The sequence below is a fragment of the Eleutherodactylus coqui genome, chromosome 1, assembly GCF_035609145.1.
Source record: "Eleutherodactylus coqui strain aEleCoq1 chromosome 1, aEleCoq1.hap1, whole genome shotgun sequence".
NCBI lineage: Eukaryota > Metazoa > Chordata > Amphibia > Anura > Eleutherodactylidae > Eleutherodactylus > Eleutherodactylus coqui.
In genome coordinates, this window is record NC_089837.1 from 173,990,424 (window position 1) to 174,278,781 (window position 288,358).

General features: G+C 43.6%; 1 protein-coding gene across 4 annotated transcripts; it reads left to right on the top strand.

Moving 5' to 3' along the window:
- Window positions 1–19,631: 19,631 nt before the first annotated feature.
- MLIP (muscular LMNA interacting protein) lies at window positions 19,632–232,923 on the top strand. 4 transcript variants are annotated; one of them, XM_066603905.1, is made up of 13 exons: window positions 19,632–19,800; window positions 136,683–136,826; window positions 142,626–143,000; window positions 147,111–148,532; window positions 155,430–155,501; window positions 159,482–159,496; window positions 165,771–165,839; window positions 165,920–166,003; window positions 167,553–167,609; window positions 173,387–173,431; window positions 187,383–187,427; window positions 190,953–191,075; window positions 232,790–232,923. In XM_066603905.1, exons 1-12 carry the CDS (start codon window positions 19,741–19,743, stop codon window positions 191,061–191,063), a joined length of 2,499 nt encoding a protein of 832 aa, XP_066460002.1. In that variant the 5' UTR covers window positions 19,632–19,740; the 3' UTR covers window positions 191,064–191,075; window positions 232,790–232,923. The 4 variants fall into 4 exon arrangements, with proteins under 4 accessions (XP_066460002.1, XP_066460012.1, XP_066460026.1 ...); XM_066603915.1 differs by lacking the exon at window positions 159,482–159,496; XM_066603929.1 differs by lacking the exon at window positions 142,626–143,000.
- The last annotated feature ends 55,435 nt before the right edge of the window (window positions 232,924–288,358 follow it).

A 288,358-nucleotide genomic window follows, 5' to 3' on the forward strand; every position in this document is an offset into this window, starting at 1 on the left:
CTGTGCTGTGTCCCTGCTAATGTGTCACAGAACGTGAGGGTAGCAGAGTTATTATAACTCTGGCAGAGCAGGTATTTTTTTTCCCAATTAAGGAAAGCAAATGGCGAAGCCAGCAGTAAAGCGTAGCTGGGTGCGTATGATTTAGCAATGTTTTTCACGCAGCTCACACGTGTCCACCGCCCGTAAGGACGGACAGAGGCTGGACAAATAGATTTGTTTTCACTTGTTTTTCCACCAAAAGGCAGCACTGCGTATATTCAATGAACATGAGAAGTTTAATAACTGTGCTGTGTCCCTGCTAATGTGTCACAGAACGTGAGGGTAGCAGAGTTATTATAACTCTGGCAGAGCAGGTATTTTTTTTCCCAATTAAGGAAAGCAAATGGCGAAGCCAGCAGTAAAGCGTAGCTGGGTGCGTATGATTTAGCAATGTTTTTCACGCAGCTCACACGTGTCCACCGCCCGTAAGGACGGACAGAGGCTGGACAAATAGATTTGTTTTCACTTGTTTTTCCACCAAAAGGCAGCACTGCGTATATTCAATGAACATGAGAAGTTTAATAACTGTGCTGTGTCCCTGCTAATGTGTCACAGAACGTGAGGGTAGCAGAGTTATTATAACTCTGGCAGAGCAGGTATTTTTTTTCCCAATTAAGGAAAGCAAATGGCGAAGCCAGCAGTAAAGCGTAGCTGGGTGCGTATGATTTAGCAATGTTTTTCACGCAGCTCACACGTGTCCACCGCCCGTAAGGACGGACAGAGGCTGGACAAATAGATTTGTTTTCACTTGTTTTTCCACCAAAAGGCAGCACTGCGTATATTCAATGAACATGAGAAGTTTAATAACTGTGCTGTGTCCCTGCTAATGTGTCACAGAACGTGAGGGTAGCAGAGTTATTATAACTCTGGCAGAGCAGGTATTTTTTTTCCCAATTAAGGAAAGCAAATGGCGAAGCCAGCAGTAAAGCGTAGCTGGGTGCGTATGATTTAGCAATGTTTTTCACGCAGCTCACACGTGTCCACCGCCCGTAAGGACGGACAGAGGCTGGACAAATAGATTTGTTTTCACTTGTTTTTCCACCAAAAGGCAGCACTGCGTATATTCAATGAACATGAGAAGTTTAATAACTGTGCTGTGTCCCTGCTAATGTGTCACAGAACGTGAGGGTAGCAGAGTTATTATAACTCTGGCAGAGCAGGTATTTTTTTTCCCAATTAAGGAAAGCAAATGGCGAAGCCAGCAGTAAAGCGTAGCTGGGTGCGTATGATTTAGCAATGTTTTTCACGCAGCTCACACGTGTCCACCGCCCGTAAGGACGGACAGAGGCTGGACAAATAGATTTGTTTTCACTTGTTTTTCCACCAAAAGGCAGCACTGCGTATATTCTATGAATAATAACTGTGTTGTGGCCCTGCCTATACAATTCTTTCCCTGCAGTATCAATGGAGGGTGGAATGCTCTGCAGAGGCGATTTTGAGAAGCCCCAAAAAAATGCAGCACAGCTAACAGCAGCCTGAACAGTACTGCACACGGATAAATATGGCCCTAGAAAGGATCGTTGAGGTTCTTGAAGGCTATACTCACTCCTAACACTCTCCCTGCCTATGCAGCACTTCTGTCCCTAATGCCAGGTGCAACGCTCTGCAGAGCCGATTTTGAGAAAAAAAAAATGCCACTGCTAACAGCAGCCAACACACAGCTATCAGTGGCCCTAATAAGGACCTTTGGGGGGTCTTGAAGCCTACACTAACTACCAATTCTTTCCCTACAGCAGCTCCGGTATAAACAGCACTGTCCCTCATCTAACTCACCAGGCATCTGAGGCGAGCCGCGGGAGGGGCCGACTTTTATATTAGGCGAACACCTGATCTCGCCAGCCACTCACAGCAGGGGGGTGGTATAGGGCTTAAACGTTGCAGGGGGAAGTTGTAATGCCTTCCCTGTCTTTCAATTGGCCAGAAAAGCGCGCTAACGTCTCAGGGAAGGAAGTGAAAGTAACCAGAACACCGCATGGTGTTCGTTACGAATAACGAACATCCCGAACACCCTAATATTCGCACGAATATCAAGCTCGGACGAACGCGTTCGCTCATCTCTATTAAAGATTCAAAATGTCTAAGGGCAACATCTCTATGAGTTATGTTCTTTGTGTTTATTCTTGTTGTTCTTCTCATTTAGAGTGCAGTGGAAAAGTGTGGTAGCTTAGATGTTAGTACAGCTGTTTAGCTGGAGTTGCAAGTTCAAATCTGATCATAGAACTGAAAAGCAATAGTGCTGAGCCACATTAATAGAAAAAGAGACATACACACACAGAGCGGATTTTTACTCTCACTGATTTCAATTGCAGTCGGTATCAGCCATGCCAATTTACAATACTTTTTGGAATGTACTCCTGACCCAAATATTTCATTAATTGCTCAACACTAAAACTAAGCCTTAGTGGACTTTGAGGTTTGCTTGGGATCATTATTTTTTAGGAACATCAAATGATGAACAAGCTTTAGCTTCCTCACACTTAACATTTCTCCTAGTAATTTTGAATACTCAATTGAATCCATTTTGCCCTCCACATACCGCAGGTTTCCAGTGCCAGAGAAAGCAAAGTAGCCTCAGATCATCACCGAGCCAGAGCCATGTTTCACTGTAGGCAGGGTATTCTTTTCAGATTATGCTTTTTTCTTCCTACAAACATACTGCTCATCTATAAGCCCTAAACGTTTCAGTTTTGTTTCATCACTCCACAGAATAGAATCTCAAAACTTCTGTGGCTTATTTCTATGGTTTTGAGCATATCGAAATTGACTTTTGTTGTATTTTTGGATCAGTAAATGTGCATGTCTTGGAGTTCAGACATGAAGACCTTGACTGTTTAGCATGTGCCTTAGAGGTGCAAACACAAACAGAAACCTCAGTGCCTGCTGTCACCAAATCTTGCTGCAGGTCTTTTGCAGCCACTTCAAGGTTATTGACTACCTGCCTCCTCAGGAACCTGGTGGCAGTTGTTGATTTCTTCCTGTTTTCTGCATGTCCAGGTAGTGTAACAAGTGTTCCTTTAAGTTTGAACGTGTGAACTAATAATAATAATAATAATAATCTTTATTTGTATAGCGCCAACATATTCCGCAGCGCTTACATAGACAGGGGGGAATACAGAAAGACAAAATACAAACATTACAGAACCACGGTTACATATAGTAATCAGTTGATGGAAACAATAGGGGTGAGGGTCCTGCTCCAACGAGCTTACATACTACAAGTAATGGGGTGATACAGAGGGTAAAGGGGCTGGAGATGTGCACAGTATGGCGAGGTGGAGAGTGAGCGATGCTATACACATAGACAATGGTCAGACATTTAGCCGTGTGACGGCAGAAACGGTGTGACTGCAGGAGCGGTTTATGATGGCTAGCAGGGATTGCAGTCAGTAGGTCAGGGAGCATGTTATCAGACGGAGTATAGAGGGGTTTGTTTAGGGAATGTGGTATGCCTCCCTGAGGAGGTGCGTTTTTAGAGCATGCCTGAAGTTCTGCGAGTCCTGGATTGCTCGGGTAGCCTTTGGTAGTGCGTTCCAGAGGACCGGTGCTGCTCTGGAGAAGTCTTGGAGGCGGGAATGAGAAGTTCGAATTAAAGGGGCGCTCAGTCTGGTTTCATTAGCAGAGCGGAGAGCCCGGGCTGGTTGATGGATTGAGATGAGGGAGGCGATATAGGGTGGCGCTGTACTGTGGAGGGCTTTGTGGATGAAGGTAGCGAGTTTGAATTGAATTCTGTATTTAACGGGCAGCCAGTGCAGTGACCGGCACAGGACAGAGGCGTCCGAGTAGCGGCTGGACAGGAAGATGAGCCTGGCTGCCGCATTCAGGATGGACTGGAGAGGGTAGAGTCTGGTGCAGGGGAGGCCGATCAGCAACGAGTTGCAATAATCGAGCCGGGAGTGGATGAGGGCGACAATAAGCGTTTTTAACGTCTCCACAGTGAACTATGCTTTATACTCTATCTCTAAAAACATCCAGTGCCATTGCTGTCATTTTGTATCCTTTGCAAGGTTCTATGTAAGGCAATGCTCTCTTCTCTTAACTTTTGGACTACTCGCTTGACTTATTTCCAACATGCAATCAAACATCACAGTCAACAAAGCCCTAACCAAGGTATTTGATGTGTTTTATCTCAAGCACACCTGATGCAATTAATGAAGCCCTTGATTAGTTGCATCAGGTGTGCTTGAAACAGCACTTGATTTGCCAATGTTTCTTTTATAAGGGAATCTATTCAAGGGACGAGATTGAAGTAGTCATTAAGAGTGGCATTTTGTTTTTACTTTGAAGAAAGCATTGCTACATTAGTTGTGTTGAGCTATTTAAATTTCTATTATTTGTTTGACAACTGAAATTTTGTAAATTTGGCAAATAAACCTAAGTTGCAATGAGGCTTAAATAATTTGATTGAATCCGTATGTTACAGGTTTTGCATTTGAACCCAGGAGCTTCAAGTTACACCTCTGAGCAGCGGAATACCCTGTGATCATCTTACTGTTTGTGGATCAGATAAGGCACTGGTAGATACCCCCTTTATCAGCTCAGCTCTAACTTTGTAACTGTCATCTAAGCTCCCATAATGCACAGCATTCCAGTACCAGAAATCCAGCAACATCTTGATCTAGCATTTTGCCTGAACAGATGATATAGCATCATACAATTAAAATGCATTGCAAGATAAATGAAACAGCATATTTATAAAGATATTGAACATTAGTGAAATGTTACTTAATGATAAAGCTTTCCTGAAGCATTCTTACTACACTACATACACCAACTCATTCAGTGCTAATGAATATCATGCTCCATGAATTTCACTTGGGGGTGGAATGGTTCTTTAAAAGGAATCACTTTCAAACATCTTAAACCTTGTAGTCTGCATACTGGCTAACAGGGAAGCCATAAGCGACTTAAATTCTCCTACTTGCTCTACTTATTTTAACACTTTCATTTGTATGGTAATGATTCCAGTAAATAAAATAATAGAGAATTGCTATTTACTTGGTTATCTCATATAGTAAGAATAACATATTAGAATATACAACATATTACTAATATTTCTATGCCTCTTTATAAAAGTTCATTGTTTAGCAGGCTTACAACAACCCCCAACACAGAATAGGCCAACGAAGCAATAAACAGATACGAGAGGCTGCTGATAAGTCTTTGTGTTCTTTTTTTGTTTCTATGGTAACGAATGTTACATCACATGAAAGCCTTATGTGTCTAATATATGTTTTCAAAATGTTGTGTTTGTAGCTTATGGCAACAGTGATCTAAGCACGCGGGAAAACAAAATGGCGGAGTCTAAGGCGATATTCACAACAAATGAGAGCAGAGGAGTGATAAAATTCTTGTTTCTGCAAGGAAAGTCCCCGAAGGATATTCATGGTGATATGTCGCAGACATTGGGGGATCAGTGCCCTTCATAATCTACAGTTAAGAACAGGGTTGCCAAATTTAAAACGGGCCACTTTAGCATCAATGATGAGGAATGTCCTGGACGACCGAGAGAGGTTGTTGTTCTGGAGATCGTCGATTCTGTGCACAACTTCATACTGGAGAATCGGAGAATTTCAGCTAAAGGAATAGCAGACATCATGGGGATTTCTCGTGAACGTGTTTGTGTCATTATCCATGAAGATATGAACATGAAGAAGCTATCTGCAAAGTGGGTCCCCAAATGTTTGACAACAGATCAGAAAAGCATGTGAGTGAAAACTTCCCGGTCCATTTGTCAGCGTTTCCGGACTGATAAGAACTTCCTGGATCGACTGGTCACTATGGACCTGGATTTATTTGTATGACCCTGAAACCAAGGAGTAGTCAAAAGAGTGGAGGCACAGTGGTCCTCCTCGCCCAAAGAAGTTCAGGGTGCAAAAATCAGCCACTAAGGTGATGGCGTCTGTGTTCTGGGATAAGGAGAAAAGAGAGTAACAGCAGCACTCCAATCTGAAAAACACCACTGATGCAAGGTATCATGCAGAGCCTAGAACCAGATCCAGACTCCAGGGGTCCACCATAAATCATAGATATAAAGAGTAGAAGTCGTCCAGGCAGCATCCATTAAAATAGCTTCTTTATTTAGGTGTAAAGCATCACAGGTGAGGCAAGCAGCCACGTATCGACCCATGCATAGGGTCGATACGTGGCTGCTTGCCTCACCTGTGATGCTTTATTCCTAAATAAAGAAGCTATTTTAATGTATGCTGCCTGGACGACTTCTTCTCTTTATATCTACGATTTCTGGGATAAGGAGGGCGTGCTGCTGGTGGACTACCTTCAAAATGGTTCCACCATCAATGCAAGGTATTACACATTGAACTTTTGGACCAATAAAAGGCAGCCTTGAAGGCCAAAAGGCGCGGCAAGCTGTCCAAAGGAATCTTGTTCCTGCAAGACAACGCCTCCGTTCACACTGCACAAGTGAGAACGGCAAAACTGGTGGAGCTAGGCTTCCAGCTGGTTGACCACCCACCTTATTCACCAGATCTAGCTCCCTCCGACTATCATCTGTTTCCAAACCTGAAGAAACACCTCAAGGGTACCAAATTTCACACCATTTCTGATGCCATGGCTGCTACGGATGACTGGTTTGAGACACAACCAAAATCCTTCTTTTTGCGAGGCTTACAGAACTTAGAATACTGATGTAAGAAGTGAGTTGACATCAGTGGAGAGTATGTGGAATAAATGTAAAGTTTCATCTTCCTATCTCGTTTCTTTCTGGGTAAAGCCAAAGACTTAGCACCCCCTCGTACACAACATACAATTTTGGACTTGGGAGAATAAAAGCCTAGCTGCAACTTGGATTATGAGAATTTATAAGGTATGGATACAATTGATTGAGACAGTAAACCATGCAAACAGAATTACTGCACTGGTGCTAATTTATTATCAATAAGAATCTGTAATTGAATAAATGAAAAACTTCTAATGCAAGAAATAGAATCTAATTTTATGTGGCAGTTATATGTGAAAATGAATTAATTGGCGACAGCAAATGAATTCAAGGTGGATAAGACTATATCAGTTATCTCCCGACTCAGTAGCTTCACATTTTATTATCATCTAATCTCAAGTCTGCTACTGGGCATGTTTGTCTTTTGGCTCATCTTAAATAGAAAGATAGGATTTAGAGTGCAGTACAATGAGCTATTATTACTTGTTATTAACAAGTTGTTAATTAAAAACCTTGTATAATCAAAATTGTACTTTTATTCTTCTAAACCGCCCTTATGCTCGCCACCACATTTCTTTTTAAAACTCTCCCTCCCATTTTGCACTCTTTCTTCTATACTGCAATGCATCACATGACCTGTGACATCACTGCTGGCTTCTGGTCTGATGATGTAGTGTATACAGTTAACATGGGCTAGGAGCTCGGATACACATAGCCTTGTAAAGGGAATGTCCCTGGTGATGTTCCATTTGGAGAGGCTGCTGGTAGGACATTCACTGAAGTGATCACATAATCTACACACACACATCACTGCCGCAGCCAATGTAAAGAGAGACTGGCTGGGAGGATGATGGAGTGATGGCAAGGGGTTGGGGGTAGTGGCTAATTAGGAAATAAGTATTGTCATTTTAATATCAAACAGAATTTTTGGTGTATGTGATATTAGTATTAGAGATGAGCGAACGTACTCGGATAAGCACTACTCGTCCGAGTAATTTGCTTTATCCGAGTACCTCTCTGCTCGTCCTGAAAGATTCAGGACGCGCTGCGGAGCGGGGAGCTGCAGGGGAGAGCGGGGAGGAACGGAGGGGAGATCTTTCTCTCCTTCTCTCCCGCCCGCTCTGCCCCGCTCCCCGCTGCGACTCACCTGTCAGCATCGGAGCGCCCCGAATCTTTCAGGACGAGCGGAGAGATACTCGGATAAAGCACATTACTCGGACGAGTAGTGCTTATCCGAGTACGTTCGCTCATCTCTAATTAGTATACATAAATGAAAATGTAACTTTTGTTTCTATGAATTAAAATGTGAAAAATAATGGGAGCACAATATTATTACTGTGTTACACATAGAAATTACAATTCACAATTATACAGATTTTTATTTTGTCTCATACTAAGTGCAAAGTAACTCTGTCTATCCCATCCTCTGCTGACAAGCAAAGGGCATGTTTTCCCAGATCATAAATCCCAGTAGGCCCTGTCATTTCCCCTGGTTTGCCATGTGCTGATGCCAATCTCAACTATTTTACTCACTGCTTTAATGTCTCTGGTTAGGGATAATGAGAGAATGAGCAACTGATCTGTTATTCTCTGTTCTGCTGTGGAGCTTCATATAGTGGTAATAAAAAGGGACAGCTAGAAAAAAACAACAGATCATTGGGAAGATAGAGAAAAGAATACATGAGCATACAGGAAGAAAGCATCTAGCAGACACAAAGATCTGTAGGGCACAGGTGTATTACATTTCTGTGTAAGCTCTAAGAAATAATTCGGAGCTTAATACAGCACCCATAGAGGTCTACTGAGTCACTATATTCCCATATATCTACAATTTTATACAGAACCATACATATTTTTCCTCTGTTGGGTATCAACAGAGAAAAATCATGGCATTCTCCATCATATACTAGGCTGACCTGGATGGACATATGTCTTTTTTCGGCTTTACATACTATGTTACTATATACTAAAAACATTGTTTCTACAGTAGCGTTACAGGATGGCACGGGGATTGCTTATGTTTCTTTGTACACATCTCTGCTAAAGGCCTCCTGCAGACTACCGGGTTGGATCCCGCTGCAAGAATTCCCCCAGTCGGATGCGAGTCGTGCCCTGCAGTGACCACTGTGGCTCACCTCCTCCCAGCGTCTTCTCCGCTCTGCTATGTGCCAGCTGCCGCCCAGCCGGCACATGCGCAGAGCAGAGGCGGCGCGTCAGCCGTGATGTTTCTATGTGGGCCTCTAAAAGAGGCTCGCACAGAAAAAGGACATGCTGCGATTTCTTTACCACGCGAGTTTTCATGTTCACATAGGATTGTATCTAATGCAATCCTATGGCAGCAGGCACAAGCAGAAAATCTGCGGGAAATCCCGTCGCGGAATTTCTGCTGATATGCACGAAGCCAAAGAAAAGCTTTTACACATAATGCGTAAATTGCATAAACACACATAATAAACATCCTAAGTTGAATCAAAAATCATCTTTTAATGTTCTAATTAAATGTTTCATCTCCTTACAATCTTGCTAATATTTTTTACAGAAGGCAAATTTTGCACTAAAAGCAATAAATACAGTGAAATTAGCACATGTAACAGAAAATACGAGTAATGAAAAAATGGCAACAATAATTAGCTGATGGATATAACAGGGTGAAAAAGAATGTTATTAAAGATGTTCAGAATCAAAGAAAGACTTCAATCAGACTTTCCTTATCTTGAATGTGCACATGTAACGTAATGCAGTAAGGTAGACTCTGATAAATGCACAAACCACGTATTGCAAATAAAGAGATCTGCTATATTCCACACGGCAGCTTCCTTTTTTTCCACTTAAAATAATTAATAAAAATTGCCTATTTTCTTATAACTCTGGAACGGACTGTTTATTTTCCTGTGAATGGCGCAATGCATAGAATTAGTGTTCTCTATTTTACTTCCTAGGAAATCCACTTGTACGGTTGAGAATTAAGTAGAGCTAAAATGTGTCTCTATTTTTCTCCTTTAATATCCCATTATCTTCTCCCAGATGCACCCTTTTGTTAATATGTACATGAAGATCTGAAAATAAATATTGTGCAAGTATTTTAGTAGCTTTTTCAGCTGAGATTTTTCTCAGTAACAATAAAAGAAAAATCCCTCAGAAGGCATAGAACAGTACGGATACAAGCCATTCAAAAATTATTCTACTGCTATGGAAACTGAGGTTGCTTTAAAACAAGGCAACATCACATCAAAGCAATTAATTTGTACTGAAATGGTAGGTCTGACCGAAAGATCATTGTGATGAGAATATCACGTCTCAGCTTAGTTTGTAAAAATAGTGTTCAATCTCTGTGAAACAATATAGATCAATTCAAAGGGGTTACCCCCACAACAATCATTCATTACCTTTCCACAGTCTTTGCACATGTACTTGATATATTTGTACAGTTATTTTTGGTCTATGTAAAATTAGAGACCAAGTCCTCAGTGAGGGCTCATTCACATGGGCGTTTTTTCCGCATATCAAAAAATTTGCACTAGATAGAACCAATGCTTTTCAATATCAGCGGTCACATGTGCGAATTGTACAAGCGGGAAAATGCCTGCGGTGAAAGTTATAGGTCAACGGTTCGCAGAACGCATGTAACTGCATTCTGCGGCAAACCGGTGTTCTGTGTATGTGAGACCCCAGGGGTCTCACCTTGCGCTCAATGGGGCCGGCGACAGCAGCTCCGACCCTATTAAAAACATATAGCGAAGATTGTGATCTTCTGCCACAGCTGTCACAGCTGTCGCAGAGGAGAACAATGTTCTCCCATTGAATTCAATGGGGTCAGCAATACAGCCGGCTCCATTGAAAGCATCAGGCTGCCAGCAAGCGCTGCAGTGATTTTCAGGGAAGGACTTAATATAAGCACCTCCCTGAAAACCATCCAAAAAATGTTTAAAAATTAAAAAAAAAACTATACTCACCTCACTGCAGCTGCCGGGGCTCAGTCGCATCCAGCCGTCTTTTCTCCTGCACTGCTCTGAGTAGTATTCAGCAGGCAGGGATTTAAAATCCCCACCTGCTGAATGGGCTGCCTCTGATTGGCTGAGCACTGTAACCAATGAGAGGCACCTCTCAGCTATTGAATCAGAGGCAGCACTCACCGATTCATGAATTCCTAAATGGGTGAGTGCTGCCTCTGATTGGCTGAGCACTGTGACCAATCAGAGGCAGCTCTCAGCTGTCATTCAATAGCTGAGAGCTGCCTCTGATTGGTCACAGTGCTCAGCCAATCAGAGGCAGCCCATTCAGCAGGTGGGGATCTTAAATCCTCGCCTGCTGAATACTACTCAGGCCAATGCAGGAGAAGAGACGGCCAGACGCGGCTGAGCCCTGGCAGCTGCAGGGAGGTGAGGATAGATTTTTTTTTATTTTTTACACATTTTTAGGATGGTTTTCAGGGAAGGGCTTATATTTGAAGCCCTTCCCAGAAAATCAGTGCAGCGCTGGCCGGCATATAGCTTTCAATGGTGTCGGCTGTATTGTCGGCTCCATTGAATTCAATGGGAGTGCACTGCAATTCTCTGCCACAGCTGTGACAATTGTGGCAAAGAATTTTGCCATCTCAGCGGGGAGTCCCATTTTCACAAGACACTGTGACAATGTTGTCACAGTGTCCAGTGACAATGGGACTCTCTGCAGAGTGAAGAAATCCTCTGCCACAGCTGTCACAGCTGTAGCAGAGGATCGCAATGTTCTCTGTATGTCGATGGGTCTGCCGCAGCTGCCGCCGGCCCCATTGATCAGAGGTTAAACCCCTGGATGTAACAGCATCCAGGGGTTTCACATCCAAAGAATCCAAGGCTAGCGGGCAGCGGTCTTTTTGAGCGGATAAACGCTGCTAACAGTGTTTTTTCCGCCATGATGCCCACTTCAGTCACGGAAATTTTTGAACACATAACTGATCAGTTCAAAAATTTGTGATACAAAACGCCCGTGTGACTGAGCCCTGAGGAATTTTCCAAGCTTCTTTCGATTCAATTACCAATGTAAAATGTGTCAGCAATCAATTTGTTTTATTGGATGAAAAAACATGTACAGTTTGGAAATATTATTGTACTGCTTTACAATAAAGCTTTATTTTTTGTATACATGACTGAATCAGCCTAATAGATTGAGGTTTCACTATGAAACAAATGGAAGCACCACTTCTCTTACCAATCATGTCTTTCCTATCTAAAGTACTGAAATTGGTATTAATGAGGATTTTTTTCCTAAAATGTAGAAACAGCTATATATTAGTACCGTATATACCGGCGTATAAGACGACTTTTGAACCCCGAAAAATCTGCTCTGCAGTCGGGGGTCGTCTTATGCGCCGGTAATACAAAAAAAAAAAAAGTGTAAAAAAAAAAAATTTATTACTCACCTCCCACGGCGTTCTGTCACGCTCCGGCAGGATGTCGCTCACTTCTCGTCCCCGGCGCAGCATAGCTTTCTGAATGCGGGGCTTGAAATCCCCGCTTCCAGAAAGCTAATACACACGCCGGCAGCCATGACAGCATTGAATGGCTGTGATTGGCTAAAGCACACGTGGCTTCAGCCAATCACACTATTCAATGACATCATTGAATGGCTGTGATTGGCTGAAGGCGCACGTGTTAGCAATCACACCCATTCAATGATGTCATTGAATAGTGTGATTGGCTGAAGCCACGTGTGCTTTAGCCAATCACAGCCATTCAATGATGTCATGGCTGCCGGCGTGTGTATTAGCTTTCTGGAAGCGGGGATTTCAAGCCCCGCATTCAGAAAGCTATGCTGCGCCGGGGACGAGAAGTGAGCGACATCCTGCCGGAGCGCGACAGAACGCCGTGGGAGGTGAGTAATGAATTTATTTTTTTTTCTCCACTGTATTACCGGCGTATAAGGTGACAGTTGGGGGGTCGTCTTATACGCCCCGTCGCCTTATACGCCGGTATATACGGTAAATCAGAAGTTAGAGCAATAGTCAAAGTTAGTATAAAAATATTCTCTTGAAATACATTTGGCTACTAAAGTCTATAGACATATTAGATACATACATAGGAAAACTTTTGAGTAACAGTTTTGGAAACGCCAATTTTTTAAAATATGACGTTCTACAGAGGAGAAGCAAAAATATTCAACTTAAGGAAAGCTAAATTTAATCAGCTTAAAGCAATTAAAGAGAATGTATTGTATATTTATTCTTAGTGTCATTCACTAAACATTCACTATTATATAGTTACATTATACTATATAATACTCACCTGGGGGCTTACACAGCCCTCTTGTATATAGGCATTGCAGCAGGCTGTGTGTGCTTTACTGCAACTGCATTAAACTGGAGTTAAAGGGGTTTTCTCGAACTCCAATAATACTAACCTATGCTTAGAATAGGTCTTCAATATCTGATAGGTGGGGGTCTGCTGCTCAGGACCCCTCATGATCAATTGTTTGAATTGGCCACAGTGCTTGGATAAGTGCCATGGTCTCTGCGCTGCATACCAGGCGCAGTGCTGTACATGTTGTAGTGGCAGTGCCTGGTATAGAAGCTCAATTCCATTCACTTGAATGGGATACAGCAGCTCTAAGGCTATGGCGAATGAACATGACATCACTGGCCTAAGTAGTGGCTGCAGCACTCATATGAACACTGCAGTCTCTTTAAATAATTAATTGGCAGAGATCCGAAGTGACAGACCTCTACCGATCTGATATTCATAACTACTCATATTGTCTTTCCAGCACCCCATTTTGGTTAGCACTATGGTAGATACGACATATGATCTTTGTTTTGTTTAACGGACCAAGTTCTTTAGCACATATCACTTTATTCAGTATAACTAACATAACTTGATCACCTCAATGTATCAGATTGTAGAAATTGCCAATGCGACCCTTAGGCCCCCTGACCACAGGCGTTGCAGTATCCCGTAGCGGATCTCCGCCACGGGAGCTGCCATTCGGGAGCGTGAGCCGGCAGACGGATCTCTGCTGTCAGCCTATCTGACAGATAGGCTGACCGCGGAGAATTGCAGCAATTCGCAGTATGCTGCAAATTGCTGGCCGCGAGTGGAGAATCGCAATGATTCTCTGCTCATGGACACGGGGCCGGCGCTTTCCATAGCAACGCTATGGAAACCTTCAGATAGCGTGATTCGCCGGCGATTTACCGCCGACGAAATCACGCCCGTGGACAGGGGGCCTTAATTATTATTCCCACTGAAATTACGGCATGAGGCTCAGTAGATATAGACATCCTGTACATAACGTTCCATCTAGATACTTGCCCTTTCATACCTTTGTCTTGATAGAAAGCTGATATCACAGATATTATGAGAGATTTCTTCCATTTATAATTTTAAGAAGATTATATACAATTTGATCTTTGCATATTTCACTGTGCTAATTTGCCACCTTTTGACATTTTTTTAAACCCTTTCAATTTTCTTGCTACAATTACATCTTATAATAAAAGATTGCAGATGAAAGTATAAATAGGCATGGCTTCTATAACTATAACTTATGGCCATTAATGTCACTTAGGACAGATATTATCATTGCTATTTCCATTCTAGCTGAAAGCAGCACTTTTTTGAAAAATGACATCATGTTCTATGCAAATGGAGAACGGAACACAACCTGAAAAAGCAGGCATAAAAATGTTCCCTGACCCACTGGTACTTGATAAACAAGATTTTAAAAAGTAACACAAATAAATAAAACTATTTTAATGGGATCTTTTAATGAGATGGAACGATAGTAGGTTATAGACCCACAGAGATGCTTTATCAACAAGATGTATGGCATCTAAATTATTCCTAAAAATGATGAAATATTTCAACATTACTGATTATTTCCTTTTCTCTAGCTCATAACTCAATCAAGCTCTTGCTGCTAGCTCCAGGGAACTGAATTATTCCATGTGGGAGCCAGGAGTGTGCATGAAGATCTCGGCTGGGTGCCTGAAACTGTTTAAATGAGTTGGCATGCATGGATGAAAGCAGAACTTGGTGTATTCTAAACTTTTTTTTGTCACAGAATGGTCAGCTACGTCCTTACACTCAAACTGAAAACAGTTATTAGTTGTACGCTACTTGTCTTGCACATGAATCTTGGTTGTGTTTCTGATGTATTGAAGCTCATCTCTCTGTCTGTACTTTACACAATTCCTCTGCAGTATCTATTTCTTTTGACATAGATAATACAAGTGTGATGTAGGCTGGGCTCACATAACCATATGCTAATTGCATATTACCCTTGCGTACCCTATCGGTTGTTGGTGACTGCAATATAATATACAATGAATGTGCATAAAAACAGGCCAACTTCATTTTTAACATGGTCATTTAAAAATCTGCTAAGATTCAACAAGGAAGTTCAGTATCAACTTTCTCCATTTCCTGTGTCAAAGACTTCATGGCTAGCCACAAACACTATATTTATAAGTGTTCACTAGACTGTTGGCCCTTGTTACCAATTAATCTCTTTGGAAAGATGATCTTCAGAAATCCCCAAACCAGAAACCCTGGACAGAAAATAGATGGAACCTGTCCCTGCTTTTGTTGAACTCTACTGCAACAAAGACCAATAAGTCGATGTTTTTGAAGCTTTCAGTTTGTTTCTGGCACGCAGACTGAATTAAGTGGTCAACCATGTTATTCATTCCCAAATGCAATGCCCGAATCTATCTGAAAGCTGCTGAAATGGAAAACGTTTGATTTCCATTTCAGGCGATTTCAGCAATGGCAAGGACTGTTTCTGTCCACTTTCTGTCCAGGGGATCCATTTTCGAGATTTAAGATTCAAGACCTGATGGAGGATGTGTTTTATATGGACTTCACATAAAAGCACTACAAATGGCGATGTGCAAGGCCCAATGAGAATGGATGGTGTCCATAATTCGATGAAATTGATGGATGAATTGTACAGGACTATAAGACAAGCAGCACAATATTTTTTTTTCTAGTATATTTTTGGATTTATAATATGCTGTCCTTACCATATTATACTGGCATATCTGTTTTAACACGCATCATGGAAAGTAAATTAAAAAACATACACTAGAAAAACTGAGCACAACCTGCTTTTACTTGAAAGGGTTGGCACACCATTAGACTTCATATTTATTGTATACATCATAAAAAATGAACAATGTTTTCCATGTACATGATCAAGTTAAGAGCCATGACATTTACTATTATAGCATGGCGCAATCTGGTGTTCAAAATGCATATCAACATACCCATCCAACTGAAAAGCGAAGTGTTGGAGGACGTACTACACACAGCCAGATTGCCGCATAGTAATACTCAGTTCACTGTAGAGCAGCCAATAAAAATAGCTTTTTTCTCATCCGGGAAGGAACAGAGACTCCGCTGTAACATGGCAGTATAGCTGAGAAGACTCCTTCTACAGTTGTAGAAAAAAAGGATTATATTATCAGCTGCCAGAGGACGAAGAATTCTGTCAAGAGGCACTTATGTGCAGGTATTAGCAGCAAATAAGGGAGATGGAATAAATCCTCCACAGTGCCACCTATTGAAAGGCATTAGCAGCAGCGCCAAAGGGTACACAGTGAAGCAAAAATGATGAAAACTGTTCAGGTGGCACCATTGATTTAGTTCATATGTTGCCCTGTCTCTCCACGGGTCCTAGTTGACAGTACGAAACTACCTTTTACATTTTTTATCTGACTGTGGCTTTGAGTGTTCATGTCACCTAATACTCTGCAGCCACAAGCAGGAGTGCACATAGCCTTTCTACTGCTTGAGGTAAACAACAAAGTTCATGTCCCCCTCCCACCCCCCAAAAAATAATACACCACTATTTGCAGGTTGCTGTCTGGTAGATTTAAAAAAAGCAAATGTACTTAAATAAAAACCTCCTTCCTGCTGTGCAGTGATGCCATAAAAAATGGAGTACTTGCACTTGATTGGAGGGAGATTGAATGACCCCTACTACTACTACTGAGCAACACTTTTATTGAGGCATTTCACTAGCTTCATAAACACTGAAAATTCAGCTAAAGGGTTAATGACCACATTCTTGGTGCTCTAAGGCAGAGCTCTGGTGAGCTAGAGTAGAGAAAGGGTTAATGGACACTTTCATGGTGATCTAGGATAGTAAGGCATGGTCTAGAGCAAGAAATCCCTATGGTAGCTGAACCAGCACCCAATGCCTCAGTTGCAACCCCCGCAACCCTTCAGTGAAGCCCATGCATAAAAAGAGAAAACTACAACTCCTAGTATGTCAAGGCTGTGGTCAGATATCAGAAGAAATTACAGGGAGGAAATACAAGAGAACTACAAGCCTAAGAATCTCCAGGTTATTATTAAGAGATATTAGAAGACATTACAGAAATACAACTTCCAGCATTCCACTTGCTCTCACCCTATAGAAGAAAACATCCATAACTTTCCCAGTTTCATCTACTGCATATAAAGCTCTGCCTGCTCGGATCACATGAGCATCATCTCTACACTACCCAGCTCCACCTTGATGACATGACGATGACATCACTACACGTCCTTCACAGAGTTTATCATCTACACTGCTGAACTCTGCCCCCTGATCATATGATAGTGACATCACCAGAGGTCCAAACAGAAACCTTTCCATTCAGTTCCATCATCCATTGACTATAATTAAAAAAATGTAAGTGCCTTTTCTGATTTTTTTTCTTTCAGGGAAAGAGCAGCACAGCAGTCTGCACTATCATTTCCATTTAAAAACAGAAATCAAATGGATTACTTTTTATTCTGAGTTAGTTTGCGACGTTTAAAGTACATGTGCTCTCATATGGAGCGAAAGCATTATTATAAGTTCATTAAATGAAAGTTTATTTTTATTAAAAAAAATAGGATAAGCTGCTTCAGTTTGCCACTGCCACATCCTACATAACACTGCCCACTGCTGAAAACTACTGCACACTGATGAGGCACAAACACCCCGAAACAGCTGACTCTGTATGGATTCTGGATTGGTTTTACATTACCAATCATTGTTCTAAAGATTCTATTCTGTATAAAGGGTTGGACATTGATTTGCAGGAATGCTATCATCCAATAGGTGGCGCTGCAGAGGTATTGTTCCATCTTCTTTATTTGCATATATTTCCCAGAGGAGCATGAATAGCCTTATAAGTCTCCTCACTCACCTTCTAGGTGCTCTTCTTAAGGAGTGATGCTACCCTTCCTGACTCACGTCATAGGCCTCTCACTAGCCAAGCCAGGATCCTACTGCACATTGATGAGGGGCAAAAACCCTGAAACAGCTGCCTGTGTATGGTATTCTAGCTTGGTTTTCAATTCCCAATCATTGTTAAGACCTGTATAAAGGGTCGGACATTTATTTTTAGGAATGCTGCCATCCCATAGGTGGTGCTGCCGAGGTATTGTTCCATCTTCCTTATTTGCTATTATTTTCTTCCTGTTCCTTCTTTTCTTGCAAACTAGCAGCCAATTGTTTTTTAGTATCCAGTGATTCTGACAGGGCAGCCCACTAGCCTGTTTTAATAAACATGTCAAAAATAACATTTAAACTGAAGCACACAATTTTACTATAAGAGGGTAGGTTGAATAACAGGGTGTTCCCCTTACAACTGATTTCAAGCTTTAAAGCATACCTGACTTTTCAGATTACTTTTTAGATTAAGCTGCCTTATGTGTACATGAGGAATAACATTATATCTAGTCATTGTATGACTTGTATATGGCAATTTTCACCAGTTTTTTCACCTCTGCAAGCTCCACCTTTATTTTTTGATTGTCCCTTAGCTGGTGGGTGGAGACAAACTGTTATGATGTCTTCTATATACTGCACGTGGAGAATTTAGCAGATGCTGCTGTCTAATGCTCTTTAGCAAACCCTCATATGTAACGGAATCACAGAGGTCATTATACAGCAGTACTGAGCAGTGTAGATGTAATCTCAGTAGCTGTGAGACAGAACAACTTACTGTTAGATGCAGCAGCACATCTGTCTGAGTCTGCTTCTCTCTCACTCCTCTTCCCCACTCTACTTTCCACAGACATCTATGGGCAGCCTATGAAAACATCCATATCCATTTCTTGTTATTTGCCTTGCTATCACTATTACTAGACACGGACTTCACTTGACAAAACACAGCAAATTATAAGGAAGGGAGACTCTTGGTGGTCAGCACTTTTGAGCGATTTGTCAGTACAAAAATGTCTTGTTAGTTAACTAAAATAATTATCACTTTTGCCAGTTATCACCTTGGCTATCATAAGCACAAGTTGTTTGAAAAGTCAGTGACTTTGGACTATTATTTACTTGATCATGATGGTGTTGCAGGATGAGGCGGCAGCTTGAAGTGTCACATGATCTGACACAACATGCTAGAAAATTGTGTGATTTGCCATGTTGTGCTGTCATCGATCTACAGTATGTGCACAATTTGATTTTGCTGTGAGATTTGAAGCCACCAAAATCTTTTGTTCGTGTCTAATGGCATTTTAAGAAGAGCATATATCCTTACTTACCAAATGTTAAGTATGATAGTAAAGGGAGAACATACAAGAGATGACCAACCTTCTGCTGCAGCATGTCATAAAACAACCAGCCTGCCAACACATTGCTCCTCTGGCATGGGCAGTAAAGCACAGTTAAATTTACTCCTTTATTTTTAGCAGGTCTTTATATTCAATCTTATGAAACAACAAGTTACATGCGGGAAAACATTTTAGCTATCACATACATTTTTAATCTGTTTGCCCATTGTCCACAGAAGAAAATCACAATAATGTAGTTATTTAAGTGTCCCGATATAAATGAGAAAGTATAACTTGAAAACTGAGCATGGCTTTATGTGAATTGTTATCTGGAGCCAGCTGCCTGCTTTCTCCCGGGACTCAGTACTATTTGTGTGCCTCATGGACCTATAATTGGAAAGCAGTGTTAACAAGCAGTTATCTGTAGGACAGTCCGGGAGTGCTGTGGCTGGAGAAGAACAGTGATAACTAACAAGTAGCAAGATGGGCTCACTTCACTAAGGACTTACTTTTTAAATGGATTTTGAGAAGAAAAATAAGACTCTTTTGGACAAGACTTTAGGAGGGAAGAGTATGGTAAGACTGAGCACATGCTGCTCTAGAAACATATATTCCTCTTGCTAGACCAGGCAGCTGTTATGATGTGAGGGTTGTGTTTGCTGTTCTAAAACTCCAGTTGTATGCACCTGCTAGGAGACTGGACTTGTAAAAAAGTAATAAAAACTAGGTGCAAGCAGCTGTCAACTGAACTACAGGAAGTTTTATACATCAGTATAGATAGATAGATACATAGATATGAGATAGATAAATAGATAGATGATAGATATATAAATATTAGATAGATATATTTGAGATAGATGATATAGATATATAGATATTAGATAGATAGATAGATAGATAGATAGATAGATAGATAGATAGATAGATAGATAGATATAGATTGATAGATGATAGATATAGAAATATTAGATAGATAGATGTGAGATAGATAGATAGATAGATGATAGATATATAGATATTAGATAGATAGATATGAGATAGATAGATAATGATAGATATATAGATATTAGATACATGATAGATATATAGATGATAGATAGATAGATATGAGAGAGATAGATAGATAGATAGATAGATAGATAGATAGATAGATAGATATGAGAGAGATAGATAGATAGATAGATAGATAGATAGATATTGAGCGTGAAAGTGTCTCCTACTTAAAAATGGTGTTTAATAAAACTTAGGATGTGTTTTTTGTAGGGCATTAAATGTTCTGCTTCTGCTTTTGATACTTTTTTTGGTGCAGTTCTTCTGTCATCATCAGTCTTGTCTTCTCCAGTGCATACTCCACCTATCTCATGTTTCTCTTTAGGTTCCCTTCTAAGCCTCAGATGTCATATTTATAGCTTGTTGTTAAAGGTCTGCTTTGGCAGGAAGCACTCTACATCAAACACTGCTGCTGTTGGTTGTTTGCTTGTAGTACAGATTACAAGACTACTTACTTAGTGGCTTCTTTCACCTTTCCACAGTATGCAATTTCATGACTACACCATGAATTCTTTTATGTAACGTTACATAGGTCTACATATGATTTTTTTTGTGCTGACACAACTATTTGTACTGATCCTATATAATTTGAAGGTGCTGATTCCAATTATGAAGTCATAAATGATGCATAAGATCTACATTTTTTACAAATGAGAAATGTTTGTTTACACATTATTTAGTTTAAATTGAGGAATTACCAAACTTGTGAAGAACATAATAAGAAATAATATTGGTCTAGTACAAAAAAATAAGTTTGTAAAGAAAAGATCAATAGTTCTGTAAATAACGAATTGTCACAAATTTTCCGTTTTTTGAATTTCTGGAATTGATATGATCAGGGTTGTCATGCTGCAAAGACCAGTAGTAGTCTGCCATCATGTTTCTGTCCCACATGCCTTAATATCTGAGTTCCAGGGTCCTAATGTCCTGGAGGAAGCGTTCGGCTTGCTGTTTACTCAGAGCTCCAAGATTTGGGGGGAAGAAGTTTAGAAGGCTGTGGAGGAAATGCATCTTAAGGCCTGGCTCACATGAACGTGTGTGCCAGCATTATGCGTGCGCATCTCTCGCGTGCCAGCACACAGCAAGTAAACAATGATATGCATACTTGCTGCATGCCGCCAATCCCCATGCACTATCTTGGCATGTATGAACGTGTAATATGTGCCAGGATAGAGCATGCCACAATTTTGATTGCATGAGTAAAATGGGCGCAAAAAAATAGCAAGTGTGAGTGGCCCAATACAAACCAATGTACTATTGGTATCGCGTGTTGTATGTGGGACAATTGCACACATGTGCAATGCCCAATGACAATACGCCCATGTGACACCAACCTAACACTCCGGTGATGTCAGAAAAAGCTGATCAAGCTTTCTTCTTTTCTATCCTTTCATGGTGTTCACAAATTCTGTTTTGACTAGATTCCTAATTTGAGGGCCATCAAATATACCAGCTTTCATCTTGTTGTGTGAAAGAGCAGAAAATGTATAACATAGGTACTTAAAACCCTCATAATCTTTATCCAAAGCCTTAACAAACTATTTCATCAGTCCCCATTATATGGAGGGAAGGGGAGGGCAACTTTTTATTTGTGGCTCATTCTTAATATTTTTGTCCCCACTCTTTCCTTGTCCAATCTTTAGTCTTTGCTCAGTTATCTTAAAGGCACAAAAACCAAGCACATTTTGTATAACCATCTTGTCCTCGAACCATCCATTACCCCTTTGGTTACCACACAATTGCCAACAATTGTCAATGTATTTGGCTTTTTGAAGAATAATTTCATGGATTCATAAGTTTCTTTCATATGCACCGCATGAGCAATAGGAATGGAAGCTAACTTATTTCCATTGTTCAGCAATACAGACTTTAAACTTCTCTTAGACCTGGTAATAAAGATCCTCTAGTCATGTGCCAGATACATCCCATTGACTTATTTAGTCCTTTGACATCAATGCAGTACACTAGTTGCTCAGTCATATTTCAAAAGATATTTTTCTGTTGCAATTCATGACTGTAGTACCAGAAGCCAACAGATTCTTCTCCTTCAGACTTGAACCAAGCAATTCTGTTAATGACTTTGGCAGATCCAGATCTCATTCAAGATCATTCAACTCTGCTTAAGTGACTGGCTGAAACATTATGAATCCGTGAAACTTATTTCATGGATTCATAAGTTTCTTTCATATGCACCGCATGAGCAATAGGAATGGAAGCTAACTTATTTCCATTGTTCAGTAATACACACTTTAAACTTCTCTTCACTTTAAACCTATAGTCCACTGTCTGAGATTTTCTGCACATGTCCTGCATACTTTATGTTTGTCCAGCACACAAGGTTTGTCCTGGTCACGCAATTTCACCCCAAAATGTGCTTGGTGAACTTTTTCAACAAATTCCAATATGTTTGTCCTGTGTTTGGATGTCATAAAACAACCGCATATATAACAGAAGATATCTGGATTGTTCTTGCATTTTCCACGATCCGTTTTAAGAATAGTTGATATCTTCATTAAAAAGAAAAAATGAAGTAACCTACATCAAATGCTTTAACTATAGCTATCTGCTAAAGGTACGTCCTACCATGTTACATACTAGCATGTAAGATATACCTGTAAGTTTGACAAGATAGTATATTAGTGTTGGAATGTGTAACAATGAGCCTACAACTATAAAACATAGTATATGGTATCTAGGCTAATCAATCAAATGTTACTTAATCATATAAAGTGAAAAGTGTCTAGATTCTTCTTGGCACAATGTTGATCTCTTTCTTTGTAGACACACGATATAGGCCATGACTTACATCTACAGGCTTCTACTCTGTAGGACTATTTATATTGTGCAGTTTATTGTATTTTTGCCTCGCACCGTCTTTTTACAAAAATAACTACCTATTGAATTAATAGGATGTTAACTGTCTATTGAAGTAGTCATACTGAAATAGGATTAATGTACAGTATAATACTTCCTCTGTTTATGTGCTGGAATGATGAAAGAGTCCAATCTTATTTATCAGTTCTAGCTCTCTGTTTATTTAATCTAATTTGAAAAGATGAATCATGGATATCTCTTTTATTCAGTCTTCAGATTCTAGTTAATTTATTTCATATGTCAATCATATGCAGTATGTCATATCTGTTCAATAGACAAATAATTAAAAATATCATCGATTTCTCGGAAAACTGGACCTGGCTGGAATAAACGAATATGATATTTGAATTCAGCACATAGAAATCTACAAAGATCAAGTATCAGCAAATTTGATGTAGACCAGTGTAATATTACTGTTATTATGTGGCTTTTGGTTCATCTCATATGAGTACTGTAGAATGAACAATGTGTGTTCATACGGTATACAAAGTATAATGATGCACTCATGGTAATGTGAGATTAAGAGAATGAGATTAATATATTACATTGTATAGCAATTACCTTTGATGAGTCAAAACTTGTAAATTACTGGTATAGTCAAATCTTTAGTGGTAAGAAAAAATGTTCTGGAATTACATGAACTTGTAATATCACTGCCTGTCATCTCTCCCCCTGTATAGCATGCAGTGACCCCAGTGGATGATAGAAGAGCCTTTCTTTATGTCAACACCCCTTTAATAGTGAGAGTAGATATGTGTTCTCTGGTTGGCACATTTTAGGGAGGGATTTTTTTGTTCTTCTTACTTAAAAGGGTTTCCAGGTAAATCCTCAGGTTACATCATCAATATTTGATAGGCTGAGGTCTATCGCTCGGACCCTGGCCAATAAGCTGTCCACTGTCAGCACCACAAGAGACAGGGATATGGAGCGGAAGCAGTTAGCTGGATCCCCTGTGCAGTGGCCTGTGCTTGTAACTTCAGGTGAAGCCCCTATTGATTTTAATGAGATCTGCGACTGCAATTACAAGAGCTGGTCAATACACACAGGTCGGGGGAGCAGCTTCCAATCAGTTGATCGGCCAGGGTCCAAGCGATGGCCCCTATTCAATCAACTGTTACTGAGCTAAGGATAGGTTATCAATACTATCTTCCTGGAAAACCCCTTTAAGTTGTAAGAAGACTAGCATTTATGTAATGGTGGTCATTTAATCTTTCTGCTTTAGAATAAGTAGACTTTATTTAAATATCAATGTATTTTCCTGTTTATTTGGTACAGTGCTGCAGGGTATTGTACATATTGTATATAGATCATGTAACACTTATGGTTTAGTGGTGCCATATTTCATAAATTAATATGAGGAAAGATAATAAATGTCTGTATAGTAATAAGGTATAGTATAGAGGACAATGCGGAGTCACTACTAGTTTTAGGTTGGTTGTTGAAAAAGTGAATTTGATGTGTATCGGGATGGGAACGCCTAGAATAAAAATTGAAAAATTGGGGGAAAACTATTTTTTTCACTTGTAGAATATTTTCTATTTCAATGATAAATAATAGGGTATTCAAACTATTTAACATAAAAAATGGCTTTGGAAAAAAAGGGAAATAAACAGTTTTTCTCCCATTTTTTTTCTCGGGGCCTTCCCATCCCTAAACATGTACCATTATCAAGATACATAAGTAACAGGGGTCTGACCAGAATAGATTGAAGCTTTCCTGTATGTAACTTAAACATGGAATCCCAGAGTGCAGCATAAAATTAACCCCTTCATGACATGGCCTATTTTGGCGTTGAGGACCAAGCGATTTTTTGGTATTTTTCCATCTCCATTTTTCAAAAGCCATAACTTTTTTATTTTTCCGTGGACGCGGCCGTATGAGGGCTTGTTTTTTGCGTGGCGAACTGTAGTTTTTATCGATGCCAATTTTGGGTACATAGACTATATTGTAAATTTTTTTTTTTTTTTTAATGATAGCAGAGAGAGAAAACGCATCAATTCTGCCATAGATTTTTTTATTTTTTTTTTACACCGTTAATCATGCAGCATAAATGAGACTTTCCATTTTTTCTGCAGACCGGTACGGTTACAACGATACCAAAATTCTAACATTTTTTTTAGGTTTTCCCACTTTTCTGCAATAAAAACCCTTTTTTTTGGAAATCTTTTTTCTATTCTAAATTGCTGCATTCAAAGTCACGTAACTTTTTTATTTTTTGCGAGACGAGCTGTAGATTTTATTGGTACCATTTTAGCGTACATACGACTTTTTTGATCACTTTTATTGCGTTTTTAGTGAGGCAAAATGCTAAAAATGAGCATTTTGCCTCAGTTTTTTAGCTTTTTTTTAAGCGTTTTTTTCGGTGCACAATCAAAAGCATGTGCAACTTATTGTACGCATCGTTACGGACGCGACAATACCAAATATGTGGGGTTTTATTTTTTTTTTACCTTTTTTTATGCTAATCTGAGAAAAAGCATAAAAAATGGGTTTTTTACTCTTTTTTTTTTACATTTTTTTTAATTCATTTTTTAAATCTTTCTTTTTTTCACACTGTTTGTGTCCCTTAGAGGGACTTTAACCACTGCCCTGATGATCGCTGGTATAAGGCATGGCAGAGCTACTGCTCTCCCATGCCTTATCGCTCATACAGCGATCTCAGGCATAGGCAATTCAGGACGCCAGTGTCTGGCGTCCTGTTGCCATGGTGACAGGCCGGGCTCTCGCGATGACATCGCGAGTTCCGGCCGGAGACACAGAGGGAGCCGCGCTCCCGCTGTGAACTCTTCCCCTGCCGCGATCTACTTAGATCGCGGCAGGGAAGGGGTTAAAAGTGGCGGGCGCATCTCTGATGTCCCCCCGCTGCTGCAGCGAGACGCCGGCTGTGACTGACAGCCGGCTCCCGCTGCGGGATAGCGCTGGATCATATGTGATCCCGCGCTATCTGCAGGACGTAAGTTTACGCCCTGTTGCGGGAAGTACCCCGCTCCCAGGACGTAAACTTACGCCCTGCAGCGGGAATGGGTTAAGTATATTTCTATAGATTGGTTTCAGTGAGAATCCACATTCGAACAAAAAAATCTAATGATCTGAGCGATTTTGAACGGGGCCCGGTCACCAGGCAAGATTGCAGTCGGCAAAAGTACACATAAATTGAATCACTGAGCAGTGGAAAAACATGGCCTGATCATATTTAACCAGATTTCTGTTGCGCTACGCTAATAGGTCAAAATTTGGCAAAAGCAGCATAAATTGTATCTCTATTAGAGATGAGCGAACGTGCTCGTTTAGGCAATTACTCGATCGAGCATTGCTTTTTTCGAGTAACTGCCTACTCGGGTGAAGAGATTCAGGGGGCGAGCTCTCTCTCTCTTTCCTCCCCCACTCCCCACCGGCGCCCCCCGAATCTTTTCGCCCGATTAGGCAGTTACTCGAAAAAAGCGATGCTTGACCGAGTAATTGCTCTAAACGAGCACATTCGCTCATCTCTAATCTCTATCTAATTTGTAGCAACTGCAAGAAACTATTTTATCCGCATCGGCCAATAGTCCTGCAGAACAATTCAATGCTACAATGAATTGTTGCATTTCTGAATGCCCAAGGACAGGAGGTCCAACACGCTGCTAGATGCTTGTCTCTAATAAAGTGTCTCTTCTTCCATCTTTTTAGGTGAACACAACTGATGTAACATTAGAAAGGAAAAATGCACAATACAATATTTAATAAAACCTAATATGAAATCTCCGCAAAACATTAAAATCTCTGACAGTAAAGAATGATCTTGAAACTTTGAATGTATGGTATAAGGGAAGCAATAATGTTGGTTTGTTTGACAATTTATCATGCCTCTGCAAACACAGTACAAAGCTCAGCCCTACTAAAGTATGTCAGCTCCCCAAGTACAAGATAACTGATGGCTGTGAATCAGTAAATTCTCTGTGCTGGAAATGATAAGAAATATTTAGGCCACTGTATTTAATTACTGTTGCTTCACAACACAGTGACCATAGGCTTTCCAAGGCATATACTAAGCATTGTACACTGTAGCCTCAAATATACTATTGTAAAGGTGAAATATATATGTATGTATTGTAAAATAATATAAACAGAATTAGAAATTATTGTAAGTTGTAGTTTTGATTAGAGCAGAATTGAACATTCAATAATAAAAATACTTGCAGTCGCAACAGTATGAATCTACTCACATGTGATTAAGAGCTGTTAAAGTTCAAGCTCGAAATGCATGAGTATCTTTCCCACTACTGTGCTGCCTTCTTGTTTTATTCTAATTTTACTCGATTTTCAAAGGGCAAGTCCTGCTAAGAAAATTACACTAAATTACTGACTGCAGTTAATAGTCTTTTATTTTTTTTTCTATCAGGGTTTGAAGTAAAAAAAGATGCGCAGAATCAGGATGAGCATTTAGGGTGCTTATTAGAGATGAGCGAACGTACTCGTCCGAGCTTGATACTCGTTTGAGTATTAGCGTGTTCGAGATGCTCGTTACTCGTGATGAGTACCACGCGATGTTCGAGTTACTTTCACTTTTATCTCTGAGACGTTAGCGCGCTTTTCTGGCCAATAGAAAGACAGGGAAGGCATTACAACTTCCCCCTGCGACGTTCAAGCCCTATACCACCCCCCTGCAGTGAGTGGCTGGCGAGATCAGGTGTCACCCGAGTATATAAATCGGCCCCTCCCGCGGCTCGCCACAGATGCATTCTGACATAGTTCAGGGACAGTGCTGCTGGTGCCGGAGCTGCTATAGGGAGAGTGTTAGGAGTATTTTAGGCTTCAAGAACCCCAATGGTCCTTCTTAGGGCCACATCTAACCATGTGCAGTAGTGTGGAGGCTGCTTTTTGCAGTGTTGCACATTTTTTTTTTTTGTATATCGGCCGTGCAGAGCATTGCGCCCTGCAGTAATTATACATAGTCCAGGGCCAGTAGTGGTGGTGAGTCAGGGACAGAAGACATATATTTATTGAAAATAGGAAGTGGGCCTTTCCAAAAACATTTGGGAAAAAAAATCTATTTGGGCCGCCTGTGACTGTCCTCGGTGTACTGGGTCTGTGCTGGGTGTAGTTGTCCTCCTAATTCATACGCAGCCAGCTAAGTGTTACAACAGGCTTGCGCAAAATTATTTCTTGGCTCTGTGTTGGCTGTTACATCACCGCTGTATTCCTGTCCACAGTGCAACAGTCTGCAGTTATTTTACATACTCCAGGGCCAGTAGTGGTGAGGCAGGGACAGAAGACATATATTTATTGAATATAGGCAGTGGGCCTTTCCAAAAACATTTGGGAAAAAAAATCTATTTGGGCTGCCTGTGACTGTCCTCAGTGTACTGGGTCTGTGCTGGGTGTAGTTGTCCTCCTAATTCATACGCAGCCAGCTAAGTGTTACAGCAGGCTTGCGCAAAATTATTTCCTGGCTCTGCTGTGCGTTCCGTAAGCGAAGTCAGCCTCCAACCACAGGCCAATAAGCGGCACATTTAATTACAGCATTCTGTTTCCTCACTACTGGTAATACACCATGCTGAGGGGTAGGGGTAGGCCTAGAGGACGTAGACGCGGGCGAGGACGCGGAGGCCCAAGTCAGGGTGTGGGCACAGGCCGAGCTCCTGATCCAGGTGTATCGCAGCCGACTGCTGCGGGATTAGGAGAGAGGCACGTTTCTGGTGTCCCCACATTCATCTCACAATTAATGGGTCCACGCGGTAGACCTTTATTAGAAAATGAGCAATGTGAGCAGGTCCTGTCGTGGATGGCAGAAAGTGCATCCAGCAATCTATCGTCCACCCAGAGTTCTACGCCGTCCACTGCTGCAACTCTGAATCCTCTGGCTGCTGCTCCTCCTTCCTCCCAGCCTCCTCACTCCATTACAATGACACATTCTGAGGAGCAGGCAGACTCCCAGGAACTGTTCCCAGGCCCCTGCCCAGAATAGCCAGCAATGGTTCCTCTCCCACCGGAGGAGTTTGTCGTGACCAATGCCCAACCTTTTGAAAGTTCCCGGGTCCGGGGGATGAGGCTGGGGACTTCCGGCAACTGTCTCAAGACCTTTCAGTGGGTGAGGAGGACGATGACGATGAGACACAGTTGTCTATCACTCAGGTAGTAGTAATCGGAGTAAGTCCGAGGGAGGAGCGCACAGAGGATTCGGAGGAAGAGCAGCAGGACGATGAGGTGACTGACCCCACCTGGTTTGCTACACCTACTGAGGACAGGTCTTCAGAGGGGGAGGCAAGGGCAGCAGCAGGGCAGGTTGCAAGAGGCAGTGCGGTGGCCAGGGGTAGAGGCAGGGCCAGACCGAATAATCCACCAACTGTTTCCCAAAGCGCCCCCTCGCGCCATGCCACCCTGCAGAGGCCGAGGTGCTCAAAGGTCTGGCAGTTTTTCACTGAGAGTGCAGATGACCGACGAACAGTGGTGTGCAACCTGTGTCGCGCCAAGATCTGCCGGGGAGCCACCACCACCAGCCTCACCACCACCAGCATGCGCAGACATATGATGGCCAAGCACCCCACAAGGTGGGACGAAGGCCATTCACCGCCTCCGGTTTGCACCGCTGCCTCTCCCCCTGTGCCCCAACCTGCCACTGAGATCCAACCCCCCTCTCAGGACACAGGCACTACCGTCTCCTGGCCTGCACCCACACCCTCACCTCCGCTGTCCTCGGCCCCATCCACCAATGTCTCTCAGCGCACCATCCAGCCGTCGCTAGCGCAAGTGTTGAAACGCAAGCGCAAGTACGCCGCCACGCACCCGCACGCTCAAGCGTTAAACGTGCACATAGCCAAATTTATCAGCCTGGAGATGCTGCCGTATAGGGTTGTGGAAACGGAGGCTTTCAAAAGTATGATGGCGGCGGCGGCCCCGCGCTACTCAGTTCCCAGTCGCCACTACTTTTCCCGATGTGCCGTCCCAGCCCTGCACGACCACGTCTTCTGCAACATTGTACGCGCCCTCACCAACGCGGTTACTGCCAAGGTCCACTTAACAACAGACACGTGGACAAGCACAGGTGGGCAGGGCCACTATATCTCCCTGACAGCACATTGGGTGAATTTAGTGGAGGCTGGGACAGAGTCAGAGCCTGGGACCGCTCACGTCCTACCCACCCCCAGAATTGCGGGCCCCAGCTCGGTGCTGGTATCTGCGGCGGTGTATGCTTCCTCCACTAAACCACCCTCCTCCTCCTCCTACGCAACCTCTGTCTCGCAAACAAATGTGTCAGCAGCAACACGTCGCCAGCAGTCGGTGTCGCGCGGCACGGCAGCACAGCGGTGGGCAAGCGTCAGCAGGCCGTGCTGAAACTACTCAGCTTAGGAGATAAGAGGCACACGGCCCACGAACTGCTGCAGGGTCTGACAGAGCAGACCGACCGTTGGCTTGCGACGCTGAGCCTCCAACCGGGCATGGTCGTGTGTGACAACGGCCGTAACTTGGTGGCGGCTCTGCAGCTCGGCAGCCTCACGCACGTGCCATGCCTGGCCCACGTCTTTAATTTGGTGGTTCAGCGCTTTCTGAAAAGCTACCCACGCTTGTCAGACCTGCTCGGAAAGGTGCGCCGGCTCTGCGCACATTTCCGCAAGTCCCACACGGACACTGCCACCCTGCGCACCCTGCAACATCGGTTTCATCTGCCAGCGCACCGACTGCTGTGCGACGTGCCCACACGGTGGAACTCTACGCTCCACATGTTGGCCAGGCTCTATGAGCAGCGTAGAGCTATAGTGGAATACCAACTCCAACATGGGCGGCGCAGTGGGAGTCAGCCTCCTCAATTCTTTACAGAAGAGTGGGCCTGGTTGGCAGACATCTGCCAGGTCCTTGGAAACTTTGAGGAGTCTACCCAGGTGGTGAGCGGCGATGCTGCAATCATTAGCGTCACCATTCCTCTGCTATGCCTCTTGAGAAGTTCCCTGCAAAGCATAAAGGCAGACGCTTTGCGCTCGGAAACAGAGTCGGGGGAAGACAGTATGTCGCTGGATAGTCAGAGCACCCTCCTGTCTATATCTCAGCGCATTGAGGAGGAGGAGGAGCATGAGGAGTATGAGGAGGAGGGGGAAGAGACAGCTTGGCCCACTGCTGAGGGTACCCATGCTGCTTGCATGTCATCCTTTCGGCGTGTATGGCCTGAGGAGGAGGAGGAGGAGGATCCTGAAAGTGATCTTCCGAGTGAGGACAGCCATGTGTTGCGTACAGGTACCCTGGCACACATGGCTGACTTCATGTTAGGATGCCTTTCTCGTGACCCTCGCGTTACACGCATTCTGGCCACTACGGATTACTGGGTGTACACACTGCTCGACCCACGGTATAAGGAGAACCTTTCCACTCTCATACCCGAAGAGGAAAGGGGTTCGAGAGTGATGCTATACCACAGGACCCTGGCGGACAAACTGATGGTAAAATTCCCATTCGACAGCGCTAGTGGCCGAAGGTGCAGTTCCGAGGGCCAGGTAGCAGGGGATGCGCAGAGATCAGGCAGCATGTACAGCACAGGCAGGGGAACACTCTCTAAGGCCTTTGACAGCTTTCTGCCTCCCCAGCAAGACTGTGTCACCGCTCCCCAGTCAAGGCTGAGTCGGCAGGAGCACTGTAAAAGGATGGTGAGGGAGTACGTAGCCGCACGCACGACCGTGACGCCTCTGCCCCCTACAACTACTGGGTGTCGAAGCTGGACACGTGGCCTGAACTCGCGCTGTATGCCCTGGAGGTGCTTGCTTGTCCTGCGGCTAGCGTCTTGTCAGAGAGTGTGTTTAGTGCGGCTGGGGGAATCATCACAGATAAGCGTACCCGCCTGTCAACCGACAGTGCCGACAGGCTTACACTCATCAAGATGAACAAAGCCTGGTTTTCACCAGACTTCTCTTCTCCACCAGCGGACAGCAGCGATACCTAAACAATACGTAGGCTGCCCCCGCGGATGGTAGCATTGTTCTCTATCACCATCAAAAACGTGGACCTTTTAGCTTCATCAATCTGTGTATAATATTCATCCTCCTCCTCCTGCTCCTCCTCCTGAAACCTGACGTAATCACGCCGAACGGGCAATTTTTCTTAGGCCCACAAGGCTCAGTCATATAATTTTTGTAAACAATTTTTATACCTTTCAATGCTCATTAAAGCGTTGAAACTTGCACCTGAACCAATTTTTATTTTAACTGGGCTGCCTCCAGGCCTAGTTATAAATTAAGCCACATTAACCAAAGCGATTAATGGGTTTCACCTGCCCTCTTGGTTGGGCATGGGCAATTTTTCTGACGTACATTAGTACTGTTGGTACACCAATTTTTGGGGGCCCTCGCCTACAGTGTAATCCAATTAATTTTTTGCCCACCTGCATTACAGCTGATGTTACATCAGCTGTGCTGGGCACTGCAATGGGATATATTTATGTACCGCCGGTGGGTTCCAGGGAGCCACCCATGCTGTCGGTCCACACGGAGTTGTAACTACATGTGTCCACTTCTAAAGAACCCCAGTCTGACTGGGGCATGCAGTGTGGGCCGAAGCCCACCTGCATTTAATCTGACATTAGCTCTGCTGTCCAGAACACTGCAATGGGATACATTTATGTACAGCGGGTGGGTTCCAGGGAGCCACCCATGCTGTGGGTGCACACGGAATTCCCATTGCGGAGTTGGGGATTCCCAGTTGTACCTGCCTGTGACTATTTATAAAAAACAGCGGTCTGACTGGGGCATGCAGACACCTTGACAGAATGAATAGTGTGTGGCACATAGGTTCCCCATTGCCATGCCCACGTGTGCAGCTCCTGATGGCGGTGGCACAGGATTATATTTGTCATTGCTTCTGTTCAGCATTGTGGGCTATCGCCCCGCCCCTTTTAAAGAGGGTCGCTGCCTAGCCGTGCCAACCCTCTGCAGTGTGTGCCTGTGGTTCCTCCTCATGGCAGACGCACTTATATATAGACATAAGTGTGGCGTGGCATGAGGGCAGCTGAAGGCTGCGCAGGGACAATTTGGTGTGCGCTGTGGACACTGGGTCGTGCAGTGGGGGGGTTGGGCAGCATGTAACCCAGGAGAAGTGGCAGCAGAGTGTCATGCAGGCAGTGATTGTGCTTTGTTGGAGGTAGTGTGGTGCTTAGCTAAGGTATGCATTGCTAATGAGGGCTTTTCAGAAGTAAAAGTTGTTGGGGGGGGGGGCACTCTTGCCGCTATTGTGGCTTAATAGTGGGACCTGGGAACTTGAGATGCAGCCCAACATGTAGCTCCTCGCCTGCCCTATCCGTTGCTGTGTCGTTCCCATCACTTTCTTGAATTGCCCAGATTTTCAGAAATGGAAACCTTAGCGAGCATCGGCGATATACAAAAATGCTCGAGCATCATGATAATTTCGTCCCGAGTAACGAGCACCCGAGCATTTTGGTGCTCGCTCATCTCTAGTTATCTTTTATAAAATGCGTTTCTTGAGTATGTCAGCATATTGAGGGCCTTGCACCATAGTAAACTGCATTTAAATGGACTGTTCAAGCCCTTAGCATTTAATGAAAAAATAGTAATAGGCATGATATAAACAAAAAAACTGTGCTGACTTCATGGCAGACAGAGTGGTGGACACGTAACATAAAGAAAGACCTCTCAATAATATAACAAAAACAAAAGTAACAGAATAAATAGAAAAAAAACCTGAAAAGTACTATAATAGTGTTCATCTAGTGTCCATTGCAAGAAAGACGAATAATAATTTTGGGGTATTAACATATCCAAACTTCGTGAATAGTTCCATAATGCAAATTAAGTATTAAAGTAAGGAAATATTTAAAAAAAGTACAAAAAGATAACATTATCATGAAAGTACCTATCACTTAGGGATGATGACCATTCTTACCAGCGGAGGACCATTCTTGTGTAATCTGAGGTACAGGCCTACTTGTTGAAGGAGGTTCAGCTTGATCAACAGGAATGTCCCCCTTGTTCAGGAGAGACAGTCTGTCAGTCACAGAAGCTGCTATCGGTACCGGTAAGCTCAGTAGAAAAGCCCCATTTATATTTAATGTTGGCACCATGAAGAACAGAGGTAACTGATGAGAATTGTCTTTGGAATTTTTTGGAAAATTGGGTGGGTACTCCACACTTGAATATTTCATTAATTGTTCAACACTTGTTGTGACCTATGGAACACATAAGCATATACAATTTAGTGGCTCTTAAGTTCAAAATTAGTAATGCCACTAAGGGGTTAAAAATGCATTTAAGGCAATTGAGTTCTGTGTTAACTAGGAGGCTATAGTGATAAGTATTTAGCCTTAGAGCACATTTACACACAATGAGCGAAGATTTTTAGTTCAGCATAAAAACCATTGTTAGGCCGGCCAGCTGATAGCAGGGAGAACAATGGAGCTATATGCAGATAACAGACCACCCGCTGTTATCTGCATACAGCAAAGGGAGCCACAAGCAGAACTCCCTTCTTATCCCAAAAAATGATTGCCATTTGCTTCTGCACTGACCCTTGAACATTGAACTTCTTTAGCCTTGGGGAACCACTGTGCCTCCATTTCTTAGGCTGTTCCTTTGTCTCTGGATCATAACAGTAGATCCATGTCTCATCACCAGTCACCAGTTTATCCAGGAAATCTGACTCATTTCTTGCAAAATGCTCCAAAGCAGCCACCAATGTCTCCATACGTCTCCTCTCCTGTTCAGTTATCAAAAGTTTTGGGATCCACTTGGCTGTAAGTTTTCTCATTCCCAAGTCATTGTGGATAATGGCACCACATCTCTCACATAATATCCCCATCCCCAGATATGTAGCAATACTTTTGGTTGATATTCGGTGGTCCTCCATGATCATGTCATGGATGGCTTTCACATTTGCAGACAAGGAGACAGAGACAGGCCTTCTACTGGGTTTCTTACTTTCAAAACTGAAATGGCCAGTTTTAAAATTTGCAAGCCAACGTTAAACTGTTGCATATGAAGGGCCGCTGTCACCCAAAGTTTGTGACATTTCATCATGCATATTCTTTGCGCTTTTCCCTTGGAGATTCAGGAACTTGATTATGGTCCTATGTTCTTCCACACTGAACGTCTTTGAAGATTCTGACATGTTCATTTCGGACTGGAAAAAAAAGATAAGGTAAAATCATAGTTAGGCCTTAGTCACACGGGCGTTTTTTCACGCGATTTGCGGATCGCATGACGGATGCGCATCCGCAAATCGCGTGAACGGTGCGCGCAAGTCGCCCGCAAATCGCCCGAAAATCTGCTCCTAGCCGCGTTTCATTAGAAACGGGCCGGAGCTGTCCAGCGCATTGCATTCAATGGAGACGGCAATAGAGCCGGCTCCATTTAAAGCAATGCGCTGCGGGCGAGCCCGGGATGAATTGTCGGGAAGGGCTTAAATATATAAGGCCTACCCTGCAATTCATCCTAAAATGTGTAAAAATAAAAAATATATATATACTCACCTTCTCCCGGCAGCCGGAGCTCCCCGCGGCCGTCCTGCAGTGGGTGTGAAGGGGGTGTGAGTCAGACCTGCCCCCTGATTGGCTCAGCGCTGAGCCAATCAGAGGCATGTCTCACTCACACCCATTCATGAATTCATGAATGGATGTGAGTCAGACCTGCCCCTGATTGGCTCAGCGCTGAGAGGCAGCAGTCACTCACCCATTCATGAATTCATGAATGGGTGTGTGAGTGAAACCTGCCTCTGATTGGTCAGGGCTGTGACCAATCAGAGGCAGATCATTCAGCAGGTGGGGATTTTAAAGCCCCGCCGGCTGAATAGTGCCGAGAAGCAGTTCAGGAGAACTGACAGCGGCCGCGGCTGGACTCCGGCTGCAGCGGAAAGGTGAGTATACAATTTTTTTTTATTTTAACACATTTTAGGATGAATTGCAGGGAAGGGCTTATATATTTAAGCCCTTCCCGACAATTCACCCCGCGCACGCCGGCAGCCCATTGCTTTCAATGGAGCGGCTGTATTGCCGGCTCCATTGAATTCAATGGGCAAACATCGTTCTTCTCTGTCACAGCTGTTACAGCTGTGGCAGAGAAGAATGATTTGTCTTCTATATGTTCTCAATGGGGTCGGCGCTGCTGCCGCCGGCCCCATTGAGCGCATATAGAGAAGAGAACAGGAATCGCAGATCGCAGATAGGTGTGATCTGCGATTTCTGTTCTATAATTTATCGGACGAGCGCATAAAAAGCGCTCATGTGTCCGATACCATTGCAAAGCAATGGTTTTATAAAATCGCCGGACGCATGCGCATGCGCAAATCGCGGCTAAAAATGCCCGTCTGACTAAGGCCTTAGTTGGTTATAGACAAATAGACAAGTACACGCTGCAATTTACAGCTTTCGAGCTCAATTTTTTCTGGGTAAGATTCAATACTTATCAGCACTCCCTCGACCATTGACATAAGACATAAATTCAAAGTCTACAATTTAAAAAGTCACATATTCGGGAGCAGTTTTCGAATTTTAACGTGACTGTTGGGGTGTTAATATGGGTTGTCATGACATTAACTGTACTATGGTTGCCAGCAGCATTAAGCACAAAGTGGGTGGGTTCTGACATTATTTTTACTGGGTGCTGGGTGTATAATGACATCAGCTGGACGCTAAACTGCAGAACTAGACTTCGCCTTTTACTGATATCGTAAGAAAGAGATGAAACAGGTATTGATGCAGTAACACACAAATTATACTAGGGACTCACTATTTAATGACAGTATCAGAGGGTCATAGTAGCCAGTATGATGATGATTTATATAATGAGACTGGCAGTGGAGACTGGAGGAGATGATATGGAGCCACAATGAGAACAAGAAAAAAACGCTGTCCCTATGGTAGCTTTCCCTATTACCTTCCCTTTCCTCCCCCTCACACTATCCCTTAACATCAGATACTACTATTCCTTATAATAACTTCAGAAGGGTTGTTGATCCAGAGATTGTTCCAATTGACAGATTGGAGTCAAGAAAGAATTTCTTCCCTTAAATGGGGAAAATTGGCTTCTAGCTCATTGGCAGTTTTTTGCCTTTCTCTCGATCAACATTGCGGATTAATAGGCTAAACTGGATGGACATATTTTTCGGCCTTACATACTATTTTACTATGTTATGTAGCTCTCAGTTAATCTTCCTGGCCTCCTTGACTGTGATACTGTCCCTGATATCCCAAGGGCACTGGGATGCAGACAAGAGGCTAAACATACAATACTGGATTGTGAACCAGGCAGATAGACACAAACCAGGAGACATAAACACAGACTACAAAAGGAAGGATCAATACATACTGACAAGACAGACTAGATAAGGCTGGACATAAAACCTTTACCTGACTACTGGCAAATTATATTTTTAAAATAGCACCATTTAATGTGCTGAAAGAACATTGCGAGTATCCATCCCTTTGCTCACCATGGCAACGCTACAAACGCTCACTGTTGCCCTTATCCACTCTCGGCTCGATTACTGCAACTCGCTGCCGATCTGCCTTCCCCACGCAAGACTCTACCCTCTCCAACCCATCCTGAATGCGGCAGCCAGGCTTATCTTCCTGTCCAGCCACTATTCCGGTGCCTCAGCCCTGTGCCAGTTACTGCACTGGCTGACTGTTAAATACACAATTCAATTTAAACTCACTACCTTCATCCATAAAGCTCTCCATAGCATTGCGCCACCCTACATTGCCTCCCTCATATCAATCTACCACCCAGCCTGGGCCCTTCGTTTCGCTAATGAAATCAAACTAAGTGCTCCTTTAATTCGAACCTCTCATTCTCACCTCCAAGACTTCTCCTGAGCAGCACCAGTCCTCTGGAATGTGCTACCCCCATGCTACTATCCAGGCAATCCCCGACACACAAAACGTCAGGCGTGCCCTAAAAACGCATCTCTTCATGGAGGCATATCACATCTCCTAAACTAAACCCCTCTGTACTCCACCTGATAACATGCTCCCTGTCCTAGTGACAGCAATCCCTGCTAGCCGCGATCAACCTCCCCCTGCAGTCATACCGATTCAGTCATCACATGGCTTTAGTCTGACTATTGCTTTGTGTATAGCATCCCACACTCTCCACCTCGTCATACCGTGCACATCTCCAGCCCTTTGACCTTCTGTATCACCTTATTATCTGTAGTATGTAAGCTCGTTGGAGCAGGACCCTCACCCCTACTGTTTCCATCAACTGATTACTATGTAACCGTGGTTTTGGATTTTTGTACTTTTGTTTTTCTGTAGCCCCCTGTTTTTGTAACCGCTGCAGAATATGTTGGCGCTATACAAATAAAGATTATTACTACTGTACTGGGTTTGATGTTACGGCCTTCACTGTGTGGTTCAAATATCAAACTTATTCTGAGGGTTAGTACAAGTATATTATTATAGATTAAGGTAATACCAAATTGATATAGTTTTAATATGTTTTACTGCTTTTACAATTTTTTTTCTTCTTTTTTAACTAGTTTTGTGTTGTTGCTCAGGTCCTGAGCCGACTCCATACTCTTCCCTGCAACATGAAGTATATGTGCATCATATGTCAGGAAAGGGGTTAAACATATTTTAACAAAATACATTCAGTGTATGAATTTATGACAGCTTAAAATGTTATTTGCTTGGGAAAAAATATGGAAATTCAACTCAAGTAAAATGGGTATTCAATATTTTCCAGTCACTGTTTAGTTTTAGTTAGAATCAAAGAGAAGCAATTTTCATTTTTGGAAATGGATTTTCATAGCTGTAAATCTACAGCTGTTCATCATTCTTATTGTTAATATTTCTAGCATTGCGGGGAAACTGGCAATATTAGAACATAAGTAACGGCTAATTGAAGCATGGCAACATATAAATATATATAAAAGGCCTCTTTTATGCTGATCTATAAGTGGCCCTGTATTTCCATCTGGTGGTGCCGAATACAATGAAGCAAAATTAAAATGGATATAATCATCAAGCCTAAAAGGACAAGTTGTAACATTCTGGGGCAGCCCCTTCCCCCTGCACTAACATAACAAATAGTGATCTACTCACCTCTCCCGACTCCCGCTGTGACCACTCCATGGCTCGATCCCCTGCTCTGGTCTGTGTTTATAGCAGCAGTCGCGCCTGGTTTATGTTTTTGCACGGAAAGATGTTACAACTCAGACAACCCCATTAATGAAAGTTTGCAAAGCAGACTTAGAGCTCATTCACATGGGCATGAAAAAGGAGTTAGCCGCGCAAAAAAATTTGCAGCTATCTTGCAAGAAAATCGCATGAATGGACAGTTTTCTACTATCAAGTCCCAAGCTTAATTAGCATTGAAATTGCCCATTCACATGATTGGGAGCTGCATGTTGCTGAAAAAAGCTCTGTTCCTCCAAAAGGAGAGGGAGATGAAGAAAAGCCCTGCGGGGCTTTCCTTTATCACTGTGGACTCCCTTCATCTCAGTGGGAATGGAGGGATTCTCCTGAAGGGGAGCTGGCGGGATATCCCCTTAGCAAGGAGAGAGGGATTCCCCTGTAGCAAGGAAATCCCTCCAGCTCCCCTGCAGGGGAATCTCTCTCTTCCTCTAAGGGGATATCTCTCCAGCCCCACAGAGATGAAAGGAGTTCCCAGGGATGAAGTGGGTTCCTTCCAGCCTTGCATAGATGAAGGGAACCCCCAGAGAGTCCTCTTATCTGCACGGGACTGACAGGAGTATACAGTGGGACTTTTAAAAAATGCTTCTGGATTTAGTGGCGTGGCAGCACTCCCTCCCCCCTCCTTTGTTATCCAGCACCTGTAGGAGTCTATGGAAACTCCTCTGCATCGCGCACCTAAGATAGGTCAGGTCCTATCTTTTCATGCAGCAAGGAATTTGAGTTCTGTGAATTTTGGTCACTGATGTCCGTTCTTTTTAGGTGCAAGTTTTTTGCGCGGCTAAAATTCCTTTGTCTGAACGTTTCCAGAGGAAACCATTGGTTCTAATAGTCACAATTTTTTTGCGCATGTAAGTTAGCTGTGCGAATTCCTCCATGTGAAGAGCCCTTATAGACAGCGGGAAACCCACTAGACAGTATGAGTATCTGTTCTGGTTTTTTTAGATTTGTGTTGTAAATCATGTATAACTTTACCTACTCTTTCTTATTTTTAGCAGTTTTTTGCATTTGCAAAACCTTGGCTTTACATTTTTCCTAGAACCTTGTTTTTTTACTTCTTAATCTGTAAATTACTTTACCTAAGTAAGCAAATTACCCTGAATGCAGAAATTCAATTTTTCAGCATTTAATTGCATACAAAATTACCTCAATTTTCTACTCCAATGGTTTGCAGTAAAATTAACATTTAGTTTCCTTCAATTACCATTTTAATTAAAATATTGCAAGTGCACAAGGAACATAACTTAAAGGGGAAATCCAGACAATATGATTTTCTGATATGTATTGAAAGATATATTGCTGAAGTCTACAATCGAAATAGAAAGCCAATAACTTCTAAAACTAGAAGATCTATAGAGCACTGAAATCCCTTAAGAGCGAAACAGTTTATTTTTGTACTCTGGGTCCAGCAGACCTGGCACCTCCAGTTCCAGCCCAGTTCCAACACCAGGTCATGTGATATCTATTATTCCTCCTCCCTCTCATTGACAACATCATTGCAGGGGGCTGGCTAACTGGGTTATTTCAATAACTAAGTTATCCCCCTTCTCTGTTCCTGCATCAGTTGTCAGAATGGGCTGCTGTAGCTATTGAAATGAGCCAGTCGGCCAGCCCCCTGCAATGATGTCACTATCCCCAGGGGAGGGTAGAAGATCTATACCATGTGACTCAGAGCCGAAAACTGGCCATACTGGATCGTGTAATTTTCTCTCTCCTTGGAAAACCCCTTTAAGCACTAATCAAAGAATTTCTATTACTGGAAATCTAACAGAAAATGCTATGAAAACTTAGGCTAAGTCATGTGACCCTTGGCCTCAAAATATTGTGTCAAATTTTGAAGTAACAGAAATCTTGTATTAGGTACCATACACTGCAAAAATCGCTAGTGGCTTAAACACCACCCATGTGTGGCAGCCAATGTCCGCACAAACCGCATTATTGGTAGTGTGACCACTGGCTGCTGTGTGGTTTGTGGAGAATCAGCCACAAGTTCATCTGCTGTATTTGCTGTGTGGAACATACAGTCTTATGGCTCCTTCACACATACAATAGGACCTGCTCTATTTTAGGCACATTTGCGCACAAAGGGCCCCCGTAAAATTCTATGAGACATGTGAAAATGCGCAAGCCATGTGTGCACAGATGCGCAAAACACTGCACAATTCTGTAAAAAAAGAACAAATATGGAGTCATTAGGCTAAATAGCCATTTAAATCAGGGTGCGTTCCTCTGCTATTCGCTAATGAACATACTCTGTGTGCACAAAAAATACAGTAAAATATGCCGATGCGCATGCAAAAAAGCATTGTTTAATCTGCAATTCTAGATTGTAATTATGTTTATTTAAACAGCATTCACCATGCAGTATAAATAATATGTTAAATTAACTTTACAGGCCAGTACCATTATGTCAATACTAAATTCATATGTTTTTTCTTTTGCAACTTAAAAAAAATGCGTTCAGAGACCCTTAACAGTTTTCTTTTTTTTATCAACTGTGCTGTGTAAGGGGTTATTTTTTGCAGGAGGAGTTGAATATTTTAATACTATCATCCAATGTTTTAATCACTTTCTATTCCGTTTTTTTGTTCAGCGAGATAGCTATTTTTGCCATGTTTTTTGTATTTTTTTTCATGATATACTAACTTTTTTCTTTGATTCACATACCATGGTCGCACTGACCGTGACATGTAAAGGGTTAAACAGTAGGGATCAGAGGTTTCTAACAGCTGAGCATCCGTTCTCTCCTGCATGGTATTTATTACCTCACAAGAAAGACCTTGGTTCTTTGATTTTAAGGACTCAAGCTGCTAGTCTTATGATCTTAATCTCCTGGCAATAAACTTGACCATGAAATAAAAGGTCCTGCCTAAGGCTGCCTGTCCACGGGCAATGATCCGCGGGTGATAAATCGCCCGCAAATCACGCTCTGCAAAGCTTTCCAAAGCATTGCTATGGAAAGCGCAGTGCCGGCGTCCACGAGTGAAGAATCATAGCGATTCTCTGTTCGCGGAATTTAAATCGCAGCATGCTGCGATTGCTGTGATTCTCCACGGTGAGCCTATCTATCAGACAGACTCACCTCGGAGACCTGACAGTGCTCCCCCATCCTCGCCTGCAGCGGAATATCGCTAGCGATATTCCTCCGCGGCCGTGGACAGGGGGCCCAAGTTGTAAAGGAATGGGTTTTTGGACTGAAAGAGATGTTATTAGGGGAACCAGGTTTTTTTGGACCATAACGAAGCTATGAGAAAAACTGTAGTGCTGCTTTCCTGTATTTTTGCACAGAACTAAGGGAATGGGGGAAAGGCACAGGCAGATCAATGTCCCATGGTTGGGAGAACGCACCCAAGCCCATTAGGTTGTCTCTTTGGTTTAAGGAAAAGAACGTATGCAATTTTGAGTTTTTTTCTCGTTGCAAATAGATCAATTTGAGGCTGTCCCCACTGTTCTATGATCATTTGGAAGGCCTCCAATGGAGTGACCATTCTCCTGGGTTTATTTTCTTCCAACTCAAGTAGTCTGCCACAGCATTTTGGAATCCTTTTAGAAGCACCACTAAGAGATGTTACTGTAATTTCTGCCGAGGAAAAGATTTTTGCTTCAGGAGTTTGGAGTTGAGGATATCTGGTACCTTCCTGATGATGAATAAGAGATACAGCTGTTACACTGTCAGAAAAAACTTTATACGTTTTCCCCTTAATAGTTCTTCTGACTGGTTAAGGGCTTCCAAAACTTCTCTCAATTCTCTATAAATAGAAGACTGAGATCTGACCTGCTCTGTCCAAGATCCCTGAAAATAGTCTGCTACCTGAGCGCCCCAACCAACCTGACTTGGATCTGTCATTACTAATACAAAGGGAGATGTAATCTATTGAATTACTTTCCTAAGATTCATAGTGTTTATTCACCAGATAAGGGATTTTTTTAATGTGAATGGTTAAATTAAACTTTTTATCTAAGGAAGAAGTAATCAAACCAAGCATGCTCATTGCTTCCTTTAGGGTGGTCCTGTTTTTCTTTTGAAAGGCTAGCAAGGACTTAATAATTGTTTCTTCTTTACATCTGGGACTGAATAGCTGTCTTAAACCTGAATCCAGGAGGACCCCAAGAAATATTCTCTGGGTATTTGGGAAAAAATTGGATTTTTCAAGTTTAATTATCCAACCTAGGCTGGAGAAAAGACAATAACTTTTCTAAGTGGTAATTCATGGTTTCTGATGAATTTGTTAAGATAAAGAAATCATCCAAATAGAGAACAGCTTCTCCTTCCTTTCTAAAGTGAGCAGCCATATCTACTACCATGTTAGATTGAGTTCTATATGAACCATATGGCTTGCCTACTGGAAAAAGAATAGAATAATGAACTAATCCTAGCTCCTCAATGGGGATTAGAAGAACTGCACTCATCAATAATAATCTGTATATACCCTCCTCCAATTTCTTCTGATGGAAGGAGCATTGTTGGGGAGTAATAGAGAACCTATTGGGGAGGGGCAGGACAGAAAACGTTCATCTGAGGAAACTGTACGCTATTAGTTATCTGACTCCAAGATTCCTAGAAATAGGAATGATGTCGGACCCCCACTGGTCCTACATCACTGTCTGGCTATCGTAGATTAAGGAGAAAGCTCCTACCGCTTCCTCCCTTAGAATAGGACAATCTACCTTGTTCTTTGGATCCCTACACTACAATCTAGGTTTACGAAAAGAAGGATTATTTCAGGTTGCTTATCCTCAGAAATACCTTCTTTCTATCAGCTGTCTTTTCTAATATTTTGTCAAGTTCCAGATCGAACACATACTCCCCTTCAAAGGGAATAAAGCAACAGTATGCTCAGTCCAGGATTTCAGCCAAAGAGTTCATTTTGCTGAATTATCAAATATCGCATTCTTCGCCCCAAATCTCATGGTCTCTGCAAATGCATCTACCAGAAACCCCATAGCCATTCTAAGCAGACAAAGGCATTGAATAATATCTTCCCTAGAAGTCCTTTATTTTAAATAACATTCTAGTTGATTGTGTTACTTGACAAAGGCTCACTGAGCCAAAACGTCGTCTGTTTGTGTTGGGAGGAATAAAAGGAACTCTTTATTTGCACAGCTACTGCTGCCTTCATCTCTATTCTTTGGACTGTTTGTACTTTGAGCTGCTTTGCATCCAGACTAGAGATGAGCGAACGTACTCGTTTCGAGTAATTACTCGATCGAGCACCGCGATTTTCGAGTACTTCCGTACTCGGGTGAAAAGATTCGGGGGGTGCCGGGGGGTGTGGGAGGCGTGGTGGAGCGGGGGTAGCAGCAGGGAACAGGGGGGAGCCCTCTCTCTCCCTCTCCCCCCCACTAGCCCACGGCGCCCCCCAAATCTTTTCGCGCGAGTACGGAAGTACTCGAAAATCGTGGTACTCGGGCGAAAAAGGGACGTGGCCGAGTAGGCTCGCTCATCGCTAATCCAGACCACATTAGGCGATGCAGGATTCCTGTCCAGCCCTGGTTGGGCATAAGAAGTGCTGCTGACAACTCAACTGTATATAGTTGATTATGTCAAACGTATATTGACCGAGCTACAGAAGTGGCAGCAATATTTGTTTCCAGGATGTTATATGCAGTCTTCCATGATTTCCTAAGAAGCTCATCTGCCTTTGCATTGGAGTTATGTGGAGTCTTTAAGTGGGAGGGAAGTCTTTTCAACCATTTTAGCTACCTGTACATCAGTCTTAGGAATTTGCTCTCAAAACTTAACAGGCATCTTTTTTCAGCAGAAAATGTCTTTAAATTCTCTAGAAATAGATAAATGTTTTCCACCTCACTCCACTCATCCATAACGAGCTGTCTTAAAGTTTCATTAACTGGCAGACCCTCAAACCGAAAAACATCTTGTCCTGGATGGATCTGGGCTGCTGTATGTCCTTCACCTTCATAGCTTTCCTTACAGTTTTAATGCGCTCATCGCTGTCACTAGGAGAGAAGCTCTTTACTGGAAGATTTCTGTATAGAGACAGTCAAACAACGCTGACATAAATGGATATGGGGAAAGTTCATTCACTTCTTCATGGTCTGACAGTGATTTGTAAATGTACATCAGCATCTGTCAGCGTAGTGTAAGGGTCAGGTGTTTTAGATTTATAGAGTTTTGTTTTATAGCTCCTAATGTTAATTATATGCTCTTTGTGGTCATATCTTTTTATTATGCCAAGTCAGAATTTTCATAAGTATCATCTTTTTTCTGAACACCTTTTGAAATTTGTCTTAGAAAAGGTGAATGGAGCTGATAGCTTGGCATTACTAGCCATTGAATTTTTATTAATCAGTAAAGACAGCTATGGAGTGAAAAACTGCATCTTTTATATAAACTAAAAAACCTGAATAGAACTTAAAATATTCAGAGAAACACATTTATAAAGCATTGCACAACTTGTTCTACATTATATGTATACTGCTCACATACAAAAAATGTATGATGCTTGGCTTTTATTCTTCATCGAGTCTCATAAAGACGATCAATGACTGTTAGAGTATGTGGACATCATTGAGGGGTTTCCCCCTCTAAGATCTCCCTCTATGAGCCAGAACAAAGAGATCCTCTGTGAGAGCAGCCCCTACTTTAGTAAATTTAGTTTGAACATGCAGTTGAATGGCCAGCATGATATGCTTCTACACACTGGAATAACTATAGGGGATGCGGTTGCACCCAGGTCCAGGAGCCTTAGGGCCCATATAGGGAGCCCGGTACTATGAATAAACCATTATAGTTGGGGGCCCTGTTACAGATTTAGCATTGGGGCCCAGAAGCTTCAAGTTACGCCTCTGCTTCTATACATTTTTCCTGTAGTGGCTTCTATCTAGAAAAAGGATGTCTTTTTGAAACAACCTCTCGAGGGCTTGGTCAGACAAGCTTTTTTTTTGCGCATCTATAGGCACGCAAAAAAAAATCGCTGCTGAAAACGCATGAACGGGCAAAGTTTCATGAGAATTTTCCCATTCACTGATGCAGCTAAGTTTGGAGAAGCATAGCTGCTCCACGAAGGTCCCCTCATCACTGAACACTGTGACAGCACTATCACAGTGTTCGGTGATAACGGGACTCCCCGCAGGGATGAAAGAATCCCCTGCCATGACTGTGAGAAGCACGATGCTGTCCCATTGCTTTCAATCGGGCCTATGCTGCTGCCAACCCATTGAAAGCAACGGGTTGAAGTCAACCCCCGCAGAGATTTTTGGGGAAGGACTTGAAATAAAAGCTCTTCCCTGAAAATAACCCATAGCTGCTTAAAAAAAAATAATACATCACATTGGTCCAATCAGAGGCAGAGCTTCAAGGAAGCAGAGATTTTTAAATCCCCAGTCAGAAGAAATGATACAGAAGGGTGTCAAACCGCTAAGGGCTATTTTCAGGGAACGGCTTGTATTTCAAGCCCTTCCCCAAAAATTCCTGTGGGGTTGTCTTCATCCCAATGCTTTCAATAAGGCAGCAGCTGCACCGGCCCCACTGAAAGCAATGGGAGAAGATGACTGCTGTGGGGAAGTCACCGCTGCTTAGAGCAGGACATTTAAAAGTTTAGACCAGAGGGGACTAACAGGAGTTAACAACGTGACATTTAAAAGCTGCTTCTGACGAGAAGCACCTTTTAAATGTAAGCAGCGGGTATCTATTCCCAGCATAGGAGTTTCCAATAACTTCTGCCCCCATAGGAGGCAATGAAAACTGCTGTGCAAAACGCACCTATGCTTGATCCTTTTTACGTTCGTGCTATTTTGCGCTGCAAATTCTTTGCATATGAACGCTTCTATAAGAACCCATTGGTTCTTTTAGAAGCATTCATTTTACATGGACCTAAAACACGCTTGTCTGACCGAGCCCTTAACTTGTACTTTAGTACTGATAGTGTGTAGGAATCAGTACATAATATAGTGAAGTACAGAAGCTGGTAGCATAGTGCCACCCTATTTATTAATCCTATGTAGAAAAGACTCATATTTGCCGTGAAAAGGATGGTCTGTATTACCTGTAGTAATTGCCATAATGAAGGGAAATTCACGGTAATCAAATGCAAGAATAGTATGTTTTTATCCATATGAACAAATGTGTCAACCTTAACGGAGGCCTTACTCAGGAACTGCAAGTTTTAATGACTGTGTGAGATGATCGGCTGTGGAACCACGATGCTTATTTAAATGGCCCCTGTTTTTTGAGTCACTGTCTAGTGTTAGTATATTGCTGACTTCAAATCTTAGTAAGTGCTCATGTCCATGGGCGAGTTTGAATTCCGGGATCCGCATGGGGCACCGTCCGGATGATCAGGAGTTCAAGCCGCCCATAGGCTATTCATGGGCGCCCGCAGCTTAATTAAAGCATGCAGGTCCGGATAACAGATCGCAGCATGCTGTCTATTGCCGCGGATCCTGCAGGGACAGCTTCCATTGAAGTCAATGGAAGCCGTCCGATCTGCAGCACACACGGAACTGTCATTCCGGGTGTGCTGCGGGTACCACAGGAAAGCAGGAGATTTAAAAAAAAAAAATTAAATCTCCACTGCACATGTGCGGTGGGCATGCCGTCCGGCGAGCTGGCCCACATGCCGGCACGCCCGCCCACATGCACAGAAGAGACACCGGACGACCCACACGCATCCGGAATGTCCTCATGCTGCGAGCAGGGTGGGATCCCGCGGCAAGGCTCCCAACCATGGAACCTGACCCGCCCGTGGACATGAGGCCTAGAGCTCAATGTCCATGTGCGTATTTTATTTATAAAATCCATGCGTCGCCCCCGCACGGGAGATCTCTGAGTCTTGCTGCCCATAGGGATGCATTAGCATCCGTACGGCAGCTAAAAGTACGCGGATGTAATTTATTTTCGGCGCCCAGGTCGCACGCATGGGAAGAAATCGCAGCATGCTCCATTTTCCTGCGGATCTCCTGCACAATTGGCTCCCGTGACTTCCATTGAAGTCAATGGAAGTTGTCCATATTCGCAGCACAGCCTTAGCTGTTTTTATGCTGTGCCGCAGATATGCGGGAGAGCAGGAGATTTAAAAAAAAAGAAGTGCGCGTGGCTCGCTGCCGTTGTGCCGAGCACATCCGCTGGGCAGAAGAAAAGAAGATCCATCCGTGACGGAGGGAAAACCCACAGCATCCCACAGAGGTAAGAAAATGTCTTTTCCCTTTCCGTGGCCGTGGGTACGCACGGATTTCAAGTGGGCATGAGGTCTAACTTGCATGAATTTGTATAGCCTCATGTACCCCTGTTATTGGGGAACTGTCGGGAACAGTAGAAGTATGCTGCAGTATAGACAACTGCGGTATCCATGTGGATCAGCCTGATGTTTTCCTACTAAAATAGAAGATATGAATCATGACTAACAGAAGCTCTATAATAAATCTCATTAAGTGTATTTATGTTGTAGCATGAATTGAATTATGACCAGAAACAGATCATAGTTTTCAAGTTTTCAATGTAAATGTAAATAATAGCTGTAACAAGGCGACAAAATACACCATGATGAAATGAGGGAATTACAAGTATAAACAGTGTAGTAATATAGCACTTAAGCCTCTATTATCACTATGGCTGTATCCTCTCTGTTAGGGGTTCAAGCATTTTTACAAACTGTGATAGCGCAGTCTGCAGCCAAAACCCCATTATACCTCAACAGAATCCACCAAAATTTGTTGGGATTCAACTGATTTGTCGTAGCTTTTATGACCTGATCCATGTACATACTTACTGAGTAACTGCACTTTTTAAAAACTTTTGACAAATCAGAGGGACATGTCAAAATTTTTGATCAGTGGTGGTCCAGGTGCCGAGACCCCTGCTGATCACTGAAATGAAGGAGCTGCAGCTCTCAGTTGAGCACTGTGCCCCTTCGGTTGCCTTTGTTGTTTGTCGTCTGCTCTCAGTAGCTGAAGGCAAATGTATTGACTCCTTTATGCATCCGTCTTCAACTGCTGAATCCCCCACTGATCAAAACTTTTGACTTGTCATTTTGACGTTTCAAAAGTTTCTTAAAAGTACCATTACACTTTAACCTCCTAACTATACAGGACATACAGTTGAGTCCTCTGCGTTCAGGGTTTATAAGGAGGGGTATCGAGAGCCAATCCCATTTGCGGGTGAGGGCTGTTTCAGCTGACACCCGTGGGCAATAGCCACGATCAGTGTGAATGCTGATTGCAGCTGTTAACCCTGTAAATGCCACTGCTAGATCAGATAGTGGCATTTAAGTCCCCTAATCGATTTTGTGGGATCCCTAACTGCATCCCTGCGATGAGATCTCAGATCACAGTATGATGTAATACTATGGTATTACATTCTACTGCAGAAGTGATCACAATCCCAATTTTAAAAAATGTAACAATGAATGTTAAAAAGTTTTTTGTATTAGAAATAATAAAATGTATTAAAAGTAAAATAAAACCTTTTCCTACATTTATAATAAAAAAAATCAAAGCAACCCCCCCAAAAGATATTTGGGTCTGTAAAAGTACAAACTATCAAAGTAGCGCATATTTAGGGCTTAGTCACACGGGCGTTTATTGCCGCGATTTGCGCATGCGCATGCGTCCGGCGATTTTTTAAAACCATTGCTTTGCAATGGTATCGGACACATGAGCGCTTTTTATGCGCTCGTCCGATAAATTAGAGAACAGAAATCGCAGATCGCACCTATCTGCGATCTGCGATTCCTGTTCTCTTCTCTATATGCGCTCAATGGGGCCGACGGCAGCAGCGCCGACCCCATTGAGAACATACAGAAGACAAATCATTCTTCTCTGCCACAGCTGTAACAGCTGTGGCAGAGAAGAACGATGTTTGCCCATTAAATTCAATGGAGCGGCAATACAGCCGACTCCATTGAAAGCAATGGGCTGCCGGCGTGCGCGGGATGAATTGTCGGGGAGGGGTTAAATATATAACCCCTTTCCTGCAATGCATCCTTAAATGTGAAAAAATAAAAAAAAAGGATGTACTCACCAGCTCCCGGCAGCTGGAGATCCCGGCGGTCGGCCTGCAGTGGGTGTGAAGGGGTGTGACTCAGACTGGCCCCTGATTGGCTCAGCCTGAGCCAATCAGAGGCTGATCTCAGTCACACCCATTCATGAATTCATGAATGGGTGTGACTGAGACTTGCTTCTGATTGGCTCAGCGCTGAGCCAATCAGGGGCAAGCCTGAGTCACACCTCCTTCACACCCACTGCAGGCCGACCGCCGGGATCTCCAGCTGCCGGGAGCAGGTGAGTACACCCTTTTTTTTTATTTTTTCACATTTAAGGATGCATTGCAGGTAAGGGGTTATATATTTAACCCCTTCCCGACAATTCATCCCACACTCGCCCGCAGCGCTTGCATTCAATGGAGCCGCTGTATTGCCGGCTCCATTGAATGCAATGCGCTGGACAGCTCCGGCCCGTTTCTAATGAAACGCGGCTAGGAGCAGATTTTCGGGCGATTTTTGGGCCGATTTTTCAGCGCCGGTCACGCGATTTGCGCATGCGCATCCGTCATGCGATGCGCAAATCGCGTGAAAAAACGCCCGTGTGACTAAGGCCTTATCTGGCACGGTGAGAGTCATCTGGAAAAAAAAATACACACCACCACAAATGCCGTTTCCAAAAAATTACAAGGGATCAGAAAGTCATATGTATTCCAAAATGGTACTAATAGAAAGTACAGGACATCCTACAAAAAAATTAGTCCTCAAAACAACTATTTAACACTTTGCAATCCAATTTTGGATTCAGGGTTTTTCCTAGGGAACTTTCTCTTTCTGCCATTATACAATGGCGCCACCTGCTGGCTAGAGCCAGTACTGCAGTATGTGACATGCCGGAGAGGCCCCCAACAACAGAGCGGCCAGTAATATACAGTAAGAATACCCTGCCGGATGTCTTCTGACATCGGAGCTGTACAGGCTTCAATCAGAATGTTGGAAGATGTCAGACAGTGGATTGGAAAGGGTTAAAAGGTTATGACTGTCATAAAAATAATTTTATTTTTTACAGCAGATATTTTATTTTTTAAAAGTAGTACAGAAAAAAAACCAAAACAATTTTGGTATTGTTGTAATCATACTGACCCATAGAATAAAGTTATGTCATTTTTGCTGTAATGTGTATGCTATGAGAACAAGACCATCCCCCAACCCCCCAAAAGATGGCAGAGTTTAGTTTTCTTTCATTTCGCTCCACTTAGAATTTTTTTAACGTTTTCCAGTACATGCTATGGTACATTAAATAGTACCAATTAAAAATACAACTTGTCCAGCAAATACAAGCTCACAGACAGCTACGTGGATGTATAAATAAAGAGTTATGATTTTTTGAAAGTGGGGAGGAAAAAAAGACAAAGAATAAAAGAGCTACCTCCTTAAGGGGTTAAATAAACAGAACAGCAATATAGTATATTGCATAGCTATACTGTTCAATCACAGGGTATATAAACAGAGTGGCATATGCATTTAGGTAGCTAGTAAACAATGAACAACAAATTGGGAACGGGGAAGTGTAAAAATGGAGCATTAGCTCAGAATTACAGTTCTAATTGGAGAACTGTGGTACTAAGCCAAGTATGCATAGTAACCGGCAATTCTGTCTGTAGTTTAGCAAAGAACATTTTTAGCAAATCAATAAATACTGCAGTGTCCTTAAATGACCTTTGAAAGCTTATAAATACTTTTGTGGTGCAGCTGGGACTGCAGATTTTATTGTTCTACGTGTATATAGGACATACATATTCTATAGCGCTGTACATCACGCGATGTCCCCATCAAGGCTTACCTATTATTAGGTTTTTGGAGTGTGGTAGGAAACCAGAATAGTGTAGAGAACCCATGCAAGCACAGGGAGAACATACAAGCTCCAGGCTGGAATCGGAAACCAGGAGCCTGCTGCTATTTAATAAGGAAAAACTATGACTCATCCTCCAGATCAGGAAGAAAATCATGCTTCCTTAGGCCAGATTAGTATGACTGCTCTTAAGTAGGCTTGGTCTTGTCTAACTTTTGACAGGACTGTTGAACCATTGGCATTTCTTTGCTCACACCCCCTCCTGAAGGTGGACACTATGCAGGAATAGACATTTCTACTGATCCTCAAGTGGCCAACGGGTGAAGAATACTGCATTTGATATCTCTATGTTCTTTATTAGGGACTGCCAATTTCCATATTGCGAGGCCAAACACTGAAGTTCTCAAACAGCTGGCTTTTGTAAAACAGCAGGTCCTGTTTGAGTGGAAGCCACCATAGGTTTCCTGACTCATCCTCCTTAGCAGAGAAAACCATGCTCTACTTAGTTAGATGGAAAGAAAGCTATCAAGGAGGCTTGATCTTGCCCGACCTCTGTCAGGATTCTTGAGATTATATGCACTTGCTCTTCACACCACCTCCTGAAGGTGGAAATTATAAAAGGGATATGCTTTATTTGTTGCTGTTCCTCAAATAGCCAACAAGGTGGAAAATACTGTCAATTTCCATGTTGTCAGGCTGAATATGATCTGGTTCTTGAACAGCTTGTCTGTTCTTAAACACCAGGTCCGACCTAAGAGGAGTCTCTATAGGCTCCCCGACTCATCTACAAGAGCAGGGGAAAGCATGCTCTACTTGGTCAGATTTATAACACTGCTATTAGGGAGGCTTGGTTTTGCCTGATCTCCGCCAGACCATATGCACTTGCTTGCCCATAAATTTCTGTGCTGTAAGGTTGAATACTATGAGCTTCTTGAAGAACTGGCTATTCTGAAAGCCAAGAGTTGATCTGAGCAGAGCCTCCATAGGTTCCCTGACTCATCCATAGGAGCAGGAGAAACCATGTCCAGATTGATAAACAGCTATTAGGGAGGCTTGGTCTTGCCTGACCTCTATCAGGACTCTTGAGGCCTTCAGCATGGGAAGGAGCACATATGCAAACTGTAAATTCAAGGGAAATGAGAAGGCGTGAGGGCAATACAGTCTTTCAGAACAATAGATTAAGTCAGTTTCAGATCATGAGCTTCCCACATGTGCCATCAACCACATATGTGGCTGAAATGACTTTTGTGTATGCCTATGCCGAAGTCAAAACCCTTGCCACCTTTTTAGAAGGGCCAAACACCTTGTTTATCCCTGCTGCTTTATGTAAGTCACTGTGGTGGCATTGTTTCACTGGACTCTCACAGCTCTGGTCAACAGCAGCTGATGAAAAATGGAGACAAACCATAGAAATCACTCTAAGTCTCCTGGCATTGGAAGATGACTCCCTCTCCTTGAGAGTACAGAGACAGACACAGGCACCCCATCCTTTGATAGATGCATCAGTATTGAGGACTACCCTTTCGGGGGGAGACTTGTTCGTGTAGTGTTTCAAGTCTATCGCAGAAGTGAGCTCCTGGTTTACTGACTCAACCTGACTGTCTGAGCTAGAGAGTTTCTCTGCTGGTTGCATCTCTTGAGCTATTCTCACTGAAGAGGTCCGACATGCCATTTGTCATGTGGAACTGTGTCTATGGCTATAGACATGAGGTCAATTACTCACATGACCTGGCACATAAAAATAGGTCAATGTTTTACAGACTCTGAACATGAGAGATTCATTAAGTCATCAGTTGAGAATAGGAACTATGATATCTGGTTCATGTGTCTTTTCAGGCAAGCTTATGTCTTAATAAGCCTGTTCTTCAACCAAAAATTATTGTGTTGGATCCATAAATCCCATCTGATGGCTTACTTCAAGAATGTTATGTTGACCTAGCTACTGAAACATTCAAGTAGTCATCCCTGAGATCCAGGCTTACCATATAATCATCCCTTTCTATCTGGGACACTACCAAGCTTACTGACTCAATCCTGAACCATTCTTCTCAGATATTTCAGGTTGATTATGGTGCTCCTGAACCTCTCAACTTGTACAGGTATCAGAAGAACACAGAGTAAACATTCAAACCCCGTTGTTTTCTGAAATTTCCCTCACATCATCTAAATGTCTGAGATATTTTGCCTTTTTGTATCAACATTTGGGGGAAATCCTCAATCCTCCTATTTCTCCTTTTGAAAATATCTGCTGGAAACACACAGAACTCATCACCACAATACAGTTATGGGTGGCACAGTCATAGGTGGACAAGTGACATAAGAAGGATGCTATGTTGTGACTATAACCACAACTGGAAGAGGTTCAATACTTTCAAAATGAGAGTTCTTTTGAGATGTAAACCCAGGACCTCTTGTATCCAAAAAGAAAATCATAAACATAAACCAATGAGGTAATCCTTTGATGCTCTAGAGCACGTGTCAAACACAAGGCCCGCGGGCCGAATCCGTCCCACTGCCTCATGTTATGTGGCCCGCAGCGTGCCGGCGCCGTTCACCACTGCAGCGATTACCAGCTGGGGTGCTGCAGCTCCCCACTGGTAATCGCGTTGTTACCGCTGATCCCGGTGCACACTGACATCAGTGTGCAGCCGGGATCCTCCTCCCCTGAGTCCCCTGCTTATCAGTTCCGCAGGAGAGGACTCAGGGAGGAAGCGTGCCGGGCGCACACACTGAAGTCAGTGTGCATCTAGGCTCAGTGCAAGCAGAGGGGGAGCGTCGCTGACAGCTAGCAGGAGGTAAGCATATGGGTTGGGGGGGAACTATTATTACTGAGTGGAAGCTTATTATTATTACTGAGGGGGGTCGGCTTATTACTGAGGGAGGGGGCTTATTACTGAGGGGGGGCTTGTTTTTGAGGGAGGGGTCTTATTATTATTACTGAGGGGGCTTATTATTATTACTGAGGGGGGTTAATATTGTTACTGAGGGGGGGTTAAGGTTGCTATGGGGGTAATACTACTGAGGGGGTTAATATTACTAATTGGGCTACTGTGGGGGTCGTTATTTTTACTGGGGCCACTATCAGGGTCACTATTAGGGCTCGTTCACATGGGTGTAATTGTATTTCGGTCGCACAAATACGATGCGTATTTGTGCAATTGAAAACCGCTTATGCCTGTATATTTGTGTATGCAAAAAGGAACGCAGAGGGGCCCATTGAAATGGTGCGCAAATATGCAGTGAATACATAGGTTTTCTGCGCATTCACCATGTATTTGCGCGGCCCATTCACTTCAATGGCCTATTGGGGTGTGTAGTACGTAACAGAATAGGTCATGCTGTGTGAAAATATACATCATGTGTTTGAACTCATTGAAATCAATGGCTTCTATTCATTGCATATTATGTACGCAAATACACTTGTGTGAACAAGCCCTTTTTATACAGTCTTAGGCCCCCTGCACACAGGAGGAAATTCAGCGGCGGGATTTCCCGCAGAATTTCCGCCCGTGGAAGCTGCCATAGGATTGCGTTAGAAAATGAAATCCTATGCAGACGGCCGCAATTTGTCCGCGCGAAATCTCGCTCGGAAAACAAATCGTGGCGTGCTCTATTTCTGTCACTCCCTGGCCGCTGGCTCCGCTCTGCGCATGCGCGGGCAGCCGGTACAACACAGAGCTGTAGCCTCGGGAGCAGGTGAGTGCCGCGCTGGTCCCTGCAGCCCAGCTGTCTACAGGCGGCCTTTCAATCGGCCCTTTGAAGGTCACCATAAGCCTCATGTGGCCCTCGGTGAAAATGAGTTTGACACCCCTGCTCTAGAGGAATGTTTTGCAGCAGAAGATCCAGCTTCTCCTTACCTCCACTTTTGAGAGGAACGCTACACTTGTAGGTTTTCCCCGATTTCTGCTATGGACCAGGCAAACCCCTAAACTCAAGATCATCCCTTGGGAAAAGCGGATGAAATTGAGAACCCTAATTCCCACCTAATGCAGTCTCTACAAATTTGGTCATCACATCGATCAGGAAATGATTATCATATCAGCAGGATATATGGCAACACTAAGATCTCGCCCTGGAACTCCTGGTGTGAGCTACGTGATTCTTCACTAGACCCCATCCTAGTGAAGGCAGTATAAACACAGTTAAATGCAGTATGGAAAAGAATGGCTGATCACCAGCTCCAATTACAGAAGGAACACCCCAAGAGTGTAAACACTTTTCAGCAGGGGTTAAAAATTCCCTTTAATAAGAGAGGGAGGCAAAGGAGGAACCTTAATAATGTCAAGTCCTGAGTTTAATACGTATAGTAAATTACCGCTTCAGATGCCCACAAGTCTTAAATGCATATGTTAGAGGGCTACGCTTAACTGGCCTCAGGTGTGAGGCTAAATGCCACTTATTTAGATAAAACCTGACAAGAGCCTCCCCAGTTAAGATGGTGGTCCCATATGATATGTATTGAAAACCGAGCACTGTGCATGTGAGAAAGCTATAAGTGGTGTAGAAAGATAGCAAAACTGCCACAAGCTTTCAGATTGCCTGTATTATCAAAATCACCAGCTGTGTTACATATAAAATACAAAGATAGCAATGAGCTATTTAAGATTAGAATATAATTAATATGCAAAGTTTAGAAAACTGCACATTGTATATGACAGACTGCTGTGAGTGCTGTGAGAAAGATGGCACAGCTGCCACAAGCTCTCAGTGTGTATTCATCTGACCGATAGAGTTTGCAATAAACATACAAGTGTAAGAAAACAGTCAACACCTTTGTTACATATGCAGTAAAAAAAATTATATATATATTGCTGTCTAAGTGAAACAGAAAGGCAAGACTCAAGAGAGCAAAACAGAGCAAAAATTGGATCACTGAGCAGTTGAAAAATATTGCCTGTTCAGATGAATCTAGATTTTTGTTGCACCATGCTGATGGGAGGGTCGGAATTCGGCACAAGCAGCATGAATAGATGAACCCTTCCTATCAGCTGTTCAGAGTATTTCAGTACATCCCTCTAATTTGCAGCAACTGTAAGAAGCTAGCTTGTTTGCATGGGCCAATATTCCTGCAGAACGAATTCAACACCTAGTGGAATCAATGCCATGATGAATTGTTGCCGCTCTGAAGATCACTGTAATATTCAATGTATATCAAGTAGCAGCAATGAATGACTTAGGAGGTTATATGGGTATGTCAACAATAATTTCTATAGAAAGCAATACATTTCAGTGACATTTTTACTTTTTTCAGTCTCACTAGAGAGAATATTAGTGAGTATAGTATCTATCAGAAGGATCCCTGGTGTAATAGAACGACTGCTAAGTGCATTAATCTAATCCCTCTAGCCATCATTTTGTCATCTAGATGCCTACAACTAAAATCAATGAACAATCATCTATCTGAAAAGAAATGTCAATATTAGGTCTGTAAGTCGTGATTTAATTGATACTTTACATTTTATAATATTAGCTTGTTTTTTATATTAACCATTCATTTGCTGTACTTTTAAAAATACTCTCCATGGTTACATTTTCACAGTGCATATTAGTTTGGCCTCATATCCAGTGCAAGCACTGTTTTTTCAAATGTTCCTCTTGTGGCACCCCCAACTTGTCAATAAGTGTCTACTATAAAATTTCTCTTTTGAGGTTGGTTCTAGTGCTATATTGATATACTGAGTTTAGTTCTGGTGATATATTTGTTATGAGCTTGGTTCTGGTGCCATATTTATGGCATGAACTTAATTCTGGTGCCATGCTTATGGACCTTGGTTCTTTTGAATAAATAGATTATGATAAGTGAAAGTTCACACAGAAAATATTTTCAGCTGCAGAAAATATGTAATAAATTCCTGACAAAATCCACATGTATTATATGCGGATTTGCCACAGATTTGACCCGCTGAGTTCAAGGGGTGAAATCCACAGTGAAAATCTGCAGCATAAATGGTCCCTAATAATTAACATACTCGATGGTCAACTATGCACATAGAGGAAGAAATATATGCATAGCAACTTTATTGAGGGCAGTTTAGGCAATACAACAGGACCAACAGCTTTGCAGGGAAAACGTGAAATAGTCGCTGGCACTGGTATGTCCGAGTTTCCCTACTATGCTACCTTTTGCATTTAAAGAGGTGACATTTCTATGGTTAGGTTGGCCATGGCTTTTTATTAGTTTTGGCTGGTCATTTCACATATCTTATCCTCCATACAGGTTTTTAGGGACTATGGTGGTCCAGGATTTGCTGAACTTTAAGAATCCCATCTGCCCTCTAGTCCCCCGTCCTCTTTTTCCTGAGGAGGAATCACAGTTTTGCGCATGGTGACCACATCTGGGGGACGTCTGTTTGTTCATTTCTTTTTTGTCTGTTAGTCTATAGCCCTCAGTTTTTAAACAGGAATTATTAAAAGTTATATTTGAGGGTTATTTTCTGTGAACGGCTTATTTGTAACTATTAGACCCCTCTGCCTTGGTGATTTTTTTTGAGAAAGCAAAAATGAAAAAAAAAATGTGCGTTCCCATAGAGGTTAATTGGGGGAAAGTGGAGAAACTAATGAAGTTAATTCCAAAGAAAGAGGGGGGTTCCAAATTGAATATTTATCCTGGGTGAAGAAAAGACTAGCTATTCCTTTGCATGATACCACTGCAAATGAAGGTGATGGTGATGGGGTGTTAATGGCAAGACACGCAATGGGTGCCATAACACCCAATTTCCTTTTGACAGCGGCTAGAAGTGGTCCAGACAGAGATAGGGTTCTATAATGAAGATGCCACCTGTATCTGGACAATGAAACTGTTGGATCTACTCTTGCCTTTCAGTGGATCAGGATATCTTCTCTACTGGTGGTCTGTCTGGACCACCCAGAGCCTGATTTCCATGTGTGTGCCCTCATGTAACCACTGCTCCCAACACCTTCTAATAGCTTAGTCATAACGGCCTAGATGGGGGGCAATTTGTTAAAGCAATTATCCTATTTTTCTCATTCCAGTGATGCGCCCCCTCACAAAGACAGTTAATTGGCCAAAATTACTTTAAATGCATTGTAGAGGCATGTAGAGCAGTCAACGATCTCTCTGGAATATCCTGAGAATTTAAGCCACTTCTCCCACTATCTCCTGAATCTATCCACCTGTTACAACCTGGAGGCAATCATATGTTCCATCAGGCAATCATATGTTCCATCAGTTAAGGACGGTATATTTGTACTTTTCGTTTCTTTTTGCTATGGCGTTTCTGGTTGTTTTTGGGCATGGGAAATAATAAGAAGGTCTGCAGAAGTGCAGTCCTCCATTCCCAATGACAAAAGAGCAACCTCTGGACCCCATTGTACCTTAGTCTGCAAAATTGAGCATAGTGTGTATTGGACTTAGTCCCAAAGATGCTGAAGAGGTTCACACAGCCACCAGATAGAAGGAATGAGTCTACTTGTTCATGACATCTCCAGCACAGCTCAGAATATTATGGATAGATTCCTGCTAGGCGGGACGGGGTTAAGTACCATCTGTCTATTAATTTCCTGTTGGCTTCCAGGTGATTCACACAATGAGAATTTAGAGTTAAGTAAATATATGTGTGACCATTGATCTGTGGTGATTTTTTTCTGAAGATCCTGTTCCCATCTAGTTTTAAAGAGAAATACAGGCATCTGAGAACATCTTGATAGCTCTACATATGCTTTAGGGATTCCCCTGAATTGATTTCTTGTGATGGATAGGAAGGACTCATTACTATTGAGAGAGAGGGGTAAATGAAATCAGCAAGTGTCGTACTTGTAGATATTTATAAAATTCCTTATCTGATAGCTTAAATAGTTCATGTATCTGCATGAATGACCTGAGTGATGATTTCTCAAATAAGTCTTCCCCTTTTTGAATACCTCTGGCACACCATATATTAAGATTTATATTTGGCATTAACAGTTGAATCACTTCCAATGGTAGCCTAAGGATTTCACAGAGGGAAGATGTCAAGCTTTGTAGACACCTATTTCCAAATGTACAAGGTAGCTGATATTGTGGGGAAGGATGATGAGGGGAATTTTTTCATTAATCTAGAGACCCACAGTAAGTGGGAAAGCTTTGGATATTTAGTATTACTAGACACAATGCATACCCAATGTTTAGAGAAATCATCCACTCACCAGCTCCTCAATCGGTCAAGTAAAGCAGCGTAATAATAATTTTTAAGGCATGAACAACCCAAACCTCCTCAGTGAAGCAACAGAACTTTGGCTGACACTCTCGCCTTTTGCTAACACCATATAAAGCACATTAATAAGATCTGTGTTTTATTTAGGATTATGTTTGGGACAATTATGGGAAAAAATACAAAATTTTAGGGAGTAGTAGCATTTTAGTAATGGGTAAACGACCTACCCAGGAAACTATCATATTGGTGAAATATTTTATGTCGTTCTCTAGTATTGAAAGTAAAGCCCCATTTACATGCAATGATTATCGCTTGAAATTCGCTCAAATGATGTCTTTTGAGCAATAATCGTTGTTTGTAAATGTGACCTTCGTTTGCTTTACGACCAAATGATGATTATTAGTTCAGTTTAAAATCCATTGTTCGGACGGAGAGCTGATAGCAGGGACCGCATGCTGTGATTCTCCACAGGGAGCACTGATAATATTGTATTCAGCTGCAATCCCACAGCAGAGCGAATGGGCTGCATGCAGATAACAGACCACCTGCTGCTTTTTGCACACAGTGAAGGGAGGCTCATTTACATGCAAATTTCGTTGGCGATATAGGCTCATGTGAATAAGCCCTAACTTAAACTTTTGTAGTCACTGAAGCAGTTTTTTTCACTGGTTTTGTTGTGTTAATTGGGTGTTTCAATTTCGGACACTGAATACAAGGCTTGGCTGAGCTGTGCTGTTTGCATAACTTCCATAGAAATAAATGGGAGCAAACACTGTAGCACAGCAAGCTACTTTGTTTCTGCAACTAAAAAGTTATGGAAACAGCATACACTGTTTGCGTAACTCCCATTGACATATATGGAAGTTGTGGAAATAGCTTATTGAAAACTGCTCAGCTGTTCCCATACTCCTGACCATCCCTGGCCACCACACTCAGAACAGAACATCTCTCAGACTTTTATGGCATATTCTATGAATACGCCATAAAAGAGATGGGAATACCCCTTTAAGTGTCAATTTAAAGTTGAAGCTTTCCATTGAATGTGTTAAATGTCGTTGATGATTGCTAGATCTGTCCATAGTAAATCAAAAATTATGCAAACCACGCTGCTTCAGTAATTCCAGGTGTCTATTAGAGATGAGCGAGCATGCTCGGATAAAGCAGTTACTCGAGCGAGCATCGCTCTTCTCGAGTAACTGCTTACTGGTCTGAGCGTGCTCGGGGGGTGGGGGGAGGGGCGGCGGAAGGGGGTGAGCGGCGGTCGGCATGAGGTAGCGGGGTGGGAGAGTGAGAGAGATCTCTCTCTCCTCCACTACCCCTCGCCGCCCCCCCCCCCCCGAGCAAGCTCAGACCAGTAAGCAGTTACTCGAGAAGAGCGATGCTCGCTCGAGTAACTGCTTTATCCGAGCGTGCTCGCTCATCTCTAGTGTCTAAGTATTTTTCTTGAAAATCTAATAGACGTATGATATATGAATATTTATGAAACAGTATAGTCTTCAATGACTTTTTAAATATGCACCGAAATCGGCACGTCTAATATGCAGATTTAGATGTGGGTGTGTGGCAGAATTTAGGCATTTGTACATCTTTGTCAAAATCTGCATGTGTAACGTGGACTTTTGTGTAGAATTTTAGTGCTACGGAATTTTCTGGTCTATCTGAAAGCGGCCTAAGATACTGCTTCATAGTTCATAATATATTTACATTTATTTATTTATACATATATGTGTCAAAATGTAGCTTGAATTCCAAATAGTTGACTATGACAGCATGTTACTGGAGGGTGGAGCACTTCTTGCAGTCCTTGGCACTGGATGAAACACCTGCTGCCACCCTCTGTATTGTTGGAGACAATAGCTTAATATTTGTAGCAGATCAATATGCACCTGCTACATATACAAGGTACAACCATATCAAGTACCAACAAAGAATAATAGCTTATTAGGTTATATAGTGATGTCAACAATATTTATCGCAGTCAGCAGTACATTTCAATGACATTCTTAATTGCTTTAGTCTCACATATTAGTCAGTACCGCTTTAGTAAGAGCACATTTTGAAATAGTAGTATAACTGCAGTGTGCATTACTCTTTTAACCTTTGTCATATCTGATTGAAATAGCAAATGTAAATCTGTGGATTTTGTTTGTGAAGCCTAAAATATTTCATGAATTTAATAACCTGGCTTCATTTCTATATTAACCATTTGAATCATTAGTGCATTTGAAGTACGATTCCAATAGTCTAACACCCTCATAATCAGCAGTAGAAAATCCATAGCTTACACTGTAACATCATTATGCAGTCAATACTTTGTGTGTATTCAGGTCTTGTTCTTGTGTTCACATTTGCTGTCACCCGTTATTATTGACACCTTTAGGACCAGGTATAGTAAATTTACAATGCTTGTTCCTGGGTTCTAATCCTAGATGATAGTAAAAATACCACACAGGATTAAAACTGCTGTTCTTGCCTTATGCTTTACAGGCTATATAACGCTCAACGAGTGCTATGTAGCGAATAAGGAAAGCAGAATTGTTACTTCCACTATTTGACCTGGCAATCATGTGACTGCAGGGTGTGTCCTGCCACAGCACTCTGCCAGTGACTATTGTCACTACATGGGGATATTTTTGACTGTAACTGGGGCTCCTATGGATGGAAATAAAAAAGACAATATGAATGACCCCTAGAGGTCTTATATGGTAAATGGTAAAAAAAAATTGTTACAAAAATAAGTTTACAAAAAATTGCATAATAAAATAAAAATCTATACATAAAAAAGAAAATAACCGAAGATAAAACATTGGCTAAAAATCACGACCATGTGAAGCATTGGATTCCTATCCAAGCATTGGATTTTCCGGTGCATGAAAGGCCATTTTTATGCGACGCCTAAAAAAAAGATAGGGCTTGTCTTATCTTTTGCAGGAATATGCCGGCTATACCTATAGACTCCTATGGGAGCCTATGAGAGCTGTTAGAAAAAGGGAGGGGGAGGGAGTTTAGCACAACTAGCTCTGCTAAGCTCATGCCTGTCCCACCCCAACCCCTGGCTTGCAGCCGGCAAGGGGCGGAGAGGGGGAGAGAGTTTAGCACACTAGCTCTGCTAATCTCCAGCCCTCTCCCTTTGCCAGCAGCCGGCTTAAGAAATCAGGGGCACAACCCCAAAGAAAAATGTTGAAATCTGCGCCCTAGCTATGCCCCTCAGCAAAAGTATGCAACCCCACTGGCATCAAATAATATCTCATTTTGCTCATGAAATCATGTTCATTTGTTGTTGCAAAAGCCTCCATTATCCTGGGTAATATTTTTTACATTCCTGTTGGGATTTGTATATATAAAGCTACTAGAAAATTAGTAATTATAGGTATTAATGTTGGGTTATAAAAGCATGCCTGCAGAACAGTCAACTTCTTGGTTTATGAACCATGTTTTGTGCATGGGGCAATGTAAACCTGCTGAAGAAAAGGGCCTCCACCAAATTATTGACTTCTGCAAAGTGAAAAGCAAACCATTTCTAAAATGGCATTGCATGCTGTATGCTTCAGATAATAGTTAACTGAAAAAGGATTATGAAAATCATGTCAATTAGTCCCAAACCATTCCTCTTCCAAAGTTTAGAATTGGCGCTAAGCAAATTAAGAAAGCTGTCTTCTGGTATCCACCAAACTCAGATTTGTTGTTCACAATGAGAAGTAGTGAAGCTTGTTCCATCATCCCAGGGAACATCTTTATACTGCTCAGAGAGCAATGGCAGGGTGCTTTAAATCAGTCCAACCAATGCTTGGCATTGTTTTTGGTGTTCAAAGTCAATCTATAAAGTACTTGATGAAGAGTATTTGTGGTGCCATGCAGTGAATGCAGCAAATTTGTCACTCTGCCACCCCATTCTACTATTGTTTGTCTATAGCACCCATGCCAAACGCAAGGCCTGTGCGTCAAACCTAACAGACATAGCACTCACCCAGCCTGCAGCTGTGGTCAAGCGGCAGAGAGAGTCTGTGACCGTTGACCTCTTCCCAATGACATCTGTGTGGTTCCATTCTGTACACAGTGTAGACTTCAAGGAGAAAGATCAGCAGTCACAGAGTGCACTGCCGCCACCATAATGATGCTGCAAGCTGGGTGAGTGGAATGCCTGTAGGGATGCTGCCTGTCCAGAGGCCAAAAGGGCGGTCACTATTACTACTGGGTCTATTATGGGGTTCACTATTACAACTGGGGACAATATAGAGGTCACTATTACTATGATAGCTGTGACAGCTGTGGCAGGGGACTGCGGGGATAAAGGAATCCTCTTCTACAGCTGTGACAGTGCTGCTTTCAATGGGATCGGCGCTGCTGCTTCCAGCCCCTTGAAAGCAGTGGGTTGTAGGCAACCCCCGCAGCATGATTTTTGGGGAAGGGCTTGAAATATAAGCCCTCCCCTGAAAATCATCCCTAGCTGGTGAAAAAAAAAAGTGATATACGCACCTCTCCGCCACTTAGGCGCGTCCTCCGGCTGGCTAAGCGCTGTCTGTAATTGGCTGAGTGCTCAGACAATCAGCACCACCCTTTCAGGCGGTGGGGATTGATGAATGGCTAAATGCTGCCTGTAATTGGCTGAGTGCTCAGCCAATCAGCACAGCCCTTTCAGGAGGCAGGGATTGATGAATGTCGAAGCACTGCCTGTAATTGGCTGAGCGCTTACCCAATCAGCACAGCCCTTTCAGGCGGTTGCGATTTTTAAATCCCCACCTGCTGAAAGAGCTTGACAGCAGTGCAGGGGAGCCAACCGTAGGATGCGCCTGAGCGGTGGAGAGGTGAGTATATCATTTTTTTTATCACTAGCTAGGGATGATTTTCAGGGAAGGGCTTATATTTCAAGCCCTTCCTCGAAAATCATGCTGCGGGGTTGCCTACAACCCACTACTTTCCTGGACTTCTGCTACAGCTGTGGCAGAGGATTCCTTCATCCCCGCAGTCCCTATGCTTTGAATGGGGCTGGCGCTGCTGCCGACCCCATTGAAAGCATTTTGCGACATCGCAGTGTTTTCTTTGCGCAAGCGCAATCGCAGCATAAGTTAAAAAAAATGCTAGTGGGTAAAAGCCCTAAGGCTGATGTGGCCCTCAGTTGAAATCGATTTGACACCCCTAGTCAATAGAGATCAATTTTATGCATTTGTGTTCACCTTCATGGCTGAAATACACTTTTTGTTGTACAGGGTGCAGTCAGTAGTTCAGGTGAAGGTTAAGTTCCCTGATGCAAGCATCACGTTATGACTGACTTCTAGGTTGACGTCACACCATGATGTTTTCTTGACAGACTGTTTTTGTGGGGTGGTTTGCCATTGCCTTTCTTAGTCATCTTTTACCTCCCAGCAAGCTGGGTACTCATTTTACCAACCTCAGAAGGACAGGAGGCTGAGTCAACCTTGAGCCTGCTCCCTGAACCAAGCACCTGTGTACGGCATGGCTGAAATACTATATTTTTCCATGTGTAATACACTTTTTTTGACAAATATTTTGCTAAAAAATTACACAGTGTCTTATACACAGGATGTAAGTTTTGGTTGGAAACTATCCAACGAAAACTTACATGAATGTTGGCTGCAAGGTACCACTCACAGGTGTGTGGGAGCTCTTAGGGCTCCATCACACTACCAGAGCGGGGAGGCAGAGCAGCAGCATGGAGAAGCAGGACAGTGACTTGGAGAAGATGGGCAGTGGTGCAGCTAGGTGAGTATGCCTGCACCCTCACACATACACACTACACACACATATACATTACACACACAGCACATATACAGTACATGCATACAACACAGGGAACTCACGTGCCGTATCATCTCAGTGCTGCCTGGCCGGTCTTCTGTCTCCTGCGCTTGGTCCCCATAGCAATCTCTAAACAGCAAGCTCTCGCGAGGCAGCGGGGGTGCTGTGAAGAGCTACAGAGACCTGTCGGGCAGCACAGAGAGGACGGTCCGGTGAGTTTAACAGGGACCTATAGTGGGATTTAAACATAGAACAGTACTATGTATTGTTTTATGTTTAAAATCTTTTTTCTTAACTTTGGGGGGAAAAGTGGGTGGGGAGGGTCTTATATACGGAGAAATATGGTACACTTTTGGCTGTACAGGGTGTAGTCAGTAGTTTACCAAAAGTTAATTTGTTAAGCTAAAGTAAAACACTTGCTACAATGGGCATGTAGGTTTTCTTGAACGATTATTAGAGATGAGCGAACACCAAAATGTTCGGGTGTTCGTTATTCGGAACGAACTTCCCGTGATGCTCGAGGGTTCGTTTCGAACAACGAACCCCATTGAAGTCAATGGGCGACCAGAACATTTTTGTATTTCGCCGATGCTCGCTAAGGTTTTCATGTGTGAAAATCTGGGCAATTCAGGAAAGTGATGGGAATGACACAGTGACGGATAGGGCAGGCGAGGGGCTACGTGTTGGGCTGCATCTCAAGTTCACAGGTCCCACTATTAAGCCACAATACCGGCAAGAGTGGGCCCCCCCCCCCCCTCCCAACAACTTTTACTTCTGAAAAGCCCTCATTAGCATGGCATACCTTTGCTAAGCACCACACTACCTCCAACAAAGCACAATCACTGCCTGCATGACACTCCACTGACACTTCTCCTGGGTTACATGCTGCCCAACCGCCCCCCCTCCCCCCCCACAGCGCACACCAAAGTGTCCCTGGGCAGCCTTCAGCTGCCCTCATGCCACACCACGCTCATGTCTATTTAGAATTGCGTCTGCCATGACGAGGGACCGCAGGCACACACTGCAGAGGTTGGCACGGCTAGGCAGCGACCCTCTTTAAAAGTGGCGGAGCGATAGCCCACAATGCTGTACAGAAGCAATGAGAAATAGAATCCTGTGCCACCGCCATCAGGAGCTGCACACGTGGGCATAGCAATGGGGAACCTATGTGCCACACACTATTCATTCTGTCAAGGTGTCTGCATGCCCCAGTCAGACCGGGCTTTTTAATTCATAGACACAGGCAGGTACAACTCCCTATTGTGAAGTCCCTGTCGACCCACAGCATGGGTAGCTCCCTGGAACCCACCGGCGGTACACAGAAATATCCCATTGCATTGCCCAACACAGCTGAGGTAGTAATGTCGTGCGTAATACAGGTGGGCTTCGGCCCACACTGCATGCCCCAGTCAGACTGGGGTTCTTTACAAGTGGACACATGTAGGTTAAACTCCCTGTGGACCCACTGCCTGGGTGGGTGCCAGGAAGCCACCGGCGGTACATAGAAATATCCCATTGCATTGCCCAACACAGCTGAGGTAGTAATGTCGTGCGTAATACAGGTGGGCTTCGGCCCACACTGCATGCCCCAGTCAGACGGGTTCTTTAGAAGTGTACAGATGTATTAAAAACTCAGTGTGCACCTACAGCATGGGTGGCTCCCTGGAACCCACCGGCGGTACACAAAAATATCCCATTGCATTGCCCAACACAGCTGAGGTAGTAATGTCGTGCTTAATGCAGGTGGGCTTCGGCCCACACTGCATGCCCCAGTCAGACTGGGGTTCTTTACAAGTGGACACATGTAGGTTAAACTCCCTGTGGACCCACTGCCTGGGTGGGTGCCAGGAAGCCACCGGCGGTACATAGAAATATCCCATTGCATTGCCCAACACAGCTGAGGTAGTAATGTCGTGCTTAATGCAGGTGGGCTTCGGCCCACACTGCATGCCCCAGTCAGACTGGGGTTCTTTACAAGTGGACACATGTAGGTTAAACTCCCTGTGGACCCACTGCCTGGGTGGGTGCCAGGAAGCCACCGGCGGTACATAGAAATATCCCATTGCATTGCCCAACACAGCTGAGGTAGTAATGTCGTGCGTAATACAGGTGGGCTTCGGCCCACACTGCATGCCCCAGTCAGACGGGTTCTTTAGAAGTGTACAGATGTATTAAAAACTCAGTGTTCACCTACAGCATGGGTGGCTCCCTGGAACCCACCGGCGGTACATAAAAATATCCCATTGCATTGCCCAACACAGCTGAGGTAACGTCAGCTGTAATGCAGGTGGGCTAAAAATTAATTTGATTACACTGTAGGCGAGGGCCCACAAAAATTGCTGTATCAACAGTACTAATGTACATCCCAAAAATTGGCCATGGCCAGCCAAGAGGGCAGGTGAAACCCATTAATCGCTTTGGTTAATGTGGCTTAAGTGGTAACTAGGCCTGGAGGCAGCCCAGTGTAACGAAAAATTGGTTCAAGTTAAAGTTCCAATGCTTTTAAGCGCATTGAAACTTTTAAAAATTGTTCTGAAAAATTATTTGAGTGAGCCTTGTGGCCCTAAGAAAAATTGCCCGTTCAGCGTGATTACGTGAGGTTTCAGGAGGAGGAGCAGGAGGAGGAGGAGGAGGAATATTAGACACAGATTGATGAAGCAGAAATGTCCCCGTTTTGGATGGTGAGAGAGAACGTAGCTTCCATCCGCGGGTGCAGCCTACGTATTGCTTACGTATCGCTGCTGTCCGCTGGTGGAGAACAGAAGTCTGGGGAAATCCAGCCTTTGTTCATCTTGATGAGTGTTAGCCTGTCGGCACTGTCGGTTGACAAGCGGCTACGCTTATCTGTGATGATTCCCCCAGCCGCACTAAACACCCTCTCCGACAACACGCTAGCCGCAGGACAAGCAAGCACCTCCAGGGCATACAGCGCTAGTTCAGGCCACATGTCCAGCTTCGACACCCAGTAGTTGTAGGGGGCAGAGGCGTCACCAAGGATGGTCGTGCGATCCGCTACGTACTCCCTCACCATCCTTTTACAGTGCTCCCGCCGACTCAGCCGTGACTGGGGAGCGGTGACACAGTCTTGGTGGGGAGCCATAAAGCTGGCCAGGCCCTTAAAGACTGTTGCACTGCCTGGGATGTACATGCTGCTCGATCTACGCACATCCCCTGCTACCTTGCCCTCGGTACTGCGCCTTCTGCCACTAGCGCTGTCGGCTGGGAATTTTACCATCAGCTTGTCCGCAAGGGTCCTGTGGTATAGCAACACTCTCGAACCCCTTTCCTCTTCGGGAATCAGAGTGGGCAGGTTCTCCTTATACCGTGGATCGAGCAGTGTGTACACCCAGTAATCCGTAGTGGCCAGAATGCGTGCAACGCGAGGGTCACGAGAAAGGCATCCTAACATGAAGTCAGCCATGTGTGCCAGGGTACCTGTACGCAACACATGGCTGTCTTCACTAGGATCCTCCTCCTCCTCCTCCTCCTCAGGCCATACACGCTGAAAGGATGACAGGCAATCAGCCGGTGTACCGTCAGCAGCGGCCCAAGCTGTCTCTTCCCCCTCCTCCTCATCCTCCTCATGCTCCTCCTCCTCCTCCTGTACGCGCTGAGAAATAGACAGGAGGGTGCCCTGACTATCCAGCGGCATACTGTCTTCCCCCGCCCCCGTTTCCGAGCGCAAAGCAGCTGCCTTTATGGTTTGCAGGGAATTTCTCAAGATGCATAGCAGAGGAATGGTGACGCTAATGATTGTAGCATCGCCGCTCACCACCTGGGTAGACTCCTCAAAATTACCAAGGACATGGCAGATGTCTGCCAACCAGGGCCACTCTTCTGAAAGGAATTGAGGAGGCTGACTCCCACTGTGCCGCCCATGTTGGAGTTGGTATTCGATTATAGCTCTACGTTGTTCATAGAGCCTGGCCAACATGTGGAGCGTAGAGTTCCACCGTGTGGGCACGTCGCACAGCAGTCGGTGCACTGGCAGCTTAAAGTGATGTTGCAGGGTGCGCAGGGTGGCAGCGTCCGTGTGGGACTTGCGGAAATGTGCGCAGAGCCGGCGCGCCTTTACGAGCAGGTCTGACAAGCGTGGGTAGCTTTTCAGAAAGCGCTGAACCACCAAATTAAAGACGTGGGCCAGGCATGGCACGTGCGTGAGGCTGCCAAGCTGCAGAGCCGCCACCAGGTTACGCCCGTTGTCACACACGACCATGCCCGGTTGGAGGCTCAGCGGCGCAAGCCAGCGGTCGGTCTGCTCTGTCAGACCCTGCAGCAGTTCGTGGGCCGTGTGCCTCTTATCGCCTAAGCTGAGTAGTTTCAGCACGGCCTGCTGACGCTTGCCCACCGCTGTGCTGCCACACCGCGCGACACCGACTGCTGGCGACATGCTGCTGCTAACACATCTTGATTGCGAGACAGAGGAGGAGGAGGAGGAGGAGGGTGCTTTAGTGGAGGAAGCATACACCTCCGCAGATACCAGCACCGAGCTGGGGCCCGCAATTCTGGGGGTGGGTAGGACGTGAGCGGTCCCAGGCTCTGACTCTGTCCCAGCCTCCACTAAATTCACCCAATGTGCCGTCAGGGAGATGTAGTGGCCCTGCCCGCCTGTGCTTGTCCACGTGTCCGTAGTTAAGTGGACCGTGGCAGTAACCGCGTTGGTGAGGGCGCGCACAATGTTGCGGGAGACGTGGTCGTGCAGGGCTGGGACGGCACATCGGGAAAAGTAGTGGCGACTGGGAACTGAGTAGCGCGGGGCCGCCGCCTCCATGATACTTTTGAAGGACTCAGTTTCCACAACCCTATACGGCAGCATCTCAAGGCTGATGAATTTTGCTATGCGGACGGTTAACGTTTGAGTGTGCGGGTGCGTGGCGGCGTACTTGCGCTTGCGCTCGAACACTTGCGCAAGCGACGGCTGAACGGTGCGCTGAACTACACTGCTGGATGGGGCCGAGGACAGCGGAGATGAGGGTGTGGGTGCAGGCCATGAGGCGGTAGTGCCTGTGTCCTGAGAGGGGGGTTGCATCTCAGTGGCAGGTTGGGGCACAGGGGGAGAGGCAGGGGTGCAAACCGGAGGCGGTGAACGGCCTTCGTCCCACCTTGTGGGGTGCTTGGCCATCATATGTCTGCGCATGGTGGTGGTGGTGAGGCTGTTGGTGTTGGCTCCCCGGCTGAGCTTTGCGCAACAAAGGTTGCACACCACTGTTCGTCGGTCGTCAGGCGTCTCTGTGAAAAACTGCCAGACCTTAGAGCACCTCGGCCTCTGCAGGGTGGCATGGCGCGAGGGGGCGCTTTGGGAAACACTTGGTGGATTATTCGGTCTGGCCCTGCCTCTACCCCTGGCCCTGGCCACCGCACTGCCTCTTGCAACCTGCCCTGCTGATGCCCTTGACTCCCCCTCTGAAGACCTGTCCTCCTGAGTAAGCGTTGCACACCAGGTGGGGTCAGTCACCTCATCGTCCTGCTGCTCTTCCTCCGAATCCTCTGTGCGCTGCTCCCTGGGACTTACTGCCCTTACTACTACCTCACTGCAAGACAACTGTGTCTGATCGTCATCGTCCTCCTCACCCACAGAAAGTTGTTGAGACAGTTGGCGGAAGTCCCCAGCCTCTTCCCTCGGACCCCGGGAACTTTCGAATGGTTGGGCATCAGTGACGATAAACTCCTCTGGTGGGAGAGGAACCGCTGCTGCCCAATCTAAGCAGGGGCCCGAGAACAGTTCCTGGGAGTGTTCCCGCTCCTGAGCAGGTGTCATTGTAGTGGAGTGAGGAGGCTGGGAGGAAGGAGGAGCAGCAGACAGAGGATTCGGATTTGCAGCAGTGGACGGCGCAGAACTGCGTGTTGACGATAGGTTGCTCGAAGCACTTTCTGCCATCCAGGACAGGACCTGCTCACACTGCTCATTTTCTAATAACCGTCTCCCGCGTGGACCCATTAATTGGGCGATGAATGTGGGGACGCCAGAAACGTGCCTCTCTCCTAATCGCGCAGCAGTCGGCTGCGACACACCGGGATCAGGAGCTCAGCCTGTGCCCACACCCTGACTTGGCCCTCCGCGTCCTCGGCCGCGTCCACGTCCTCTAGGCCTACCCCTACCCCTCAGCATGCTGTATTACCAGTGATTTGATTTCACAGGCAGGAAATAAATTGGCGCAAGACTGCAGGCCAAATATAATTTTTTCCCTTTTTGGAAAACGAAAGGCCCCACTGCCTCTAGTGAATGAATAATCTAAGTTTAATAACTGTGCTGTGTCCCTGCTAATGTGTCACAGAACGTGAGGGTAGCAGAGTTATTATAACTCTGGCAGAGCAGGTATTTTTTTTCCCAATTAAGGAAAGCAAATGGCGAAGCCAGCAGTAAAGCGTAGCTGGGTGCATATGATTTAGCAATGTTTTTCACGCAGCTCACACGTGTCCACCGCCCGTAAGGACGGACAGAGGCTGGACAAATAGATTTGTTTTCACTTGTTTTTCCACCAAAAGGCAGCACTGCGTATATTCAATGAACATGAGAAGTTTAATAACTGTGCTGTGTCCCTGCTAATGTGTCACAGAACGTGAGGGTAGCAGAGTTATTATAACTCTGGCAGAGCAGGTATTTTTTTTCCCAATTAAGGAAAGCAAATGGCGAAGCCAGCAGTAAAGCGTAGCTGGGTGCGTATGATTTAGCAATGTTTTTCACGCAGCTCACACGTGTCCACCGCCCGTAAGGACGGACAGAGGCTGGACAAATAGATTTGTTTCCACTTGTTTTTCCACCAAAAGGCAGCACTGCGTATATTCAATGAACATGAGAAGTTTAATAACTGTGCTGTGTCCCTGCTAATGTGTCACAGAACGTGAGGGTAGCAGAGTTATTATAACTCTGGCAGAGCAGGTATTTTTTTTCCCAATTAAGGAAAGCAAATGGCGAAGCCAGCAGTAAAGCGTAGCTGGGTGCGTATGATTTAGCAATGTTTTTCACGCAGCTCACACGTGTCCACCGCCCGTAAGGACGGACAGAGGCTGGACAAATAGATTTGTTTTCACTTGTTTTTCCACCAAAAGGCAGCATTGCGTATATTCAATGAACATGAGAAGTTTAATAACTGTGCTGTGTCCCTGCTAATGTGTCACAGAACGTGAGGGTAGCAGAGTTATTATAACTCTGGCAGAGCAGGTATTTTTTTTCCCAATTAAGGAAAGCAAATGGCGAAGCCAGCAGTAAAGCGTAGCTGGGTGCGTATGATTTAGCAATGTTTTTCACGCAGCTCACACATGTCCACCGCCCGTAAGGACGGACAGAGGCTGGACAAATAGATTTGTTTTCACTTGTTTTTCCACCAAAAGGCAGCACTGCGTATATTCTATGAATAATAACTGTGTTGTGGCCCTGCCTATACAATTCTTTCCCTGCAGTATCAATGGAGGGTGGAATGCTCTGCAGAGGCGATTTTGAGAAGCAAAAAAAAATGCAGCACAGCTAACAGCAGCCTGGACAGTACTGCACACGGATAAATATGGCCCTAGAAAGGACCGTTGAGGTTCTTGAAGGCTACACTCACTCCTAACACTCTCCCTGCCTATGCAGCACTTCTGTCCCTAATGCCAGGTGCAACGCTCTGCAGAGCCGATTTTGAGGAAAAAAAAATGCCACTGCTAACAGCAGCCAACACACAGCTATCAGTGGCCCTAATAAGGACCTTTGGGGGGTCTTGAAGCCTACACTAACTACCAATTCTTTCCCTACAGCAGCTCCGGTATAAACAGCACTGTCCCTCATCTAACTCACCAGGCATCTGAGGCGAGCCGCGGGAGGGGCCGACTTTTATATTAGGCGAACACCTGATCTCGCCAGCCACTCACAGCAGGGGGGTGGTATAGGGCTTAAACGTTGCAGGGGGAAGTTGTAATGCCTTCCCTGTCTTTCAATTGGCCAGAAAAGCGCGCTAACGTCTCAGGGAAGGAAGTGAAAGTAACCAGAACACCGCATGGTGTTCGTTACGAATAACGAACATCCCGAACACCCTAATATTCGCACGAATATCAAGCTCGGACGAACGCGTTCGCTCATCTCTAACGATTATCCCTTTTCTGCATTGTGTCACACAGTTATCGCAGCAGTCCCTCAAATCCTTACCAAGCAGAGCATCTATACTTTCCTCTTATAAAAGAGTATGTATATTTTCCTCTTATAAAAGTTTAGAGATTTCAACAACTAGATTAGCAGAAAACATGTTATAAGATTCCAGAAGAAGAATTTTGAATAAAGCAACACAAAAAGTGCCTTATTCCAACAGGAGTCTGGGTCATTTGAGCTCAAATAATGAAACTCAGAAATGCAAGATAGATGTAATTCATTATGGAGCTGATTCTCATTTGATAAATATTTAAAATCACAGATAATCACAGAAAATTAATAATCTCTAATTACTCTATAATAAATTACATTTACATTACCACTGTAACATTACAGTATTCTGTTAAGAGCATGATGCTTAACCCCTTGCCACCACAGTTCTGTTTTGCTTCCATTTTTCCATCCCCACTTTGCAAAATCATACCTTTTTTGTGTTCTTCCGGAAACATAGCTACATGAGGCCTTTTTTATTTTGCTGGACAAATTGTATTTTTCAGTGTTACCATTTAAAATACTGTATAATGCATTGCAAAACTGTTAAAACGTTCTACCTAAGTCAGTTGAAATGGAAAAAAATCACACTTGTACCATTTTCTTTTTTTAGGTGAGGGAGGGGCTGCATTTACAGTTTTTACTGTGAAATTAAGATGAAATACTATCTTAATTCTGTGGGTCATTATGAATACAAAGACAGCTGGCACACACCACATACAGAGTTAGCTCAACTTCCGGGCTCTATACAATGATATCTGTCCTACACCATACAGAGTAGCATAGTATATTACGCCAAAAAAGATATATGTTCATCCTATTCAGCCTTTTTTTCCCTCAATGTTGATCCAGAGGAAGGCAAAAAAAAACGAGGTAGAAGCCAAGTTTCTCCATTTAAGAGAAAAAATTCCTTACCGACTCCAATCTGCCAATTGGAATAATCCTTGGATCACCAACCCATCTGAAGTAATTAGTGACTATAACATATAATATTGTATCACACAAGAAAGGTGTCCAGTAGTGATGAGCGAGTATACTCGCTAAGGCACTTTACTCGAGCGAGTAGTGCCTTAGCCGAGTATCTACCCGCTCGCCTCTAAAGATTCGGGGGCCGGCGGGGGAGAGCGAGGAGGAACGGAGGGGAGATCTCTCTCTCCCTCTCTCCCCCCCGCTCCCCCTGCTCCCTGCCGCAACTCACCTGTCACCCGCGGCGGCCCCCGAATCTTTAGAGACAAGCGGGGAGATACTCGGCTAAGGCACTACTCGCTCAAGTAAAGTGCCTTTGCGAGTATACTCACTCATCTCTAGTGTCCAGGACTCTCTTAAACTATTTTATCTGTGTCAAACCTCATTTGCCACTTTTCTGCCCAAGCCTCCAATTTATACAGATCCGTTTGGAATTGCATTCTGTCCTCTCTTGTGTTAATTACCTTACATAGTTTTGTATTATCGACAAATATTGATATTCTAATGTGTAATCCTGTTACCATGTCATTAAGAAATATATTAGAATAGAGCCCAATAATGAGCCCTGTGGTCCCCCACTAGTAACAGTAACTGCCCCAATACTGATTCAGCGGTACCCAACTACGGTAGTAACGGTGACCCAATCAGATTACCATTTATAACTACCCTCTGCTTTCTATTACTGAGCCATGTGGGAAAGGGGTTAAAACAGTAATATAAATATTGACAATAATAGTTATTACCATTTTATTCAGCAGTAGGTAGACAGTAGATTTATTGTCCTTACTGTCATCATTTACTGGTAGTTATCATTATCCTTTATTGTCTCAATATCCCCACCATTTTTAGTGTAGAGTAAGTTAGACAAGGGCGCTCCTAGCGGGGAACAGCTTGATGCAGAAGGCTAGCGAGGACACCTCGCTTGTCTTCTACATTAATAAATAGAAAAGTAATCTCATCTCTCTGTTGCGCTGCATATGCTCCTTTCTTTGCTTCTTTCAGTAGGAATGTCTCCACACCCTTTCTCAGTCAGTCCCAGTGCTTAAATACAAACAAAAGATCCGGGAGCTTGGGCTTTGTGAAAAATATATTCCAGCTTTATTTATCATTCGTCATCAGGACTTCATGGAGAACGCGTTTCGATTAATTCAAAATCTTGTTCACCTTATCTCTATACTACATCCTGTTTCCTTAAAGCCAAACCTCATTAAAAAACACCTGACGTTCAATCCCTGGGTTGATGTGTGGTTGCCGTCTTTCTGCTCCTATGGAGACCGCAGTATCCCAATTCAACCCTTATTCTAATACTCTATTTTTCCTTTCAACACATTTTTCTAGCATTATTTTATACTACACATGCAACAAAGATTCTTTATTAGAGATGAGCGAGCACCAAAATGCTCAGGTCCTCGTTATTCGAGTCAAGCTTTTCGTAAAATTCGAGAGCTCTATTCGAGTAATGAACCCCATTGACTTCAATGGGGGACTCGAGCATTTTTGTATGGGACCCGTCGGTTGCCGAGCTTTTTTTTTTTTTTTTTCTGTGTTCGTTCTCTTTCTCTCTCCCCCAAGCCAGCCACAAACTACCGTTGACGTGCGCAGCATCGCGGCGGGGAGAAGTCAAATCTGACACGTCAGTGGCGGGAAGGGGCCAAAACTAGAGCGGGGTCGAACACAGCATGATGAGTAGCGAGCACCATCAAGTATGCTAATACTCAAACAAGCATCAAGCTACGAAGAGTATGTTCGCTCAACTCTATTCTTTATGTTTACAAAAACAACCTATTTTCACAGTTTTTATGCTTTACTACAGCATTGGAGCACATTTTTATTCTCCATGCATCAAATCGAACACAATCTGCATTTCTTTATTCTTTAGTACTCATGATTAGTGTGGGTTATTTTAGCAAAAAGGGAAAAAACAAAAAACATGTTCTTAGTAGATATACAGAAGGTCTGTCTTTATGTTCATACCCATGGGAAACCTAGTTCCCAGAGTTAGTATCCAAAACCCTTCTTTCTTCAATATCTTTGATCTACTTGTTGTTTTCTTGTATCACTAATCACCTCTATGCCATAATAAACAAAACTGCTTATATTTTCAGAGTTTTGTTCAATAAAGTGTTTTGTTACACCCAAATGACTCGTATTTGAATTTTTTTATGTGCCGTACATGCTCAGTTATTCTCGTTCTTAATTTTCTAGTGGTACAACCTGTATACAGTAGTGCTTATTGCATGTAATGCAGCTAATGATGTACACCACATTCATGGAATCGCAATTTAAGGAACTATTAATAGTATATTCCTTCCTTCTCATGCTATCCATGAATTTGTTGCACTTCTTTGCCAGGTGACAAACACTGCATCGTGTGCTACCACACTTCAATGTGTTGAACATCAGGTGTTTTTTTAATGAAGTTTGGTTTTAAGGAAACAGGATGTAGTGTAGAGATAAGGTGAACAAGATTTTGAATTAATCGAAACGCGTTCTCCATGAATTCCTGATGCAAGAGCACAAATAATAAATAAAGTAGGAACATATTGTTCACAAAGCCCAAGCTCCCGGATCTTTTGTTTGTCTTCTACATCCTCCGCTGGGAGTGCTCAGCTGTATGACATCCGGGCGCTCCCAGCGGGGAACAGCTGGATGCAGAGAACAAGTGCCCCCCCCCCACTTGTCCTCTGCATCCTCCACTGGGAGTGCTCAGCTGTATGACAGCCGGGCGCTCCCAGTGGGGAACAGCTGGATGCAGAGAACAAGCACCCCCTCCCCCCCGCTTGTCCTATGCATCCTCTGCTGGGAGCGCTCGGCTGTATGACAGCCGGGCGCTCCCAGTGGGGAACAGCTGGATGCAGAGAACAAGCGGCCCCCCACACGTTCTCTGCATCCCCAAGAGCGCAAGGTGATCTCTCAACATTTGAGTGATCATCTTGCGACGTAAATGACGCGATTATTGCTCAAAAGTCGCTCAAAATACATCTTTTAAGCGATAATCGTTGTGTCTAAATGGGCCTTTATCCATATGGGTGTAATGCACAGTTTACTCTGATGACAAAATGGACTGAAAGCAAATAAAAAACAATGAGATAAAAAGAGAAAGAGTCCTCTCCATGTAGAGCTTGCAATGTAAATGGAATAGGAGGAGTGTCACACTAGGCACTCTTTTGTCCCTTGTTTTGGCAGGGGGGATATGAATGAAGCTGCATGAACTCATTTCATAGCCAATATCTGAGGTAACATGCATATAAAACCCCGGATGATGTGGCAGTTTTAGCTAGCTGAGGAAAAAGCGTTTTGCAGATACACTTTATGGCCAAAAACATCTGTGCACATGACCATCTGACCACCTATGTGAACTTGTTCTGTACATTATTCAAAAATCATGTTTTTAAAATGTTGGATCCTTTTTTTATGACTATAAAAGCATCCATTCTTCCAGGAAGGCATTTCACAAGATCCTGGAATGTTTCTGTGTGAGTTTGTGCCTATACAGCCAAAACAACATTTGTAAGATGAAAGTGCTGTTGTTCAATGAGAAGGTTTGTCTCAGAATCAATGTTACAATTCATCACAAAGCTGTTTAACCCTTTCCAATCCACTGTCTGACGTCTAAAGACATTCTCATTGAAGGCTGTACAGCTCCGATGTCGGAAGACGTCCGGCAGGGTATTCTTACTGTAGATTACTGGCCGCTCTGTTGTCGGGGGACCTCTCCAGCATGTCACATACCGCAGTACTGGCTGTAGCCAGCAGACGGCGTCATTGTATAATGGCAAAAAGAGAAAGCCCCCTAGGAAACCCTGAATCCAAAATTGGATTGCAAAGGGTTAATGTTCTCAACTGTAGCAGTTGAAACGTTGTCATATGTGGATGTAATAAAGCCTGATGTCCTTTTGGATGTGAGTATCGGACTGGTTTGTGAACCTCGGATGCTGCTCTTCAGTTGAGAACATTTGTGTATTGGTGGATGGAAAGTCCAGATCCATTTTTTCTGAGGGAGCATCACATTCCCATTTGTTGTCTTCTCCTCTGGTTGGAGGTGTGTTAAAGAGTCCTGTTGCCAACTGCGAGTTTTGTTGTACAAAGCTGTGTAATGGTGTTGGTTGTGGCTCTAGCAAGTGCCTCAAGTTCCTCCACACTAAACTCACCAAATCATGTCTTTGCAGCTCACTTTGAGCACAGGAAATGTTTCAACAGGAAAGGGCTTTCCCCAATCTGTTGCCATAAAGTTGGAAGCATGCAATTGTCAAAGTGCTCTTTGCTGCGAAAATTAGGGGCAATTTCAATGATTAATTTACTCTTCCTTGCAGCGGTACATGAGCATGATTATTTTAACAGCATTTTAAGAATATCAAACTTTTGCTATACAATTAAAAGGTTCCTATTTGATTGAACTTATGCACTGAAGTAACAGCTCAGCTTACCAGTGTTCTGACTTTCCAAGTAAATACGGTATTTTTTACACAGTTTTGTATGTGGCGTGATAATAATGGCTTGATTATAATGATTTCTTTCATTCTTAAGCCCAGGTTTCACAGAAAGCACATTACATTTTAATTGTAGTCCTTTCCATTGTATCTTTCTTAAAGGTTATTCACTTAGCTGTATAATTTTTTTTACAGTGACTAGTCCGCTATCAATCTATTGCTGGAAATATTCACACCTAAACACAATAGAATACATTTCCTTTTGCTTTTGTAGACAGTCGATTAATATAGCTGTGCGGGATTTAGATGGGAAAGTGATTGCTTTCTTATCTTGAAGTCATATAGCATCAAGTACTTTGAAATCTGCTGTAGTTCTGCTTGAGTGGCAACTTCCCATCTTGGCAGAAAGTGCTGTTATTTTTATAAAAGCAATATTCTGGAATGCATTCCTCCGGAAATGTTGTTTCAACTTGCTCTTTCAGCAAAAAAAAAAAAAAATCCAGGAAATGTTGACTAAATTTCAAAAGCAAATGATCTTTGATAAGATTCCTGGAGTTTGACTAGCTGTGTGGAAAATCATCTACTTAAATTGGGTCTGGGTTTTGCAATATCCTTGTTGTCTACAAGTTATACTAACATTTGTGTAAACTCTTGTATTTGAATAACAACATAAAACTGTAATTCTGAAAGAAAACTGAGTATAATAAACTAATGACAGATGTATTGATTATATGGGACATAGAAATAAAATTTGCAATGTAAATTAAAAAAGAGCCATGACAATATCCCTCATTGCAGCAAGAAAACTTCAAGACTGAAGGTAAAATGTGAACACCCTTAAAATAGGCATGTATTTTATTAACATTGCCTTATGTACAGTATTTGTTGTGATGTACAGTAACATAAAAAGTTCAAGATAAAGGATTTTTTCCCCAAAGGTCCAAAATCTTAAGATTTGATTATCTTTGGCTTCTGAAATCAAGGTGGGATACTTTATACTGTTCCACAAATATTAAGATGAACGAGATGAAATATATAATAGTGTATGGTAATGAAAATAATTGTCTCTATCATTTACTTAATAGCAAAAATGGCTGTAAAAGGAATAAGGTTCAATCTTAATAAATAAAGTATCAATCATGACTCCATTGCCATTACGTTTATTGTAATAAAATAATCATGTAAGCCATAATACAGCTATAATTCAGAAACTTTAGATACTAAAGAACACTTATAACATTTTTTTTTCAGAAATGTATTTTAACATCCACTTTGCGTTCCAGCACAAGTAGACTAATTAAAATCAAGAATGCAATACTTTATACAGTAGTAATAGCTTTACTATATATATACTTTTTAAGGAGGTATTTACATCTCTCTTTCACTACACCTTGGGGTTCCATTAGAATCCCCAAAAATCAGATTCTGGTTTTTCCGTTCATTTCTAGCATTTAAGCTAGAAAGAGTTCCATCTAAATCCCACTTTCAGGAATTCAGACATAATCCGGGACAGAAGCGCAGAATGTAGGGAAAACGAGATGTGAATGCCCAAAGATAAGGCTCCTTTAACATAATTTTTGGACATTGAAAGATCCAGAAACATTAGGAAGAGATTCAGGGAAGCCAGTCCATAATGGGAAACCTCAACAAGTTTGCAAAGCTGGCATATGAGGGAAATGCCATTACAGCATTAGCACTGCTGCAGCATGACTTGTGCTTTAACCATCAGGGGAATGTCTGCTCCAGTAAGAAGGGGAATAAGAGCACAGGCCAGGCTAGACAGATATTGGTTGTGGGAGATTCAATTATTAGGTGGACAGACAGGGATCATCAAATGGTGTGTTGTCTTCCTGGCGCTAGAGTTTGACAAATTGTGAATTGGGTTGACAGATTATTTGGAGGGGCTGGTGAGGACCCAACAGTCATGGTACACATTGACACTAATAACAAAGTTAGAGGTATGTGAAAGGTCCTTAAAAATATTTCTGGGAACTAGGATGTAAGCTTAAGGCAAAGACCTCCAAAGAAGTATTTTCTGTAATACCCTTTGTACCATGTGCCACATCAGAAAGGCAGAGGTAGATTAGGAAGGTATACAAGTGGCTCAATAGTTGGTGTAGGAAGGAGGGGTTTGGGTTTCCAGAGAACTGGTCCAACTTTGCAGTTGGCTACAGGTTATACTGTAGGGATGGGCTGCATGTCAATGGGGAGGGTGCAGCTGTGCTGGGGTCTAAGATAGCTAGATGGTTTGGGGACTGTTTAAACTACAAACCGGGGGAGGTCAACCACAGAGATAGACTGGACGACAGTATAGACATGACCTGGGAGTAAGTACACAAAATGAAGTGGACCTGTGGAAAGGATCAGTACAGGTTTAGTAGGGATACGATTAATATAAAATATAACCAAAATTTCTAAACTCTATGGTGACTAATGCTAGAAGTCTGACCAATAAGGTTGACAAACTGGAAGTAATACCATAATATCTGAGGAAAACTACGGCATGGTGGAAATAACTGAGACCTGGTTGGATGAAAGCTGTGACTGGGCGATGAACTTACAGGGTTAAAGTGTGTTCAGAAGAGATCCCAATAACTGGAAAGGGGGAGGGGTTTGTCTTTATGTAAAATCCTGTTTAAAGGCCACATTGCAGGACAATGTATCTGAGGGAGATGAACATGTGGAGTCTCTATGGGTAGAAGTACACAGAGGGAAAAACAACAATAAAATACTCATAAGGGTTTTCTATAGGCCACCAAATAAAAGTACCAAAAGTGGAGATAGAGAGACTCAAAGAGAGTAAAACTAACCCCTAATTGTTCTTTAATAGAGATGAGCGAACGTACTCGGATAAGCACTACTCGTCCGAGTAATGTGCTTTATCCGAGTACCTCCCCGCTCGTGCTGAAAGATTCGGGACGCGCTGCGGAGCGGGGAGCTGCAGGGGAGAGCGGGGAGGAACGGAGGAGAGATCTTTCTCTCCTTCTCTCCCGCCCGCTCTGCCCCGCTCCCCGCTGCGACTCACCTGTCAGCAGCGGAGCGCCCCGAATCTTTCAAGACGAGTACAGCGGTACTCAGATAAGGCACATTACTCGGACGAGTAGTGCTTATCCGAGTACATTCGCTCATCTCTATTCTTTAATTATATAAATAGCAAAAAGATTAGTACTGAAATTGTTGTCGCCTTAATAAAAAAATGTAGGAAAACTTGTAAGGTGTAATTAGGAGAAAGCAAAGCTATTAAACAGTTTTTTCTCTAGTGTATTCACAGAGGAAAATGAAATGAGGTGGGATGCAGAGTGATTAAGTAATCTTTGAACTAAATATCACAAGTTTAATACAGGGAGAGGTGCAGAGCTGCCTTAAAAAGATTAAAATAGACAAATCCTTTTGGCATACACCCCTGGGTTATAAAGGAATTGAGTAATGTGTTGGACAGATCAAAGTTTCTTATATTTAAGAACTCTAGATTGGGCCTGTTTTGGCCCCTCCCTGCTGCGATGCAGCACGCGCCATTTGAAAATTTTTGGTCTGGCAGGAAGGAGAGAGAGAGAGAGAGAGAGAGAGAGAGAGAGAGAGAGAGAGATAGACAAACCAAGAAAAAAAAAACTCGGGACCCTGCGTTCCACATACAAAAATTCTCGAGTCTCCCATTCTAGTCAATGGGGTTCGTTACTCGAGTAGAGCTCTCGAATTTTACAAAAAGCTCGACTCGAATAACACGGACCCGAGCATTTGGGTGCTCGCTCATCTAATCTGGATGAGTTGGAGGTATGAGCAGAAAAGTGGCAAATGAGGTTTAACACTAATAAATGTAAGGTTATGCACATGGGCAGGGAAAATACATGCCACTATTACACACTAGATGGGAAACCCCTGGGGAACACTGACATTGAGCAGGAGTTGGAGATTTTAGTTAACTCTAAACTTAACTGGAGCAACCGGTGTCAGGCAGCTGCTGCCAAGGCAAATAGCATGCATCAAAAGAGGTCATGGGGCACGTGAGGAGAACATTGTTCGTCCTCTTTACAAATCACTGGTCAGGCCACACGTGGAATATTGTGTACAGTATTAAACCCGGTACTGAAGAAAGACATATCAGAGCTTGAGCAGGTTCAAAGGTGGGCAGCTGTATTAATAAATGCAATGAGCAGACTACAATACCGAGATAGGTTATCAAAATTGGGGTTATTCACATTAGAAAAAAGATGTCTGAAGGATGAACTAATAACTATGTATAGATATTTCAGGGGCCCAACAGAGATCTGTCCCATCATATATTTATACCCAGAACTGTGACTGTAATAGGGCATCCCCTATGTCTACAGGAAAGAAGGTTTCATCACCAAGATAGAAGGGGGATCTTTACAGTTAGAGCAGTGAGACTATGCAACTGGTGATGGTAGATTCAATAAAAGAGTTTAAGAGGGGCCTTAAAAGATTAAACCATAGTGAAAATAATAATAATAATAATAATAAAAAAGGAAAAATAAAACTAGTTCTGTGATCCTGAGAAGTACAGTTGGCCACTAAAGTCTTAAAAGAACAATTACCTTGTCTTCATCCGGAATGAGAATGAATTTCTTTGAGGATATGTCAGGAAAGTGTGTAAAATGCTTTCTGCTTTAAGAAGACAATGCACCCAGGTGATGTAAAACCTAGCAACGTCTCTACTCTTGATTCATATATTTCAGTGATTTGCACTCCCAGATTAGAGTACCTAAGATGTGCTTCCACCAAGGTCATTTTATCCTAGGAAGAATGCCAGAAAATATTAATCCCTTTAATTTTAGGATTTATATTGCTTTTTATAACCAAGAATCAGTAAGCTCTAATCACTGCCAAATCATAAAGATGTAATTATTATGTAAGAAGTTTTCTTTCAGCTTTTTAAATGTAAATAAATGCAATGCATAAACTATGTGTCTATACAATAAGCTTTCTCTGAAGGTGATTTCATTAGTCAATACTTTACAATGCTTCTAGTCAGTTCCTCTGTTTCGTTACCTTCTATTTGATTGATGTCTGAAGGCTGTAAAATTTTTGCCTGTTCTTTTAAAAAATAAAACTCATTGGTTTCAATGGGTTCGTTCTCACGCGTACATTTGGTTGAACATTTCTATAGTGTAAAAAAATGCAGTTGCTCTATTTTTCAGCAAATTTGCACAGGAAATTAGCACATCTTGAACTCTTTAAACTAATTGGTCATTTCAATGGCTGAGAGCGTCAGTGAGTGTTTGAATGCGTGCACAAAAAGTATAGTAAAAAGCACAGTTGCCCACACAAATACGCAATGCCTGATGTCCAAATATATGCTCATGTGAATGCAGCATAAAGAAATAAATGCAAATTTGATTTATACAGAAATAGGGAGAAAATCCACAATCGATGCTATGATATTTGTTAATACTTACTTCACAAAGCTCTATTAATGTATCTGAAAGCCATTATGCTGGGAGACTGTTCTTGACTGGTTTTATCTGTGGCATTAAAATAAAGAGTGGTGTTATGAAAGTAGATTTAGGCTTGCCAAACACTTGGTATTCTTGTCTCTCACTAGTGACACTTATGACATGATAAATCCCTGCCGAAAACACTATTGTGACCTCCAGAAAGCATGAAATATTTATAGTGTGAAGTGATTTGTGCAAGACTCCTTGCAGAATATTCAAGGCAATGCATTGCAATGTTAAGTATGTTTTTTAGCAGTGTTCCTACATACCAAATTCCATATATTATACATGTTAGTATTCTCCAGTGATAGCCACTAGTAATTTTGTAGGATTTGTGACTGCGTTTATTCGAGTATCATCAAGGCCAGTCTAAAATGTTCTTGTCATGATTTGACACACATTTCAAGAAGGTCAAGTTACTTTTGTGCAATATTATCAAACCTATTGAAATCAACTCAATAGACAAGTCATTTTTTTAAGAAAATGTAAAAATAATCAAAATGGTTCAAAGTGTTCAAACTGTAAAAGACTGTAACTATTGCCTTCTCTACAAGATATAACATGAATGTAGTACTTAGTCTTTTTCGAGAAATAAACAGGTGCATTGTGAGTGTAATAGACACCTCTTGCAGTCCTATGAATAATAGATAGTAAATGTATAAATTCACTCTTTGTTCATCACATCATACATCCAATCCTTATAAAGAAGGCATTCAGTTCACAGAAAAGAAAGCTTTGATAAGTAGTGTTTTAACAGTTCAGGATCTTAAGGAGCTTTACAGGGGCATAGCACTGGAGATGCAAAGGTAGCAGTCAGAGATGGGCCCTGGGTGCCCATAGACTCTACATAAGATAAAAGTAGCATTATAACTGACACACAATAAAGGGGGGGGGGTGTCTTTTAAGATTTTACATTGAATCACCTCAGGAGTTACAAATTACACCTCTTGAAAAACATATACAATTAGGAAAAGATCTGCATAAATACAATATTAGCCGATAACATATTACATTAGTGTTTACTAGATTCCTTCATCCTTATATTATGTTATCAAGGTGTGTCTAGACAGATAAACACAAACTACAAAATGGAATTGCAGGCAAACAGAAAGGAATCAAAAAAGGCAAAAAAAGGAAAGAAACAGTGATGAAAGTTCTATTAATAAGGAGAAAGAGAAAAAAATATATTTTAAAGAGACCACCAACAAAAAGGGTCAACTCCTGGTTGCGGGTGGTGGGTCGTGGTATAGGTTTTAAGATACTATGAGGATGGACTTACGAAAAATGTGCAATATTTTTGAACAAATACACTAATTGTAAAGAACTATCAAGCACCTAGAAGTAGTTGTTGGTATTGAATGAAACTTTCTGTGTGATTGTAATGTTGATATAAGTAAGTGGTTACAATCAGATTACAATCAGAGCAAAAGGATAATTTATTGCCGAAAACTGAATACTTGAAGGGAGGCTCTAGTACCCTGTTGGGTCGCCAATAGCTTGGATACAAAATGTGATACAGGTGGGCATGGAGGCTCTAGTACCTTGTTGTACCACCTCTAGCTTGGATACAAGATGTGATATGGGTGTGCCTGGAGGCTCTAGTACCCTGTTGTACCACCTCTAGCTTAGATGCAAGATATAATACGGGTGGGCATGGAGGGATACAGATTCCCATACATATTCTATTGTTGATAAATCTGGGGACTGGGCAGGCCATGGAAGTATGGCAATGTTGTGGAGGCATTCCTGTGACATGTGTTTGGTGTGCGGCTGAGCATTATCCTGCTGGAAAATGCCTCTTGGAAGCCGCCATGAGAGGCAACACATGTGGCTGCAGGATGTCCTGAACATATCGCTGAGTTGTCATTGTCCCTTGTTTCACTACTAGAGGTGACTGACTGTTGTACCTGATGGCCTTTCCCAAGACCATGACACCAGCAGTGAGGGCAGTGTGCTGCTCCACAGCAAAGGGAGGAATGAGGCTCTCATCCCTAGATCTCCAGACATGAAGACGGCCGTCATCAGTGCCCAGATTGAATCTGGATTCATCGCTGAAGATAACCCGATTCAAATCTGTAGCAGTCTAGTTTCATTGCTTTATGACACCACTTCAAAATGAGCCAACGATGGGTGTCAAAGGGAGTACATGTAATAGGCCTGTGAGACCAAATGTCCTTTAGCCAAGCACTTGGAAATGGTTCCAACAGACACAGGGGCCTGTAATGGTGGTGCCTCCTGTCTCTGGATGGTGGACAGCAAAACATTTGGAGCTACTCGCGCTTGTTGGATGATCAGCTGATCCTCTCTACTGGTGGTCAGTTGATGGTATCCTGAGCCCGGTAGAATTGTGTGCATGCCCTCACATATCCACTGGTCCCAACACCTCCTAACAGTGTGGTCAGAACAGCTGAGGTGGGGGACAATTACTTGATATGACCATCCAGCTTCTCAAATTCCAATAATGCACTCCCTCTCAAACTGTCAACTGGCAAAATCACTTTGATTGTGTCATAGAGGCATGTCTAGTAGTCAACAAGCTCTAGACAAGTAGAAAAAGTGATCCACTACACACAAGCAGCCTCTGAGAGCCTTTTTATAGGCCAACTTTTAGGGCTTCAGTGCCAACACCGTCCATCTAATCACACCACAACTCTAATTCGCAAATCTACCTGTAACAGCATGCCGAGCTCTGCAGCAAAATGACAACTCCTCTTAGGTCGTGATTTTTTTTGTAAACACAAAAGCAGAGCAATATAATGACAAAAGAAAGCATAACAAATCAGAGATTCATTCAGTTCATTTGTAGAGAAACCATGCTCCTCTGCTCGCGGATTTAGGAACCTAATTTGCACAGAATTTAATAACACTGTTTATAAGCGTCCAGTCTCGACTCTGACTAATGTTTCGATCATAGTCCACCCCTGGCTGCTCAAGCCAGGAATTTATTACTCCAGACGAAATAATTAGCATTTGAATCTTGACTGAAATCCTTGTCACAGCAGGCCTACTGATTTGCTGTTCTGTCTTTAATGCTGTGTGCACCTAGCAGCTTTTACTGAGGCCGGCCTCACCTACAAGGGGTTGAACTGACTCTCTTAAGTCCCCTCTCTCTCTGATTGCCATTGGTCAGTTCTTTCACTCTCATAGCTGTGGAATCCTCCTCCAAGGACAGTCCAGTATCCTGATCAGCTCAAGTTCCCTGTTGCTCTTCTGGGCTCACCCTCCGACCGCAACATCTTTCTTTTTTGTAGTACTGCTACTTCTCTTGGTCTCCAGTGCATCTTGGGATTGAAAATCCATAAATCACAAACTATGATCACAGCAGTGCACTGTCTTTTAAGGTAAATCTTGCTATATATTGAAGCCAGTACATCCACAGATTTGCAAATGCTTTAAGCCAAATGATAATAAGCTGAACGATTTATTTCCGGGACCCTGCAATGCTGTGATCATTTGTAAACAGTTGACATTAGGGATATGATGTGAAGTAAGTGAATCTGCTCAATCAAAGTCTCAGCTATAGAAACAACCATTGTAAAAACAAAGCCAAGGAAATTGAGCAGAATACTGTGACTGGTATCTTTCTCTAGATTATCTCAACTACATTATGCTAGTTAAATCCTACGAGTGTAGAACACATTATGACTAGAGATGAGCGAACACCAAAATATTCGGGTGTTCGTTATTCGAAACGAACTTCCCGCGATGTTCGAGGGTTCGTTTCGAATAACGAACCCCATTGAAGTCAATGGGCGACCAGAACATTTTTGTATTTCGCCGATGCTCGCTAAGGTTTTCATTTGTGTGAAAATCTGGGCAATTCAAGAAAGTGATAGGAACGACACAGCAACGGATAGGGCAGGCGAGGGGCTACATGTTGGGCTGCATCTCAAGTTCACAGGTCCCACTATTAAGCCACAATAGTGGCAAGAGTGGGCCCCCCCCCTCCCAACAACTTTTACTTCTGAAAAGCCATCATTAGCATGGCATACCTTAGCTAAGCACCACACTACCTCCAACAAAGCACAATCACCGCCTGCATGACACTCCACTGCCACTTCTACTGGGTTACATGCTGCCCAACCGCCCCCCCCTCCCCCCCACAGCGCACACCAAAGTGTCCCTGCGCAGCCTTCAGCTGCCCTCATGCCACACCACCCTCATGTCTATTTAGAAGTGCGTCTGCCATGAGGAGGAACCACAGGCACACACTGCAGAGGTTGGCATGGCTAGGCAGCGACCCTCTTTAAAAGGGGCGGGGCGATAGCCCACAATGCTGTACAGAAGCAATGAGAAATAGAATCCTGTGCCACCGCCATCAGGAGCTGCACACGTGGGCATAGCAATGGGGAACCTATGTGCCACACACTATTCATTCTGTCAAGGTGTCTGCATGCCCCAGTTAGACCGGGCTTTTTAATTCATAGACACAGGCAGGTACAACTCCCTATTGTGAAGTCCCTGTCGACCGACAGCATGGGTGGCTCCCTGGAACCCACCGGCGGTACACAAAAATATCCCATTGCATTGCCCAACACAGCTGAGGTAGTAATGTCGTGCGTAATACAGGTGGGCTTCGGCCCACACTGCATGCCCCAGTCAGACTGGGGTTCTTTAGAAGTGGACACATGTAGGTTAAACTCCCTGTGGACCCACAGCATGGGTGGGTGCCAGGAAGCCACCGGCGGTACATAGAAATATCCCATTGCATTGCCCAACACAGCTGAGGTAGTAATGTCGTGCGTAATACAGGTGGGCTTCGGCCCACACTGCATGCCCCAGTCAGACTGGGGTTCTTTACAAGTGGACACATGTAGGTTACACTCCGTGTGCACCTACAGCATGGGTGGCTCCCTGGAACCCACCGCCGGTACACAAAAATATCCCATTGCATTGCCCAACACAGCTGAGGTAGTAATGTCGTGCGTAATACAGGTGGGCTTCGGCCCACACTGCATGCCCCAGTCAGACTGGGGTTCTTTACAAGTGGACACATGTAGGTTACACTCCGTGTGCACCTACAGCATGGGTGGCTCCCTGGAACCCACCGGCGGTACACAAAAATATCCCATTGCATTGCCCAACACAGCTGAGGTAGTAATGTCGTGCGTAATACAGGTGGGCTTCGGCCCACACTGCATGCCCCAGTCAGACTGGGGTTCTTTAGAAGTGGACACATGTAGGTTAAACTCCCTGTGGACCCACAGCATGGGTGGGTGCCAGGAAGCCACCGGCGGTACATAAATATATCCCATTGCATTGCCCAACACAGCTGAGGTAACGTCAGCTGGAATGCAGGTGGGCTAAAAATTAATTTGATTACACTGTAGGCGAGGGCCCACAAAAATTGCTGTATCAACAGTACTAATGTACATCCCAAAAATTGGCCATGGCCAGCCAAGAGGGCAGGTGAAACCCATTAATCGCTTTGGTTAATGTGGCTTAAGTGGTAACTAGGCCTGGAGGCAGCCCAGTGTAACGAAAAATTGGTTCAAGTTACAGTTCCAACGCTTTTAAGCGCATTGAAACTTTTAAAAATTGTTTAGAAAAATTATTTGAGTGAGCCTTGTGGCCCTAAGAAAAATTGCCTGTTCAGCGTGATTACGTGAGGTTTCAGGAGGAGTAGCAGGAGGAGGAGGAGGAGGAATATTAGACACAGATTGATGAAGCAGAAATGTCCCCGTTTTGGATGGTGAGAGAGAACGTAGCTTCCATCCGTGGGTGCAGCCTACGTATTGCTTACGTATCGCTGCTGTCCGCTGGTGGAGAAGAGAAGTCTGGCGAAATCCAGCCTTTGTTCATCTTGATGAGTGTTAGCCTGTCGGCACTGTCGGTTGACAGGCGGGTACGCTTATCTGTGATGATTCCCCCAGCCGCACTAAACACCCTCTCCGACAAGACGCTAGCCGCAGGACAAGCAAGCACCTCCAGGGCATACAGCGCTAGTTCAGGCCATGTGTTCAGCTTCGACACCCAGTAGTTGTAGGTGGCAGAGGCGTCACGGAGGACGGTCGTGCGATCGGCTACGTACTCCCTCACCATCCTTTTACAGTGCTCCCGCCGACTCAGCCTTGACTGGGGAGCGGTGACACAGTCTTGGTGGGGAGCCATAAAGCAATCCAGGCCCTTAAAGACTGTTGCACTGCCTGGGATGTACATGCTGCTCGATCTCCGCACCTCCCCTGCTACCTTGCCCTCGGTACTGCGCCTTCTGCCACTAGCGCTGTCGGCTGGGAATTTTACCATCAGCTTGTCCGCAAGGGTCCTGTGGTATAGCAACACTCTCGAACCCCTTTCCTCTTCGGGAATGAGAGTGGGCAGGTTCTCCTTATAGCGTGGGTCGAGCAGTGTGTACACCCAGTTATCCGTTGTGGCCAGAATGCGTGCAACGCGAGGGTCACGAGAAAGGCATCCTAACATGAAGTCAGCCATGTGTGCCAGGGTACCAGTACGCAACACATGGCTGTCTTCACTAGGAACATCACTTTCAGGATCCTCCTCCTCCTCCTCAGGCCATACACGCTGAAAGGATGACAGGCAATCAGCCGGTGTACCGTCAGCAGCGGGCCAAGCTGTCTCTTCCCCCTCCTCCTCATCCTCCTCATGCTCCTCCTCCTCCTCCTGTACGCGCTGAGAAATAGACAGGAGGGTGCCCTGACTATCCAGCGGCATACTGTCTTCCCCCGCCCCCGTTTCCGAGCGCAAAGCAGCTGCCTTTATGCTTTGCAGGGAATTTCTCAAGATGCATAGCAGAGGAATGGTGACGCTAATGATTGTAGCATCGCCGCTCACCACCTGGGTAGACTCCTCAAAATTACCAAGGACATGGCAATGTCTGCCAACCAGGCCCACTCTTCTGAAAGGAATTGAGGAGGCTGACTCTCACTGCGCCGCCCATGTTGGAGTTGGTATTCGACTATAGCTCTACGCTGTTCATAGAGCCTGGCCAACATGTGGAGCGTAGAGTTCCACTGTGTGGGCACGTCGCACAGCAGTCGGTGCACTGGCAGCTTAAAGTGATATTGCAGGGTGCGCAGGGTGGCAGCGTCCGTGTGGGACTTGCGGAAATGTGCGCAGAACCGGCGCGCCTTTACGAGCAGGTCTGACAAGCGTGGGTAGCTTTTCAGAAAGCGCTGAACCACCAAATTAAAGACGTGGGCCAGGCATGGCACGTGCGTGAGGCTGCCGAGCTGCAGAGCCGCCACCAGGTTACGGCCGTTGTCACACACGACCATGCCCGGTTGGAGGCTCAGCGGCGCAAGCCAGCGGTCGGTCTGCTGTGTCAGACCCTGCAGCAGTTCGTGGGCCGTGTGCCTCCTATCGCCTAAGCTGAGTAGTTTCAGCACGGCCTGCTGACGCTTGCCCACCGCTGCGCTGCCACACCGCGCGACACCGACTGCTGGCGACATGCTGCTGCTAACACATCTTGATTGCGAGACAGAGGAGGAGGAGGGGGAGGAGGGTGCTTTAGTGGAGGAAGCATACACCTCCGCAGATACCACCACAGAGCTGGGGCCCGCAATTCTGGGGGTGGGTAGGACGTGAGCGGTCCCAGGCTCTAACTCTGTCCCAGCCTCCACTAAATTCACCCAATGTGCCGTCAGGGAGATGTAGTGGCCCTGCCCGCCTGTGCTTGTCCACGTGTCCGTTGTTAAGTGGACCGTGGCAGTAACCGCGTTGGTGAGGGCGCGTACAATGTTGCGGGAGACGTGGTCGTGCAGGGCTGGGACGGCACATCGGGAAAAGTAGTGGCGACTGGGAACTGAGTAGCGCGGGGCCGCCGCCTCCATGATACTTTTGAAGGACTCAGTTTCCACAACCCTATACGGCAGCATCTCAAGGCTGATGAATTTTGCTATGCGGACGGTTAACGTTTGAGCGTGCGGGTGCGTGGCGGCGTACTTGCGCTTGCGCTCCAACAGTTGCGCAAGCGACGGCTGGACGGTGCGCTGAACTACACTGCTGGATGGGGCCGAGGACAGCGGAGATGAGGGTGTGGGTGTAGGCCATGAGGCGGTAGTGCCTGTGTCCTGAGAGGGGGGTTGCATCTCAGTGGCAGGTTGGGGCACAGGGGGAGAGGCAGGGGTGCAAACCGGAGGCGCTGAACGGCCTTCGTCCCACCTTGTGGGGTGCTTGGCCATCATATGTCTGCGCATGGTGGTGGTGGTGAGGCTGTTGGTGTTGGCTCCCCGGCTGAGCTTTGCGCGACAAAGGTTGCACACCACTGTTCGTCGGTCGTCAGGCGTCTCTGTGAAAAACTGCCAGACCTTAGAGCACCTCGGCCTCTGCAGGGTGGCATGGCGCGAGGGGGCGCTTTGGGAAACAGTTGGTGGATTATTCGGTCTGGCCCTGCCTCTACCCCTGGCCACCGCACTGCCTCTTGCAACCTGCCCTGCTGATGCCCTTGACTCCCCCTCTGAAGACCTGTCCTCCTGAGTAAGCGTTGCACACCAGGTGGGGTCAGTCACCTCATCGTCCTGCTGCTCTTCCTCCGAATCCTCTGTGCGCTGCTCCCTCGGACTTACTGCCCTTACTACTACCTCACTGCAAGACAACTGTGTCTGATCGTCATTGTCCTCCTCACCCACAGAAAGTTGTTGAGACAGTTGGCGGAAGTCCCCAGCCTCTTCCCCCGGACCCCGGGAACTTTCGAATGGTTGGGCATCAGTGACGATAAACTCCTCTGGTGGGAGAGGAACCGCTGCTGCCCAATCTAAGCAGGGGCCCGAGAACAGTTCCTGGGAGTGTTCCCGCTCCTGAGCAGGTGTCATTGTAGTGGAGTGAGGAGGCTGGGAGGAAGGAGGAGCAGCAGGCAGAGGATTCGGATTTGCAGCAGTGGACGGCGCAGAACTGCGTGTTGACGATAGGTTGCTCGTAGCACTTTCTGCCATCCAGGACAGGACCTGCTCACACTGCTCATTTTCTAATAACCGTCTCCCGCGTGGACCCATTAATTGGGCGATGAATGTGGGGACGCCAGAAACGTGCAGTTGGCTGCGACACACCTGGATCAGGAGCTCGGCCTGTGCCCACACCCTGACTTGGCCCTCCGCGTCCTCGGCCGCGTCCACGTCCTCTAGGCCTACCCCTACCCCTCAGCATGCTGTATTACCAGTGATTTGATTTCACAGGCAGGAAATAAATTGGCGCAAGACTGCAGGCCAAATATAATTTTTTCCCTTTTTTGAAAACGAAAGGCCCCACTGCCTCTAGTGAATGAATAATCTAAGTTTAATAACTGTGCTCTGGCCCTGCTAATGTGGCACAGAACTTGAGGGTAGCAGAGTTATTAACTCTGGCAGAGCAGGTATTTTTTTTCCAAATTAAGGAAAGCAAATGGCGAAGCCAGGAGTAAAACGTAGCTGGGTGCGTCTGATTTTTAAACGTTGCACCCGCAGCCGACACGTGTCCACCGCCCTTAGGACGGACAGAGGCAGGACAAATAGAATTATTTTCAGTTTTTTTCCACCAAAAGGCAGCACTGCGTATATTCAATGAACATGAGAAGTTTAATAACTGTGCTGTGGCCCTGCTAATGTGGCACAGAACGTGAGGGTAGCAGAGTTATTAACTCTGGCAGAGCAGGTATTTTTTTTCCCAATTAAGGAAAGCAAATGGCGAAGCCAGCAGTAAACCGTAGCTGGGTGCGTCTGATTTTTAAACGTTGCACACGCAGCCGACACGTGTCCACCGCCCTTAGGACGGACAGAGGCAGGACAAATAGAATTATTTTCAGTTTTTTTCCACCAAAAGGCAGCACTGCGTATATTCAATGAACATGAGAAGTTTAATAACTGTGCTGTGGCCCTGCTAATGTGGCACAGAACTTGAGGGTAGCAGAGTTATTATAACTCTGGCAGAGCAGGTATTTTTTTTCCAAATTAAGGAAAGCAAATGGCGAAGCCAGGAGTAAAACGTAGCTGGGTGCGTCTGATTTTTAAACGTTGCACACGCAGCCGACACGTGTCCACCGCCCTTAGGACGGACACAGGCAGGACAAATAGAATTATTTTCAGTTTTTTTCCACCAAAAGGCAGCACTGCGTATATTCAATGAACATGAGAAGTTTAATAACTGTGCTGTGGCCCTGCTAATGTGGCACAGAACTTGAGGGTAGCAGAGTTATTATAACTCTGGCAGAGCAGGTATTTTTTTTCCAAATTAAGGAAAGCAAATGGCGAAGCCAGGAGTAAACCGTAGCTGGGTGCGTCTGATTTTTAAACGTTGCACACGCAGCCGACACGTGTCCACCGCCCTTAGGACGGACAGAGGCAGGACAAATAGAATTATTTTCAGTTTTTTTCCACCAAAAGGCAGCACTGCGTATATTCAATGAACATGAGAAGTTTAATAACTGTGCTGTGGCCCTGCTAATGTGGCACAGAACTTGAGGGTAGCAGAGTTATTATAACTCTGGCAGAGCAGGTATTTTTTTTCCAAATTAAGGAAAGCAAATGGCGAAGCCAGGAGTAAAACGTAGCTGGGTGCGTCTGATTTTTAAACGTTGCACACGCAGCCGACACGTGTCCACCGCCCTTAGGACGGACAGAGGCAGGACAAATAGAATTATTTTCAGTTTTTTTCCACCAAAAGGCAGCACTGCGTATATTCAATGAACATGAGAAGTTTAATAACTGTGCTGTGGCCCTGCTAATGTGGCACAGAACTTGAGGGTAGCAGAGTTATTATAACTCTGGCAGAGCAGGTATTTTTTTTCCAAATTAAGGAAAGCAAATGGCGAAGCCAGGAGTAAAACGTAGCTGGGTGCGTCTGATTTTTAAACGTTGCACACGCAGCCGACACGTGTCCACAGCCCTTAGGACGGACAGAGGCAGGTCAAATAGAATTTTTTTCACTTGTTTTACAAGCAAAAGGCCACACTGCGTATATTCAATGAATAATAACTGTGTTGTGGCCCTGCCTACACAATTCTTTCCCTGCAGTATCAATGGAGGGTGCAATGCTCTGCAGAGGCGATTTTGAGAAGAAAAAAAATATGCAGCACAGCTAACAGCAGCCAGCACAGTACTGCACACAGTTAAATATGGCCCTAGAAAGGACCGTTGAGGTTCTTGAAGGCTACACTCACTCCTAACACTCTCCCTGCCTATGCAACACTTCTGTCCCTAATGCCGGGTGCAACGCTCTGCAGAGCCGATTTTGAGAAAAAAAAAATTGCCACTGCTAACAGCAGCCAACACACAGCTATCAGTGGCCCTAATAAGGACCTTTGGGGGTCTTGAAGCCTACACTAACTACAAATTCTTTCCCTACAGCAGCTCCGGTACAAACAGCACTGTCCCTCATCTAACTCACAAGGCATCTGAGGCGAGCCGCGGGAGGGGCCGACTTTTATATTCCGCGGACACCTGATCTCGCCAGCCACTCACAGCAGGGGGGTGGTATAGGGCTGGAACATCACAGGAGGAAGTTGTAATGCCTTCCCTGTCTTTCAATTGGCCAGAAAAGCGCGCTAACGTCTCAGGGAAGGAAGTGAAAGTAACCCGAACACCGCATGGTGTTCGTTACGAATAACGAACATCCCGAACACCCTAATATCCGCACGGATATCAAGTTCGGACGAACACGTTCGCTCATCTCTAATTATGACTTTAATTCCATAAGTAATATATCCATGCACACCATGATTGAATTGTGCTTAATTATAATGTAAGATGCCAGTAAGGGTTGTTCTCTGCATGATCCAGACTGGAAGGGGTCTCAAAATGTTTACTGAGCAGGGAATTCATTTGTGATTTACCCCAGCTCACCTCAGATGTCTTGGGACATGAATGTATGAAACAGAATAATATTCCACTTGTTTTGACTATTTTGTCTACTTTCAATAGATCAAACATTGAAAAAATCTCATCAAATTATGTATCAATTTGTGATATACAAATATATATTTCCATATTTTTTACACCAATTACACCAATTGGACACAGAATCCCGGCTGTGCTTGAAAAGCCAACCGTTACTACTGGAAATGGTATGAATTTTTCAATCTTTATCCCTATATCTGCAAAAAAATCCAGACATAATTCTGCTGCAAAAAGTGGATCAAAATCTGCGCATGTACGGGTTTCTTCTTTTTTCCCGCTCACTTCAAACTCGGCACCATAGCACGAGAGTTTGAAAAACTGATTATAGCGGCCGCATAAGTGGACTAAAACATGCCCATGTGAAGAAGCCCTTAATGTGTTATTAAAGGCACAGTCTCCCCTTCTGAGTAAAATCAGAATTAGAACATTATATCCTAGCAATATGCCACCACTCAGTAAAATCAGAACACCCCTTTAACCCCTTAATGACCCGGACTTTATTTTTTTCATTTTCGTTTCCCCCCCTGCCCCCCCCAGTTTCAAAAAAATCACAAATCTTTCATTTTATGATTGACATAGCTGTCTTAGGGCTTGCATTTTGTGGACAAGTTGTAACTTTTTAATTATACTATTTAATGTACTACATAATGTACTGAAAAACACGTCCATGTGTTTAAGCCCTAAGAGAGAAAATGGAGATACTGGCCTTCAGTGGTGAAATGCCATAGCACACCAGCTTTTCAAAAGATCCAGATAAAAAAGCTTATCATAAATGAAACATCACAAAAGATGCCAGAAGTCCAAACACATTGTAAAGTGTCACCGTTATGGAAGAAGCTGTGAAGGTGCCTTTATGGCAATATCCATGAAGACTTTCTGTATGAGAGATGATTTCATACAGCAATCTGCTTTACAAGTTTGTTTTGTATGAGTGCTTATGATCTGGTTTTGCAGTGGCTCAGTACTCAACATGTTATAATTGTGATAAAATAATGTTTTAGCTGAATGGATTTAAAGTTGACTTTGAATTTTAATTAATAGGAAATGTGCTGCAAACTTTCAACAAGTGCCAAAACTGTGCACTGAAGATAACGTAATGTGACAAGGTGCAGTATTAACAATTAGGTCCAGCATGGAAAATAATTATTAGGTATATTGTAAAAATAAGGAAGCCTAATTACTTGGGTATTCCCATCTCAGCAAGTTATCCTGTAGACCCCCTACTAGGACCCACTGATGCCGAGATATCACTTCCAGCAATATCCTGAGTAAGTGGATAGCATTGACTAAAGATAAGCATGTCAATGATGGCTCTTCATACCTCCCAACTTTCCCTCTCGTTTTTACTATTTTGGTATGTTAAGCTGATTCATCTGTTCTGTAACTCTTAATTCCTCCATGAATAGATTGATGTATATATTCCATTTAGAGATGAGTGAGCCTACTCAATAAGGCAGTTACTTGAGCAAGCATCGCTCTTCTCGAGTAACTGCTTAGTGATCTCTCTCACTCTTCCTCCCGCTCCACACTCGCCCTGTCCCCCGCAGCCCACCCGAGCCTGCTCGGATCACAAAGCAGTTACTCTAGAAGAGCTATGCTCACTCGAGTAACTGCCTTACCGAGTAGGCTCGCTCATTTCTAATTCCATTGTCTCTGGTTGTTGAGTTAATTGTGAGTTTGAACTGTCCTCTGATCAAATTGATGAGACTGATGAATTTATTTCAATGCAGTTTTGTTGAATATTCTCCTTGTTGACTTCGTAGTATTAAGTGAACTTTGTAGCTTTGGTGACTTATAGGGTTTTTAGTGAGGTTTACAGGAAAAGTTATATTCTAATCGGGGTTATTTACTCTTTGTGGATTTATGTGACTGTTAGACAATTGCAGTAGTCCCACTGCTTTCTCTATTTACAAGCTTATGAGCAAGACTTTTATTTCTCCGACAGAGCTATGGGAAATATATAGGTTTGCTGTACTTCTCCAACACTGTTTCCTAAACATTTCTTAGCAAATGATGTAGTTTAGACATTAATGGTATATCAGTGCTGCTAGTGATCCAACATAATAACATGTTTTTAGTGTGGAAGTTCACATTAAAGTGTAAGTCCACTATTGTTGAAATCCATATTAATATAAATGTGAAAGTAACGCTATCTGTCTGTTTGTTAGCGTTTCACAGATGAACTGCTGAAGCGATTTTTGATGACATTTGGCAGGGAGATAGCTTGCATCTTGAGGAAGGACGTAGGATATGTTTTATCCTGAAAATTTATAGAGTTCTCTAAGGAGTGTGACAAGACAGATTTGTTTGGTGATGCGCAGGCACACCTCCGCTCTGCTGCGCCATGTGGCGAGGTGGAGGGGAAGGGGGTGCACATCATAAGCTATGCCTACACAAACAGCCAGACACGTGAGGGCAGATGTCGTTGCTGCACGTAAGTGATTAGTAAGTGCTGTGGAGCAGAAGTGAAAGGCGGTGCACATCATAAGCTAGGCCTCCCAAAATGGGCAGACATGTAATGGCAGATGCTCTTGCTGCACGTATGTGATTATTAAGCTAGCTGCTATACCCGGCGGTGCTTGCGATTAAAAGCTTGAACGAAAGTCACACAACATGGATTGAGATTTTAATGAAAATCTGTGTTGCCCATAGCAACCAATCCCAGCACAGCTTTAATTTTACCTCAGTAGTATAAGAAATACCAACCAATCACAGCGCAGCTTTTACTTTACCTCAGCAGTATAATATACAGCAACCAATCACAGCACAGCTTTTATTTTACCTCAGCGATATCAGAAATACCAACCAATGACAGCACATTTTTAATTTTACCTCAGCGGTATAAGAAATAGCAACCAATCACAGCACAGCTTATAGTTTACCTCAGCTGTGTAAGAAATGGTTTCCTTTTGATAATCGTATTTCCTATCCACTTTTTGCTCTTCTTTTAATATGCTGCGGAAGTCAGATCTAGCGCGGAGCTCTAGCAGGGCTAAACCTGCGAAAATTACTAGAACCCAAGAATCAGATGACCACGCTGAGGCAAGGAGGCATTAACAAGCGGGAAGACAAGCTGCTCTTAGAGCTGTAGAGACCCTGGAGCAGTCTCAGGCCTGTCGGACTGTAGATTATAAGCGTCACATGTCTCTTAGAGACATTGGAGCAATGTCAGGTCCGCTGAATCCTAGATGCTAAGTAGAGATGAGCGAACACCAAAATGTTCGGGTGTTCGTTATTCGTAACGAACTTCCCGTGATGCTCGAGGGTTCGTTTCGAACAACGAACCCCATTGAAGTCAATGGGCGACCAGAACATTTTTGTATTTCGCCGATGCTCGCTAAGGTTTTCATGTGTGAAAATCTGGGCAATTCAGGAAAGTGATGGGAATGACACAGTGACGGATAGGGCAGGCGAGGGGCTACATGTTGGGCTGCATCCTAAGTTCACAGGTCCCACTATTAAGCCACAATAGCGGCAAGAGTGGGCCCCCCCCCCCTCCCAACAACTTTTACTTCTGAAAAGCGCTCATTAGCATGGCATACCTTTGCTAAGCACCACACTACCTCCAACAAAGCACAATCACTGCCTGCATGACACTCCACTGCCACTTCTCCTGAGTTACATGCTGCCCAACCGCACCCCCTCCCCCCCACAGCGCACACCAAACTGTCCCTGCGCAGCCTTCAGCTGCCCTCATGCCACACCACCCTCATGTCTATTTAGAAGTGCGTCTGCCACGACGAGGGACCGCAGGCACACACTGCACAGGGTTGGCACGGCTAGGTAGCGACCCTCTTTAATAGGGGCGGGGCGATAGCCCACAATGCTGTACAGAAGCAATGAGAAATACAATCCTGTGCCACCGCCATCAGGAGCTGCACACGTGGGCATAGCAATGGGGAACCTATGTGCCACACACTATTCATTCTGTCAAGGTGTCTGCATGCCCCAGTCAGACTGGTTATATGCACCTTAACAGTAACCGCGTTGGTGGTAATGTGGTGGTGACTGCGGACCTAGTACCACGGTTGTATTTTGTTGGTTTTCGGAATGTGGCCAGGATTAAGTGGGCCGTGGCGGGGGGATGGTGGGGGGGCTCTCTTGTAGTGTCGGTAAAGGTGAAATTCTTGGACTGCCGCCAGACGAACCAATGCAAAGGCATTTGCCAACAATGTTTTCCCTGTTGGAGGAGGAGGGGGATGTTTTTGAGGCACTACGTGTCCTCTCCACGTGTCCGTTCCATGTAAGCAATAGTAGCACTCAAGACAGGCCCCAGTAACAATTCTGAAGCAGCAGTATAGCGGGAGCGCAGTCTTCGTTCCATGTAAGCAATAGTAGCACTCAAGACAGGCCCCAGTAACAATTCTGAAGCAGCAGTATAGCGGGAGCGCAGTCTTCGTTCCATGTAAGCAATAGTAGCACTCAAGACAGGCCCCAGTAACAATTCTGAAGCAGCAGTATAGCGGGAGCGCAGTCTTCGTTCCATGTAAGCAATAGTAGCACTCAAGACAGGCCCCAGTAACAATTCTGAAGCAGCAGTATAGCGGGAGCGCAGTCTTCGTTCCATGTAAGCAATAGTAGCACTCAAGACAGGCCCCAGTAACAATTCTGAAGCAGCAGTATAGCGGGAGCGCAGTCTTCGTTCCATTTCAGTAGCCTTAGTATAGCCAAGGCACAAGTGACATTTATGTAGCTAAACTGTAGGCCAACCCCACACACCTTTCTGTACCATGAGTGCAGGCGAAGAACATAGAAATTACTATGATTACACTGTAGGTGAGGGCCCCAAAAAATTGGTGTACCAACAGTACTAATGTACCTCAGTAAAAATTGGCCATGCCCAACCAAGATGGCAGGTGAATCGCTTTGGTTAATGTGGCTTAAGTGGTAACTAGGCCTGGAGGCAGCCCAGTGTAACGAAAAATTGGTTCAAGTTAAAGTTCCAACGCTTTTAAGCTAATTGAAACTTATAAAAATTGTTCTGAAAAATTATTTGAGTGAGCCTTGTGGCCCTAAGAAAAATTGCCCGTTCAGCGTGATTACGTGAGGTTTCAGGAGGAGGAGCAGGAGGAGGAGGAGGAGGAATATTAGACACAGATTGATGAAGCACAAATGTCCCCGTTTTGGATGGTGAGAGAGAACGTAGCTTCCATCCGCGGGTGCAGCCTACGTATTGCTTACGTATCGCTGCTGTCCGCTGGTGGAGAACAGAAGTCTGGCGAAATCCAGCCTTTGTTCATCTTGATGAGTGTTAGCCTGTCGGCACTGTCGGTTGACAAGCGGCTACGCTTATCTGTGATGATTCCCCCAGCCGCACTAAACACCCTCTCCGACAAGACGCTAGCCGCAGGACAAGCAAGCACCTCCAGGGCATACAGCGCTAGTTCAGGCCACGTGTCCAGCTTCGACACCCAGTAGTTGTAGGGGGCAGAGGCGTCACCAAGGATGGTCGTGCGATCCGCTACGTACTCCCTCACCATCCTTTTACAGTGCTCCCGCCGACTCAGCCGTGACTGGGGAGCGGTGACACAGTCTTGGTGGGGAGCCATAAAGCTGGCCAGGCCCTTAAAGACTGTTGCACTGCCTGGGATGTACATGCTGCTCGATCTACGCACATCCCCTGCTACCTTGCCCTCGGTACTGCGCCTTCTGCCACTAGCGCTGTCGGCTGGGAATTTTACCATCAGCTTGTCCGCAAGGGTCCTGTGGTATAGCAACACTCTCGAACCCCTTTCCTCTTCGGGAATCAGAGTGGGCAGGTTCTCCTTATACCGTGGATCGAGCAGTGTGTACACCCAGTAATCCGTAGTGGCCAGAATGCGTGCAACGCGAGGGTCACGAGAAAGGCATCCTAACATGAAGTCAGCCATGTGTGCCAGGGTACCTGTACGCAACACATGGCTGTCTTCACTAGGAAGATCACTTTCAGGATCCTCCTCCTCCTCCTCCTCCTCAGGCCATACACGCTGAAAGGATGACAGGCAATCAGCCGGTGTACCGTCAGCAGCGGGCCAAGCTGTCTCTTCCCCCTCCTCCTCATCCTCCTCATGCTCCTCCTCCTCCTCCTGTACGCGCTGAGAAATAGACAGGAGGGTGCCCTGACTATCCAGCGGCATACTGTCTTCCCCCGCCCCCGTTTCCGAGCGCAAAGCAGCTGCCTTTATGGTTTGCAGGGAATTTCTCAAGATGCATAGCAGAGGAATGGTGACGCTAATGATTGTAGCATCGCCGCTCACCACCTGGGTAGACTCCTCAAAATTACCAAGGACATGGCAGATGTCTGCCAACCAGGCCCACTCTTCTGAAAGGAATTGAGGAGGCTGACTCCCACTGCGCCGCCCATGTTGGAGTTGGTATTCGACTATAGCTCTACGCTGTTCATAGAGCCTGGCCAACATGTGGAGCGTAGAGTTCCACCGTGTGGGCACGTCGCACAGCAGTCGGTGCACTGGCAGCTTAAAGTGATGTTGCAGGGTGCGCAGGGTGGCAGCGTCCGTGTGGGACTTGCGGAAATGTGCGCAGAGCCGGCGCGCCTTTACGAGCAGGTCTGACAAGCGTGGGTAGCTTTTCAGAAACCGCTGAACCACCAAATTAAAGACGTGGGCCAGGCATGGCACGTGCGTGAGGCTGCCGAGCTGCAGAGCCGCCACCAGGTTACGGCCGTTGTCACACACGACCATGCCCGGTTGGAGGCTCAGCGGCGCAAGCCAGCGGTCGGTCTGCTGTGTCAGACCCTGCAGCAGTTCGTGGGCCGTGTGCCTCTTATCGCCTAAGCTGAGTAGTTTCAGCACGGCCTGCTGACGCTTGCCCACCGCTGTGCTGCCACACCGCGCGACACCGACTGCTGGCGACATGCTGCTGCTAACACATCTTGATTGTGAGACAGAGGAGGAGGAGGAGGAGGAGGGTGCTTTAGTGGAGGAAGCATACACCTCCGCAGATACCACCACCGAGCTGGGGCCCGCAATTCTGGGGGTGGGTAGGACGTGAGCGGTCCCAGGCTCTGACTCTGTCCCAGCCTCCACTAAATTCACCCAATGTGCCGTCAGGGAGATGTAGTGGCCCTGCCCGCCTGTGCTTGTCCACGTGTCCGTAGTTAAGTGGACCGTGGCAGTAACCGCGTTGGTGAGGGCGCGCACAATGTTGCGGGAGACGTGGTCGTGCAGGGCTGGGACGGCACATCGGGAAAAGTAGTGGCGACTGGGAACTGAGTAGCGCGGGGCCGCCGCCTCCATGATACTTTTGAAGGACTCCGTTTCCACAACCCTATACGGCAGCATCTCAAGGCTGATGAATTTTGCGATGCGGACGGTTAACGTTTGAGCGTGCGGGTGCGTGGCGGCGTACTTGCGCTTGCGCTCGAACACTTGCGCAAGCGACGGCTGAACGGTGCGCTGAACTACACTGCTGGATGGGGCCGAGGACAGCGGAGATGAGGGTGTGGGTGCAGGCCATGAGGCGGTAGTGCCTGTGTCCTGAGAGGGGGGTTGCATCTCAGTGGCAGGTTGGGGCACAGGGGGAGAGGCAGGGGTGCAAACCGGAGGCGGTGAACGGCCTTTGTCCCACCTTGCGGGGTGCTTGGCCATCATATGTCTGCGCATGGTGGTGGTGGTGAGGCTGTTGGTGTTGGCTCCCCGGCTGAGCTTTGCGCGACAAAGGTTGCACACCACTGTTCGTCGGTCGTCAGGCGTCTCTGTGAAAAACTGCCAGACCTTAGAGCACCTCGGCCTCCGCAGGGTGGCATGGCGCGAGGGGGCGCTTTGGGAAACACTTGGTGGATTATTCGGTCTGGCCCTGCCTCAACCCCTGGCCACTGCACTGCCTCTTGCAACCTGCCCTGCTGATGCCCTTGACTCCCCCTCTGAAGACCTGTCCTCCTGAGTAAGCGTTGCACACCAGGTGGGGTCAGTCACCTCATCGTCCTGCTGCTCTTCCTCCGAATCCTCTGTGCGCTGCTCCCTGGGACTTACTGCCCTTACTACTACCTCACTGCAAGACAACTGTGTCTGATCGTCATCGTCCTCCTCACCCACAGAAAGTTGTTGAGACAGTTGGCGGAAGTCCCCAGCCTCTTCCCCCGGACCCCGGGAACTTTCGAATGGTTGGGCATCAGTGACGATAAACTCCTCTGGTGGGAGAGGAACCGCTGCTGCCCAATCTAAGCAGGGGCCCGAGAACAGTTCCTGGGAGTGTTCCCGCTCCTGAGCAGGTGTCATTGTAGTGGAGTGAGGAGGCTGGGAGGAAGGAGGAGCAGCAGACAGAGGATTCGGATTGGCAGCAGTGGACGGCGCAGAACTGCGGGTAGACGATAGGTTGCTCGAAGCACTTTCTGCCATCCAGGACAGGACCTGCTCACACTGCTCATTTTCTAATAACCGTCTCCCGCGTGGACCCATTAATTGGGCGATGAATGTGGGGACGCCAGAAACGTGCCTCTCTCCTAATCGCGCAGCAGACAGCTGCGACACACCTGGATCAGGAGCTTGGCCTGTGCCCACACCCTCACTTGGCCCTCCGCGTCCTCGGCCACGTCCACGTCCACGTCCTCTAGGCTTACCCCTACCCCTCAGCATGCTGTATTACCAGTGATTAGATTTCCCAGGCAGGAAATAAATTGGCGCAAGACTGCAGGCCAAATATAATTTTTGCCCTTTTTGGAAAACGAAAGGCCCCACTGCCTCTAGTGAATGAATTATCTAAGTTTAATAACTGTGCTGTGTCCCTGCTTATGTGTCACAGAACGTGAGGGTAGCAGAGTTATTAACTGTGGCAGAGCAGGTATTTTTTTTTCCCAATTAAGGAAAGCAAATGGCGAAGCCAGCAGTAAAGCGTAGCTGGGTGCGTATGATTTAGCAATGTTTTTCACGCAGCTCACACGTCTCCACAGGCGTAAGGACGGACACAGGCTGGACAAATAGATTTCTTTTCAGTTTTTTCCCACCAACAGGCAGCACTGCGTATATTCAATGAACCTGAGAAGTTTAATAACTGTGCTGTGTCCCTGCTTATGTGTCACGGAACGTGAGGGTAGCAGAGTTATTAACTGTGGCAGAGCAGGTATTTTTTTTCCCAATTAAGGAAAGCAAATGGCGAAGCCAGCAGTAAAGCGTAGCTGGGTGCGTATGATTTAGCAATGTTTTTCACGCAGCTCACACGTCTCCACCGCCCGTAAGGACGGACACAGGCTGGACAAATAGATTTCTTTTCAGTTTTTTCCCACCAACAGGCAGCACTGCGTATATTCAATGAACCTGCGAAGTTTAATAACTGCGCTGTGTCCCTGCTTATGTGTCACAGAACGTGAGGGTAGCAGAGTTATTATAACTCTTGGAGAGCAGGTATTTTTTTTCCCAATTAAGGAAAGCAAATGGCGAAGCCAGCAGTAAAGCGTAGCTGGGTGCGTATGATTTAGCAATGTTTTTCACGCAGCTCACACGTCTCCACCGCCCGTAAGGACGGACACAGGCTGGACAAATAGATTTCTTTTCAGTTTTTTCCCACCAACAGGCAGCACTGCGTATATTCAATGAACCTGCGAAGTTTAATAACTGCGCTGTGTCCCTGCTTATGTGTCACAGAACGTGAGGGTAGCAGAGTTATTATAACTCTTGGAGAGCAGGTATTTTTTTTCCCAATTAAGGAAAGCAAATGGCGAACCCAGCAGTAAAGCGTAGCTGGCTGCGTATGATTTAGCAATGTTTTTCACGCAGCTCACACGTCTCCACAGGCGTAAGGACGGACACAGGCTGGACAAATAGATTTCTTTTCAGTTTTTTCCCACCAACAGGCAGCACTGCGTATATTCAATGAACCTGCGAAGTTTAATAACTGTGCTGTGTCCCTGCTTATGTGTCACAGAACGTGAGGGTAGCAGAGTTATTAACTGTGGCAGAGCAGGTATTTTTTTTCCCAATTAAGGAAAGCAAATGGCGAAGCCAGCAGTAAAGCGTAGCTGGGTGCGTATGATTTAGCAATGTTTTTCACGCAGCTCACACGTCTCCACCGCCCGTAAGGACGGACACAGGCTGGACAAATAGATTTCTTTTCAGTTTTTTCCCACCAACAGGCAGCACTGCGTATATTCAATGAACCTGCGAAGTTTAATAACTGCGCTGTGTCCCTGCTTATGTGTCACAGAACGTGAGGGTAGCAGAGTTATTATAACTCTTGGAGAGCAGGTATTTTTTTTCCCAATTAAGGAAAGCAAATGGCGAACCCAGCAGTAAAGCGTAGCTGGCTGCGTATGATTTAGCAATGTTTTTCACGCAGCTCACACGTCTCCACAGGCGTAAGGACGGACACAGGCTGGACAAATAGATTTCTTTTCAGTTTTTTCCCACCAACAGGCAGCACTGCGTATATTCAATGAACCTGCGAAGTTTAATAACTGCGCTGTGTCCCTGCTTATGTGTCACAGAACGTGAGGGTAGCAGAGTTATTATAACTCTTGGAGAGCAGGTATTTTTTTTCCCAATTAAGGAAAGCAAATGGCGAAGCCAGCAGTAAAGCGTAGCTGGGTGCGTATGATTTAGCAATGTTTTTCACGCAGCTCACACGTCTCCACCGCCCGTAAGGACGGACACAGGCTGGACAAATAGATTTCTTTTCAGTTTTTTCCCACCAACAGGCAGCACTGCGTATATTCTATGAATAATAACTGTGTTGTGGCCCTGCCTATACAATTCTTTCCCTGCAGTATCAATGGAGGGTGGAATGCTCTGCAGAGGCGATTTTGAGAAGCCCAAAAAAAATGCAGCACAGCCAACAGCAGCCTGGACAGTACTGCACACGGATAAATATGGCCCTAGAAAGGACCGTTGAGGTTCTTGAAGGCTACACTCACTCCTAACACTCTCCCTGCCTATGCAGCACTTCTGTCCCTAATGCCAGGTGCAACGGTCTGCAGAGGCGATTTTGAGAAAAAAAAAATGCCACTGCTAACAGCAGCCAACACACAGCTATCAGTGGCCCTAATAAGGACCTTTGGGGGGTCTTGAAGCCTACACTAACTACCAATTCTTTCCCTACAGCAGCTCCGGTATAAACAGCACTGTCCCTCATCTAACTCACACCGCATCTGAGGCGAGCCGCGGGAGGGGCCGACTTTTATATTAGGCGAACACCTGATCTCGCCAGCCACTCACAGCAGGGGGGTGGTATAGGGCTTAAACGTTGCAGGGGGAAGTTGTAATGCCTTCCCTGTCTTTCAATTGGCCAGAAAAGCGCGCTAACGTCTCAGGGAAGGAAGTGAAAGTAACCAGAACACCGCATGGTGTTCGTCACGAATAACGAACATCCCGAACACCCTAATATTCGCACGAATATCAAGCTCGGACGAACGCGTTCGCTCATCTCTAATGCTAAGCATAAAATGTCTCTCAGAGCTACACAGCAAAACACAAATTGAATAAAAAAATATAAATTCCACGCGGACGAAGTCGCAGATAAAAAGCTAGTGCAACTATATGAATGAAGAAAGTTTGTGAACAGTCTTGATTAAAAATCATTGAGTTTTGTGTCTATAGCTCCTACAGAGACTTGTGTCTCCATGAATACAGAGATAACAAAAATCCATGTGGAGCCTGATCCTGCAGACTCATGTTACTCTCTTCTAACTGACCCTTCCTTGGTACTATAACCACCAGACAGTAAAAGGGCAAATGGAAAGACAATTTTTGTCCCCGCACTTACGTCATAGCAGAATTCTCTCCCTTGTGGTTACTAATAATTGATTTTTTGATCTGCTTGTATTGACTGGCTCGGAGCTAACAACGTGTTCTTTACTATACGGCAACCATTCAATTCTGTATTGATGCAGTGGTAAATGTCTGTAGCATTTGTCGACACTTCACTGTTTTTTTTTTCTAACCATGGGAAGTTAGTAATTAACTACTAGTCAATGCTACTATTAAAGCTTCCCTGTACGCATTCACATACCTTGAATCTGGTAATGCTGCAAAATAACGATAGATAGCATTCTTTCAATTCTCTAGAATATGGATTCAGTATAAATAATATAATATTCTCCTTGCTCTATCATCTCTATAAAAGAATACTTAACCCTTTCCAATCCACTGTCTGACATCTGATGGCATTCTGATTGAAGCCTGTACAGGTCTGATGTCGGAAGACGTCCAACAGGGTATTCTTACTGTATATTACTGGCTGCTCTGTTGTTGGGGGCCTCTACAGCATTTCCCATACCGCAGTACTAGCTCTAGCCAGCAGATGGCGCTATTGTAAAATGGCAGAAAGAGAAAGCCCCCTAGGAAACCCTGAATCCAAAATTGGATTGCAAAGGGTTAAAGGAGATCTGTCATCAACTATAAGCACCATAAACTAAGTTCTCATGGTTATAGTTTACATGACAGGAGCTGAGTCTCAAACTCGCCTGGTCCCCCCTACCTGCTGTTTTTCCAGTGAAATCAGTGCACAAACAACAGCTTGACTCTTTTCAGAAGGCTGTAAGCGAACACTTCCTATTCATTTCAATGAGAAGTACACAGCATACAGCCTTCTAAACGAGTCAAGCTGCTCTGTGTGCGCTGACTACACCAGGGGATACAGCAGGAACAGAGGACTGGGGGAGTATGAGTCGCAGGTCCATGGACTCCCATCATGTAAACTACAAGCATAATAACTTAGTTTATGGGGCTTATACTAGAGTTCATTACAGCTTCTTTTTAAACTCTTTGACTATGTAAAACTACTAACAGCGCTAGATATGTACCATTCATCTAACCATTCAAGAATTTTATGTTATACTACATTCAGCTATGGCATTTTTGAAAGTTATTACCTATCCTCACAATAAGGCCGCGGTCAGACGAGCATGTTTTTTGCGCGCTCCACATATGTGCAAAATGCGCGTGGAGGGGGGTATTGGTACTCGCATGTCCTATCTTTTGCAGGTGCGAGTATTTTGCACCTCTAAAAAATGAACAAATGAACACTTAATAGGAAACCAATGGTGCTAATAGACGTGACTTTGAAAAACTGCATGCACATGTTGCCCTAGAACTTCAGCAAAGCAAGATAGCAGTGCTAAGAACTGAGCCACTATACTTGTTCTTTCTTATACAGAGGAGGAGAAGAACATGAAGAATAAACACAAAAAGAACATAAAAACTGCATACAGATGTTTCACTTGCTCAGATTTGAACCCAGACCTCCAAGGCAGCAGCGCTATCGACTAATCCACCATGCTTGTTCTTCCTTTTTTTTCTCTGAACAAGGAGAAGAAGAAGAAACAAAGAGAACATGCAAAGTTCATGCAGATATTGTCCTTGGTCTGATTTGAACCTAGAACCCCAGCACCGCAAGGCCAACATGATTGTTCTTCTTTCTTCTCCTTCTTCCTCTTTCCTCTTCTTCCTCCTCCAGAGGAGAATGAGAAAAAGAAACAGATAAAAAAGTGAAGAACATAGAGTAGGAGAATAAGATCTTCATCTACTTTGCCTCCTTCTAAGAAGGAAGAAGCAGGAGGAGGAAGAAGATTGATAGCTCAGTGGCTAGCACTGTTGCTTTATAGGGCTAGGATTCTAAGTTCACATCTGACTATGGACAACATCTGCATGGAGCTTGTATGTTCTCTTTGCATTTATCCTTATTTTTCTTCTTGTTATTCTCCTCTGGAGAAGGAGGAAGTGTGGGGGCTCAGGTGCTAGCACTCCTGCCTTCTATATTCGGTGACATCCCTTTCCACAACAATTACTGGGAGGATGGAGGGGCTACAGCATTGAATCCTCATAGACAGATAAGTGCAGCTTATTTTATTTTAGAACATTTGGACATATAAGGGGAATGTTGTCCAGTAATTAAACAACCTCTTTAATCTCCCTGACACTGACCCTAATACAAGCCACCGCTATTCCTAAGTATTGCTCAGTTATCCCTACTAGTGACCCTTTCTAAAATAATGTTCCTGAGAACAAGATGGTACTATGATCTAGACAAAAGCTAAACTAGGAATCTGAATGATGAACCAAGACTAGGTAGATGCAAACAGGCAATGAGCAGATATGAAGCTGAAGCAAGGAAACAAGACTTCACTAGACAAGTATAGGAACAAAATCAGACAAGAACACACTAGGCTAAAACATAGCACTACAACTTAAGGGATACTGGATTTAAATTCATTATTACTAGCAACCACCCTGCAGAAGCCAGGAATACTTAAAAGGAGGCTTACCAATAAGGAACTCTTCCAGAAATAAGGTTAGTTGAGGAGTGAGGACAGCTGATCCACTCCAATGGATCAGATGTGGGACAGTTGCATAGCAACAGGCCAGAAAGAAGGAGATAATGATCCACTAAGATAATTCATGATGGTTGTAACACATGAAGAAGTCACACACTCCAAATAATATTGGAGGTTTGGAGAAAACCAGGCTAGCTATTATAGAATATACATTATGGATTACAGAAAACTAATCACTACCGTATATATAATTAAAATATAATTTTTATGCTTATCCAAAAATATTATCAGAACAAGAGAATTGGGTGAGGGAGTAAAACTACTACAGGCACCCAGCTTATTCCTTTATGCTTCTACTTATCCCTAATAAGATTATGAGAAAAAAGGAGAAAATGGTAGTGTCTGGACTTGGGAACTAAAAACTGTATAAAATGGTTATAAAAGCACATCCAAATATGACACTTAAATTTGGCGGATATTATTCATAATAAAAACAATCCAATACAATACAAACAAAATAATCCAATGGGATCTATATCATTCACAATAAGGCCTCCTACAGACGGCCGGGTCGGATCCCGCTGCGAGAATTCTCGCAGCGGGATGCGAGTCGTGCCCCTGCAGTGACCACGACGGCTCACCTCCTCCCGGCGTTTTCCCCGCTTTGCTATGTTCCGGCTGCCACCCAGCCGGCACATATGCAGAGCGGAGCCGGCGTGTCAGCCCTGACGTTTCTGTGCACACAGAAATAGGACATGACGTGTGAGTTTTCACACGGTCAAATCGCGTCTGTCTGCATAGGATTGCATTATCTAATGCAATCCTATGGCAGGGGGCACGGGCAGAAATTCTGCGGGAAATCCCACCCTGTGCAGGAGGCCAATAAGACATCCCAAAGAGCACATCAAAGTATGGTACTTTAATGAGACATATCACTGGCTTAGTCACATAGTGTTCTAACTTCTAATTTGCTAAATTTTTATGGCAGCACCTTGAATATTTGAACAATTGCATAGTTGAATGTATCTGCTTAATCTGTAAGTTTAAAGTATATGTTTTAAATGCCATTTTGCAATACATTAGGATTGCATTAAGAGTTATTTCCAATCTGTACATAATTGTTCCTTTGGAGTTAGAACATGATTCTAACCGCATGAATTGTTATAAAACAAAACTTATTCTAACTCTTGGTTTTCGCTTACTATTTCATATGTTAGCTTCAATAAGGATAATCTCTTCAATTCTGAAAGTGATCTAAATCTGAAAACAATACTTTTTGCATACAAAAACACCAGGCTTGGACTGGTCCATAGGAGAACAGGTAAATGCCCTGGTGGGCACTGAGACATGAGCTGCACAGATGAATGTGACTATCATTTCCTGCTCACTGCATTTTCCATATACTTAAGTAGAAACAGGGCCACACGCAAACACAGCAACTTTCTATCGAAGTATATGAAGAACGCAGCGATGATAATAATGATCTTTATTTGTATAGCACCAACTTATTCCGCAGCACATTCGAGTGCACGAGGGGCTCAATAGGGATGGGGTGGGGAGGTATGCAGGCAGGAAATAAACATGATGGGTGTAATTTGAGGGCGGGCACTAAATCAGGGGAGTTGGTGAGGAATTTGTGAACTAGGAATTAGGTAATATTTGTATGTAGCTGTACACTAGTTCCCCAGAATGAATTACTGGTGGGCCCTGGGCACCCCAGTCTGACTCTGAAAGACGAGTTATACATTGTTTCACAAGTATTACAAGTAATGTTAACTGAAAAGTAATACTAATTGACAATAATCAGTGTTCACAGAAACCCTCCCAACATGCCTTATGAAAAGTTTTTGGACAGTTTCTTAATGTCTCTCACTTTTAGCTGATTGACTTTGGGTTTGTTAGTGTCCAGCTTTACAACTGGTAGAACATTTTCCATTACTCCTATCACTATCTATCACTATTGGCTGCAGCCGTCACAGGTCCTGGTCAGCAGCAACCAGGTGGAACAAAGTGTGAAGCAATTTTAAGTAGTGTCTTTTAACAGCAGTTCGATGCAGTTTTACATCACGGGCAACTTCGCTCTCCACCGTCACCAGTGGCATTACATTTCAGCCTGTCAGCTGATAAAATACAACCCAGCTATTGATCAGAAGAGTTAGAACATTATGGTTCAGATGACATGGTATACTGAGGAGTTAAAACAAAATGAAATGTAGACATACAATCCGAGCTTACGTAATACTGTCTCCTCGTTAGGACCAAGATGTGCATTTAACAGAAAATTGACCAAAAGTGGAGATCAAATAGTATGGAACTAAGGCCGTTTGCACACGGGCAGGTCAGACCCCGCATGCGGGATTCCCACAGTGGAGTCCGACCGGTGCCTGTCCGGTGACCCCTGCTTACCTGTCTGGCATCTTCTCTTCTGTTGCTAATGTGCTGTCTGACGCACCATCGCACATGCGCAGTACAGGGGACACCACACTGTCCTATGGCAATGGCACGACTGCTGCGACCATTCTGCAATGGTGATTGCAGAATGAACGCAGAGCAGATGGCTTCCATTGACTTCAATGGAAGCTGGACATGTGTAGCCCTCACAAAATAACAGCATGCAATCGTTTTCTGCTCGTGAGAAGGAAATTGTGTATTGCCATAGCATGCTATGGGCTGGATTTGCTGCAGAATCTAGAGGCGGAATCCCACTTTGGATTTCGCAATGCAAATCTGCCCGTGTGCAGAAGGCCTAAGGCTGTGATATATTATTTACAATCAAGAAAAAACAATGCATTTCTCATGTGTCTAGTTCAGGTTCATCAGGGAACATTTCAAACACAAATCCCCACTGAAATAATTAAAAAGCAGTATGTCCATAAATACAAAATGGAACAAATAAGAAACACATCCAAAATATATCATAGAACATAGGTGACTAGCAAAAATCAATATAATGAAAGCAGTGTCAATCTTTTGACTGTCAGTCTTAAATATGGGCAGCCCAAGGGACTACTCAAGTGGATTAGATGATAGGACTCTAGACATTATCATAGTATTAAAAGCCTCAAGTCAAAAGCTGTGAAAAATACAACACACTCACAAGGATGTTCCTTTAGTGTCTTGCCATAACTGAATTAATATTAAACAAAGCCAGTATATTCAATATTAGTACATAACACATGTACAGTTATTCACATGCTTAGTACAGTGCGGTAATGTATTTCAGCCTAAAAAACACAAGAATTGATCCCTTCCATGTAACTACAACATTGTCCCTAAAATGAAGTTTTACCTAAATACCCCTGTGATATAAAGAGATTGATAAAGTGTCCCTGCAGCTGTTCAGTATCAATCAGCTGCCATTCAGGACACTAGAAAGGTTGAGCTGACATCCTCCCTCCTTGAATTCCACAGGAATGGGCTTTGGAAATGATCTGTAGAGATCATTCACTGTCACCCATCTAAAAGGGGAGGTGTGATATAGGGGTAGGAGTGTTCTGAGAGACCCTTTATAATTAAGGGCTACACAAACCCCATTTGTCAATCCCCTGAGATATGCTGAGGCATATGGACTGTCCCTTTGTATCTGGAACTCCACCAATCAGAACATTTGACAGATATCCAAATCTGCTATCTTTCTTTTAATTTCTCCCTGTTAATTTAAAAAATACTGCTTGCTGTGTATTAATAGGGTATTTCCTTATACTCCTGTGTAACAACCTTTTGTGTATATCTTTTGTACTTATGTATATTTGAACTGCTAGACCTTTTTTAGAATAGATCTACAATTTATCAGTTAAGCCTTGTCCATTTGAAAATGACTCATAAACTCCGAAGATTGTGTTCAGAATTCATAAGTCTGGGTTGCAGTTTACCTGTAACAAACTAGTGGTGGCAGCATGTATTTGTGTGGGCATTGTATAGCTCTGGAGTGCGCTAGAAGGATGGGAAATGATTTGAACTTTCACTTTGTATGCGTGCAGAAGTTCAGCAAAGCTGGGTACAAATCAGTCTGTATTTTACCAACTCCAAACTTGCAATACTGCTAGAATGTTCGATCAAGGCTCTGCCATGACGGTTGATAGCAGCGAGTGCACTCGGAATAGTCGATCCATGAGTAATCAGGGACAGAGGCGGGATTGATAGGTATCGTCCCCTCTCCCCTCTCCTCCTGGTACATGACAACCCCTATCATCTATCAGCATTTTATTATGTCCACGAAAAACAGCTAAATCCATCTGCAGATTTATGGTCATATATTAGCTGAGCTGCAGACTTCCCTGGGCTGCATTGTGATGGATGGCATAGATTCATAATATCAGCAATAAGCATTGCAAAAGAATCTCCACTTTACTTGCATTGTAAATTTCCCACTACAGTAAGTGATGGCATATCACGAGGATCAACCATGACTTACTGATCAATGGACATCTTTCTGCAGTTCTGATTACATTAGTGTGTCAGAATTGCGTAATATGTAAGCACGCAGAACGCAGCATGTTCTATTTTGTAACATATAAACGTGAGATAGAGACCATTTTTCTCTACGGCACACACACATATATATATATATATATATATATATATATATATATATACACACGCCCATATGCAATGGAAAATATAAATAAAACAAAAAAACAGGTGTACTCTGCATAACAGGGTGCATGAGTATGCTCACATGTGCAATACAGTACAATTTCCCGCCATACATGACAGTACGCAGGGTCACGGCTGGCTCCACAGGGTCACAGATATAAAACGCTGCAGGACCCCCACAGCATGTTATGCTTATGTCAGTGTGGGCCTGGCCTTAGAATGTGCGTTTCCCTGCACAGGAAACGTTATGGTTGGACTACTTGATATTTCTGCTATGGATGCATTTAGCTCACAGAGCATTGCCTAGACTGGATGTGTCCACCACTCAGCTAGCAGTAGGTGTAAGGACTATACAGGTTTTCAGCCTTTGGATGTAAAAAAATATATATATTTATCCACCAACAACAAAAAGAGATCCTAAAAATAGTGAGGAAATTAAATATTTAGCAGAAAATATTTTACATGACTTCTGAATACACAATGATTAATATTTATTTTCCATAGAGCTCAAATAACAAGTGTTTGAAGAAGTAAAGAGTGGAAAAAAGAAATTTTGACAGATGTCATGAATTCCTCAAGTTAGAGGCTTCCATCTAAGTATGCAATCCACTGTATTGCAGCATAATTTAATTTTCTTTTAATATGAAATGCAGTCTGATCCGTTTAAACACTTTTGAGCGGCTGTGACATTATGGACACTTAGCACTTATCTACAGGATAGATGATACATATTTCATCACTGTAAAATGTTTTGATACACACTGTATACGCTAAGGAAATAACACGAGGTATAAAAAATGTAGGTTCTTGCATGTTACTAATGCTCAAAAACAAGATCTCTGCAAGCATCTGTTCAATTGTAAACAGATCGTAGATAATATGCCAAACAGTACAAATATGTAAGAAGCAATTTCTAAGGGCAACATGAAGAAGTAATTGGATGAGCACATGAAATGTGACTCAGTAACAAGACACAACACAGTTCCAAGCAGTAGGATGCCAAGCATGCTCACAGAGGAAAATATGTGCAAACTATGATCCAGAGTCTAGTGACACAATTCTGCACAATGCCCTGCATACATAATCAACAGACACAATATAAAACATTTAAGGACAATTCCTGACAAAAAATCTAGTATGTCAGAGAGACATTGGGGAAAAAGACTTTGTGTTCTCAGATACTCAATTTAAAGCCAAGTTGGCACTGAGGTATGGGCAAAGTAATCTGAGGTAGACTTGTTGCCAGGAATTCACTGGAATAGTTACAACTCTGTAGCTGTTAGATTGTGTGTCTCCAGCAACCTGACTTTCACATGACTTAGCTGTCAGATAGGTGACTGTGCTGGCAGAAAAGGGGCTGTGTCATTCCCAATCTATGGCCTGTGCTATACAACAGATTCTTAGATAATGTACTGCAAGGGTGTCAGACTCATTTTCACTAAGGTCCACATCAGCCTTACAGGGGTTCTGTCAGCAAAAAAAAAAATCTATACTCACCTCTGCCTTAACGAGGCATTCACCAGGAACCAGCTGCTCTCCTGATGTCCCTCCGGCAGCCTTTCTATCACAGTGCAGAAGCTGGCAAAGTACTCACACAAGTGACGCGTCGCCCACTGATTGGCCTGGCCGAGTCTAACCTCTGAAGTCCTCGGAGAGTCGACGGCGAGTGCACATTCATCCACCTTCCCGGCACGCTTGCGCATTCGCCGTCGACTCTCCGAGCACGTAAGAAGTTAGATGCAGCCAGGTCAGCGTCAGCGCATGGGAGGCACTGGGTGATGACCCATCACGCGCCAGGTAAACAACGGAGGGAAGAAATACAACGAGGTAAGTTGTTTTTTTTTTTTTTTTTAACTCTTTTCTTTTCACGGGTCAGTTTGTTCAGGGATGCAGGGCAGGATGCAGGTGAGTATAAAAAGTGCACCAAAATCGCATGAAAAAAACACACCAGAAAAACACAAGTGTGCAGGAGCCCATAGGCTGGCTCCACATGGGTAAGGAAATCGCGTGATTTTCGCTTGCTGAGATAGTAAAAAAGCAGATTATGAAACCAATGATTTACAATAGTTTCATTCCATTTGCGATGTTTTCACTGATGTGGCGTGCTCTATCTTTCTGCGATGTGCGATTTTTGAGATCTCCCATGTAGTCCTATGTAGGCTTCTCCTTTTCACATTGCAACGCTACAAACGTGCGTAGTCCAAGCAGTTTTTACGATCCCCAGGAGTCAACAGCTGTGTTAGATGTTTCACAGAAACCCCCTAGAAGACTGGTATTAGAGCATGGCGTATTCAATCAACCGTCTTATGGCTCCTCAAGACACATATGTGGCACCAATTCAAATTGCAACTACAACAAAAGTTGTGTGAAGATGACCCTGACAGATACTTGGAATTCTGTCATTGGGCATTACAAATGTGTGAACAACATACATGTTTCACAAACACTGCTTGGTTTGTCCTGGACCCTACCAGCTTCCCCAAACTTCTGCATAAATTTCCAGACAGTTCATGCACTCACTGGCTGTCTTATTAACTGCATCTTCAAGTACCTGAAAAGACATGCGATTAGCGTTTTCCATACCACATAATTCAACATAGTAACTTTATTAATTAATACTCAAGATGACATCATCCATACCTTGAAAAATGCTTGCAGATATTCAAAAAATGTCTATCATCTTCTGATGAAATTCTACCCTTAAATCATGTATCCCATGACCCCCTTTTCCCATTGATACTTCTTGGGCTGAATCCAAGATGGTCAACAAGCACCATCATAGTGCCAAAACATTTTTCCAATCTAAGCCTTCTGCCAAGTTTCTTACTTGTATGTCTATTCGTTCAGAAGATATTCCAGGTGGCCCTGACTATTAACCCTTTCCAATCCACTGTCTGACGTCTGAAGACATTATGATTTAAGGCTGTACAGCTCCGATGTTGGTAGACATCCGTCGGGGTTCTCTTACTGTATATTGCCAGCCTCTCTGCTGTCAGAGTCTATCCAACGTGTCACCTCATGCAGTACTGGCTTTAGCCAGGAGATAGCGCTATTGTATAATGGCAGAAAAAGAGTAAGCCCCCTCGGAAAACCAGGATACAAATTGGATTGGAAAGGGTTAAGTAACTCTGTACAACTCTTTGATATACTAATTGCAATTTTTTCAAACAAATCATTGAAAAGGATAAAGACACACAAAATGCCTGTAATTTAGTAGTGTGTTTTCCCATCTATTTAAAAACAGAACTGAACGACACCAAAAACAATAGTTCAATAATGAAAATAATAATTATTATACATTTAGCAGAAGTGGAAGAAATAAAAAGGGTAAATATTCTGGTTGGACAGATATGACATGAAAAGTCTTTATAAATAAACAGTGCCAGAGAGCACATCATTACCATTCCATCATCACACCACGGTATCAGATTAGTATGTTGACGTGAATTATACTATGATTTTAACAAGGATAAGTGCCATAGAAACAATAGAGCAATTCAGACGTGGCTGAAAAAATTGTTTGGTAGATTCACTGAATAACAGTGTTCTAACACATACAAATTCTTGTAAAGAGACGACAAACACATTAGTGTTCCCTATTCAAGGCCAATATCTGAAAATGCCAATGCAATTCGTTAGCACATATTTAATTGGAACCTTTCACTTGCCCAAAGTACCTCAAACTAACTTATCATGCTGTTATACAAGGTGACAGGAAGCGGCTGCAGTATTTTCATACTCCCCTGCTTCCTTGTTCCCATTTAAGTCCACGAGCCACATGGAAATCTGACACCTTTCAGAGTCCTGTGCATGCACTCTCCCATAGGCTTGCATCAAGCTGTTTAATCTGGTTCTCTTTATCTGCTTTTGGACTTTTGGGAAAATCTATTGTATTTAGGTCAAATATAACGAGGGATATGGAAAATTCTGAAGGATGGACAAACTTTCAAGAACCGCTGCATATCTATGCAGCATAATTATTAACCCTTTCCAATCCACTGTCTGATGTCTAAAGACATTCTGATTGAAGGCTGTACAGCTTCGATGTCGGAAGACATCCGGCAGGGTATTCTTACTGTTTATTACTGGCCGCTCTGTTGTCAGGGGCCTCTCCAGCATGTCACATACTGCAGTACTATGTCTAGCCAGCATTGGCAGAAAGAGAAGGCCCCCTAGGAAACCTGAATCCAAAATTTGATTGCAAAGGGTTAACATGCTACACTGTTATTTATTCTATAGAAATAGGAATAAAATAAACTGAGAGATGAATATACTGTTATATGATCTGAACGAGTTCAGTTATTCTCTGTTGTATAAGTGCCTGTTGTTGAAAGCACTTTGCACTGTACCAGGTATAGCATTGAGACAATAGACTTGCAGGGTTAAGAGGGAACCAGTAATCTGAATTCTTCACATGTTGACTGCTTTAGTACCAAATGGATGGCACACTCATGCAATTTCCTAATATATAAGTCTCATATTGTATGATGGACCCCAACCGCCATTGGTTTAACATTGGGTGCCATTCCTTGAATGAGGAGACCTGCATATACTGTGCGTTTTCTCCCTGTAGTACTACACATAGATATATTCTTGATAGGAACTTTCTTGGAAACATTTTCTACAACAGTTTTGAAAAGAAAAAGTAGACCTAACATACCCGGTATCAGCATGTGTGATTTGCTGGATGTAGGTAAGAGCTGTACCACGATCGCTCTATGTGAATGATGGGTTAAATGCTTTCTGGAAGTGTTTTGTTGCACAGCGACTGTAAGAAGTAAAATAAAATTTTTAATATATGAAAAACTTTCTATATTTCCTTTCTATACATAAATGTGATAACTGCCACTTGAAAAGTTTCTTCTTCTAGCTGTCAAAGGAAGATGCAGATAACAATATCAAACAACTTTGCTTTTATAAACAATCACCAGCTTTATCTTCAGACAAACATTAGCGGAGTTCTCTGGTTTAAGCAATATTACTATTATGAAATGTTACCCTCCCCCCCAACCCCTTCCCAGCGTTCTATTCATTGTCTCAAACCTACATAAAAGAATTAGTGGCACAAAAAATGTTACATTATTGCTGGTGTAATCTGGAGTTGTCAGGCTAGCTGTCAAGAAGGAAGAAGTCTGCTTTATTACTATTCATCTCCAAAGAGGAGAGTGGAGCTATGTGTGTATATACATAGAACAGAACGGGATCTGTTGTAGAACATTGTTTGTACATTTTAATAGCTATATGAGCTGAAAGAAAATCCTACCATGCTGGACCGCTGATATAGAGTTACCATCGCTTCAGTGACATTTACAGGTTCTGGATGCCAATCCAGCTCTGCAACAGAACTGTTTGGCATACAATACTCGGGGGAAGAAGGGGGGAGACATGTCTACTGTGCACACCCACTCAGAGGAGCACATATTTAAAACTGCCTGTAGCCTCTATATGGTACTTTCCAAAGTTTGAAAAACATGTCTGCTTTCTACCAATTGGGAAAATGGTCTGCATTTGACTTGCAGGAATGTTGCCTTCCAATAGGTGGGGCTGTAGAGGCATTGTTCTATCTTTTCATTTGCATATTTTCCAGAGCATGCATGGCATTATAAATCTCCTTACACCTTCTACTGTAGGTGCCTCCCCTAAGCATATATTGATATTCCGCAGCACTTGAGCAGCACAGACAATTCCAGCAACCTCATTGGTTGTTGGGCAGCACATGGATACACATCGTGCTCGCGGATACAGTTACACAGCTGTGCACGAGAATCCCGTGATCAGAGATGTGGGCGCGTTTTACTCGTGCTGAGAGGAACATATCTGAGAAGCATGTGCTGAGAGATGTGGCCATGTTTTGCTCGTGCTGAGAGGAACGTAGCTGCTGCATCTAGGAAATATATGCTTACTTGTGCTGAGAGGAACGTATCTGACATAAGCTGCCTAGGTAAGCTGCTGCATGTGGCCATGTATGGGCCATGTGGGCGTATACATGACCGCACTTCGCCCTCTCAGCAAGAGAAAACATGGCCACATGCACCTAGCCAGCTTATGTCAGATACGTTCTTCTCAGCACAAGTAAGCATATATTTCTTAGATGCAGCAGCTACGTTCCTCTCGGCACGAGTAAAACATGGCCGCATCTCTCAACACGTGTTTTTCTGATACGTTCCTCTAAGCGCAAGTAAAACGCGGCCACATCTCTGATCACGGGATTCTCGTGCACAGCTCCTCGTTCCCCTAAGCACGAGTAAAACATGCCCGAGTAAAACATGCCCGCATCTCTGATCACGTGATTCTCGTGCACAGCTGTGTAACTGTATCCGCGTGCATGATGTGTATCTACGTGGTGCGAAACAACCAATGAGGTTGCTAAAATCGTCTATGCTGCTGAAGTGCTGCGGAATATCAATATATGCCCCCCCTAAGGCCTCCTGCATACGGACTGATCTACATTGCGAAATTCGGAGCGGGATTCTGCAGCAAATCCAGCCCATAGCATGCTATGAGTGGAAAGAGATTGCGATTTTCCGCTTGCGGGGAGAAATCGCAGCATGCCTTGATTTTGTGCAGGCTCTGCACGGACGGCTTCTATTAAAGTCAATGGAAGCCGTCCGTCCCGTGGCCATTCTAAAGTCATCAATACAGAATGGCCACAGGAACCTCTCAACTGTGCATGTGTCGGCCAATGCTCCGTCTGGCACATTTGCAGCAGAAGAGAAAACGCCGGACAGGTAAGCTGGGGTCACCGGCGCAGGCGGCGTAAGGAGAAACGATACCTTTCCTGATCTCCTTTCTTCCAAAAGCAGTGCCACAACTCTCCGTGGATTATATTAGTATTGCAGCTCAACTGCAATATGGCACACAACCTGTGTACAGGTGTGGTGCAGTTTTTGAATTAAAGCAGCCATGTTTTTATAATTTTAGATTACTCTGTTAATCCCTTAAAGGCTACTGAATAGTGTTTTTATGGTGGTGTTTAAGCGACCTCTGATGCATAAAATGACTTTTTTTCTAAAGAAGATTTTATTATGCAAAAGCAGTACGACATAAAAGAATCCTAAATTTATTTGGTATCATCATTCAAAGTGTAGAATAAAGATAACATGTTAATTTTACCACATTATAAACCGCCAACAAAAATAAAACAGAAATTATGCTGAAATTGCTATTTTTTTTGTATTCTCGCTCTCCACAAAAAAAGACAGAAAAAGTTAATCAAGAAATTACAGTATATTTAATCTAAAATGGTGCCATTAAAAACTCTACGGTCACACACAAACGGTTTTGCATTGCGGAATCCTTGGTTATTGTCCATATCGTGTATCTGTAGCAAATACTGTGCGCTACATGCTATGGAAAATCATGTCTTCCTGCACACTTGCAGAATGGATTTGCTATTTCCGCGAGCAGAGTTAAAATTGCAAGATGTTTTATTTTAGTGCAATTCTGCATGGAGGGCTTCCATTGAATCAATGGAAGCCGTCCGACCCGCGGCCCTTAAGCAACTGACCTTGCGGAAAGGTCATATATTCCGCTGCATCACCTAGTGACAGCGCGAGAAAAATAAACATTTAAGAAAAAAAATCTGTATTGTGCATGTCTAACAGCAGCTCACTGCAGCCATTCGCAGTACAGATAAAAGAAGAAGACAGGTACGCACGGACGCTGGCTTCTGTCAGGGTTGGACTCTGTTGCAGGATCCCGTTCGTGTGCAGGCGGCGTAACTTAAAATATATACTATAATTCGTATATACTCAAATAGAACCACAGGGACCCATACCCTCTGCTGCCGGTGACAGGTCCACTTTAATCATTTACAATTACTATTTTGAACATTACACTTGAGTGTTTTAGATATGACGGTAGGAAAAAAGTGATTGTAGGATATGTTGTTTTTCTCAAAAATTTTTAATTAATACAGGTCTCAGGTGTCATTTTTCCATGTATTACTCAAAATATGAAATACTGTATATACAGTTGCAGTAGAGTCACCTCAATCCTGCCCTGGTCATTTGGTAAATTTGGTATCGTAGTGTATTATCCGCGGCTTCTCACACATCGTTTCTCTAGATAAGGCCTCATGCACAGGGTATGTAAAGACCTGTGCGGCCTCTGTGTGTTGCTATTTAATGATCCATATGTATGAAGTAATGCTTCTAGAGGAGAAAAGCTCTGTCTAATGGCATGCAATGCAGCATGAGACAAGTGGGGTTTTTTTTCTAAAGGATTCATATTGAATCATACAGAAAAAAGGTCTATTATGTCTTTATATGAAATGCAGTATATAAGGAGCTACAGTACACGACGTATACACTTGTGTCACCTCCATACTACAGCTTTCTACAACTGTGTGGAGCCATAAAATGCCTGTGCGAATAATGCCTGCACCCACTGAGTAATAGTGACTTAGTAACTGATAAAACAAAACTAATTACAAATTCAAACTAAAACATCTCAACAGTGGACTGAATAAGCAGATCAGCAAGTAAGGGCATCTTTACATAGAATGATTATTGTTCAAATACGCATTTAACCCCTTTATTGGCACGCCCAGAAAATCTCCGGGGATTGCTGCACTGACCATGCAGTTGAACCTCTGAAGATTTCTGAGGACAGCTCTAGTGCTGAAATGCGGGCCAGGACACACAGTTATTGTGCCACGGTACACATTTGCCACTCTGAATTACCACAGGAAAATCTCTGGGCTTGCTTCGCTGACATGGTAATAATAAACCTGCCACTGAAGGGGTTAATAGTGCAAAAATGAACTAGAATCATTAAGTGCAAAAATAGGCAAAAAGTAAATCAAAAACAATAATTTGTTTGCATGTAATTTGTCATGTATTTTATGCAAGCATAAAAATAATTGTTCGCTGTTTGCCAGTCGTTTTGTGCGTAAAAGGTGATTGTTCCATTGTTTACAAACCATTCCCAAGCATTTCCAGACCTCCTGACAGTCCAAAGATGAAATGAATGAGCTGAATGAAAAAATGACAACAAAATGTAAACGATTATCTGCGTGTGTAGACGGACGTAGTTTGAAAGTAAACAACTCATTTGCTCGTTCCAATGATGTATTGCTCTTTAAAGCATGTAAGAAACCTTCTTCTCTCCATGTGAAGAAATCATACTGGTACAAAAGCCGATCTGTGTGATGCCACTTGAATTATAAAACCCGTCCTTCTTCCTTTATTACCAGCTGAGATATAATCAGAATTGTCACCTGAAATTATGATCATTGGTTGTTTGCACTGGGGCCATATTTGTGAATGAACTGAAGGGTTACATCTAAATAGCAGTGTACCATTTGTCGTGGTACCAATTGTGTTTTCTTCAGGTGAAGAAGAGGAGGTTTCTTGCATAGTATATCTTGCTGATCGATCTATTCAGTCCAGTGAGCGGTGAGGTGTACTAATCATTGATTTGTTCTATAAAGAAAGGCTCCATCTTTTTATCTTCACATGCCCTGCTGCACTGAAGGACTTGGTTGTGTTGCCTAATATATTGAAATGTTTTTATATTGTAAACTTGGATACATTCATACAAGTATCCAAAACAATTTAGAAAGTTCACTGAGGATCCTTTTAAAATATAACTTTTATTAAGGTACAATGCAAAAAGGAAGGTGAAAGAAAGCACCAGCCTATATGAACCCCAGAAAAAACTATGAAAATCACAGAAAGGGAATTATCAGACAGGCAAAAATCACAGAAAGCGGCCTCATACTTACTGATACAAGAGGGCAGGCATATAAACCACATATCCCTCAAACATACAGAGGCCAGACTGCTACATGGAGGAGCCAAAAACAGATACGTGTGAGGACACTGATGAGACAACCACTGACAAACCCTCTTTATAATGAGGGGGGTGATTGCTTAGTGCTAATTCCAACACAAGCAAGTCAAATAAAGGATGTCAGACCGCATGATACATGTGGTGCACCATGCAGAATTGCAACCTACCATATTTTCCGGCGTATAAGATTACTTTTTAACCCAGGAAAATCTTCTCAAAAGTCGGGGGTCGTCTTATACGCCAGACTAACTACCTGTAGAAAAAAAAATCAATACTCACCTCCTGCGGCGTTCTGCGATGATATGCGGCTCTGCTGCAGGCTGTCGCTCCCTCCTCCACGCAAACAGATCATTGCTTTCTGGATACGGGGCTTGCATACTCCGCCTCCAGAAAACGAATGCTCTGATTGGTTAACTCAGCGCGGCATCAGCCAATGAAAGCCGACACTGGGTTAACCAATCACAACCATTCAATTACATCATTCTAAAAAGGAAGGTGAAAGGAAGTATCAGCCCATATGAACCCCAGAGAAAGCAATGAACCAAAACACAAACAAGTGTATAGAGGGCGTAGGATAGTTCATTCTAGGGCTTTAGCTGAGTTTAGAAGAGTATAGCTCAGGGGAAGTTATTTATGCGCTTTATTTAGGTCTTGCAGTTTTCTATGAGCTGAGCTTATAGCCTAGTCTGCTCGCACCCTCCAACTGCTCCTTTCTACTCGTTACTCTTTTCACTTTAACTTATGGGCTGAACATCAATAATCACTTAATATCAATATTACGTTAGTTGGCGTGGAGATCTCTCAGAGAGGTTCGTTTGCTAGTAGGCATATTTTCTCAGGGACTTCATTATTCCTGTTATTAGGCATTTTTCCCTATAGAGGTCTATTGGATGCATATAGGTGGTTGGAGCAAACTGTCATCATCCCCTTTATATGCCCATTACCTTTTGTGATTTACTGCCTTTTGTTATTGGATTCTGCTATTGGGCTAATTTGATCTAGTGGCTGTTCATCATCTAGTTTGCTGTGACAGCCATTCTAAAGAAGAAAAACATGGCAGAGAATGCACAACAGGAAGTACAGTCAACTTGGTTGTCACTTAAGAATTATATGGTAGTAATTCCTCAGAAGCTGTCATTCTAGCATCAGTTGCTGAGAAACTCATTCAGAAATGACAACCAATATGGCTAATCTACCAGTTGTTATGTTTGCAACACTGGATGCTGTAACGAACCAGGAAAATGTCAACCTGTTACCAAACTTGACAATTGGATTAGCTTATTTTCTATTATATGGCTGATTCTATAAAGTGACAGGAAATCCCTATAGAACAAAGCTGTCTTTCGGCAGTGATGGGCTAAACACATCACCACCGCTATCAGCGGGGCTGGGCTTTGGGTACATTTTGCATCACATTTCGGACACATTGACCTCTCAAATCACCTGTCTGCCTATATTCTGGAACATGGTTAGCATCACTCTTTCCCCCAATTGGACTCCCTAAATGACGGTGGCGCTCAGAGGGTCGCTGGGAGCCGCTTGTTGCAACTCAAATACTACATACACAGTATAACTAAAACAATAGGGCTGACACAAGTGATTACAACACAAAAAGTGCATGAAACACCCCAATGATAGTCTCATACTTGGATTTTGACAGAGTCCCTATCGTTACACATTCCAGTGTCCAGGACCATTACCATGCACAATAACATTGCTAGCAATTAACCATTTGAATACCATTGTGTCTGTAAATGAAATGTTGTTAAAGGCCCATTTAGATGGGATGAATATGGGGCAAACGATGCCCAACACTCGTCCCAGCACATACTCGCTGTGAACGGGAGCTAGTATCGCTGCTGCATGGGAGCTAGTAACGCTGGCTCACAGCGGGGAGGCTGCAGGAGATTTCCCTCCTCACACTCCCCCGCCCCTCTCCATTGACTTAACATAGTGGCTGATCTGTACTGAAAGGCTGCTATTTACACTTAACAATCAGCATTCAGCTCATCGTCCATTGTTTATGATGCATGGGTCAGGGAAGGAGGGGCGTGGAAGCGCAAGGAGAGAATTCTCTTCCAGGCGCCCTGCTGTAAGCCAGTGATACTAGCTCCCGTGCAGCAGCACAAGAGCGAGTATATGCAGGGACGAGTGTTGAAAAATAAATTGGAGACACCCTCATCTGATGTCCAAAGGATGAGCTCTTCTGGGTACATATAATAAGCAGTGCAGGACATGTAGTACTGTATTGTACCGTAGAGAGAAACTGATAGACAGCCAATCAGTGCATGCACTACCGTAATACAGAAGTTTTATCAGGGAAATGTCCGTGCTGATTGGTTGTATAATCCAGTAAATCACACTTAGGGCTCTTTCACATGACTGTATATCAGCCGCCATTTTCACGACCGGCCGATATACGCTACGATCTGATGCATTGTATTCAAATGCATCAGATCACATGGCCATATTTTCGCGGCATAAAAGCGCCCCGCTGGCCAATATAGCGCCGGGCACTTTTATGTCGGGCCGAAAGTTTGTCCTCGAACTATCTTCCTGGCCAGAATATGTCGGCCGCTGCATTAAATTTTATGGGAGCCAATGACAGCGGCCGGAGAAGGTTGCTGGGAGGGAATTTAGCAGTGTAACTGCTAAACTCCTTCCCCTTTCTCTCCTCCCCTTCAGCTGTTTGCAATGTGACAGGGTGGAATGGGTTCACGTGTTTTTACGCATCAGATTGTAGCGCATATCTGCTGGCCGTGAAAACAGCGGCCTATATACGCTCGTGTGAAAGATCCCTCATGAAGATAGGTATCGGGGCATTGTATGTTCAATGTGCTTTCAAGTTACAATTGCCTGGGAAAGACCACTGTAAGCTGAAAATCCTCTAAGCTGACGTCACCATAACTTGATGAATCACTTTAATTATTTTGCACTGAATTCCAAGCCATTGTACCTCACCTTATAAGGCTACATTGACCCGGGTGATAATCTTGTGTGAGTTTTGTGCGTTGCGAGACTCACAAAACTCGCACAAATATGAACGCCATTCTTTTGAATGGACTTATTCACACAAGCAATTTTTTTTCCCTTGCAGCGATGCTGGGAGAATAAAAATTGCATCATGTTTTCCTCCTGTTTTGTAAGTGCTGCGGAATATGTTGGCGCTATATAAATAAAGATTATTATTATTGTTTTGGCGTTATCTCAGAGTGCCTTGCCCATTGTTTTCAATGGGACCTTAAAAGGCATCACATGGCACTCGTATGCCATGCGATGCCCAAGTTAGTGCAAAGTGATGTTTCCCATTGAGATCAATAAAAAACACTTGCGATCTACGTGAAACACATGCCTAAAGGATCACAATTTCACCGAAGCAATGCGTTTTTTAATCAAAAACACCTCGCAGTGGCATGAAAAATGCATGTTGGCAAGCAGCCATGTGAATGTACCCTCACAGTATTTTTAAATTTACAAAGTAGGATGAGGTACCACACGGATGTGCAATGATGCACGGCCTTAAAATGTGTCAAATGTATCACAGTGACTCTGCTAGATGATACATGTAATGCATTTTTAGGATGCCTAGTCTAACTTTACACCCCCTATTAGTTGGTTTAGTTTATCCCAGATTTTGCATGAAAAATTTTGCATCACATTTTATGCACAATGTCACATTTAGGTAATGCCTCCTTTTTACAAAACAATGCTTATTTTGTCCGGAACAGACTAAAGAGTGTCAGAAAGTGTCTAAAACACATCATAAGTATGGTGCAAAGTATGTAAGACAGTATTCTGCCATAATTTGCGCCAGAAAACTGGCAAATTTTCAATAGCAAATTTGCCCCACCATGTGCCTATGTTATCGGCTATTGTGAAGGGCTTATGATCTGACCAATCACAAACGGATAGCATATCCTAGTGACCTGGCATTACTTTGTGTGATGGGCATAGCCTTTGACCACTAAGTCATATTACACCATTTATTGAATAGTCCTGACTTCATCCTCAGCGTCAAGGAAAAATAATTTTAATGTTCACTATGAATTTTCTCTAATTACTTTACATATTTTCTTCCACAGTCCCAGTAAGTACATAATTACTGACAAACTCTGTGTTTTTTCTAGTTGCATTATTCCCCTCCAGACCTAGATCATACAGTATACAAACTTTGATCCCTATTTCAGCTTTCTCATTATCGTCTCCTGTAGTAAAAACAATAATGTATCTTATCCCTAAAGCTATAGCTTTTTTCCTTTGATAGTTGAGATTTCGCATTAAAGCTACGTTGCAACAAAGCTATACAAAACATGTTGTTATTGCAATTATTGTACAAAGAAAGTTTTGTAAGTGATCTGAGTGGGAGGTAATGACATAAGTATAATTACACGGCATATGGATGTGAACATTTACAATTGTAAGTGCTAGTTGACAAATCCTGTCAAAAATAAAGGATCATGAGAAAACATGAGACTATGGAAAGTTGCTAAACCACTTAAAAATTTTTCCCAATGTTTCCTAAAAGGTTATTGATAATGAGTAGAGATGAGCGAACGTACTCGTCCGAGCTTGATACTCATTCGAGTATTAGCGTGTTCGAGATGCTCGTTACTCGAGACGAGTACAACGCGATGTTCGAGTTACTTTCACTTTCATCTCTGAGACGTTAGCGCGCTTTTCTGGCCAATTGAAAGACAGGGAAGGCATTACAACTTCCCCCTGCGACGTTCAAGCCCTATACCACCCCCCTGCAGTGAGTGGCTGGCGAGATCAGGTGTCACCCGAGTATAAAAATCGGCCCCTCCCGCGGCTCGCCACAGATTTATTCTGACATAGATCAGGGAAAGTGCTGCTGGTGCCGGAGCTGCTATAGGGAGAGCGTTAGGAGTGATTTTAGGCTTCAGGAACCCCAACGGTCCTTCTTAGGGCCACATCTAACCGTGTGCAGTACTGTGGAGGCTGCTTTTTGCAGTGTTGCACTTTTTTTTTTTGTATATCGGCCGTGCAGAACATTGCGCCCTGCAGTAATTATACGTACTCCAGGGCCAGTAGTGGTGAGGCAGGGACAGAAGACATATATTTATTGAATATAGGCACTGGGCCTTTCCAAAAACATTTGGGAAAAAAAATCTATTTGGGCTGCCTGTGACTGTCCTCAGTGTACTGGGTCTGTGCTGGGTGTAGTTGTCCTCCTAATTCATACGCAGCCAGCTAAGTGTTACAGCAGGTTTGCGCAAAATTATTTCCTGGCTCTGTGTTGGCTGTTACATCACCGCTGTATTCCAGTCCACAGTGCAACAGTCTGCAGTTATTTTACATACTCCAGGGCCAGTAGTGGTGAGGCAGGGACAGAAGACATATATTTATTGAATATAGGCAGTGGGCCTTTCCAAAAACATTTGGGAAAAAAAATCTATTTGGGCTGCCTGTGACTGTCCTCAGTGTACTGGGTCTGTGCTGGGTGTAGTTGTCCTCCTAATTCATACGCAGCCAGATAAGTGTTACAGCAGGCTTGCGCAAAATTATTTCCTGGCTCTGCTGTGCGTTCGGTAAGCGAAGTCAGCCTCCAACCACAGGTCAATAAGCGGCACATTTAATTACAGCGTTCTGTTTCTGCACTACTGGTAATACACCATGCTGAGGGGTAGGTGTAGGCCTAGAGGATGTGGACGCGGGCGAGGACGCGGAGGCCCAAGTCAGGGTGTGGGCACAGGCTGAGCCAGTGCGGTCGCCAGGGGTAGAGGCAGGGCCAGACCGAATAATCCACCAACTGTTTCCCAAAGCGCCCCCTCGCGCCATGCCACCCTGCAGAGGTCAAGGTGCTCTACAGTGTGGCAGTTTTTCACAGAGACGCCTGACGACCGACGAACTGTGGTGTGCAACCTTTGTCGCGCCAAGATCAGCTGGGGAGCCACCACCAGCATGCGCAGGCATATGATGGCCAAGCACCCCACAAGGTGGGACGAAGGCCGTTCACTGCCTCCGGTTTGCACCACTGCCTCTCCCCCTGTGCCCCAACCTGCCACTGAGATCCAACCCCCCTCTGAGGACAAAGGCACTACTGTCTCCTGGCCTGCACCCACACCCTCACCTCCGCTGTCCTCGGCCCCATCCAGCAATGTCTCTCAGCGCAGCGTCCAGACGTCGCTAGCGCCACTGTTTGAGCGCAAGCGAAAGTACGCCGCCACGCACCCGCACGCTCAAGCATTAAACGTGCACATTGCCAAATTGATCAGCCTGGAGATGCTGCCGTATAGGCTTGTGGAAACGGAGGCTTTCAAAAGCATGATGGCGGCGGCGGCCCCGCGCTACTCGGTTCCCAGTTGCCACTACTTTTCCCGATGTGCCGTCCCAGCCCTGCACGACCACGTCTCCCGCAACATTGTACGTGCCCTCACCAACGCGGTTACTGGCAAGGTCCACTTAACAACGGACACGTGGACAAGCACAGGCGGGCAGGGCCACTATATCTCCCTGACGGCACATTGGGTGAATTTAGTGGAGGCTGGGACAGAGTCAGAGCCTGGGACCGCTCACATCCTACCCACCCCCAGAATTGCGGGCCCCAGCTCGGTGCTGGTATCTGCGGCGGTGTATGCTTCCTCCACTAAACCACCCTCCTCCTCCTCCTCCTTCAACGCAACCTCTGTCTCGCAATCAAGATGTGTCAGCAGCAGCAGCACGTCGCCAGCAGTCGCTGTCGTGCGGCGTGGCAGCACAGCGGTGGGCAAGCGTCAGCAGGCCGTGCTGAAACTACTCAGCTTAGGAGAGAAGAGGCACACGGCCCACGAACTGCTGCAGGGTCTGACAGAGCAGATCGACCGCTGGCTTGTGCCGCTGAGCCTCCAACCGGGCATGGTCGTGTGTGACAACGGCCGTAACCTGGTGGCGTCTCTGCAGCTCGGCAGCCTCACGCACGTGCCATGCCTGGCCCATGTCTTTAATTTGGTGGTTCAGCGCTTTCTGAAAAGCTACCCACACTTGTCATACCTGCTAGGAAAGTGTGCGCTGGGTCAGCGCACATTTTCGCAACTCCAAGACGCACGCTGCCACCCTGCGGACCCTGCAACATCGGTTTAATCTGCCAGTGCACCAACTGCTGTGCGACGTGCCCACACGGTGGTACTCTACGCTCCACATGTTGGCCAGGCTCTATGAGCAGCGTAGAGCTATAGTGGAATACCAACTCCAACATGGGCGGCGTAGTGGGAGTCAGCCTCCTCAATTCTTTACAGAAGAGTGGGCCTGGTTGGCAGACATCTGCCAGGTCCTTGGAAAGTTTGAGGAGTCTACCCAGATGGTGAGCGGGGATGTTGCAATCATTAGCGTCACCATTCCTCTGCTATGCCTCTTGAGAAGTTCCCTGCAAAGCATAAAGGCAGACGCTTTGCACTCGGAAACGGAGGCGTGGGAAGACAGTATGTCGCTGGATAGTCAGAGCACCCTCATGTCTATATCTCAGTGCGTTGAGGAGGAGGGGGAGGAGCATGAGGAGGAGGGGGAAGAGACAGCTTGGCCCACTGCTGAGGGTACACATGCTGCTTGCCTGTCATCCTTTCAGCGTGTATGGCCGGAGGAGGAGGATCCTGAAAGTAATCTTCCTAGTGAGGATAGCCATGTGTTGCGTACAGGTACCCTGGCACACATGGCTGACTTCATGTTAGGATGCCTTTCTCGTGACCCTCGCGTTATACGCATTCTGGCCACTACGGATTACTGGGTGTACACACTGCTCGACCCACGGTATAAGGAGAACCTTTCCACTCTCATTTCCGAAGAGGAAAGGGGTTCCAGAATGATGCTATACCACAGGGCGCTGGTGGACAAACTGATGGTAAACTTCCCATCCGACAGCGCTAGTGGCAGAAGGCGCAGTTCCGAGGGCCAGGTAGCAGGGGAGGCGCAGAGATCAGGCAGCATGTACAGCGCAGGCAGAGGAACATTCTCCAAGGCCTTTGACAGCTTTCTGGCTCTCCAGCAAGACTGTGTCACCGCTCCCCAGTCAAGGCTGAGTTGGCGGGAGCACTGTAAAAGGATGGTGAGGGAGTACGTAGCCGATCGCACGACCGTCTTCGGTGACGCCCCTGCCCCCTACAACTACTGGGTGTCAAAGCTGGACACGTGGCCTGAACTCGCGCTGTATGCCCTGGAGGTGCTTGCTTGTCCTGCGGCTAGCGTCTTGTCAGAGAGGGTGTTTAGTGCAGCTGGGGGAATCATCACAGATAAGCGTACCCGCCTGTCAACCGACAGTGCCGACAGGCTTACACTCATCAAGATGAACAAAGCCTGGATTTCCCCAGACTTCTCTTCTTCACCAGCGGACAGCAGCGATACCTAAACAATACGTAGGCTGCACCCGCGGATGGAAGCATTGTTCTCTATCACCATCAAAAACGTGGACCTTTTAGCTTCATCAATCTGTGTATAATATTCCTCCTCCTCCTCCTGCTCCTCCTCCTGAAACCTCACGTAATCACGCCGAATGGGCAATTTTTCTTAGGCCCACAAGGCTCAGTCATATAATTTTTCGAAACAATTTTTATATGTTTCAATGCTTATTAAAGCGTGGAAACTTGCACCTGAACCAATTTTTATTTTAACTGGGCTGCCTCCAGGCCTAGTTACCAATTAAGCCACATTAACCAAAGCGATTAATGGGTTTCACCTGCCCTCTTGGTTGGGCATGGGCAATTTTTCTGAGGTACATTAGTACTGTTGGTACACCAATTTTTGGGGGCCCTCGCCTACAGTGTAATCCAATTAATTTTTTGCCCACCTGCATTACAGCTGACGTTACATCAGCTGTGCTGGGCACTGCAATGGGATATATTTATGTACCGCCGGTGGGTTCCAGGGAGCCACCCATGCTGTCGGTCCACACGGAGTTGTAACTACATGTGTCCACTTCTAAAGAACCCCAGTCTGACTGGGGCATGCAGTGTGGGCCGAAGTCCACCTGCATTAAACATGACATTACCTCAGCTGTAATGGGCAATGTTATGGGATATATTTATGTGCCGCCGGTGGCTTCCTGGCACCCACCCATGCTGCCGAAGCCCACCTGCATTTAATCTGATGTTAGCTCTGCAGTCCAGGGCACTGCAATGGGATACATTTATGTACAGCCCGTGGGTTCCAGGGAGCCACCCATGCTGTGGGTGCACATGGAATTCCCATTGCGGAGTTGTACCTGCCTGTGACTATTTATAAAAAACTGCGGTCTGACTGGGGCATGCAGACACCTTGAGAGAATGAATAGTGTGTGGCACATAGGTTCCCCATTGCTATGCCCACGTGTGCAGCTCCTGATGGCGGTGGCACGGGATTATATTTCTCATTGCTTCTGTACAGCATTGTGGGCTATCGCCCCGCCCCTTTTAAAGAGGGTCGCTGCCTAGCCGTGCCAACCCTCTGCAGTGTGTGCCTGCGGTTCCTCCTCATGGCAGACGCACTTTAAATAGACATGAGGGTGGCGTGGCATGAGGGCAGCTGAAGGCTGCGCAGGGACAATTTGGTGTGCGCTGTGGACACTGGGTCGTGCAGGGGGGGGGGGGTTGGGCAGCATGTAACCCAGGAGAAGTGGCAGCGGAGTGTCATGCAGGCAGTGATTGTGCTTTGTTGGAGGTAGTGTGGTGCTTAGCTAAGGTATGCATTGCTAATGAGGGCTTTTCAGAAGTAAAAGTTGTTGGGGGGGGGCCACTCTTGCCGCTATTGTGGCTTAATAGTGGGACCTGTGAACTTGAGATGCAGCCCAACATGTAGCCCCTCGCCTGCCCTATCCATTGCTGTGTCGTTCCCATCACTTTCTTGAATTGCCCCGATTTTCACACAAGGAAACCTTAGCGAGAATCGGCGATATACAAAAATGCTCGAGTCGCCCATTGACTTCAATGGGGTTCGTTACTCGAAACGAACCCTCGAGCATCGCGATAATTTCGTCCCGAGTAACGAGCACCCGAGCATTTTGGTGCTCGCTCATCTCTAATAATGAGTCATTACCTATTAGGGTGCCTACTAGAGATGAGCGAATGTACTCGTTACGAGTATATACGCACCCGAGCACCGCCATTTTCGAGTACAGCAGTACTCGCGCGTAAAGATTCGGGGGGCGCCGTGGCGGCACGGGGGGTAGCAGTGGGGAGTGGGGGGGAGAGGGAGAGAGAGAGGGCTCCCCCTGTTCCCCGCTGCTCCCCCCCGCACCGCCCCCCCTCTCCCCGCCCCACGGCGCCCCCCGAATCTTTACGCGCGAGTACTGAAGTACTCGAAAATGGCGGTACTCGGGTGCGTAAGTACTCATTACGAGTACGTTCGCTCATCTCTAGTGCCTACCCACTAGCGTTTTTTTTTTCTTGCGCTGCTAGAGCGAGTAAAAACACACGCCTTGCAGTGCAATAAAAACGCTGCGATATCGCTAAATGCTTTGAATGGGGCTGGCAGCAGCGTCAGACCCATTGAAAGAGCAGGGAGTAGGTTGTGGACTTCTGCCATAGCTGTGACAGCTGTGGCAGGGGTTTCCTTCTTCCTTGTGGGGACCTCTGCGGCCCCATTGAAAGCAGTGCGTTGTAGGCCACCCCTGCAGTGATAATTCATTAATTCATCAATGAATGGCTGAGCTCTGGCTGTGATTGGCAGAGTGCTCAGCTAATCAGCACAGCCCTTCCAGGAGGCGGGGATTTTTAAAAGAGCTTCACAGCAGTGCCAGGAAGCCAGCCGGAGGATGCACCTGAGCGGCAGATGGGTGAGTATATAATTTTTTTCATTTTTTTCACCAGCTAGGGATGATTTTTAGGGAAGGGCTTATATTTCAAGCCCTTCCTGAAAATCATCTCTGCGGGTTGCCTCTAAGTGCTTCAATGGGGCCGCAGCAGTGCCGACCCCATTGAAAGCAATAGGATAGCATCCTGTGGCAGAAGTCAGCGATATACTATCTATGTTTTCAATGGGGCTAGCGCTGCTGCTGCTAGCCCCATTGAAGACACTGAGCGATATCGCAGATTTCTTCTCTGCAATGCAAGGCTGGAGTGAAAAATCGCAAATGAGTATGAAACCATTGAAAATCATTGGTTTTATAATCATCGCTCTTGCATCACAGGGAAATTATTGCTTTTGGGTAGAAGCCCTAACTTAGAAGTTTCTAATTGAAGGTATATTGCATCTTAGTGCCAATAGAGCACAACAATCCTGTGTCTGGCAAACATTATATATCCGTAATATGATTTGATTTTTGTCATTTGTTCATTTGCAACTCATTAGCTTGAGAGAAAGTAATCTTAGATTTAGTTTGACAAAATATACTGTAGTCTGTCTGTTACAATGTAATAATATAAGACTATTTTCTTTACTCGTCACTAGGCTTCTCCTACAGATAGAGGAACAATGCCTTTGGCTTTTACATTTGTTCCGTCCATCGGAACGCTTCCTTCGGAGGTGTTGCTGACAAAGGAGTCAAATCATCTGCCTAAAATTGTGGGTCATAAAGAAACATGGATGCAAAAGGTACAGCACCATCAGTGCTAAATATATGTATTTGCTATGACGTTTATGTGATGTTAAATACTCTAGTCCAAGAAACTTTGTATTACAGTGGTGATATCTTTATTGGCTACCCGGTAAAAATACGTTTGACAGTTTTCAGAGCTCAGAGGTTCCTTCATCAGGGAGATGACAAACGAACAACTGAGAGATGCTTTTACAATTGTTTCTTGGGTGTTACAAATTTTCAAAGGTATTATTTATACTGGGTGTCCAATAGACATAAGCTTTTACAATATGGTTTTTCGAAAAAATGTACTGATAGCATGTAGAAATGGATTCAAGTGTCCTTTCATGTGGCTTTAGATCTGAACCCAAGACACATATCGAGAAGCAGAAGAGCCAATAGACTAGCCAAAAAAAGACTGACATATCTGCTTCTTCTGCGCCTGTTTGTAGATATATGCATTGTGTATGCCTAAAAGGGCATTTTTCAAAGTTTCCAGTGAGTGCTCAGTAAATGTACACTCTTAGATAGTTTGTTTTCCTGGGAGACTATATAATTGTTATGCACCTCGTCACAGCACGGACGCAGGAGTAGTATCGCTTCAAACAGGACGCGCTGAGTGGAAAATCAAAGGGACAGTGAACTGCATACTGGGAACAGGACTCACAGACAGACATAACATAAGGACTGACAAACGATCAAAACACTCACCTCACTTACCTGCACATATAACAGATGGAATTGCTATAAAAGTACAAGGAATTAGTTCATGGATTGGCCAAGTCACTTAAGCCTGCAAGCCACTTCAAGGCTCCTCTTTGCCTCACAGGTCTGTACTCTAACAAGACAATATCCAGCAGAACCCTGCCTGCAAGCAGGGTGATCGCCCCGATAAGGGCGACCTCGGACTAGAACCTCAGGGCCTCACTAGCTTAGAGATGATACATGATCCAGCAGGACAGGACACAGTTCATATCAACACACTAGGGCTAACATGCAAGACAGAACACAGGCAGAACAGGACTGTCCACACCTAATGTCTGGCCACCTGCAGAGACACTGGACAAAACACTGTTCACACACATAATACATGCACAGTCATGCAGGCAAACCAAACCCTAGAGTTAAGGGATACCAGCATCCTCTAGCAGAGGGACTGGTGTATATATATTAACTGTCACCTGTGAAGCAGTGCTGATGGAAACCTGTAGAAACACAGATCCCAAAAGCACACACCTAACAATAATCATGCAAGCTACTTGGAAGACTTTGATGTTTCTCACCTGAGAAGTGCTGTTAATGGTACTCACTCAGTGCTACCTGGGTTTGACAGTCAATACCAGCTGACCATCCAGTTATTCAGGCACACCGCCCAGCACTATAGTATATTAGACTTTTATTAATACAGAGTTTGTGTATAGTATGTATTTCTTGCTAATTACATACTATAGCCAGCAGTACCAAGTAGGTTAAATAAATTGATTATTTATTGTATACTACTAAAGAACACTATACACTAATGCTTCTCAAATTAGTAAAGTCCAAAATGGGTAGATATATGGTGATTTTAAAGATTATATAATAAAGATTCATTATTTTCAGTGAGAATGCTGTCTATCCCTCAAAACATACCTTATTCAGAAAAGTAGCATCTTTGCCACCCTCTACCAGCCAGTAGAAAAACTCATCTTCATTAGCACATGTAAAACATGGAGGAGAACGGATCATGTTCTCTAAGCCTACAGTATGTTTGAGACTCATGTTGTGAGAAGGAAAGCATTAAGAAAAGAACAGCTGATTGGTCTGAGAACACTGATGAAGATACTGATATACCTTACAAGAATTCTGAAAATTGAAGGAAAAGGAGAAGGAAATTACCCAAAATATGCAGAATGCATACATTATTTATGGCAGTGCCAGAAATATATCCTTACACCTGCCTAAGGAGGGATTGGGAATGTACTTTATAGTGACATGTACTGTTTAAATGTTGTGACATACGGCAGTTACAATGACATATAAAGTACCTCTTCAGCCTAGTTTTCAATAATTCCTTTTTTAAATATCTCATACAAAAAACATGCATTTGCATATTTCAGACTAAATGTTGCAGATAAGATTAAGAACGGAAAAAAATACTATGCAACACACAAAAATATATTGCTGGATAGTTTATTTTACACTAGTTTGAATAGAATTTTTTTTTTATCACATTTCTTTTTATTGAAAAGTTTTTCCAAACATAGCAAAAATAAGATAGTACACAATATACATATGTTTATAACTATGATGTTAAGGTAATAGCTTCATGTTCTATACAAGCAATGTACTCAACATAGTTCATTTAACATAGAATTCATTTTACTTAACAGTACTGATGATCCTTTCAACATTGCTTTATATTCTGCACCTCCATAAGGGATCCTTGATTGACATTGTAGGTATTCTATTCCAATAAAATACTTTACTATCTTTTCATACTGGTCTTTTCATAATAACCCATGCAGTAAGGAAGTTTGACTATATGTACCCCAATCAGAGAGACCATAAGATGCTAACAATAATTGTCTGGAGTCTGATCTGAATTTTTAATACCAAAATACATACTATCGGTATAGTATTGGTGAGCTGGTATATGTTTAAGGGTGTATTCACACGAGCGTGTGCGTACATAGGTGCGCACAAAACCACACACCCACGTACGTGCACAAACATACGTGATTGCAGGTCTGTGCAGCATTGCTTACAATGGGGCCGCGGCTGCTGCCAGCAGCCTGCAGTGACTTTGAGAGAGGGGCTTGAAATATAAGCCCTTCCCAGAAAATCATCCCTGGTTTGTGTAAAAATAAAATAAAATGAAAAAAAAATTGTATATATATATATATATATATATATATATACACACTCACCTCTCCACCGCTGCCGTGTAAATATTCACCCGCGGGGAGTCCCCTTGTCATTGAACACTGTGTCAGCTCTGTCACAGTGTTCAGTAGCAAGGGGACTCCCGGCGGGCAGTGAAGAATCCCCTGCCACAGCCAAAGGTATAACTTGAAGCTTCAGGGCCCCAATGAAAAATATGTAATGGGGCCCCAACTATAATGGTTTATTCATAGTACTGGGCTCCCTATATGCAAAAGAGAAGCCTTATCGGCCCCCAAGGCTCCTGGGCCCGGGTGCAACCGCATCCCCTGCATCCTTTATAGTTATGCCCGTGGCCACAGCTGTCACAGCTGTGGCAGAGTATCGTGGTGTTCTCCGATTGCTTTCAATGGGACCGGTGCTTCTACAACCCCATTGAAAGCAATAGGCTGCTGCCAAGCCCTGCAGGGATTTTCGGGGAAGGGCTTAAAATATATGCCCTTCCCTGAAAATCATCCCTAGAATATGTTAAAAATAAAAAATATATATTGTCACCTCTCTGCAGTTGCCGGGGCTCAGGCTTGTCCAGCCCCATCTTCTCCCTGCACTGCTCTGAATCTCTTTCAGCAGGCGGGGATTTACCCCCCTCCTCCTGCTGAAAGGGCTGTATATGATTGGCTGAGCGCTCAGCCAATCAACGACAAAACTCAGCCATTCATTGAATGACAGTTGAGTGCTGCCTGTGATTGGCTGAGCACTGTGACCAATCACAGGCAGCACTCAGCAGTCATTCAGTGAATGGCTGAGTGCTGCCTGTGATTGGCTGAGTGCTGTGACCAATCACTGGCAGCACTCAGCAGTCATTCAATTAATGGCTGAGTGCTGCCTGTGATTGGCTGCGCACTCAGCCAATCAGATACAGCCCATTCAGCAGGCGGGGATTTTAAATCCCAGCGTGCTGAAAGAGATTCAGAGCAGTGCAGAGAGAAGACACGACTGGACACGCCTGAGCCCCAGCAGCTGCAGAGAAGTGTGCATATATTTTTTTATTTTTAACACATTCTAGGGATGATTTTCAGGGAAGGGCTTATATTTAAAGCCCTTCCCTGAAAATCTCTCCAGGGCTTGCCGGCAGCCCATTGCTTTCAGTGGGGCTGCAGAAGCGTCGGTCCCTTTGAAAGCAATGGGAGAACATCGTGATCCTCTGCCACAGCTGTCACAGCTGTCACAGCTATGGCAGGGAAATTCTTCAGCCCCATGGAGATGAAGAAATCCTCTGCCACAGCTGTCACAGCTGTGGTATGGGATTCTTTACTCCCTGCGGGGATGAAAAAATCCTCTACCACAGGTGTCACAGCTGTGACAGCTATGGCAGGGAATTCTTTACTCCACCCAGGGAGTCCCCTTGTCACTGAACACTGTGTTCAGTGACATGGGGACTCCCCGCTGGGGAATATTGACACGCACCACGGACCTATGGTGCATGCATGTCCTATGTTTTGCAGGTACGTGCGTTTGCATGCCTGTAAAGCACAGACATGTGAACACACCATAGGGAACCAATGGTTTTAATAGACGCGTGGTTTTGTGCGCACCTATGTACGCACATGCTTGTCTGAAAGCACCCCAACCTCTTAAGGGCATGGCCTATTTTGGCGTTGAGGACACAACAATTTTTTGCAAATGCATTATCAAAACCCATAACTTTTTTCTGTCTACACAGCTGTGTAAAGGCTTGTTTTTTGCATGGTGAACTGTAGTTTTTATTGGTGCCATTTTTGGGTACATGGACTAAATTGTAAAACTTTTATTAATTTTTTTTATGATAGCAGGAAGAGAAAACACATGTATTCTGCAATAGATTTTTTTTACAGCATTAGTCATGCAGCATGATTTTTTTCTACAGTACATTTTTCTGCAGGTTGGTACGATTGCAACGATACCAAAATTCTTATATTTTTTTGTTTTTTCCACTTCTTTTGGTGCTGTAGCTTATTTATTTTTCCATGGACAAAGCTCTGTGAGGGCTTATTTCTAGCGAGACGAGCTGTAGTTTTTGATGGTACCATTTTGGGTTATATACGGCTTTTTTGAACAGTTTTATTGCTTTTTTAGGAGGCAAAATGAAATAACAATTATTTTACCTCCATTTTTTAAGTTTTTTTTTATGCTTTTGGATGTGCAGGATAAAAAGTATGTTCAATTTACTGTATGCATTGTTACAGATACGACGATATGAAATATGTGGGATTTTAATTTGCTTATTTATATTTTTATGCTTATATGGGAAAAAGCACAAAAAAGGTGTTTTTTTTACATTTTTCTTTTTTTTGCATTATTTTAATTTTTTTACACTATTTATGTCCAGGTGGGGACTTGTACAATCACACCTATGACTGCTATGATAAAGCATTGCAGGACCTCTGTCCTGCAATGCCTTATCTCTTCTAATAGCAATCATAGGCACTGGCAATGTGGACGCCTGTATCGCAAGAGTCCGATGACGTCACAGAGGGAGCGTGCTCCCTATGTGAACCCTTCACATGCTGCGATCTACATAGATCGCGTCAGGGAAGGGGTTAACAGCGGGAGTCGCTGAACCCATGCACCCCCGCTGTTGCAGGGGGAGGCTGGCTTTCGGTGACAGATGGCTCCCGCTGCCAGATAGAGCAAGATCTCATGATCTTGAGCTATCTTCAGGGCATAACTGTACATCCTGTTGCGCTAAGTACCTCCCTGCCAGGACATACAGTTATACCCTGTGGTGGGAAGTGGTTAAGGACATTGGAAATAAGTTGTATAGAACAAGAATGAAACTTGAAAAAATGGTTACTATATTTTAGCATTGCAGCTCAGCTCCATTTACTTGAATACAATACCGCTCCTAGCCCACGGACAGGAGTGATAATGTCACTGTAAGTGCTGTTTGATCTACTATATGTATTTCTCCCTAGCCTGAAGATGCCCCTGAAAAATTGTTGGAGAAAAACATGCAGGGATCACCTGAAAGTAATTTGGACCCAGTTCACAAAGGAACATCTCCGGACAGCTTTCTACAATCTACTTTAAACAATTCAGAGAACATAAAACATAGCGACCTTTTCATAGCCGAATTTGTTGTCGTGATGGACTCAGATGAAGAACGTGAAATAATTGCCAAAAAATCTCAGAATCTGCCCTTTGAGGAAGGAAAATGTGAATTCAGAGAAACACTACAACGATCAACAGCTGGGCGGCCAAGAGCAACCTTAGCAAAAGTGAACGCGAATGAAATATATGGCCCTGGATCACAAGAGGACTATCGCAATGTGGGTGGTCCCGAGCCACAGGTACATTCAATATCCTTTCTGCATCAGTAGGGTCTGAAAACAGTGCTTGAAAACAGAACCAAAAGGCAAACTATATATTGTGTTTTCCTGAAAATAAGACTCTATCTTATATTATTTTTTGCCCCAAAAGAGGTGCTAGGTTTTATTTTCAGTGGATGTCTTAATATATTTACCTAGCAAGCTCGGTCCAGGTCCAATGATGAACCAATGACAGCCATCACATTGGTTCATCAATTGCTACATTGATTGGATGAGCAGTGAAAGAGAACCAATCAGAGCCATCACTTCCTCGAGGTAAGAGTTATGAATCCTGTAACCAGAAAGTGATCTTTTGTGGGTGGCCCAGGGCTGGAGGAAGCGCTTTGGAGCTCTGGACAGTGCCTGCTAGGTAAAGTATTCCTTTTTTATGTAATACGGCTAGGGCTTATATTTCAAGCCTCCCCGTAAATCCTGAAAAATGAGGGTATGGCTTATTCTCATGGTAGGTCTTATTTTCAGGCAAACATGGTAGTAGTAAAACATGTATACAACAATTAGCGAATGACTCGAAAGAACTTTATTCAGGATCTCATTAGTCTTGGGATTTCATATTTTTCATTAAAAAATAGCATCAGAAATTTGAATTTTTCTTCTTGATATTTAAACAAATGAAAGGTGCATAAAAATGGATGAAACTGAATGTACAAGCAACTTGTGTTGCTCTTTGGCTTAAGTGCTTTTGTTGGATTAAAAGCCAAAGCTACTGTAACTGCTAAAGCCTGTGAAGTTCCAGCCTGAGGCTGGTTTTCCATAAGCCTCATATGAACACATATGAGTTGTATGGAAAAAGTCCAGCCATGCTACATGACTGATTACCTGATAATGTTAGTTTTGGTCATTGAATGCATACAGTTCATCTTATTTTGCTTGTACTCTGTGGGGTGATGGACATGTCCATGTACTACATTACTCAGTAAGTAGCATGCCCCAGCAGATTCAATATAAAGGCAATTTGCCTGAATTTTGGCTTGGAATGTGCCAATAAACTGGCATACACCCTATTTATTATCCATTTTATACATATTTGGTACCTTGCTAAACACCTTGCAATTTATAGCAGTTTACAAAATAGTACAAGTGAATGTGATTCTCAAAACTCTATCCACATGCATTGAAAACTTTCTACACAGAAATCAGATGATTTGAAAATCTGCAACCTGCTCATTTGGTTGCAGAAATGCGCTGGTTTTAACTGTGGATTTCACCTTTTGCAAAGCAAAGGGTGAAATCCTTGGGCAATCCACATTTTGTTGTGGACTCGTTGTGGATTTGCCACAAATATTTGTCAGAATCGTTTCTGCACTCAAACTTAAACACTCATTAACAAATGAAAAGCTATGGAACTTTCTAATTTACTTTGAGCATGGTCTCTGCTTGCATTCAGTGAATGGAAACTTTGCAAACAATCAGCGTCTGAAACCTGCCCCACACAGCTGTAGTTGCCCCCATATACCATGTCATTTGTACTAGTATAGATAAGAACAGCCTGGAGTCAGGATAGGACAGAAATTTGTGCTGCGGGTTTGTGTTGTATGCAACAAAGAGGGGATACGGCCCGGTGTGTAACTATAGGGGATACAGGGGATGCAGTTGCACCTGGTCCCAGGAGCCTTAGGGGGCCTATAAGGCCTCTCTTCTCCATATAGGGAGCCCAGTACTATGAATAAACCATTATAGTTGGGGGCCCTGTTACAGGTTTTGCATTGGGGCCAAGAAGCTTCAAGTTATGCCTCTGGATACATCTATTTCTCCACTCTAGTCCTCAAATACCCACAATAGGTAATTGTTTTAGAATCTTCTTAGCAGAGGTGTAACCTATAGCTTCAGGGCCCCAATGCAAAATCTATAACAGAGGCCCCCAAATATAATGCTTTAGTCATAGTACTGAGCTTCCTGTATGGAGAAGATAGACCCTCTAAGGCTCCTGGGCCCGGGTGCAACTGCATCCCCTGCACCCCCTATAGTTATGCCCCTGCTTCTTAGTATTACACAGGTAATAATTATTGTCAGTACTATACATTAGGAATTGTACAAATGTTCTCTCTGGAATCATGATCAGGATTACTTGAGGTTTGGAGTTAAGCTGGACTGATACATTGTAATGAAAGGTTTATTACAATATAGCTGCTTGTATTGACATTGACAGATTGTTGTTTGTACAGAAACTGTTAATTTTCTTTTGTTTGTTACTAACTATAATCAGAGCTGGCATTTTGAATACGATAACCCATAATGAGACCACGCAGAGTTATTTAATCTCCCATTCTTCATAGCTTTGTTGTTTCCATTGTGCATTTAAACATGGGAAATTAAAAATGATCCTTTATCATCATAATAAACTTGGGCACCCAGGGGTAAAACATTGATTAAAATGCTGCTATAAAAACATGGTCCCCTAAAGCCACTACTTGTGTGGTGTAATTGGTTATTTGTATACATTGTCATTGAGTGCTAGATGAAAGTTTCCATACACTTTTCAATTGATTTTATGAAGTTGTCTCATGAGTTATTGAAATGTTAGGAAATAAATTACAGTACATTAAATTATTGGAGAATATCAGCTAAGAGAGTTGTATCAGAGTAATGGGAGATATTACTGTAAAGCACAAAGTGGTTTAATTGAATAGGATGGAAGAAAAAATACAATTCACTGCTGTCACTATTGTGATTTGGAGCTTTGTACTTCTAACTGCTCTAAAGATATATTGAGAAACTAATCACACAGAATGTTCGAACAAAAATGGCATAATGTTAGAGCGGCTTCCCACAAGCATAAGTGCAAAAGCGCTTGCTCCTGCGCAACATATTTGCACTGTGCCATAGTGTTTTTTGCACGCATGCCTGCACAAGTATGGTGAATATTTGCGCAGGCACCGCTCGTTGCGATGGCAGGTGAATCACCTCCGCCCTGATTTAAATGGATATTAATCCAAATTTGTTGCTCTGTATACATGTGCGCACCCCATAGACTCGTATTGGGGCCTTTGGTGCGCAAATATGCACAAAAGAAGAGCATGTTGTGTTTTTTTTCTATTCTTTGTACACTGTGCCGGTGTGAAGTTAACTTTAAAAAGGCAGATGTTAACTTCAAGGGTATGGACACGTGCGGCAGATTTGTTGCAGAAATATCTGCTACAGTATTCTTTCAGTCATCTGAATGAGGTTTGTAAGAAGCTATGCGCATGCTGCAGAAAAAACCCTTTCAGAGGTGGGCACATTGAGTGGTAGAGCTTCTGCAACAAAACTGCCATGTGAGCATACAGTGTACCAACTAAAGTAAATGTTAAATGATTGTCAAGCATTTAATTCAGACAACAAGTTTTCAAGTGGCCATTAGTTGGATGTTAAAGTGCATTAAGAGATACTGTATTGGCATTGTCATCAATTCCATTACTTCAATCAAAGGTATTTTTTATTCCAATTCAAATTCGCTGTTCTATAAAAACTCATTATGTAAAAAGAACCGTAAAATGTCAGTTATATAACTCACAGAAGCATATCACTGTTGGTATGATGAAACTAGCACACGAAGAGAGATGTGAACAGTACTGTGCTATAGGAATTTGAATTTCTACAGATGACTAAAAAGACTAAAGGTAGCCATACCCATTAGATGAAAGTCCACTGAACCCACCAGCTTCATCAGGACATGATTTGTATGGGGATGCTCTAATACTCGCCCGGCAGCAGACATCAGGGGAAAAAGAATCAGGCATGTTGAATTTAAAGATGTCCCTGATTCTCACAGGAGATAACCTACTGTCAGAGGTATCTCACAACTGCTTATTCCTTTACCCCCATTGAAAAGACATTGGGCGAGCCACCCATGCATAAAAATAAGGAAAGGATGGGTCGGGATAGATTGCTGTCATCCAAGCAAGCATTCAGCTGACTGCTATCTAAGGTGCATGGCTACCTAAAGAAAACAATGCGAGTGAGATTGGCCACAATTCTGAGTAGCATTGAATGGTTTCTGTTTATCAAGAAATAACAAAATGATAACGACAATGAAGAATTAATTAGTTATGTTATTTTCTTCTATTGTATTAACTCTTTCTTTTTTTTCTTTAGCAAATTTATCCGGGGCCTACAGTTGGCTTGGACTCATATTCACCTCAATCTCCAAATTTCACATACCCAGATAAAACAACACTAGGATATAAAAGGCAAAACAGTAATCCTGCACCTACAAATATACATAAACCAAAGACTACAGCTAAAGACACGTTTCATACACCTTTGTCACCGCAAAAGTCTAATTCACTTCATATTTTAACTACAGAATCTCCAGTAAGTCCATATCCAAGAAGATCATTGTATTCTCCAACTGATTTGGAGATGGCACAACACAAAACTTCAAATATCAATCAGAGTGGAAGGTCAAATGTATTGTCACCTCTTCCTATACAGGTCATAAAATATCCACTTTGCCGAAGCCCAAGCCCATTGAGCTCCTCATTTTTTGGTTCTTCTTCAACAATATGTAGTATGAATGAAAGTACATCTCCAGTACCTAAACCACGTACTACTTCACCTGTTTCATCAAGACTTTCATTTTTGACCTCCTTGCTAAAATCAAATAGATCATGTGCGAAAAGAACAATTTCTCCTGATCACCATTATCAGTCTGAGCCTAAGACAATTTTTCTTACAAATTCAGATTTTCAGAAGTCCTCCGTGACACCAGATGCTCCTAGGAAAGCTATATCCTGCTTTTCACTTAACCATCCAAGAGAGTCCAAAATGCCACATTTTCAAAGAAAAGCTGAATTTACGCCATCAGCATCAGAGTCGGATATATTACATGGTAGATTTTCATTCCAGCAGAGTCCAAATAGGACACTTTCCCCAGACTCGATTCACTTTAAGTCATCTGCAAGTGGACTACTCTCTCAGAAAGGATCTGTTTCACCATCCTCTCAACTGCGCTGTAGGTCAATTACACCACCCCATTCTGGCAGGGAATATGTTTTATCTCTGACTGATAAACCTCCAATAAACAGACTGCCGTATACACCCATTAAAAAATATTCTGTTCTTGGTAAATCCAAAAGAGTTACATTGTTTCCACCTCCTTTGCACTTTGATCAGTCACCTCATCACTTCCCCGAAGAAAGGAAAAGTGATATGCCTCATTTGAAAAGATATACATCATCCAGGGGTCAATTTAGATCAATCTCTCATGCTCCAAGTGAGAATTCACAGCCACGTAATCTTATGCCTTGTTCTTCTACGGATATTAGAAAAAATCATGGTCATCTTCAAACTCGTTCATGCAATGAAAATATGGAAACAAATCAGGACAAATACCAGTCACAGCATTCAAGCTACCCATGGCAGCCTTTGACTTCAGAAGAGTTATTAAGAAAAAAGACACCACTTTGCTCATTACCTACTAACATTACGGCACAGCCAAGATCAATCTTGTCAAGATCCTGTGAACTACCATCAGAGGGTTCATTGTCTCAGTTTTCTGACCTTGAAAATAATAAGGTATAGATTATTTATAAGTATATTGCATGCATGATAAAACAATACTAATATTTCACCCAAAACATGAAATAATTTATGCTAATCAGAGGTAAATTGTCTCTTCTATGGCCAGTTAGAAGAAGGAACACATATATGGATTTTGGCATTTTATTGCCAGAAATACTTTTTTCAAGCTACTGTACTGTCATGATAAGGAATTATATTTTTTACATTTTAAGTAGCATGATAAGGCTAGCGCTACACAGCAATTTTAACACTGACAGGGGTTGTGTGACCAAAGATCGCTGTTTAGCACTGTGGCATTACATTGTCAATTAATTTAATTGAGTTGCAGTGCGAGTCGCAGTTGGCAACAGTTTGACATTGCAATAGTAAAAATGCAAATCTGAGCTAGGGGTGAGTAGGTTTAAATGTAACCGAAACCCCATTATAAAAGGAATGCACAAGGCCAGATTTCGAGCAAAAACATCTCACTAATACTAAATAAGTGGGAATGAAAATTGTTCAAAATGTATGATGCCAAGGTTATTATTTAATATTGTTAAGCCAAAAAGTAAGCAAATATAGATTGGGTAAAAGCATTATGTAAAAGGAATTGGCTGACACTCAAAAAAAGAAAACTGTCAGTTAATGCTATAAAATAAACACAATACCCACTGAATCTGCTGCACCTGGGCAGAAGCTATGGTGGTCAACTTGGTCTTTGTTTACCTTTCAGGAGTGATCACTGACCTGATCAGCCATGTTCTGTATGTACTGGCATCACGACTTTAGGCCAATTTACACTGGCTGGTCACGAACATTCACCCAAGCATTTGTTTCTCCTATATAATCAGCCAAACTGAATACCAAAAGATCAATGCTCATTCCCTTGCTAATCTACTAATTTATGCAAGCATAAGAATGTATACTGGTTGGCTGCACATCTCTCCACGAACGGGGAGATGTACAGCTGACCAACTGCAGCTCTATTGGGATGAACGACCATCATTCTGAGATTTTTCTTTATTTTTGTTCCATAGATAAACCACATTAAGTAATGTGTAGAGGCAGGATCTCTCTTACCTGGCACGCTATTGCAGAATTATCCCCTTTTGTCTTGCCCGCCATTAGATTACGAGACCTCGAACTCTGACTACCCAAATCTGACAGCATCTGCTGTATGGACAAGGAGTGAGTCTCTTTATGCAAATCTATGAGAGACATGATGTTAGTGTCATAGGCTTTTGTATAGAGGCTTACAGCCCTTACAGCAGATGCTATGGGACTCAGATTATCAAAATGGTTGGTCATGTGGTCTACTGGCAGTCTTATCTACCCATCTATCTATCTATCTATCTATCTATCTATCTATCTATCTATCTATCTATCTATCTATCTATCTATCTATCCATCCATCCATCCATCCATCTATCTATCTGCAAACAGTGTATATATATATATATATATATATCAAAAGTACAAGTCACATTATTTAACTATAATGATGTCCGTGTGCTCAGAAATCACTAAAGAGCTAGCCACTAGGCATCTCGCTTCTTTCTAACTTGCTTCCACTAGCTGTTGTCATATGCAATCCGTTTCTAGAATCAAATATACCAAGATCAATTACAGGAAGTTAGGGTGGGTCTTTGCTTGCTGCCTGTAGAAGTTTATGGAGAAGGGGGGGGGGGGGTAAATGCTGGAGCAATACGGAAGCAGAGAGACACTGCTATGGCTTCTAGTGTTTTATCTCTCCTCAGTATGGATTCACACCTGTGCTACCCAATACTTCTCTGTGGTATCCTCTATATTGATGCTTCTCCATGTATGATAGAGATAGGGAAGCAGAATCTCCTCTGCTTTCTGTGTGCTGTGCATTTGAGATACCATAGCAGCAAGTCTCCATGTAGCAGCTCAGGGAAAATTAAGAATTAGATATAGAGGGTGCAGAGGGTGACACTGAAGAAATATGGAGGATTTAAGTCCTATAATGGCCAGAAATAGTGCTATTCCTCATCTAAACTCATGGCAGCTTATTCCGAAAAGTCATCAACAAAGTGAGGTATGCTTTAACATACAGTACTAAATCCAAAGCATTCTCAAATTTTGCTACCTATGTTTATATGCCAGACCTAAAGTATTCCCATATTTTGCCTAAAACCTTGTGCATATCAGCATGCTTTAGTTTCTTCTTTATTGGAAATAATAGTGCCTTTGTGTTTTCGGTTATAGATAAAATTAAAATAATCCTATTATATGTATTTATGTATTTTTGCTAAACAATTAGTATACAGCTGTGACTGAATATTGTACATTTTATTTTTTATTATCTTTTTTACATGTGAATGTAAAATAGCTATTGTTTGAGAGTGCTTCAAATAAACCAAAATATAATGTTTTCCGACTTGCTATTTTTAAGCTCTTCCACATTGTTTGTAGCCATGAATATAAGTTGACATTATATTATAAGGAATGAGAATTCAATTCTGGAATATAAGTATATTAAATTTTTTTCTTGGTTATTCAGTAACAACAAAACATATTGTTGGCAAAGAATATTACATTTTCAACTTTTGTATAAACTGCAGAGGAATGTGTTTTGTTAATTTTAACTAAATAGTTTATACAACTGAAATTTAAAGGGCCCTCCTACAATTTTTTTTTAATCATTTCCTTGTGGTGTAATTGCCAGACTTACAGATTGTCACATTGCTCAGATTTGGCTCCCCTTTGGTTCACCTCTCTTCCCACAGGATGTGACTAGCTATTTGTTTTCTGTGTCCCAGAATTACTTTTCTCTATTAAATCCTATAGTGCGAATTATATAGAAATTAAAATGACCCTCAAGGCCTGAAGAAATAAAGATCGCCGAACTGTTTCTCTGACTACCAGATGTACACTGTCCATAGCATGAATTGGTAGTCTAAAGGCCCTTTCTACACAACGATTATCGCTCAAAATTCACTCAAAAGCCATCTTTTGAGTGATAATCATTGCTTGTAAATTTACGCCCATTGTGCACTTACTGTGCACTTTTCATCCATCACTGAGTTCCACTCAGCTTAAAATCCATTGGGACTGATAAGAGCCACCACACGCTGAGTTCTCTGCAGGCAGCGCTGATAACAATCTTTCAGTAGCTGCCCCCCTGGAGAACAATAGTGATGTATTTAGAGAACAGACCACCTGCTGTTCTCTAAATATATGGAAATGAAGCTAATTAGCTATTAATGGGCTGATAACCCATTAGTAGCTAATGCAAAATGATCACTGAAAACTGTCAGTTTCTGATGAATTTTGAGTGAGTATCTGTGTGTGTAAATGTACCTGAAGACACTACATGCTGATCTGACTGACCAGCACTGGTTAATCAAAGTAGTTGTAGTGTCTTAGACTAATGAGGCATACTAATGCACAGTGTACGTGAGGCAGTCAGAGAAGCTGGTGTGCCTGTCTTCATCTCTCCAGGCACATAGGGTCCCTTTCAGGACACAGAAAACTCACTTTCAGGACACGGTAGACATATAAAGCTGGTCACAGAGAAGGCCATGTGAGACAGCAGGGTGAGACCTCGGTCACACGGGCGTTTTTTTCCGCGATTTGCGGATCGCATAACGGATGTGCATCCGCAAATCGCGTGACCGGGGCCGACGATTGGCTGAAAAAGCTGCACCTAGCAGCGTTTTCAGTGAAACCGCCTCACACTGCCCGCTATCCTCTGCCACAGCTGTGGCAGAGGAGAATGATGTTCGCCCATTGAATTCAATGGAGCCGGCAATACAGCCGGCTCCATTGAAAGCAATGGGCTGCCGGCGAGCGCAGGATGAATTTTCGGGAAGGGCTTAAAAATATAAGCCCTTCCCTGAAAATAATCCTAAAATGTGTAAAAAAAAAAAAAAAAATGTATCTCATCTGATTGGTCCCACTGAGCCAATCAGAGGCAGCAGTCACACACCCATTCATAAATTCATGAATGGGTGTGTGAGTGGAATCTGCCTCTGATTGGTCAGGCTGTGACCAATTAGAGGCAGCTCATTCAGCAGGCGGGGATTTTAAATCCCCGGCTGCTGAATACTACTCACAGCTGTTCAGAGCAGTTCAGGAGGTCTGCCGCTGGCCGTGCTGAACTCCGTCTGCCGGGACCAGGTGAGTATATATATATATATTTTTTTTACACATTTCTGGATGAATTGCAGGGAAGGGCTTATATATTTAACCCCTTCCCGACAATTCATCCCGCGATCGTCGGCAGCCCATTGCTTTTAATGGAGCCGGCTGTATTGCCGGCTCCATTGAATTCAATGGGCTAACATCGTTCTGCAGGGACAAGGTGAGTATATATATATATTTTTTTTTTACACATTTCTGGATGAATTGCAGGGAAGGGCTTATATATTTAAGCCCTTCTCGACAATTCATCCCGCGCTCGCCGGCAGGCCATTGCTTTCAATGGAGCTGGCTGTATTGCCGGCTCCACTGAATTCAATGGTCAGTGCTCATTTAATTGAGACGAGTACCGCGTGGTGCTCGTCTCAAGTAACGAGCATCTCGAGCACCCTAATACTTGAACGAGCATCAAGCTCGGACGAGTATGCTCGCTCATCTCTAATCCTCACCTTTTCCCAGCAGCCGGAGTTCAGCCGCGTCCGGCCGGCAGTTCTCCTGAACTGCTCTGTGAAGTATTCAGCAGCCGGGGATTTAAAATCCCCGCCTGCTGAATGAGCTTCCTCTGATTGGTCACAGCCCTCACCAATCAGAGGCAGCTCTCACTCACACCCATTCATGAATGGGTGAGTGAGTGCTGCCTCTGATTGGCTGAGCGCAGGGACCAATCAGAGGGAGCTCTCAGCTGTCCTTCAATAGCTGAGAGCTGCCTCTGATTGGTCCCTGCGCTCAGCCAATAAGAGGCTGAATTCATGAATTGGTAAGTGAGAGCTGCCTCTGATTGGTGAGGGCTATGACCAATCAGAGGCAGCTCATTCAGCAGGCGGGGATTTTAAATCTCTGGCTGCTGAATACTACACAGAGCAGTTTAGGAGAACTGCCGGCCGGACGCGTCTGAATTCTGGCTGCTGGGAAAAGGTGAGTATACATTTTTTTTTTATTTTTACACATTTTAGGATGATTTTCAGGGAAGGGCTTATATTTTTAAGCCCTTCCCGAAAATTCATCCCGCGCTCGCCAGCAGCCCATTGCTTTCAATGGAGCCGGCTGTATTGCCGGCTCCATTGAATTCAATGGGCGAACATCGTTCTTCTCTGCCACAACTGTTACAGCTGTGGCAGAGGAGAACGATCTTTAGTATATGTTCTCAATGGGGTCGGCGCTGCTGCCGCCGGCCCCATTGAGCGCATATATAGAACACAGCGATGCGCAGAACGCAGATAGGCGCGTTCTGCGAATTGCTGTGTCCTATAATTGATCGCACATCCACATAAAAAGCGGACATGTGACTAATTCCATTGGGATGCATTTGGTCTATAGATCTGCAGATCGCAAGCGCGTCTGCAGATCGGACCAAAAAACGGTCGTGTGACCGAGGCCTTAAGGGCGTTTTTATGCACGTATGTTACCTGCGTTTGCGATCTGCAACTATATAGAACCAATGCTTTTCAATGGCAGCGGTCAGATGCTTCATATTTACAGCTGCACATTTTTGTGCGCAGGTAAATATAGGGCAGCTGATTTTAAAACGCCAGTAACAGCGGCATCCGTCTTTTTTGGATGTGAAACCTTTCACCTTGTGCTCAGTGGGGCTGGTGGCAGCAGCGCCGATCCCATTGAGAACATATAGTGAAGATTGCGATCCTCTGGCACAGCTGTGGCAGCTCTTATAGAGATGCAAACAGTAGCAGAATCCTTTGGTGCAAAAATTTCAAACTTTATTCCTCCATTACAGGATAAAAATGATCACACAACATTTCGACCGATTATCGGTCTTTTTCAAGCTGTGACAGCTTGGCACAGGAGCTCGATGTTTTCCCATTGAATTCAATGGAGCCGGAACTACTGCCGGCAAGCCCTGCAGTGATTTTCGGGGAAGGGCTTTAACTATAAGCCCTTCCCTGAAAAATCATCCCTAAAATGTGTAAAAAATAAAAAATATATATACTCACCTCTCTGCAGCTGCCAAGGCTCAGGTGCGTCTAGCTGGGTCTTCTCCTGCACTGCTCTGAAGTGATTTTAGCAGGTGGGGATTTAAAACCCCCGCGTGCTAAAAGGGCTGCCTCTGATTGGCTGAGCACTGTGACCAATCAGAGGCAGCACTCAGCTACTGAATGACAACTGTCACAGTGTCTAGTGACAATGGGACTCCCCGTGGAGATGAAGAAATCCTCTGCCACAGCTGTCACAGCTGTAGCAGAGGATCGCGATGTTCTCTATATGTCAGAGGGGCTGCCGCTGCTGCCGTCAGCCCCATTGACCAAACGTGAAACCCCTGGGTGTGACAGCATCCAGGGGTTTCACATCCAAGGAATCCCCTGCTGCAGCTGTCACAGCCACAGCAGGGGATAGCGGGCAGCGAACTTTATGTGCGGAAAAATGCTGCCAAGTGCGTTTTTTTCTGCATGCTGCCCGTTTCGGTCATGTGAATTCTTTGTGCATTTGCGTTCTGCACACAAAAATTTGCACGTTAAAGCGCCCATGTGATTGAGCCCTTACAAAACAGAGTCAAAGTCTTAATTAATGTAGCGGTAAGTATCACAACTCTCATAATATGCTATCTCTGACAATCCCATTATGGGGAAATGATAAAAAGATTTACGAAGATGTAGAAGTAATATATTAGTTATAAAACACCAGTCCTGAGCAATGGAGAATTGATAATTTAGCCCATCCCTAACTAATACATGCAAAGTGTAGATTCCCAACTCCATCTGTGCAGAAATAACCTACTGTTTTTATGCATTTTAGTTACACAAAAACAAGTCAAAATACAAAGCTTTCGCTGCAATTCCTACAAATACATTGCTTCTGGATCAAAAGGTCAGTGACAATCTCCTTGGTGAAAAGAAATGTTTTTAGCTAATACTTATGATGGCCTTTATATCTGAAAACTTTCCTTGCATATAAAAGTGTTTTATATTATGATAAAATAATTTCAGTTTTCTCTATGATCAGAAACAAATCACAGAAAGGCAGAGAAGAACAAAAAAAAGGGCTAAATGTCACTGAAAGTTCTTCTATAACAGATCAATGTGTGATACAAATTAGGAGCCATAATTTGTCCCCAAATACACACATAAAGATATAAGATAAATGTGTTGAAAAGGTTAAGAGACAAAGTAATCTGTCTATTCACCCCAAGTAGAATGAAAAGGAAAAAAATATTAATAGATGAAATAAAATCATCAAAACATAATTCATATAAAGATTAACAATAATAGGGAGAAAAAGACATAAGCAGTGATCTTCAATGGATCAACTGCCAAAAAAGAGGGTAATAAACCCCCAAATACACTAGTTGATCAGTGATTAGAGAACTCAGAAGGGAAACCGAGAATGATATTGCCTTAACCTGTCAACATGCATAGGAAATTAGGTTCTCTATAAAAACACGTAATGACGGCTCTATCGTTCTGGTGTAGAGTCAGGGATTAGTGCTTAGATAGGAGCTTCCATCCACCTGTGTACAATAATACGGCAATGGATAATAGATGTTCATAGTAAATATCAAACCAAAATACCCCAAAAATATAATATATAAACTCTCTATATGCAAAAGCTCCAACTATTTTTTAACTATATTAACAGCAAAAGGATTTGCACCAAAAGTACTGACCTTTTAACAAATAATGCAGGAGAAATCATTGAAGATAATGGAGGGAAGCCAAACCCATTAAATTGTTTCTTTTTAAGCGTATTCACACACGAAAAGGAAATGCCACATGAGATGCGGGGGACCAAAATGAACCCCTCACAAAATATCTCATAGCTAACGCAGGAGGAATGCGGAACCGGTTAAAGAAGATTAAAATCAATAAATCGCCAGGCCCAGATGGAATACACCCAAAGGTACTAAGGGAACTAAATGATGTGATAGCTAGGCCACTATATCTAATATTTATGGATACTATCAAGACCGGGGTTGTACCATTGGATTGGCGCATTGCCAACGTGGTTGCAATTTACAAAAAGGGGTACAAAAGTGAGCCTGGTAACTGCAGGCCCGTAAATCTCACTTCAGTAACTGGAAAAATATTCGAGCGGTTTTTGAGAGACGCCATCGAAGAATACCTTAAGGAGAACAACGGAATAACTCCTCACCAGCATGGGTTCATGAAGGGTCGATCATGTCAGACCAATCTGATCAGCTTCTACGATGAAGTAAGCTCTAGGCTGGACCTGGGAAAGTCTATTGATCTCGTATATCTGGACTTCTCTAAAGCATTTGACACCGTGCCGCATAATAGGCTGATATATAAAATGAGGCAGCTTGGATTAGGTGAAAACGTGTGTATCTGGGTAAGGAACTGGCTCAGAGATAGAAAGCAGAGGGTGGTTCAATGTTAATAAATGTAAGGTTATGCACATGGGCAGGAAAAACAGATGTTACCAATATACACTTAATGGGGTACTGCTAGGGAAAAAGTGATATGGAAAATGACCTGGGCGTACTAGAGGATTGTAGATTAAACTGGAGTAACCAATGCCAGTCAGCTGCTGCAAAAGCTAATAAAGTCTTGGGGTGCATTAAAAGAGGTATAGGGGCAAGGGCTGAGAACATTATTCTACCGCTATATAAGGCACTTGTCAGGCCCCACATGGAATACTGCGTACAGCTCTGGTCACCGGTGCTCAGGAAAGATGTTACAGTGCTTGATGGGGTTCAAAGAAGGGCAGCTAAGCTAATACATGGAATGAAGGGACTGGAATACCCGGAGAGGCTAACAAAATTGGAATTATTTACCCTGGAAAAAAGACAGCTAAGAGGAGATCAAATAACTATGTATAAATGCAAGAGGGGACAATACAAGGATCTCTCCCATGATCTGTTTATACCCAGGACTGTGACTGTAACAAGAGGGCATCCGCTACGTCTAGAAAAAAAGCAGGTTTCATCGCCAACACAGAAAAGAGTTCTTTACTGTAAGAGCAGTGAGACTGTGGAACTCTCTGCCTGAGGATGTGGTCATGGCAAAATCCATAGAGGAGTTTAAAAGGGGACTTGATGTCTTTCTAGAGGGGAAGGATATTACAGGATATAAATCTTAGGTTAATTGTTAATCCGGGTATACAGGCAGGTAGGAATTATTAGAGGTTGATCCAGGGAACAGTCTGATTGCCATTAGGGAGTCGGGAAGGAATTTCCCCCCAAATGGGCTAATTGGCTTCTGCCTCTTGGGGTTTTTGCCTTCCTCTGGACCAAAAACATAGGAGGATAAACAGGCTGAACTAGATGGACATTGTCTTCATTCGGCCTTACATACTATGTTACTATGTATCTGCATAACCAAGAGCTTATGATGCACTGATGTGTAGTCAGGGAATGATGATAAGGGCTTCCGTCCACCTGTGTGCAACATCAGATCATTAGTTAGTATGTGCTGATAGTTACCAGTAAACCTAGAGAGGCTATATTTTAGGACTAGATAAGAAGTATGCCTAATAAAGTTCTCTGCTCAATATAATGAATCCTTAACACGTTTCCTTCAAAACAAATTCTCTTTGATCGAAATTGCTTAAAACAATTTACAATGTATTTGAAAATTAAAAACCCTAATATACATATATAATATGTATTTAGAACCTTATTTACAAATCTAATAAGTATATTATGTGTTTTTACATCACTGTCACTAAAATGGTATTGTATTTCTAAAAAATATTTGGAGTTCCTGGAAAATCTAAAAGATTCTTAAGAAATGTTCTAATATTTTATTACATTAGTTTTGAGTGGACTTCTTTTGTATTTTATATTTTTATAAATTGCTATTGCTGTTGATAGGCAAGAAAGATTATTTGCCTTTGGGACTGCCCAGTGATCCCTAGACAAACACATTGGTTGAAAACAAGAATCTTATAGATTGGTCGAATTGAAATCCAATCTAATCATCTGCCCTTACTAGATAAGTCTTACATCCATCTGACACACCTCGCCACAACATGGACGCGGGAGTGCTATCACGTTCAACAAGACACGTTGGCTAGAACACCAAAGGCACAGTGAACTGCATACTGGGAACTGGATTAACAGGCAGAAATAACATAAGGACTGACTAACGACTGAAACACTCACCTTGCATACCTGCACACATAACAGATAGAATTGCTATAAAAGTACGAGGTATTAGTTCGTGGATGGGCCAAGTCACTTAAGCTCGTGGAAATTTAAAAGGTCCTCCTATTGTCTCACAGGTCCCTACTCTAAAGAGACAACATCCACCAGAACCCTGCCTACAAGCAGGGCGATCGCCCTGATAAGGGCGGCCCCACACTGGAACCTAAGAGCCACAATAGCCCAGAGATGATACACAATCCAGCATCACAGGACACAGTTCACACTAACACACTAAGTTGTGCATACAACATAGAATGGGAACCCCACCCTGAGCTCACGTGCATAAAGAAGGAAAACCATAGCTAGTCTAAGTGTCCTCACTCCACGGAAAAAAGAGAGTGAGCCACCATGCTCAGATACAGGGATCAGTGTCAGGCATCACCAACCTGAGGCTTTATTCCCATGAGCGTATATCAGCCGACCGTTTTCACACACAATCTTAACAGTAAGTTGCCTGAGAATTGTCTTGTAGCTAAATGTATTATTCCTCTTATTGCAAGATCATACATACATGTTTTTAAGGTAGTCAGGGTTGTAGCTCTCAGCAGAGAAGATATGTATCTCATCATTATAACCTATCAATAGCTATTTTATGATTTTAACCTACTTGTCCTGTGCATTATAATCTTGTTTATCAATTTATGAATGGTGTTTCTTAATTTGACTTATTTCCTTTTGCCTACAGCACCATCATATTACAGTATGTAGTGATATATATGGACTGTGACTTTGTATGTATATGGACCCTTTTCACATTATTTGCCTGTCTCCACAATCTGATTTTTCTGTCTTGAACTGATTATTTTGATAGAGTATATAGCAGGAAAGCAGAGTGCCCATACAAAGTCAATGCAAAACATGCAGATCCAATCCTGAAGTAGTCACATTTAACCCAGAGCCCTGTACCTGGAAGGTTGCAATTCTAACTAACCATTTATTAAACATTTGCATGATGCTGAATAATTACAATATCACCATTCAACTAAGAGTAGTGTAAGATAGATAATAAAATACAAGATTTCTTCTATGAGTTGATATTTAAAAGGTAGAAAATACTGACTCTACAGAAAGGTAATACAATTAGATAGTAATTAATTACTGTATTTTTCCCTGTATAAGACACCCCTACTTTCCCACCCAAAATTAAGAAAAAAAGATTGTAAACATAAAACAGTACGTAGTACTGTTCTATATTTAAATCCCACTATAGGTCCCTGTTATACTCACTGGACCGACCTCTCCATGCTGCCCGACAGGTCTCTGTAGCTCTTCACAGCACCAACGCTGTCTCGTGAGTGGTTGCTGTTTACAGGTTCCTATGGGGAGCAAGCGTAGGAGACAGAAGACCGGCCGGGCAGCACTGAGAGGAGAGTAGACTGTTGTATGCATGTATGTACTGTATATGTGCTGTGTGTGTAATGTATATGTGTGTGTAGTGTGTATTTGTATGTAGTGTACATGTGTGAGGGTGCAGGCATACTCACCTAGCCGCACCACTGCTCTACTTCTCCACATCGCTGCCCTGCTTCTCCGCGCTGCTGCTCTGCTTCGCTGTGAGGGGTACCATGCATTCATGTAAGTTTTCATTGGATCGTTTCCAACGAAAACTTACATTCCGTGTATAAGTCGCTGTGCGATTTTTGAGCAAAATATTTGTCAAACAACCGCGTCTTATACACAGAAAAATACGATAATTGAAATGGTCCTTTCACACAGGAACAATGAATGCTCAGTGAATGCAGGTGCAGCGGGCCGGAGACCGCATCTGCCCACCCACCTCCATTCACAGTAAAAGGCGGTCATTCATAGGTGAATGACTGCAAGATTATGCAGGCTGATCCGTTGTTTGATTTTTATGCCTGCAGAAACTGAACAACAAACTAATTATTATTCAGCGTTCAGTTACTGGTAGCAATTACACTGAACAATTATTATTCAGATTATCGAGATCTGACGATTGTTCAGTGTAAAAGGACCCTAATATATTTAATACAACAGTATAGAAGAAGAATTCACAAGTGGCATGTTATCTTTTGGAACAGATATAAGCAAAAATTACAACAAGCTACATAATGCAAAATTGATACAACTGTCATGAAATAAAGGAACAAATATAATATACTTTCAATTTATGGTAATTGGCCTGGAAAGAATAAGTTAATGCATTTCCCAACCTAACATAACATTGAGATTGATATAAATAAAGCACAGCAAAAAGATGGTAGTAAATAAATTGACAGAATTGAATAGCATTCAGACCAATTTACTAGCATATATGTCTATACCTATCGCATCCAATTAGAAAGCTACAGCTTTAACTAAGCTACAAGGAAGTAGGCTATGATGGAATTTGCTAGTCACTATTTCTTCTAACTCATTCAAATGTCCTGCAGTGCCTAAAAATGCAGCTGTCACTATGAGAACATTTACAACTTACACTGAGGATATGTTTAACTTTTACAATAAGCGTGATTGGTTGCACTCAATCCATTTTCAATATGCCTTGATTAACATTAACTATCATTAATTTAATGTACCCACCTGAATATAACAAATCGTGATGCCAATTAGCTGTGTAATTCTTATTACACAGCTATTTGTATTCTATATTAGTGGTATTAGCAATTTTAGATTATTAAAAATTATTATTTTAAATTACTGCTTCAAGCAGAGTACGGAAGAAAATTGTTAGGATTATAAAACAAGACAAACCCTATTATTAAAACTACTAAGGCCGCCTGTACATGACCGCAGAGACGTAACTATAGAGGGTGCAGGGGATGCGGTTGCACCCGGGCCCAGGAGCCTTAGGGGGTCCATAAGGCCTCTCTTCTCCATATAGGGAGCCCAGTACTATGAATAAAGCATTATAGTTGGGGGCCCTGTTACAGGTTTTGCATTGGGGCCCAGAAGCTTCAAGTTATGCCTCTGCATGGTTTAGATATGGGTACGGGTACGGATACAGATAGAGGGGGGACCCTGGCTCACCTTTTGCATCAGGGCCCCTGAGCCTTTAGTTACGCCCCTGCACGACTGGGTCACATTCTGTGGAAGCCTTGCAGGAGAATCCAACCCTGTGCCCAGGCAGCATGCGCACGTACCTACCTTTTTTGTATCTTCTGTGTACTGCGGATGGTCCGTGCGGTGAGCTGTTGGACATGCGCAGTGCAGATTTTTTTAAAACCCCTGCTTTTCAGGAGGGAAAAAATTGCAGCATGCTCTATTTTACCACGGAATCCACGCGGACGGGCTTCATTGATCTATATGGGAGTGTTTGAATTGCAGTGCATCCACAATTATATTGCGGATGGGCGCAGATATGTACTCGGATAGTTTGCAGGTTGCCAGGAGACCACATAACAAAATGAATAACAGGCAGCAGGAATGCAGGGAAAAGACAGTGCAGGACAGATGGTTTCAGAGAGGTACACGCCATTGTCCATTGCAGTAGCCGTGGTATTCGATATTGGCAGATTTATTGCTCTCCCAAGCCAAAAGAGCAGTATGCCATTGTGAAGGCGGTTCTAGGCTCCCACCACCACAAAAGCACAAGAGAATGTCATCTGCACATTAACCTTTTGCATAGAAGGGTTTTTCCGGGGGGTTGGGCAACTTTCTGATGTAATCACCTGCTTGCGATCTTAGTTCCTTGCAGACGATACACCGCGCATGCACGTACATTCGCACACAGAAGAAAAGGTTTGCATCTGCAATTGTCCACAAGCAATCGCAATTCGTTTCCACAATGAATCATAGGGCTTCAGTGGCGGACATCTGCTTGCAGAATCCGATCCGTTCAGGTGCAGGCAGCCTTATTTGTAGTGTTGTTTATTATGCCATTATTTATGGCTTTAAAGGGATATATATTCACAGATTTATTTATTTATACTGTCACACCGGATTAACAGTTGGCCATTCTCTACTCCGATTTGACATGCACCAAATTAATCTACAAGATACAATGTACATACCCTGCTGGGGAGTCCACCATCCATGGAAAGCAATATCACTTAGGGATTAGCATTGTTCTGCTGCTTTTCTAAGCAGAAAAGTGTCACAAACTATTGATAAATAAGTACTGCTTGGTAAAAGTCCGCCCTGCCGACTTTTTACAACTTGAAAAAGAAGTATGGAGGCTTCATAGATAAGACATTCGGCCTTAACACCATCCTTTTCAATGTGAGAAACTTACCATCAGAGGTATTTTTGATGCCCCTTTTTGTCATGCTTTTTTACTCTCTGCAGTGCAAAATGTACCAAATTTACCAAGTCACATGATGTTGATAAATTTCTCACAGCTACTAGAGTGAGATTGCACAGAAATTATTACATTCATTCTAAAAACTTCACTCTACTCAAACCCTCCCCATTTTTAAGACGCTGTGGTCTTACATATTGTCTAATTATCGCAATTTATGCCAGAATTCTAATAAATATGCCCTAATATACTTATTGCAGGAAAATTAAATGAATATATTGACAAATCTGCTCCAATGTTTTTAAGAGTTGCTAACATGTTGGGTCAATAAATGTCTTCTTGAAATCTTTCCTGAGCAAAATCTTTGCCATTGCTGTAATTTGATTTTATTTCAGTACAGGAATTATAGCAGAGGCAAATGGGGCAATCAGCCCAGCACCTCCAACCTTTCACCAACTACAAATATTATCATACCAGCTCTGGCATTGTTTATGAACTTAGAGTTATTGTAAGAGCTCTACATACTGTTCCTTTTAATATGTCACTAATATGTATATAGTCTATGACAGTAGCATATGAACATGGTATAGTGTTATATATTTCCACTTTCGAACAAATTGTCAAATGAATTAATAAAACTGGCAATGGGCCCATGAAAGATGGATCTATTCAATTAATTGTTAAGGCTTGAAAATGTAATGCTATAATGGATTATCTTTCATAAATTCCAATTATTAACTAAATAACGCCATGTCCAGTTTGTAGAGTGGTATACTGATACTTTAACATAATGATATCTCTGGCCAGAGGACATAAGGACACAAGATTTCTCCTAGAGTCAAAGTCAAGTGTAGGGTCTTAACATTCCCATTACACAAATGCTTATTACAAAAGCTTTCTAATAGATTCAATGTTTCAATGCAACGTTGGAATTCAGTCAAGACCAGCTTGCACAAATTGTAATATACAAAGGAATGTCCTTCACTGTACTTGTAAATAAGATGATCTGTAGAGACAGTACACATCTGTTTTCACAGATCTTTAACTTATAGCTTTTAAACTCATTATGAATGATACATTGCAAACTAGATCATGTGACAACTCAAAATATATCACTACATTTCAGACATGTTTCAACATAAACTGATATACATGTAAGGTAAAAGATACAGGTATTGCAGTCTAAACCTATGTGTCAGGACCGGCAGCTCTCAGGGTCTCCATGCCCACACCGTCCGTCCTATCACCTGGGCTGCTGGGGTGCAGCGTAGGGGAGCCCCAGTCTTGGTGACCTCCCCTGGTTGCCGGCTCCAGCGACGCACATTCCCATTGGCATAACTCCCAGATGCTTTTGCTCTCCTCCGTCTCTGCAGGTGCCAGGGACTGTTCTCCCAGCATCTAATTTGGTCCTGCTGCTGTCAGACTGCCCGCCCCAATCAGCTGCTGGGTCGGGAGTTCTGACAGCATTTAAACCCCTCAATTTCTCCCCATCCTTGCCAGTGTATGTTTGTCTCCAGGCTACACCCGTGTTATTCTGATTTGATTCCCCGTTTTGACTCTCTGCGTTTGAACCCGACTTTGACTTCGCCTGATCCCTGCTACTGCGTATTCTCCTGTTGCTGACCCAGACTTCCTGACTTGCCTCTGTGTTTGTTTGTCTTTGTATCTGTTTGTAAGTCTGACCCCTTGCCCCGCTTCCCTAGAGAGTATAGGGACCGTCGCCCAGTTGTCACGCTGGGGCCTAGCCCAGGGGAGCAAGTAGGTAGGAACAGCAGTTGTGTGCAGCTTTTAGGGACTACCAGTACCTGGACCCCAGTTCTCTGACACTATGCTAGCTATTCCTGGGAATAGCTTAAAAATGGATTGAACATCAATTAGTCAAGAGAAGAGCTGTCTATTTTTTTATCTCAACTAGATAGGATTTTCACTTACACTGTTCTTTAAAGTGTAAGCACTCGACCACATCCATGTAGAGGTTCTGTTAGGAGCCTCCATTGCAGATTTCGTCCGAAATACTAGAAGACATGGTACAGCATATGACACTACTTCCATTATAGTTGGTGTCTGGCATGTACCGAATCTGACAACACTGGTAATTTCCTTCTTCTGCCCATATAAAAAGCAGAACAATGGAAATCTTTTGAAAACTACCCATACATGTTTTGATTACTTTGTAGTCTTTCTACAATTTTTTTTAGTGTAGCCCTAGCCTTAGAGTGCATGACAAAACTGCATGCAGAAGCTCTGTAGGATAGCATGGTGCGCATTGTGGGAATGTATTACTGAGCAGTAGGTTCTCTGTGTGCCACCATACAGATGTATCATGCCCTAAACTAATGTTTGGCATTCTACATCCGTTTATTTAATGCACCAAATGATAGTTTGGCACGTTACGCAATTTGGATCTGTGTGTATGCCACCATATGGTGCCTATGTGAAAGCACTGTATCATTTCTAGAATCAGTGTTGCTTGGTGTGAATATAGCATGCAGATTCTCACAAAATCACTGAGAAATCAACCTCTTCATGAGTGTACAGTTACACACATAGGTACAACATGGACCCATATCAGGCTATTGATGATATTACAGATAAGTATAACACACACATAGAATTACTATTTACTGTTCTTGTTGATTGTGTTAATGGGCCCTAATATTTCCCTATTTTATATTAGTTAAACATCTGTTTTCAGATTTATGTTGACGTGAAGCTTGCACTTTACATTTATGCCTTTGCTACTATAACATATTAATAAAGTATCATTTTTATGAAGGCAATTGATGAATCTGAAATAAATAGAAGAAATAGTGATGCTGAAGACAGAGCAGATACACATACTGAGGTACGTTAATAATAATCTCTTCTTAATTCTTTTACTGAAGGCTGTCCTCCATCAAATACTACTTTCTACTTTTTTCTTAGATGTGTTCCCCTGCATTGCTTAGACAACAGACTGAAGAAATTTGTGCTGCCATTGATGAGGTGTTGCACGACCCATTTCCCATGGTAAAATGAATAATCAACTAAACAGTGAAGCTACATTTAATATTAATTTAATTTCCTCTCCCAATTCCAAAGATCTTAAGCTGGTCATAGATGTAACTATTATCATTGATGGTGATAGTTAAGCTTAATGTACTAAAATCAGTTCTGCTCCATTAGTCAGGACTAGGGATGAGCGAGTATACTCGCTAAGGCACTACTCGCTTGAGTAATGTGCCTTAGCCGAGTATCTCCCTGCTCGTCCCTAAAGATTCGGTGGCTGGCACAGGGCGGGGAGCTGCGGGGGAGAGCGGGGAGGAACGGAGGGGAGATCTCTCTCTCCCTCTCTCCCGCCCACTCTCCCCTGCTCCCCGCCGCAACTTACCTGCCAGCTGCGGCGGCCCCTGAATCTTTAGGGACGAGCAGGGAGATACTCGGCTAAGGCACATTACTCGAGCGAGTAGTGCCTTAGCGAGTATACTCGCTCATCCCTAGTCAGGACATGTCAGCTTCTTTCACAAAACGTTTGTTACTTTCCATCCTTTGGTTTCATCTAAATCACCAAAAACAATATTCGGACAGAACCCTGAACAGAACCGTAGACTTTAAAAAGTCAGTTGGAGACCACTTTGGTATTCATTTGACATGGCTTCCATCCATTTTGGTAGGACTTTGACTTGACTTTGCTTTTCTGTCCTTCAAAAATGATGAAAATCAATGAAAACCATGTCAAAGAGAGACCAAAATGGTCTCTGTTTGACTGATCTTTTGAATACTGTCTTTTGGTAATGCATTTGGAACTGCCAGACGTAAAGCCACATCATAGTGAAAATGCAGTGTGAAACAAGCCTTAACTTTCATACTATAATTGTTTTCTATCATTTATTTTCCTGTGCTCCAGGAAAACATGCTGGGCAATACAATTGCACAATATTTCCCCCAATACATACATGCACCTTTTTTTTTTTCAAAAATGCATTTGTTTTAATGAACGTTCATATTTTTCTTTAATATTTCTGGTACTATATTGTGACCAATATTTTATATCTTTAGTGCCATCTTTAGTTACCTTGAGCATGTAAGTGAAAGAACACGTACCATATTGTTTTTCATTATCTTTACCATTAATCTGGCTTTGTTATACTAGAGACCATTATATTGTGTGAGCACAGATGATAGCTGCAGTTAGAGCTCAGCTATTAGGACACATATCACTTCCAAAAAGAGAAAATAACAATATATAATATTCATTCAAAAGTAGTGGAAAATGCTAAACAAAGTATTTGCAGTGTAACTCAAAGAGAGTCTGTCAGTAGCTTCAAGACTATGTGATATGAATAGATATATATGAGAGCAGAACCCCCGAAATCCCATGAGAAAAAAAAGTATCTAATACAGTTGGAATTCATGTAATATCCGTAAAGGTAGGCTGGTTTTGTGTGAACATAATCTTTTGTTTAAATGCAAACTTGGCCTTTGAATCCTGATGCAAAAATATAATCATTGCATAATAGCATTTGTATTACTATCATAAAGAAAAACAATGAGCTTTTGTTTCATCCTGCATCATTAGCATTCTAAGTCTGCATCCAGATCTCCAAAACTGAAATTTGAGAAAAAATCTGCCTATGTAAGTATTTTACATGGTATTTAAGATTGCCATATAAACAATATAAATTGTACTAGTTGATTGCCTCAGTAAAGCAGGGTCTGAGAGGAAACTACATAACTTATTGACTTGATGGATAGACTCTCTTAATTCCCTCTTCATTCCCTCAGAATAAAGAATTAAGGTTTTGTTTACATCTGCGACAGAGGCTCTGTGGTAAGCCTCCAGCACAGATCCAGCAGGAAATGCTGGACCACAAAGTCCAACATGCAAGAAAAGAAACCTAGTATGGTCAACAGGGTCCATTCAGTGCCTTCTAGAGATGAGCGAGCATACTCGCTAAGGGCAATTACTCGAGCGAGCATTGCCCTTAGTGAGTACCCGCTCGGAAGAAAAGATTTGGGTGCCGGCGGGGGGTGGGGAGCAGTGGGGGAGAGCGGGGGGGAACGCGCCGGCAGCCAAACCTTTTCTCTCGAGCGGGCAGGTACTCACTAAGGGCAATGCTCGCTTGAGTAATTGCCCTTAGCGTGTATGCTCGCTCATCTCTAGTGCCTTCCTTTTGGTTCCATCAAAAAACAAAACCGTTTGGCAATTGGATTCTATTGTCCTGCTTTCATAAAGGAGCAGAAAAATTGAATCCCTAACACAGATATAAACATTACCTATATGAGAAAACACTTCTTACTTTCTACAACTAAAGTATTTAAAAAGACATTACTACAAACTACACATAAAGTTACATAAAACAATATTATATGAAAGACATAATCTGACTGTTTGTCACTGAAAAGGCCTGAAAATAAAATATAACCTTTATTGATTGAAAGATTAAAAAACCACCTCTGAATGTCCAGGATGGTTAGGACCCAAAAACAGACACACAATGACACAAAAACAAAAACAAAAAGGCACCTATAGGGATAGAACAATTTGTATACCAAGACTCAAAGCATACTGCCCCTCTATGTCTGAGAAGGTGAGTATTAGCTTGAGGGCCAACCGAAGGCTTTTAAACACTAATGGCCGTGTTCTAATTTCTAGATGGTACTAGATGTTGGCCACAATTGAAAGTGGCCTAGTACCATATAATAGTAACGGAAACGTGTGTGCGATGGAAGTCAATAATAAAGTCACGTTCCGAGTAATACTCAGCGGCCACTCAACAGTGCTAGGTATAGGATTAAAGTGATTTCACAATCCACTGCACTAAAATTAATGCTGTACTGGCTTAACCACTTATGAGAACACTACACAGTGTGTCCATGTGGTTTAATGTTATTACAAATTGCTTCCTATAGGAACAACGGTCTGTCAAGACCCCAATAATTTAAAAGGGGTCCGGACCTGAATTCGGTCTGACAACAATCTATATATTATTCATATCCCAAGCTAGGCTTTAATAATATTAGGACTTCCTTATGCAGAATTCTGTCCAAAAAGTCCAAATTAATTATAATATGAGCCAGCTCGCGGAAAAACACACAATTGGTTGATAAGTGTGTCAAGTGGCCAAAGTCTGATAACGACTAAAGCAACCAAAATCATCCGTAATCGTCAACGCGTTTCCACAGTGTAAACAACTTCGTTTACCACTGCTTCATCAGGACGAAAATTAAAGCAAGTATTGGATTTGTTGTTTTGATAACGCTGTGTAATGAACATCATTTGCGCAGCTGCCAATTAGATATACATGCGCTTGATAACTGATGTTGAATACACTGAAGAAGGTGCCAAGGGGCTAGTTAAGGGTTAAAAAGAGCAATAAAGCGGCTTAATTATGATGAATTTCAAATAGCCGCTTGATGAGCTATAGTGAAGGCTCCTGACAAGCAACACTTATGTTGGATAGATTTTTGTTTGGTAACTCTATCCAACAAACCTCTAGAGCGCAAGCAAATTCTAAATGTAGATGCCTAATAATTGACCTATAAATGCGCTGAAGAGAATGCCAGGAGAAACAGTTTGCAGTAGTGTTAATACACCAGCAGAAACGGCTAGACTGCAATGCGGGCTAATTGATGGCCGCAAGATGAACTATACTACTAGCCCCTAAGAGGCAGCACTTCAGTTTGACAGACCTTATGTCTGTTTTTGGGTCCTAACCATCCTGGACATTCAGAGGCGTGTGTCTGTTTTTGGGTCCTAACCATCCTGGACATTCAGAGGTGGTTTTTTAATCTTTCAATCAATAAAGGTTATATTTTATTTTCAGGCCTTTTCAGTGACAAATTGTCCAATTGCTCAAAGAGCCTTTCTTGTCACAGTGATACTCACATAATCTGACTGTGTTGCACATTAGAAATAACCTCTTGATTATAGTATTAAAACGTTCTAACTAATTACTTTATTGTGATCACCCACCAAAAGCATGCTAGAAAAAGCAAACAATAGGGCACATTTACAGAACAGTTTCTAGTATAAAAAGTTGCACATTTTTGCACAAAAATGTATGAGTTTTCTTAGTTTTCCAAAAAGTGATCAGGATGTGTCAAGACTGAAGAGAAAACGGTGTACACAGCAGCAGTGGGAGACCACACAAGTCTCCTGGTGGATACATGCCCAGTTTACAAGGCAAAGTGCAGAGCCCGGTTTTATGGTCCGGATCAAGACCAAAATATCATCCAGAAACAAATATGCAACCCAGGCAGCATAGGATGAAGAATAGGCTTATATTCTTTATTCCTCCATAAAAGAAAGACCAGCGACGTTTCGACCTGCTAATGAATTAGGAGTAGGACCTATTAGCAGGTCAAGACTGAACATGGCCATCCCAGACAAGCAGATTAATGTATAATTTACACTACCGTTCAAAAGTTTGGGGTCACATTGAAATGTCCTTATTTTTGAAGGAAAAGCACTGTACTTTTCAATAAATATAACTTTAAACTAGTCCTAGCTTTAAACAAATGCACTCTATACATTGCTAATGTGGTAAATGACTATTCTAGCTGCAAATGCCTGGTTTTTTGTGCAAAATCTACCAAGGTGAATAGAGGCCCATTTCCAGCAACTATCACTCCAGTGTTCTAATGGTACAATGTGTTTGCTCATTGGCTCAGAAGGCTAATTGATGATTAGAAAACCCTTGTGCAATCATGTTCACACATCTGAAAACAGTCTAGCTCGTTACAGAAGCTACAAAACTGACCTTCCTGTGAGCAGATTGAGTTTCTGGAGCATCACATTTGTGGGGTCAATTAAACGCTCAAAATGGCCAGAAAAAGAGAACTTTCATCTGAAACTCGACAGTCTATTCTTGTTCTTAGAAATGAAGGCTATTCCATGCGAGAAATTGCTAAGAAATTGAAGATTTCCTACAACGGTGTGTACTACTCCCTTCAGAGGACAGCACAAACAGGCTCTAACCAGAGTAGAAAAAGAAGTGGGAGGCCGCGTTGCACAACTAAGCAAGAAGATAAGCACATTAGAGTCTCTAGTTTGAGAAACAGACGCCTCACAGGTACCCAACTGGCATCTTCATTAAATAGTACCCGCAAAACACCAGTGTCAACATCTACAGTGAAGAGGCGGCTGCGGGATTTTGGGCTTCAGGGCAGAGTGGCAAAGAAAAAGCCATATCTGAGACTGGCCAATAAAAGAAAAAGATTAAGATGGGCAAAAGAACACAGACATTGGACAGAGGAAGACTGGAAAAAAGTGTTGTGGACGGATGAATCCAAGTTTGAGGTGTTTAGATCACAAAGAAGAACGTTTGTGAGACGCAGAACAAATGAAAAGATGCTGGAAGAATGCCTGACGCCATCTGTTAAGCATGGTGGAGGTAATGTGATGGTCTGGGGTTGCTTTGGTGCTGGTAAGGTGGGAGATTTGTACAGGGTAAAAGGGATTCTGAATAAGGAAGGCTATCACTCCATTTTGCAACGCCATGCCATACCCAGTGGACAGCGCTTGATTGGAACCAATTTCATCCTACAACAGGACAATGACCCTAAACACACCTCCAAATTGTGCAAGAACTATTTACAGCAGAAGCAGGCAGCTGGTATTCTATCGGTAATGGAGTGGCCAGCGCAGTCACCAGATCTGAACCCCATTGAGCTGTTGTGGGAGCAGCTTGACCGTATGGTACGCCAGAAGTGCCCATCCAACCAATCCAACTTGTGGGAGATGCTTCTAGAAGCGTGGGGTGCAATTTCACAAGCTTACCTCAACAAATTAACAGCTAGAATGTCAAAGGTGTGCAATGCTGTAATTGCTGCAAAAGGAGGATTCTTTGACGAAAGCAAAGTTTGATGTAAAAACAATGTTATTTCAAATACAAATCATTATTTCTAACCTTGTCAATGTCTTGACTCTATTTTCTATTCATTTTACAACGCATGGTGGTGAATAAGTGTGACTTTTCATGGAAAACACAAAATTGTTTGGGTGACCCCAAACTTTTGAACGGTAGTGTACATGTGTAAATTATACCAGTAATGGATGCCAGGTCAGAGCTGACATACATTTATGAGAAGGCCCATGGAGTTGCCAGGGATGTGCGTAATACATGAAGAGACATGTGCTTCTTATTGAATTATGCACATCATTTCCTTGTGAAAATTATACTAAGACCAGTGTCGGAAATGCCAGGTTTAGTAAATTTCCCCCCATGTGTTCATGCGGTAGTCCAATCAGCAAAGACGGACAAAGAGACCCTGTAGTTTATGTTCAAAACTTTTACTGAACTTTTATGTCTCATCCATCTCATTTTAAAAAAAGAACATTCATCAGCAGCCACTCGGGCTGTGTGAATATTATGGAATATCTCCAGAATTTACCTGATTTAAAGACAGATCCCTGTGTTATGCACCTGCAACCCTAGTTCTTAAGATGGCCATATACTTCAAATAGCTGTTGGCCAAATGCTCATTCAGGCTGACACCTAATCTTCCCTACCTGCCCATACATCTGAATGCTCAGCTTGACCGAGCATGCATGTGCTCAGCTTATCTCTACAGAGATGCAAAGAATTAGGCATGCTGAAACTCTTCTTTCCCTTGACACCTACCATCAAGGGGTGATGGGAGGCCTCTGTATACATTAGAGGGTCAGTCGCTCCTGCTAAAATTGACTGGTTCGGCTGACATTAATCTAATGTGTCCACCTTTACATTAGGCATAAGACGTCATGCCAATTGCAAATCCATGTGAAAAGAGTCTGTATGTGGCACATGTAGAATCCTTGGAACCTATTTATTTTAACACAACAAAATCCTGTTGACTTGCATAAGTTTTCAGTCATCAAAAGTCAACCTACAATAAATAAATTACTACATGCCTTATCACTAGAGGAGGCAATGCAGCCCCAAGGGATCATCTCTTTGACTTTGAGTCCCTGTATCATGCAGTGTCTCCTCAGGCACTGCACAAGGCAGAACATTGTGTGTAAGTTTTATAACATAAGTTGTCTGATTATGAATACACTGTATATTAAAAAAGTAAACCATGAATAACCTTTCCAGCATGATTGGTGGGCTTTTGTCATAAGCTGTTATTTAAAAAAACACTAATAACTGACATGTCTTTAGTGTCAAATAGCCTAAGTTTAATTTCTATTATGAACATGTAAATGACAATGCAGACATAATAAATGCATTATACATTCAAGTATTTAATAAAATAACTTTTGGCTTTGACACCTTTTGAAACAATAATGAGGTATCAAAGCACATACTCTTTCTGTGTTTAGTGCACTGTCAGCAATGCAAACTTTTTCTGAGGTTGTGAAAAACAGATTGATTTTCTGCCCAATAAAGTAAAAGTGAACAAATCTATATCACTCGCTTTACATTACAGATGCCAAGACCTCCACTGAAATCCGCTGGCCGAGAAACCAAATATGTGAGTTCCTGAAATGCAGGACAGATATAAACTATAAGGAAGTTATGCAATCATCACACAGATATCATTGACATTCATACTCTTTTTTTGTGGTTTAGCTTAATGCACTATCTATCATATCTATCATATCTATCTATCTATCTATCTATCTATCTATCTATCTATCTATCTATCTCATATCTATCTATCTATCTATCTATCTATCTATCTATCTATCTATCTATCTATCTATCTAATATCTATCTGATTATCTATCTAATATCTATCTGGTTATCTTTCTAATATCTATCTGATTATCTATCTCATGTCTATCTATCTATCTATCTCATGTCTATCTATCTATCTATCTATCTATCTATCTATCTATCTATCTATCTATCTATCTATCTATCTATCTATCTATCTATCTATTCTGGTGCGGAACTAAGGGTGGTGAAATGGGTTGATGTGGCTCAGTGACAGGGAAGGGGCAGGTGACACCTCCAGCAGTGGATTGGCTGCTGCTCCCCTTACACAGCATGTCAGGTCTCGCATGTTCCACGTTAAGCCCCAAGAGTGACAACGTGGGAAGGCAGCGATGACAGATTCCAGCAGAGAAGGGACACCTTCAGCTGGGAAGACTGACAGCAGGGGAATGGAGTTGATCCCAGGCTTCTCTTCCTGCAATGGACAGCGGCGCTGCCTTCACTGGCAGCGGCACCTACATCTATGCAATCTATGCAAGCATGGTGAGAGCGGACCTCTGTTAAGCAGCGCTGGAGGAGGACCGGAGCACAGTGCCGGGGAGACTGACAGCACAGGAGTGGCGAAGTGACAGGAAAGATCGGCAGGGTGAGTGACAGGAGTTGGGAGGAGAAATGATGGCACAAGGCCTCTGCAGTGGCACCTCCACTGAAGAACAGCCAACACCTGGCATGCTGTCTGTGGGGGGAAAAAAGGCTGTTATGGGGTAAGACATGCGGCACCTCACAAGTTAACAGCTGGGACCTGACATGGTATGTGCGGTGGAGGGGTGGGACCACAAGGGTTAGAGTTTCGATTATGACTGCGGGTTAGGGTTTGGCTTAGGGTTATGACTTTCTGCAGGGAGCATCTGGACCTGGGGACCTCAGCTGCTGATACCTGGGACAGGTGAGACGTTACATGCTGTGTGCGGGGAGCAGCCAATATACTGTTAGGGGCGTGACCTGCCCCCTTTCCTATCACTCAACCCAGACAACCCATGTCTCCACCCTTTCTTCCGGTGGGGGACCAGATGCACCAGTTCCATATCTATCTATCTATCTATCTATCTATCTATCTATCTATCTATCTATCTATCTATCTATCTATCTATCTCATATCTATCTATCTATCTATCTATCTATCTATCTATCTATCTTTCCATCTATCTGTCCTTTTTATATATAGTATTTACTCACAAATGTTCACAGGGTGAGTTTATATCTAGAAAACTCACACGTTTCTCAATAACATTTTAACTTGTATATGGTTCTCCATGAATACTGATATGCATTTACCTTGTATGTTGCAAAACAAGCTTAACCTAGAGCATATTCTGAAAATGGCCCCATTCACCATCCATTACTTTACTAAATTTTACAAACATTGGAGTTACAGCTGCAGAGTAAAAGCATAGCTATGGACATGTTTTCGACCTGCAACTGGTCTTTTCTCATGTCATGGTCTAATGCAAATCTGGCCCACATGTGACCCGGTAAAGATTTTTGGCGGCCTAGGGCCATCCGACATTTCGCTATCCTGTTGTGTTATCAATCTTATTTTATTGAGTACATCTAAAAACTCAATACGGAATACTGTTGTGGACGCTTCCTCTCCTGCTATCTTGACTTACTATTAAAGGGACACCTGGGGACACAATGACTATTAATGGGGCAGCTGGATTTACTATTCTTTCCCATAAGCGTATATCAGCAGGACGTTTCCACTAATATATCCACTGTGATCTGATGCATTGGATTCCAATATATCAGATCACATGGCTATATTCCTGAGATGTAAAAGTGCCCGGCCAGGCCAATTTAGCGGTGGGCGTTTTTACGTCAGGCCCAAAAGATAGTCCTGGAACTATCTTTTGGGTCAGAATACGTCAGCCGTATGGGAGCCCATGACAGCTGCAGGATGTGAGCGGGAGTTTAGCGACATGGCTCCGCCCACCTCCCTGCCCTTTGTCTACAGCCAACAATTGGAGGAGGTGGGATGGGGCAGCGCTTAGCTCTGCCCCGTCCCACCCCTCCCATTGCAAAGAGCAAGCAGGGAGGAGGGCAGAGGTGAGCCTGTGAGAGGGAGGAAGGGGAAAGGGACAACGGCATGGTGACCTTGGCGTATATGCACCGGGACCCATGCCATGTGAACGGGCGCACAAACGTTAGATTTGTGCACCTGTTCACAAACTTCTACTCCCTCGATGGTAGCGTATATCTACTGGCCGTGAAAATGCTGGCCGATATACGCTCGTAGAAAGAAAAGCCTTAATGGGACACTTTGGGACACTTTCATTCTAAAGGGGACACTTGACTGACACTTGATTAACTACATGTAACAGTAAAAAAAACTTGCGTTCAATAGGTTTTTAGCAGCTTATGTTATAAGAAAAGGTATTGATTATACTTTCATTACCTTTACTTGCAAGGTGAGCCACTTAACACCTATCTGTGGCCCCGAGAGGTTTAACTATTTTTAATTTTGGCTCCTACGTACTGCCACGTCATGCAGGCCTGGCCTAATGTGTTCACACAGGCATGAACATGCTATATGGAGCCAGAATTAATTACATACCTTATAGCTGAAAATTTTTATTGAACAATTAACATATTTTAGAAACAGCTATTTGAAAATAAACAAACCGCATTAAAAGCATTGGCACATGAAACAAAGAATGCTGCTAATGCAAAACATAGGAAGGGAATAATAATAGAGAACTAAAACAGCTCAGTGATTTAGGCCATTAGAACAGGTGGTATTAAGCATAAAGATCCAGTATGTTCTATGATTAGGGAGAACATGCCTCCGATCGTCACCTGTGTCAACTGACCCTTTTAAAGCCATAGTAATGGAATCCAGATATGTAATCAGAATGTGCTGTAAAAAATGTTTAAAACATTAGAGGGATCTTTAGTCTATGAATTATCCCTAATATATTCCAGCATGCAACACATGTACATTGCTTGATTTTGAAATTATTAGTGCCATAAACCCTAAGTGAGAGTGTATTGTACTTTACAAGATGGGGTGTTTTTTGCAACCACTTTTATATAAAATCTAAAGTATGTGGTCCTGATATAACAAAGTGAAGTGATTGATTCTTATTCTGTTAATTCCAGTATTGGAGCATTAGCTAATGGAGAATACCTGGTGCTGGATTTTGAAAGCAACTGCATTCTGTTGTTCAATCAATCAATCTGTTTTGCTCTGCTAATAACTGTGTATTCCTGTTAGTTCAAGTCGATCAGACATTTTGTTCTTCTACTAAATAGAGCTCGTTAGTTGAATAGTTATGTTTTGCACAGTTAATGCTATAATTGGTATGCCACGGATAGACCGATGTAGCACTTAGAATGGTGGTACCTGTAGAAGGTTTTCACTTAGTATTTGTAACAATTGTGTGATTGATATGATTTACTGACAATATAAAACTCAAAAGGAATAGTGTTAGAATCGCCATTGATGTAATTAATTAAGTTTGGCATGGCCATATTAATGATGTCATCATGGCAGTGTTGTACTAGATGCTAAAACTTGCAGATGGATTGTCATGTGAGAAATTGTATTACTCCTCCCATCATACAGCAAAAATGTTGGTGAATGTAGGGACAATTCAGCCCCCATAGATGTGCCAGTTTTCTGCAAAGAAAAAGATTATTTACTCTTTTTATATCTAATTATAAATTATTAAATAATTGTGAGAAAGTAGGTATTAACCCCTTCCCGCCCCAGGGCGTAAGTTTACGTCCTGGCAGCAGGGTACTTACCACCACAGGGCGTAAACTTACGTCCTGGGGATAGCACGAGGTCACTTATGATCTCGCGATATCCCGCGCGGGAGCCACCAGTCAGTCATAGCCGGTCTCCCACTGCAACAACAGGGGTGCATCGGAGATGCGCCCCCGCTGTTAATCCCTTCCCTGCCGCGATCTATGTAGATCGCGGTATTGGAAGGGTTCACAGAGGTAGCGCACTCCCTCTGTGACGTCACTGGGCTCTCACGATATAATCGCAGAGAGCCCGGCTGATTGCCATGGCAACAGGACACCAGACACTTGTGTCCTGTATTGCCATAGCCTGTGATCGCTGTATAAGCGATAAGGCATGGCAGGCATGCCTTATCACAGCGATCATCAGTGCTATACTGTAAGTGCCTCAGAGGGACACAAATTGTGTAAAAAAAGAAAAGAAAAATTAATAAAAAAGAAAAATGTAAAAAAAAAGTAAAAAAACCTTTTTTTTATGCTTTTTCTCATATTAGCAAAACAAAAGGTAAAAAAAAATAACACCCCACATTTTTGGTATTGTTGCATCTGTAACGACGCGTACAATAAGCTGCACATGCTTTTGACTGTGCAGGGAAAAAAGCGTTAAAAAAACAAAATGCTAATTTTTAGCATTTTGCCTCCCTAAAAACGCTATAAAAGTGATCAAAAAAGCTGTATGTATAAAATAATAAAAACTACAGCTTGTCGCGCAAAAAATAAGCCCTCATAGAGCTCCGTACATAGAAAAATAACAAGGTTACAGGACTTTGAATGCAGCGATTTAGAGAAAAAAAAGATTTCCGAAAAAAGGGTTTTTATTGCAGAAAAGTGGAAAAACCTAAAAAAAAATGTAAGAATTTTGGTATCGTTGTAATCGTACCGGCCCGCAGAAAAAATGTATTGTATCATTTAAGCTGCATGATTAACGCTGTAAAAAAAATCTATGGCAGAATTGATGCGTTTTCTCTCCCTGCTATCATAAAAAAAATAATAAAAGTTTTACAATATAGTCAATGTACCCAAAAGTAGCGCCGATAAAAACTACAGTTCGCCACGCAAAAAACAAGCCCTTAAACGGCCGCGTCGACGGAAAAATAAAAAAGTTATGGCTTTTGAAAAATGGAGAAGAAAATTCGCCAAAAATCATTGCGTCCTTAAGCCCAAAATAGGCCATGTCTTTAAGGGGTTAAAGAACTGTTATCAAGTAACATTGAAATTCCTGACTAAAGTTGGAATACTTGTGCAAAAACATTGTTGGCAATATAAGTGTATTCAATGTCATGTCAAGCACACAAAATACTCTTGCCAAGACAATTCATTCACAACTGATAGGACATGCTTAGTATCCTTTAGGGATCCTAGACATCAGTGATCGTAAAAGAAAATCCAGACAGAAGCACAAGTTTTCATTTAAATACCCAATCCCAGCTACAATTGGTCACATCAGTAGTGGGAACTGCTGTTTGTGTAGTTTTGAGAGAGTGGATTTAGGATTTTATGGAAAAATCGTTACCGGTTTTCCAGCAAACCTCCTACTTTGTCAAGGGCACTCTCATCTAGTATGGTATTTGGTGCAAACCAATTCAATTCTACTTCTAAACTTAAAGGGGTTGTCCTGCGAAAGCAAGTGGGGTTATACACTTCTGTATGGCCATATTAATGCACTTTGTAATGTACATTGTGCATTAATTATGAGCCATACAGAGGTTATCAGAAATTATTCACTTACCTGCTCCGTTGCTGGCGTCCCCGTCTCCATGGTGCCGTCTAATTTTCAGCGTCTAATCGCCGGATTAGACGCGTTTGCGCAGTCCGGTCCTCTTCTTTTCTCAATGGGGCCGCTCGTGCCGGAGAGCGGCTCCGTGTAGCTCCGCCCCGTCACGTGCCGATTCCAGCCAATCAGGAGGCTGGAATCGGCAATGGACCGCACAGAAGCCCTGCGGTCCACCGAGGGAGAAGATCCCGGCGGCCATCTTCAGCCGGTAAGTAAGAAGTCACCGGAGCGCGGGGATTCAGGTAAGCGCTGTGCGGATTTTTTTTTAGGTCCCTGCATCGGGTTTGTCTCGCGCCGAACGGGGGGGCTGTTGAAAAAAAAAAAAACCTGTTTCGGCGCGGGACAACCCCTTTAAATATTGCATTAGAAACTCAATAATTCAAACTATAGAAATCACTGTAGACATTTTTATTGTTAGAGATGAGCGAACGTACTCGTCCGAGCTTGATACTCGTTCAAGTATTAGCGTGTTCGATATGCTCGTTACTCATAACGAGCACCACGCGATGTTCGGGTTACTTTCACTTTCGTCTCTGAGACGTTAGCGCGCTTTTCTGGCCAATTGAAAGACAGGGAAGGCATTACAACTTCCCCCTGCAACGTTCAAGCCCTATACCACCCCCCTGCAGTGAGTGGCTGGCGAGATCAGGTGTCACCGGAGTATAAAAATCGGCCCCTCCCGCGGCTCGCCTCAGATGCGTTGTGACATAGCTGAGGGACAGTGCTATCGTGTTGGAGCTGCTGTAGGGAGAGTGTTAGGAGTTAGTGTAGGCTTCAAGAACCCCAACGGTCCTTCTTAGGGCCACATCTAACCGTGTGCAGTAGTGTGGAGGCTGCTTTTTGCAGTGTTGCACTTTTTTTTTTTTGTTGGTATATCGGCCGTGCAGAGCATTGCGCCCTGCAGTAATACTCCAGGGAAAGAAGTGTGGAGGCAGGGAGAGCGTTAGGAGTTATTGTAGGCTTCAAGAACCCCAACGGTCCTTCTTAGGGCCACATTTAACCGTGTGCAGTAGTGTGGAGGCTGCTTTTTGCAGTGTTGCACATTTTTTTTTTTTGGTATATCGGCCGTGCAGAGCATTGCGCCCTGCAGTAATACTCCAGGGACAGAAGTGTGGAGGCAGGGACAAAAGACATATATTATTGATTGAATATACGCAGTGGGCCTTTTCTAAAAAATATTGGGCAAAAAATCTATTTGGCCTGCCTGTCACTGTGCTCAGTGTTCTGGGTCCGTGTGTGCTGGGTGTAGTAGTTCTACAAAATCATACGCAGCCATCTAAGTGTTACAGCAGGCTTGCGCCAAATTATTTCCTGGCTCTGAAATCACCGCTCTGTTGCAGTTAATAACAGTGCAACACTCTGCAGTTCTGTGACACACTCCAGGGACAGAATTGTGGAGGAAGGGACAGAAGACATATATTATTGATTGAATATACGCAGTGGGCCTTTTCTAAAAAATATTGGGCAAAAAATCTATTTGGCCTGCCTGTCACTGTGCTCAGTGTTCTGGGTCCGTGTGTGCTGGGTGTAGTAGTTCTACAAAATCATACGCAGCCAGCTAAGTGTTACAGCAGGCTTGCGCCAAATTATTTCCTGGCGTTCCGTAAACGAAGTCAGCCTCCAACCACAGGCCAATAAGCGGCACATTTAATTACAGCGTTCTGTTTCTGCACTACTGGTAATACACCATGCTGAGGGGTAGGGGTAGGCCTATAGGACGTGGACGCGGGCGAGGACGCGGAGGCCCAAGTCAGGGTGTGGGCACAGGCCGAGCCAGTGCTGTGGCCAGGGGTAGAGGCAGGGCCAGACCGAATAATCCACCAACTGGTTCCCAAAGCGCCCCCTCGCGCCATGCCACCCTGCAGAGGTCAAGGTGCTCAACGGTGTGGCAGTTTTTCACAGAGACGCCTGATGACCGACGAACAGTGGTGTGCAACCTTTGTCGCGCCAAGATCAGCTGGGGAGGCACCACCACCAGCATGCGCAGGCATATGATGGCCAAGCACCCCACAAGGTGGGACGATGCCCGTTCACCGCCTCTGGTTTGCACCACTGCCTCTCCCCCTGTGCCCCAACCTGCCACTGAGATCCAACCCCCCTCTGAGGACACAGGCAGTACCGTCTCCTGGCCTGCACCCACACCCTCACCTCCGCTGTCCTCGGCCCCATCCAGCAATGTCTCTCAGCGCAGCGTCCAGACATCGCTAGCGCAACTGTTTGAGCGCGAGCGCAAGTACGACGCCACGCACCCGCACGCTCAAGCGTTAAACGTGCACATTGCAAAATTGATCAGCCTAGAGATGCTGCCGTATAGGCTTGTGGAAACGGAGGCTTTCAAAAGCATGATGGCGGCGGCGGCCCCGCGCTACTCGGTTCCCAGTCGCCACTACTTTTCCCGATGTGCCGTCCCAGCCCTGCACGACCACGTCTCCCGCAACATTGTACGCGCCCTCACCAACGCGGTTACTGCCAAGGTCCACTTAACAACAGACACGTGGACAAGCACAGGCGGGCAGGGCCACTATATCTCCCTGACGGCACATTGGGTGAATTTAGTGGAGGCTGGGACAGAGTCAGAGCCCGGGACCGCTCACGTCCTACCCACCCCCCGAATTGCGTGCCCCAGCTCGGTGGTGGTATCTGCGGGGGTGTATGCTTCCTCCACTAAACCACCCTCCTCCTCCTCCTCCTACGCAACCTCTGTCTCGCAATCAAGATGTGTCAGCAGCAGCACGTCGCCAGCAGTCGGTGTCACGCGGCGTGGCAGCACAGCGGTGGGCAAGCGTCAGCAGGCCGTGCTGAAACTACTCAGCTTAGGAGAGAAGAGGCACACGGCCCACGAACTGCTGCAGGGTCTGACAGAGCAGACCGACTGCTGGCTTGCGCCGCTGAGCCTCCAACCGGGCATGGTCGTGTGTGACAACGGCCGTAACCTGGTGGCGGCTCTGCAGCTCGGCAGCCTCACGCACGTGCCATGCCTGGCCCATGTCTTTAATTTGGTGGTTCAGCGCTTTCTGAAAAGCTACCCCCACTTGTCATACCTGCTCGGAAAGGTGCGCCAGCTCTGCGCACATTTCCGCAAATCCCACACGCACGCTGCCACACTGCGGACACCGCAACATCGGTTTAATCTGCCAGTGCACCGACTGCTGTGCGATGTGCCCACACAGTGGAACTCTACGCTCCACATGTTGGCCAGACTCTATGAGCAGCGTAGAGCTATAGTGGAATACCAACTCCAACATGGGCGGCGCAGTGGGAGTCAGCCTCCTCAATTATTTACAGAAGAGTGGGCCTGGTTGGCAGCCATCTGCCAGGTCCTTGGAAACTTTGAGGAGTCTACCCAGATGGTGAGCGGGGATGCTGCAATCATTAGCGTCACCATTCCTCTGCTATGCCTCTTGAGAAGTTCCCTGCAAAGCATAAAGGCAGACGCTTTGGAATCAGAAACGGAGGCGGGGGAAGACAGTATGCCGCTGGATAGTCAGAGCAACCTCATGTCTATATCTCAGCGCTTTGAGGAGGAGGGGGAGGAGCATGAGGAGGAGGGGGAAGAGACAGCTTGGCCCACTGCTGAGGGGACAGATGCTGCTTGCCTGTTATCCTTTCAGCGTGTATGGCCAGAGGAGGAGGAGGAGGAGGGGGAGGAGCATGAGGAGGAGGGGGAAGAGACAGCTTGGCCCACTGCTAAGGGTACAGATGCAGCTTGCCTGTCATCCTTTCAGCGTGTATGGCCAGAGGAGGAGGAGGAGGATCCTGAAAGTGATCTTCCTAGTGAGGAAAGCCATGTGTTGCGTACAGGTACCCCAGTACACATGGCTGACTTCATGTTAGGATGCCTTTCTCGTGACCCTCGCGTTACACGCATTCTGGCCACTACGGATTATTGGGTGTACACACTGCTCGACCCACGGTATAAGGAGAGCTTTTCCACTCTCATTCCCGAAGAGGAAAGGGGTTCGAGAATGATGCTATACCACAGGGCGCTGGTGGACAAACTGATGGTAAACTTCCCATCCGACAGCGCTAGTGGCCGAAGGCGCATTTCCGCGGCCCAGGTAGCAGGGGAGGCGCAGAGATCAGGCAGCATGTACAGCGCAGGCAGGGGAACACTCTCTAAGGCCCTTGACAGCTTTATGGCTCCCCAGCAAGACTGTGTCACCGGTCCCCAGTCAAGACTGAGTTGGCGGGAGCACTGTAAAAGGATGGTGAGGGAGTACGTAGCCGATCGCACGACCGTCCTCGGTGACGCCTCTGCCCCCTACAACTACTGGGTGTTGAAGCTGGACACGTGGCCTGAACTCGCGCTGTATGCCCTGGAGGTGCTTGCTTGTCCTGCGGCTAGCGTCTTGTCAGAGAGTGTGTTTAGTGTGGCTGGGGGAATCATCACGGATAAGTGTACCCACCTGTCAACCGACAGTGCCGACAGGCTTACACTCATCAAGATGAACAAAGCCTGGATTTCCCCAGACTTCTCTTCTCCACCAGCGGACAGCAGCGATACATAAACAATACGTAGGCTGCACCCGCGGATGAAAGCATCGTTCTCTATCACCATCCAAAACGGGGACCTTTTTGCTTCATCAATCTGTGTATAATATTCATCCTCCTCTTCCTGCTCCTCCTCCTGAAACCTGACGTAATCACGCCGAACGTGCAATTTTTCTTAGGCCCACAAGGCTCAGTCATATAATTTTTCTAAACAATTTTTATACGTTTCAATGCTCATTAAAGCGTTGAAACTTTCACCTGAACCAATTTTTATTTTAACTGGGCTGCCTCCAGGCCTAGTTACCAATTAAGCCACATTAACCGAAGCGATTAATGGGTTTCACCTGCCCTCTCGGTTGGGCATGGGCAATTTTTCTCAGGTACATTAGTACTGTTGGTACACCAATTTTTGTGGGCCCTCGCCTACAGTGTAATCCAATTAATTTTTTGCCCACCTCATTACAGCTGACTAGGGATGAGCGAACGTGTCCGTTACGGACACATCCGCACCCGGACACCGGCTTTGCCGAACACTGCAGTGTTCGCGTGTAAGTGTCCGGGTGCCGCCGGGGGGCGGGGAGATGCGCGGCGGCGCGGGCGGCAGTAGCGGGGAACAGGGGGGAGCCCTCTCTCTCTTCCCTCTCCCCCCCACTCCCCGCCGCACCCCCCCCCGCGCTGCCACGGCGGCCCCCGAACTTTTTCGCCCGAACACTGAAGTGTTCGCAAAGTTCGGTGTTCGGGCGAAAAAGGGGCGGAGCCGAACGTGTTCGCTCATCTCTACAGCTGACGTAACATCAGCTGTGATGGGCAATGCAATGGGATATTTTTATGTACCGCCGGTGGGTTCCAGGGAGCCACCCATGCTGTGGGTCCACAGGGAATTGTTAATGCATCTGTGTCCACTTCTAAAGAACCCCAGTCTGACTGGGGCATGCAGTGTGGGCCGAAGCCCAGCTGCATTAAACATGACATTATTACCTCAGCTGTGATGGGCAATGCAATGGGATATATTTATGTACCGCCGGTGGCTTCCTGGCACCCACCCATGCTGTGGGTCGACAGGGAGTTGTAAATGCATCTGTGTCCACTTCTAAAGAACCCCAGTCTGACTGGGGCATGCAGTGTGGGCCGAAGCCCACCTGCATTAAACATGACATTATTACCTCAGCTGTGATGGGCAATACAATGGGATATATTTATGTACCGCCGGTGGGTTCCAGGGAGCTACCCATGCTGTGGGTCCACAGGGAGTTGTAAATGCATCTGTGTCCACTTTTAAAGAACCCCAGTCTGACTGGGGCATGCAGTGTGGGCCGAAGCCCACCTGCATTAAACATGACATTATTACCTCAGCTGTGATGGGCAACGCAGTGGGATATTTTTATGTATCGCCGGTGGGTTCCAGGGAGCCACCCATGCTGTGGGTCCATAGGGAGTTGTAAATGCATCTGTGTCCACTTCTAAAGAACCCCAGTCTGACTGGGGCATGCAGTGTGGGCCGAAGCCCACCTGCATTTCATCTGACGTTAGCTCTGCTGTCCAGGGCACTGCAATGGGATACATTTATGTACAGCCGGTGGGTTCCAGGGAGCCACCCATGCTGTGGGTGCACACGGAATTCCCATTGCGGAGTTGTACCTGCCTGTGACTATTTATAAAAAACCGCGGTCTGACTGGGGCATGCAGACACCTTGACAGAATGAATAGTGTGTGGCACATAGGTTCCCCATTGCTATGCCCACGTGTCCAGCTCCAGATGGAGGTGGCACAGGATTGGATTTCTCATTGCTTCTGTATAGCATTGTGGACTATCGTCCCGCCCCTTTTAAAGAGGGTCGCTGCCTAGCCGTGCCAACCCTCTGCAGTGTGTGCCTGCTTTTCCTCTGGCAGACGCACTTATAAATAGACATGAGGATGGCGTGGCATGAGGGCAGCTGAAGGCTGCGCAGGGACAGTTTGGTGTGCGCTGTGGACACTGGGTCGTGCGGGGGGGGGGGGGGTGTTGGGCAGCATGTAACCCAGGAGAAGTGGCAGCGGAGGGTCATGCAGGCAGTGATTGTGCTTTGTTGGAGGTAGTGTGGTGCTTAGCTAAGGTATCCATTGCTAATGAGGGCTTTTCAGAAGTAAAATTTGTTGGGGGGGGGGCCCCACTCTTGCCGCTATTGTGGCTTAATAGTGGGACCTGGGAACTTGAGATGCAGCCCAACATGTAGCCCCTCGCCTGCCCTATCCGTTGCTGTGTCGTTCCCATCACTTTCTTGAATTGCCCAGATTTTCACAAATGAAAACCTTAGCGAGCATCGGCGATATACAAAAATGCTCGGGTCGCCCAATGACTTCAATGGGGTTCGTTATTTGAAACGAACCCTCGAGCATCGCGAAAAGTTCGTCCCGAGTAACGAGCACCCGAGCATTTTGGTGCTCGCTCATCTCTATTTATAGTACATTTTGGCTTTTTGGGGATCTATCAGGACTCCCTTTCTAAGGACTTAAAAGGATCAATTAAAGAACACACCATATCTTTATGTTAAAAAAAATGTAAGTTGTCAAGTTGCAATTTATTAATGGCCTATCCTCAGGATTGGGACCCATGGACAGGGACCCTCATGGATAAATATTTCTCTGGGCTGGTGATACACTGAGTTGATTTCTGTAGGAAGCAGAGAGCTCTTCCCACTGTAGTAGGAACTTGACCTGCAATACAAGATTGAGCCACTGCAGTGGGAACAGAACTGTCTGCTAACTACAGAAATCAGCTCAATGCCTGACTGCAGCATCTCAGCAAACAATTCTTTGGTGAAGCTCCCTGGCGACAGTACCACACTAGTCTACTATTAATGACCTATTCTGTGGATAGGCAATCAATAGTTTTCAACTGGGCAACCCCTGTAATACCACATATCCTAATGGTCTATATCCCCGATTAATTTTTTTTCTCTATTATTTCACTTAGCTGTTTATAAAATATGTTAATGGGTCACTTTATCTTTAGGTGTAAGGTATGTTATTAAGTACGGTAACATATACAATTTTTGTAATTATAGCATGTGAAAACATTAGACTGTGAGAAAAGATCAGATGTAGGTCTGAAACGCATTGCCTAGCTATACCTTTCTTCTGTCTAGTGTATATTTGAATACACTTTTATTCTGCAGCTATAATGTTTTTTTTAACTTAGACTTTAACAAAATTATTAAGATTTTATTCTAGTGGTGCCATTTTTTTAATTTAAAATTTGAAGCTCTTTTCCTATACTGAGACGCCCATGACCAATGCATGTCGGCTGACCACTACTTTGTTTTCAAAACATAAGCAAATGAGTGATGAAATAATGCCTCCATAGCACGACCTATTGGGAGGTAGCTACCCTATGAGTCAATATCCAACTTTATAATAGGCTTTGCGACCTTACCAAGGGTGTAAGCCAAGCCAGAATATCCATGCACAGACAGCTGTTTCAGGGTTCTTGTCCCTCGTCAGTGCACAGTATGGTTCTGACTGGCTCGGTGATCTCTCCTGTGAGAAGGAATATTATGCCTCCATTTTCCAAACATATCAACACACAGCAATCTTTACTGAACATTGATGCAGTATTGTCTTTTTACCTTGATTGTTAATTTTTATTAGCTTTGTAGAAAAGAAAATAATCAAAGCATTTACGTTACGATTTTTATATTTGTTTCTTAACCCACAGGCCACCCTCCAGTCTCTAATAAATACAACAGCAAACGATCCCCAAGTAAGTACTTATTCTTCATTTCCTGCAACTAAAACTAATAACATGAGATTATTGATATAATCTTATTAGAATACCTAATGCAGAATAAACCACTCAAATACAGGAATATAGTATTATTATTATATAATAATGCAGCAATGGAATACATGACCTTCACTAAGCGTAAATGTGCTCAGCTACATGAACAAAAAGTGGATTTATTATGCTTGCATATTACTTTTTATATTAAGTACAAAGTGATTTTAGCAAGATTTGGAGTTCAAGTTTAGACTTTAAAGGACCCTCCAGAAAAATTATATAGAAGGATCATTAATATACATTGCAAATATCACGACCATTTTCAGTAGCTTTCTTTTGTGTTGAAGAATATATATGTTTTAAATTAGAGGCTGAAGTCCAAAGCAGCTTTCTTGTAGTAATCTCATGCCACCCTTTTATTATTTCCTATTCCTCTATTCGGATTTTCCCTAAATTAACTGGTGATATAGGATTATTGTCAGTTTTGTGCTGCTGGAGTTAGTTGTTCTACAGGGTTCTAGGAGCACACCTTCACAGGTGAGGGATAGTTTATCTGCCTGGGTGGGGTTTGCTCTTGCCAGCCAATCCCCAGGGTCTGAGCTCATATATAAGTACAGGCCTCTTTCAGTGTCTGTTTGGTGTCCAGGGTGAGCAGTCTTGTTTCCTTCGGTGTTGCTTGTGTTCTGTTACCTTTGTGTGTGGCTTGTGTTTTATGTGCAGCTTTCTATGTGACTTGTGTCCTGTTGCCTGGGCGTTCCAGCTTGAAGTGTGAACTGTGTCCGGTGTTGCTGGATCATGTGTCTTGTTAGATTAGGGACCGTGAGACATGAGGACCCTTGATCGCTGGGCTCGCGGCTTAAAGGGGTTGTCCCGCGCCGAAACGTTTTTTTTTCTTTTTCAATAGCCCCCCCGTTCGGCGCGAGACAAACCCGATGCAGGGGTTTAAAAAAAACAAACGGATAGTACTTACCCGAATCCCCGCGCTCCGGTGACTTCTTACTTACCTTGCGAAGATGGCCGCCGGGATCTTCACCCACGGTGGACCGCAGGTCTTCTCCCATGGTGCACCGTGGGCTCTGTGTGTTCCATTGCCGATTCCAGCCTCCTGATTGGCTGGAATCGGCACACGTGACGGGGCGGAGCTACGAGGAGCAGCTCTCCGGCACGAGCGGCCCCATTCAGAAGGGAGAAGACCGGACTGCGCAAGCGCGTCTAATCGGGCGATTAGACGCTGAAATTAGACGGCTCCATGGAGACGGGGACGCCAGCAACGGAACAGGTAAGTGAATAACTTCTGTATGGCTCATAATTAATGCACGATGTACATTACAAAGTGCATTAATATGGCCATACAGAAGTGCTGAACCCCACTTGCTTTCGCGGGACAACCCCTTTAAGTGTCTTGGCCAATTCAAGAATTAATCCCTCGTATTTATATTCAGACATTCCATCTGCTTTAACGTGCGGGGATGTTTGGTGAGTGTGATGGTCATTTTTTCTAGGTTATGGCTGTTCATAAGTCCAGTCCGCAGTATGCAGTTCTATGTCCAGTTGGTGTTACTGTCAACACATCCAGTCTCTGTTCATTTTCGGTCCCTTGGTCCTAACCCATGTCATTGGGTCACATTCATGTGGGCCCAGTGCCTATTTGCCCACACAAACGTAACAATTATTTAGATAATAAATGTTCTCACAAAAAAATGTTAATATGTTACTCATTGGTTGCTATGGTTTTCATATTTTAACCCACATTTCATAAAGGATTTACTGCTAGCAGGTCTCTTTATCAAATTGTAGCTGTATTCAAATGCAGATCATTTCTTGCTTATCTGTACAATCGTATCTTCAGTATCTAGGTATTCTGTGCGGAGCTTCACCGCGCTGCTTCTGTTTTATACATCATAGTTTTCAGCATGGGCTTTGAGTTGAATACAAAAAACCTAGGTGTGAGAACAAACAAAACATAGCTGAATAAAGCTATCCAACTCCAAAAGTGAAAATGCCACAATACTTTTAACCACTGTGAACATCCATAATTGCAAGGAAAAAAATAATAGTACATGTTTGAATGGATAATGGAAAGTTGGTCCTTAACCCCTTCCTGCAACCTGCATTAATATCACATTAAGGGCTTCAGGCATTTGAGGCACTTTGATTAAAGGGGTTTTGTCATTAGAAAAAAAAATTCTAAACTTACCTATTCCTCACTAGGCAGTCTTCTTACCACATCTTATCCTCGCTGATCTTCTCTTGTCTACTGCAGTGTCAACTCATCTCCAGCTGGCCCTATCCTTTCCTTCCTGTGACGCTACGTTTATTCTCGGCAGACTCCTTCCTGCTGGTCAATGTAATCAGTCAAGAAGTGACGTAGCATTCACTGCCTAGCAAGGAATACCAAATCTTGCTGCAATTACACATGCGCGCTGTCTTGCGGTGATAATATATGAACACTCGCAGTGAGACAATGTGAATCCACAGTCTCGGTAATAGCCCGGCACAGGATTTGACATTCCCTGCTAGATAGTGTACGCTACATCACTAGTGACATAGACTACATTGACCTGCATTAAGGAGACGGACGAGAATGGACGATACATACCAGGAAGAAGAGGATCCGACCAGCTGGGGGTAATGTGACCTGGTGGTCTGGAGGAGCCAGGAGAAGATCGGTGAAAAGATGCGGTGAGAAGACTGCCTGACGAAGAATAGGTAAGTATAGAATTTTTTTTTCTAATGACAGAACACCTATAAGGTGGTCATGCAATTACTGCCATTTTGCCCACTTTGGTCACGGGAAAATGGCTAGAATGCACAGCCACACTTCCACAGCAATTGCCAGAATTTGGGAAAAAATGTTGATCTTGGCAGTTAAAGGAATTGCACCAAAATATTAAATTATCCCCTTTCCTGTGGCTAGGATTTACATTTAATAGGAATTTGTCTATAGTCTATATGGCGTGGATTTTTTGCCGTAAGTGGATTTAAAATCTGCATGCATGTCACTTCTTGATGCAGATTGTGTTCTGTTTCCATATGAAATTTTCTGGACGAGGATCTGCCCATTGAAATGGGCTATACCTGTATTCAGATCCACAACCTCATATCAGAATAGCCGCAATATAAATTTGCATCTCAGCAGCAGATTTCTGACGTGCTTTTTATAGGTACGATCCACACAAAAAAAATCTGTTTGATTTTTCCTATTGAACATACCCTCAGCCTTATATGATGTAGAGGGCACGGCTTAGAAGAAAGAGTGTTGCTGAGAGCTGCTTGCAGGGACGAATATGAATAAATAATATGAATGAGAATTGTCAGAGCTGACATGACTATGAAGCGAAATAGAATATCAGATGACTTTTCTATTGCAATTTGTGACAATGGACATTTGAGTCTCATATATATTATAGTGTTCCTTCAGCTCCATAATAAAAGTCCACAAATTACACTGCAGAGCTGTAATATACAGTACTGTAGGTGAACATTTCAGTTTTTTTTCTTTTTCAGGCAACAAGGCCAGGAGTAATAAGACCATTGGCAGCGAAACCAAATCAGGGCAGAAGGTTTTATCCAAACCTGTTCCAGCCATTCTCTATGCCTCCATACGAAAAAGAATAGCCGGGCCTCCAGGTGAGTTTTAATTTGTGTCGATATCGTTCTATAAAAATTCCATAGAAAAACGTGTTTATATAAAAGCAGCAAATATATTTTACAATATATCTAACATTCGGTTAAATTGAAGTCACACAACTTTCTGATTCTGCATAGCCCACCATCTCTCATCAGGAATGGGGGGCACAGTGGGAGTCCCCAAAGGTCAGATTTCAATTGGACAGAAATGTATGGCATATTTATGATAAATGTCTGTTGTATGAAAACGTCTGATTATCTTGCATAAGGTGGAAGTAGTTATCCCTTTAAGGTTATGATTTAAGTCATGAAAATCAAGTTATTAGGTTTACTGTTGTGTCAGTTTAAAGCCTGACTGTGCATTTGATTTTCTTTGACTCTGATGGGTGTGTCAGTTGTTGGTTTATACCTGGGGGCAATTAGGGAGGGTTTTTAGTTCCCTTCTGGCCCAGGTTCTGTGCTGGACAATTTCAGTACAGTCTCCTACTGCTGTGGATAGAGGACATCTCTGGATTTGGTTTCAGTGGTTCTTCCAGCAGCTCCTGCAGATTAGTACAGAGATTTGATGCTGAGATTTATTATTTGAGGTTTTGGTTTACTCTTTTCACTCTTATGGTGGTTCCCCTTTGTAATTTTTCAGGGTTAGTGAGTGGCACAGGCATGAGCGTTGGATGCGTCCTTATCAGGGTGGGCCATCCACTAGTATGTAGGGGTTATCATAGGGAAAGTTTTCCTCCTTGATTGGTGTTTTCCTCATACTTCAGGGGTTGCTGGTAGTATGGTGTTAACACTGCCAAGTGAGATTATTATGGTCTACAGTTATAGCACATTTGAAGTGGACGTGACATTTACATACTGCATGATGTGAATTTCAGCTGGCCATACAAATGAGATGTTGTCCTAAACTACTCCATAAAATGCACAATCAGAGCACCCATGTTAGCATGTTTGTTTCAAAAGAGTAAGGGAGATAAGTAGCTGCAAGAGGTGTCTGCATTTTTCTTGGAGCCTCTATACACATTGTAATCTGACTCCATGGAAATTAATGGGTTTTGTCAACATTTATTCAAAGGGATATTGCAAGCTTTTATGCAGATTGGCTCAAGATCCCCATCAGTCAGCTGATCATCTTGTCCACTGTTTGTGCAGTGGAGATCAACGACAACATTGCTGCTCAGAGCTGGAATTGTCATAACGGCTTCTGTCTCATTGAAATGAATGGGAGCGCTGAGCTTCTATTACACTCCCTGCTCCTCATTAAAGTCAAGACTGGACATCCGGTCTGTAATGAGGAAGCTGGCTAGTACACTTCCTCCTCTGACCAATGATGACGACATCTAGCTCCAAGGCACTGACAGAAGGCCAGATGATCAGCAGATTGATGGGGATCTCGAGTGGCAAACTCCCAATAATCAACTACTTATGAACTATCCAGGGGAAAGGTCGTAAACTGTAAAAGTCCCAAACACCCCTTTAACATCTATTGCCAGTTTAACTCAATGTATAAACTCCAGTCTTAAAATGTACAAAGGAGATGCTTCTATGTAGACATGTATGATCATAGCAGAACAGAAGACATGAGCCATATTTAGTGATTAACAATTGCTGATAGAAATTTTGAGATATTGTAGACTGTAAAGTTCATCTGCATTATATTACTGAGTGATCTTCTTTCTACCTGATAGTGCTTATTTATGTTTCATCAACACTTATCTAGATAAAAAAGCATATACTGTAGGTAAAAAAGTAAACAAACAAAAAAAATTTAAAAGTCACTAAAACATAAATATTGAAACTTATTGTCAAAGACAAAAGATATACATATACACTTACGTAGGTTAGCATAGTCTGAGAGGAGCGCCAACCTACCTCTCCGCATCTCATTTCTGCCATTCTAAGTGGGCACTGACAGCTGGCAACCAGTGAGGGCAAGGAAGACATGAAGAGGTGGGGATAGCGACACTAACACTAAACTGAAAACTATTAGTACTGTCTATTGTTTGACCAATCCTGTTGTCCAAATGACACTTTTTATTGTGCCGGAGAGTGGATCTGTCTCACAGTCTGATAACAGATCTGCTTCAAGTTGACATATTTTATCTGTATTCAGTTATTTCAATTATCATCTTCGCTACCTCCTGATTTTCGTCAACCATCTTTAAAAAGCTGCAGAGCAACTCATCATTCTGATGCGCCAAATTATTTCTAGGTATACTTTTTTAGCATTTGCTTATATGCTAATTTTCCTTTTTATTCTGATTTCTTCCTAAATGACCTTGATTTCTGCAGCCAACCCTTCCTCTGTGCACATCTACCTATTTTCATAGGAATGAATCTCAGGCCATTGATGATTTTCTTTCATGTGCTGTACATATGTAAGAGATTGAAATCACTTTCTGACAAGAACAGTTTTATTACAGAACATCGACATTTTCACTGATTGCATACATCAAAAGGGTATTAAGGTGTCAAAAAATGAAGTTTATTCATTGTGAGTGGGATTATTACAGCATGATTGACAGTTGTGATTTAAGGTCCTGCTGCATAGTACTTTGCAGAGAGAAGCCTGAACATCGTGCTATCAACATCATAAACCAACATACATAGAGCAGTATAGTGCAGGTTGTACTCATGCATTTCGCAGCACAGCAGGGCCGAGGTTCCAGCGTGGGGTCGCCTTTATAGAGGCGATCGCTCTGCTTGTAGGTAGGGCCAAGTCATCTTCCCTGGAGCACAGGGTCAGTTATCCCTAACCCATGTCTTCGGGTCACATTCATGTTGGCCCAGTGCTTTGTTGCCCACACGAATGTAACACGAGCTCAACAGAAAATCTATGTGCTCGTTTTCTACTAGCAACCAATAACAGCATTAGGACCAGCGCTTCAGCTGTTTTTTTCAAGCGATTGGTAGGTATCTCAGCACCTGAACCCCCAGTGATTAAAACTTTTGACATGTCACATTAAAATATTTTTAAAAGCAGTTACATTTTAGCATATATTATTACTAACTGTGCAGTGGGATTTAAGATGTACTTTGATCTAATAAATCGTGAAAATATTGGATGTATTGCATAAAAGTGAATACAACTGCTAGCGGAATCCTAAGCACTGTGAAATAAAGCACTTCTAAAGACTGAATTAATGTTTTGTTAATGGAAATTTACTGTAACCTAAGGGTGACTCAATCCTGTAAAGATTACATTTAGTTACAGTAGGATTTCCATTAAAACATCTCATATATAAATGCTTCAATGTTGTCATATGAGGTTAATGAAACCATTTTCACCTAATCCTATTTTCCTAAGTAACTAAAGAAGATAATGTTTGTGAATAATAATAAGAATAACTCAACAGAAACTAAGTGTAAATAAGATTACAGTCACTTTCTGTATTTAGAAGGATTCGATATCTTGTTCTTGAAGATAATGCTGGTAAATGATAGTCAAATATCTAAATAAGCAGTGTGGAAACACGGGGCCTTTTTACAAGAGAGCAATGTGAGTCATGTTATGAGTGCTGATATGATTATATTGGCACTCATTTCAAAGGTTGTTTAGACAGACTGGTGGGAGACCAATGAGTGCTAATACTATTGTTTACCCCTGGTACACTTTCATCATTGTTGACAACACCTCCCTCGTTTACACAGTGTTAAAATATGTTTTTAAACATATATTGTCTTTATAATTCAATAGTTGTATTCTGTAACTGTGTCATTCTGATCAGCACTGTATTCCTAAAACTATTGTATTTTTAAGAAATGCTCTAGATTCATTGTGACCTTGACATTCTTAGTTCCTGGCGGAGGTGGGGACACCTGTTGAATGTATCTCTTCCCCAGCCATTTAGCTTACTTACATATTGGCAAAACTCCCTGGACAATGTCATTAACAAAAGCTGTCTATAAGAATATACAGGATAGTGCCGCTGTCAGAAATTCTTATGTATTATTTCTAATTCACGAGATAGGTGTTTCTGTAATTATTCTTATACTCCCTATTTCTTGATATTTGTACTAACAATGTATTCATTCCGTTCAGTAATTAACCCTGGTGGCATTAACCTAAGGAGGACATATCTGATGATTTGACAGTTTTATTTAAATGATTACATAGGTCCACAAAGCTGTTTTGGAAATGACAAGTGATGTTTTGCAAATTCCCTTTTTTAAATCTTTCTAATTAACGACTTATTGTTTATTCCTGACCTTTTGATCATGCTAATTACATCTTGCAGATATTAATTACTAGTATGGGAAAATCCAATGTTATGTAAGTTATTGCATTGTCTGCATACATTCAGTAGGTCATTTAGAGTGCATTGAGCTCCACCAATATGTCTGTGCGAGGTCTATGTCTCTCTCTCTATATAGCTTTTGGCTGTATGTAAAATGTTCCAGCAGGGATGACCAATCTTAGTGGGTAATAACTTATCTTCTTTAACACCAACAGTAATTTTTGGCAGTGCATAAAAGTTATGATTTCCTGACAAAGGAGCATTTGCTTGCATTTTGGCTCATCACCAGCATCTTCACACGGAGCAATGATCTGGTGAATGAATGTTCAGATGAATGTTCGATCTTAATCTTTGGCCTGTGCAAAGTAGATTTTTTAGATCCTATAAGCATCATAAACTAAGTTTATGGGCTCATAGAACAGGTGCTGTGGTGTTCAAGAGTGTAAAGGGCAGTTAATGGTCCAGCTTTATGTCACCTGTAATAAAGAAAAACTCTTTTTTGCCCATAGCAATGAATCACAGCACAGCTTTCACTTTATATTCTGCTCTTCAAAACGAAAGCTGCATTGTGATTGTTTACCATGCACAAGAAAGGAAGCTTTTCTTCATGGCAGTTGACATAAATATTTCCCACTATGTTGTTAACCGCGACTTCGTCCATGTGGAATTTGTATTTTTTTATCTAATCTGTATTTTGCCGTATACCGAACTGAAAAAAGTTGAAATAGTGAAAGGAATGTAACTGCAATCTGCTATGTCATCACAGTTCTATATACTGCGTTTTTTGGTGTTGTCATCTCTTGCTAGGATACGTATTTATGGTTTTGTGGCCTGTTTACCCGTGAGCTACCACATACAGTTGCCATGGGAAAAACATGTTTTTTCTAAATGTACACCTGCTACCTTAAGGGTTTGCCCTTATGTCTTACTGATAGTCATCGCAAATGCTATTTTTAGAGGGAATGGCAGCCAGAGGGAATTGAAAAGGCAAATCCATCGGTATTATTGGAATGTGCAACATATTAAAAGATGACGAAAAATGGATAGGAAATACGTGACAATGGTTTCATTGTCACTATCGGGATTCTCGTGCATTATTAGTATGCGCTACAAAAAATAGGACTTGCCTCATCTTTCTTGCACATAGTTTTTCTTCCCTCTTTTTGTTTCAAACTCACGCACAATAACACAGGGTTTCAATAGTAAAAAAAAAAACACTGGTACATGCGCTAATATGTTCCGTAGTGGCAAACATATTAGTGCATGCACCCGTCTATTTAAGCCCTCATAGGAATGTACTTGACTCACAACATACAAGAGACAGGCAGAGTAAGTTAGTGGAGTTTTGTACAGATGTATCAACTGATGTATCAATGTATCAGTTGATCCGTTTGAACTATGATGCTGGAGGAGAATGCTACGGATACCTTGGACTGCCATGACAGCGAACAAGGTAGTGTTAGATCACGTCAAACCGGAAATATCACTAGAGGGCAAAATCAAACAGCGGTTCTTTTTTTGGACACGAGTTTTGCACTAACTCACTGGAAACAGTACTGATGCTTGGCAAGGTCAGTGGAAAGAGAAGATCAGGATGACAAAGAACAAGATGGCTGAATATAATCAAGGCCACCACAAACATGTCAATCGCCAAACTGAAAGACAGGAATATGTGAAGACCATTGATCCAGGGAGTGATCAAGGTCGGATGCGACTAAAGGGATAATCATCATCAACTGACAATGCGATGCAAAGTGGACACAAAAAAAATGAATGTATTGTAGGGTTAACATCATTTGCTGTCGCAAAAATTGCTAGAGAAATGCTTTAAAGGGGTTGTACCAGAATTTCAAGTTATCCCCTATCCACGGGGTATTTCTATCAGCCATGGAGTGCTAATCTCTCATGTGCGGCCGCACACCATTCAGAGTAACAAGAGAGCAGGACATGGGAGTCCCATGCTCAATGCCAGTAGGGGTCTCAGCGTTGAGACCCTCACAGATCAGCAAGTTATGATATAAAAATTGAATGAAATGTATTCCCTCTCCACTATGGTCAGACACCCACCAATCAGACACTTATCCTTTATACTGTGGGATAAGTTAAAATCTTGAGATAGCTAACGACTTTAACATGTATTAGATATTTCGAATTACAATTCTCTTTATTGGTTTAAGTTCAGTGTATGATTACAACATAAGAAAAAATGCTTTGTTGGCACATTTACTATCACAGCATCTGATTAAACATTAGTGCTACTTGGCAGTGAGCAGTGGTTCGGCTGAGGTCATCCTATAATTTCAGCAGGGTACAGAGCACGCTAGCAATACTTTACATGTAACACATGCAGATCTTGCTGCAGATTTGTTTCACATTTCCCACGAATTCACTGTATTTTGACCCAGGCTAAATTGGTAGGAGATCCCACAAAAAGTTTTTTCAGTGGTCTCCCTTTGTTCAAATATTGGGAACCCCTGATTCAGAAGATGAAACAGCAGGCTAGATTAGAGCGCAGAAATCTTGGGGACAGCTGAGTGCCTTAAAGGGGTTGTCCCGAGGCAGCAAGTGGGTCTGTACACTTCTGCATGGCCATAATAATGCACTTTGTAATGTACATTGTGCATTAATTATGAGCCATGCAGAAGTTATAAAAAGTTTTATACTTACCTGCTCCGTTGCTAGCGTCCTCGTCTCCATGGTGCCGACTAATTTTCGCCCTCCGATGGCCAAATTAGCCGCGCTTGCGCAGTCCGGGTCTTCTGCAGTCTTCTATGGGGCTCCGTGTAGCTCCGTGTAGCTCCGCCCCGTCACGTGCCGATTCCAGCCAATCAGGAGGCTGGAATCGGCAATGGACCGCACAGAAGAGCTGCGGTCCACGGAGGAAGAGGCCATCTTCAGCGGTGAGTAGAGAAGTCACCGGAGCGCGGGGATTCAGGTAAGCGCTCCGGTGAGCTTTCTTTACCTCCCTGCATCGGGGTTGTCTCGCGCCGAACGGGGGGGGGGGGTTAAAAAAAAAAAAAACCCGTTTCGGCGCGGGACAACCCCTTTAAATAGAACTGCAGTCATAGGAAAGAGGGTCCTATAGGTCTATTGTGTTACCATGATTGGTTATTGCAGAAACATGTTTATTACATGGGAGTCTCTGAAGAAACTAGATTTTGCAATGTATGGGATCTTTAAGGAAATCACATCATACTCGCATGCCATATGATTTGCATGTGAATGTAATGTGTAATGGAGTGTGTTGTGGATCCACTGTGTCATCCTGCCGAGTGGGATGACCAGGCAGGATAAACAGCTGACACCGAGGAGAAGACAGAGCAAAAACGGAAGCTCGGTATAGGGTAGGAGAATGGGCCTTACACTGAACTCAGGAGGGCTAGATGTCCCTGTCCTGGAGATACCCCTGGGAGTGGAAAGATCCAGGCTGCCTTTCCTGACCCTGGCTCCTAGACTTCCCTACCTACCTAGTGAAGGTGGAATCCTGAAGCAAGTGTATCAATCCGCACTGAATTGCATGGATGGACGTTAGATGGAAGCCAGAGCTAGTCCTATGCAGAGATGACAGATGCAGGAAGATAGCAAAGACAAACAGGACCCAACAGCAGAACAGACAAGGAGCTGGGGACACACAGACACAGAATAAACTAGTAGCAGGGAACTGTAAACAAACAGGATGGCTGCTCCAAGCAGTAAGAACACCAAAGCATTGTGAGAAAGCTCTGGAGGGTTTATATGGAAAGTTGATTGCAAATCTGCACAGACTGGGTGAAAGACACAGGAACCCTGAGACTGCTGGAAGAAAGAGAAGCAGAGCAATGCCTTGGTCTGCTGAACCTAACACAATGCGATTTGTACCATTGAAAACTATTGGAAACACTTGCGATTTTTTCACATATGTGAAAAACAATTGTGAAAATCGCAAGCACATAGTTGCGAGGCAATGCATTTTTTATGTTTAATTTGTTTATTGGATTTTAGAAGCATAAAAGCAAGAACAAATAATAAGATATACAACTACAAACAACTAAATCAATCAGCACATTGAGGTTCAGAGTAATGAGCATACTAAGAAAGGCTTATGGTCCATTTAAATATAGTCCTTTGTTATCCAGTGGGGAAGCCTCTTAGAAAAATAAGAGTATATGGACAGCATCTAGAACATAGATAAGGTTGGGTCTAAGACCACATATTTAATCAGTGAGGCAGAAGTAGTCAAACCCTTATATTGAGAGGACATTTAGAGAAGTTGCCCCTCGCTGTACAAGTATTACTAAACAACATATAACACTAAACTAGAGTTGTGAATTTGAAACAGAGTACAAAAGAGAAAACGAAAGAGGCAAAAGTAAAAGAAGACAGAAGAAGGAAAGAGGGAGTGAGTGAGGGAAGCAAAAAAAAAAAGAAAGCTGTGTTGGGGGAGTTGTGAAGGAGGGTGGATAGGGAAGTGGGGCCCAATCAGCCAATTTGTCCATTCATTCCAGCAAATTTAGGAAATCTGAGGTATCTTGGAAAGAGGACTACATAGCTCATGAACCCATGTTTTTATCTACCAGCTCCTCGATGTACATTAAATAATTCAGTTCTAGAACAAACTCTGCCACCGATGATGGATGAGGGCTCCGCCAATGACGAGGAATTACAGCTCGTGCTGCTGTTAGGAAATCATGCAGCATGCTCTTTTTTACCAAAGCAAAGGAACCTGGAAAGTAGGGCCAGTTGGGGAAACGCAACTACTGAGTTGCATGTAACTTGTTCATATATCTGGAAGACCATGTCCCAAAATAGGTTTGAAGAGCCAAACATGTTAAACAGCTAACACTTGGGTGCAGACCATGTCATTTAAGCCATTAAGAGAGGTGGGGCCCCTTGAAAATGCTCTGTCAGCCCATTGCACCCCCTGCATGAGGCACTCCCGGGGTGAGAATGGTTAGTCATGACTCCCAGGGCTGCCATATATTTATGCCTACCAAACCCTGCTTCCTGTATTTACCAAAAAAATTGCAGACTCTTAAATATTTTAAAAGGATTTTTTTTTCTATTTACTATTAGAGTTGAGCGAACGTACTCTGCCGAGAGAGAGAGAGAGAGACAGAAAAAGAGAGTGAGAGAGAGAGAGAGAGAGAGAGAGAGAGAGAGAGAGAGACAAAAAAAAAAAACTCGGCAACTTGCTGGTCATATACAAAAATGCTCGAGTCTCCCATTGAAGTCAATGGGGTTTGTTACTTGAGTAGATCTCTCGAATTTTACGAAAAGCTCAACTCGAATAACGCGGACCCGAGCATTTGGGTACTTGCTCATCTCTATTTACTATCTAATGGGAAAGTGTCACATATTTTACCATTTAAAAATACCCTTAACGGACAGTATTTCAGGATTTTTCTAGTCATTGTCATTTGAATGTTTTGTCTGATAGTCAGATAAATAATCTTGTGTTCAAGAATGATCTTTCTTTGAATGAATGTTCTCAGAAAAATCTTATTTCTATCGGCTGGAGTCATTAAACATGTATGGCCAGTTTGAAAGACTGATGGCTTATGTGGACTAAAATGCGTATGGCCATGTCTGTGAAAGAATTGTTTACCAGATGATCATTTATTCAATGGTTGTTCAACCATCAACCTATTTTCATCTAATGTGTATGCTCATTCAGCTAACAGCTACAGTATTTTTCCTGATACCCTCATGCACATGAACTCTTGGCTCAGTTGAGTTGCATGTGTTCTTAAAGAGGTTATTCAGGCAGCAGCAGTTGGGATATACCAGGGTCTAAGTGGAAGCAGTGCTCCCATCCCTGTGTAGCGTCCGTAACTGCAAGCACAGTTCTCATTAAAGGGGTTGTCCCGCGCCGAAACGGGTTTGTTTTTTTTTCAACCCCCCCCCCCCCCCCCCCGTTCGGCGCGAGACAACCCCGATGCAGGGGTTAAAAAAGAACACCGGACAGCGCTTACCTGAATCCCCGCGCTCCGGTGACTTCTTACTTACCTACTGAAGATGGCCGCCGGCATCTTCTCCCTCGGTGGACCGCAGGGCTTCTGTGCGGTCCATTGCCGATTCCAGCCTCCTGATTGGCTGGAATCGGCACGTGACGGGGCGGAGCTACAAGGAGCCGCTCTCCGGCACGAGTGGCCCCATTGAGAAAAGGAGAAGACCCGGACTGCGCAAGCGCGTCTAATTTGGCCATTAGACGGCGAAAATTAGACGGCAACCATGGAGACGAGGACGCCAGCAACGGAACAGGTAAGTGAATAACTTTTGATAACTTCTGTATGGCTCATAATTAATGCACAATGTACATTACAAAGTGCATTAATATGGCCATACAGAAGTGTATAGACCCACTTGCTGCCGCGGGACAACCCCTTTAAGCTCAAAATTAACTGTGCTTGTAACTGCAGGCGCAGCACTCATTACTTTCAGCGAGAGCTGCACCTGCAATTACGAGCGTCGGCCACTACACAATCTGATCCCGGTGTATCTCGATAGCTGCTGCCTGGAAAACCCTTTAATAAAGGAAGTTGAGTAGGCTACTGTCAGACCTCTCTGAAGAGCAAAAGGATCTACAGTTCAAATCCAAATGCCCAGTTCTTATCATCCCAACATCTGCCATTGGAAAAGGAGTTGGGAGGGCTAAATACACACTGGATAATCTACTGGAGCTCCAGAAATCAGTGAGTTTGGCTACGTGTAAAACTGGTTGAAGTAGCTAACTAGAAGTATTCATAAATAGACAAGTTAATTTTGTGAAAGTGGTATTCCCATTTTAGGCATTTATGAAATTCAGCTCCTCACCTGATAGAAGAACAGGGTCTACTGTCTCACACTCACTGACTCATGACTGTCACATGCTTCAGAATCCGTGGCGGGCGAGCCGTGCGGACCATCTGCAGTACAGATTGAAAACTGAAAGTACAGGTACGCGTTGCTCCCAGGGCCGGATTACGCTGCAGGATTCCGTATGCAGGCAGCCTTAAATAGAGAGGTGGCTGTATTTTGACACAGCCCTCTCCATTTAATAGTTAGGGCGGCATGGAAAGAGCTGAGTACTCAGGTATTATTATAATTTATGGTTCTGTAAATTACTGCTTTTACAGGAATCAGAATTAGCGTAAAGAACTTACTGATATTATACTGCAAGATATCTGTATTCTGGTCTGCTGAAAGGTGTTTGCGCCCTGCTCATGCTCAGTTACATAATTACTGGCATCTCCCACCTACTCCCCTTTTGATAAATCTTCCCAATGATTAAATTTAAGTAATATTAAGGAAATTATTTAGTACTTTTTCATATTTAAAAAGTATTGCTAGCATGTATTTTAAACATGCATTTCATACAGTATGACATTTTATTGCATTTATGCACAGCATGTGTTAATGCACTTAATTAGCAAACGTAGGCAGTTTGCCTGCTGTGTGAGTGTCTGATAAATGTTTAACATGATTATAGTAAGGCATAAATTTACTGTGGGTCATAGGAGGAAAATATTTAAAGATCAAAGTCAATGCCCTCAGCTGTGTTGTAAAAGGTTGCGCCAATCAATGAATACAGCATTCATACTTGACTCAAAGAATGTAGAAAATATCAATATATTTTAGAAATGTTTAGTAGAATAGTAAATGGTTTCCACCTATCTGTAACATTATGAACTAACTCATAAATATACATATAGAAATGTGTACAAGAGGTAACTATTCTACAGTTAGCAAAGTATTCATGTCGTAAAAATGTTAAGGTGTACAGCAAAATAATATCCCAATCCCTTGTGAGGCAGTTATAGGAATGTAGTGCAGCCAGAAATCTTGTGTATAACCTGCAGATTTTGTTTCTAAAAGTTTTTTTCCTCTTAGTCAAACACAGCCACGATGGTGACAATACTGTGTATGAGGTGGCCTGGAGGATGGACACAACTGCCCATGACTGAGCTACCCTGTTTACATAACTCCCATAGAAGTGAATGGGAGTTATGGAGAAGCATAGCACAGAAGGTTAAGCTGTTTCCATACTATGTTGTTTCCGTAACTTCTATTACCTTCTATGGGAGTCATAGAAACAATATAGTGCAGCACGCTTGTAAGGGGTGGCTAATGATCAATACATAATGTCATTATTGTTTTATCAATTGTTAATGTACTGTTCTTATTAAGTTGATGTAGCTCTGAATCCTTTGGAAGGAGATGCAAGAAAGGTTGAGTTGGTTCTCCAAGATGAACAATAAAGGACCATAGGAGAAATCATCAACTGCCTGGAAACCTTATACGGCAACACAACACCTACTATGGAGTTAATTAAGCAATTATTATAGCCATGGCCAAAAAGAGGAAGAAACTACACAGTAGTTTGCTGTACAGTTGCAGGATTTATGGAGTCAACTCAAGAAGAAAAACAGAGAAAGTTGCACTGCAGATACCAATGTAGATAGATTAGTGTGGGATCAATTCATTTCTGGAATATGCAATCATACATTAAAAATGACATTTTGCTAGAGAGTGTAGAGACAGCAATGGTCCAGTCCTGTTAAACTTAAATCACCTGTGAGTGTGGGCCAAGTAATGGGAACCTATAAAAAAGGATGATGATGGCATTATAAAGATTGCTGGGCAATGCCCAATTGTGCATACTCCTATAAATGCACATTTAACCACTTGTCTCATAGTAGTGACTTCCAAACCTGTGTCTATCACTCAACAATTGTATGAAAAATACTTTTGGGAAGTACCCAACATTGAGCCTTCTGCCAACAACCTGCCCATCAATATAACTGAAATCATATGGTTAAATATTGAAGCACTGGGGTGAAAATTTCCAGATAGTGCTGTAAAAGAGTTGGAAAGATCTGGGGTTCCAATGTTGCTAGATATGGACTTCCTACAAAAATCAGATGGACTATTAAACTGCTAAACTGGGGACCACGTATTGGCAACAATTAAGCACAACCCCAACCATAAAATGGTCACTGCAACAATTACAATTGATCTGTCAATATAACAGACTTTAGCTCAATTGAATGGAAGAGCTAGTCTGATTCATGCCTTACCTAAAAACATGTTGAAGATAACTCAGTGACAAGAAACTACTGTACCATTACAAGATACAAAATGCTCTGGTCATGGTTGAGCCAATACTGATCCATAAAGAGCCAAACACATGGACAATTCGAAGGATTTTTTTTGCAGTCATCAGGGATATGTGTCAGTATGGTTCATAAATTGTGGAGATTAGCACATAATTGGACTAGTCATTGCTGAAGTCTGTACAGTAAAATCACATGAGGTGGAGGATCTTTGTGTATCTGTTGCGGAAAAGACTGCAGAGAAAAAAGCAGATACAGGGGATATCTCTTGGCTATAGAAATTTATGAGGTTAAATGGAGTTGCCCCTCCTCCTGATTTAGAGAGAGTATTCAGAAAACTTCTACAGCGGCAAGTCTTTGTCTGTCATGAGGGAGATTTTGGTTATACAAGAGCAATTGAGCATGAGATTTATACTGGGGATGCACTTCCAGTTAGAGGGAGATATTGACACATTCCACCAGCCCTTTTTCAAAACGTTAAGGAACTAGTACAGAAAAATGATAAAATGGCCAAATTATAAGAGAGAGTAACAATCTATGGGCATCACCCATTGTTTTGGTTAGAACAGTGTTTCGCAACTCTAGTCCTCAAGGCGCCCCAGCAGTTCATGCTTTCAGGATATTCTATAGTAAGAACACATGTGGCAATGTCTGAAGAATTGTCAATAATTACATCACCTTTATAACACTGAGTAAATCCAGAAGACATGACTTGTTGGGGGTCCATGAGGACTGGAATTGGAAAACACTGGGTTAGAAAAAAAGATGGCTCTCTTAGATTTTGTATTGACTATCAATAACTTAGTGCTTGCCCTCAAAGGGATGCTCATTAACTTCGAAGGATAGAAGAATAACTCAATGTTATGTGAAAGGCTAATGTCTTCATTGCTTTAGATTTGGCCAGCGGGTATTGACAAGTACCAGTTAAACAAGAAGATAAAGAGAAAATAGACTTTATCACCCTCATGGGACTATTTGAATTTCTCTGCATACGGTTTGGTTTAAAGAAGGACCCTAGTACCTTTCAGAGACTAATGGAGCATTGTTTGGGTGATTTTAATTTTGGGTGATTTACCTGGATAATGTGATTGTATTTTCCAGTGGACTTGCAGAACACCTCCTCCATTTGGATGCAGTACTAACTTGTATGCAGAAATTCGGACTTTAATTAAAACCTAGCAAATGTCATATTCCTCAAACAGAGATCTATTATCTGGGTTATGTTATCAACACAAAGGTATATCTCCAGAGGCCGAAAAAGTGCTGACTGTAACAGAGAGGCCAGAACCCCAGACAGCCACAGAATTGAGTGCTTTTCTAAGACTTGTCGGGCATTATTGAGGATACATCTATGACCTACTCCTCGCAGAAAAGCTAATTTTCCTTGAGTAGATTAGCAATGAAGTGAAACACAAAAACAGGCATTTAGAGAATTAAGAGCATCTTAGAACTGCACTTATCCTTGCCTTTACAGCCTATAACTTCCATTTCATTTATATATTAATACCAGTTTGAAGAGGCTGGGAGCCATCATTACTCAAAAACAGGCCAGAAATAGTTATTGCCTATGGTAGCCGAACTCTATGACCATCTGAAAGGCATCCAGACGACTACAGTTCTTAGAGAACTCTTGGCAGTAATATGCGCTGTTACAGAATGCTTTGCTGAGTATCTCACTGGGAGTTCGGTTGAAGTTTAAACACATAACCCACAGGCATATTTAAACACAGCCAAATTAGGAGCTTTAGAACAGTGATGGGTGGCACATTTAGCTCAATTTGACTATGTAATCAAATATAAGCAAGGATACACAAACAATAATGCTGATGCCCTATCAATAAATCCCTGTAGTAATCCAATGGGAGAGCCAGACACTGAGCTGGAAGAAGTAGATATTCCCCCATTGCGTGTAATGACAATAGATACTGTGAAAACCCATTGGAGTAATGGCCCTTTTACATGGGACGACTATCATCAAAATAAATAATATCGGGGCGTGGCCTGACGGAGCCGATGGTAGCCGCGTTTTAAGAAGCTCCGCTATCAAGCCCGATCTACAGTGACATAAAGCCTGCCCAGGGTTAAAGAAATCCGCTGTCTACTAATAGGAACATACCTCCAGCTGATGGCGTCCCGCAGGAGGACCGGAGAGTCCGGACCGAAGCGCCTTACGGACTTTTACCCAGCGCGCGGCTCGGAGGAAGGGAAAATGGCGGAACTAGCTCCCACCAGCGCCGGAGAAGAGGAGGCAAAGCAAATGGAGGGACCGCAAGACAAAGCGGAAAGCAGAGGCAGCTTGCTGCTAGCCCCGCTACACTCCGCTCCCACTGACAGTCCCAAACACAACGAGACTGCAGAAACAAGCACCCCAGAAGGGAGAGAGAACTCGGAGCTCCCGGAGACTGCCGAGGGGGTGGAGGAGGAGGGGGAGCAGGCGCCATCTTCTCCCCATGACACATCTAAACAAAATAAAGAAAAAAGAGCCATAAGCTCTCCTAGCAAAAGCCCTGACAAAAGACGCCCCAGAAAAGACCCCCCACAAAAGTATATAAACAGCCAGGCAGAAGACAACCAAGAGAGAGAGGAGGGCACAGATCCATTACTCAACATAGAATGCTCGGATCAGATGGCATCACAAAGTTTTATAAAAGATCTGGTGATTGCCTTAAAAAGTTCAATTAAAAGTGACCTCATAGTTATCACCAACAAAATCGACAGAAATCTAAGTGAATTAGAGGAGAGAGTCGACCATTTAGAGGGCAAGACTGGAGAAATAACTAACTCACACAATGAGGTAATTGATGCTCATTATAAACTAGAGGAGGAGGTATCGTACCTAAAAAACAAAATGGCCGACCTCGAAGATCGAAGTCGACGCAACAACATTAAAGTCAGAGGCATATCCGAAACAGTGAAGCCGGAAGACCTAAATGACTTTGTGCAAGAGTTAATAAAAACCCTACTTCCCAACTCAAAAAAAGATGAACGCATCCTCGATAGAATACATAGGCTCCCGAAGCCCAAAAATATCCCAGAAAATGTGCCGAGGGATGTTATCGCCAGGATGCATTTTTTTCACATGAAGGAAAATTTGATGAGAGCAACAAGGAACATAAAAGACCTCCCTCCCCCTTACAACAGCATAAAAATTTTTGCCGATTTCTCTCAGTCCACAATGCTAGCCCGGAAAAAATTTACAAGCATAACGAGAGTGCTGAGAGAAAATAACCTCACCTACAGATGGGGCTTCCCCACTAAACTCCACATCAATAAAGATGGGAGGGTTGTTACGGCTTTAACCTATGAGGATGGTCTGCGCCTCCTGAAAGAGTGTGACCTCCCGGAACCCCAAGAACGCCAACAACCACACATCACTAAAGAGTGGACCGGTAAAGAGCACTATAGACCAAACAAAGGCAAAACTATCTACCGCTGAAGCCTCATAATACAAGCAGACCAAGATCTGCATCATATCCCTGGGCACCATGAATAAGATAAGCTTGGGCACAGGCAGAACTTTCTACCCCCCAACAAGACCTTCCTAGGGTCTCAGAACCCAACAAAGGACAGGTCCTTCTTTGTTAAACTTTAACCAAAGATGTTAACGGTAACGCAAGTTACGTCTTACCGCACCTACAAAACCTTCCTCTACCCCGTTGCAAAGTTCCTGCAAGACCTTCACACACTCTCATGTCAAAGAATGACTCTAGTTTAACTCTCAAAAACCTCATGTCCTCAAGTCCGAAATAACCGTACAGTAAGATTTCTCAGATTGCCTCCAGAGAACCAACCCAACTTCATCGCACTGACCCAACCTACAAGATGGGAATAAAAATAATTTCCTTGAATACAAGAGGCCTCAACTCACCCTTCAAAAGGTCCTGCCTATGGAGAGAGGCCACCTCATCTCATGCGGACATCCTTTGTGTTCAGGAAACACATCTGAGAGCTCCAGACCACCCAAAGGTAGCCCATCCGAAGTTCTCCAGATGCTTCTTGGCCAATGCATCCAAGAAGAGAGCCGGAGTCATGATCGCTATTAATGACTCGTTGGATTTTCAGCTTCTGGAAGAAGTCAGAGACTCTGAGGGTAGATATCTAATTTTAATATGTAAAATTGAAGATTTCCTCATCACCCTGGTCAACATCTATGCCCCTAACTCACAACAAATTAGATTTCTGAACAGAGTGGCGAGGAAAATTAGGAAGGTCCAGAGGGGCTCGTTGTTGTGTGGAGATTTTAATGCAGTCAGTGACAAAGCTATTGATTCCAGCCACCCGCGTAGGAACATGGGAACATCTCTAGCATCCTGGATCCAGGAGAATGAATTATTTGATGTTTTTAGAGCGTTAAATGTCAATTCTAAGGAGTTTACGTTTCATTCCTTTAGGCACAGCTCTTCCTCGAGAATCGATATGTTCCTAACTAGAGATGAGCGAACGTGTTCGTCTGAACTTGATATCCGTGCGGATATTAGGGTGTTCGGGATGTTCGTTATTCGTAACGAACACCATGCGGTGTTCGGGTTACTTTCACTTCCTTCCCTGAGACGTTAGCGCGCTTTTCTGGCCAATTGAAAGACAGGGAAGGCATTACAACTTCCCCCTGCGTCGTTCAAGCCCTATACCACCCCCTGCAGTGAGTGGCTGGGGAGATCAGGTGTCCGCCTAATATAAAAGTCGGCCCCTCCCGCGGCTCGCCTCAGATGCCTTGTGAGTTAGATGAGGGACAGTGCTGTTTGTACCGGAGCTGCTGTAGGGAAAGAATTGGTAGTTAGTGTAGGCTTCAAGACCCCCAAAGGTCCTTATTAGGGCCACTGATAGCTGTGTGTTGGCTGCCGTTAGCAGTGGCAATTTTTTTTTTCTCAAAATCGGCTCTGCAGAGCGTTGCACCCGACATTAGGGACAGAAGTGTTGCATAGGCAGGGAGAGTGTTAGGAGTGAGTGTAGCCTTCAAGAACCTCAACGGTCCTTTCTAGGGCCATATTTAACCGTGTGCAGTACTGTGCTGGCTGCTGTTAGCTGTGCTGCATAATTTTTTTCTTCTCAAAATCGCCTCTGCAGAGCATTGCACCCTCCATTGATACTGCAGGGAAAGAATTGTGTAGGCAGGGCCACAACACAGTTATTATTCATTGAATATACGCAGTGTGGCCTTTTGCTTGTAAAACAAGTGAAAAAAATTCTATTTGACCTGCCTCAGTCCGTCCTAAGGGCTGTGGACACGTGTCGGCTGCGTGTGCAACGTTTAAAAATCAGACGCACCCAGCTACGTTTTACTGCTGGCTTCGCCATTTGCTTTCCTTAACTGGGAAAAAAAATACCTGCTCTGCCAGAGTTATAATGACTCTGCTACCCTCAAGTTCTGTGCCACATTAGCAGGGCCACAGCACAGTTATTAAACTTCTCATGTTCATTGAATATACGCAGTGCTGCCTTTTGGTGGAAAAAAACTGAAAAAAAATCTATTTGTCCTGCCTCTGTCCGTCCTAAGGGCTGTGTGTACGTGTCGGCTGCGTGTGCAACGTTTAAAAATCATACGCACCCAGCTACGTTTTACTGCTGGCTTCGCCATTTGCTTTCCTTAATTGGGAAAAAAATACCTGCTCTGCCAGAGTTATAATAACTCTGCTACCCTCACGTTCTGTGACACATTAGCAGGGCCACAGCACAGTTATTAAACTTCTCATGTTCATTGAATATACGCAGTGCTGCCTTTTGGTGGAAAAAAACTGAAAAAAAATCTATTTGTCCTGCCTCTGTCCGTCCTAAGGGCTGTGTGTACGTGTCGGCTGCGTGTGCAACGTTTAAAAATCAGACGCACCCAGCTACGTTTTACTGCTGGCTTCGCCATTTGCTTTCCTTAATTGGGAAAAAAATACCAGCTCTGCCAGAGTTATAATAACTCTGCTACCCTCACGTTCTGTGACACATTAGCAGGGCCACAGCACAGTTATTAAACTTCTCATGTTCATTGAATATACGCAGTGCTGCCTTTTGGTGGAAAAAAACTGAAAAAAAATCTATTTGTCCTGCCTCTGTCCGTCCTAAGGGCTGTGTGTACGTGTCGGCTGCGTGTGCAACGTTTAAAAATCAGACGCACCCAGCTACGTTTTACTGCTGGCTTCGCCATTTGCTTTCCTTAATTGGGAAAAAAATACCTGCTCTGCCAGAGTTATAATAACTCTGCTACCCTCACGTTCTGTGACACATTAGCAGGGCCACAGCACAGTTATTAAACTTAGATTATTCATTCACTAGAGGCAGTGGGGCCTTTCGTTTTCAAAAAAGGGAAAAAATTATATTTGGCCTGCAGTCTTGCGCCAATTTATTTCCTGCCTGTGAAATCAAATCACTGGTAATACAGCATGCTGAGGGGTAGGGGTAGGCCTAGAGGACGTGGACGCGGCCGAGGACGCGGAGGGCCAAGTCAGGGTGTGGGCACAGGCCGAGCTCCTGATCCAGGTGTGTCGCAGCCGACTGCTGCGCGATTAGGAGAGAGGCACGTTTCTGGCGTCCCCACATTCATCGCCCAATTAATGGGTCCACGCGGGAGACGGTTATTAGAAAATGAGCAGTGTGAGCAGGTCCTGTCCTGGATGGCAGAAAGTGCTTCGAGCAACCTATCGTCAACCCGCAGTTCTGCGCCGTCCACTGCTGCAAATCCGAATCCTCTGTCTGCTGCTCCTCCTTCCTCCCAGCCTCCTCACTCCACTACAATGACACCTGCTCAGGAGCGGGAACACTCCCAGGAACTGTTCTCGGGCCCCTGCTTAGATTGGGCAGCAGCGGTTCCTCTCCCACCAGAGGAGTTTATCGTCACTGATGCCCAACCATTCGAAAGTTCCTGGGGTCCGGGGGAAGAGGCTGGGGACTTCCGCCAACTGTCTCAACAACTTTCTGTGGGTGAGGAGGACGATGACGATCAGACACAGTTGTCTTGCAGTGAGGTAGTAGTAAGGGCAGTAAGTCCAAGGGAGCAGCGCACAGAGGATTCGGAGGAAGAGCAGCAGGACGATGAGGTGACTGACCCCACCTGGTGTGCAACGCTTACTCAGGAGGACAGGTCTTCAGAGGGGGAGTCAAGGGCATCAGCAGGGCAGGTTGCAAGAGGCAGTGCGGTGGCCAGGGGTAGAGGCAGGGCCAGACCGAATAATCCACCAACTGTTTCCCAAAGCGCCCCCTCGCGCCATGCCACCCTGCAGAGGCCGAGGTGCTCTAAGGTCTGGCAGTTTTTCACAGAGACGCCTGACGACCGACGAACAGTGGTGTGCAACCTTTGTCGCGCAAAGCTCAGCCGGGGAGCCAACACCAACAGCCTCACCACCACCACCATGCGCAGACATATGATGGCCAAGCACCCCACAAGGTGGGACGAAGGCCGTTCAGCGCCTCCGGTTTGCACCCCTGCCTCTCCCCCTGTGCCCCAACCTGCCACTGAGATGCAACCCCCCTCTCAGGACACAGGCACTACCGCCTCATGGCCTGCACCCACACCCTCATCTCCGCTGTCCTCGGCCCCATCCAGCAGTGTAGTTCAGCGCACCGTCCAGCCGTCGCTTGCGCAACTGTTGGAGCGCAAGCGCAAGTACGCCGCCACGCACCCGCACGCTCAAACGTTAACCGTCCGCATAGCAAAATTCATCAGCCTTGAGATGCTGCCGTATAGGGTTGTGGAAACGGAGTCCTTCAAAAGTATTATGGAGGCGGCGGCCCCGCGCTACTCAGTTCCCAGTCGCCACTACTTTTCCCGATGTGCCGTCCCAGCCCTGCACGACCACGTCTCCCGCAACATTGTTCGCGCCCTCACCAACGCGGTTACTGCCACGGTCCACTTAACAACGGACACGTGGACAAGCACAGGCGGGCAGGGCCACTACATCTCCCTGACGGCACATTGGGTGAATTTAGTGGAGGCTGGGACAGAGTCAGAGCCTGGGACCGCTCACGTCCTACCCACCCCCAGAATTGCGGGCCCCAGCTCGGTGGTGGTATCTGCGGAAGTGTATGCTTCCTCCACTAAAGCACCCTCCTCCTCCTCCTCCTCTGTCTCGCAATCAAGATGTGTTAGCAGCAGCATGTCGCCAGCAGTCGGTGTCACGCGGTGTGGCAGCACAGCGGTGGGCAAGCGTCAGCAGGCCGTGCTGAAACTACTCAGCTTAGGCGATAAGAGGCACACGGCCCACGAACTGCTGCAGGGTCTGACACAGCAGACCGACCGCTGGCTTGCGCCGCTGAGCCTCCAACCGGGCATGGTCGTGTGTGACAACGGCTGTAACCTGGTGGCGGCTCTGCAGCTCGGCAGCCTCACGCACGTGCCATGCCTGGCCCACGTCTTTAATTTGGTGGTTCAGCGCTTTCTGAAAAGCTACCCACGCTTGTCAGACCTGCTCGTAAAGGCACACCGGCTCTGCGCACATTTCCACAAGTCCCACACGGACGCTGCCACCCTGCAACATCACTTTAAGCTGCCAGTGCACCGACTGCTGTGCGACGTGCCCACACAGTGGCACTCTACGCTCCACATGTTGGCCAGGCTCTATGAACAGCGTAGAGCTATAGTCGAATACCAACTCCAACATGGGCGGCGCAGTGGGAGTCAGCCTCCTCAATTCCTTTCAGAAGAGTGGGCCTGGTTGGCAGACTTCTGCCATGTCCTTGGTAATTTTGAGGAGTCTACCCAGGTGGTGAGCGGCGATGCTACAATCATTAGCGTCACCATTCCTCTGCTATGCATCTTGAGAAATTCCCTGCAAACCATAAAGGCAGCTGCTTTGCGCTCGGAAACGTGGGCGGTGGAAGACAGTATGCCGCTGGATAGTCAGGGCACCCTCCTGTCTATTTCTCAGCGCGTACAGGAGGAGGAGGAGGAGCATGAGGAGGATGAGGAGGAGGGGGAAGAGACAGCTTGGCCCGCTGCTGACGGTACACCGGCTGATTGCCTGTCATCCTTTCAGCGTGTATGGCCTGAGGAGGAGGAGGAGGAGGATCCTGGCAGTGATCTTCCTAGTGAAGACAGCCATGTGTTGCGTACAGGTACCCTGGCACACATGGCTGACTTCATGTTAGGATTCGTTTCTCGTGACCCTCGCGTTGCACGCATTCTGGCCACGACGGATTACTGGGTGTACACACTGCTCGACCCACGCTATAAGGAGAACCTGCCCACTCTCATTCCCGAAGAGGAAAGGGGTTCGAGAGTGTTGCTATACCACAGGACCCTTGCGGACAAGCTGATGGTAAAATTCCCAGCCGACAGCGCTAGTGGCAGAAGGCGCAGTACCGAGGGCAAGGTAGCAGGGGAGGTGCGGAGATCGAGCAGCATGTACATCCCAGGCAGTGCAACAGTCTTTAAGGGCCTGGCCAGCTTTATGGCTCCCCACCAAGACTGTGTCACCGCTCCCCAGTCAAGGCTGAGTCGGCGGGACCACTGTAAAAGGATGGTGAGGGAGTACGTAGCCGATCGCACGACCATCCTTGGTGACGCCTCTGCCCCCTACAACTACTGGGTGTCGAAGCTGGACACGTGGCCTGAACTAGCGCTGTATGCCCTGGAGGTGCTTGCTTGTCCTGCGGCTAGCGTCTTGTCGGAGAGGGTGTTTAGTGCGGCTGGGGGAATCATCACAGATAAGCGTAGCCGCTTGTCAACCGACAGTGCCGACAGGCTAACACTCATCAAGATGAACAAAGGCTGGATTTCCCCAGACTTCTGTTCTCCACCAGCGGACAGCAGCGATACGTAAGCAATACGTAGGCTGCACCTGCGGATGGAAGCTACGTTCTCTCTCACCATCCAAAACGGGGACATTTCTGCTTCATCAATCTGTGTCTAATATTCCTCCTCCTCCTCCTGCCCCTCCTCCTGAAACCTCACGTAATCACGCTGAACGGGCAATTTTTCTTAGGGCCACAAGGCTCACTCAAATAATTTTTCTGAACAATTTTTATAAGTTTCAATGCGCTTAAAAGCGTTGGAACTTTAACTTGAACCAATTTTTCGTTACACTGGGCTGCCTCCAGGCCTAGTTACCACTTAAGCCACATTAACCAAAGCGATTCACCTGCCATCTTGGTTGGGCATGGCCAATTTTTACTGAGGTACATTAGTACTGTTGGTACACCAATTTTTTGGGGCCCTCACCTACAGTGTAATCATAGCAATTTGTATGTTCTTCGCCTGCACTCATGGTACAGAAAGGTGTGTGGGGTTGGCCTACACTTTAGCTACATAAATGTAACTTGGGCCTTGGCTATACTAAGGCTACTGAAATGGAACTAAGACTGCGCTCCCACTATACTGCTGCTTCAGAATTGTTACTGGGGCCTGTCTTGAGTGCTACTATTGCTGACATGGAACGAAGACTGCGCTCCCGCTATACTGCTGCTTCGGAATTGTTACTGGGGCCTGTCTTGAGTGCTACTATTGCTGACATGGAACGAAGACTGCGCTCCCGCTATACTGCTGCTTCGGAATTGTTACTGGGGCCTGTCTTGAGTGCTACTATTGCTGACATGGAACGAAGACTGCGCTCCCGCTATACTGCTGCTTCGGAATTGTTACTGGGGCCTGTCTTGAGTGCTACTATTGCTGACATGGAACGAAGACTGCGCTCCTCCTATAATGCTGCTACTGATATGTTAGTGGGGCCTGTCCTAATGCTACGGCTGAAATGTTACGAATTCTGGGCTCTGCCTATACCGCTGCTAATGGTATGTCTCTGGGGTGTGGAAACAGAGGCTTCCCAAAGACATGATGGCGGCGAGGCCATTTCCCACCAACGCGGTTACTGTTAAGGTGCATATAACCACTGACACGTGGAGAGGACACGTAGTGCCTCAAAAACATCCCCCTCCTCCTCCAACAGGGAAAACATTCTTGGCAAATGCCTTTGCATTGGTTCGTCTGGTGGCAGTCCAAGAATTTCACCTTTACCGACACAACAAGAGAGCCCCCACACCATCCCCCCGCCACGGCCCACTTAATCCTGGCCGCATTCCGAAAACCAACAAAATACAACCGTGCTACTAGGTCCGCAGTCACCACCACATTACCACCAACGCGGTTACTGTTAAGGTGCATATAACCACGGACACGTGGAGAGGACACGTAGTGCCTCAAAAACATCCCCCTCCTCCTCCAACAGGGAAAACATTCTTGGCAAATGCCTTTGCATTGGTTCGTCTGGTGGCAGTCCAAGTATTTCACCTTTACCGACACAACAAGAGAGCCCCCACACCATCCCCCCGCCACGGCCCACTTAATCCTGGCCGCATTCTGAAAACCAACAAAATACAACCGTGCTACTAGGTCCGCAGTCACCACCACATTACCACCAACGCGGTTACTGTTAAGGTACATATTACCAGTCTGACTGGGGCATGCAGACACCTTGACAGAATGAATAGTGTGTGGCACATAGGTTCCCCATTGCTATGCCCACGTGTGCAGCTCCTGATAGCGGTGGCACAGGATTATATTTCTCATTGCTTCTGTACAGCATTGTGGGCTATCGCCCCGCCCCTTTTAAAGAGGGTCGCTGCCTAGCCGTGCCAACCCTCTGCAGTGTGTGCCTGCGGTTCCTCCTCATGGCAGACGCACTTCTAAATAGACATGAGGGTGGTGTGGCATGAGGGCAGCTGAAGGCTGCGCAGGGACACTTTGGTGTGCGCTGTGGGGGGGAGGGGGGGCGGTTGGTCAGCATGTAACCCAGGAGAAGTGGCAGCGGAGTGTCATCCAGGCAGTGATTGTGCTTTGTTGTAGCTAGTGTGGTGCTTAGCAAAGGTATGCCATGCTAATGAGGGCTTTTCAGAAGTAAAAGTTGTTGGGAGGGGGGGGGGGCCACTCTTGCCGGTATTGTGGCTTAATAGTGGGACCTGTGAACTTGAGATGCAGCCCAACATGTAGCCCCTCGCCTGCCCTATCCGTTTCTGTGTCATTCCCATCACTTTCTTGAATTGCCCAGATTTTCAGACATGAAAACCTTAGCGAGCATCGGCGAAATACAAAAATGCTCTGGTCGCCCATTGACTTCAATGGGGTTCGTTATTCGAAACGAACCCTCGAACATCGCGGGAAGTTCGTTTCGAATAACGAACACCCGAACATTTTGGTGTTCGCTCATCTCTATTCCTAACCGATTTTCACATGTTAAACAAGTCCCTAGAAGCCAAAATAGGAGTAACAACCTGGTCGGATCATGCCCCGATATCGCTTAAACTAAAAATAGTCCCCACAACAAATAGGCCCAGTACATGGAGAAACAACACCTTCTTAATGAAGATCCCCAAATATCAGCAAAAAATTAAAGAAGCTATAGAGGAATATTATTACCACAATGACAACCCTGATGTATGTCGCTTCACTTTGTGGAACGCACATAAATCTGTAATTAGAGGTGTCATGATCCAGCAGGGGTCCATCTATAAAAAAGAAAAAGAGTCCCTCTTAAAAAAAGCCATGGAAGAATTAAAAAACGCAGAAAGCTCTGCCCGGTCTGACACCATCCCTTTAAACAGCAGACTCATAAGAGAAGCTAGACTTAAAGTGCGTAATTTGTTAATAGACGAATACGAAAAAAATACCAAACTTATGAAAACCACCTACTATACGGAGGCCAACAAAAACTCAAAGTGGATGGCTAATAAAATAAAACAAAAAAGAACTAAAACTAAAATTCCCTTCGTATTTGACCAAAAAAACAAAAATAAAGTAACCCACCCCAAAGACATAGCAGAGGAGTTCAGAAAGTTTTACTAAGAACTATACAATCTCAACCAAAACCCGAGGGTTCATCCGCCCTCAGAGGAATCTATAGAGGCGTTCCTCTCTACATTGCAACTACCTAAATTAAATGAAGATCAACTTAAAAAAATGAACTCCGACATCACCCAACAAGAAATCCGCCAGGTCATAGATAAATCAAAAAAAGACAAAGCTCCGGGCCCTGACGGGTTCTCGAATGAATATTTTAAAATATTCAGAGAGTTATTAATCCCCCACATGGCAGACATGTATAACAAAGCGATGCGGACAGGCTCCCTTCCGGCTGAAATGTTACAGGCCACTATAGTAACTATTCCCAAGGCAGGTAAGGACCCATCAACCCCGGCTAATTTCCGTCCGATATCTCTTCTTAATAACGACACTAAAATTTATGCAAAGATTTTATCCCTGAGACTGCTGGAAGTCACGCCTGATCTCATTCACAGCGATCAGGCAGGTTTTGTTAGTGGAAGACAGACGTCGGACGCCACACGCCGCCTGATAGACATATTTGCCGAGGCGGAGAGTTCTCGAATGCCTTCTCTGCTCCTAACCTTGGATGCGGAGAAGGCTTTCGACAGACTGCATTGGGGCTATACCTTCTCGACTCTGAGGAAGTTCGGGCTTGAGGGAAACATATTGTCGGCCATCCAGGCACTTTACAAAGCCCCATCGGCAAGGGTCCTTACCAATGGAATCCTGTCAGACCCGTTTCAAATAACGAACGGGACTAGGCAGGGGTGCCCCCTATCACCCACGCTGTTCATTCTGACAATCGAACCCCTAGCGGAAGCCATTAGAATGAATGATAGAATAAGAGGTATTCCTCTAGCAAGCAGGGATCAAAAGATAGGGCTGTTTGCCGATGATATTGTGCTGATGCTGTCCTCCCCGCTAAGCTCCCTTAGAGAAGCGTACAAACTACTGGTGGACTTTGGAGATTTGTCATACTACAAAGTCAATCCATCTAAATCTAAGATTCTGTCTATCAACCTAAACTCTAATTTGAAAAAAATGATCAAAGATGAGTTCCCATTTGAGTGGGACCCTGGAGGCATTCAGTACCTCGGCACATCAGTTAATCTTCCCATAGCAGAAATGTTAAACAATAATATAGTACTGCTTATACAAAATATCAACCACGACTTGAGCAACCTCAAAAAAATGGAGGCAACTTGGATGGGTAGAATAGTAACCTATAAAATGATGATACTACCCAAGATTTTATACATATTTAGGACAATCCCATTGGGATGTAATCCCAAACTACTAAAGGACTTACAAAAACAGCTAATGTCCTTTATATGGGAAAACAAAAAACCCAGAGTAGCAGCATTCATACTTTACACCCCCCCAAAAAATGGAGGCTTGGGTGTTCCCAATATTGCAGCATACTATAAAGCTAACATCATCCAACAAGCAAGATCTTGGGGGACATCCCAAGTAGGAACTAGCTGGATATCCATAGAACAAGACAGTCTAAAAGGGGGTACCCTGAGAGACCTACTCCTGATTACACCCCTGAATCGGAAAACGAACCCAATTAAAAACCCAATAATAAAAAACACACTAGAAGTTTGGAAACACTTACTCAAGATCACAAACGACTTCCTCCCTAGATCGCATATACCCCTTCCAATAGACAGCGTCGAACTAGAGCCTAACATCATAAACACAAAACCCTGGAGACAAAAAGGAATAAGAATGATTTCAGACTTAGCAGCCGGACAAACAATAAAGCCCTTTTATCAACTCCAGAAAGAATACGGCTTGCAAGGAGGTGACTTCCTCCTATACTCACAACTCAAAAGTAGATGGTCCGTTCTCACACTCGAAGGAACTTCTCTTCCAAGCATCCTAATTAATCTTATCTTTAAACCTTCCCCCCATAGGGTTCCCTTAAAAGACATTTATGATATATTCTGTGGCGAATCCAACTCCCAACCAAACAAAAAAAAGAGAGCTCATGCCCTAAACTGGGAAAAAGAGATAGGTAAACAGTACTCAAATGAACAATGGTCACAGGCATACAAATGGACAAACAAGGCAACTCTATGTGCCACTCTGATAGAGGTGCATTACAAACTATCAACCCGCTGGTATAGATCCCCAGTAAGAATTTCAGACTTCTTTCCTGCCTCTTCTGACCAATGCTGGAGACAATGCGGACAGAGAGGCTCCTTATTACATATATTCTGGAGTTGCCCAAAAATTAACATGGTGTGGAGAGAGATCTTACTCCTCATCAAAACCCTAACCGGAACAGAAATAGCCCCGGCGCCGGACTTAGCCCTACTTTTGTTAGGAATAGAGAATATACCCACAAAATATAGGAATCTCATCACCCACTGCTTCATGGCTTATAAGCTCTTGATTGTAAGGAACTGGAAAACCAACAACATCCCCTCCCTAGCCAGCCTAACACAGTTGATGGCAGATCACATGACCAAGGAAAAAATCCATGCTATAAGAGAAAACAAAATTTCCAAATTCACAGAGACTTGGGACATGTGGATAAAACATTTTTATCCACACCAAACTCTACTTAACCTACACTCTTAGTCCCTTAGACATGCTAACTATATGGATATGTCCAGGAATTCCTTTTCCTGAGAGATATACAAGGAACCTCAAATACATGCGAGATGTGAAGTGTGTGGAAAGATTTGTGTTATTACACAGTTAAACATGGAACACCTTCCCTTCTCCCCCCTTCCCTCATTTCCTCCTCCCCTTCTCCCCTCCCTCCCAATTTCCCCAGCCCCCTTGACCCCTTTAACCCTATTCCTCTGTTATGTTTCAGTATAAAGGTAACTGTTTGTTTAAGGAGTTTTGACAAGACGGACACACACCACTATATGTCAAGTAATAATCTGTTTTCTGGTACAACTCCATCAATCATTGTATGGAATATAATGTAACGCAAGTTTATTATTGTCAAACCTGCCTTTTCTTCAATAAAAACTGATTGAACATTAAAATAAATAATATCTATTCACCGTCATCCGGAGTCACTTACTATAATACGGAGAAACACGCTCCCCTGTTTCCATAATTCCCGACCACCACATACAGCTGGACCAGGGGTCCCAGTGTACTTGGGGCCAGAACCCAAGATAAATGTGGTGAGATTATCACCTACTGGACTTTTATGTATATTTTATGGATATGCTGTACTGGGCAGGTGGCGTGTATCTGGTGTTGCATATTATGGTATGGTATGGTGATAACAGTTGGAGTTCTAGTATGAATTTAACTTAAAGGAGATGTCCCGCGCCGAAACGGGTTTTTTTTTTTTTAAACCCCCCCCCCCGTTCGGCGCGAGACAACCCCGATGCAGGGGTTAAAAAAACCACCCGCACAGCGCTTACCTGAATCCCGGCGGTCCGGTGACTTCAATACTTACCGCTGAAGATGGCCGCCGGGATCCTCTATCTTCGTGGACCGCAGCTCTTCTGTGCGGTCCACTGCCGATTCCAGCCTCCTGATTGGCTGGAATCGGCACGTGACGGGGCGGAGCTACACGGAGCTACACGGAGCCCCATAGAGAACAGCAGAAGACCCGGACTGCGCAAGCGCGGCTAATTTGGCCATCGGAGGCCAAAAATTAGTCGGCACCATGGAGACCAGGACGCTAGCAACGGAGCAGGTAAGTAAAAAACTTTTTATAACTTCTGTATGGCTCATAATTAATGCACAATGTATATTACAAAGTGCATTATTATGGCCATACAGAAGTGTATAACCCCACTTGCTGCCTCGGGACATCTCCTTTAATATCAGCATGAAGAACATTATTACACTCGACAGGATGGTTTTCATTGTTAAATGATGTATAATAACTTAACGTAAACACTCTTAAAGTGACAGTACCTGTGATACAGCTCTTATTTATATCTGACTAATATGGTCACTGTTATGTAATCCAAGGATGTGTCCCCTTTACCTCACATGAGGCTTCAACAACATGGCACCCTGCACCTCATAGTCAGATCTCTAAAGCCTCTTCAACCTCCATCCCTGGCCATAGCACTTAACTGTCTGAGGGGCTTCACACACAGTGCTACGGTGCATTATGAGACACAATTTGGCACTCAGCCACTCCAGCTCTGTCATGTACCTTTTTTCTGGTGCACAGCAGGCTGGACTTTTCCAGTCCATAGAATTCACTACAGTTTCAATGTGTCCATTTGGTCAACAGTTTGCATTTGTCATCAGAATCTATTCAATGCCTTTGCTGGCTTCTCTATTTTGTCCCAATTTTCAATTCACAAATCAAAGTACCATTCACTTTTGTAATAAGGTAATACCATCCCTATTTGGTTTGTATATTGGCTTAAATAGGATAATGTGTGGCAGGGGGCGATATGCAAAATGGGTTATAGGATACGATGCAGACAACAGAGTTACAAAAATAGGAGCTTATTACTTTAAACAAACAAGTGGAAAAGAACAATGTTAAGCAATCTAGGAAGCAGTTTAAGAACCATATAACCTTCATAATAGCATAGGCAATCCTAAGAATTATGCCTGTTATTCTATGCACCTGGAAAATAACAATACATGTATCGTATAACTCATAATATAGCAATGTATTTAGATGTTAATTAGTTGCTCATGGTGCAAACACAATAACTTGAATATAAACACCAGTCTGAAGATAATTCAACTGCTGATTTCCACACAAAGGCCTTAACATTTGAACATTCATCCATGTGGCACGATATTTAAAGTGCTTATTTGAAATTCACGTGCACTTTTGTATCCAGGATCCTTCTTAGGCCTGGCCCTAAACATGGTTCAGTCTTTACTTTGATTTCTCAAACCCTTATCAGTATGCAGCAGGCATGCTGGTTAACTAACTGGTACTCGCTGGTGTACAAACAGGTGTGTACTGAGGTCTACCTCAACATAATGAGATTAGTAGTCCTGATGTTCCTCTGACGTCTCTGCTGATGCTTTCCCTCTTGCTAATGGTCATACTTGAATTTGTAGCTTCCCCATTGGCTGTGGCTCTCTCTAATCCAAGCAGACTCTGGTCAGCTGACAAATAATCCTCTGCGGCTTCCACACTTTGCTCAGCCTGCTGTTACTGAAGTTTTACTTTACCTATCCAGCAGACCTCTTCCTGCCATAAAGCCCCAATGGTCTCCCTGCAAAGTCTGGCCCTTCTCCTCTGTGATGCAGCTCTGTTCTCTCTTGCGTTCCTAGTAGGTTTTAGGACTTTGGGGAAAGGGACCTATTTCTGCAGTGCCTAATAAGTTCCAGGACCTTTCTCTGCATTGTGTGAGAGGAGTAGCGCTTCCGTTTACAAATGCATACTCTGGTTCTCTGGTTATCTAAATATAATTCCAGATATTTGATGAAAAGGGAATAAACTTTATTAAAAATTAGTTTCACTAGTTCTAGATTTTATTATACTTGTTTATGTAAAATCTAGTTTGGACTGGTTTAATTTGCCTTAACACAAGAGAGTTCTGTTACAGAAAAACTCTTGGAAGTGCATATAAGCATTTGAAGCATGAATTCATTTTAATCTCTGAACTTGCATTAACCCCCTTAAGGCATTTTTTCATTATTGTTTCACTCGATACAGAGAGCTATAACTTTTTTATTACTTTTTTAATAATGACATAGCTGTATGATAACTTGTTTTATGTTTTGAAAGAAAAAGTAGGTGAACCCTAATGCTGACAGGTAGCCTATTAGATTCTGCCTTTAGTTGGTTCTAATGAATGCACAAAGTTGTCAGACATGGGGGCCTTAATTAGCCCTCCTGCTGTCACGACAGCCTACTAACACTGCATTATGATGCCTTGGTCACTCCTTTGATGCCTTGATCACTATTGACCGCAACTTCTAAGGGGTTAAATGCGTGGAATAAAAGTTATTTCCAATTCTGAAGATCACTGCTGGGCTCATACTGTTGATTGTGTGGTGACAGCTGTATGTCATGGTGACTTTATGTAAGCCACTTCAGGATGTACATTTGCATCATGAAAGCTGAACAGCTAAAATAACTAATCCTAAAAACACAAACACAAAGCACTTAGTAACTTTGTAAATACATTGCATTACTTATCATGCACTGTTACTGAAACCACTGGCTCATGTTCAAAGAAGAGTTGTTTTTGTGAGACAGACAATATAATGTCATCGGGTATGTTCTGTCTTCTTACATGTTCACACGGTGTGCAGTCTGACATTCAGTTTAACCATTTCTGTCTTCCAAATAAACAAGCTGTTCTTCTTAATCTGACAGGTTTATTGGTTAACAGATCGTAGAATACGAGTGGCATTTATGATGATGATAATGGTAAAACTATAAGAATACAGATAATTGACATAAGTATGATGCATAGGAAGCATGCATAACATTACATAACAGTAACATGGAGGTACATAGTAAAATGGCTGCTATACATAGTATTGCATAGCTAACTAAACAGTTATAACTCTCTGAGTAACAACACAACTGACCACTGAACAGCTCTGCATAACATACTGTCTCAGAAACAAAGGTAGCTTTCTTACCAGATATACTTTTACAAGGATGGTGGAATTTGAAGAGGAGGATGCAGAAGGCAAGTCTGTCTTGAAGCTGGAAGTTCCTCCTTCCCACAATGCCTTGCAAACTACCCATAATATATTAGTCTTTATGACAGAAAAACAAGGTGTAATACATTTTAAACACCGCTAGAAGGGGCTGTAACCACTCTACACCTAAAATGGGCTCCTATGTTACTTCAATTTCTGCTGGGCAGAACAGGGTAGAATAAAGTTGAGATGGGTCATTTTACATTTTCTTGAATACAGTTTTATATATTAAACAGTATGATTTCATCATAGAGCATTGAGAGGCTCCCATAAAGGCTTTCCAATCATTATCTACCTAAGGACTCGTTCACACGGGCACATGTGTACAATGCTGTGAGTTTACCAAAGCGTTGTATACATTACAGCCAATACGCTCTGCTGAAAGAGAGCCGGCAGAGATCGCATAGGGCTGTGATTGGTACTCCACATGCTCAGGAACCTGATGTCATTGACATGCATAGAGTGATTTTTTTTCAAATTCCCCATTCAGAGCAGGATGCATATCAAAATGCTGCCCATATAAAACACATGCATAGGGACAGCATTTCATACACAACCCATTCAAGGGCTATGTATGCTACACAAAGAAATAGAACATTCTGCAGTTTATTTATCCTGCGTATTGATACGCGATGCTGATGTGAATGGAAGAATGAAAGTTCATTGACTTTCATTGCCTCCATTCACTGCGGGATACACACAGGAATACACGTGCATAATACATGGTGACAATACGCCCATGTGAATGAGCCCTAAGACATAGCGATTCCTCCAGTCCTAGGAATATCCTAACCAAAATAAAGACTGTTTTGGATGAACCTTACATCAGTGTTAAAGTTTTAAGCATTTTAATTAAGTACCTAAAACTTTACATTTACTCATTTATCTTTCTCAGTGATGAATAATATATGTATCTGTTCTCCCATCAATAATTCTTACTCATCCTTCTGTTTAGTGTAAGACAGCTGATGAACAGCAGATGCATAGTATAGTAGTTTCTTGTTGAAGGATTTGAAAGAAACTTGGGGATAGATAGAAGTTATATTTTTCGTATACCTACCTACACATTACGTTACATATCCTGCTGTCAACCGTATGACAGTGTTTTCACTGTAGAGGAAGTGCTTGGACCTTCAGTTTTTGCAATGTTGGTGGTGGAGCTGTTGCTGGAGCATCCGCAGATAATTAGCTCTCCTTACATAAATGTTAATGCTGTTGAAAGATTTGTCATTCCTTAAAAAAGATTTATCATATTAGCATAGTTGTAAAAAATGAAGTGATCTATCTCAAAATATGGTATATAATTTTCTAGAAAAGTTCTTTTCTTCATATTATTGCCATTAAAAAAGGTTATAAGCAGCAATTTGAAAACTTGAATTTTTGTGGGAAGTCAGCAGTCCAATGTAACCACTTCAGAACTGCCAAATGACTATAAGCACAGCTGTGCCCAATCTCTCCATCTCTGAGTTCATTGAATTCAGCCATTGATTGAATTCAATGAATGGGTGATTACTGCCTCTGATTGGCTGAGTACAGGGGCCAATCACAGGCAGCTCTCAGCTGTCATTCAATAGCTGAGAGCTGCCTCTGATTGGTCTGAGGGCTCAGCCAATCAGAGGCAGCCCTTTCAGAAGGTGGGGATTTTAAATCCCTGCCAGCTGAAAGCACTTCAGAACAGTGCAGGAGAAGACCCGGCTGGACGAGCCTGAACCCTGGCAGCTGTAGACAGGTGAGTGTATATATATATATATATATATATATATATATATATATATATATATATATATATATTTTATTTTTTTTTTTTTATACATTTTAGGGATGATTTTCGGGGAAGGGCTTATATTTAAAGCCCTTTCCCGAAAATCACTGCAGGGCTTGCCCGCAGCCTATTGCTTTCAATGGAGTTGGCTGTAGTGTCAACTACATTGAATTTAATGGGAGAACATTGGGCTCCTCTGCCACAGCTGTCACAGCTGAGCCAGAGGATCACGATCTTCACTGTATATTCTCAATGGGGTCGGAGCTGCTGCCGCCGGCCTCATTGAGCACAAGGTGAAACACTTGGATGCAAAAGCATCCAGGGGTTTCACATTCAAAAAAGACGGATGCCGCTGCTACCTGGGTTTTAAAATCCGCTGCCCTATATTTACCGCTGCACATTTTTGTGTTCAGGTAAATATCTGGCATCTGACCGCTGCAATTGAAAAGCATTGGTTCTATATAGATGCGGATCGCAAACGCAGGTAACACACGCACATAAAAACGCCCGTGTGACTGAGCCTTAATAAAGATTATGCTTCCTACCAAGGATTTGGGTATAATAATGTTACTATGGTGTAAAGTTCAATATAGCCAACCTGTAAATCATCATCCTCTTTCTTTTGTTAGTCTTTCTTTCATGTTCTTTCTTGTTTGTAGTATTTTTTTTTATATTAATGGGGTTTAGCAACAATTTTTTATTACAAAAACAGGTTCCCCATGCTGGAAAATACCAAACGAGCTAATACTCTGTCACAGAGCTAATAATAACACTTTTACATCACTTGACGGCTTCTGTCCCCATTGGGGTTCACAATCTAAATTCACTGATCTGTATGTTCTGGAGTGTGGGAGGAAACATGAGTACCCAGAGGAAACCTACGAAAACACGGGAGGAACATACAAACTCCTTGCAGAAGTTGTCTTGGTTGGATTTAAACCCAGGTCCCCAACACTGTAAGTCAACAGTGCTAACCACTGAGCCACTGTGCTCTGTGATTGGCTGTAGCAGGCTGTGATGTCCCATACAGACTGTAACCAATACATCACAGCAGAAACCCAGTGCTGTCAGTGGGGGACATGCAGTAAGCCGGGAGAGGTGAGTATAAGCTCATTTGTAGTGATGAGCGAACGTACTCGTCCGAGCTTGATACTCGTTCGAGTATTAGCGTGCTCGAGATGCTCGTTATTCGAAACGAGCACCACGCGATGTTCGAGTTACTTTCACTTTCATCTCTGAGACGTTAGCGCGCTTTTCTGGCCAATAGAAAGACAGGGAAGGTATTACAACTTCCCCCTGCAACGTTCAAGCCCTATACCACCCCCCTGCAGTGAGTGGCTGGCGAGATCAGGTGTCACCCGAGTATATAAATTGGCCCCTCCCGCGGCTCGCCACAGATGCATTCTGACAGAGATCAGGGAACGTGCTATCTTGCTGGAGTTGCTATAGGGAGAGTGTTAGGAGTATTTTAGGCTTCACGAACCCCAACGGTCCTTCTTAGGGCCACATCTAACCGTGTGCAGTAGTGTGGAGGCTGCTTTTTGCAGTGTTGCACTTTTTTTTTTTTTGTATATCGGCCGTGCAGAGCATTGCACCCTGCAGTAATTATACATAGTCCAGGGCCAGTAGTGGTGGTGAGGCAGGGACAGAAGACATATTTATTGAATATAAGCAGTGGGCCTTTCCAAAAACATTTGGGAAAAAAAATCTATTTGGGCTGCCTGTGACCGTCTTCAGTGTACTGGGTCTGTGCTGGGGGTAGTTGTCCTAATTCATACGCAGCCAGCTAAGTGTTACAGCAGGCTTGCGCCAAATTATTTCCTGGCTCTGCTGTGCGTTCTGTAAGCGAAGTCAGCCTCCAACCACAGGCCAATAAGCGGCACATTTAATTACAGCGTTCTGTTTCTGCACTACTGGTAATACACCATGCTGAGGGGTAGGGGTAGGCCTAGAGGACGTGGACGTGGACGCGGGCGAGGACGCGGAGGCCCAAGTCAGGGTGTGGGCACAGGCCGAGCTCCTGATCCAGGTGTATCACAGCTGACTGCTGCGGGATTAGGAGAGAGGCACGTTTTTGGCGTCCCCACATTCATCTCACAATTAATGGGTCCACGCGGTAGACCTTTATTAGAAAATGAGCAGTGTGAGCAGGTCCTGTCGTGGATGGCAGAAAGTGCATCCAGTAATCTATCGAACACCCAGAGTTCTGCGCCGTCCACTGCTGCAACTCAGAATCCTCTGGCTGCTGCTCCTCCTTCCCAGCCTCCTCACTCCATTACAATGACACATTCTGCGGAGCAGGCAGAATCCCAGGAACTGTTCTTGGGCCCCTGCCCAGAATGGGCAGCAAGGGTTCTGAATCCTCTCCCACTCGAGGAGTTTGTCGTGACCGATGCCCAACCTTTTGAAAGTTCCCGGGGTCCGGGGGATGAGGCTGGGGACTTTCGGCAACTGTCTCAAGACCTTTCAGTGGGTGAGGAGGACGATGACGATGAGACACAGTTGTCTATCAGTGAGGTAGTAGTAAGGGCAGTAAGTCCGAGGGAGGAGCGCACAGAGGATTCGGAGGAAGAGCAGCAGGACAATGAGGTGACTGACCCCACCTGGTTTTCTACGCCTACTCAGGACAGGTCTTCAGAGGGGGAGTCAAGGGCAGCAGCAGGGCAGGTTGGAAGAGGCAGTGCGGTGGCCAGGGGTAGAGGCAGGGCCAGACCGAATAATCCACCAACTGTTTCCCAAAGCGCCCCCTCGCGCCATGCCACCCTGCAGAGGCCGAGGTGCTCAAAGGTCTGGCAGTTTTTCACTGAGAGTGCAGACGACCGATGAACAGTGGTGTGCAACCTGTGTCGCGCCAAGATCAGCCGGGGAGCCACCACCACCAGCCTCACCACCACCAGCATGCGCAGACATATGATGGCCAAGCACCCCACAAGGTGGGACGAAGGTTGTTAACCCCCTCCGGTTTGCACCGCTGCCTCTCCCCCTGTGCCCCAACCTGCCACTGAGATCCAACCCCCCTCTCAGGACACAGGCACTACCGTCTCCTGGCCTGCACCCACACCCTCACCTCCGCTGTCCTCGGCCCCATCCACCAATGTCTGTCAGCGCACCGTCCAGCCGTCGCTAGCACAAGTGTTGGAGCACAAGCGCAAGTACGCCGCCATGCACCCGCACGCTCAAGCGTTAAACGTGCACATAGCCAAATTTATCAGCCTGGAGATGCTGCTGTATAGGGTTGTGGAAATGGAGGCTTTCAAAAGTATGATGGCGGCGGCGGCCCCGCGCTACTCAGTTCCCAGTCGCCACTACTTTTCCCGATGTGCCGTCCCAGCCCTGCACGACCACGTCTCCCGCAACATTGTACACGCCCTCACCAATGCGGTTACTGCCAAGCTCCACTTAACAACAGAGACGTGGACAAGCACAGGCGGGCAGGGCCACTATATCTCCCTGACGGCACATTGGGTGAATTTAGTGGAGGCTGGGACAGAGTCAGAGCCTGGGACTGCTCACGTCCAACCCACCCCCAGAATTGCGGGCCCCAGCTCGATGCTGGTATCTGCGGCGGTGTATGCTTCCTCCACTAAACCACCCTCCTCCTCCTCCGCAACCTCTGTCTCGCAATCAAGATGTGTCAGCAGCAGCACGCCGGAAGCAGTCGGTGTCGCGCGGCGTGGCAGCACAGCAGTGGGCAAGCGTCAGCAGGCCGTGCTGAAACTACTCAGCTTAGGAGATAAGAGGCACATGGCCCACGAACTGCTGCAGGGTCTGACAGAGCAGACCGACCGCTGGCTTGCGCCGCTGAGCCTCCAACCGGGCATGGTTGTGTGTGACAACGGCCGTAACCTGGTGGCGGCTCTGCAGCTTGGCAGCCTCACGCCTGTGCCATGCCTGGCCCACATGTTTAATTTGGTGGTTCAGCGCTTTCTGAAAAGCTACCCACACTTGTCATACCTGCTCGGAAAGGTGCGCCGGCTCTGCGCACATTTCCGCAAGTCCCACACGGACGCTGCCACCCTGCGCACCCTGCAACAACGGTTTCATCTGCCAGTGCACCGACTGCTGTGCGACGTGCCCACACGGTGGAACTCTACGCTCCACATGTTGGCCAGGCTCTATGAGCAGCGTAGAGCTATAGTGGAATACCAACTCCAACATGGGCAGCGCAGTGGGAGTCAGCCTCCTCAATTCTTTACAGAAGAGTGGGCCTGGTTGGCAGACATCTGCCAGGTCCTTGGAAACTTTGAGGAGTCTACCCAGATGGTGAGCAGCGATGCTGCAATCATTAGCGTCACCATTCCTCTGCTATGCCTCTTGAGAAGTTCCCTGCAAAGCATAAAGGCAGACGCTTTGCGCTCGGAAACAGAGCCGGGGGAAGACAGTATGTCGCTGGATAGTCAGAGCACCCTCCTGCCTATATCTCAGCGTGTTGAGGAGGAGGAGGAGGAGCATGAGGAGAATGAGGAGAAGGGGGAAGAGACAGCTTGGCCCACTGCTGAGGGTACCCATGCTGCTTGCCTGTCATCCTTTCAGCGTGTATGGCCTGAGGAGGAGGAGGATCCTGAAAGTGATCTTCCTAGTGAGGACAGCCATGTGTTGCGTACAGGTACTCTGGCACACATGGCGGACTTCAAGTTAGGATGCCTTTCTCGTGACCCTCGCGTTACACGCATTCTGGCCACTACGGCCATTACTAGGTGTACACATTGCTCGACCCACGGTATAAGGAGAACTTTTCCACTCTGATACCCGAAGAGGAAAGGGATTCGAGAGTGATGCTATATCACAGGACCCTGGCGGAGAAGTTGATGGTAAAATTCCCATCCGACAGCGCTAGTGGCAGAAGGCGCAGTTCCGAGGGCCAGGTAGCAGGGGAGGCGCAGAGATCAGGCAGCATGTACAGCACAGGCAGGGGAACACTCTCTAAGGCCCTGGACAGCTTTCTGGCTCCCCAGCAAGACTGTGTCACCGCTCCCCAGTCAAGGCTGAGTCGGCGGGAGCACTGTAAAAGGATGGTGAGGGAGTACGTAGCCGATCGCAAGACCGTCCTCCGTGACGCCTCTGCCCCCTACAACTACTGGGTGTCGAAGCTGGACACGTGGCCTGAACTCGCGCTGTATGCCCTGGAGCTGCTTGCTTGTCCTGCGGCTAGCGTCTTGTCAGAGAGGGTGTTTAGTGCGGCTGGGGGAATCATCACAGATAAGCGTACGCGCCTGTCAACCGACAGTGCCGACAGGCTTACACTCATCAAGATGAACAAAGCCTGGATTTCCCCAGACTTCTCTTCTCCACCAGCGGACAGCAGCGATACCTAAGCAATACGTAGGCTGCACCCGCGGATGGAAGCATCGTTCTCTATCACCATCAAAAACGGGGACATTTTTGCTTCATCAATCTGTGTATAATATTCCTCCTTCTCCTCCTGCTCCTCCTCCTGAAACCTCACGTAATCACGCCGAACGGGCAATTTTTCTTAGGCCCACAAGGCTCAGTCATATCATTTTTCTAAACAATTTTTATACGTTTCAATGCTCATTAAAGCGTTGAAACTTGCACCTGAACCAATTCTTATTTTAACTGGGCTACCTCCAGGCCTAGTTACCAATTAAGCCACATTAACCAAAGCGATTAATGGGTTTCACCTGCCCTCTTGGTTGGGCATGGGCAATTTTTCTGAGGTACATTAGTACTGTTGGTACACCAATTTTTTGGGGCCCTCGCCTACAGTGTAATCCAATTAATTTTTTGCCCACCTGCATTACAGCTGACGTTACATCAGCTGTGCTGGGCACTGCAATGGGATGTATTTATGTACCGCCGGTGGGTTCCAGGGAGCCACCCATGCTGTCGGTCCACACGGAGTTGTAACTACATGTCTCCACTTCTAAAGAACCCCAGTCTGACTGGGGCATGCAGTGTGGGCCGAAGCCCACCTGCATTAAACATGACATTACCTCAGCTGTGATGGGCAATGCTATGGGATATATTTATGTGCCGCCGGTGGCTTCCTGGCACCCACCCATGCTGTCGGTCCACAGGGACTTCACAATAGGGAGTTGTACCTGCCTGTGTCTATGAATTAAAAAGCCCAGTCAGGTTGGGGCATGCAGTGTGGGCCGAAGCCCACCTGCATTTAATCTGACGTTAGCTCTGCTGTCCAGGGCACTGCAATGGGATACATTTATGTACAGCCGGTGGGTTCCAGGGAGCCACCCATGCTGTGGGTGCACACGGAATTCCCATTGCGGAGTTGTACCTGCCTGTGACATTTTATAAAAAAACGCGGTCTGACTGGGGCATGCAGACACCTTGACAGAATGAATAGTGTGTGGCACATAGGTTCCCCATTGCTATGCCCACGTGTGCAGCTCCTGATGGCGGTGGCACAGGATTATATTTCTCATTGCTTCTGTACAGCATTGTGGGCTATCGCCCCGCCCCTTTTAAAGAGGGTCGCTGCCTAGCCGTGCCAACCCTCTGTAGTGTGTGCCTGCAGTTCCTCCTCATGGCAGACGCACTTATAAATAGACATGAGGGTGGTGTGGCATGAGGCCAGCGTGTGGCATGAGGGCAGCTGAAGGCTGCGCAGGGACAATTTGGTGTGCGCTGTGGACACTGGGTTGTGCGGGAGGGGGGGTTGGGCAGCATGTAACCCAGGAGAAGTGGCAGCAGAGTGTCATGCAGGCAGTCATTGTGCTTTGTTGGAGGTAGTGTGGTGCTTAGCTAAGGTTTGCATTGCTAATGAGGGCTTTTCAGAAGTAAAAATTGTTGGGAGGGGGAGGGCCCACTCTTGCCGCTATTGTGGCTTAATAGTGGGACCTGGGAACTTGAGATGCAGCCCAACATGTAGCCCCTCGCCTGCCCTATCAGTTGCTGTGTCGTTCCCATCACTTTCTTGAATTGCCCCGATTTTCACAAATGGAAACCTTAGCGAGCATCGGCGATATACAAAAATGCTCGGGTCGCCCATTGACTTCAATGGGGTTCGTTATTCGAAACGAACCCTCGAGCATCGCGAAATTTTCGTCCCAAGTAACGAGCACCCGAGCATTTTGGTGCTCGCTCATCTCTAGTCATTTGTTATTTTCAGTATGGGGAACCTGTTTGTAAAATAAATAATTATGTGGGACAACGCCTTTAATTTTAAAAGGAGCAGCAAAGTTAATTGATCATATTTTTTTAATCAAACTCATAGAAAACAATCAGGAATAGTAGATATATTTTATATTGCTTTAAATGTTGAAAGAAAATTTTTTATGATTTGCTTTTCATTTTATATCTTTCAGATTGAATCCAGAATGGAACAAAAGAAGTTGTCTGGATAGTGATATTTTTGAACATTACCATTATGTTTTCCCATCACATAGCTTGACTAATCCAAGAGGAAAAAAGAGGATTAAAAGTATTCCTTTTGAACGTAGTATATGCTTTTGGAACTTGTTATTCATGTGATTTTATGGACATATATTCATATATGGTATACTGTGTGTCTATATAGGCAGAATGCTGACAAGACAATGCTGTAATTAATTAGGCCATTTTCACACATTTATGCACAAAAAATCAGCATGAAAATCCACAATGAAATCCACATATAATTTTGCTGTAAATTTGGTGTATATTTAGCCTTGGGATTTTTTTTTTAATCGGATAATTTTAATTGAAATTATATTTTTAATACAATTATCCCTTATTTTCAAGACATTTTTATGTGCATAAGTTCAATATACATAGAACATATCATTACCCCATCCAAGTAATAGAATCAATCATAACTATATATAAGTTAATCATGATGCCCCTCCCCTTGAAAAATTTTTTTAGACACATACAACCCCCCCCCCAAAAAAAAACTAATTCTTCTCCATCTTCTCATCTTTCTCACTCCCTCCCTCCAAATCCCATCAGCTTTTCTACGATACCTCAATGCAACCAGCACTCAATATAAACTATCCATTATATATATATATATATATATATATATATATATATATATATATATATATATATATATATATTATCATCTTCCCTACATTTACTGAAACAGACTCTTTTTTCATATTACCCTTTGCAAAGATATAACCTCTCTTATTTTTGCAACAAAATCTCCTACTGTTGGGGGGGGGGGGGGGGGGGGGGCAGGCTGTAGCCAACAAGCAGTAATAAACGTCTGCGCCTGATACAATGCTCTATGACTTCCTAAAAGAGTTTGCCAATCAAGGCCATCAACAATACCCAATACACAAATTCTGGGATTAAGACCAATATTGACCGGATATATATTTTATACCATCTTTTGTACCCCATTCCAAAATTCACACAATTTTTTCACAATCCCAGACCATATGCATGAAATCTGCACCATCCATGTAACATTTCAGATAGTCTTTCAGACAGAATTTAATCTGATACATATGATAAACAAATTTATTGGCATACAATTCTATGCGCTAAATACAATTGTGATATTCGACTTTCAGATAGAGATATCATTGGAATCATACATAACACTACAGCCATTTATCTTCACTAATATGACCTAAATCTTTTCCCCATTTTTCTATTACCTTTTGGGGGAATTGCTGTAAATAGAAAGCAACTGTCTATATAAATAAGATATTACATCTTTTGTAGCTCCAGAACACCCAAGAAAATTCACTAAAGGGTACTGAATAAGGATGAGCGAGTATACTCGCTAAGGCACTACTCGTTCGAGTAATGTGCCTTAGACGAGTATCTCCCTGCTCGTCCCTAAAGATTCAGGGACCGCCGCAGGTGACAGGTGAGTCGCGGCGGGGAGAAGGGGAGAGCGGGCGGGAGAGAGGGAGAGAGAGATCTCCCCTCCGTTCCTCCCCGCTCTCCCCCGCAGCTCCCCGCCCCGCGGCGGCCACCAAATCTTCAGGGACGAGCAGGGAGATACTCATCTAAGGCACATTACTCGAACGAGTAGTGCCTTAGCGATTATATATCGTAGTAGTGCCTTAGCGATTATATATCGCTCATCCTTAGTACTGAACAATAAGCTGAGATGCTGACTGGGCCTGAGCAGAAAACATGTCATAACTAGAGATGAGCGAGCGTACTCGGAAAAGCACTACTCGCTCAAGTAATTTGCTTTATCCGAGTATCGCTGTGCTCGTCCCTGAAGATTCGGGTGCCGCTGCGGCTGACAGGTGAGTCGCAGCGGGGAGCAGGGGAGAGCGGGCGGGAGAGAGGGAGAGAAAGATCTCCCCTCCGTTCCTCCCCGCTCTGCCCTGCAGCTCCCTGCTCTGTGCCGGCACCCGAATCTTCAGGGACGAGCACAGCGATACTCGGATAAAGCAAATTACTCGAGCGAGTAGTGCTTTTCCGAGTACGCTCGCTCATCTCTAGTCATAACTGAAGAAACTGGAAAAAGTAACTATGGGAAACATCATGAAGCTCTCTGAATTGTTAAAACTATAAAAAAAGACCTCCAGAATGTTTCTGTTCCAAAAAAATTACCCCCATCTCTTTCCCATTGGGATAATCCCTCCAATTTAAAATAACTGGCAGTTTAGGGTTCCTTTAGAGGGAGGTGTCTATAGTAAATCTGTTTAATTGAAAAATCTGCTACAATATATTCCATGATTTAATTATATTAACATAATAGTTGGATATAGTCCCTTTTTTCTTCCTTTTATTCCTCTCTCATTGGGGGGCTGCAAACTCTCATTTTAGAAAACAATCTGTTATTCAAACCCACCCCTTCAATTGTTGCAATTGAGATGCCAGAAAAATATATCTAAACATTTGGAATTGCAAAGGGCCTCCAAATTAATTTTAGCAGATTTCTTTTTCCATGCTAAACTCCTAAATATCAAATGGAGTTATAAAAAGTACCATGATGGAATTCAAACCAGAGATTTTGAAGTACATTAAGGAGTTTAGGCATCAAACCTATTTTGACAAGATTTTCCCTGCCAGTTATCAACAATGAGAGAAGATTCCAGACCTTAAAGGAGATGTCCCGAGGCAGCAAGTGGGTCTATACACTTCTGTATGGCCATAATAATGCACTTTGTAATGTACATTGTGCATTAATTATGAGCCATACAGAAGTTATAAAAAGTTTTATACTTACCTGCTCCGTTGCTGGCGTCCTCGTCTCCATGGTGCCGACTAATTTTCGCCCTCCGATGGCCAAATTAGCCGCGCTTGCGCAGTCCGGGTCTTCTCCTCTTCTCTATGGGGCTCCGTGTAGCTCCGCCCCGTCACGTGCCGATTCCAGCCAATCAGGAGGCTGGAATCGGCAATGGACCGCACAGAAGCCCTGCGGTCCATGAAGACAGAGGATCCCGGCGGCCATCTTCAGCAGGTGAGTATGAAGACGCCGGACCGCCGGGATTCAGGTAAGCGCTGTGCGGGTGGTTTTTTTAACCCCTGCATCGGGGTTGTCTCGCGCCGAACGGGGGGGGGGGTTTAAAAAAAAAAAAACCCGTTTCGGCGCGGGACATCTCCTTTAATCTTATCCTCAAATTTTTATACCAATGATGCAGATTAGCAGAAATCTTCAGGCTTAGAAGATATCACAACTCCCAAATATTTGAACTCCTTCAATATTTGTAATTGCATATATCCCAATGAATTGTTCATCGGGAAAGGATCTAAGAACTACAAATTTCCCCCAGTTAATAGTGAGACCTGATATCCTAGCAAATATTTCAAAAATCATCTACTCACATCCCCTGTATATAAGAATAGATCATCTGTATATAGTGAGAGACATTCCTCATTTTTATGTATCAGTATACTTACTCCACTCGAATAACTTGAGTACACAGAATGAAAAGAATGTGCCCATACATAATGGTGAAGCAAGTGTAAAGGCCCATTTACTCGCAAAGACAATCTTTCAAACAATTGAAAGATTGACAGTTTTGGCGACCATTTTGCATAAAGTGTTAATGGACACTAATGTCTATTAACACTTTATCAGCTTCATTTGCACGTAAAAGGGCATCCAGGAGCTGTTTGCAGAGCACAGCATGTGGTCTAAGCTTTGCACACAGCTCCATTGTTCTTGCACAGGCTGTCGGCAGAATACAATGTAATCTCCCACTCCTGTTTAGAACACAGTGTATGGTCCCTGTTATCTTCTCTCTGGCTGAATGATGGATTTTAGGCTCACCTTAAAATTATCGTTCACCCGAAAAGTGAATGATGGCAGCATTTACATGCAACGATTATCACTCATATGCCATAGTTTGAACAAATTTTAAGTGATAATTATGTAAATGGGCCTTAAGTATCTCTCATTAAATATGTGTCTAATAGACAAACAATAGCTGGTTGAAATTGATAAATAGATGAAAGAACAACGTATCTTTTTAGTCTTGTAACCATAACAGCACATTCCACGAAATTATGTTAACCTCTTGAACCATGGTAAATGATATTTATTATGTATGTTTTACACATATAGTTTAAAGCACTGGCTGTATTGCATGGTAGAGAAGGAGCAAGAAAGAAGAGTGGAGAACAAAACAAAACAAAAAACCCCAGTACACCCAACTTCTTGCACACATACCCACATCCCATAGGAAGCTATTCATCTAGGCATAGTGATAATGGTAAAAAAAACATCCCAATATCATAGTGAAGTCATTAATACTAGGAAGCAATACACAGGAACTTTCCATCTATCTAATAAATTACCTAATTTCAGGCGGTCATGTATAAACATACACACCCCATATTGGCACTATATATTACTGTAATTACAGTATTCTATGTCTGCAGTTACAGATGCACAAATATATAACCAAAAAGATAAGACCAGCTAATTGAATAGACCTTATTAAGTTACCATGATATTTCACCAGGTATTAAAAGAAATACCAGTATCCACATATTTATAGGATCTCTGATAGATAAAAGATGAGTTTTCACCTTGAACCTAGAGGGTAATCTATAAATACTATATTCATTCAATAGAATATTTTTAATCACTTGTTAAAAAAGCTACTGTAAAAATTGCATATTATGTTGCTGTTCTGCCTTTCACACGTATTGTAGTGTTTCTGGCACTAGGTTGGAGCCGCAGGTGTAATAGCCATTCAGGTCCAGAGAGTAGTCATGGGAGAGCCAGGAGTTGGCAACAGATGGTCTCAATTCGCAGTACAAAGGAAGAGGCAAGTAGCGTTGTCAGAAGGAAAACCAGGGGTCAATAATGGAAGGTCTCAAGTGCAGTACAAAGGAGGAGGAAGAAAACATTGTCAGGAGGAAAACCAAGGGTTGATAATGGAAGGTCTCAATTGTCTGTAGAGGAGCAGGTTGGCTGTGAGCTTCACTAAGGTTGTGGAGCACAATAATCATGCATTGAAAGAATATCAGGGCCAGGCTTTTATAGTGTGTCTATACAGAAGCAGAGGTAGGGTCAGGACAGGCAAAACCTCATGTGCACCATCCCAGGTAGCTGTCACCCTAACTGCCTCACCTATGACGTGGCATTAACTCCTGATATTGAACCTCTTGTAACTAACACAGCAGAACCCACACTTAAAGATATCCTTGCTGCTATTGAAAAGTGCAAGTCTGCTGTTTCTTAACAGGGATGGGGATGCTTAAGGAAGACATTAATTTTCTGACACAGGTAGTACAAGACATTTGCGAATGAATGGCAGCTGTGGAGGGATGAGTTAGCGAATTGGAAGATCAGATGCTCCCAGTACAAAGAGATGTTCAGTATCATAACCAGACCTTATGTAAATTATATGCTAAAGCTTATGATCTAGAAAACAGGCCAAGACGCAATGATATGCAATTGGTGGGTGTTTCCGAAAAAGTAGAGATTTCCAACCCTTCTGAGTATTTTGAAAATTTGCTGAACTTAAAGGGGTTGTCCCGCCATAGCAAGTGGGGTTAAGCACTTCTGTATGGCCATATTAATGCACTTTGTAATATACATCGTGCATTAAATATTGGCCATACAGAAGTTATACAGTTACCCCCTCCGGTGCTGGCGTCCCTGTCTCCATGGCGCCGACTAAAGCTGCCTTCTCCCTGGATTAGACACGCTTGCACGAGCATGCCGGAGCCGGACAGAAGGAGGCAGACAGTGCATGCGCAGAAGACCTCTGCAGCGCGAGCACGCCGAAGCCGGACAGAAGGAGGCAGACAGCGCAAGCGCGTCTAATCCAGGGAGAAGGCAGCTTTAGTCGGCGCCATGGAGACGAGGATGCCAGCACCGGAGGGGGTAAGTGTATAACTTCTGTATGGCCAATATTTAATGTACGATGTATATTACAAAGTGCATTAATATGGCCATACAGAAGTGTATAACCCCACTTGCTATGGCGAGACAACCCCTTTAACATCTAACATCTCTATTTGCTCTGGAATGGGCACAGAGGGTCCCAATGAGTCTACTTTCTTCTGGGTACCTCCTAGGCCAGTTCTAGTTAAATTGCTACATTACAAAGATTAGAAAACATCCTTGTGAAAGCAGAAGAAGTGCTGTAGATTACTGTTGATGGATATATTTTTTCTGATTTTTCAGCTGAGAATCAAAAGTGCAGAGCCAAGTTTCAAGATGTTAAAAGGCGTTTATTAGCTATCCAACTGTCATATAGAGTGCTTTACCCTGCTAAAATAGGAGTGGTGGCAAATGGAGCATTGCACTTTTTTGAAACAGCGAAAGATGCTGTGCATTGGTTGGACTATCATGAGCAGCATCTGCGATGAGCGGTGGCTGCACAGTGAGAAGTGCTCTACAGCCTTGTTTCTACAAAAATTCATGTCTGTGACTTTCCGCTAACATAAAAGCAAGCTTGTTCAAACCCAATGCTGTATGAAATAGTTCTCTCATGATGATCTTAATCTGTAATCGAGATCGTTTCCAGTATGATTGCCTCTCAATGAACTGTGTGAACTAATTTCTGTTTCTCTCTTTTTAATATATGGCAATTTATATTCCAATGAACACAAGCAAATATTGTAATAAGTTACCATGAGAATTCATTAACACAAAATAAGCATAGCAAACGTAAATGTGTATTTGCCTTTGCTACTTGTAGACCTTGCTCACACAGCATTATTTTTTTATTGCCCAATTATGGAGCAACTGTAAAAAGAGAAACTTACAATAATACAAGAAAATATCAGCTCACTGCATTTGAGCCACATGTAAAATGTAGGAAAATCTAAAATTTTCATGGATTGGCACTCTAATGTAGCAAAGTCATAAAAGTTGCACAGATAATCCTCTGTTTTCACTTTTAAAATACATTTTGTTAACTCAAAATATTAAAAAATACATATGAAAGCATGCATCACGTTACACACAGCATAATAAAGGATTCCCCACATTAGATATGCTAGTATATGAGTTTGGTGAGCTCCTATATTTTTAAAGCATACCTGAGTTTCAAAACATTTTTAAAAGCAGCTCAGGTCTTCATTGGACACTATTTTGCTACTGTTTGCACCCAGTTTGAGCTCTGTCAGTTCAGTTTTCTATGTAGATTTGCCTATTTTTGAAATCCACTTATAGGTTAGGAATGTCCTAATCAGCCATTTTGCCAGTCCTCTACTGGCCATGACTTCCTCTGCCACATTTCCTATGCTGTCTTGTTGAGCCCTGCTCCAATGATCTGTAAGGTAACATCTGAATTCTTGCCCTTCTGTTGCATGTAGTAATTAGCAGTGTCCCCATGTCCCTGTTACTAGAGAAGCCAAATGCCTAATGACAAGCAGTAAATTGCTAAGGTGCTGAAAGGGGGACCCATGGTGGCAGCCACTACAAATTAGATTTTCAGCAGTAAAAGAAAAAAAAATAATGTAAGTATTTTACAAGATTGATCTTACAAACATAGGCTTTTGATGAGCAGAAGTTGTATGAAATGTTAGTGTCCATTTAAGAAAAACCCGCAAGAAACTGCTCAATTCCTCTGCAAATCCTTCTCCACAGGGAAAAGGAGCAATACAGAGTACCCTTTAAATCAATTGGATGTCCGTGTAATGCAAGGACCTGCTGGGTCCTCCAGTACAAGAGATGTTCTGTGTACTGTAGCTGCTCTCCACCCTGGCATACTGAATGATGTTTTTGTTTGAGACCCCCCTCGGTTATCTCAGAATGTTCAAACAGAGTAGTTGAAGAGGGATTTACTAACTTTTTTGATCTATACATTATATATAATGATAAAATAATTAAAAACAGTTGTAGGCAACGAAATGTAGCAAATGTCTATTGCACCAATATTTAACTAGAGGATCCAGTTTGCCTCTCTCGAAAGCTGGCTTCTCTAGTTTTTTCACAATTGGATAATTGGTTATAATTAGAGATGAGCGAACGTGCTCGGCCACGCCCCTTTTTCGCCCGAATACCGCGATTTTCGAGTACTTCCGTACTCGGGCGAAAAAATTCGGGGGTCGCCGTGGCGGCGCGGGGGGTTGCAGCGGGGAGTGGGGGGAGAGGGAGAGAGAGAGGGCTCCCCTCTGTTCCCCGCTGCTACCCCCCACGCCGCCACGCCTCTCCCCGCCCCCCGGCGCACCCGAGTACTTTTCACCCGAGTAGTGAAGTACTCGAAAATCGCGGTATTCAGGCGAAAAAGGGGCGGGGCCGAGCACGTTCGCTCATCTCTAGTTATAATGTACAGCTCATACAAAATAATATAATAATGAATATTAATTGGGATGATTGCATAATAATTGTGGTTACACAACTACTCATACAGTTTTTGTCAGATTGCTGATTGGTTTTGAGTGGTATTTGAATTTTACCAGGGTAGGTCTCTTTTTATTCTACATCTAAATTAGAAAGCTTCCCATATTCCCATTTGCATGAGACTCTATACATTTTTTAATTTACTAAAGTAAAAGTGATAAAGTAAGAATTTAAAAGCCAAAACCAGGAATGGAACCAACAGAGAAAAGGTATTATGAAGAGATTTTCAACTTTTCCATATTTTGGACCCACTCCAGGTTTTGACTTACCAATGTAAAATATTGACCGAACACTGCAGTCTGAATAAGGCTTAATACTAATCATATGCTTATGATTTATTCTTGACTTTGGCTAAAAAAATGCTTCAAAAACTGTATCAGCTTTGAAGTAATTCATAGGTTTCCATTTGTTAGCACTGCATAGATATACACAGTGGTAAAATAAGACAGCTTAAAATATTTCATTTCAGATTCCAACATGAACAGAAACTAAAATATTTCAATATTTTAGTTTTGCTAGAGTTTGGAACTAAAATGCGGCAGTGATGTGATTATGTATAATTTAAAAATAAAAGTCTTATATATTTTCTCGTACATAAAAATTTTATCAAATGTTTTGGGCAATAGGTTGACAAATGTCATCAGAAGGTTGGTCCATATGGACCAAACAGGTTTTATTACTGGGAGGAGTTGGTTTCTAATGTAAGGAGGTTATAAGAAAATCTACAGTTTTGTGATCAGAAATCAGGAGGAGGATGCATTAAAGGCTTTTGGTTAATTGAACTGGGAATATATATGCACAATTATGCACATATTCCGCTTGGGCAAGTCTAGTTAATTCACAAGCATCAAGAACTAGAGTATTGGTAAACAGGAAGTTGTCAGGAAGTTTTAATATATGAAGGGGTATGGGTGTCCATTGCCAACATTATTATTTGTGCTGGCAATTGAGCCACTGACAGTTCTGATAAGAGAAAGTAAGATCGTCAGAAAGGTGTCATATAGATCATGAGATGATGTCACTGTATGCAAATGACAATATGTTGTATTTGAATGATATAAAAAATTGTAATGCAGTTGGTGGATAACTTTAGTCAATACTCCAGATTCAGGATTAATTTGGAAAAGTCTTATTTATTAACTGTTGGGCATTGGGGAAAATTCTGAATAGAAGTTTTTAGATTATGGCCGGGAATTTATCCTTCAGATATCTGGGAACACAAATAGTGTTTTAACTGGAGTATTTTACTTATCTTAAAGGGGTTGTCCCGCGAAAGCAAGTGGGGTTATACACTTCTGTATGGCCATATTAATGCACTTTGTAATGTACATTGTGCATTAATTATGAGCCATACAGAAGTTATCAGAAATTATTCACTTACCTGTTCCGTTGCTAGCGTCCTCGTCTCCATGGTGCCGTCTAATTTTCAGCGTCTAATCGCCGGATTAGACGCGCTTGCGCAGTCCGGTCTTCTTCTTTTCTGAATGGGGCCGCTCGTGCCGGAGAGCAGCTCCGTGTAGCTCCGCCCCGTCACGTGCCGATTCCAGCCAATCAGGAGGCTGGAATCGGCAATGGACCGCACAGAAGCCCTGCGGTCCACCGAGGGAGAAGATCCCGGCGGCCATCTTCACCAGGTAAGAAAGAAGTCACCGGAGCGCGGGGATTCAGGTAAGCGCTGTGCGTTTTTTTTTTTAAGTCCCTGCATCGGGTTCGTCTCGCGCCGAACGGGGGGGCTATTGAAAAAAAAAAAAACCCGTTTCGGCGCGGGACAACCCCTTTAATGTTATACCAGTAGTTAATAGCATTAGACATAAAGGGAGATGTTGGAAATGCCTTCCACTGTGGTCACAGAGTAAAACATGTTCATTAATATGGTGGGGTTTTTTTCGGATTCTTTTTGTTTTTCATTGCTAGGGACCCAGTTCCCAATGTTAATTGAAGAGACAGCAGAGCAGTCCTATGCTATGGGGATTAGTCAATCACATCATTCATGCAGTATAGGACTGTCTGATACCTAACAATTGACCAGCATCTTATTCTGGTGCCATTATCATTATTATTGGACCCGAACCAAACAGGTCTTGATGTTGGCTTTCAGAGCAGAAACTATTAGTTACAGCCATAGCTGAAGTTTTCTTGAATCAGGAAGTTCTCGACCGCCAGGGAAAGGGGGATCGTAAAAATACAACAGCTCTACAATTAAGCGCACTACTAGCTGCCATATTTGTATGTTATGTGGTTGATAAGGGGTTAATTAATTCATTTTAATTTACATACACAGTATAATACATTATAGTATGCCAATGCCATCTATACAGTAAATGCACAGATTAAATATTAAAATGGAATACTGGAACATCCTATAGTGCAATGGTATAATACAGGGTTACACAACATCTTTGTACAGACTACAAATAGTACTAATCAGCAAAGTAAATTTTGTGTGGACAACAAGGAATCCTGGGAGATTTCAAATCTGAAACCTGAAAGACTGAATACAAGTCCAAATTACTTCAATAGAAGTGAATTAAAGTAAAGCAAAGTATTTACAAAGTTACTTAACATTTAATGAAATTTAAAGGAAACCTAAGACAGTGCTTTCGATAATTGCTTACTACTTGATCCAGGGTCAGGATCTTCATTGGGCATGCATCTGTGTGTACAGCGTCATGTTTGTGCTGCTGAACATTTTGTTTTGATTTAAAGGAAACCTGTCACCTCTGAACAGCACCATATACTAAGTAACCAGGGGATGTATTACTTTTATACTCACCGACTCCCCAGTTCCTGCGGTGTATTTCAGTGAAGTTTCTGTGCGGTCTGAAAATCTGACTCTTTTCAGATGGCTGTTCGCACTCTCCCATAAACTCCCATGAAAGAGTGGGTACATGGTAATCCTAAAAGAGTCAGATTTTCATGTGATGCACAGACTTTACCTGGAATCGGAGTAGTAATACATCACCTAGCTTCCTGTCACCTCCCTGAACAGAGCCATGACTTAAGGCCCATTTAGACACAACAATTATCACTCAAAAGCCATCTTTTGAGTGATAATCGCTGTGTGTAAATGTGCCCATCTTTCAGTTTTCTGCCAAAGAATGGTTTTCAGTTTGGCTTGAAATCCGTTCTTTAGCAGAACAGCTGATAAGACAGATTGCATACTGTGCTCTGCCCAGGGAGAGCTGATAACAGCTGATTGCATTGTCTCAGCTGTCAGCCCCGCCAACAGAACAAAGAGAATTTATTCAGAGAACAGCAGGTGGTCCTATGAATAAATTCAGCTCCCAGTGGCTCACACACTACTAACTGGTACTAATAGGCATTAGTACCAATTAGTAGATTATGCAAAATGATTGATCAGAAGCCATCTTTTGAGCGATTATCTTTGTGTTTAAATGCACCTTTAGTTTATGGTACTGTTTGGAGGTGACAGGTTTCCTTTAAAGATGAATTAACAATCCGGCTCAAGAAATGATGTCTCACTTAGAACTACTAGATCGACCCGATGCTCGCTACGTGAACATAAAATGTTTGGAAAAATGGTTGTAAATGTTTTAAGAACTGTCGTGCCAAGGATTCGCCTTGAACTGTTTGCCGTCCACGGCTTGGTCTTCCACATTTTGGAGACATGGCAACAGTCAAACTAGTAAGCACTTGATAAGAACGTCTCTTATCAACGCTTGACTCTCCCTAGCGGTGCTGTTGACTGAAGATTTCTAGTTCTGATTCACACCAAGTATCTCAATGATAATAATGTTTTACATCGTTGGCAGTCATTGTACAATGTTGACGTGTCTTCATATTCATACACTTTGGGCTTTTAACTGAAAAGGCAGTTTTGACTACAATCTCCTATACAGTAAGATTTGTAAAACAACTGTATCCCCTTTAAAGTACTGATTAATTCAAGGTGATGGAGGAAATCTAAATAAAAGTAACTCTTGGAGATAGTTTGCAGGGATTCACTAAAGAGACTGTGGGGAAGTTGTTTCCGTGAGGATAAAATAAAGAAGCCAATGTTCTATTGTCTAATATATCAGTCACTCTAAACTGGCAAAGCAATTTCCTTTGTGCTAATGACAGTTTATATGATGTGACTGAGGTGATGCTTGATGTGTTCACACTTGGATTATTATTTCCTTCTTTATTTTTATGTTATTATATTTGTATATATGCTTTCCTGTTTGGATTGCCTAGTTTATCATGTTTCTTTGCTTCCAATAAACAATTATTGTGAGTGCATTATTTACCTGCATATTTCCTGATGATCTGGAATAAATGGGTTATCCAGGAATAATAAAACTTAAACAAGCATGGCAGTGTAAAGTAGTCAGGTTGTAAAGGTATTCAACTGACATACTTACTGTTGCTGTGCCATTTTATGCACCTTATAGTTCCTGCTTTGCATTGCTGCATTTCTTTTCAGACTTCTGCATTGACCATAATGCCTTGTGCCTGCTCTCTACGTACTTGTGCCGATTCACGTTGGGATAGGCACTGGGCATGTGCAGGCTCTCTTCACAAGCACCCACTGAGTCAGCTGTGGCACTACAGCCGGCCCACCTACATGACATTGTGAGGGACAACACGTACATTGGGCTGGAGTCAGGGTTATCTCACATGTCAAATAGATGGCAGGTGATCTACACCATAAGGGCTGGCTCCACATGGGCGCAAAAATGCATATGTGAGCGCAATGATTTGCACTGTGATTGACTCCTTTTTGTGTATATTGCTGCACTTTTTGCGCTGGCTGGAACATTACACATGGGTGCGGAACACCGCCGCATTCCAATTCAAAAGGCTATTTAGCCTAATTAGTTCCAGATGTATTCCTTTTCCCACAAAATTGTGCAATCATGTGTGTATTGAGTGCGCATTAGTTTACCCCCCATAGACCTCTCTAGGGCCTTTGGTACACAAATGCACACTAAAACACAGCATGCTGTGGTTTTGTGGCAGGCAAAAAAGGAAAAATGAGAATGAACCCATTGAATTTCATGGGTTCTATTCTTTGTGTATTTCACGTGCAAATACACTTGCAAATACATCAATGTGAGTCTGCCCTAACAGGAAGCCACAAGTCAGGATCATGCGACAAGCATCAGAAGTATCAAATCAGTCAGAAATTCTTAAAGAGTATATTTTATATAGGTGCCTACTTTGTGTTAGGGCATTAAAGGGATCGTTAAGGGTTAGAAAAACATGTCTGCTGTCTTCCAAACACAGCGACACCCACAGGGTTGTGTGTAAAAAGAAAAAGAAAAAAAAATGCGCTCTGTGCTCATAGAGTGGTGTGGAGATATAGGTGAAGTAAAGAGGGACACTTACTTTGTAGAGGAGCCCTATAGGAAATAACCGGGCTCCCCTAAGTCCAATATTTATTTCCTATAGGGCTTCTCTACAAAGTAAGTGTCCCTCTTTACGTCACCTATATCTCTCACACCACCCTATAAGCATAGAAGCATGTTTTTTTTTCCTTTTTCGTTTTTACTGGTTATCACCAAGGTCTCCACCGACGGGTTCCTCCCCTGATGATTTAGGGATAATTGCTCCTTGGACTGACTATGTAGATACCTGCCGCTTGACGGGCATCTCACTTTCGATTTTTTTATTTACCTATTTTCCTACTGTCACCTTCTGAGCACATCCTATAGCAGGAGCGCTAGTTCATATATATACCTTCTCACAGGGTTGTGTGTGGTATTGCAGGTGAATGGAAGCTCAGCTGCAATACCAGACACAACCCAAGGACAAGAGTGACGCTGAGTTTGGAAGAAAGCAGCCATGTTTTTCTAACCTTGGACAATCCTTTTAATGAAAAAAAACCTTTTTTTAAACTTGCATTGCTTTTATGCTGTTACTTACTGTATTAGGTTTACATTTCATTTTTCAAATGGAAAATTGAATAAAAATGTAAAAAAGTAGTTACAAAAATATTTTTTAGAAGAATAAATCTGCCCTTTAGTGATTTTATGTTTTCTAAATCATGCATTTCAGGTAAAATTAAGGGTCAGTGGCTATTTGTACTTTAATTGGTGATGTTCTCAGGTTTCAGCCATATGAAAAGGAAAAGACAAGGCTGTTAGGTCACTGCCACTTAGTGCTGATGGAAATAGTTATATAATTGTATATCATTGGAGTACAGCTAAGCATTTCAGCATAGGACTTGTTTTTCATTGAATTTGATGAGGCTATATGAATTAACAATAAATCATTAAAGGGGTTTTCCAGTGAAAATGTATTGATGACCTAGCCTTAGGATAGGTCATCCATAATTGATCGGCCAGGGTCTACCGCTTGGGACTCTGACCGATTAGCTGTGCGAGCGCATGCTGTCAGCGCCACAATAACAGAAGTTGGAGCGGAATTCTTGTAAGTGCAGCCACGTCTCTAATTGAAATCAACGCGAGCAGTACCTGCAATTACAATCACCGGCCACTACATGGGAGGTCAGCGCGGAGGCTTCCGCTCCGACCTCTGTTCTTGTGGCGCTGACAGCAAGCGCCGGCTGAGCTGATTGGTTGAGGTTCCGAGCGGCAAACCTCGGCTGATCAATAGTATTTCCACGGAAAACCCCTTTAAAAGAAAAGTAAAAATGTAATAAGAACGGTTATCAGTAGGCTGCCTGTTTATAGATATATACCTGTGCTGCTTTGAGCAAAAATGAAATGTATCAAATGAAGATATACAGTATTACAAAGATCCTAAAATTTAGATTTGCTGATTACATACACATTGCCAGTCAAATGTGGAGTTTTAGATTTACATTTTCTTTCAAACAGTGAAATAAATAGACTGTGAAAAACCTCCTAATCGTATATTTTTCTCAAGAAAACAATTTTTCAATTTAGCAATATTGAGTAAGCCAGGAAAGAGATGTTCCCACACTGCCTGGTGATTTTACATTGTCCTAAAGTGGGCCATTTATTTAACCGTTTTTTTTTTGTTTTGCAAATTAAAAACAAGCACTGCTGTTTTACCGACTATCAAGGAATAGTCATACAGCTTCTCAAGATGTCAAGCGTTTGATGATGCATCCCTGTAAAAGCCATCCACTCATCGATGCTGCTGTTGAATAAAATCAGATTTCAACATTAAATGTATAGTGGTAAACAAAGTCCCCAACTGCTCAACAGACTGTTTAGGGACTCAGCTAGGTATGAAAGATTATGACAATTGTACTGTAATTCACGTAAAACAAGAAATCTGTTTACTGCCTTTTCTATTCTACAAATGCCAAAAAGTAGTGAAACAATGAAGGAAACTTTACAGCAGCACTGTGATACTGTTATTATATCTCATATTTAATATATGCAGGGCCTGATTATGGAAGGGGGAATAGGAGCAATTTTCCAGGGATTTTGGCTACCTAAGGGCCTTGTCCTCCCAGTTCTCACTAGTGTTATCAGATAGCAATTTGTAGTTCAACAGGTTTAAAATGTATCTATACCAAATATGCAAATGAGGCAGATGGAATAATACCTCTGCAGCACCACCTATTGGATGCTGCCATCCAATTAGTGGCACTGGAAAGGTGGTGTTCCATCTTCCTTACTTGCATATATTACCCAGAGGAGGATGCATGGCTTTGTAAGTCTCCTCACTCACCTTCTAGATGATGCTACACTCTTTCAGGGTGCTCTCCTTGGGGAGAGACGACACCCCTTCCGACCCTCTATAGCATATAAAATGCTTAATATTAACCAGAAGGATTAGAGCTCCATCCCACCTTTTTGGAGCTGTAATGCTCCATTTATAAGAACTGCAAGCTCATGTTGCTCAGCTTGATCGACCAGGCACTAAAATCATCCTGATTTTCGCAAAATCAATCATGATAAAATTGAATTTTCCATAATGCCTGCTGCAGAGGTGTTCAGCCAATCAGCAGCAAAGAAACCTTGCTGATGCCATGAAATGTGTCTTTTATCTAGCGTATGAGCAACAGTTTCATTGGACGCTGGTATCACATGACCTAGCCATACATAACATAGGCATAGTATAACCAGCAGCCGGTTTACAGTTGAGCACAAGACAGAGAAGCTGCATCATGCTTATATGCCTATATAACGTGATCTGTTGGGCCAGATTTTCTACAGAAGATATTTTGCTGCTGTGTGTGAAAGCTTGTATACCAGGGTTATATTGGAGGGTCGGAGAAAGAAGCTGCATCTCATTTATATGTCTACTTAACACGTGGTCTGTTGTTAACAGGGACAGATATTACACAGAGGATGTATTACTGCTGGGTGTGAAAGTTTGAATACCAGCAGAAAACTTATGGTCCTTTTTTACATGGAATGACTATTATTCAGAATCTTTCAGATTCTCGGGCTCCTGTGGGAATTTTTTACAATAATTATCCTGTGTGAATGCATTCAGAGACTGAATGAGAATTATTCAATCATTCAGTTTCTGCATGCAGAAAACAGAATGATGTGTTGTTCAGTGTAAACAGCAGTCATTTGCTTTTGAACGACTGTCTGCTGGAAGCAAGCAAGGGGAGAACGCTCTCACGCCCACTCCGCCTCCATGCCGGCAGCACTGTGAGCAATGCCAACGATACTCGCTCCTGTGTAACAGCACAGGAGTAAGCAACATAGAGACAAGCTGTCGGCATCATTTGCCTGACAGCTTGTCCAGTCTAAAAGGACCATTAAACAGGGTTGCTACAAAAAAGTTGCTGCACATGTTTGAGGCCTCATGTCCACGGGCAAAATATGATTTAAGATCCGCAGCGGATCTCCCGCATGCGGATCCGCATCCCATAGGGATGCATTGACCACCCGCGGGTAGATAAATACCCGCGGATGGTCAATAAAAGGGATTTAAAAAAAAATGGAGCATGAAAAAATCTGGACCATGCTCCATTTTCGTGCGGGTCTCCCGCGGGGACGGCTCCCGCGGGCTTCTATTGAAGCCTATGGAAGCCGTCCGGATCCGCGGGAGACCTAAAATAGGAATTTAAAAGTATTTACCCATCCGGAGCGGACCGGGAAGGTCTTCTATTCCTCACGGCCGGATCTTTCTTGCTTCGGCTCGGCGGATGTGCCCGGCGCATGCGCGCGGCACGTCGACGACGTGCCGGCGGCGTGACGAATTCATCCGCCGGCCGAAAAAGAAGATCCGGCCGTGAGGAACAGCAGACCTTCCCCGCCCGCTACGGATAGGTAAATTCTTTTAAATTCTTATTTTCAGCGCTCATGTCCGCAGGTCAGGAGGGACCCGCTGCAGATTCTACATGTAGAATCCGTAGCGGGCCTGATTTTCCCCGTGGACATGAGGCCTGAAACATGGTCTGTAAATTGGGAGAGGGTATATTTCTGCAGCTGTCAATGAATATAGCAGCAAAGCTGACCGATTAAATACACTTTGGCATGGGGAATATTGCAGTTCTTTATTTGTGGTCTCAAACGTCATTCAAAATTGCCAATCTGGCCACTACAAATTATTTGCAGACTTTATGCAGCTAGCAGTGTGGTTTGGGGAATTCAATTACGTTGCACCAAACACAAACAACTCTCAAAGATACAAGTTACATTCTGTGGCCTTCTGTTCTCACATATCCTACCTTCCAGCAATTGCAGCTTATTTAGTTGTCGGGGATTTTTTTGTTAATAAAAAACAAAAAGAAAGTCAAACAAGGAAACAGAAAAAACACAAAGTGCATGGCAGTGGCCTCAGATGTCATTCAAAGTTGTTAGTCCTGCAACTACGAATTATTTGTCGCTTTTTGCATTTTCTGCTTTCTCAAATTTCGCTGCGTTTGCTTTTTCCAAATGTCAATGGGACTTTCCAATGGTAAAATCGGATGCAAGGTAAGCCCACTGCCATTCACCCACAGTATCAAATGCCGAAGTGCCATTTTCTGCCCAAAAAGCCATCTTGGCCCTACATCACCACATGAGTGATAACGTGTCCCTGGCATTGAAAAATGTTGTCAGTGGCAGGGTGCACCCGACCACAGATACATGGTCCAGCAAACATGGCCAGGGGCATTACATATCCTTAACAGAACACTGAGTTTATGTCCTGCAAATGGGGCATGAAGCCAAAAGTGATAGCCCATGTTTCATGGTACCCCCCAAGAGTTGTGAGACATTAATCCACATTTGTCCTCTCCTGATCTCACCTCCCCCTTCATCCTCCACCTTGTAAAAACCAAAATGATGTTTGAAAACTCATATATCTAGGGGAGCACAGCCACACAGCTAAAAAGCTGTTAACAGCTCTGTAGTCCTAGACTGACATGGGCCTGAACCTGCACAATATAAGGCCAAGCAAGGTCATGCGTGAAAATAGGGCCAACCTGCTGGCAGCCTGTTGACCTCAGGAATCACCTACATATCTCCCTGCTCCATTTGATGAACCTTGTAGTGCAGTGCTTTCTAAAGATTTATTCTGGCTTACATTCAGTTCTGGAAAAAGGCAATAAAACTGTGCTCACACTTTTAGCATTCACACCTGCAGCCGCAATTAGAGCTACCCCCAACTGTCTCATCTGTGACGTGTCTACACAGTGGAATTCCATGTTGCATATGTAACAGAGGCTAAGCCAGCAGCAGAGAACAATCACGGACTACCAGATGGTGTATGCCATTAGCAGGTGAGGTATGGATGTATCAAAGATGTATGTGTCATTTTAGTCTGCTTTGAGGAAGCGACCAAAATGGTCAGTTGTGTTGACGCACTGATCAGTATGACCATCCCTGTTGTCTGCACTCTGGAACAGACGGAGGATATTCAGGAACATGTGAGTCAAAATTTTCTTGATCAAACGCTCCCATGTTTTTTATAATGTCATAGATGCTAGGTTCTTTGAGTCTTGCCCATGGGCCTACCAAGGGTCTGTTGGCAAGGATGGAGGGCATCTGGATGCAGGGGTCATTGGTGGCAAAGAGAAGTGGCTTGATGAATCTTGGCGTAGTATCCTAAGCACTTTAATAGTGCCTTTTGTAATTGGGCTCAATGTCATGGACTTACTCAAGAAGAGTTCATTCGATCAAAGAAGAATTTATTTGTTTGGCCAGAGTAGGCCTTTTTCTAGATTTATAGTTTGTAAATCCAATTTGGGGACCACTAAAGAGATCCATCTTTTAATATCAATCGCTTTATAGTATAAGCATATACTATATAAGAGAATGCCAAGCGTGGTTTTTATCTGTCCCAGACAAACTTCTTGAATAGTTGATGTATGTGGGAGAAGAAAAGACTAGGTACTTCAATTTGTACTGTTTGTAGGATGTAAATAATATAGGGCAGAATATAGGTAGCCAATAGATATTTCCAACCCATCCTTGAAATTAATATATGGATAAGTGGATGAAGCTGGGTCTTACGTTTTTTGAGGAGTGGAGTGTAGTTTGCTTCATATAGGTAGGCTGGGTTAAGAGTTAGGTATTTGATGCTTGAGAGGGGCCATCTAAAGGTGTAACATTTCTATAGTTTGATAATACTTGATAACTGGGATGATACATTTAGGGGCTCTGATTTTTCAAAATTAATTTTAAAATTAGATAATTTACCAAAATGGTCAAAAATGTCCATGATTGCCGGGAAGACTTTCTCAGGGTTAGAAACAAGTATGAGGAGGTCATCTGCAAAAGCTGCTGAGATGTGAGTGATATTACCCACCTTTAGACCCTCTATGTCTCTGTTTTGTCTTATCTCCTGTAGCAATGTTTCCATCACCAGTGTAAAGAGCGTTGAGGATAGTGGGCACTCCTGTCTCATCCTTTTTTAATGTTAAAGGGTTTTGACTTTGAACTGGTTATGAGTATCCTGGCTGATGGTTCTGAGTGGACGGTGTAAATAGCTGCAATAATTTGTTCAGGGAAGCTAAACTTCACCAGTGAGCATATAGTCCCAGCTGACCCTAACGAAGGCCTTAGCATCTGTGCCTAGAAGCTCCAGTTTTTTTTGTTTGTTTTGGCGTAATGTATTGCATGGATCAATCTGGAGGTGTTGTATTTCCCTTCTCTTACTGGTACGAAACCCACTTGATCCGAGTGAACGAACTTAAAAAAGGAATGGGGAGATACGTTGGGCAATTATTTTCGCCAATAGTTTGAGGTCCATATTTAACAAAGATATCAGGCGATAATTGCTACAGGAGTCAGGATTTTTCCCCTCCTTAGGAATTAGGGTTATGAAAGCTTCAAGTGAAGAAGGGAGTTGCATAATTTGGTAAAAAATCTGAAAAGATTCTCTGCAAATGTTTTGTAATATAATATGGATAAACCATGTGATCTCAGGCTTTTCCCATTGGGAATCGAGGCCAGGACTTCGGCCACGTCCTCTAGGGAGATTGGGCATGTCAATTTGGAAATATATTCCTCTGATAATAAGGTCTGGGAGAGTTCCTGGGTATTGACAAGAGGGTCGTGGGGGTTAGTAGTCGATAAATTATATAGCAATTTTTAGAATTCCTCAAACTGCTTAGTTATGTCTTCAGTAGTGGTCCTTAGTAGGGATGAGCGAGTATACTCACTAAGGCACTACTCGCTCGAGTAATGTGCCTTAGCCGAGTATCTCCCTGCTCGTCCCGAAAGATTTGGGGGCCGCCGCAGCTGACAGGTGAGTTGCGGTGGGGAGCAGGGCAGAGCGGGCGGGAGAGAGGGAGAGAGTGATTTCCCCTCCGTTCCTCCCTGCTCTCCCCCGCAGCTCCCCGCCCCGCGTCGGCACCCGAATCTTTCAGGACGAGCAGGGTGATACTCGGCTAAGGCACATTACTCGAGCGAGTAGTGCCTTAGTGAGTATACTCGCTCATCCCTAGTCCTTAGTTACCCTGATGGGGTTTTAATCTGAGAAATAAAAGTTTTTTCTCTCTGTTTTTTGATAAATCTCAAAATTGTTTTAGATCCCATGTGTCTGTGCATATAAATTTTATATTTGGATGTGAAGAGAGTTTTTGCTGCTTTTGTTTTTAATACATTTTTGAGCTTCTCTCTCAGTGTTTTTAATTCTATTTGATGTTCTTTGTTATGTCTACTCTTGTGAAGGGTTTCCGTGCTAGAAATCTGGGTCAACAGTGAATTAATTTCTTTCTCCCACTGTTTCTTAACCCGCCTACCCAGGGCTATCAGTTCCCCTCTAATGAAAGCCTTGTGAGCTTCCCACAGCATTGGGGCCGAGACCTCCTGGGTGTCGTTGAACTCGAAGAAGCTTCCCTGAGAGTTCCGTACAATGAATCTCACTGTCCAATAGGGTGTAATTTAAACGCCAACTCCACTCTTTTATTGGGTAATTATTGATGGTCATCATTATAGATATCGGTGCATGGTCGGAGATTGTGATTGGGCCCACCTCCACTGATTGGAACATAGTGGAGGAACTTCCCTGATATTAGCAAATAATTAATTCTGTGTTTTATGGATATGGGAGAAGTATGTGTACTCTCTTGTTTCTTGATACAGTATTCTCCAAGAATCTTTGAGGTTGAGCTCAGAGATAACTCTTTTAAGTGTACGAGTCTGTTTTGTAGGGAGCGAGCGCGAAACCGCAGTGGTGTCTATTGCAGGGTCCAATGCCATATTAAAATCTCCTCCATCACCTGCATGCCCTTCGCAAAGACCTCAAACTTGGTCAGTATTCATGTTAGCCAGGGTATTTGGTTTTTATTAAGGGCATAAAGATTAGCAAAGGAGATCCTATTGTGTGTTATCATACACTTCAAAAATATATATCTACCTAAAGGGTCTACGTCTGGTAGTGTAGGGATGAAAGGAATATTTTTATCAATTGCTATGGATACCCCTCTTGAGGCTCAGTGAAAACATTGGTTATAATTAGCTGTAAGTAAATTGGGAATTCGATTATGTCGAAAGTGGGTTTCTTGAAGGAACACTCCTTCCGATTTTTAATTTCACAGTAAAGCGTAGGTGTGACTCCTCTTTTGGGGACTGTTCATGCCTCTAATATTGAAGGAGGTAATTTTAATGGAAGCCATAGCTGGTCAAGCAAAGTATGCTTATATACCTGATGAACATACATGTCATTTCCAATTTAGAAAAAGGAAATTGAAAAATGCTCCTCTCGCTTTGTATAAACTTATTAACAAAAAATGTCAAGCGTTGTGACATAATGAGGAAGGTTGTAGTACTTAGGTTGGGGTGTGAGTAACCTCTACGGGGCTTTGGAGCCAGATCCTCATTCTGGCCCATGTACAGGGGGGATTTCCCTGCACTCCACATCCATCCCATACATGTGAGGGGTGGATGAACGTGCACCCATATGTGCAAATGAGCACCCCAGCCTAACGAATGTCTACCTTAACATCTGTAAAAACACATAAACATATGAGCATCCAAAATCTATCTAATGTTAACAAACCAGATGCATAAATGGCAAGCTTTTAGAGCAAAAATTGAAGAGGAACTACAGGGAGCAGACAGTAAGCTCGTCCCTGTGCCAACATGTGGAATCTTGTCTAGGAATCTAGCACTCTAGTAGCATGGTCTCGAGAAACTGCTCCTCCTCCATGGTATGCACCCCCCCTTCCTCATTGTGGGGCAGTACACAGGGAATGAAAGGGTTATGTCTGAACCTCGAGTACCCTCTATATTGGATAGGCTCAGAAGAAGCTTTAGGCCTAAAGCCCTCACAAGGAGGAAGCTCCGAGACCACACCACCAACAGAGAGGATTTAACTCATACAAGGCAGAGGTTGTCACATTAGCTGGGATAGTCTCTTCCTTCGATCCTCACGATATTTACAGTGCAGATCAGGGATTCAAAGGGGGGGGGGGTCATTGTAGACTGTGTCTCCATCTGTGGGTAGAAAGTAGACAGAGAGAGGTCCCAGCCAAGGACAGGTAAGAGCAGGAAACCATTAATCCAATAATAATCAATCAATAATCAATCGATCAATAAAAGGGACAATGATCAAAGTTGCCAGGTAAGAGTACTATTTATGCTTTAATATTCTAATCTTGGTGTTGAGCTTCCAATTCTCATTTCCCTCCAGTTGCAGAATCTGGTGATCAACTTGGGTTGGCATTCACGATGGAATGTCTCCTCTGGAGATCTAATAAAAATTTGTTGCCCGTCCTTAAATGTGGCTAGTCTGAATGGAAAAAGTCACTTCACCGGGAACTTTTTAGATCACAGTGCTTCCATGAAGGGTTTAAGCATACGCCTTTTTGCCAGAGTACTAGGTGCAATATTCTGAAAACTTTATATTTTATTGTCTTCAAGAAGGATATTTTGTGACTCTCTGGCCCTTTGAAGGATGGCTGAGGTGTCGAGAAAACTCAGTAGGTCACAGATTACGTCCCTTGCTGGGTCTGATGGTGCGAGTTTTGGCCTACGTGCTCTATGTATGCGCTCAATTATAATTTGGTCAGTTCTCTCCTTCCCCAACAAGTATTGAAAGATTTGTAGAGCAGAAGATTTGAGAGTTTCAGGCAATATGGATTCTGGAAGTCCCTTGAGGCGGATGTTCCCCCTTTTGGTTTTATTGTCTTGGTCCTCTAACATTGATTTGTTCTTGCTGAGCCAATAAGTTGGATAGAATTTTCTAAATCCTCCACTCTGTGGCCTATTTGTCTGATTTCTGTTTTGATGTCAGTTAATTCTTTCAAAACTGAAGTCAGAGACTGCGCTAGTATGTTTTTGATGAAGGAGCACGAGATTGGGGCTTTGTCCTGTTCTTTGTTTTGTTCTGAGATTGCCAGATTGTACTCAATATCTGAATCTTCTGTATCACGTTCATGGAGATCAGCTTGCAAGAGCTCATTGCTGAAGGCTTGGGTTTGTCCATTCACATTTTACTCAAGGCCCATTTAGACGGGATGAGTGTCAGGCAAATGATGGTGGACACTCGTCCCCGCACGTGCTAGCTCTTGTGCACCTGCATGAGAGCTAGTATCGCTGGCTCACAGTGGGGTGGCAGGAGAAGATTTCTCTCCTCGCGCTCCCCCGCCCTTCTCCTTTGCCTTAACACAGTTGCAGTTCAGTACTGAACGGCTGCTATTTACACTGAGCGATCAACGATCAGCTCATTGTCTATCATTTATGCTGCACAAACGATGGACGATGAACAGATTGCTGATTGCTCAGTGTAAATACCAGCCGTTCAGTACTGAACAGCTGATATGTTATGTCAATCCAGGGGAGCGGTCCAGCGTGAGGAGAGAAATCTCCTCTTGATGCCCTGCTGTGAGCCAGCGATACTAGCTCCCATGCAGGTGCATGGGAGCTAGTATGTGTAGGGACGAGTGTCAGGCATTGTTTGTCTGACACTCGTCCCATGTAACTGGGCCTTTGTCATTCTATCATTTAAATCCACCCCTTCCTAGGGCGTTCCTGTTTTGCTATTGAAATTGTGATAGAATGGATTGATGAATCTCAGGCTTTATGCTTGGAAAAATAGAAAAAGATTGTAATAAATGCAGATCATCTAAGTGAGAGTCCTAAAAATTTTTTATCGCTATGTGAGTTCGGATCCCCAGACAGAGTTCCAGAAGCAATTTTAGCTCGTTAGTAAATCTTGTGGCAGCATATGTTCTCAATACAATGGCATATTGAGAGTGAAAGGGGGTGAAATGTAAATCCTCCTGCAGGTCTAAGTAGAGCTTTCCTAACACCTCATGCAGCTTCTCTGTTAGAGCTACTCTAGATTACTAGGTGAGTTGATAGCAGAGAGACAAACGCATTGCTTTTAAAACAAGCAGCACACCCACTGTATTGCATAACAAACTTTTTCCTAGCTCTACAGCTGTTTCTTGGAGCAGGCCCATGCTTGTCTTCACCTAGCAGAATTTCTCCTTATAAAATTTATAACATTACTTTTAAAACACCCAGCACATATCCTGTCTTGCGTAGCAACATTTTTGGTAGCTCTACAACTGTTTTTTGTAGCAGGTCCGTGCTGAGTGTTGTTTTCACATTGCAAAATTTATGACATTGCTTTTAAAACATCTGCTGTCTTTTTTGTTGCAAGTTTTGATCTAGGAGACCCTATGTGGGCCTTCTTTTGTTATCAATGACATCTGTGTGCTATGATTGAACCCTACACCACTGTACACTATTTTTACAGATGTATTACTGTATTTCAATGTAATTTGGGGGTCTTGGCTGAATTGGGAAATTTCTGGAGGGCAAGTTAGTAAACCCAATTTTTATTCCCATTGACTTTAATGGGAGTCGGCATTGATTGTCCTGATTCACAATTACTTCTGTGAAATCGGCCCAATATCGACACAAACCAATTATTCCACTAATTGCTCATCACTAGAGATGAGTGAGCACACTTGTCTGAGCTTGATGCTCGATCGAGTATTAGACTACTCGAGATGCTTGCTACTCGAGTCGAGCACCACGCGGTGCTTGAGTAAATTTAATTTCCCTTCTCCGCATGTTTAGCACCATTTTTTATCCAATAAACATGCGAGGAAGGCATTACCACTTCCTGCTGTGACGTGCCAACCCTCTGCATGTCTACAGCAGTGAGTGGCTGGCCGGATGAGGTGACCGCCGAGTATTAAAGCTGCTGCCATCCGCGGTTCGCCTCAGACACATACTGGCAGAGTTTAGGGATAGAGCTGCTGAGATAGGGAAAGTGTTAGTGTAGGGATTTGATAGCAGTTAGGCAAGGATCCTGACTATGAGAACCCAACAGTCCTTTCTAGGACTACTTCTCTCATTTTGTGCATTAGCATTTTGGCTGGCTAGGACCAGTAGTGCACCAAATTTTTTTTTCAAGCATCCCGGCTGTATTCTGCCCACGTGTGTTGGTGTACTCTATATACCCATGTGTTGGTGCTGTATTGGAGCGTACTGTATCTACCAGTGCTATACAGTGGGTTAATTCTTTCTGGCCCTGCGCAGAGTCTCTCATATCTACCAGTCTTTGTGTGCGGTGAATTAGCTGTAGTTCTCAGCGCTATACAGTGGGTTAATTTTTTCTGGCCCTGCGCAGAGTCTCTCAAATCTACAAGTCTCTGTGTGTGGTGAATTACCACTAAGTATCAGCACTATACAGTAGTTTAATTTTTTTCTAGCACTGCATAGAGCCTCTCATATCTAAAAGTCTATGTGGGCGGTCAATTACCACTAGGTCTCAGCGCTATACAGTGGGTTAATTTTTTCTGGCCTTGCTCAAAGACTCTCAAGTCTACAAGTCTCTGTGTGCAGTGAATTAGGCCTAGGTATCTGCGATATACAGTGGGTTAATTATTTCTGGCGCAGCTCAGAGCCTCTCAAATCTACAAGTTTCTGTGGGTGGTAAATAACCACTAGGTATCAACGCTATACAGTGGTTTAATTTTTTCTGGCACTGCATAGAGCCTCTCATATCTACAAGTCCCTGTGGGCGGTGAATTACCACTAGGTATCAGTGCTTTACAGTGGTTTAATTTTTTCTAGCACTGCATAGAGCCTCTCATATCTACAAGTCTCTGTGTGCAGTGAATTAGGCCTAGGTATCTGCAATATACAGTGGGTTAATTATTTCTGGCACAGCTCAGAGCCTCTCAAATCTACAAGTTTCTGTGGGTGGTGAATAACCACTAGGTATCAGCGCTATACAGTGGTTTCATTTTTTCTGGCACTACATAGAGCCTCTCATATCTACAAGTCTCTGTGGGCGGTGAATTACCACTAGGTATCAGCGCTTTACAGTGGTTTAATTTTTTTCTAGCACTGCACAGAGCCTCTCATATCTACAAGTCTCTGTGGGAAGTGAACTACCACTACATCTCAGCGCTATACAGTGGGTTAATTTTTTCTGGCCCTGCATAGAGTCTCTCAAATCTACCAGTCTCTGTGTGCGGTGATTTAGGCCTAGGTCTCAGCGTTATACACTGGTTAAATATTTTTTGGCCTTGCTCAGAGTCTCTCAAATCTACCAGTCTCTGTGGGCGGTGACTTAGCCCTAGGTATCAGCAGTATTCACTGATTAAATTTTTTCTGGCCCTGCTCTATCCTTTATCCTACATGATGAAGACTAGGGGTAAGGGTCGAGGTCGAGGACGTGGACGTGGGCGTCCAAATGAGGATGTGGGCAGAGGCCGAGGTCCTGGGCAGGGTGAAACAGTGCCTGCTGCTAAGGGATTGGTAGAGCGCCGCATATCTCCACTCCGCAGCTTCATGTCACATTTTGCAGGTCCACGTGGTAGACCATTATTAAAAGCACAGCAGTGCGATCAGGTGCTGACGTGGATAGCGTATAACACCTCCACTAGTTTATTCAACACCCAGTCTTCCACGCAGTCCACTCACGCCACCCAAGGGAATGCACCTCTGAATCCTCAGGCTGCTCCTGCTTCCTCCCATCCTGGTCACTCCAGGAAAAAGAGAGATTATAATAAACAGGCATACACCCAAGAAATCTTCTAGGGTCTCTGCCCTGAATCTGAAAAATTGGTTCCACAGCCACGTGAGGAGTTTGTCGTGACCGATGCACAAAATGTGGAACTTTCACAGACTCAGGGTGATGAGGGTGGGGGCTTTGAATTACTGTCTAAAGAGCTATTTGTGGATGATGAGGATGAGACACAGTTGTCTGTCAGCAAGGTGATTGTTAGGGCAGTAAGTCTGAGGGAGGAGCAGACTGAAGAGACAGAGGAAGAGCTGGTGGACGATGAGGTGACTGACCCCACCTGGCTTGCAAAGCCTACTACAGGCAGGGCTTCAGAGGGGGAGGCAAGTGCAGCAGAACAGGTTGGAAGAGGCAGTGTGGTGGCCAGGAGGAGAAGCAGGGCCAGAGCAAATAATCCACCAACTGTTTCCCACAGCATCCACTCGCGGCAAGCCTCCGTGCAGAGGGGTAGGTGTTCAAAGGTCTGGAGGCTTTTTATTGAGAACGCGGACGACCAACGAACAGTGGTGTGCAACCTGTGCCGCACCAAGATCAGCCGGGGAGCCACCACTATCAGCCTCACCACCACCAGCATGCGCAGGCATATGATGTCCAAGCACCCCACAAGGTGGGACAAAGACCATTCACCGCCTGCAGGTCACACCACTGCCCCTTCCCCAGTGTCACAACCTGGCACAGAGATGCAATCCCCCTCCCAGGACGCAGGCACGAGTGCCTGCTGGCCTGCACCAACACCCTCACCTCCACCATCCTCCACTGCCTCCACCAGTGTCCCAGCGCAGCATTCAGCTGTCGCTAACCCAATCGTTGGTACAAAAGCGGATATACGCTGCCACCTACCCGCATGCACAATCTTTAACGTGCATATCGCAAAACTACTCAGCCTGGAGATGCTGCCATACAGGCTAGTAGAAACAGAGGGTTTCCACAACATGATGACGATGGCGGTCCCTCAGTACTCGGTCCCCAGTCACCACAATTTTTCCCGGTGTGCCGTCCCCGCCCTACACCAGCATGTCTCACACAACATAAACCGTGCCTACACCAACACGTGCTAGCGGGCAAGGACACTACATCTCCCTGACAGCACATTGGGTGAACTTGGTGGAGGCTGGGATCAAGTCTGACCCTGGGTCCTCTCACGTGCGGGTCCTACCTCGGTGAAAGTTTCTCCGGTGTATTATGCCACTTCCTCCAAACACCCCCCCCCCCCCTCCTCCTCCACCCCCTCCACCTCTCAATTACCATGTGTGAGCATGTCGCCGGCAGTCGGTAGCTCGAGGCGCTGCAGCACTGTGGTGGGAAAGCGTCAGCAGGCTGTGCTGAAACTACTCAGCTTGGGAGAGAAGAGGCACACCGCCCAATAGTCGTTGCAGGGTTTGACAGAGCAGACCGACCAGTGGCTTTCGCCGCTGAACCTACAACCAGGCATGGTCGTGTGTGATAATGGGTGTAACCTGGTGGTGGCTCTGCAGCTTGGCAAACGAACACACGTGCCAAGCCTGGCCCATGTGTTCAAACTACCCCCATTTGTCTGACCTGCTCAGCAAAGTGCGTCGTGTGTGTGCCCATTTCAGGAAGTCCACCACAGATGCTGCTACCCTCAGGACACTGCAACATTGCTTCTAGTTGCCAGTGCACTGACTGCTGTGTGACGTGCCCACATGCTGGAATTCTACGTTGCACATGTTGGCCAGGCTGTAAGAGCAGCATAGAGCCATTGTAGAATACCAGCTGCAACATGCTCGGCGGAGTGGTAGTCAGCCTCCTCAGTTCTTCACAGAGGAGTGGGCATGGATGGCAGACATCTGTCAGGTCCTAGGAAACTTTGAGGAGTCTACCCAAATGGTGAGCAGAAATCCTCCATTATCAGCGTTACCATCCCGCTGCTTTGTCTGCTGAGAAGTTCGCTGCTAAGCATAAAGTCCGATGATTTGTGGTTAGAACAGGAGATGGGGGATGACAATATGTCGCTTGATAGCCAGACCACCCTCACGTCTGTTTCTCAGTGCGTATTGGAGAAGGAGGAAGAAGGGGAAGAGACTGCTGCCCACACTGCAGAGAGTACCCATGCTACTTCCCTCACATCTGTTCAGCGTGTATGGGCTGAAGAGGAGGAGGAGGATCATGAAAGTCATCCTCCTAGTGAGGACAGCAATGTGTTGTGTACTGGGACTCTGGCACACATGGCTGACTTCATGTTAAGCTGCCTTTCCTGTGACCCTCACATTAGACGCATTCTGGCCAACCAGAATTACTGGGTGTTCATCCTTCTCGACCCACGGTATAAGGAGAACCTTTCCACTCTCATTCCCGAAGAGGAAAGGAGTACAAGAGTGATGCAATGCCACATGGCCCTGGTGGAAAAGCTGATGCTAAGGTTCCCATCTGACAATACTAGCGGTAGAGGACGTTCTTCAGAGGACCAAGTAGCAGGGTAGGCACGGGGATCAGGCAGCATGTCCAGCGCAGGCAGGGGAACACTCTCCAAGGCCTTTGCCAGTTTTATAGCTCCCTAGCCAGACTGTGTCACCACTCCCCAGTGTAGGCTGAGTCAGAGGGAACAGTGTAAAAAATGGTCAGGGAGTACATAGCCGACCGTACCAGCGTCCTCTATGATCCCTCTGCTCGATACAACTATTGGGTGTTAAAGCTGGACACGTTGCACGAACTTGCGCTGTAGGCCTTTGATGTGCTGGCCTGCCCTGCCACCAGCGTGTTATCAGAGAGGGTATTTGGTGCTGCTGGGGGGATCATCACGGATAAGCGTACCCGCCTGTCAACTGACATCGCCGACAGGCTTACACTCATTAAGATGAACAAAGGCTGGATTTCCCCAGACTTCTCTTCTTCAGCGGTGGAAAGCAGCGGATTATAAAGATTCTTTCAGCTGGAACAGGAGAACCATGCATCCTCTATCACCCCAAAAAAGGGTAGAAGTTGCTTGGTCTATCCCTCTCTGATCTTCTTCCTCCTCCTCCTCCTAAACCAGCATGTCATCACGCTGAACACCCAATTTGTCAGAGGGCCAAAAGGCTCTGTTAAAAGTTATTTTTTTCAGAGGGCTGCGTCCAGGCTCTGTTAAGCACATTAAGCAACTACGAGCTCTATATTCAAAAAATGTTTCAGAATTTCACCTGCACTGTGGGTAAACACATTTTTCGGGGGAACACCTGTACTCTTGGTACACAAATGTTTCCGGGCTTCGCCTATACTCTTAGTGATTAAATTTTTCCGGGCTTTGCCTATACTCATAGCAAACCAATTTTTCCGGCCCTTCGCCTATAATCTTAGTGATTAAATTTTTCAAGTGTTTGCCTATACTCTCGGTACACAAATGTTTCAGGGGTTCGCTTATACTCTTGGTACAGAAATGTTTTAGGGGTTTGCCTATACTCTTGGCCAACAAATTTTTCAGGTGTTCACCTATACTCTTGGTTCACCAATTTTACAGGGGTTCGGCTATACTCTTGGTACACCAATTTCTCAGGGCGTCGCCTATACTCTTGGCCAACAAATGTTTCAGGGGTTCGCCTATACTCTTGGTACAGAAATGTTTCAGGGGGTTGCCTATACTCTTGGCCAACAAATTTTTCAGGTGTTCACCTATACTCTTGGTACACCAATTTTACAGGGGTTCGGCTATACTCTTGGTACACAAATGTTGCAGGGGTTCGCCTATACTCTTGGTACAGAAATGTTTCAGGGTGTCGCCTATACTCTTGGACAACAAATGTTTCAGGGGTTTGCCTATACTCTTGGTACACAAATTTTTAAGGGGTTCGCCTACACTCTTGGCCAACAAATGTTTTAGGGGTTCGCCTATACTCTAGGTACAGAAATATTTCAGGGGGTCGCCTATACTCTTGGTACAGAAATATTTTAGGGGTTCGCCTATACTCTTGGTACAGAAATGTTTCAGAGGGTCACCTATACTCTTGGCCAACAAATGTTTCAGGGGTTCGCCTTTACTCTTGGTACAGAAATGCTTCCGGACTTCGCCTACACACTTGGTACAGAAATGTTTCAGGGGTTCGCCTATACTCTTGCCCAACAAATGTTTCAGGGGTTCGCCTATACTCTTGGGACACAAATTTTAAGGTGTTCGCCTATACTCTCGGTACACAAATGTTTCAGGGGTTCGCCTACACTCTTAGTACACTAATTTTTCAGGGGTTCGGCTATACTCTTGGTACACCAATTTCTCTGGGAGTCGGCTATACTCTTGTTACAGAAATGTTTCAGTGGTTCACCTATACTCTTGGTACACAAATGTTGCATGGGTTCGCTTATACTCTTGGTACAGAAATGTTTCAGGGCATCGCCTATACTCTTGGCCAACAAATGTTTCATTGGTCCGCCTATACTCTTGGCCAACAAATGTTTCATTGGTTTGCCTATACTCTTGGTACAGAAATGTTTCATGGGTTCGCCTATACTCTTGGTACACAGATGTTTCCGGGGTTCGCCTATACTCTTGGTACACAAATTTTTAAGGGGTTCGCCTATACTCTTGGCCAACAAATGTTTTAGGGGTTAGCCTATACTCCTAATACAGAAATATTTCAGGGGGTCGCCTATACTCTTGGTACAGAAATGTTTCAGAGGGTCACCTATAGTCTTGGCCAACAAATGTTTCAGGGGTTCGCCTTTACTCTTGGTACAGAAATGTTTCCGGGCTTCGCCTACACTTTTGGTAGAGAAATGTTTCAGTGGTTTGCCTATACTCTTGGCCAACAAATGTTTCTGGGCTTCGCCTATACTCTCGGTACACAAATTTTAAGGGGTTCGCCTATTCTCTTTGTACACAAATGTTTTAGGGGTTCGCCTATACTCTTGGTACAGAAATATTTCAGAGGGTCGCCTATACTCTTAGCCAACAAATGTTTCAGGAGTTCGCCTATACTCTTGGTACACAAATTTTGCAGGGGTTCGGCTATACTCTTGGTACACAAATGTTGCAGGGGTTCGCCTATACTCTTGGTACAGAAATGTTTCAGAGGTTCGCTTATACTCTTGGTACAGAAATGTTTCAGGGCGTCGCCTATACTCTTGGACAACAAATGTTTCAGGGGTTCGCCTATACTCTTGGTACACAAATTTTTAAGGGGTTCGCCTACACTCTTGACCAACAAATGTTTTAGGGGTTCACCTATACTCTAGCTACAGAAATATTTCAGGGGGTCGCCTATACTCTTGGTACAGAAATATTTTAGGGGTTCGCCTATACTCTTGGTACAGAAATGTTTCAGAGGGTCACCTATACTCTTGGCCAACAAATGTTTCAGGGGTTCGCCTTTACTCTTGGTACAGAAATGCTTCCGGACTTCGCCTACACACTTGGTACAGAAATGTTTCAGGGGTTCGCCTATACTCTTGGCCAACAAATGTTTCAGGGGTTCGCCTATACTCTCGGTACATAAATTTTAAGGGGTTCGCCTATTCTCTTTGTACACAAATGTTTTAGGGGTTCGCCTATACTCTTGGTACAGAAATATTTCAGAGGGTCGCCTATACTCTTAGCCAACAAATGTTTCAGGAGTTCGCCTATACTCTGGGTACAGAAATGTTTCAGGGGGTCACCTATACTCTTGGTACACAAATGTTTCAGGGGTTCGCCTATACTCTTGGTACACAAATGTTGCAGGGGTTCGGCTATACTCTTGGTACAGAAATGTTTTAGGGGTTCGCCTATACTTTTAGTACAGAAATGTTTCAGAGGGTCACCTATACTCTTGGCCAACAAATGTTTCAGGGGTTCGCCTATACTCTTGGTACTGAAATGTTTCCGGGCTTCGCCTATACTCTTGGTACAGAAATGTTTTTAGGGGTTCGCCTATACTCTTGGCCAACAAATGTTTCAGGGGTTCGCCTATACTCTTGGCCAACAAATGTTTCCGGGCTTCGCCTATAGTCTTAGTGTTTAAATTTTTCAGGTGTTCCCCTATACTCTTGGTACACAAATTTTTCCGGGAGTCGGCTATACTCTTGGTACAGAAATGATTCAGGGGTTTGCCTATACACTTGGTACAGAAATATTTCAGGGGGTCGCCTATACTCTTGGACAACAAATGTTTCAGGGGTTCACCTACACTCTAGGTACAGAAATATTTCAGGGGTTCGCCTATACTCTTGGTACAGAAATATTTTAGGGGTTCGCTTATACTCTTGGTACAGAAATGTTTCAGAGTGTCACCTATACTCTTGGCCAGCAAATGTTTCAGACGTTCGCCTTTACTCTTGGTACAGAAGTGTTTCCGGGCGTCGCCTATACTCTGGGTACACAAAGGTTTCCCAGCACGGTGTTTAGCTATCTGACACATACACAGAATGAATTGTTCTGCTTTGCCCACTCCAATTTCTTCAGGGTTCATGCTGTCCTTGTACCGATCAAAGGAACCGTAACTGATTTAATGAGACTTTCACAGGGTCACTGTATACCTGTGGTGGCAACTTTTGCAACACCTCTTGTTTAAAAGAAATCTTTTATTTTTGAAAGGGTTGTTGAATTGTGCTGATGCTTAGATGTACCAGCATCCGTGTCCACTTTATGTCCATGTTTGTTGAGGGTGTGGGCAGATGCCAAGGTCCTGGGCAGGGTGCAACTCTGCCATGTTTGGCCACTCAAATTTCTTCATGGTTTATGCTGTCCTTGGAGTGATTAAAGGAACCATAACTGATTTAATGAGACTTTCACAGGGTCACTGTATACCTGTGGTGGCAACTTTTGCGACACCTCCTGCTTCAAGGCAATCTTTTGTTGAAGAATGGGTTGTTGAATTGTGCTGACATTTGTTGAGGATGTGGGCAGAGGTCAAGGTCCTGGGTGGGGTGCAACTCTGCCATGTTTGGCCACTCAAATTTCTTCATGGTTCATGCTATCCTTGGAGCAATCAAAGAAACCGTAACTAATTTAATGAGACTTTCACAGGATCATAGCATGATGTAGTCTTATAACAAGCTGTCTATGTCCTCAACATATTCCTTTAAAGTGACTATCTAGTCAAGAGTTCGCAAATAGTATGAAAATCTGTACCTAAGAGTTCTGCTTATTTGCTGTCCATTTTCCTCAGTTCTTTCTGCTTGGCTGCTTTTTAGCTCAGCTCCATTTGGGCAGAGCTATGACCTGTTATTACAGTTTATATACATAGTCTACGGGGAGTCTAAGGTAGTCTGAGACACATCACTGTCTCATTGGTTCAGGAAAACATACTCCTTGTCTCATCATTGGTTCTGCCTGCATCTCTGTCTCTTCTGACTGGCTATTGTGTATAAACACAAGTCATCACATCAGCAATCACACGCTCAGCAGGAAGTAAGTGCATGAAGAGCTGATTTCTATTATAGCAAAGACAGAATGATTATAAGGTACAGAAGACTAGACCTCCAGTGAAAAAAAAGAATATTATTGTATAACTTTTATACTCATATGCTGAGGTAAATGGGCCTTAGTACAAGGGAGTCTGGTAACTCACTTTATAGAAGCACTCTATTTTTTAGGGGGGTTGTGGGGGTGGAATCCATCAAAGTATTACTGGCCTCTGCTGTGAAGAATCCTGTTCAGAGGCTCCTCCCCTCCAGGCTGTGTATACTTTACTTTTCTTTAAGCCTGCAGGTTACATGACCAGCACTCTAACAATGCTCTGTGTCCTGCAGTTAATTAGGCAGATTTATGACAACTAACAAAAAGCAAAATTGTTGATTCAATCATAGTAAAACTTTCATTTTCAAGTGCAGAGAACAGTGTGAAATTAATTATATGCTGTGATTGGTTGCTATGGGCAAAAAAGATGAGTTACAGAACTAGATTCTTCACAGCAGAACCCAGTGATATGCTGATGGATTTTTTTAAAGTACTTTTTTAACTTGGTCACATATTAGGTGACACTGTTGCTGTGAAAGGGCCTCCAACAATTTTCTTTTGCCTAAGGGCCTCCAACAACATTGATCCTGCTCTGATTATAAGGATCTGAAAGAAAGTACCTGTCTCCATAGCATGAAAGTGTCATGTCACAAAATTCTACATTATATCTTTATCCATCAGGGCCCACTCATGGACTCTGTATGGATCAGTCCTTTCCACGCGGTTCTGTTTTGTACTGCATCTTATTTTGATCATTGTTGGTGACAGCTTTCATAGTATCAAGTCAGCACATTCTTTTGGCAGCCGGGTCTTTTTTTGCCGCTGACCACTCCAAGCATTATCCATATTTCTTTTTTTAATACTGTGGTTTTATTTGAGATTTTCAAATTTTACAGCAGTGTAATAAACTTTCAACTGAAAAGCATTACAGTCACATTAATATGTAACAAGCACAATTTGTAGAGTTATGGATTGGGGGGAGAGAGAAGAAAAAAAACACATCTGGTAAGCAACTTTTGAAGTAGTTCTCTCTTACTATATCCCAGCTCAATCTTGATACTTAAGTGTTAATTAAAACTAACAAAATACGAATGGCCTGTATTATCAATATTTCTAATGAATTAGCTCACATTCTATGGCCAAAGTATGAGAGTCTCTGTTTCATAAATTTGTCATCTAATGAAAGCTTTAGTTTGATGCAGTGTTTTATTCGTGATCTTGGTGGTCCAAGGAATTTGTAAGAGTTTCCTGCAGCACCAAAGCATCAATCTTTTGCTGGTCTATTTTCTTCAGTGTCCAAATTTTGCAGCTGTAATTTGTGATTGGGAAAATGATTGCGTTGACTATCGGCATTTCAGTGCAATGCTTATGTCTTTTTTTTTTGCAGATGTCATCCATACTTAGCATTACGGTGTGACCTAGTGTAATTTGTTGTTTTATTTCTCGTTCTGATTTTCTATTGCGGTTGATTTGGGATCGGAGGTAGATCAACTAAACATAGCATTCCTAACACAGCTACGTACCAGTCCAAAGCCTGGAAAAATAGGGAGGGGTGGAGAAAGATGTGGTGACCTACTCCACCATATAACACCAAAATATTTAAGGGGTTCACCCAAAATTGGTGCTATGTATACTCACCATACACCTGAGTGGATTTCCAATTCATTCATTCAGTTCCCCAAACCTCATTCCAGATGACAAGCATGTAAAACCACCAAGAACTTATCAAACTCACTATCAGTAATAATGATCTTACATCAACTAAATTATAGTGATACATTGCTGAAAAGTAAATAGATTTAGAGTTTTCTGCATTAGGCTGATTTTCTTGATCTGAATTGTATTCTCAAATGTCATGCTCAGAGACAGTTGTTCGTAAGAGGAGACATAAGTGCATAATTTCTCATTTTTCCTCTTAGAATCCGTTTTAGAATAAGAGGCTTATACACACCAATAGGCACACCGAAAACAACTAACCAGCCATCCATCCAGCATGAGAAAATGTATTATCTATACTGTATAAACATCTAAGATTAAAGACTGCTTTAGGAATCTGTATTTTCAATTATTTGATATTTTCTAGTACATACGTAAATATTGATTCACTTTTCTCAAATAGCGATCTCATTCACGAGTATGAGAACAAATGATCATTAATATGATTGTTCAAAGAGTTTGCATTTCACTGTAATAAATCCCCTGTTTGCATGAGGGATGTGCTATTGACAAATGATAATTTAATGCCTATATAAAAGATGCAATGTTTATGTGGGACAATGAGTATGAACAAATGTAAAATGGTCTTTAATATACAGATTTGATTTCATTTGGCATTTATTGAGCACTAGGCGAAGATTTCATAAATCTGATTAATGACATCAAATATTTCAACTCCAATTTTGATTAGTTTATACACTGCAAGACATAATATGCAGAGATAAAATGCACTATAATTTGGGAATAAGCAGATCTCAGAGTTTACATGCAAATTAATTCTAACTATATTTTGTATAGTTTGGATCTCGAAGAAGATTACGTGCTGTTAGGTGAGAATATATTAGTTATACGGCATACAATGCATTATGTCATGACTTATTTTTTTCACTAGTAATTAAACACAAAAACCTTAATACGTATGATACATGGGGAATTATTGCTCTTAATAAGAGAAACAAAATCTTGTTCACTAAAAGGTATTATATATACAAGATTATTTTGTATCTTTATCTGATAGCAATACCATTTTATTCTATTGACTAACACTATACCAATCTTTCTTCATTTTGGCTTACAGATATAAAGTCTGAAGCTATAGAATTCAATAGTTCAATAAGAACTGTATTATGGAGGCTGTATTATGGATTTACAGCACAGCTGTATGGAGAGGGGATTATACACAAGGAGAACATAAAAACACCCTCCAGATGTTGCCCTTGGACAGATTTGAACCTAGGACTCCAGCAAGGCAACAGTGCTAATATAAGCCACCATGCTTGTTCTTCCTTCTTATTGCTCTTTCTTCTTCCTTCCAGTGGAGAAGGAGGTAGAGAAGTAGAAAGTGAAGGAACAGAAAATGGAATAAGATAATCTTCTCCTTATTCTCCTTCAAGAAGAAGCAGCAGGGGCAGTAAGAAGTGGCTCAGTAGTAGCACCATTGCCTTATAGCACTGGGATTCTAGGTTCAGGGATGATTATGGACAACAAGTGCATGAACGTTTAATGTGTTCTATTCATTTATTATTCTTGTTCCCTCTGGAGAAGGGAGAAATTGTTTAGTGGTTTAGTTGTTAGCACTGCTGCCTTGCAAAAACGGATTTCTAGGTTAAAATCTGTCCAAGAGATACATCAGAATGCTCCCTTTGTGTTTATTCTTCTTCCACTCCTTCACTGGCGCTGAAAGGACAGGTGGTGGCTCGGTTGCTAGCACTTTTGCTTTGTATTGCTGGAGTTCTAGGTTCAAATCTCACCAAGAGCAATATCTGGCTGCAGTTTTTCACGCAGATGTTATCATTGATGGGATTTGAGCCTAGGACCCCAGCACTCAAAGGCAAGAGTACTATGTACTGAGACACATTAAACACACACTTTTAACTCCCATTGATTTCAATAAGAGTCAGAATCAGCTTTCCCAATTATTTTTGAATAACAGAATATTTCACTAATTACTCATAACTAAACTGAAGGAGTGTTGTATGACAGCTCATGTATGACAGCACATGTTCACCAATAAAATGGTTTTGGCTATTAACATCTGAGGTGATAAATACAGCGATATCCTGGTAAAAATCGTAGATGATCTGCTCGCCATTCTTTCTGACATATCAACTCATCTTTTATGTCTTACTAGCTTACCCGTCGCGCGTTGCTGCGAAGACAGACATACATACATTCGTTTTTATCTATCTAGATAACAACCAATCACAGCGCAGCTTTCATGTTACCTCAGTGATATAACATATAACAACCAATCACAACGCAGCTTTCATGTTACCTCAGTGGTATAATATATAACAACCAATCGCAGCGCAGGTTTCATGTAACCTCAGTAGTATAAGAAGTAGCAAGCAATCACAGCACAGCTTTCATGTTGCCTCAGCAGTATAATATATAGCAACCAATTACAGCACAGCTTTCATGTTACCTCAGCAGTAAGAGAAATAGCAACCAATCACAGCACAGCTTTCATTTTACCTCAGCATTCTCAATATCCAGCAATTGTCTTGCGAAACGTTCGGTGGATGCATCATTTTGTGGTTGAACACTCATCCTGTTGCTTGTAATGCCTTTTGCTTTCGTGCTTGAGATGGAAATCAAATGATCTTTGTCTGGGGAGCATAACTGTCGACGATGCTCGCACGCGCGCCACCTATCGTAGGATAGATGTACTATGCCAGTAATCTTCCCAGGAGTGCACTCAAAAACTTCTCAAAGTTTCATGGCGATCGGATGAATGGTGTAGTAATGCATAAAGGACAAACAGACAGACAGACAGACATTCATTTACATATATATATATATAAATGACATCAGGAAGTGAGAGAATTAGATTCCGTACTACGTAAAATTTGGACGCTAATTCTTTGGTGCTTAGAATTGAATAATCGAGTTGGGACCCATTAACTTTTCCTACTTATGACATAATCAATGCTCGTGTCAAATTTCGTGTTTCTATGACATCGGGAAGTGAGAAAATTAGATTCCGTACATAAAATTTGGATGCTAATTCTTTGGCGCTTAGAATTGAATAATCGAGTTGGGACCCATTAACTTTTCCTATTTATGACATAATCAATGCTGATGCCAAATTTCATGTTTCTATGACATCGTAAAGTGAGAAAATTAGATTCCGTACGTAAAATTTGGACATTAATTCTTTGTCGCTTAGAATTAAATAATCGAGTTGGGACCCATTAACTTTTCCTATTTATGACATAATCAATGCTCATGCCAAATTTCAAGTTTCTATGACACTGGGAAGTGAGAAAAGTAGATTCCGTACGTAAAATTTGAACGCTAATTCTTTTGCGCTTAGAATTGAATAATCGAGTTGGGACCCATTAGCTTTTCCTATTTATTATATAATCAGTGCTCGTGTTAACTTTCAAGTTTCTATGACATTGGGAAGTGAGAGAATTAGATTCCGTACGTAAAATTTGGACGCTAATTCTTTTGCTCTTAGAATTGAATAATCAAGTTGGGACCCCTTAACTTTTCCTATTTATGACATAATCAATGCTCGTGCCAAATTTCAAGTTTCTATGGCATCGGGAAGTGAGAAAATTAGATTCCGTACATAAAATTTGGACGCTAATTCTTTTGCGCTTAGAATTGAATAATCGAGTTGGGACCCATTATATTTTCCTAATTATGACATAATCAATGCTCGTGCCAAATTTCAAGTTTCTATGACATTGGGAAGTGAGAAAATTAGATTCCGTACGTAAAATTTGGACGCTAATTCTTTGGCACTTAGAATTAAATAATCGAGTTAGGACTAGAGATGAGCGAGCACCAAAATGCTCGGGTGCTCGTTACTCGGGACGAAATTTTCGCGATGCTCGAGGGTTCGTTTCGAGTAACGAACCCCATTGAAGTCAATGGGCGACCCGAGCATTTTTGTATATCGCCGATGCTCGCTAAGGTTTTCATTTGTGAAAATAGGGGCAATTCAAGAAAGTGATGGGAACGACACAGCAACGGATAGGGCAGGCGAGGGGCTACATGTTGGGCTGCATCTAAAGTTCACAGGTCCCAGTATTAAGCCACAATAGCGGCAAGAGTGGCCCCCCCCCCCCCGCACTGTCAGCATAAAGATCGTTCTCCTCTGCCACAGGCGTTCTGCAGCGCTGCTGCAAGCTGTCGCTCCCTCCTGGTCCCCAGCAGAGCATTGCTTTCTGGACGCAGGGCTTGAAATCCCCGCTTCCAGAAAACACACATGCCTTCAGCCAATCACAGCCAATGACAATGATGTCATTGAATGGCTGTGATTGGCTGACGGCGTGTGTTAGCTAATCACAGTAGCTTTCTGGAGGTGGGGATTTCAAGCCCTGCGTCCAGAAAGCAATGCTCTGCCAGGGACCAGGAGGGAGCGACATCCTGCAGCAGCGCCGCAGACCGCCGGGGGATGTGAGTAATGAATTTTATTCTCTGCTCCGCTGTATTCCCGGCATATAAGGTGACAGTTGGGGGGTCGTCTTATACGCCCCGTCGCCTTATACGCCGGTATATACTGTATATATTTTGTTTTGTAACACATTTCTGGATGAATTGCAGGGAAGGGCTTATATATTTAAGCCCTTCCCGACAATTCATCCCGCGATCGCCGGCAGCCCATTGCTTTCAGTGGAACCTGCTGTATTGCCGGCTCCATTGAATTCAATGGGCAAACATCGTTCTTCTCTGCCACAGCTGTTACAGCTGTGGCAGAGAAGAATGATTTGTCTTCTATATGTTCTCAATGGGGTCGGCGCTGCTGCCGCCGGCCCCATTGAGCGCATATAGGTGCGATCTGCGATTTCTATGGCCTAAGAAGGACTGTTGGGGTTCTTGAAGCCTAAAATCACTCCTAACGCTCTCCCTATAGCAGCTCCGGCATCAACAGCACTTTCCCTGAACTATGTCAGAATGCATCTGTGGCGAGCCGCGGGCGGCCAGATTTTAATACTCGGGTGACACCTAATCTCGCCAGCCACTCACTGCAGGGGGGTGGTATAGGGCTTGAACGTCGCAGGGGGAAGTTGTAATGCCTCCCCTGTCTTTCTATTGGCCAGAAAAGCGCGCAAATTTCTCAGGGAAGAAAATGAAAGTGACTCGAACATCGCGTGGTACTCGTCTCGAGTAACGAGCATCTCGAACACCCTAATACTCGAACGAGTATCAAGCTCGGACGAGTATGCTCTCTCATCTCTAGTTAGGACCCATTAGCTTTTCCTATGTATGAGATAATCAATGCTCGTGCCAAATTTCATGTTTCTACAACATCAGGAAGTGAGAGAATTAGTGGCAATGATGGAAATCAAACGATCTACGTGAGGGGGGGGTGTAACTGTCGATGACGCTCGCACGTGCGCCATTTATCGTAGGATAGTTGTACTATGCCTATAATCTTCCCAGGAGTGTACTCAACAACTTCCCAACGTTTCATGGCGATCGGATGAATGGTGTAGTAGCGCATAAAGGACAAACAGACACGCACGCATACAGACACACACACGCATACATTCAATTTTATATATATAGATGACAACTATCAGCCTTTAAACCTTTTATTTGTTGCCTGTCATAGTTGATATCCTCAAAGGAAACAAGAGGGATGATTACTTTCTTCTTATAGTGATCAGTCATGCTAAAACATTATGCTTTATTATTAGAGATGAGCGAGCATACTCGCTAAGGTCAATTACTTGATCGAGCATTGTCCTTAGCGAGTACCTGCCCGTACGGAAGAAAAGGTTCGGCTGCTGGCGGCGGGCGGGGAGCGGCGGGGGACAACGGGGAGGAACGGAGGGGAGATCTCTCTCTCCCCCAGCTCCCCCCTACTCACTGCTGCAACTCACCTCTCACCCGCGCCGGCAGCCGAACCTTTTCTTCTGAGCGGACAGATACTTGCTAAGGACAATGCTCGATCGAGTAATTGTCCTTGGCGAGTATGCTCGGTCATCTCTATTTATTATAGGTCTTTACCTTTCTTCATGTCCAGAGATGACTCACTTTGAAAACTGGAAGATGTTTATGCTATATGTGTCTACTGTAGATGTGGTCATTCGGTAGCTGTGATGTGAATTGCAGATGTTAGAGTAATCAGCTGCTTTTAGGAGATACTCAAGGGGTATCGAAGCCTCATCAGTCAAGTATGCCCAATTCAGCTTCAAGATGGTGTCTCAAGCTTATCTTCTGAGGCAAATTTATTAAGTACATCTTATATTGCCAGGCTTAGTACCGACAGGAGCTGATCATAAGCCCACCTCACCCCCTCAGCATTCAATCAAAATATAACAAGCATTTCACAGTGAACCATCAGAAGGTTATAGGATGTACGCATTAGTAAGCATCATAGAGAATTTCTTATCAGTAGTGTAACATAAAATAATTAAAGTGAGAAGATGAAGCCTTGAAACGGTACATTTAGTCTTAGTACATAGACTAGGAATAATGCCAGATACATGATTACATTTGTTTAGTTCAAAGGAACAGTTCATTACAAGGTGTTGACTTGTTGCTTTGTGAAATGTGATGAGAAGAAATGATGTAATACTAGGACATTTGTTAAAAAAAAATAAAGTAGAATTAAATTGTATTTTACCTTCGCTTCGTGAGCGTATATAATGGCTAAAGGAATTATGTGCTTTTAACACTGAAATTACTTTCACACAGCCAGCAGAGATTTTTGCTATCATGTCACAATAATGTACTGAATTTGTATAATGAAAAAAAAAGAGTTCTTAAAATTCACATGTAACATAAATTTGTTGTATCTTACTTCATTACTTATATTGCGATTAGAGATGAGCGAACACACTCGTCCGAGCTTGCTACTCGTTCGAGTATGAGGGTACTCGAGATGCTAGTTACTCGAGACAAACACCACGCGGTACTCAAGTCAACTTCATTTCCCTTCCCCGCATGTTTAGCGCCATTTTCTAACCAATAAACATGCGGGGAAGGCATTACCACTTCCTGCTGTCACATGTCAGCCCTCTCCCCCCCACTCCACAGTAGTGAGTGGCTGGGCCGATCAGGTGACCGCCGAGTACTTAAACTGGTCCCGCCCGCGGCTCACCTCAGACGCTTGCTGGCAGTGGTTAGGGAAAGTGCTGATGCTTAAACTGGGAAAGTGAGTCAGGATCCTCTCTACAAGAACCCCAACGGTCCTTCTTAGGGCTACACCTCATCGTGTGCATTACAGTTGTGGTTGGCTGGGAGCAGTAGTGCACCCTTTATTTTTAAAGCATCTAGCCCTGTGTAGAGCATTACAGTTATACCATTCTCAGTCTGCAGTGGATTAGGCAGAGGTCTCACCGCGAAACAGTACTCTAATATTTTCTAGGCCACTGCAAAGTCTTTCAGTTATACCGTTCTCAGTCTGCAGTGCATTAGACAGAGGTCTCACCGCGATACAGTACTCTAATATTTTCTAGGCCACTGCAAAGCCTTTCAGTTATACCGTTCTCAGCCTGCAGTGCATTAGAAAGAGGTCTTACCGCGAAACAGTACTCTAATGTTTCCTAGGCCATTGCAAAGTGTTTCAGCTCTGCCACTGTGCAGAGCGTCTCACAATACCCTTTCCTTGGGGAGGTTGAGATAGCCGCATTTACCAGCACTATCCACTAGCTTTACAATCTTCTCCCACTCCATACAGCCTCTATTATCTACAAGTCTCTGTGAGCGGTAAATTACCACTAGTTATCAGCGCAAGAAAGCAGTTTAATTTTTTCAAGTCACAGCATAGAGCATCTGCTATCTACAAGTCTCTGTGTGCTGTGAATTAGCCACAGTTCTCAGCGCTGTAACATGGGGTAATCTATTTGGGCCCTTCTCTAACCTTAATCCGCCATGATGAGGAGTAGGGGTAAGTGTCAAGGATGTGGACGGGGATGTCCAACTAAGGGTGTGTGCACAGGCCGAGGTCCTGGGCGGGGTGAATCACAGCCGGCTGCAGAGGGATTAGGAGAGAGGCAACTTTCTAGGCTCCCCAGCTTCATATCACAATTTGCTGATCCGCATCGTAGACCTTTATTACAAACAGAGCAGTGCGAGCAGGTCCTGTCATGGATGGCAGAAAACGTGTCCAGCAATGTATCAACCACCCAGTCTTCTACGCAGTCCACAACTCCCGGCCTAGGGACTGAAACTATGCATCCTCTGGCTGCTCTTACTTCCTCCCAACCTCCTCACTCCATGAAAATGACATATTCTGAGCAGGCAGACTCCCAGAAACTGTTCTCGCGTCCCTGCCTTGAGTGGGAAAAAACTGTTCCTCTCTCACCTGAGATGTTTGCCGTGACCGATGCCCAAACTTTGGAAAGTTCCCGGAGTCCGGGTGATGAGGCTGGGGATTTCCGTCAACTGTCTCAAGAGCTTTTTGTGGATGAGGATGATGAGACACAGTTGTCTGTCAATGAGGTAGTAGTAAGGGCAGTAAGTCCGAGGGAGGAGCGCACAGAGGATTCGGGGGAAGAGCAGTTGGATGATGAGGTAACTGACCCCACCTGGCTTGTTAAGCCTACTGAGGACAGGAAAAAAAAGTCTCACCTCGTCTTATCCACTTCAGCTTGCAGCATATATGTCACATGTAGGAGTATACTCACATACTTCATTGACCACTCGATCCGGTGGTATTTATACGTAATATAGATTTAAACAGGTGGGAACTTGAAGTGCTGTGAATAAAAAACTCCTTTTATTGTAATCCGTGCATATAAAAATCACAGGTCCAGAGGATTAGTTTCAGCTCCTCATGAGCCTTGATCACCTCTTACAAATAACATTACTAGCCTATTTAAATAGTGAACCTAATTAAAAACAACACCTGATTATTAACCCTTTGTTTCCTCTTTCAAAACACTTCTCACCCTGTTCCCTAAGGGTGCATTCACACGAGCGTAGGCGTATTTACGTTCGCACGTGCGCAGCGTATAATCGCCGGAAAGAACGTTTTTCGGCGATCATGACCAGAGCTAGAAAGCGTATTATCATTTGTTCCTACTTTGCAAACTATATTTTCGGCCATCGAATATGCGTTGGCGCGTATTTCGGTCGCGTATGTTCCGTTTTTTTTCGGGTTGCCGTTTTTACGCGCCGTAAAATCGGCCGTGCGAATGAATACATTCGAAACCAACGCCTCAGATGGTCACACATATATGATTGGGTGCAAAAACGCGCCGTTTATTCGCTCGTGTGAACGCACCCTAAGGGTGGAAATCATTTTGTTTGAAAAATCACTTAATCACAATTTTATGGATACACATAATGCACAATCTGTTAGAAGATAATTCTAGCCCAAAACACGTCTATCAAAAGATTATACTAGCATAGAACATTTGTCTTTATACAACAATAGTGGATGGATTCCATATTATTCAATTGCAAACTTGTTATGAACAGCAATGAATTATTATTACCTGTTATTCCAGCGATTACTTATTTTAAATAGCCAAAACATGATTTTATGTCAGTATTCTAAAGTTAGACCCAAATACTTCATTTCAATGCAAAATTCATCAATATAAAACTCATTTGATAATATATAGTATAAGGAATATCTAGGTATATAGGCATATGTTCATAATACATTTTAGCTTTTTTTTTTATAACTATAGGCATATGTTCATTCATATTGCATTTTCACTTTATATAAGTGTATTTAATTTATCCAATACCAGAGGTTGTTATATTCCTATTAAACATATGAACCATAATACCTTATTGATTGCATAATCTCTTATAACTTTAAAATTAAACCAAATTTATTAAGATAAATATTAATTCTAGTATATAGCGACATAACAATCAGCCTGCAACAAAAATTTTTTAAAAAATTCAAAAAAAAAAATTTCTATAGAGAAATATGCAACATAACGCAACCAAAACTGACATGTTACACATAGGTGCCTGAGGCCTCGGTCACACGGGCGATTTTCCGTGCGATCTGCGCATGCGCATGCGATGTGCGATTTTATAAAACCATTGCTTTGCAATGGTATCGGACACATGAGCGCTTTTTATGCGCTTGTCCGATAAATTATAAAACAGAAATCGCAGATCGCACCTATCTGCGATTCCTGTTCTCTTCTCTATATGCGCTCAATGGGGCCGGCGGCAGCAGCGCCGACCCCATTGAGAACATATATTAGACAAATCATTCTCCTCTGCTACAGCTGTAACAGCTGTGGCAGAGAAGAATGATGTTTGCCCATTGAATTCAATGGAGCCAGCAATACAGTCGGCTCCATTGAAAGCAATGGGCTGCCGGCGATCGCACGATGAATTTTCGGGAAGGGCTTAAAAATATAAGCCCTTCCCTGAAATTGATCCAGAAATGTGTAAAAAGTAAAAAAAAAAAATATACTCACCTTGTGCCGGCAGACGGAGTTCAGCCGCGGCCGGCTGGCAGTTCTCCTGAACTGCTATGAGTAGTATTCAGCAGCCGGGGATTTAAAATCCCCACCTGCTGAATGAGCTGCCTCTGATTGGTCACAGCCTCACCAATCAGAGGCAGCTCTCACTCACCCATTCATGAATTCATGAATGGGTGAGTGAGTGCTGCCTCTGATTGGCTCAGCGCAGATGACGGTGGCAGTCCCACGCTACTCGGTCCCCAGTCGCCACTATTTTTCCTGGTGTGCCATCCCAGCCCTACACCAGCACGTCTCCTGTAACATAAACCGCACCCTCACCAACGCGGTTACTGGGAAGGTCGACTTAACCACAGACACGTGGACAAGTACTGGCAGGCAGGGCCACTATATCTCCCAGACGGCACATTGGGTGAACTTGGTGGAGGCTGGGATCCAGTCAGAGCCTGGGACGACTCACGTCCTACCCACACCCAGAATAGCGGGACCTACCTTTGTGAGGGTATATATATATATTGCCATATGTGTTTTTTATGCTTTTATACCTATATGCAAGTTTTATTCAATTCCAAATGAAAAAAACTTAATACGTCGCCTTAAATCAGATATCCCAAGGTTTTGCAAGGTTTTGCAAGAGATGTATCTTAAATTCAGAGAAGAAGAACCAGACACAAGGCCGCATGTACTTGGCCGATTTCCCAGAAGTGCAGAAACAAGATATCAAGATGTTCAAATGTACATAATTTTGACTGTCTTAGGCCAGAAATCCGGACTTCCCATATATGGATGTTAGGCCGGACTTCTTAGAATTGTGTGGGTAATTCTTTGTACTGGAGTTAATTGAATACGTGATTTTCTGTATAAGCCAGAGGCGCCTCACTGTCTAAGGCGGAAATCCGGACTGCCCATATATGATTATGAGCCCATCACCCCATAGTGGGGATGGGACAGAGGGTATAAGATCTCACGTCCTACCCACACCCAGAATAGCGGGACCTACCTTTGTGAGGGTATATATATATATTGCCATATGTGTTTTTTATGCTTTTATACCTATATGCAAGTTTTATTCAATTCCAAATGAAAAAAACTTAATACGTCGCCTTAAATCAGATATCCCAAGGTTTTGCAAGGTTTTGCAAGAGATGTATCTTAAATTCAGAGAAGAAGAACCAGACACAAGGCCGCATGTACTTGGCCGATTTCCCAGAAGTGCAGAAACAAGATATCAAGATGTTCAAATGTACATAATTTTGACTGTCTTAGGCCAGAAATCCGGACTTCCCATATATGGATGTTAGGCCGGACTTCTTAGAATTGTGTGGGTAATTCTTTGTACTGGAGTTAATTGAATACGTGATTTTCTGTATAAGCCAGAGGCGCCTCACTGTCTAAGGCGGAAATCCGGACTGCCCATATATGATTATGAGCCCATCACCCCATAGTGGGGATGGGACAGAGGGTATAAGATCTCATGTAATCTGTAATAAAGTGCGCAGTTTTTTGTCCCGTGTGAGGAATGATACCAGATCCCTGTGTGGTGTCTCTTCTTACCGCCGGCAGCGGGGCAAGTGGGGTGGGCCCGATTGGTGTTGCACTTAGAATTTTAACCCTCATAAATGGCGCCCGAACGTGCGGCGGTAAAATCGGAGCTTACAGCGCAATTCACCCGGATCCACGCTACTGAGAAACCGTCCTACTGCAAACCGAGCCTGATCAACTCACTTAGAACTCCAGGTAAGACAAACATATATTTATGTTGTGTTTTACGCTGAGAGTCTTGCAGCAGGACTGACTATCTGTGGTTTGTGACCGGACGGGTTGGGTTAAGAGTTCTACACGGTAACTCGTGTGGGCTCCGGGTTTGCCGTCATGGACCACTGACCGTGATATGCGCACCAATGGCTCACCCAGAAACTAGTCTGTAGTCTATTTGTTGTTGAAGTCCGTAGCGTTTTAGCGATAGTGGAGATTGTTTGTTGTATCTGCAGAATTTTTTTTTTTTTCTCTTACTTTTCATTTGATCTCACAAGAGAAGGGACCCTCAGGTTAGTTTAGTTAGTTGTTAATGGTTTAGCAGAGAGGGATGCATTTTGTGAGATGTCTCATAGAAAGAAGGGACTTTCGGTCGGTTTGCCTTATATATGGGGCTAGCGATTTGATTTCAGAGAGATGCATTTTTATGGGGCTGGTTCCATGGAAGAAGATGTCCTCGGTTGTTCTGCCGGTATATAAGGGGCTGACAATTTGGAATTAAGAGGGATGCACTCTATGGAGCGTGTTATTATTTTTATTGTTGTTGTTGTAATATGCGTAAGATCTTATTAAAGAAGATAGAGCCCCTCAAGGGCTGCCGCCGTGTGGATGAATTTGTAAAATGTAAGAAAACTCTAATGAAAATGTGTGACACCGACCCGCATGGCAGATTACAAAATGGTGTCTGGGAGGAGGTCTTTAGGACCGAGAGGTGCCTTGGAAGACCAAGGTTTGCTAGTAGCAGAGAGACAGTCAGAGAAAGTTACGTATGTACACATTATTTGTTTAAGAAAGTGTCCGTAAGTGAAATGTTGAAAAGTACAGTAAGTGATCAAGAGGGCGTCAGGAGAGTGTCTATTGAAGGTTATATTGGCAGTTAGGTAGGGGAGAAAAGTGATGAAGTAACAAGCAAGTCGATAAGAACGTTACAATGCACGTGATTGGTTGGCAAAGAGAGATGGAAATGTGTATAATACAAGATAGATAATAGATAATATGTATAATCCATACTAGGTGGATATATGTGTGTATATATATATATACTGTATGTGCAAATAGTTAACAGCTTGCTCTTAGGGGAGAAGAGGTTGTTGACAAGTAGCTGCAAGGTCAGGAAGATAACAGCGAGAGAGAAAATACAATAACATCCTTGGTTAATATCTTGGCTTGCTTGCAATGAATTGAAATGAATTTAATTAGTTATACTGTCTTAGTAGGCAGGGAAATATAGTAATTTCTAATGTATATTCTTACTTATACAGGGGTTGAAAATGAATGTTGCAAGGTCCCAGCATATGTGTTAATTATGATTTCAAAATGTTTTTTCAACAGTTTAAGCTAAAACTTATTTCAGTTTGTGTTTCATAGTCGCGGAGAGATAAGAGATTTGTTTTGAAAAAGTGGGGGCTTTCAGAATTCACTCCAAATTCAGGGTCACAGAAACTAAAACACTTCAGCGTTTAATACAGCATATAATAGCTTCAGTAGATAAGAAATATAGAATATTTCAGTCACTCAGCAAACTTTTTCACATAATTTGTCATAAATAGCGCTCATTCACAATCTCATCTCAATAGAATTATGTACTTTATAAAAATAATAGCACTCACCTCGGTGTTTTTCAGCTGATGTATGTATGTTTGTCAAACTTTTTTTGTCTGTGCATCTGTGTGTACTGGTACACCTTTAAAGAGGGGTGACGGAGCAGACTTGGGAGCATGGATGGATGAGAGTTGGTGACCCGTGTTCGGGCTGTGGTGGAATGTGTGATGTGGAAATTGACTGGGGGTAAAAGTCCTACCCCATGCATGGGACTTTGCTTGGTTGAGATGTGGACGTGTGGACGGTTAAGCTGAAATTAAGTTGAGAAGACGGACGCAGTGTGCCAATATCGAAGGGGTGGAGCTAGATGATGTAATAGTACGTAATAATGTTTCATCCCTCCTGCACAAGGGAGGGGGGAGAATTTTGAGCAGCTAGTTTTTTTTGTTTTGTTTTTTTTTTCTCCTGTCTCAGATTTTGATAAGAAATTGCAGGCAGGAACAGACTAATAATGAATTCACTTAAAGGGATATTACATTTCCAATATTAATAGGTGTTTGTAGGTTATTCTTCCCCGGTGTAACTCATGTTTTTGTTATAGGTGCTAACGTTTTACAGGCCTTATCTGCATCCATCAAATCTTTTTACAATGTTATAATAACTTAAACCCGGCTACTATTGTTCCAATTGCGTACCCTGGTTTAAAGGGGGGGAGGAGAAGGCATAGGTGATCTAGGTATTGCAAATCAGCCATTTTTAAATTTTTTGCAAGTCATTTTTAAATTTTTTAATTTTTTGCAACAAGGTTCTAATCTATTTGAAATAGAATATCAGCCTGATTGTCTAGCAGTGATACAACAAGAAAATTTAAGTTTAAAAAGTTACTGAAAGCCCTTGTTAATAATGCATATTTTGAGTTGTTTTTTATAGATGGTACCCAGGGTGATTGACGACTCCACACTGGATATACGGTGGTTACACAACAAGATGTCCTAAAAAGCAGAATGTCTCCGCATGTCGCAGTACAAGAAGCGGAATTAAAAGCACTCACGGAGGCGTGTAGAGTGGCCACAGGTAAGACGGCAAACATTTACACTGACTCCCGGTATGCATTTGGCATAGCTCATGATTAAGGCCCAACATGGAAGGCCAGACAGTTTTTTACCACAGCAGGACAGCCAATTAAGAATGTTGCAGCGGTGCAGTCTCACGGAGGCCCTACTTCTACCTGACAAGGTGGAAAGCTCACACCAATTCGTACACCGGAGAAGCAAGAGGCAACGCCATCACAGGCCACACAGCAAAAGCAGCGGCCCTCAAGCCGTGGAAGAACAGAAGAAAAGAAGAATTTGATAAAAAATCTTGGACTTTGATAATAATTTTGGACTTTGATTATAACTTTGGACTTTGACTAAAACTACAAATGGACTAAAAAGGGACGGCGTATGGTGAACAGTCAACAGCACTTGCTTACCATAGTCCCTGTGCCTTATAATGGCCCAGCTGACGCACGGAAAGACGCACCTCTTAAAGCAGTAATGATGTCTATGCTTGAACGAGGACGGGTGGCTCCTGGGTTTTCTGTAGCTGCTGCATCATTTGTCCAATTTTGCATGATCTTTGCCGTAAGCAACAGGGCAGAAGTAAATTTGCCACATCACACTTGCCGGGACCACTCTACTCATTTCAGGGATTGCAAATTGGCTACACTCAGCTCTCACTTGTTGGGAAGCATGAAAATGTGCTTGTTGTTGATTTCTTTTCAGGTTGGAGACCTACTCTGTTACCAAAGTAAATAAGCAGGTAACCGCACAGAAGCTCATGAATGAGGTAATCTGCAGATATGGGGTACCGGAAGTGATTGAGTCAAACAAAGGTACACACTTCACAGGTGAAATAATGCAACACATCATGTCTGTTTTGGGTATATTCCAGGCTTTTCATACACCCTACCATCCGCGGAGTAGTGGGAAAGTAGATACAAAAGGCAATGAAGAAGGTAAAATTTTGAATTGAGTGTCTTTCATTAGTTTTTCTTTTTCCAGGAGGGTACATGCCTCAGTAGCTGAGTTTGGGGAATGATTTTCTTGTTAATTTTGTCATAGGTCTCTCCAAGGAATTGTTAGTAATGTATTCTGTAGTCTCTGCTTTTCTCCCAGGTACTACAGATGAGTGTCACAATCTGAAACCAGGTGACAGGGTCTATGTGAAAAAGTTTGAGCGAGAAACCCTGTTTGAATGTCCTTACCAGATGTTGTTCACCACGCCAACTGCAGTCAAGCTCGAAGGAAAGCCCACTTGGATCCACACTTCGCACTGAAAGAACTAATGATCCTGCATATCCTTTAAATGCTATAATGTGGTACAATTCCTCTAACACACACCTTTGACTACTGTACACTAGCCCCCTGTTTCAGAACAAATTAATACAATCGAATGTGCAATATGTAGACTACACTGAGGGTGAGAATCCAACACCGCATCGTGCTAAGAGAGAAGTTAACGTTCAAGGTGGTAACTTTGATCCACATGTACACATAGATACAATAGGAGTGCCAAGGGGGGTGCCAGATGAATTTAATTCTAGAGATCAGGTTAAAGTAGGTTTTGAGTCCTTATTTGCTTTTGTCACTGTTAATAATAATGTAGATTGGATGAATTATATCTATTCCAATCAGCAGAGGTTTGTAAACTACACCAGAGATGCTTTACAAGGTTTAGCGGACCAGTTAGGGCCCACTGCATCCATGGCGTTCCAAAATAGAGTAGCCCTGGATATGATTTTAACAGAAAGAGGTGGGGTATGTAATTTCTTGTATGTGTATTATCCCTTTGATCAAAAAGAATATGAGTAAGGGACTGGACAATGTGACACCAAAATTTCCCTTGTTTGAAAAAAATGAAGAGCCAGTTCCGATAATGCCAACCAGATACGTTACCAGAAGAATGGAGAGATGGACTAGTACTGTGTCTGCCTCAGTCTCATAAGATGGACTGTCAGTGGACTTCCCATTTGCCTAGGGAAAGTGCAGAAGACCTTAGGTTCCGGCGGGGGCACACCCTGTGGGGTGTTAACTTGTACAGATAGAGGGTATGGAGGCCCGGAAATAAGCCCAGGGAATCCATGGCCTCCTTCTGAGGTGAGGTAGGGATCCCTTCCCTTTTAGGAGTAGGGACTTACGGGCAGTGGAGAAACCCTGACGCAAGGGAGAGACGACCGAGGAAGAGTGCAAGGTCTGATGCTTGATCTCCATATTAAGTTTTTTAGGGGGGTTTGTGAGGGTATATATATATATTGCCATATGTGTTTTTTATGCTTTTATACCTATATGCAAGTTTTATTCAATTCCAAATGAAAAAAACTTAATACGTCGCCTTAAATCAGATATCCCAAGGTTTTGCAAGGTTTTGCAAGAGATGTATCTTAAATTCAGAGAAGAAGAACCAGACACAAGGCCGCATGTACTTGGCCGATTTCCCAGAAGTGCAGAAACAAGATATCAAGATGTTCAAATGTACATAATTTTGACTGTCTTAGGCCAGAAATCCGGACTTCCCATATATGGATGTTAGGCCGGACTTCTTAGAATTGTGTGGGTAATTCTTTGTACTGGAGTTAATTGAATACGTGATTTTCTGTATAAGCCAGAGGCGCCTCACTGTCTAAGGCGGAAATCCGGACTGCCCATATATGATTATGAGCCCATCACCCCATAGTGGGGATGGGACAGAGGGTATAAGATCTCATGTAATCTGTAATAAAGTGCGCAGTTTTTTGTCCCGTGTGAGGAATGATACCAGATCCCTGTGTGGTGTCTCTTCTTACCGCCGGCAGCGGGGCAAGTGGGGTGGGCCCGATTGGTGTTGCACTTAGAATTTTAACCCTCATACCTTGGTGCTGGTATCTGCGGCGTTTTCTGCCACCTCCTCCAAAACCCCCCACTCCTCCTCCTCCTCCACCACCTCTACCTCTTAATTAAGAAGTGTGAGCATGTCAGCAGCAGTCAGTAGTGCGCGATGTGGCAGCACAGAGGTGGGCAAGCGTCAACAAGCCGTGCTGAACCTCTGGCTTTCGCAGCTAAGCCTCCAACCAGGCATAGTCGTGTGTGACAACGGCTGTAACCTGTTGATGGCTCTGCAGCTTGGCAGCCTTACACACATGCCATGTTTGAAGAGTCTACCCAAATGGTGAGCAGCGATGTGGCAATCATTAGCGTTACCATCCCGCTGCTTTGCCTTCTGAGAAGTTCGCTGCTAAGCATAAAGGCCGACACTTTGCGGTTAGAACACAAGGCAGGGGGCGACAGTATGTCGCCAGACCACCCTCATGTCTATATCTGAGTGTGTTTTGGAAGAGAAGGAGGGGGGGAAGAGTCTGCGGACCACACTGCAGAGGGTACCCATGCTGCTTGCCTCTCATCTGTTCAGCATGTATGGGCTGAAGTGGAGGAGGAGGATGATCCCGAAAGCTATCCTCCTAGTGAGAACAGTGATGTGTTGTGTACTGGGATCCTGGCACACATGGCTGACTTCATGTTAGGCTGCCTTTCCCGTGATCCTCGCGTTAGATGCATTCTGGCCAACACGGATTACTGGGTGTACACCCTTCTAGACCCACGGTATAAGGAGATCCTTTCCACTCTCATTCTCGAAGAGGAAAGGGGTACGAGAGTGATGCAATACCACATGGTCCTGGTGGAAAAGCTGATGCTAAAGTTCCCATCTGACAGCGCTAGCGGCAGAAGATGCAGTTCAGAGGGTCAACTAGCAAGGGAGGTGCTGGATCAGGCAGCATGTCCAGCGCAGGAAGGGGAACACTCTCCAAGGCCTTTGCCAGGTTTATGGCTCCCTAGAAAGACTGTGTCACCACTCCCCAGTCAAGGCTGAGTCGGAGGGAGCAATGTAAAAAGATGGTGAGGGAGTACATAGCCAATCATACCACCGTCTTCCGTAATCCCTCTGCTCCATACAACTATTGGGTGTCAAAGCTGGACATGTGGCACGAACTTGCGCTGTATGCCCTGGAGGTGCTGGCCTGCCCTGCCGCTAGCATCTTGTCAGAGAGGGTGTTTAGTGCAGCTGGGGGAATCATCATGGATAAGCGTACCCGCCTGTC

Coding starts and splice junctions, on each gene's coding strand:
- MLIP (XM_066603905.1), top strand. CDS start 19,741: ATGGATTTTGAGAAGAAAAATAAGACTCTTTTGGACAAGACTTTAGGA. Junction 143,001..147,110: donor TGGGTGGTCCCGAGCCACAG/GTACATTCAATA, acceptor TTTTTTCTTTAG/CAAATTTATCCGGGGCCTAC. Junction 167,610..173,386: donor TTGAGAAAAAATCTGCCTAT/GTAAGTATTTTA, acceptor TTTACATTACAG/ATGCCAAGACCTCCACTGAA.